This window comes from Mya arenaria, chromosome 6 (assembly GCF_026914265.1).
Source record: "Mya arenaria isolate MELC-2E11 chromosome 6, ASM2691426v1".
Lineage (NCBI taxonomy): Eukaryota > Metazoa > Mollusca > Bivalvia > Myida > Myidae > Mya > Mya arenaria.
In genome coordinates this window covers 24,481,019-24,732,494 of record NC_069127.1, presented here as the reverse complement: position 1 = coordinate 24,732,494, position 251,476 = coordinate 24,481,019, and the positions used below count along the sequence as shown (strand labels likewise).

Genomic DNA, 251,476 nt, shown 5'->3' with positions numbered 1-251,476 from the left:
AAAATATTTCTTTATTTTTTTTTAACCTTTTTTGACATAATTTACTGAAGTCCAGTGTTCTGTTTTGACCAAGGCAAGTACATGTAACAACAAAGGATTTTAAAAGTAGTTCTGAAAATTGATATTTTCACTCCTTATTTTGCAGTGAAAATATCAAATTGATATTTTCACTGTTGTTATTTCACTGTTAAAACCCCATATTTCATCATAAAGCATGAAAGATATATCTTCTGTGTGGATAGTGTTATTCACTTATAATTTATATAAAGATTTTTTTTATTATTAACATTAGAAGGTATGTGATGTTGTCCTAGATGGGTCAATGTGATAATATTTGGTGGGGTGACTTTCAGCTCAAAAGGCCACTATTAAAAGGGTTAACCCGGACCCCCCTTTGCTACAATTCATGTTATATACCAAAATGACCGGGAAGGTCTGAAGTTTATCAGACTGCCGGCATAAATTAGCATAAATGGCGGCAAGCCGAGAAAATCCAAGATGGCCGACAAAGATGGCCGCCAAAATCTGAAAATCAAATTTGCTCTTTTTTGCTTTGTTAATCGACCTTTTCATCTCGTTTCAACATTATTTTTCACCTAAACTGTAAGAATGATCATATTTTATGCTTTTTAGTGATGACATAGGGGGAAAAAGGGGAAAATATAACTTTTATACAAAAAATATATTTAAAAAATGTCCAAATTTTGCAAGGCAGTGTGGAATTTTAACATATATATTTTGAATAAATGCATCCAGTAACCTTTTCTTGTATTATAAGATAACTTTTATTATTTATACATAAATAAATATGTTTTTATATGAGTTTTAACCATTTTTATCCAACCAAAAGCTGTTTCATGTGGGTGGGGTAAATTGAAGTGGTTCTGAAAACCGGACCAAAAATTGAGAATTTTCTTAAAGTTTCATTATGAGGAAAAAACTGCTAGGTTGCATGCAACTGACACCTGCAATTATGTTGTATCAAAGCATGATTATCAGGGTGGTAAGCATAAATTTGAATAAACAGTGGCGAGCTAAAATTATCCAAAATGGCTGACCTTTAGGTTGAATTCCTGGCAACATGGACAATTTTTCATGATTATATTTATAATAGTATTAAAAAGTGTATAAGTAGATGAAAGTTTATTAATGAACAAATAACAAAATAGTGATATTTAAACAATTATATCATCTTTCAAAATGAATTAACTTTTTTTTTCCGTTTCCGGTCAGTGTAATGGTTTAGTCACACCTTTGTTCGAGGGACATTTTTGCAAATTATTCAGTGAAACTTAGTTACGGGACTATTCAGAGCTTATACGAGTGTGCGTGAATGTATCATGGACTAAATTGTGCTAAGAGGTGACTTCCTTTTTGCTTTTTTGACTTAGATACAACGTTTATTTAATATCTACCTGTGTCACGCTTCACGGGTTTGTAAACATTCTGTTTGCACCTGGTATTTCGGTTAAAGCACGAGAACTCATACCTGCCACGCTTCATGTGTCTGTATCTACGCTGCGCGACAAAAGTAGTGTTCCTATCATGAGCCACACCCCTAGCAATTGTGACAAAAAACGTGAAGCTTCATCACCACTAGATTTAGTTGATATTAAAAAGTCACGAATATTGTCTTCTGACTCTACCTCCTCAATTATGGCTGAAAATGTTGAAATTACGTTAAACGACATCCAGATTATGAAAATAGCAGAAGTTTTGCAAGCCACATTTGAGTCGAAGTTAACCGACATGGTGACTGCCGTCGTATCTAAAGTGCTTGGAGATGTCGACAGTAAGATATCGGCGCTTCAGCACGATAATGCTTCACTTAATGATAGAATCGCGCAACTTGAGCGTCGGATTGACATCCTAGAAAAACAGGACGATACCAACAATCAGTACAGTAGACGGAATTGTTTACGGGTCTCTGGCATCAAGGAGGAGCAAGGCGAGTCTATGGATGCAATATTCAAGTGTCTGTCAACCGAGATCAAAGTTGACATTGATATTCACGACATTGACAACATGCACCGTCTTGGCAAACCAAAATCTTCCTCTGAGAAGTCCTCCCCTGGCCAGTCGACTAGTTCCAACAAGCAGCTTAACTCACGTCCAAGAGACATTATCATTAAGTTCACATCGTACCGAGCTAGGCAAGTTGTCTTCACTCATCGTTCTCAACTGAAACACTCGAAAATCCTTGAGCGTGTGTTCATTAACGAGGAACTTACCAAAACACGTGGTGAAGTATATTACCATGCAAGACGTCTTGTGAAGAACAAACGGGTCCAGTCTGCCTGGACATCCAATGGCGTTATTCTGATTAAGGACAACTCCGACAAAGTGCATAGATGCGAGTCGATGGGCGAATTAGCCAAATTTAATTAGTAGACGTAACTTTCTGCTCCGCAGTTTACATAAAATTGTAACGCTTCGATTCCCAAGTGTTTATACGGATAGACTATTCACACCAGCGTCGATAGCATACTTGTGTTTATATTGACTAAATAATTTACCCACTGTTTAACGATATAAGCAACGTTGTATTAAATAAAGTTGAAATACTCTAATCGAACAATTAACATATTACTAGTCTGATGCTGTCATGTTTGTTTATAGCGATAAAGCATTATTGAACATTTATAAGGATGTAAGCAATACCGACAATGTGTCTTTATTGTATAATCGAACATTATACAGCGACTTAAAACAAACAAACGATCCTTAAAAATTACTACAATAAATTAAATATTATTTTTCAACATTATTTAAGAAGTAATCTAATGCACATGACTTTGTAAACAGATAATCTCGTGTGTGTGCGTGCGTGCGTGCATGCGTGCGTGCGTGTGTGTGCGCGCGCGCGCGTGTGGGTGCGTGCGTGCATGCGTGTGCGTGTGTGTCTGTGTGCCTAATCTTTTTTATCTGACTATATCCTGTAATTGTTACTTAAGCTTGATGTTGCTGTGAGTCGCTGCTGTATTTATTTGTTCAGTCTCATAATTGGTACATAGATAAAAGTGTAGCCTTAATTATTATTATTATTATTTCTACTTTATTGATTATTTGTTTGTTTGTTTATTTAGCTAAAGGTACACATATGATGTTCATTACTTTTTATTTCTCTTTTACGTCGATTTGTAAGCATTTTGATACTTGTTTTCTTTCTAGACAAAGGTGTTTTTTTTTTTTGTTTGTTTGTTTGTTTTTTAATATATAATAATAAAACCGTTGTAAAGGTACACGTTCAAACACATTGCTCAAAATCTGTATTTGTTTTGTTTTTGTTTTCTTATTTTTTCTTTGTTGTTTAAATTTTATTGATACTTGTTAAAAACCAGACTGGATTTTTTAGTGTTTAATCAACAGATAATGACAACAATGCACCTCTCGTATTTCTCGTATACTTACTATATCACATATTTCAATCTTAACTTATACTTTTCAACTCCATGGAGTTTACCATCTTTAACATACTGGCAACTTAAAATGTATTATGTATTTATAAATGTCCCCTCCACATATATCAACAGTTTTGCTATGGCAATGTATTTCTTCAATTATCTTCCTTTTCTTCATATTTTTGTTTTGTCACACACACACACTGTCATCGATCATCGATTCACTGTTGGTGCGATATTGTTGGGTAATCGGACGCCCCTTCAATTTCAGTTGGCGACAGATTATGATTTAACGACCAACTTTCTAGATGCTAATCTCAAATAGTTTTTCTTATTTAACTCGCCAACTTGTAGCATCCCTGGCTTCATTAATGTACTTTGTTCTAGTTTTCATGTACATCGCCACACTGCTCATCAGCAGATCGGGCGATATTGAGCTTAATCCTGGTCCTTCTACAAACTCTGATAGCTTGAACTCCTCATTAAATTCATATGCAGCACTAACCAATAGTGGTCTGAGCATCATGAATCTGAACATACAAAGTCTGAAACCAAAACTTGACATTCTAACAGTAGAAGCACAACCGTACGATATTCTTGTCCTTACTGAAACATGGCTGTCAAATAAAATTTCAGACAAAGATGTCGAACTCCCAAACTTTAAAAAACCATTTCGTTATGACAGAAACGATCGTCTTGGTGGGGGTGTCGCAATATATGTCCGAGATACTCTGCATGCAATTCAACGAAATGATCTTGATGTTAATGGTGTCGAAGCGGTTTGGGTTGAAATACATGTATGCCAGCGCAAATTACTTGTGGGCGGAATCTATCGACCTCCTAACTCAAACAACACACAGTGGCTTAACATGGAACATTCACTCGACCAAGCATTCAACCAGCATGTTGACAACATACTTGTAGCAGGTGATTTTAACATCAACATTAGCTTGAATTCGTCAAATAAAATGTGTAGATTGATAGACTCCCTAAATTCTGAACAGCTCATTAACTCACCAACTCACTTCACCGAGCACTCTAGTTCACTTATTGACCTCATGTTCATTAAACACACTAATCAAGTTATTTCAAGTTTCGTCGCAGATCCTTTTGTTCCAAATCTTGTCCGGTTTCACTGTCCGACTGTTGCTGTCTTAAAATTCACAAAACCTAAGCAGACTCACTTTCAGCGCCAAATATGGTTATATGACAAAGGCGATTATGTAAAATATAACGATAAACTCAGATCCACCGACTGGTCGTTCATCGAAAACAATCAAAATCTAGATGCTACGGCAGACACAATCGCTAGCTCAATCTTAAAATCAGCCTCTGAGAGTATTCCAAATAAAAACGTAACTATTCGTCCAGGCGACGTTCCTTGGATAAACAAAGAGGTAAAACAACGAATCAGAAAACGTAACAAATTACACCGAAAAGCTAAACTTTCAAATAATGCACTGGCTTGGGAACAATTCAGAAACTATCGCAACGAAACAACAAATATAATTCGAAAAATTAAAAAGGAATACGAACATAAAATAATAAACAAAATTAACTCTGATAACATAACAACTAAAGTATGGTTCAAACTAGCTAAACAACTAACTCAAAAACAAACATCTTCACCAATTCCAACTCTTATTGATGGAACAATTAAGGCAGAGTCCGATGAAGAAAAGGCAGACCTTCTAAACTCATACTTTAGCAAACAATCAACCATAGAACCCCAGCAACATCCCCCTTTTACAGTTGAGAACGTTCCATCCACTTTCCTCTCACAAATATTGTTGACAAGCCAGGACGTTAGAGATGCAATTTCCTGTATTGATCCTAGTAAAGCCAGTGGTCCTGACTCGATTAGTCCTAAACTTATTAAAGAGGGCAAAGACGAACTTGCTGTGCCTCTCTCGAAATATTTTAACAGATTGTTGGCAAACTCTACCTTCCCTTCTCCATGGAAGTTGGCGAACGTCTGCCCCATTTTCAAAAAATCTGATCCATCTAGTCCCTGCAATTATAGACCAATATCACTTCTAAGTTGTATTGGCAAACTCATGGAGCGCTGTATCCACAAACACCTCTACAACTACGTCATCTCGAATACAATACTTACATCCTTCCAATCTGGTTTCATCAAAGGCGATTCTAGCGTCAACCAGTTAGCTTTCTTTTACAACGACGTCAGCAAAGCCTTAGATGAAGGGAAAGAAGTAAGGGCTGTCTTTTGTGACGTTTCAAAGGCGTTCGACCGAGTCTGGCATCATGGCCTTATTCATAAGCTGTCATCCATTGGTATAAGTGGTTCACTTCTCCATTGGTTTTCCTCTTATCTTTCTGACCGCAAACAACGGGTAGTCCTATCCAACTCTGCTTCAGGAATCCTCACTATCAACGCTGGTGTTCCTCAAGGATCTATCCTTGGACCATTGCTCTTCCTTATTTTCATTAATGACATTGTCAATGACATTAAGGCAAACATACGCTTATTCGCAGATGACACCAGTCTTTACATTATTGTCGAAGATCCCGTATCTTCTGCAGCCGACCTTAACCATGATCTATCTCAAATATCATCTTGGTCGAAGAAATGGCTAGTAACTTTTAATCCATCCAAGACAGAATCTGTTCTCTTTTCTCGTAGACGTCAACAACAAAATCAACCCCCACTTTATCTCGACAATGTACCCATATCTCAAATCAGCACTCATAAACATCTTGGGGTAACCTTCTCTTCAGATGGCAAATGGCAATCCCACATATCTTCAAACGTCAACAAGGCATGGCAGAGAATTGGTATTCTTAGGACGTTAAAGTTTGTAATTTCCCGTGCAGCCTTGGACAAAATGTATGTCACTTTTATTAGACCTTTACTCGAGTATGCCGATGTTGTCTGGGACAATTGTAGTAATGAATTAAAAAATGATATCGAAGCTGTCCAACACGAGGCGGCTAGAATTGTAACCGGTGCTACCAAACTTTGTAGTATTGAGCGGCTTATAGCTGACGTTAACTGGGATACACTTGCGGAAAGGAGACGCAAACATCGCCTCATTCTGTTCTTTAAAATGAAAAATGGTCTTTCTCCAGAGTATCTTACAAATCTAATTCCTCAGCCGAGAGCTCAGCCATATGCCCTACGAAATCGCTCAGAAGTTCCAGTCATCCCTTGTAAAACTCAAGCCTATGCTACTTCATTTCTACCCCTGACTATTCGCCAGTGGAACTCACTTCCTGAAGATATCAGACATGCACCTACTCTCAGCGAGTTTAAATCACAATTTAACACGAAACCAAAGAAATCACAACTCCTGTATAATGTAGGAAACAGACAACACCAAGTTAATCATGCTCGTCTGCGATTAGGATGTAGCTCATTAAATTATGACCTTCACAGAAGAAATATTATTCCTTCTCCCCTTTGTGCTTGTGGCGCCGTTGAAACTGTGTCACATTATCTCACTCAGTGTCCTAGATATCAATTAATGCGTAACCGTTTTATCCATGATTTACCTTGTGCTGCTACTGTAGAAAATCTTCTTTTCGGTAATGATCGCCTTACCCTTGATGCTAATTCAAGCTTGTTTTTAAAAGTCCAGAGATTCATTACAGCATCAAAGCGTTTTGATGCCTAACAGTCGACCCCATTGGTGTATCGATCGCTTTTCATCGGGACAGTGTGTGTGACAGAATATTTTTGCGTTTTTTTTCTTTTTGTTTGTTTGTCTTTTTAATAGTTATCTTATTATTCCAAAACATTCAAATTAAATGTAAATAATAGTTTGAACAGTTATTAAACTAATATATTTCGTCAAACTGTTCACTTCACATCATACACTGACTTTTCTATGCATTTCGTTACTGTACACTGCTACATGGAAAGGAATTAATATAAGCAATTACATTGCTTGTTTTCCGATCCATTTCATCATACTATTGCTGTACTGTTATTTTTGTATATACGAACTGAATAAAATATGTTTAAACTAATTAACTTCATTAAATCAATGATGGATAACATAATGACTTCCAAGATGGTTGCTAATATTTGATATCTTGGACAAAATAACAGTAGGCACATACAAATAATTTTTACCATTTTACATATGAGTATATGCAAGTGCATCTTAATAACACTTCTGGGAACTAATAAAATCATAAAGCTAATTTAGCAATCTTCTAACTCAACATCTGCAAGTTCAGTAAACAAGTTCTGACATGAACTTGTGTTTGTCAAGCACCCCTTACAATCGCATGCTTCGGTACAAGGTTGCTCATTCGAACAACAAACACAATCATCTTTGCATGAATTACAGCAACTACAAACCAAATCACTTAGCAATTCACGGGCAGCTGCAGCCTGTGTCATCATCTGAGGAATAAAAAATCCTGAATGTGGATCAACAGTATAACCATAGTCCACTGGATCAGCCAATGGTGTTGGGGATAATGCACCTCTCCAGATCAACAATTGGTACATACATCGAAGCAAGTGGAGCATGAAACTGTCACTGGTTGGAGGAAGTTTCCTTGGTTTTACTTTTGTTTTTGCAAGAACAAGATTTGTTCTTAAAACATTCAGTAATTTACAATTGTTTTGACCATACAACAAGCCAACAAAAACAACAGCTGCTGCGTTTGTCTGAGGTAAACGTGTCGACTGAGCCCCAAGGTCTGCAAGATCACTGACTTGTTCTGCCGATTTGGTCATGACTTGGAAAGCTCTCTTTTTAACAATACCAAATAATGAAGAACATGTATCACAGCCCGTGATACAAAATACCGGTAACAATATTTGTGTAACTTCTGGCTGAAGAGATTCAACTGCGGAATGAACTAGAATATACCTTGTTCGATCAGAATACGCCACTTTACGACCCGTTTTGAAAAATATCTTTTCAACTCTCAACTGATCAAAATGATGTACAAGGAGAACAAACATGTCGGTGTCCGGACTGGCAACAACAATTGTATTTGCACCTAAATCAGATGCATGTGCAACATGAAATATCAGTGGAACATCTGCTTCCTCCTGGTCGGATGTTAGGCCACCAACAAATGCTACTGACAGACCGGTGACTTTTAAAGCCTTTGTACCCATATCACCAGCAACAAACAATGTCTCACCATTGACAAGAATATCATGGGCATGCAATGCAAGGTGTTCTGTATAAAGTTAACTCACATTTACTCTTTGTGCTGGTCAGTATACTTTTCCAGTCCCTGATCTGCATATTTGGTTGAATTTTAACTGGCGCATGGGAAAGAGTTTCACCCCGTTTTGGCGCGTTTGGGCCTTCAAACTGTTAGTCACATACCTATCGAAAACCACATGGATGTGTTTGATACCATAACTGCTGGCTAATACACATCTCCAAAACTCTGAAGCCATTTCCGAGTAAGAGATTTGTCTATTTGATGAAGGTTGAAGCATTTGGACAATAGCCATCCCATCAAAGACAATACAATTAGAAGCAGCTGGGATACTGTAAATAACCTCATCTTTAACAAGACCTTCAATTTTGTCTAGGAAGTCGGATTTCTTTGTCATTGTTATGGAACCTTCATCAGTGAACAAACTAAGAGGGACTGGGGCAATTTCAAATGATAAAACCCGTTGCAAAGGCACCTTTTTGAATGTATTAATGGCCAAAAGCCGAAGAAACCACTCCTGACCATTGATCTGAACGGATTTTGTGGCCGTTCGAACAACAGACTTAGACAGAGCCATGGTTTTTATTTTAACCCGTGCCATTGGATCAAAGAATGACTTTTTTGTTGACTGGTCTTCTTCAACTATGAACCTCTCACTAACAAAAGTTTGCAGCAATCGTTTGCCTGTATCATGACAATTTAAAAGCCTCTCCTCCACCTCAAGCAGGGCTGCTACTCCTGTAGCAATGTTTACTAGCTTTTCAGGGGGAGACAAAAGAGAAAACGGATCTATAAATGATTCATTCTCAAAAAGGGACAACATCTGACTAACTGCACTATTGTATGCATTTGTATGGAATGGAGTGTCTGTGTGATGTTTTGTTGATGTGGTCGGTCTGCGGTTTGCAAATGCTATGGCATACTTTGCGGTTAACGGTCTCGATAAAAACCACCGTGTTAATGCACTGTCATTGTGTGTTAACCCTATAATACCACCAGAGGATTTGAGTGCCTTATTTTCTGTGACTTCAAGCACATAATCTATCCAGACGGCATTGAACGTGCCTTTTGTGAGTTTAGGAAACTGACCTTGATCGAAATTCTTTGTCAGGTGTTCAGGAATTCGATTCATCTTCAACACCATGTATGTCATGAACCTGGCATAAATAGATCTATTTGAGGCAAACAGAAAAGGCAAAAACATCTGTTTGGCATCCTGGTGAGCACTCCAAATACCATGCCTCGAGGAAGATAGATACACTTTGATAGGCAATGATACCTTAGTGAGATAGTCATCCCAAAATTTGAACAATGGTGACATTGATCTTCCCTCAGATCTGAATAACTCAATAAGAGGAATCATCTCAGAATCGAATCCTGAAATGCTATCAAATTCATTGCTATCAGAGTCGGAACTTTGTTTCATAGAGGCAATCCTCTGAAAAAGATTGTGAGGAAACTCTTTCTTTTTTGTTCAGCCCATGCTCTTAGCTGAAAGAGAAATCTGTTGTTCAACACTTCATCAATCATGAGAATAGTCCGCAAAGCTCGGTCAAAGTCTTTGCCAGACAATATATGACCAGCTGTCAACTTTGCAAAACATCAGACTCTACCATCAACTGTTTTAACCCCGCATCATAAATGTGCCCTATCCCACCAAAAATACTCATCATGAAATGCATGCCACCTTCCATAGGTATAACGCCCTCAAACTCACTCGGGTAGGCCCAGACATTTTCCAGGGTCTTTGTCAATAAGCCCATATCAAACACAATTGGACAAAGATGTTGTCCTAAAGCACCTATCTGTTCTTTTGTACGGACTAATGTGGTATACACAGTGTTAAGATCAGTAGGGGAGCTAATATGATTGGGTTAAAAACAATGTCTGATGTTTGAACTAATGAAAATACAGTGGATATATTTGAAGGGATATAATTTACAGTTGCACTGTTTTTCATATATAGAATAGATTTATTTGCATTTCAAGCATATATTGTAATATTTATACTTATTCAGCTGTCTTATAGTGAACATACATGTAAACACATGTTTTTGAACCATTTTCACTCATAACATTATTGCAAATTATCAAAACAAATAGTCTAGGACACTCTCAATTCAACTTTTCAAGTTTCTGATCACATAAATAAACAATCCATCCATCTCTTAAATATTTTAACATTTTATACATGACAAAACACACTTACTATGTTTAAGAAGGAATAAATGTTTAATATTCATTATAATTATACTCACTTTAGAGTCAAATGTTGAAAAAAATGCCTTTGTTTACATGTTTTTAAATTTTCCCGCCGAAACAACTTCCACGATGCTGATGTAAATTTTATCTTTGAAAATGATCCTACCTGTATAAATGGCTTTTAATTTATAAAATCTTTAAATTAATATGCTTTGATCAAACATAATTATAGATGGCAGTTTTGCAACTTAACAGTCTGTTCTCTCTAGTATAATCTGAACTAAATCCTGACCTGGTCCGAATTTTAAACCACTTCAATTTACCCCACCCACCCAAAAACAGCTTTTGACAATTTATAGCTTGGTGGTAGATGGAAACAAGTTTGTTTATTATGTATAAATGTTTATAATTATCTTTTAATCTAAGAAATAGGTAATGGGTGCAATAAATAAAAAAGATACAAATTAAAATAGTACCCTCATATGAAAAATTCTGGCAAAATTTTCACTATTTATTATGAAAAAAATGTAAATCTTTTATATTTTTACCAAGTTACATCCTGAAAAGACATAAACCATCTATATTCTTGCAAATGAGATGGAAAAATATGTAAAAATAGATAAATAGTTCTATTAACAAGGCAAAAAAGAGCATAGCTGGTTTTCAGATTTTGGCGGCCATCTTTGTTGGCCATTTTGGATTTTCTCGGCTCGCCGCCATTTATGCTAATTTATGCCGGCAGTCTGATAAACTTCAGACCTTCCCGGTTATTTTGGTATATAACATGAAATGTAGCAAAGGGGGGTCCGGGTCCCTGTTTTCAAAAGTGCTGAAAGTCACCCTACCAATTAGTAGAAGGTGTTGAATGTGATCTGATATTTGATTTATTGAGCTTAAGGAAGTTTATTGATGGGTTGTGCACTGTTTGTTATTTGTGTATCTATACTAAAAGTTCTTTCAGTGTGCAAGCAGTTTAACATAGTTTAGTCAGTGTGCAGGCAATTGAACAAAGTCCTGTCAGTGTGCAGGCAACTGAAAAAAGTCCTGTGAGTGTGCAGGTATCTGCACCAAGTGCTGTCAGTGTGCAGTCAATTATCAAGTCCTGTCAGTGTGGTGCGCAGGGAACTGAACAAAGTCCCGTCAGGTTGCAGGTAAGAATCAAATTCTGTCAGTGTGCAGTCAATCATCAAGGCCTGTCAGTGTGCAGGCAACTGAACAAAATCCTGTCAGTGTGCAGTCAATCGACAAGTCCTGTCAGTGTGCAGGAAACTGTGACAAGTCCTGTCAGTGTGCAGGCAACTGTGACAAGTCCTGTCAGTGATTATCCTGGCAAAATGTTTGACCAGTATGATATTAAGCCCCCGAAGGTGGGCATATTAAAATCGCACCTTCCGTCTGTCCATCTGTCCGTCCGTCCGTCCGTCCGTCCGTCTGTCCTGTGTCTGGCTCAATAACTCGTGTCCGTGCTGTAACTTTCTCTTGTATGGACAGATATTAATATATATTGCCACATATGTTCGACATACCAAGACGACGTGTCGTGTGCAAGACCCGTGTCCTTACCTCTAAGGTTAAGGTCACACTTAGTGTTTATTTACAATGGAATGCTGCATATAAGTACATAGAGTATAAGTTATCATGTCCGGGCTGTAACTTTCTCAAGTTACTCTTGTATGGACAGATTTTAAATTGACTTGCCATGTGTGTTTGACATTCTAAGACGACGTGTTGCGTGCAAGACCTGTGTCCCTCCCTCTTAGGTCAAGGTCACACTTAAGTGTTTATTCACAATGGAATGCTGCATATAAGGACATAGAGTATAGGTTGTCGTGTCCGGGCTGTAACTTTCTCTTGTATAGACATAAAAAAGACCTGTGTCCCTACTTTTAAGGTCAAGGTCACAATTAGTGTTTATATACAATGGAATGCTGCATATTAGTACATAGAGTATAGGCTGTCGTGTTCGGGCTGTGACTTTCTCTTGTATGGATAGATTTTAAAATGACTTGCCACATGTTTTCGACATACCAAGACGACGTGTCGTGTGCAAGACCTCTAAGGTGAAAGATACCCTTAGTGTTTATTCACAATGGAATGCTGAATATGAGGACATAAGAGTGTTGGCTGTCAAGTATGGTTGGTATTTTTTCTATGCTCAGAGGCAATTTAAAATAACTTGCCATATGTATTTGACACATACAGGCAAGATCAACTTTTTATGTACTTGTTAATAAGTCAATGTCACATTCGGGGGCATTCGTCACATACTGTGACAGCTCTTGTTCAATATTCTTTGAGAAACAAGCTATATTGATAACAAAGGTTAAACTCTTTTACTCAGGTGAGCGATTAAGGGTCATCATGGCCCTCTTGTTTTGGTGTCCGATTACCTCCGAATGTAACATGTCGAACACATTTTGAAACATTGCAGACTCAGGGAATAAGGAAGCCATTGATAATAACCTACTTTGTTTAACAAAAGAATGAATTTTCTCCAAATCCACGTGCATTTCATTGTCCAGGGCCATTGTTGCCTTCACATCTTGCAAAAATACTATGTTAATGCATGATATTCCAACAGAGAATTAGTCAGAGAGATGAGGCTTACTGTCATATAATGCGTTTATTAATGTTATATTTAAGAGAAAATAGCATTTATTAAGTGGATATTTAAATCTGCAAACTGAACCTTTAGTTATTATTGTAGGACATATTTGATTGTCAATGAATGCGGAAGTGGTTGACAGCCGACCTGGTACAAATGTACAGTTATTCATAAACGGTCATGTTAATTACTAAAACGTGTATGCTTTGGGTTGTAAAGCTGTCATCTTTTTAATATTTAACAGAGATGATTTTGGATGTAAAGACAGATGGGGCTAGAGAAGCCGTGGTCCTTGATGGACGGCAGTAAGGTTGTGGGATTACCTTAAATGTCATGCTGTATTTAGAACTGATTACAATATTGAGAAAGAACGTTCAACAATAAATAACTAACATTATTCGAACAGTTGTCGTTTAATAACCAAAAGACTTCCAACAAGTTAAGTGAACAGTAGCATTACGCTACATTACTTCACATATGCATTGTCACTTCTTAAAATTAGTTTTTATCAAGGTTTTGTGTGCATATCTGAAATATTTTTAAGTGTATGGATTACACAAAAACGCGTTCGTTTATCTTGCCTTCAAATTCGATAAAGGGGTACAACTTCTACAATATTTAGGTCAGAGTTATGTTAGTATGTTCATTGATCGCGTATACCAGGTATTGTCAACAAATCTTAACAAGTGTACAAGTTTCATGTAAATATCTTACCTGATTTTGCATTTGAATTTACCATTTGTTAGGGGAGTAGTAAAAGGTTTTAAAAATACTATTTTTAAATCTTAGCACTTACTATATTTCATTCGAATCCTTAACTTTTCCACACAATCCTTAATCCATGCAAGTTTATTTGACTATCCATTAGAGCATGTGACATGAAAGAAACAAACAAGCAACAATACAAACACACAATCATACAAATATATTATAAACACATGAAGAAAAAACCCAGCGTATACACATATTTCCATGAGACATTTGTTAATGATTTAAAATTGTTTTACAAAAGAGGACGTGTGTTGTTTTATCATTCCAATACATGAGTTGTTCCAACATGTAAGTGCTTGGATGATTTTCAAAGGTATGTGACATATATTTAATTCTAATATTTCTAAAAAAAATACATTCAAACAAATAGTAAAATTCATTACCTTTTCTGTGATGTCTTTAGTTTAAACTTATTTAATTTTACAACGATTGTGAAACAAGCTATTGCAACTTATATTAATCACTCTCGTTGGTACGATGTTGCGCGAGAGTGTGGTCTTGTGTTGTGGGGGAAACCGGAGTACCCGGAGGAAACTTACTTGTCCGACTTGGTGACCACAAACCAAACTCGCATACGCCCTGACCGGGTCGCCTATGTGAGAAGCGAGTGCACTAACCACTGCGCTAATTTAATGTCTTTCAATTTCATAAAAGTGACTTTTTTCAATAGGTAATTGTTGATTTGAAACTCTTTATTAAACAATACAAAAGCTCTGTTTCTAGTTTCTCGGTAATAACTCATTAATTCTTAATATCAAACAAGGCCATAACAGGTATGTTTATTGTCTATGTCTAAACGACCTTCTCGATTTCTTTAACACTAAGATGCTAAATGGTGAAAATCAGTTACTTTCATATATAAAAAATATACTTTTGTATGCTGATGACACAGCCATTGTCTGTGCAAATGCAAATGATTAACAAGATTGTTTAAATAAATGCATATCATGACTACTGTCTTACATGGCATTTAAAATTTAATATTGATAAAACAAAGATTGCAATATTTCTCATCTGGTAGAATGACAAATCACACTTTCCAATTCATAATATGGACAAAGAAACTGTGAAGGATTACACATATCTTGGAATATATTTAAGTCGTTCAGGATCATTTCTATCTGCTAGAAAACATATTGCAAACCAAGCTACAATAACAAAAATGTTTTGCCCATAAAAAAACTGAATCATTATACCTCCCAATTTAAATTCAAATTGACTTGTTTTAAAATTTAGTTAAACGAATACTTCTTTATGGATGTGAAATATGGGGATTTGGAAGCTTGGAATTATTGAAAAAGGTACAACTTAAATTTTTAAACACGGTCCTCAACACCAATGGTGTATTGTGAGACTGATGTATTTCCTATTCGAACTGACATACAAACACGGATGATTAAAATTTGGGCAAATCTAGTCCAACTTTCGACAATAAGCTGTCTGCAAAACGTTACTATGCCATATATTGTCTTTATGATGATCGGTATTTTATGTTCACCAAGTTATGTTAAATTTCTGAAACTGTTACAGTGTTTACGAGTACGAATGGAAATTAATTCAGGGAACTATCTATATTTGTTAAACACACTTTAAAATATCTTAACACATAGTGTTTAAAACTGTTTATTATGTTAACGTTTATCACTCGTTTCTTTGACGTATTAGAATTTGAGAATTCCATATGATATATACTTTAAGGTTATATATACATTCTCTTCCGGAGAATTTTGATAATTGGCATAATGTTAATTTTTCTGTTTTAAAATGTTTCATAATTGTAATTCTATTTGTAATTTGACAGCATTTAAAACTCAATGTATAATTCCTTTCTGACAATTTTAAACTCAATGTTTACTTTGTGTTAATGTCTGTATTTATTATGTGTCTGCATGAAGCCTCGTTATCAATTATAGCAAAGATATCATTAACAGTTTTAGCAAAGACATCATGAACAATTATAGCAAATGCATTTCTGACTTGCTGGCGATGAGGTCAGCCACGCAATGTATGACACGGCACACAGTTGCCTTGTCCCGTCCAAAAGTATCGCCTATGACTTGCATAAATGCACCGGAGGCAAGGTATCGCTGTGTTATACACACTTGTTCCTCAACAGACATACTGCAATTCCTAGAGGTTGTTCTGCAAATGTCTTCGCCCAATAATTCACATAAAAATCTTATCCCATCCATGCCAAACCGGTACCTTTCTCGCAGTTCATCTTCTGTGAAACTTAGATGTAAGTTGTGCGCCCTGAAATCTTTTTCTTTCCGTCCTCTGTTTAATGCAGCAATTAAGGCAGCCATTTTGTTACTCGCTATGTGTGTTTAGCGAAGCCCTTATGCACCGCTATATTTTTTCGTTAAACTTGCCATAATATAACGATATCGTTATCGCTATATGTACCAACAACCCTTAAATATTTTAGCGAGTGCCTTAGCGAATTATTTAGCGATAAGCGTCAAAATAGCGATAATCTTCATCGCTATATGTTTAGCGAATGTACCAACAACTGGCCCATTACCAGTCAATTTATAGCCCAAGACATAATTTTATAATGAAAGTTAATCTATCAAATTTCAACTTTATTCAGTAAACTCATGTTATACATGCATGACAAAATGAGCATTACAGTGAACTTGTTATACATAAAAAGAGTCTTTGAAAAATGAACTTTAACCAAAATATAATAATTAACATCATGACATAAAGAAGTGTACATTATATTCTAAAGTATATTCTAAAGTTAACTTTGCTAATGATATATTTTATGAATTTACACAACTTTAAAAACATAATACCATCTGGATTAAATTTCATAACACGTTTAAATGACAATATATTTGGGGTTCTAAAAATAAAAGCAATCAATGAAACGTCGAAATAACTACACTCTAACAAAAAATGAAATTCATCGGCAATACAATTAGAATCACAAAGATGGCAATTTCTGTCATTTATGTTTATATTCCGCCAACTACCTACTTCAACTGGACAATGGTTGTTTATTGTTCTAAATAGTATACCATAGTTCAATAATTTTGTCGGTGTTTTAACAAGATAGTTTCGTTCTTTGAACAATTTATAATTTACACATTTACGTGAAGAGTTTACAGTTATCTACCATTCGTTTAAAAACAATTCAGACATTTTTTGCTTAACACTGTTTTTTTTAACCATTTTTTATTTGGGATTTTGTGGCTTTGCCAAACATGAATTAGACCATATTTGATGAAGATATTCTTAACATGTTGAATGCATTTAAAGTCATTCGCTCTTACATTTGCAGAACACAGGAATTTACTAAGTGTGACGTTGTATACTGAGATTGCGAGTTTAGGACAAGACATAACTATCAAATCAGACCAGTAATTGACCCTTCGCGTGTCTATATCTATTTGCAAAGACTTCACACCAGTTTCACCATATATCATACATGTGGGCGGACTACTTTTAACATTCAATATATATTTAAGAAATTTCAATTGAACCTTTTCAAGTATATAATTGTTACCAAAACCCCAACATTCAAAACCGTATAGTTAAATAAAGGTTTGATAATTGTGTTGTACAAATCTATTTGTAAATCAATGGATAAACATAGCTATTTTGAATTCTTAGGCAAACAGAAAATTGCCTATGTTCCCTGTTTTGCAATATAGTCCTTTGTTTTATAAAACGAACCACTTTTAGCAAAATAACACATAATATTTATAATCGGTAACAACATCTATAGTATCATTACATAAAATGAAATATATAATGATTTGCTCTACCTCTAGAAAAAATGACAACTTTAGTTTTTTTTAAGTATTAACAGTTAATTTCCACTTCAAACAATAGTTCTCATACAGGTATAGTGCATTCTGTAAATCTGTAAATAATCAATTATTTGTAATTATGTTCAGGTTTATCAATGACAATAGCATTTACAACCAAGGTACATGTATTTAGAAAATATTGATGCAAAACATTTACAAAGAATGAAAATAGTAAAGGAGATAAACGTTCTCATTGCCGGACGCCAACACCGCAAGGAAAACATTCCCACTTTGTTACATGTCCTTTTACACAGCTTTTTGCTACATCATTCATAACAACATTAAAAAAGTTTCCTGGCATCTTATGTCCATGTAGTTTAAACCATAGCATGTTTCTATTAATAAAATTAAAGGCACCTTTCAGGTCAATAAAGGTACAGAAGAATTTCTTGCGATATTTGTACAGGTGTTATATAAGCATATTTAAAACAAACATGTTATCGACTGATGATTGTGACGTTCTAAAACCAGTTCGAAATTCACTTAGCATATCGTACTTTTCTGTGAATTTTAATAATATTTTATTAAAAGATGTTGTAAATAGCTTACTAAAGCAACTAAGCAGTGTTATTGGTCGATAAATAGAGCGATCATACACACACATCACCTTTATTTTTACACTTTCAAATCGTTACTGCTCTTGAAGACTAATGGTTACCCTTGTGATCTACTGTATTTCTAACCATATTTGCGATTTCTTTTTCAGGTAAGTTTGTTGGTACTAATTATGTGAGCACATTATGAAATATTTCACGTTAAAAACTTAATAGCGGTGTTTTGAACCAAATTTCTGACCAAACGATCATCGGACCAAACGAACACACTTACACCAATTTGTATCATTAAAAGTGTTTGTCAACACTATTCCAAGTTATATATCAACTAATAATAACTGTTAAATGGAGCTTTTAAAGCTTTCAGAAATCAGAAACAAAAGTCACTCAAAAATGTAATTAAAGGGAATGTGGCACCAACGGTAAGACTCGATATATCGTTACATATAAAAGGCCTACGGAGTAAAGTAAACGAAGCAAGTTTAAAGTATTTGCAAAAAATGATATAACATTGTTAAAGAAATGCAGTAATACGAGGAATAACACAATACTCGTGGAAATATAACATACCCACTGCCAAATGACAAAATGAAATCCCCACCTTCAACACGAACCCCTCTGCTACTGCCTACAAGCCTACCGTCTACAACAAAGGGATTTTTGTGGATTTTTGCCAACTTTGCAAGGGGTTAAATAGAGTTAATTGGACGGGAAGTGTATTTGTCCCATACAACACCTACAATGTGGTACTCCGCATACATCACTCTAGTGAGTACCAGAACAAACCGGTAAACGGGTTTGTGTCGATTTTTGTGGAATTTAGCCCAACTTTGCAAGTGCTTTACACGAGTTTTCCCAGTATGATGACCTATATGTGACGGTAGGTGTATGTGTCCCCTACAGCAGCTACTAGATGGTACTCCGCCTACTTCACATTAGTGTGTACCAGACCAAACCGGTAAACGGGTTTGTGCCGATTTTTGTGGAATTTAGCCCAACTTTGCAAGTGCTTTACACGAGTTTTCCCAGTATGGTGACCTATATGGGACGGTAGGTGTATGTGTCCCCTACAGCAGCTACTAGGTGGTACTCCGCCTACTTCACACTAGTGTGTACCAGACCCAGCCGTGGCCATGTGACTATAGTATCTATGGCGACCTATATGGGATTGAAGGCGTATGCGACCTAGTGGTATTAGTATTACTATACCTATTAGTATTCCGGTCCTGTCGAAAAAATATCTCCGGCCTAAAAACTTAATTCTCTGACTGGAAAACTCTTCCGGCTATTCGGCTGTCTGTTTCACTACACGCACCACTATAAAAACGCATTTTTTTTTACACCATAGGCTTCTGTAGCATCAATGTTTTGAAATGCTAACTGTTACCTGTTAATATTTCCGTATTACTCTTGCCGTTTTGACTTTATTTTTTTACAAACAGAAACAAGCCCCTCTAATTCTTCCAAATTTAAACTGCGCACAGTTAGTGAATATTTTGTTTTCAAAAAACTCAGCAACCTAAAAGTAGCAAAAGCACAGGGCTTGATAATATTTCAGCTAGATTTCTAAAAGATGCTGCACCTTTTATAAACATCCATAATACATTCTTAATCAACAGTTTAATTTCAAGTAATGAAGTGCCTAGTGATCATAAAGAGGCTAAAGTTGAACCTTTGTTTATGAAAAACGACCGACCAATTGTCTCTTACTGTGAGCATATTATTTATTGTTTCAAACATACTTAAAAGAGCAGTGTATAACCAAAAAGAGTGTTTCTTTTTATAAATGATATTTTGTATACATTTCAAAGTGGTTTCAGAGGAAACTACTCAACTTATACCTGCCTTTATACAGAATATGCTAGACATGCAAAAGGCATTCGATACAGTTAATCATGTCATTTTGTGTGACAAATTGAAAGCTATAGGCGTTGACTCAGTGGAGTGTTTTAACTCTTACCTATATAAAAGGCGGCAATTTATTAATGTCAACAATACCGTGTCTAATTTCATGAATGTTTTTATGTGGTGTACCCCAGGATAGTATTCTTCGGCCTCTTTTGTGTTTATGCTATATCAATGACATGATGATTAGTATTAGTGAAACATGTAAAATGATTTTATATGCAGATGACAGTGCTATACTTTTTACACAAAATGATCCAAATTTAAGGGCAGAAACTCTTGGAAAAGAACTAGGAAGTTGTCTGGAATGGCTTGTCGACAATAAACTTTCATTACACTGGGTAAAACTGAATGTAATCTTAATTGATCAAAACGAACACTTTCTAAATTCGATTTTTTTATATTTAATGCAATTGTCATTCCATAGTCTCACAATATTTTGTGAAATACCTTGGAGTTGTGGGGGCAGTGCTCTTTCTGCTAATTCAATTGTTAACGATATAGTAAACTGTGGGAATAAGTTATTGTACAGACAAGATCTTTTTTAAACTTAAATCTTCGCAAAAGGCTATGTAATTCGCTCTTTCAATGTCATTTTGACTATGCTAGCTCATTCTGGTATAATGACATTACTAAACAATTGAAAAATAAGCTACAATTTGCACAAAACAAGGACATTATATTTATACATGGGTATGAATGTAGATCTCATTTGCAATCATCGGATTTTAATACAATTGGATATATGGTTATATATTGAAAAAAAAGTAAGGCAACTAAGCCCAAACCATGTGTATAAAATTGTGAACAAAAAAGTCCATACTATATGCAAAGGAAATTTCACCAAGATGTCTGACATGCATTTACATAATACTAGGGGCTCAGATTGTAATTTGTATGTGCCTCAGGGAAAAAGTATTACTAATTCTACTTTTTATCATCAAGCTATTCTTGACTGGAACAAACTGCCACTCTGTATAAAAAGAAATCCAGACACATATATGCATTTAAGAATGGAGTAACAAAATTAGCTCAAACTGTACATGAAAAACAAAGAATGCTCAGATTTCATATTTTATGAGAAAATATATGCTACCCATTTTCTGTGATAACTGTTATATTTAAATGTGCCAATATTTTGACCTTTTACAATTGTATTTAAAACGACCCCATTGGAAATAAGGTGTAATACTTTATGGGCTATCGCGTGAAAATAATTATGTCTTAATGTTTGTTCCATTTTAATTGTAAATCATTATAATTCTGTGATATCTTCCTTTTGGGCTATTTCTTATTTAATCAATCTAAAATAGCTAAATGTGTTTAGGATGTTAAGTTTTAATTGTAATGTTGTTGTTTTTTACTCTCTTAAAATGATAACTAGTACGTGACAAAAATATTTCACAAATGAAATAAAATGAAATACATCATCGTATTTGCCCATTCTTTTTATTTGTGAATCTATCATGCGTTCAGTAAACGCGTTTACTACGAACGTTTGTTGTTTGGTTCCCCGCTTGCAGTGTATGCGCAGAGTTGTACAGGGATATAAAAAACACAGTTTGATAACGGTTTGTAAACGCTCGCCCTATTGAAGGCATTCCTGGTGCAAGCCAGATGCGTGAACATGGGACGTAAAGTAACACTAGCAACATGTACTCTGAACCAATGGGCTATGGATTTCGAAGGAAATTTGTCCAGAATCATTCAGAGTAATGTCATTTTATATTTTTACTTATAAGTACCGCTGTTTGAGTTTTTTTTCACATGTTTGAGGAATTTGAAACAATGGGGAGGCGTAATTTTCGTTTCATGCAAAAAATAATAAGTGAGAACATTGTATAATGGCCAATAAAATGAAATAGCGGATTGAGAATGAAAAGTACCCATTCAAGTAGCAACTTTTGCCCGGTAAGTGGATTTTTTTTTAATTTTGAAAACTGTATGCATCCAGTATGTTCTTCGATCGACAACTTTGTTTGGTATTGCAAATCTAAAGATAAAAGGTTATTGAATATATTATGTCTTACGAGGCAATGCTTATAAATACATGTATTGATCTTATCCACATTTTGATGTATTATCTCGGAAAATATTGCGTATCTGTGCTTTTAGCATTGATTTTAAATGCAACACACGCACACGCACGCACACGCACACGCACACGCACGCACACACACACACACACACACACACACACACAAGCACACGAGTTTTGACATTTGGCTATTTCTGCAGCTACATCCCAAAAGAACGTGGGACTATACATCTTCTCATGGATTCGGTTAACCAACTTCAGTTTAACCAACATTTCTGATGATATCTAAACATCTTTTGTACAATTCTTTCAAACTTTGAAATGGATGCGGTCTTTTTCCTATCTTCTTCCTTAAACCTTATTTGCCAATAGGCAGAATTTGCATCCTGTTAACTTAAGAATTTCTGTGCAGCAAGCATGTCAATACAGTCCTCCATTAATAGTAATGGGAAGACATCCTTAACTGTGACCGCATTCTGACCCCAATAATTTTAACTCCATCTTACATTGCCACCCCATTCCGAATAAGAACTGTTGTTGAACACCACTTGGAAATTGAATGATGTGTAAGCCCAATGTCTTCCATTGTCTTCAAATGATCTTATTCATTAGCAATCGATAAAAGAGTGTGTTCATGCTTATGGCTACGTTGAAGATTATGGGTCGTCGTTCGTTTAAATCGTTCTCAACAAAAGATTTCCGCTACTCTTTTCTCTTCGGACACCATCTTCAATTTTTAGGCTTCCGGTACATTAAGTTACTGGTGTGCATTGCCCACTTTTTTGTCCAATGTTTGTGCACTAGTAGCTGACACTTTCACCTAATGTTTCGGCTTGAGCTCCTAAACAGAAACGAAATATTGACTATTTCGTCATGTATTGTTCGGGAAGTTCTAAAAACGCTATACTCTTTCCGCCAAATCATCTAACGGCTGTTGGCCAGGGACCCTTTTAACTTGCTCCAAACCCACCCAAATCATCAAACTTGGGCTCTCTTCCTGGAATATTATTCGGATAACACTTTACTACATCAACCATGAACATACCCGTAGTCGAATTTTGATATCTACTTTCATATATTTCCCAAAGAGGGATCCTATTCCCTGTGCCTTACTCGGATAAGTACTTTCTACTACTTCACTTCCCCTGAACATACCCTTAATCGGGCTCTCAAATCTACTTTCAGCTCATGACCCAAACCGGGACCCCACCCCCCAGACATTACTCGGGGTAGGGGTATTGGGATAATTTTTCATTGCCTCATTACGGAATCCAGTATTGGATATACCTTGTGCCACCGGCTGATAACCCATATATATGTAACCCAGAAACATGCTGTTAATTCTAACAGCCGGTAGTGTTATATTTGGAATCGACCCTATTTTATACGGATTCGGTGGTTGCATTGATTTATGGGAACTAATAATGGCATTTTGTCATCTTTAGTTACTATTTAACATTCCTCACTTACAGCTTACATGTTGAAGTTTTTTTTGTCCTACAGTTGCAACTTACGCAACTCATCCATATTTGTGTTATTACGTCTACTATTGGCTCTTGGCTTTCTGACATTTCTGTGTATTTTTCGCTCCTTTCCCAATTGCTTGGAATCTACGTAATTGATTACTGTTTTAAGTTTAAAATTGAAGTTCTTGGAATAAGTTCTTTTTCCCTGAATTAGATAAAATACCTCAGTTGGGTTTTTTCATCAAGTTTCAAGTATTGGAAATAATTTATGATAGCACATTTTTCTCAAATGATACAATTTAGTTAAGTTTACTACTATTTTTAATTAGTATAACATCACAGTTTCAAAATACCTTCGTGTTTCCTAAGAATTAGAACCATTTTATTTATTTTTGAAAAACATTTCAGTATGGCTAAATTGTTATTTTAATCACTTAATCGTTCACTTCTTCAAAAGAATTGGTATACATTACTAGCACTATGCAATTTTCGTGTTCTCAGACTATTAAGATTAAATTTCTGAATACAAGTACCAATTTATTGATAATTCAATCTATAATATCTAGCAATATTCCTGAATTATCAATAAAATTACCAAAGATATTCCAAACACCTTGGAAAGTATTGTATCTCTATTTTAGTAAGGTTATCCTTTGGGCTTTGAGTAAAATACCTTGACAACTTCTGTATTCAAACATTGAATTCTCATGACAAATAGTAATATTAACTGATAATTACCCAATTATCAAAAACTTTGAACTTATGAAAAAATGTTTGATGGATTGAAATAAAGCAACAACTGAACAGTAATTATTTCAAAATTATTTGTCTTGACTTTATTTTTAACTTGTCGGAATTTTGTAGAGCGGTGCAACGCTGAAATTTTGGCCACGGATTACATCAATAAATATGGTACAAACAAATCTTCAACATTTTACACGTGTAGAAGCAGAAAATAGGATAGTCTTTTATAGGCTAGGAAATATTTTTATATATTTTCTGTTAAAAAAGTTATTTAGTAAATAACGTCACTTGTTTGCTTGTTTACATCGGCTGTGACCCGTGGTGGTGACCCATGTGAGAACCCCTTTAAAGTCACGTGACTCCTCATCCTGAATATACAGTTAAGATATATAACAAGTCGCCTTAACGTAAATGTCTTACCTGCAAAGTGCTGAACATCCGTTTAAAAATGACACAACAATGTTGAGGAAGCAGCCATTACTGGTGTGCTTGATACTATAATCGCAAACTCTCTTCGAGGACGATGAGGTATTCACACGGGAAGCAGAACTTTTCAATCCAAAGACTTTTCAAACAAATAATAACTTTTCCTGGTTGGACTTAAACTGAATACTTTTCAACCCATTCCTTAACTAGTTTAATAACCATATTGAAGACATTTCAGCCCCTTTATTAAAGATATTTCAACCCCTATCATGTTTTGGCAGTGAAGAGATGATGTTCAGTTTATTTTGCTAAGGCATATTTTAACGGGTTACTCTTACCAATATATTCGTTATAAACACAATAGCTTTCCAATGTGGCATTTATCAGGAAAAGAAAAGAATCAGTAATTCATTACGTTTTAGGTTTCCAAGAAGCTAAGTTATTGGGAGCATGGTACCGAATGGGACCTGAGCTTGAGATTTGGTATGTATTAAAGCCTTGAATTACTCAAACATTTAATATTCCAGTTAACAATCTGTTAGTTAAATTGTATGTACAAATTTAGACTTCTTGTACCATACTGTTGTAATAGGTTGTTTTTGTTTACTGTCATTGTCATGCTAATTTTGACTACCAGTCAAGAGACGCGGTACATATGCAGTTTGTTATATGTACCATAATTCTAGCAAATATACTACTGTTTGCAAATAATCGTAGCAAAACATCCTCATCAATCAGTTTAACAAAGCACAATCACTGACTGTAAGTCATCAATACTTTTGAATGAACAAAGATATTTTAACAATGATACCCTGCTATGTCAAATACTGAATTTGAGAAGGCACAGAATGCATTTTATCAGTGCATGACTTGTATGCTTGTTCTCATTTTGACCATTGGAAGGTGATTTCTACCGCCCCAACAGCGACTCCGAACAGTCATTTTCAACACTTCATGAGTTTTATTGGCACTGCCTCATTCGTGTTAGCACAATTTAAAGCCATGAATTCATTGAATTGTTGAAGAGAAACCACTGCAAACTGCACATGAACGGATGCTTTGCGAGCATCTGAGCCTTCTTTAGATTCATGTGATTAGTAAAAGTATGTGCCATGCCACTGATTTATGTATGTATGAAGGTGACCAACATAGATGTTGCATCTGATTTGAAATTCATTTGATGGATTGGAATGGAGTTAAAGCCAAGATCATTCAAATTTAAAAACCTGAAATGCAAACTGTATCATTTCTTAAGCTACTTACATGTTCGTTCACATACGAAGAGAATCAGCTGGACATGTTCATCATCTTAGGGTGTGTGTGTGTGTGTGTGTGTGTGTGTGCGTGCGTGCGTGCGTGCGTGCGTGCGTGTGTGTGTGTGTTTATTTCCCATTACATTTTACATTTTACTTTGTTCTCCTCATTTGCAAATTTTCTCTTGTTCAGTGGGTATGGTTGTAACGACCATTTCCATGAGAGCGACACATTCCTGCACTCCTGGCAGGTGCTTGCAGAGCTTATTCACGCTCCAGAGTGTCAGGACATCATAGGTGATGTTGGCATGTAAGTGGAAATAGTTATTTTAACATTAATTACTTTCTAATTCAAATCATTGAAAACTATATTTAATTTTACCCTTTAGTTATCACCCTGCCCGTCTGTCTGTACGCACAAACACCTAGTTGACAGTTAGGTTAGTTTTTTGTTTGTTTAGTGTTCTGCGTGAAAAGCTCGTTAAAACACTTGATTGTGAGCTATTTTTTGAAAAAAGGCAAAAGTCATGAATTATTAAGTTATTTCATCATAAAAAGTGCATTTTACGAAACGAGCGAGTCCCTTTCAGACATGGACAGTTTACTGAAAATAAGAACTTTGTATATAATTCAATACAAATTGTATGATCTCAAAGAAATGTTTACGATCTAAGATAAATGTTTTACTGAATGTCCCAACTTTTTATTGTTATCCCGATTGACTTACAACATGCCTTAAAATAATTCCCCCCTGTCATATATGCGATAACTTAGGGCCCTGGTCTCATTTTGTGATGGTTCTGGTTTTCCTTAGTAATCAATCCTCACTTCTTTAAAAGTTGACCAATGCAACAAAGCAGACAAGTCAAGTGGGTTTTCCCCACTCACAAAATAGAGTTATAACCTTAAAATCTTATTAACAACATGTCAAACATTTGTAAGTATCTCACTCTTTCATAACATCATATGAATAATACTTATTAATATAATGTGGTAATAACTTTCACAAATTAATTGTTGTAAAATATGAAAGTTTAAATTAATTGAACTTAATTTCCATAGAGGTGATGGCGGTCAGCTACGCTTTTACCCAGTATGAACATGATTTGCTATTTGAGAAATGTGTCTTTTTACATGTCCAATGTACTTAATGTACTTTTATTGCATAATTCAGGCCTGTGATGCACAAGAATGTGGCGTACAACTGTCGAGTCATCTTCCTTAACAAGTGGGTCTATGCTTCAAGCTGTGTTATCTATCTGGGTTTATTTTGTACTGTTTTTCTTCAATCTGTACGTGCAGTACTGATTTGTTTATATTTTTTTGTTTTAAGAAAAGTAACACACTACCTTGGGGCAAGTATGAAAGTATCATATAAGGGCCCCATTTCGCTAGACAACGACCTAAATCAAAATAACAAAATCCTGTTCGAAAGTCCATATTGTTGTTAGGGCTATTCTACAACTAGCCTTAAACTTTTTTCCATCAATACAAATAAAAAAATATGGGATACAGATTTTACTGCATGCAAAAAAATAAAAAAAATATTAATGCATAAAATAAAACATAAAAATGTTTGCATAATTTTGCCACCGAAACTTGCTAAAATTTCATTCACTGTTGACAAATATGAAATTGAAGCGTAATCTAAGAATTGCACGTCCCAAACCCTAGCATGATAACTTTAATAATTTATTAAACAGATATTAAATGTGCATTTTTAAAGGAACAAAAATGATTGTAAAACAACAAGGTTGTTAAAGGAATGTAATAACATTCATTTTAAATATCATTTTAACAAAATAGTAAACAATATACTATTTACACTAGTTAGTATAGTATGAGGAAGTGTATTTCAAAGAACTATTGTATTTCACAGTTTAAATTCATTATGACAGAAATAAGTATGTACAACTATTGAACTTGTATAAATAAACAAAAGTTAACGTTGTTGTATCATCTCAAGCAAAAAATCAAATGTAGAAACTGTCGAAATCGAGTTTGCAATAATTACAAAGAAGTCAACATCAATTAAACATCAATTGTCGACCGCAAATATCAAAAATTACGATCTGATTTTTTGTCAAGCAGTATTATATGATACATCATTGGTTTCTAGACATTTAGGCAAACATTAGCTCATTTCAAAACAAGATATAAATTTGTCAAAACGGGCATTCTCTGAGTGTGCAGCTTAAATACCACAACAGCGATACATTTACGAGTTAACGGGTAAAACTGATCAACCTCTTATCAAATAACCGTTTAAGATCGTATTGAAACATTTATTCATCCGTATGATAAGTAGTACAGCGTTAAGACCTGATATGTGTCTACATGCAAATTACTCAGCTTACATGTATTTTGTCTGTTTTATGATTCTCGCTAAATTTTACCTGTTTGCTCGATTTTTTGTATGCTATAGGCATAATTGCCTGAATGCATTAGAAGTTGTTGTTGTTGTTGTTGTTGTTGTTGTATTTTAGCACCCGTGCGAAAGGTAATAAGTTTTCCCAGAAAACAGAAGGGTTTAGAGGAGAGAATTGTAGTTCTGGAAGGTAAACTGGACGATATTTTGAATGACACACTAAGAGCAGAAGAAGAGGCAGTTATGCGGAAAGAAGTGGATTAAATGCACCATTTTGACACAAAATGACGGGCTCAGATTGTGTAACAAAAAAGAAAAAGATGGTTCTAAACTATACAAAGAAAAGTTGGAGCAAGATCCACTCCGTTATAAGGAATATAAAATGAAAGAGAGAAGTAGATCTATATACGGATTAGAGAGAACATGGGGAAGTGAAACTGGTTGCTGATATCACAGAACGGGAGCAGCTGAACAGAAGGAGGTTAAATAAAAAAAAACACCAGAGAAGAGCAAGAATAGAGAGAGTAATCGTCAAACCTCAGATACAATATCTCCTGTAAGTCTATGAGAACTATTAGATAAAAAACACGTGGCAGAAAACGGGCCAAACGCGAAAGATCTAAGACCTATAGAAAAGTTACTAGAAAAGGAGATCAATCACAAATTTCGCGATCGGCTGTACAGGGCTTATCTTAAAATTCTTGTTTCGAATTCGCCAATAATTAAGGTATAATGTTAAAATGTTATTTAGGTGTAAAACAATGCTAACAGCTGATAACTTAAGGAGTGGCAACAGTGTAAGGTATAAACAATTCCTATAAAAATACAATTGCATTGTAACAACTATAATTATACACTTTTGTTTGTAAAAAATGAACATTAATTCTGAATTATATGAGTACCGAAACCAAACATATATATGTATATATATATATATATATGTTTAGTTTTATATTTATATATCAGGTTGAAGAATCATATGACTTTAACGGGGTACTCGCATGGGTTACCATGGGTCAAAACCGATTTAAACAAAAAAGTAAATGACGTTAATTTCTAAATAACTTTTTTGACAGAAAAGGTATGAAAATATTTCCTGGGCTATAAAAGACTATGCCATTGTTTTGCTTTAACACGCGTGAACTATTGTAGATTTGAATGTATTTTCGGCATGCAATTATTGGCCAAAATTTCAACTTGACGGAATTTTGTGTAACGATGCAACGCTGTGCATGTGCGCAGTGATATAGTAGTTGTATTTAAAGTATCATAAATGAAAACATTTGCGTAAACCGCATTGCATTTTACGTGAGTTCAAGAATATTTAAATCAACCATTGCAAAAAAATCTCTCAAATAGTTGACGTTTATCAAAACCAGACACTGATTTACGTAATTACCGTCGTTAACGTAAAAATAATATTTGCGGCCGATAACGTGACAGTTATATGCATGCATCCATTGAATAGCAATCGTGTATTAACCTATAAAATATCGATGAGTTACCGTATATAACGTGAATCGTGCTAATGCGTATGCGAAACCAGATACTCCCAGTTAAACTTACGGGTGTTAGCTTACACCCGATGTTGCTTAAATCACAACTATTCTCAATCACATTTACGTTTCGTAAAGTAGTACATCGACTTAAAAGCTTACCATTATTTCTATTATTTACAATTGTATATAAAAGTATGTTATTGTCTTTTATGCCAAACATGGAAATAGGAGTAATGGCAGCTTAAACGAAGATGTGTTAAGAAAAATACTAAACACTTCAACCATTTATTTAAACAAACTTTCATTTGCTATGTATATATTTTTACAGCTTAATTGAAGATGTATCCTACAGCACTAGTACTAGCACCGATCATACGCGTTCGAAACCTCAACGCACTCAAAATCAAAGTACCAATGTTTTGTTATTTTATGTTTGCCTATGACAAATGTTTTAGAATGAACATTACACGTATCATGATAATTACAAGCTGGTTTGATAGAGATACCTAGTTTTTTTTTAAATATAGTATGTATGCACTGTGCTGCTTGTGGAGTTTTGTGCTGTTCTTCCATGTTTCTTGTTTGTGATTTTATGTTCTATGTCTTTGGCGTTTACCCAGTGCCATTAAACCGGGTTTATGTTTAAACTTTTTGCTACTGAGCTTGTTTCTGTAGCTTTTCGCATAAATATTGATAACATATCGACAGTCAAAATAGTTCTGCATAGTATAGTGTGCGTGCGTCGTTAACGTCGATCGCGAATCGTTTAGGTTTCTTAGTGGGTTCATATAACATGAAGTATTCAGATATCGGTTATACCTTTTCATTAATTTATATTAAATTTGCAGATGACCATGTCTGTTTGTCTTGTGGCAAAAAGTTCAAGTCCGAAGCTAAATATTTTTCAAAACATAACATTGATACTTTTTTGAATATATCACACATGTATTTGTACTTTCAGCTTCATTTTACTTTTCCACAGGTGACAATTGGGCAGAAGAAATCTTCAGGAAGAGCCGAAAGACTTTCAAACAGTGCTTACATTTCGATCGGCTCAGCTGTTGAAAAATGAAAAGTCTAAATAACCTAGCCGTATTTGCGAAATAAATACAAAATACTGCTTTTTATGAGAATAGCATAACATTCTGTAAAAAAAATAAACCCTTAAATATTTTGTTTATATCGTTTATTCGTATGATCAAGTAAAAAGAAACACATACGAAAAATAATCTAATTTCCTAGTTTCTAGTCAAACTGGATCAAAGCATTTAAACATTGAATTTATTATGTTGGGATTTTGTATTTTTGATGACAGGCATTATGCAGGTAATATAAAAAAAAATGCAGTTTCAATGCAGTTAACTTTATTATGTTTTATATTGTGTTTATAATGCATCTTTAAATTAACATAACCGCAACACTGTCTACTGATGATTTTGAAACAAAAAGCATCATGTGAAAACATTTAATGATTGATGGAGATGATATTGTAGAGCTTTATCACTAATATTATTTATCTGAGTTAAAATTGTTTCTAAAATTTATTTTTTATGTATGTTAAGTGTTTCTAAGGTGGGGTTTTAACTATAGCGGATGCTGCTGGAAGTATGATGCACCCTGTCCTTTTTGTAGCACCCTTCTGCCCTCATGGAAAACAGCATATGCACCTTTCTGCCCTCATGGAAAACATCATATGCACCCTTCTGTCCTCATGGAAAACAGCATATGCACCCTTCTGTCCTCATGGAAAACAGCATGTGCACCCTTCTGCCCTCATGGAAAACATCATATGCAGCCTTCTGCCCTCATGGAAAACATCATATGCACACGTCTGTCCTCATGGAAAACAGCATATGCACCCTTCTGCCCTCATGGAAAACAGCATATGCACCCTTCTGCCCTCATTGAAAACATCATATGCACCCTTCTGCCCTCATGGAAAACATCATATGCACCCTTCTGCCCTCATGGAAAACATCATATGCACCCTTCTGCCCTCATGGAAAACAGCATATGCACCCTTCTGCCCTCATGGAAAACATCATATGCACCCTTCTGCCCTCATGGAAAACAGCATGTGCACCCTTCTGCCCTCATGGAAAACAACATGTGCACCCTTCTGCCCTCATGGATACAAAACATATTTTTGGTACACTTTTTCTTAACGTTTGTAGAAGACGCTGTTTTACCATGGTATACTAAAATAACACCATTTTATCTGTATTTTGCAAGAAAATGCTTTACGTTGTTTAAAGATGGATCTAGAAAAGAGTTGCCATAGTAACATATTTTAATTGATGAATGTTTATGATGTTGTTTAGGCACTTTAAACGTTTTTTTCCTTCATAAGTTTGAGAGTGTTTTTAAAGTATTCGTAATGATATATGAAACATCATTTGACTTTTTGTTTATAAATACAATTTTGCAAGCAATTTCATGCTATTTCTCATGTTATCCAGTTAAGCAAAATTGCCACAAAAAATGCTTCAAAAATAGTACTGCTTCGGATTTAGCTAAAAACTTAAATTGTGATACATACTGACACCTTAGGTGCTCATTTTAAAGGCGTCTTCAAAACCCTGAATCAATTATTTAAAAAGGTTTTAACTTGTACCCTTTAACTGTGAAATGAAAAAAGAAGTGACACCAAACGACAAAATTCAGGAAAAGTACAAGGATATCCTTCTTTGTTATTATGTAACACCCTCACTCCAATCCGCGTCGTACACACTAAGACGTTCGATCGTATATTTATAGTCAAAACAACCACGTCCGATGATACAAGTTTTATTGTTAGCAACTATTTATTTTTTAGTTGTCAATTAATTTCTTCCATTAAACTAGACCACAGCTTACTCTCAGATCTTAGCTAGGCAGACTACCTCAACCCGGTCTGTAGACCTGAAAATTTAAACCCAACTACATTATCTCAGAATTTAACCACTTTGCAAAATATAACCCACAATCCTACACAGAAACAGACTCAAAACTCGACTAACTAATTAACTTACTACTTATCAAGCTCCGGATAAGAGTTTAATACTTCTCAATTAACCCCAATAGCAGTTGACAATTCAGGAAGTATTTCTTTATTTCCACTAACAGTTGAATGACTTCATGGGATACCTATAACCACACGTGAAAATAATGAGGGATTTTTACTGGCTATCGTCACAAAAAGGAGCTTGTCAGTCAATAGTTTCAGAGACGTACACATTAGCAAACCAATTTGAGAGTATTTGAGTAAATATGGTAATTAAACTATTTTCTGGACAGTACTTAAATTTGTCATTAACGGTTGACCTAGGGTTGAATTCGATTGATCTCCGATGGAACCAAGTAAGATATGAGTTGAGCAAAAGGCAGATCATTTGATAATTATTATTCAGATTTTAGGGACATTCTAAACATATGCTTAAGTGATTGATTGTTGCATCTTTTTTCAGAATATCTAATCGACACCTGCCGATAACGGTAATGAAGCTCCAATAAAAATAAACGCTATGGCATTTTGACCACTTAGTAGCCAAAGATAGAAATGATGACCTTACCAGAGATGAGTTAATTTTGGCGAGGGTTCTTGTGGTACAATTATAATAAAAATGTGTCAGTCAAGTGACTGAAAAATGTAATTGAGAACCATGATTGGTAAACAGTTCATTACTGGTACTGCCATGCTTGTATTAACATTAGCCATTTATATGTTTTGGATGATATGATCATAGGAAAATACTCCTTATCCGGCCCAAGATGATCCTGTGCGATGACTTTAACTATCGGGAATCTCGCTGGTTCACTGCCTGGAAGAGGGTGAGAGAAACAGAGGAGTTTTACCTGCCTTTGGTGATCCAGGATATCACACTACAGGTAGATCAGTAGGCAGTTCACTGTAAAAGATACCTAAAGTACAAACGTTTCTGCTAGATCACTGCCTGGAAGAGAAAGGGAGGGAGAGCGAATGCTTTATGGCCAGGCTGATTCAGAATATAACACTCCGGAGAGAGAAGTAGACAGTTCGCTGTTAAAATACTTTTGCATAACACTCTTCTTGTTGGTTGTCTTAATGATAGAGTAAGGAAGGGAGAGGGGGAGGAGTACTACCTTTATTGGATAATTTAGGAAATCACACTTACCCTTGACCAGTAGATGACTCTTATCATTGTTTTGTGTCAGTAAGTCAAGGGCAAGGTCACTGCCAACTCTGTTTCCAACATCATAAGCAAAATAAGTTAAGTGATGCGTTGTAATCGACCTGTCATTTGGGGGTTTAGGTGGTCAAAGTCCCACTGCCAAATAACGTGAGAATGCTATTCAACTTGATTTTGACACTTTGTAAGTAGCTTGCCCTCGACCAGCAGATGTCCTTAATTGGTTGCTGTTTGGTTGGGGTCAATTAGTCTTAGGTCAGAGACATATTTATCATTTTTGTGAAAAAGATACTAAGAGCCGCATGACCAAAGATCATGCCACTTTGTATGAAGGTTGTCCTTGCCCTTAAGGTCAGAAGATAAAGCAGCAAGATCATATCCATCATATTCGTGAAAGTTTCATCTGGACAGTAACTCTAGAAGGATATGATATGACATAGAATCGTAAAATAATATAGAGGTGTTGCGCTTGACCCATTACATGACCCCTTGTGATTTTGGTAGTCAATGTATTTGTCCTCACGTTTGTATGAACATAGATCAGTAATTCAAAACCAACTGCTTACCAATGCTTTAGTATTCATGTACTTACCTTTTAATGTCAAATGCTATGCATATCTTCTTTAATAGAACACTCACATACTCTTGCAATGTCACTGTTTTTTACAATGCAGCTCTCACGGTGCAAAATATCTTACTCACATATCGTATTTCCTACCTTCAGTTGAAAGTGCCATTTGGAGATGCAGTGATATCAACCTCAGATACATGTATAGGCTCTGAGATCTGTGAGGAGCTTTGGAGCATACAGAGGTAGAACTTGTAAAATTGTAGACTTTGTAATTAATTTTTGCTGTCACATGACCTGTCTGTTTAACATCTCAACTCTATAAACCATCCTTTATAAACGTCCACCCTTATGATGCAGAACAAAAAATTGTTTACAACTCCATAAAATGTCATATAGAGGTAAGACTAAGTCTGCATCAATGGTTGATGGAAACTTTACAGACATATGTATGTGTTATTTCAATTTTGTTAAAAGAATTAACATTTACTGAAAGAGGCATATTTTGAAGATTGTGTAGGGCAAAAATAGTATAAAAGTAATAAAAGTATACTCAAGGTTATTTTTTTCCTCCTGCTTTAACGTACAATTGATTAAAATAATTTTAATGTGATAAAACAACATCTTTCAGATGAAAATATGAAATAAACACTTCTACCCACAGTCGTCATATAGATATGGCCCTTGATGGTGTTGAAATCTTCACAAATGGGAGTGGCAGTTACCATGAACTGAGGAAGGCATATGTTAGAGTTGACCTCATCAAATCTGGAACAATGAAGGTATGCCAGTTCAAGGGACTACTGATTATTGTTAAACCTGGTGTATTATTATTAGTAGTAGTGTTGAACATTGAAATGTTACAGATATCGTTTTCCCGCTTAATTTATATGATACCGAAATGTGTCATTTAAAAAAGTTGAAGCTCATGAACTAAATAACTGTAGATCTAGATATTCCACCCTGTAATGATGGGATATGACATGGCGTGTATGATGGACATGTCGATTCCAATGTCTGGGCTTTTGGTATGCTATAAATATGTCTCATGGCATGTTATTCATTATAGTGTGGGGGCTGCTACGTGTTTTCTAATCTGATGGGCTGTGATGGGGAAAGAGTTTGTTACGATGGCTGCTCTGTGATCGCAGTCAACGGGCAGATTGTCGCTCAGGGGCCACAGTTCACTCTCAGGAATGTGGTAACATAATTATTGTTTCTCACTAAGAATAATAGTATAACACCAAACACAACTGAGAGCTGGCTCAATTTCTTGGAAAAGTAGCTTATTTCAACGTTAATTGTGATTTAAAAAAATATTTAGATCCAAAACTGTTAAAAAAAATAATATTACGCAAATAATACCGAGATAAAATAGTGAGCTTAGCTAAATCCTGTTTTAAGGGACTTTAAGGTACTTTGTGAAATTCAAATTACTATGACTCTTTATGATATGAATTGAAATTAGTGGTATATCTGTTCTGTTTGCATTATGTTCTTAATATAGAAATTAAAATGAAATGTACAGTACCTATTTCAATGTTATATATGCAGAAATAATGAAAATCTATGATATATGTATTTTCAGACTGTCAATGTGGCAACTATCGATCTAGAAGACATAAGAGCTTACAGAAACTCAATCAAAGGCTACTGTGAGCAGGTACGAGAATACAACATAAATAACAATACTTTTATTGAAGTATTGAAGTTCTATATGAGATCCATGACAACTGTAAATGAGTCTACAACGTTTAGGCGATGACTCAAGAGTTTTATTAATACTGTTTTGATCAAGTTTTCTCCACTCGTCCCTGAGAGTATTTTCAAGGCCAACCACTGAGTTAACGTTACGTTTCTGTAACCTTCGTTTCAGGATGCCCCATATTACAAACTCCATTGGGGCAGCATCGGGGGGATTCGGCATCCATTCGTTACGTGTAATATTGTTCATTTTTCTTCTTTAGTCAGGTAATTGCTGATGTGTGGCTTGGGGCACTGTCCTGATGGGAAATAATTTATGTTTGGACCTTTTGGAAAGAGTTTTGGAACGTCTTTTTGAAGAAACGGCTTATACCTTATTGATATAGTACTTGCTGTTTACTGTTGTGCCTTTATCGATGATACAAATCTCGGCACAAGCCATGAAAACCCTTGTCTAAAGAATCACGCTAAACAAACTTAGGTTTGTCACTTACTTTTACACCCTTTCTCATGTAGCAAACTTTCGGACGTCCATACGACCCACATAGACTCGTCAGAAGTAACAAAGTTTTTTCCATCTGCCACCGCGCAGCTTCAGGTTGAACCTTCATGATCTAGCACTCATTTTCTTAATTTGGGCCATGTTGAGCTGATGAACTTTGCACTTTTTCCGAAGTAAAGCCTCCACGATGTTGGTAATAACGTTTTGTACAGTTCCTCCAGAGATGCCTTACTTCGAAGACATCTCCCTTTGCGTCGGTTGATTGACTTTTGAAATCAAACGATCGATATTTCTTATGATGTCAGGTGTGGCTTCATGGTGCCGTTTTCTAAACTTTGGTGCAGGGAGATCAGCAAAGCTCCGTTTGCGTTTTTGAACAATATTATCACGAATATTCTTGAAAGAGCACAAGGAAATCGTATATTCCATTGATTTTAACTCATTTTGAATATTCATGCAAGTACGCTTTCCCTTTCAATAGCCCAAGAACTATTCAAAATGAATGTATAAACCTCAACATTGTGTATGAGATTTACGTGCGGTATTTAAAGAGCGTGGTAATTCTTTTATTCAAATTTAACCAGGCCCTCTCTCGTACTAGAACAGATGTTAACATCTTATAAAATTTGATAATAGCATTGAAATGCTATATATAAATCAGACAACATTCTTACATAATTTGTTGTATTTAGACTTTTGTTGTTCAGAAAACCACTTCATAATTCCTTATTTGGCTGTTATACCCATTCGTCGCTTTCAAGTTTGCAGACTTTGTGTTTTGTATATTATTGTCTTTGAATTAAATTTTGGTCACCGCGATTTCATAAGAAAAAATGACAGATAAATATAACAAATTTGAGTTTATTCCAGCAATGAAACAAATGTCTATTATTTCATATAGTTCATCTATTTTCAAACATGTTTAATTGTTTCAGAACTCCAGGGCCCCTGTCTTTCCACGGATGCATGTGGACTACGCATTGTCAGGGGATGATTATTTCCTGCCTGTCTCACATCCCTTCGAGTTTAAGTATATACCTGCCGAAGAGGAAATGTGGTAATGAGAAAGACATTCTTTGTATATTATTGCTCACTGATCTTCATTGACAAACCAGATTTCCGTGAATCGGGTGTGTTACTGGGAGTGACCAACTGATCCAAAAACCAATAGGGGCCATCTACTGACCATGACCAGTGTGCATACCAAATTTTAAGACTCTATAACAATTAATTTAAAAGTTTTCGATCGGACTGAAAGTGTGACGCCAACGATTGCTCCTGGACTAGGTGGTCCACGCCATTGACAAAGCCAGAGAATGCATTCCCAATGTATTTGCCATGCTTCGCATATCCTAACACAGATACCTTTTTTAAACGACAAGAGGTGATTTTAAAGGACAAGAATAAATAAAGGTTACATGCAAATAGATACTTAAGGCAAAGGCATTGCAGTTGTGAATTCAGTGAAGATTCATCTGTAAAGTTGAGTGTTAAAATTGTTTGCTCCACTTCCAAAATCTCTTGGCATCAATCTTTAAAACAATCCTCGGTCCCTTATAACTGGTTCGAGCTCAGCACATTTCATTTGTTTTATGAGTATAAATGGTATAATTCTCTTCTTTTATAATTTTTTTTGAGACATATAATTATATATATATATTTAAGATTATTTCATTAAACTAGTTTTTGTTTTTTTATTCAAGTTTATGTAAGAAAATTGATTAATTGAAATAAGGTACTTGGGCATATTAAATTTAGGATATGTTTGTGAAAATGGGATCTGGCTTAACCACATATAAAATATTTTTTGACATACATACCAGTATAAGCCTGAAAATATAGTTATTGATTGATGTAGGGGGGTAGATGTCTACCGTACCAATCTACTGCGAGTAAGTGTTTACTAAATTGTAATGACTATTTTATCTTGCTAGTCTGGGCCCGGCATTATGGCTATGGGACTACCTGAGGCGAAGTGGCCATGGTGGTTTCTTCTTGCCACTAAGTGGTGGCATCGACAGCTCAAGTGTTGCCTGCATTGTACACTCCATGTGCCATCTGGTGTGTGAGACTGTGAAAAACGGAGGTATTTAGACTGATTGAAAATATTCTTAATCTAAGAAGTTGAAACGCAGACTATATGTTTTAAATTTAAACAATTCATTTTATAATTTTCTTTTTAGATTTCGATTTAGTTAGTGATTTCAATTTGACAAAGGTGATTTTAAAAACGTTAGCAATATTCTACTTGTTTTTTTTTGTTGTTGTTCGTTGACAAGTATGAAATTTGGTGGAACATATCGGCTTTTTTGTAGATGTACATGTGTTGTCGGATATACGGCGTATCGTGAGTGACCCCACATACGACCCAACTGACCCCCAGGAGATGGTCGGACGGCTTCTGACAACCTGCTACATGGGAACGGAGAACTCATCAGCTGATACCAAGGCCAGGGCAGCTGAACTGGCCAGCCAGATTGGCAGGTTGAGCATAATTAGTTGAAATTATTGTGCATGGAGTTACATTTTGAGTACGTCTGTTTTACAAAAAAAATCGAACGAGGTATTGTGATAGCTTTTGTGTAATCGATAGTACTGGGCAAAAACATTATAACATTGGCAATAACTCAAATACCGTTCGGAATATTCTAATTAATTTTGGTACATATGGTGCCAATAGAGCGAAAGACAATACATGCATAGATGTTTAGCAAGATCTTTATCTGATGTAGTAATAATTTTAGAGTTATGCCCCTTGTTTGAATGGAAAAAAAACACAAACAAATAAACGTTGGCCTTCGCTCCACAGCTCTTGATTGCTTAACCTGCATATTTGTTCAACAGAGCTAGCAAGTTTTGTTGAAAAACCAAGTTAAGAATTCAGATTTCTATTTCATGTGCAAATTTCTACGGAAACACTTTATCAATGAACATGAACATGAATAAAGGTCTTTATTACAGTTAAGTCAAATATATATTCAATTAGCTAAATAGGGCTTTCCCTCGGCCTTTTTCTGCCCTATCCATTCCTGCAAAATGTCCTTAGGAATTACTATTCTATTACAATTGAATTTAAATAAATTGGTATTAACTATTACGATGTGATTGCTTTTTCCAGTAACCATTTGTCAATCGGTATAGACGCAGCAGTTGCTGGAGTCCTGGGAGTGTTCATAGCTGCCATGAAGCTGGTGCCAAAATTTAAGGTCCATGGCGGCGGATTGAGAGAAAACCTAGCCCTTCAAAATGTACAGGTAAGGTACACCTTGCCCACCATATTGATGGCTTTTTTGCTCTCTTAAGTTGATAGTTTGTTACCAATAACAACTGGTGATTGTTCACTTATTGTGATCTTTAGCCATGTAAAATTATACAAAATTATTAATGCATATCTATAATTTCAATTATTTTCCGAGAGATATGCGTGGTTTACTTTCTCCTGCTTTAGACGCGGTCATATCCAACTTTCGGGCATGTTCGGACGTAATTAAAGCGCATGCGTTCTATCTCGCGCATTGATACTTAGGGAAACAACAACTTCTAAAACTTATAATATAATAACCTTCGTCATCTTTTCTGTAATACAACATGCCGGGCAGAGGGGCAAAGCGACGACGAACGCAGGCGCCGACGTCGAGAATGGCTGATCAACCAACGGAGACGGATACATTTATAAACTCTATACAAGACATGTCCAATGTTGTTGATTTCGTCAAATGTCCGCTTATCCTCATTACCCATGTCTGCAGTTGATCAGGCCCTTATCCGTTTGGCCGTTGACGATGTAGCCACCAAAATTTCAAATCAACTTTGTAAACTGATCCTGAGGGGTGAGTTTGTCAACTTTGCTCTTGAATTGTTACAATACATGTCGAACATCCGGGAATGGGAATATATGACGAGTAATTTATGCTTCACCAGTCCATCTCCTCCACATTTTGGGGTCATATAAATAATGGCCTTTGATGGCGAGGCATCCAGCTACGGCCAGCTAGCCAGCACATTTCCATGACTTTCGTTAAGGAAATGTTGAGCATCCCAGGAAATAATTAAAGGAGGAACAAACATGCTAGCATCGAAGTTGCGAAGTATAAGAATCGGGGCATTTTGAGCATTTTAAAGCATAATGTGCTTTATTTTTACAAAGAAAATTTAACCTCAGACAACGTTCCTCGAAAAAGTTTGGAATTATTTTAGTCTTATAAAAGTTTTTTCTTTTAATTTTTGGATCGTTATCGTTTTATACAAACATCCACTCTTTGTGTTATAAGCCTAGCTATCAATCATTGGTAACACAAATGTGATCCGATTTGTATCAAACAGAAACAAACTTGTGAGATACTATGCATTTAATACACAACTTTGCTTTGCATTCTGTTAATTTAAAAAAACAACAGTATACCAAAAATGTATGCTTTGCATTTTAGAACTACAGTTTTTAAGTTAAATAAAATGAAGTATACGTGTTTAACAATTCCACTTTAAACATCTATATCAAGTTATACAATGTATTTATGAACTTTCATATTAAAATTAAAAACCTTTTTTGTCATTTTGTTTATATAATTTCTTTGTCAAAATGAGTTCTATGAATCAACTATACAACTGGTGTTTCTAAAAAATGTTTGTTTTTCACCTAATGCTATATTAAATACTGTATAGCAGGTTTTATCCATTGTGCCATGAATATAAAAGAATACATGATTTTTCTGTGTACATTGTAACAAAACTGAATATAAGATGTATAAGAGTAGCATGCACCATCATCTTACCAATCGTCATCTTCACCATCACTACCATACTGGGCCAAATTAAACATTTTTATTGCCAGGTCCACAGCTGTCTTCATCGCCTATTGTGGTTAATCCATAGGTTTTGTTTGATCTCCAGTATCCTCCATTATAACAGCCGATTGTTGTCGGACAATCCAGGTGCACTTACTTTTTAAGAAAGCTTCAAGGAATCTTCCTTCTACCTGTTCTGTCCAGCCATGATTAAACAGCTTATTGATTAGGTTTCTGCTCTGCAGCAGATGTTGGTTCGGGGACATTTATACAGATGGTCAGATTTGACTTTAAAATTGAACTGCTCAGTGTGTTCCCTGGTTTTAATGCACTTGCACCCTCTCTCGCAACGCATTTGACATAGGTAAAAGAGGCAACAACTTCTGCAATGCAAACAATATCTGGATACGGCTGTCCTTAAAGCTGAAACGTAACCAACTCAGTTGAGAAACTATCGCTGCCTATTTTACGGACACTGGTAGGTTTTATGGCATCCCTGATGTGGTATTTCATGGCATGGCACTGTGCTTTCAATTTGTCGGATCTGTCCTGATTCTCACTTAAATAATGGTTAAATAGAATCTCTATCTATTGATTTCCATACATTCTTATCTCAGCAGTAGAACCTGGTATTGTTGAAGGGTTGAAATATTAAATGCTGTCAACACCTCAAAAGTGTATGAAAATTTGTTGTCAATGTTTGAAACTAGTTATCACAACATACAGATTTCAACTGCTGTCCATCATTTTTGTACATTTTAATATCAGCACACATATCTGTAAATGAGTCGATGTCATTTCTGATAAGTTTAGAAGTCTGCTTTTGTCATGTTGTTTGCTGGTAGAATTTCAGCGAAATTTAACCATTCCTTCTGAAACGACGGGAGAGGCACTTCCCTCATGTTGTAGATAACCCCATAAAACTTTACCTTCTTAAATAACCCAGAGGCAGTGGTATCTCTGCTTGAACTAGGCAAAGGTTTGAAGAACTACTTTATAGTCTTCATGTACAGCTTTCATGGAGTCCGCCAGACTTAACCACCTGGTTCTACATGCTTTCTCGAGTCTCTTAATCACCCGCTTCACACCTATGCCATACAGCCGTATTGACCTTAGCTGTGTCTAAACTTTTAAACAGGCTGCCATTCTTTTTGGTGAATTCTAGAAGAATTCCCATAAATGGCGCAATCAAGTTTCCATGCCCTTGATATAAGAGAGTGACACATTGGAATATGTACAAGCAAGGGCTAATCTTTGACAAATGCAGTGTTGGGTTCACTTGCTTTAATATTGCAGCCACACCAAAACATATCCTAACATCACAGTCGCACCATCAGATGTCAGACCAGTTAAAGAACCCAAGTCACCAATTTCCTTCAGCAGAAAAAGTGGCTATAGCCTCAGCATTTTCAGATTTAAAGTTATCCACTACATTTTTGCATAACATGAACTGTGTTTCAACAACTCTCTTTCTGTCTGTCTCACGGCAATATAATTGAATTAAGGTGAAGGTTTCGCCGTTTCTTTGTGAAAAAAAACGACAATCTTTGTAGCAGTTCACCTTCTAGTGCTGACGAGTAAAGGGTACTTGTACTATGGGTAGTTACAGCTTCTACCTTCACTCTTAGAATGGGTGAAGCAGCAAACACTTCCTTAAGGTTCTGTCGATGTTTTATGTTATGCTTCCGGCATATAAGACAGAACATACCTTCCTCTTCCACATAACATAGCCATAGTTCTCCTTATTTGACCAAGTGTACCTGATTTTCTTGGAGTGAGCCTTTGAATTTCATGGCTGCTGATGCTTGCGCAGTCCTTCTGGTTGCAGCTGGAGTAGTTATGGACCAGTTTTGACCAGTCGAACAGTTGTTCTATAGTTGCCTGACATATTTACCAGTCCAAAGGCTACACTTGTGTGGTTCTGGTACAGATGACGTACTTGAGCTTGTGTGAGGCTCTTGGGAAATGACTGTTCCAGTACTACTGTCTGACGTTGCGATAATGGCAACAGTTCCAGCGACAGTAGATTTAGCTTGACCGTCAGACTTTGACGTTGGCTTTTTGTTGTCCAGTTCTCAAAAGACAGTTTAATACTTATAAGGATGGTTGCCTGGAATAAAACTAGACTACAAAATGTTCAAAATTAATTACAAAATGACGGTAACTTTAATCAGATATAAGTTAAAAAAAAACTAAATATAATAGGGTCAAGTAGAATTATATGTATTCAAATTTAACATTAATTCTGTATCGTAAACGGCGATATTTTTAAAATAAAAAGATTTCACGAATTCCTGCCATGCAGGGTACCCTTGCCGAACATGTTTTTATCATTTTGAATGCCCCCAAGATGGTTCGACAGGAAAATTAATAGAACAACAGAGAAAGCTTGTCCCGACTCCATTTATCCTCATGCAATCGTACGTTCTCTATAATATGTGAGGGTTTTGATTGTAATACAAAAAAGTTAAAGCTGGTTTAGTCTAATTCTCATGTTGATTTTTGACGGAGTTTGCGACTCCCTCTGAAAAATAAACATTTTTTAATTACTTATTAACACAATTAAATGTTGCTGTTAGACAAATAAGAATTTTATTGTTCAATTAACAGATCAATCAAAGCCATTTCAACTATTCTGATAAATAGGTGCTCTTAAGGAGAAAATCGGTTAACAAATCATTACTTTAATTTCTTTCTTTCTAATAACTCCCACTGTATCTTTATCAAAAAAAAGTTTACATTAAAATAAACCATCATGGCATTGATTTGAAATACCTTTATCAAACTTTGTGGATATTCCACTTCCTTTTTTCCTTCTTTCTTTCTGTGAGTGAATGATTCAAAACCAAATTATTCCAGCACGTGTCACATGTTTAGTTTTTTTTATTTACAAATGAAAGTGTCACATGACGTTAATTTGCAGAACCGACAGCCTCTATGTTGATAACAAACTAAAAATAAACTGAAGGTGTAAAACAGATGTGATCTATAAATAGATAACCCGGTGTTGACAGATCAATACCTGCAGAGAGGGTTCATGTAATTGACAAATATCCCATATGCTAGATGTTTTACTCGAAGTTTTTTTTATTTTGTTTAAGGATTCGATCCGGCCAAAATTCTCTTTGAAGCTGTCATTTGAGGCGGCTATTATTAAAAACTCTTCACTCATTTCACCCCGAATTCTACCATAACAGTCACATACCTGTAATTTGTTCAACAGGGGTAATTGCACGTTGTGCCAATAGAGTCTTCCCACGCTATACGGTGACAATCATCGAGCCATATACTGTTATGTACATATTCCATATCGACACCATGCCGGTCAGTCATTTTGCGCAACCATGCAACCGTTTTCGTTTTTAAAGACAACGGTCAGACGTTTCGCAACCGGAAATTCAAATAATCACAACGCAATTCGGCCTAACTCATAAACCAGAATATGCCTTATATGGCTCCATCCCCAGTGAATGTTAGCGAACATCAGCAGTATTTACAACTATAACACAAATGCTGCAAGCAAAAAAAAAGCTTTATTTTAAAAGGATTCACCTCAGGCTTTAGTTTGGAATATTCAGGCCCCGCCAAGAACGAAATGAAAGGAACCTACCAGCTGTAAGCGTGCATCCGCAAATATTACATAAAAATATCAGAGAGGTCTTCGCGGTGCGCCTAGCCGGCCCTTTCAGTTTTAAACCTTTAAAAAAATCACGGTTTCGCCCATTGTCCTTGTTCCTTGTTCCAAAAAAACAAACTCGGAATGAATTCAGGATCATTCACAACCTGTCATACCCGGAAGGTGAATCGACTCAGATCCGTCATTTACATATGTACAGTATACCTGTTTTAATAAAGCTGTATTATTTATTCAGGTCTCGGCAAGAATTGCAAGTTGGATATAAATGATGCTTTTTAAGTTGATGCCAATACTTCCAAAGATTATCGAGCTGTTCTAAGGATTCTGGGATTCATACTATTTTGATAAGACATTACCATTCGGAGCCCCAATAAGCTGGTAGACATTCGCAAATTTATCACGTTTCTTGAACACTGTGTAAAATCGCAATTACGCTCAGGCGCATTGATCCATTACCGCGACGACTTTTTTTTGGTGGTGATAAAACCTCGGCGTTATGCATGAAAGCGATTCATACTTTTTACTCTGTAACGCAATAGTTTAATGTACCGGTGGCGACAGAGAAAACGGAAGACAAAAGTCATAGCTTTTCTTGGCCTGGAGCTCGATTCCAAAAACATGATAATTAGGATACCAGACGAAAAGGTTGTGTTAGTGGTGTCGAAAATTGGGTCTACTATGTCTAAACAAAATGTGAAGCCTAAAGAACTACTATCGCTGAAATGACTATTGAATTTCTGTTCTGAGTTGTTTTCTATCTTGATAGCAAGGTCTCTTTAGACAGGATGGCATACTATATCTGCTTTAGGGCTTGAATTTAATCTAGACGCTCTACACGATACGCTGGAAAAGCATGCTCCTAAAAAGAAATAGTTATATAAAATAACGTCTTCTTTAAGGTTGATATTGCATAATTTGGGGGAAGATATTTTCACTGAGTCTTAAATATTAGGAAAAATGTGTGTATAGCTGTATTCGCTTACCATTGTACGTAACAAACATCAATATGGGTTGTGGAGTCAACATTGTGGCTGGTATCTAGTAATTGTTTATAGAATTATAAGTGTACCATTTTGTTATCATATTTGGTAAATAAATCAGATAAGTTTACGTTGGCCTTGTTTGTATGTGTACTACCAGATGCTGTGTCTGTAAAAAGAAAGTTTTCCAGTGTTTCCTAGGCTTGAATGGCCGGTTGGCGATTTTGGTTATAGATAGATAGATAGATTTATTTCGGCATAGGAAGCATATGCATAGTTCACAACATAACATAGGATAAAATAATGAGCATTATTAAATACTATATCACATACGAGAAAACTATGACATACACATCAACACCAAGGATAACACAAAAAAGGGCAAGCCCTTATTTCCATTGTGGTCCTTTGTATTGGCGGCATGACATAGAGAGGCGGACCTAAATATAATCATGTTTAAAAGTACTATTGAGTCATAAAAATGTATATCACAGTCAAATCTTGATTTAGTGGCACTCCTGTTTGCAGCTAGGATTTAAAACACATTACTAAAATTGTAAAAAGATATTAGCAAACAATTTAAAATCCTGAGCCGAAATAGGTAAAAACAATTTTAAATACTGTTCATAAGATGACTTTTGATGGCAACCTTAAAACTTTGTAACCTGTTGATCTCCGTTAACTCTACAGGTAAATCATTCCATAGTTTAATTCCAGAGAAAGCAAAGGACTTAGAACCATGACTTTTGACTTTAGGTAGACAATACCCACCATTTTGACTAAGTCTTGTACTATAATTATGTACGGAATCTTGCGAAATAAAGTGTTCACCCATGTAATCCGGAGACAGGCCATTTTTTATCTTAAAAACATGACACAACATTATCTGTTCAACTCTTCTGTGGACCGGTAAACAGCTAAGGGACTTAAAGTGGGATGGGTCAATATGGGCTCTGGAATCCAAGTCAAGTACAAATCTCATAATTTTATTTTGACAAGTTTGTAACTTATTTTTTAAAGACTGTGTCAAGCTATTATACCAAACAGAGCATGCGTAATCATAGTGACACTATGAATTAGATACATAACCAGAAGTTTCTTGGTATGCTGTGTAAGAAACTCTTTCTTGCGGTAAAGAAATTTTAACCGAGAGTTGGCCTTCTTAAGAACAGACTTGGCCATGGAGCAAAATGACAGATTTTGGTCTATAGTAATCCCAAGATACTTGATAGATGAAGTTGATTCAATGGATGTACCAGAACAGGTTATATGCAGGTTAGATTGTGACCTAAGCTTTTGCCTGGACCCAAATAAAATTGACTCGGTTTTACCCAAGTGCAGTGACAACTTATTGTCCACTAACCATTGGCTGACCAATTCCATATCATCTGTCAACGCCTTTTCAACAACAAATAAACTTTTACCAGATACCAGGATACCAGAATCATCAGCATATAAAAGAAAATTATTTTTGACCACAGCTGACATATCATTTACATAAATTAGAAAGAGAAGGGGTCCAAGGATTGAGCCCTGAGGAACACCACCTGTTATTTTGGAATTGGAAGAATAAGTACCAGAGACATCTACAAGCTGCTGTCTATCTGATAAATATGATTTGAACCAATTTAGGACGTCAATACTAAGACCTGATGCTTGTAGTTTCATTAAAAGAATGGAATGGTCGACTGTGTCAAACGCTTTCTGCAAATCCAGCAGCACCATACCAACAACATTACCTTTATCGTTTTCATACCTAATAAAGTCTGTAAGGTGAACTAGACAAGTACCAGTAGAGAAGCCACTCCTGAAACCTGATTGTAATTTATACAACAGATCTTTATCCTTAAAATAAGCTTCAACCTGGTCATAAACCACCTTTTCAAGGATTTTCGATACAACATTTAAAATGGACACAGGCCGGTAATTACCAACAGACAATTTGTCGATTTGTCAGCCATTTTGTCAATGTTGTTAAGATATGTGTACTGGCGGTTTTTGTTTGGTTTGCCATCACGTATGTGTGTTTTATCTTACGTACACGGCCGTTTCTACCATTCACGTTTGTAAAACATTAATTGTCAAATCTACCGTCAGGGTTTTACGTCACTACATATGCGGTTTTCACTTGCCAAAACATCTAATCATAATTAAGCTGGTATTGTATAAGTCACGTGGATACATAAAAAGTTAAACAGTCTCTGTTATTTCTTTTTATTTCGAATAATAAAATATTGTTTTACTAAACAATTAAAATAATCATTTTAAGCAATGCACAGCGGCGTACCAATAAGAAACTGTTTTGATTTCAGGCTCGTGTTCGTATGGTGCTGGCATACCTGTTTGCACAGCTGTCACTTTGGGCGCGTGGCAGACCTGGGGGACTTCTTGTGCTCGGCACATCAAACGCTGATGAAGGGTAAGTGCTATAGAACATGGGATGTACGGTTACAGTTATTGTTAATGTATTTCATAGTGTTCTTCTTAGTATTGACATATTTATTGGCACATTATACCCACATTCTTTGTGAAACAGATATATTGAAAAAGGTTACTAAAAAAATGACCAAATATGCCCATGGGATATAATTCATTACTAATCTCTTTGTGATATGCAATTTGTTTCAGACTTAGGGGCAATATGACCAAGCATGACTGTTCAAGTGCTGATTTGAATCCTATTGGCGGAATCAGCAAGACAGATTTGAGGTTGTTCATACGTTTCTACATCAAGCGATTTAAAATCACCGCTCTTAAGGGGTAAGTATCTAAGAAGATTCTCAACAACGTGCTTTTTTATTTTTTTTATCTGATTTGGCAAAATTGAACCGACCTTAAACTAAGTCATTTGAACCGTCCATTTTAGCCGGCAGCCTGTTCTTAATAAGAAACCTGATTATTCTAAGTATGTGTACTTTCTCAGTTGATTTACTTCTGTATTAAATATTGTTGTTGACTTCGACCATAAGGCTCAATCTTTGGTGTACGTCTGCAAACTGTTTTTTTTCCTATGGGCTTCCGATATTCAAATACTTTAATGCAATCTGCCTATGACAAAACTGCAACAGGCGTAAACTATTATGAAATAATAATATTGTAAGAAAATAGTTCATATGGATTCTGGCCGTAACCTTTCGAGTGTCATTGGCACGGTTAGGCAGCTTAAGGTTTACAACTAGATATCTTATTGAAACGAGACCCGGATAGATTTAACTGTTGGGATATGATAATTTCACCGATAACCTGTTAGTATATGATAATTTTCACCGATTTCCTCCATATTTTCAGGATCTACAGTGCCCCGCCAACCGCTGAGCTTGAACCCCTCAAGGATGGCAAACTAGCACAAATTGATGAGGTTCGTCAAGTACTTTGTATATGTGTGCATATGATTTATATTTCTTTTCCATTAAAGCTTGTTACGAATTGTCACTCAATTTATATATTGTATCATAGCTCATCACCTTTTGTAAAGACATGTAAACTCTCTACAATAGCTTGCACAATTTGGGCGAAATTTTCAGACTAAAAGGAACCTTTATTATGTGCTAGTTGTTGGGTTACGAATTTAGCATGATTGTTTTTTAAGCGCCCAATAGTAAAGTAGTCCTTGATCAATTATGTCTTGGGGAGACATATTGTTTTTGCCCTGTCCGTCAGTCAGTCGTTCAGTCCGAACGCCACACTTCGTTTCCGCTCAATAACTTGAAAACTCTTAAGACAAAGGAAGTTCAAACTTGGGTTGCAGTTGGACCAATAGATGACCCTAGTGTTTTTGAGATCAAAAGGTCAATGTCAAGGTGGCCTTGTGGTGAAAAAAAATGGTATCCTGTCAAATAACTTAAGAATGCTAACACCAAGGAACCTAATACGTGTACCTGGAATGCCAGCTGGTCATGACTACCACTTGTGTACCCTATTGATTTTGGGATCAGTGGGCCAAATGTTTAGGTCGCAGTGACCTTTAGGGAAAAAAACAGTTACCAATAATAAGAAGACTTGCACCCAGGAAGTTCATATTTGGTATGCTAGTTTATCATGACTAGTAGATAACCTCTATTGCTTTTGGGATCGGTAGGTCAAAGGTCAAGGCCGTGGTATAAGTCGCAGTGATCGTGGTAAAACAATCGGTTTGTGCTCAGTTACTAAAGAACACATGCACCCAGGAACTTTATACTTGGACCCAGTAAATTCATTAGTGGTACGAAGGTTGGTCATGACCAGAAGATGACCCCTATGTTTGTTTGTCTCAAGTCAAAAAGTACAAATTTCATGTCCATCATTGAACATTTCTCATCTACGACCAGACAATTGGGGAGACAAGCTCTTTTTCAATAAAGCAATCTCTAGTTTATGTTAAAATCATCTCACTAGGGTCAGTTAGTCTTAACCATAGAATAATTTTTTCGACATACATGTATACCTACATGTAATACTTAAACAGACAAACATTCACAGACACTAGCGACCTGTTTCAATACATATCTCAAGATTAAAGTGAAATTATCTTAGTCTTATGTTCTCATTAAAATTGATACAGACAAAATTATCTTCCATTGCGCAGGAGGACCTTGGTATGACGTACGATGAGTTGTCTGTGTATGGCAAGCTGAGGAAACAGCCAGGCTGTGGACCATACAGCATGTTCATTAAGCTTCTACACACATGGAACTGGCTTACACCGGAACAGGTATCTTTATCATTACCCTGACATTGTCTGTTTGTCGATCCATCCTTTTTAGTTTGTCCTTTTTTGTCTTTTCCACATCTCCTATGTCACTCGAACGAAATTGATAAAACTAAGTTACGTTTTACTCATCAAGTAAACATGCAGACCCTATGTAATAAATATTACATGAATTGGTTTTTTTTCCCGAAAACCTGGCAAGTCGAATAAGGTGACATGTAGAACTCATGTTATTCCTAGGTCCGAAAACCTGGCAAGTCGAACAAGACGACATGTAGAACTCATGTTATTCCTAGGTCTGCACAATAATTGGAAAGTGTTGGAGTTTTGCATATCATGTTGGATATCATAAGCCATATTTCATGGAAGATTGCTTTGCACTGTATTGTTTCAGGTTTACATGTACATAAAACTATTATAACGTTTTCATCATTTTTATGAAATATGATTTGGAGCATTTCTGTTTTTCCCAAAACAAGTTTTGGTATTGTGATAGCCTTGATATCGTTGTTTTCATGGGCATTGTTGTGCAAAAACAACCATGGCCATTACTCAAGATATTCAACTGAAACTTGGAACACATGTATGTTGATAAGGACAAACCCATTTCTGGCATTATTGATTGATGAGTTATGCCCCTTTTTAAAATCAAAAAAGACCAGCGTTGGTGCTAGCTTCTCATCAGTCTTTTAGAATATGCAAGATGCACGTAGTTTTTCAAATTATTTAACTTCGAACACCATCCAGGTATACGGTAGAGTGCAACAACAACTTAAACAAAAAACAAAACCAACATTTTCAGGTAGCAGATAAGGTAAAACACTTTTTCCGGTGTTACGCGATGAATCGTCACAAGATGACGACACTGACACCGAGCTACCACGCAGGGATGTACAGCCCTGATGACAACAGGTTCGACCACAGACAGTTCCTCTACAACGTCTCCTGGCCCTGGCAGTTCAAATGTATTGACACTCAGGTGAGTATTATGAAGTTGTGTTTTGCATGTGTGGTATTTTTTTAACATATGAGGTGTTTGTATTGTAGTAGCACTGCTGGGGTGACAAAATCATGAAAACGGGTTTACTTTGGTTAAAACTCAGTTACATAGAACTTAGTTCTCATGTTACCATTAATATGCTCAGTTTTAAGCTTTAGCATGGCCCATACCTCTGGCTTAACTTTGATGTATCAAGAATTACTTAATTCACTTTTCACATGAATCATCTTTACATCTGTGTTTGAATATTTGCCACTACTTGTACATGTTTTTGTTAGGTAAAAAGACTTCAAAAGGCTGATATCAGAAAAAATGAACGAGGGACATCACAATCCGAAAACAACAACTAGAGATTGATTTTTGAAAAACCGCTTGTCTCCACTCTTGGGTCGTACCTGAGAAATTATCAATGATAAACATGACATTTGTACTTAACGGACTGGAGACGAACCAACAGTGACGTATTGTTAGGCCTATTCACCCAAATAAAACAGAAACATACGATCAGTGCTCCTATGAAAATAAAGAATTAATGTGATAAATGAATATAAGAAGTAATATTTTGTTTTATTTCAATGAGGATTATGCACTCATCACTGATGGTTATGTGGAAAACGACGACTGTATACACAACAGTCTGATACCAAATGTGAGATCAGTAGTATTACAGATTTTGCGCTCAACTTTAACAAGTACCTGGCTTGAAAGGTAAGGTGCAATATAGTATAAATACATGTATATATACTTACTGCGGAAGAGAAGGAAATGTTTTAGATTAGTTTTGGAAAATGGAAATGAAGTTTACAAGCGTTAACAGTTAAAGTTAAACAAACGTTATTATGTTATTGAGCAGAAACCATTTGTCAGCGTAAGGTCACCGCCAACATATCGCTTTTCACCTAAAGGTCTACGCGACCTTGACCTTTGATCTACTGGTCTCATAATCAATACAGGTCATCTACTAGTCATGACAAACTTGCATACCAAGTATGTAGTTCCTGGAGCCAAATGATCTCTCGTTACTGAGCGGAAACCGATTTTCACCTCAAATCACTGCGACCTTGACCTTTTCAAGTCAGATCTCAAAATCAATAGGGGTCGTCTACTGTTCGTGACCAACCTGCATACTAATATCAGTATAAAGTTCCTGTGTGTCTCAGCGTTCTCAAATATTAAGTGAAAACAAAGTACTCCTTAGGTGACCCTGTATCAAATTCGATCACATATTTTTAATGTTTTTAAGCACATTTAAAACGAGATGTATCATAGCTTCAAATGCGGTGTAAGGTTCGGAGTCGTCCAGTATGTTGTCACTTGAATGCAATCCAGTGAGGGATATTGGGTCATCATGTTGTTATTTGTTGTTCAAGATTGGGAGAGGAATATTGGAAATCCCTCTGTTGTCTTAAAATAATATTAATCTAATTTGGTCACATCTGCTCAATAAGGTAATTGTGGGAATTCAACAGAAAACCTTGCAAGGTCAAGGTCATACTACGTGGTCATGGGCTTAAGCATTGAATCGATGTTTGCTCAATATTTCCTTGACCTATTTTTTATAGTATTACAATGACCCCGGTTACCAGTAACTAGACAAGGTCACAGTTTTAATTTGCTTGAACAGCCTTCAATTGGTGTCCGAGTACATGTGAAGGTAACATGTAGAGCGCATGTTTTAACACTGCCGACTAAAAGAGTTAGACCACCCTTGATAATAACCAACTTTGTAAATATATAAGGAAAGAGGATATTAATAGGAATATGATATTAGTCCGAGAGATGAAGCTTACTGCACACTATTGTATCCAACAACAATAGGACAAGTGTGCGCGTCTGTTTATCATGTCTCAAAGGCTTTTCAAAGTTGATATAGGGGTCACTATATTTATGCCATGGATTGTGTAGCAGGTAGTGTCAACAAATCGTAACAAGTGTGCAAGTTTGATGTTAATATCTGACCTGATTTTGCATTTTTTAAACATCTAGAAGGGGCATTGTAAAAGGTTTAACAAAACTACTACATTGTACTTTTAAAAGCTTAGCACATACTTTATTATGTTTCAATGTACATTGCAAACACAATCCTTAATCCATGAAAGTTTATTTGAATACCAATACTCTATTAGAGCAAGTAATATGAAAAAAAACAAGTAGCAATACACATACACAATCATACAAACATAGTACAAACATTGAGATTCGCTCACAACCCCGTTATCTTCACACCACCGTGACAGTCTCTTATTCAAAATATTGGTAAATATTTTACTTATGCTTGAAATAAGCGAAATCGCCCTTTTTGTGCAACGGTACAATGATACTCTCGCTCCATTCAACAGGGAATACACCGCTATCGTATATATTGTTAAATAATTCCCGTAAATACGGTAAAATAATTCCACTGGTATTCTTAAACATTTCTATGCATAATCTGTCATTTCCGGGGCTACAATCTTTTTTTAACGTAGTTATACCTAATAGTATTTCATCGTTAGTTATCTCCCTTTCTAGTTCATTTGCATTTATATCACGTGCAAGCTCCTCAAACGCGTTTTGTTCATCTTGTGTGTAAACAATATTTGTATATATGAGATGACCAATATTAAACAAGCGTTCAAAATAACTTGTAGAAAAGTATTATGACAAAGTTTCATAAAAAATTTGATATGAACTATTGACTTTGTGACATGAATAAGAAACTTCCAAAGCTTTGACCTAGTGACCTAGTTTTAGATATGAGGTAACCCATATTAACAAATGTTCAAGACAACATGTTGAAAAGTATTCTGACAAAGTTTCATGACAATTGGATGAAAGCTATTGACTTTATGACATAGAATTAAAACATGAACACCCTCCTGCCCATTCTATAACCCGTATTTTTGGAAGACAAAACCCTAAAAAATTATCATGAATTCTTTTCTTACAAGATTATACATGCCATATCCCCCAGCGGGGAACCCCCCCCCCCCCCGGAATTTCGACCCATCCCCTGCCGGGGGATTCTTATCCCCTGGAATTTAAAAACAAATTATTTTTTTTGTTTTCAAAACTTGCTTAAGGTTGACAATGGAAAGCATCAATAATATTATGAGTGTGAAATTCCATGAAGGACCATGATGACTAAGTCCAAAAATTATTGTAATTTGAGTGTATTTCTGTATTTATTCTTATATTATAAATGCACATATTGTGCAAATTTTTGTCGCGAAAAAATCCCCTGGTGTAATATAAAAATCCCCTGGAATTCAGACCAAAATCCCCTGGGAAGCCTCTCAGAAATACGGCATGTATTGTTAAACAAGATGATTTAAACATACAAACATGTATGGCATTTGGTTAATCAAATATTCTGACAAGCCTAGTTCATTTCATAAAAGATTTCTTCATGCATAAAAAATCCAAGAAGAATTTTAGTAGTATCATTGTGTAACATCAATTCTGTTCTATACAATATTCTAAACATTTATTTATATTTGGCATTAACAACCTTATTCAAAACAGATAACAGGTTCCATTAATATAAACAACATATTATCTTATACAGCCCATAGTTCCGAACATTTTTACTATTAACTTTCAAACGTGAACTTTTGAATGATGTGCTCAAATATTTAAATATAAACAAGCACAGGTGAAACAGTTGTTTATAAAATTGTTAGAAATTTAGTAGATCACAAGTGTATCCAGCACAGTAAAGAGATGTTAACTTTAACAGTTCTGAACAATCGGCCCATAGACTTACAAAGGCAAACAATAACAATACAATTTACTAGATTAAATTAAACAATATTATCACAATTACAAAACACATCTTTATGCTGTAAATGTTTAAAAAGGATGCATTATATAAATAAAGCAATAAAACTTGCTTTTAAAGTCATCGCCGGTCTCTGCTGCGTTGTGCTTTGTTACGAATAAAGTGTATTGTAACAGTACCTGTTGTTGTCAACAATGTTTAGATGTATGCAGCATTTGGTTTAAAATCTAAATCATTTGGTCATTTTTTTAATCATTGTAAGTATTCTACATAGAAAATGATTTGGCCTCATATATAAATTAAATAATTTTGATTGAGACATTAATTTTTAACATTAAACATTTCATAACTGATATGCGTATTGTCATAATATGGACAACATTAACAATTATAGCCATGACACCTTTAACAATTATAGCCATGACACCTTTAACAATTATAGCCATGACACCTTTAACAATTATAGCCATGACACCTTTAACAATTATAGCCATGACACCATTAAGAATTATAGCAATGACATAATAAACAATTAAAGCCAAGTAACTTTAAAACATTAAGAACATTAAAAAAGAATTGTCCAGGTCGAAATTCTTTACATAAACATATTCAAAATATATTTTCAATACATAATACTCTTACTTTTGGTGGTCTCTGGCTAACTTATAATGAATTACAATATTAAATTTACTTTCAGACTTTTTATCAAAACTGCAATAAATATTGTGTTGCAAGAATATACAGCCAAGCAACCAAGTTATTCATTTCAATTGTGTAACACACTGAGATATCATTTTGAAAACAAAACAAACAAAATCGTATCATGTATTTGCTGTGAACACTGATGGCGTAACTTAACCCAGTTATAAACATTTCAACTAAATCATGTCATGACATTTACAGAAAAAACAAATAGTGTTTGCATGTAAAAGTTATGTTAGAAAAAGTAAGTAAAGATCATCCACAATTTTGATTGCCTTCTACAAGTTCATGCACAAACATATTTTTCTTTTGTGTTGTTATTTAGAGTTATTTTACATGGTTAAGGAAGCATACCCAGTATTGTTAAAGCTTCTAAATCTGAAAAACAAGAATTGGGTCACATCTCAACTAAAATCGATAAGTCACATCTGATCGCATCCAAATTTTATATGTCCAATCTCATCCAAGTTTTATATGTCCAATCTCATCCAAATTTTATATGTCCAATCTCATCCAAAACATATATGTCACATCCGAAATACATATGTCACATTCAAAATATATATGTCACATCTCATCCAAATCTTATATGTCAGATCACATCCAAAATATATATCAAACAGATTAGATTCAAGTCAGTTTTAAACACTGTTCATGAATTTTTGTGACAACCCTTGTGCATGTAAATCTTTCATACAAAAACTTAATTTAAAGAGAGCGCTATTCTATCAAATGATATGGCAATTTTCCAGTTAAATACGGTACAGCTCATACACACAAACTACCCGAGGCAATATATATTATCTATAACTTAATAAGTTACGAAATGTGTCATGAAATCATTATTGGCACTAAAAGTGGAATCTCAAAATTGATCGTTTGTCAAAAAAATAAATCTATTTATGAAACAACATGGTCTTATTGGTTTGCATTGCAGTGAATAAAAGCAGCTTTAATGAAGACCATAATATCAATTCTTTGAACAATGTAAACAGTCCAATGGCAGGTTAAGGCTATAGTGAATGTCCACGTATGTGAATTGTGTATGTCTGGTGACCTTGTATTATTTTGGAATCATTTGAAAGGGGTTTATGAGTAGGAACGCTTTTTTTGGCTTTGAAGATTGTAAAATAGGTCATTTTCACGTCCAATTTCAGATGAACATAACATAAATACATGTACCAACTGCAGTAATTTTTTTAATAATGTTTTTTCCTGTTAATAGTTTTGTTAATTAGTATTTGTTTTGCAAAACCCAGAGATTCTAACAGCTCGTTACTGTCAATCCTAAAAAAATAGCCAGGGGCCTGCTTGAGTATGACGGATTCATGCCCAAAGCAGTGTTAAGGGACTTAGACTTTACAAGTTAGACCCCTTTTGAAATTGTTCCCAAAGTCCTTGATATTCATTTCAAGGTACTACTTACTGTTTTTGATAAAATAGCGAAAAAAAAAAATTGTCGAAACTGACATAAACTTGGTATCGATGTGTACAATGCATTGAAACTTACTAACTGAGGTACCACATAGTTTACAATTTATTTAAGTTTAGCAGTTATTTCGTATTTTTCCATTAAAAAAGATTACTGGGTATGTCTACCAGGTAGAATTCATTCCTTATGCATGCTTGGCTAGTCGGTGTTATCACGTGATATTACTGAGGTAGGTGTATAGCTTTATTATGTCACCCAGTTAGAATAAGTCTTTGTAGCTCAGTGAGTAAGACGCTGGACTTCAAATTTGGCAACGCGGGTTCGAACCCGGTCTCCGACACAATTTTTTTTTTATATTTTGGTACTTTTTTTACAATTATGATATTAAAGCGTAACACATTCTATTAGATAATTGTCCTGAGATTCGTTACAGAAAAAAACTTTTTTTGGTGCCAATCTGTGACACAGGCCCTTTAAGTTAGAACCCCTTTAAATGATACTTAATTTACATAGGGTCACCAGGGCCGGTATTCATACAATATCTTAGTCTACCTCAAGTCATTTCTTAACTTGAGTCGATTTCTTAAATTTTTCAAAGTCAAATCAAAAGGAAAGATTAAAAGTACGGATATTCAATGAGATTAATGTCGATGAAGTATTTCAGATATTTTTAAACTATTATATCTTTAAGATACATCATACTTAACTTAAGTCAAATCAAAAGGAAAGATTAAAAGTACGGATATTCAATGAGATTAATGTCGATGAAGTATTTCAGATATTTTTAAACTATTATATCTTTAAGATATATCAGTAATATATGATCAGTGACTTTGAGATACTTGACTAAGGAAAATGACTTAAAATAGGAAAAGACTTAAGAAGTTTTATGACTATCACCCAGGCATAGAAGTTTAATGCTATTACCAACTGTCCTATAAAATGATGAGCATATTTGTTCACTGGATACAGTAATATAGGACTTTTGATAATATAAGATAATCTCTTAGACAATCACATTTGATCAATACTGTTTCCTGAAAACAATGACTACAGTATGTGTATACAATACTGAACGCTTCTCCTACTACATTTCAATCTAAAAATGATGAGACATAACACATAATTTAAGGCCTTTTGACATGCAAATTGCTTTTCTTGCTATATTTTATATTTCAACACATCTTGAAATTCTCTTTACTAAAAATTTGAAGCTTATATTTTGAAAAAAGGCAAAAGATTTACAAAATTGCAAGCATTGTAATTATAAATGATATATTTAACAACCACTGACTATTCCAATTGCAAGAATCATGTCCAAAGGCCCAAAATCATGGGTCACGACTCATATACTGGAACACTAAGTATGCACTTTCTAATCAATATCACTATCTTTTCACTGCCTCTGTTTACCCGAAAAAAATCTCAGGAGCTGTTCATAGCACACGAACGTCAGAATGTTCCAGGAACCAAACCGAAGAAATGATGGCAAGAATCTGTAAAGTAACGTCATCATATATGTATAATTCTTTCCAGCTGGAAAATCATATTATCAGTTTCTTGTTGAAAAGACAAGAGGCATACATGCCATGAAAAAAAATCCCCAGGAAATTGGATCCATTCCCCATTCTCCATATGGGGGACTAAAATCCCCCATAAATATATATATATATACTCGTATATATAAAAAAAATCTAGTTTACAAAGTTTTTTCTAACAGAATTGAATTATAGCAGCATTTTTACATAAACATGTAAACGAGAAAGTAAAACCACAGTCTGTGAGTGAAACTGAATTATATCTTACATTTATATGAATATAACTTACATCGCAATCACTGTAATATAAATGTAGTTTAAACTTCAAGATACAGAATCAATTTTTTTTCACTACAGATAAAGATTGGAAAATTAATGACAGCCAAACAGGCTGTATTTGTACATTGCAAACTCCATTGCAGTTGAAGACATTAGACTGTATAACAGCATCAAGCAGCAAGAGAACTGCATGTGGATGCCAACGCTAGTCTGAATCAGGAAAAATTGCTACATCTTTGTATTGTCACATGTGTGTAACATGTGTACAAGGTTTCATGGGAATATTGTGAATTGTTTTTGAGTTTTTTGACGTAACTGCTGATGCTGACAACACCATGGCTATGACAATAACTTGACTTTAATCTTTGAAAAACAGATAAGCTAAGCTCTACCCTTTATATAGAGATCCAAGCCCACACTCCTTGACAAGCAGCCTGGCACACTGCAGCACATTAGTGTATTGGCCCGGGTTGCTGATGTAGCGCGTCTTCACAACGTCAACGGGAGAGGCTACCACCGTCGCCACAAAGCCTGCGCTGAACCCACTGACTACATGACACGGAAAGCTATCAGTCATCAAGTTCATGCTTAGTATCTTTTCTTTAATGAGGTCATAGGTGACTAGTTCACATACTCCGGTGATTGTGTTTCGAATGACATTTGGTACATACCCTGCAAATGGAAACATCACGTTCAGAATTCTCTATTGTGTGCACAATTATACATACCCCCATTCCATAAAGCATAAACATATAACACAGAGTAAATATCTGTCTTAATGGCAATAATAATTAAAATGAGGTTGATATATTTCTATTGCTACAAAGAAATACTATATTTATCAAGCTGTCTGAACAGTTGGTGGGGGCAAAATATTAATAAGTTAATAACACAATCCCTTTAATTAAATTGATTCTAATTTTTCGTTAGTGTATGCAGTATTAATGCCTGGCCAACATTATGCATATTCAAAAAGCTTGCTACTGCTTTATGGAGATTTGCAAAACTGCCGAAAAATGAGAATCAATCCTTAAATTTACTTATCGAGATCTTTTAAATCATGTTTTACATATGCATGACCCAAGTGAGTGAGCATCAAAATAAACATGTAACATGCTGGCATTTAACAGTACATGTGCATTGCTATCTTTAGAAATAAAGTAATAATATGTCTTGTCTCTTCATACATTAACTCACCTCTCCAAAGACCCCTGAAGCCGTCCTTTCGGGCGATGTCCAAGTAAGCCCTCATTGTCCCGCCAGGCATGCTCCCCATCCCCGCCCCGACCACCTGCATACGTATCTTCACCACCTCTGTTGGCTGGGCAACGGTAACAGATATGGACCCCGTAGTCATACCGGACAGGATACGAATCAGGACATTTGGTTTCTCCTCAAGGTCTTTGGTAATGCAAAACAAATATGGATTACTAACAACTGCCGCCTCTTTAACATTTAAAAATAAATAAATATGTTATACAATTACACACAGCTAAAGGAATTACATTCAAAATGATACAAATTTCCACACCTTGACCAAAAAGCTTCTGGTATCTGAGTTTCACATCATCGTAAAACCCAATCCTGATTGAAGAAAAGCAGAGCTGTCTCTGGAGTCCTGCTGTAAGCCCAGCGTATATTCCCTGGATACCTTCCCTTCTACTGATCAGGTTTAACGTTCCCATCATGCCAAGCGATGGTGTAAACAAAGTGGATCGGCGGACATAGTCACCGTTGATCAGCATTTCCATCACCTCCGGAAATAAACGCGGCCCAACTGAATTGCTGACCTTTGAAAATATAAACATTAAAAAATAAACATCGACTGAGACTCCTTGTTGTTTTATTTCAATTACTTCATTTCTTTTGTGTGATAAAACATAAATGCATTTACTGTCCTTTATTGACTTACAATGTGATACATCTTTATAAACATCATGAGCTATTAACAAATACCAAACCATCAGTTATATAACAAAACTATTTTTGTATGTTAAAACAACACATTTCATTTCAAAAATGTTTTTGCCATTCTGACTTCTTACTGGTATTTTGAAAAAAGTACAAAGTCTTGTAAACAAACCTGCAGGCGGACTTTAGCCATGTCCAGTGGATAGGTGATCAGGTCAGCACTGCATGCCCCCAGGCCGGCACTGGTCAATTTAATGGCCAGTTGATGGTCATCTGGATTGACCAGCCGATATGGCTGGCATGATGCAGGCATCTCTGCTTGTCGTTAGTAAATTCCTTCGTCCGAGTAGATTAAGCCAGTGTCACCTTTTCATTGTTGGTTGAAATACCCAGGACTAAAAATAAATAAAAATACACTAGGGTTTTAGCCAGGCTTTTAAGGAAAGGCTGCAGAAAAGACACAGGGTGCTAAAAGTGAAAAGGGCAATTTGCATTTGGCTGTAAAGATCTTATAAGATATTATAAATTTGACCAAAACTGTTAGAAATCTGTTTAATAAAAGCAGTTTCAAGTTCCCAATGTACAATCATATAATGAGCTTTGAAACAAAACAGAACTATTTGATTATCAAAAGCATTCAATTCTAAGATGGCAATATGGTTCACATGCTGGTCTCTAGGAGAGGAGAGGGATGCTAGCAAAAAAGGACAGGGTGCAACACCCACCTATAACTTTAAGCTACAACCCTAAGTGTTATGCACCAGTCAATTGTAACCACAGCCCCCCCCCCCCCCGTCCGGGAATAGCGGGGACTTTGACTTTCGGTCCAGCCAAGCCCGGGCAAAAGGGGATGAACTGCTGGTGAAACCCCCACCAAATGCCCACGCACCCCAGGGACTCTAGGTAAGGCCCATTCCCTGCTATATTTGGCGCGAAGACAAAACAACCGCATTCACCCGGCACTGCAGGGCCACCTGAAAGTTAAAAATACGGCCCATTTCCCCAGCTATCCCCGGTATACCCCCGGACCTGGGGGGGCTGTGGTTACAATTGACTGGTGCATTAACAAGGGCCTTTAACCAAATCTTAAAAAAGACCAGGGTACTGCAGAAAAGGGACGGTTTGCTAAGGAAGAAATGGGCTCATTGTATAACACTGATGAACATTATAATTTGACAGAAAATGTTAGGTTATTGTTTATCATTAAAGCAGTATTAGGAATCAACTGCTAAATATGTTAAGTTTGTATGTATTCACAATTATATTGTATTAAGTTTTGATAAGACAAGAGATACATGTATGTTTGACAGTCTTGAGCATCTAATCATATTAAGGCAGATGGGTGTCCATTCTGGTCTCCCTGAGGGCAGAACACAGTACACTATCAACCATTCATTTTTTTGCAGATTTTGCTATGCCCCGAGATTTTTCCTCACTGTGAACATTATCTTTTTAGCTCACCTGAGCACAAAGTGCCACAAGGTGAGCTATTGTGATCGGTCTATGTCCTGCGTCTGTCGTAGTTGTTCGGCGTCAACAATTGGTTGTAATCATCATCTTCTCCAAAACCATTTGGACAATTTTAATGAAACTCCATAGGAATGATCCTTGGTTGGTGCTTTTTCAAAATTGATCAAAAAAATGAATTCCATGCAGAACTCTTGTTGCCATGGTAACCTTAAGGAAAAGCGTCAACAAATGGTTATAATCATCATCTTCTCCTAAACCGCTTGGACAATTTTTAATGAAACTTCATAGGAATGATCCATGGTTGGTGCCTTTTCAAAATTGCTCAAAGAAATTAATTCCATGCAGAACTCTGGTTGCCATGGCAACCTAAAGGAAAAACTACAAAACTTTTTTTGGCAAATACTATAAGGCCTAATGCTTAAAATTTTGGTGTGTAATATTGTCTATTGGTTATCTATTATGTTTATTCAAATTATGCCCCTGGAAAAAAATTGGCCTCACCCCGTGGGTTACAAGTTCATTATAAATACATTTTGTTAAAATCTGATAGTTATGTAAAGTTTACTCTTGAAGCAAGGGCAGCAAGTCTTGCTATATGGTCTCCCTTTTTGTTGGAGATTGCACTACCGGTACTTTCCTTTTTTAGTAACAAGGGAATAGATTTTAAATTTTATTAAGACTTCAACATAGTCACTTCTAAGGTAATTATTGTTCTTTTTTTTAAGGTTCATAAATTCAAATAATTATTATACACTTTACTCTTTAGAAGAAATTTCATTTTACTTTATGATAAATTTAATAATCAGACTTTTCCATTGAACTTCATGTTTATTGTAAACTTCATGTAGATTATTCTACAATCTAAATGTAAGCTACAATCTTATCTTTTGTTTGGATAGTGAATAAGCCTTTTATAAAGAAGAATTTGATTCTAAATAATTGTAGGATGGAGATGTTGTCCTAGATGGAAGAAGAGATAATATTAGTTAAAGGTGCAGAATGTGTACGGAGATTTAATTTCAAGAACTTAAGGCAGTTTATTAATTTTATTGGATGGTGCACTGTTTGTTGTGTGTGTGTGTGTGTCTATACTTAAAGTTATTTTAGTGTGCAAGCAATTTAACATAGTTTTGTCAGTGTGCAGGCAATTGAACGAAGTCCTGTCAGTGTGCAGGCAACTGAAAAAAGTCCTGTCAGTGTGCAGGTATCTGTATCAAGTGCTGTCAGAGTGCAGTCAATTATCAAGTTCTGTCAGTGTGCAGTCAATTATCAAGTTCTGTCAGTGTGCAGTCAATTATCAAGTTCTGTCAGTGTGCAGGCAACTGAACAAAGTCCAGACAGTGTCCAGATATGAGAATCAAATTCTGTCAGTGTGCAGTCAATCATCAAGTCCTGTCAGTGTGCAGGCAACTAAACAAAGTCCTGTCAGTGTGCAGTCAATCACCAAGTCCTGTCAGTGTGCAGGAAACTGTTACAAGTCCTGTCAGTGTGCAGGCACCTGTGACAAGTCCTTTCAGTGATTATCCAGGCAACATGTCAGGGCTTTTTCTATAGTACCCACGGGTCCGACTATCGGACCCGTTCCCAAAGCAAAATATAAGATATTTTTCCCAATCTTAAGAAAAAAATCCCAATCCAAAAAAAAAAATTTTTTTTTTTTTTTTTTTTTTAGAAATTCTTTTTACCTGTACTGGTTCATTTTCAACATCCTAATAAATTATGTGATGTGAAGTTTTTTTGGTAATTGAACTCGGAAATCATTGATTTTTATCACATTCAGAGATATGAAATATTATCTGTCATGATTTATTGCAATAGATATTTACACCCCAAGGATTGATATTTCAGCCATTGTGGGTCCTTTATAGGGAAAATTAACTAATATTAAATCATTTCCTAATTCACAGGAGACTAGACAGCTTTTTCTTTTCACTGTAAAATTTCCCAATTTCCGCATTTTCACGACGCATAATTTCCCAAAATGTCTAGGGTCTTTTTCCCAAAATGGGCAGAAAAAGCCCTGCATGTTTGACCAGTATGTTTTTCAATATTCTTTGAGAACAAATATCAAGCTATATTGATTACAAAAGGTTAAACTCTTTTACTCAGGTAAGCGATTTAGGGCCATCATGGCCCTCTTGTTTATCTATAAGCATAGCACACACAGTGTTAATTTCTATAATTTAGTCCGCATCAAGTCAATGCTTTACGCTGCGTTGTGAAGTGTTTACCTGTTAAATAATGGTAATTAAGGTAGCTGTTAATCTATTTTAATGGCTACAGTAAATTGCTGTTATTGTTTTTCTAATCCGCTCTGAGAAAATATTTGATAAACATTACATTTTGCATGAGGTGAATGGCATTTTATTTTGATTAATTATAAACATTGAAAGTTACTGGGGTCAAACAAAGGTTCAAAGATCACCGCCAGGTTGAATGCCTTCTTGCATTGTTTTCTGTGGAAAATTCCCCAAAACGTCACTAGCTATTTTAAACTTTTTTTCTTTACAGGACATTGCGACAGGTGAAAACTATAATTATACCTGTCACAACAAATTTTAACCTGTTGCAATGTTTCAAACCGTATTCAGTAACATCAAACTAAATCTTGATAGTAAATTCAAATAAGTTGTGATTCCCCACTATTACATAATTATTTAGATGTTCTTGGTTGGTGTCCTACTGTTATAAATAAATAAATAAATGGGAGCTAAACATAAAGACAAAAAAATAAATATTTTGATTTTTTTCTTCTTTTTCCTTTTAGTCATCATTTTTTCCTCCCTTGCCTTTCCAAAAGTCTCTTTATTTAAGTCCTCCTCAAGATCGTACAACCCTGAAGCAGTTAGATCTTAATCTTTTAATTAATCTTGACATTAAAGATAAGGATATAAAATATAACAAATAGGACACCGTAAATCATTGATTATAGGAAAAAACTCTATATCTACGGCCGCAGGCTTACAACCAATAGCACAAACTGTTGTGGTGACAGCTGTGTTGTTCAACCCATTATACCATGTGTTTGAAATAAATGTACTTAACTTGTTGAGTTGAGATCATTTAAGGGGGTATAATATACGGCTGTTCCTTATACAATTCGTGTTGACAATAATTAATTTGTCTAAATCTTCAGTTTAACATGCAAAAGTGGAAGCAAAGTTCTTGTTATTGACTAGGTTTAACAGAGCGGAAAGAGTGTCAACATGGTATTACATCATCATATTTAAATTAACAAGATTTCCCAGAACCATCTCCCCAAAAATATTTACTGAATTTTGTTATTTCCAAACATTTCCATAATACCCTGTCTATTAATAAGTATAAAGGTACAAATGAAATCGGAGTCTTACGTGTATTTTCGACTTTCATGACAACATTTCCAAAACGTGGTTAATAAATAGTGATTCACGGACTAACACACTGAATAATATTAATGATTTAATAGTTAAAAAATAAACACTGAACATTTAAAATAGAAACTGAAAGTAAATTTTCTGAAAACAAAATGACTTGTCTTTTTTCACCGCACATTGTGACCGACCAAAACATAAGTTTCCAGATATGTCCGATGGTCATTCTCATTGTCTGTGTATATTCATGTTTACATGTATTTTGAAAATAATTGATAACTTTTTGTGAAATTAAAATATAATTTACTTTAACATATTTATAAGACATGTGATGTAAAGTTAGGAGCTGTTTCGCGTTAAAAAGGAACATTAACATGTTCAAATAATAATAAAAGTTCCCTTAATGTCTATTTTTGTGCCTAACTCGTTCACTAACTGGTCATGTTGATCAATTTTTCAACTATTAATGTCCCTTAAAATACTTTAATAATTGCTCAACTTAAGTTAACTTAAAATTTCCAATACATGTGTATACAAAAAATAAATAGTTAGTTAACAGAACAGTTACTTTTCATTATTTAAAACCGGCAATTTTATGCATTTTCCTATAATTACCTCTTTAACGTTTAAAGGCAGTTTTGTAGAAAAGGGAGGTTATTCGTGTTTGATGTTCCTAAAATGCGTAACGGAAAAAAACATTACCTTGTGTCAGGTAAGAACCAAAAAGCTTTTTTGACAAATAATCAAGAACTTTGCCTTTGCATGCAATTTTTATTGGCCAGTTCTATTGTGTCTTCTGTTTGCAGTTGCTTTGAAAAAAGATGGAACAAAAACCTCAAAGATAGGAGTGTTTCCTTCACACTTTGAATTAAAGAATGTTACACATTGAATGGTTATATATATTCAACACGTACACTTATATACATATGTTTATACATTTACATAGCTTTATGTATATTTATACATGCGTTTTCTTTTTTTTATTATCACTCTTCAACCCAAATACACAAATTGTTATTTAAAGATGCACTCTTTCTCCCAGATATAAGATTTACCACAATTAATAATTTTGTTTTAAAATTTCAAAAAGGATGAATAAATGTCGAAAACAATGGTTCTTATGAAGGACACCGAGTTTAATTTGAAAGAAATGAGCATAAAACACGATATTTCTACCTTGTGAGACTATAGTAGACCACAGTAAATCTTTTAGCATTCACCAATCATTTAATATTTTTGCGCTTTCTGCTATTAAATACACGGTTACAATCTTATTATCAGAAATTAATATTTTCGATAAATGCATTTTTTAGTAAGTAGTTAAAGGTTTATCCGTCAAAATTGATGTTTGTTATGCATGTGTATGAATTGATTTTGAATAAGAGTGTCACTTTAACTATTAATGCGTATTAGGGGTTTAACATACAGGTGGTATATAACATTCTAATGATATACACTTATAATAATTATAAGTGAACAATTTCACTATGAAAAACATACCCAATGGATTTTGGTTATTTATACTGTATTTTGATCCACAAGGTTACTTAACATTAACAGTCTGAAAGAGACGACGACAATATAATTTGGTTATACGGGGAAACGTTCACTGCACTTTATCATTTATGTTCTAGCACTGCGACGTACCATACATTGACAAGCGACAAACAATTTAACAACAATTTCAAATAAAAGCAAGTTTTGCATGGTAAATATCTAAATTATAAAGTATGTTCTATTTCATTGCTCCAGTCGTATTAGAAATGACCAAAACTTATTGTGTATTAGCCTCGTTCTTTTTTAAACATATTTACCTGTTCACGTGCATTTGTATGTATGGTTTAGCGACGAGTCACACTTTTGTCTGGTCATGCATGTAATCAGGATATGACGTTCTGGGTCAACGAACCGCTGCATTGCTTCACCGAGAAGTAATAATACAGTGGAAAGGTAACAGTTTGGTGTTCCATGTCATCAAATGAATTATTGTTCCATACGTGTTTAACGATACAGTGAATTCTAAACAGTATTTGTCCCTTCTAAGACCCATTTCCCCTGCACTTCAAAAACAAACGCAAAATAAACAGAACAACTGGCTCATGCAAGATGGTGCTACTGCACACACATCTAATGAGGCATTATATTTTCTACACAAATCATTCGACGACAGGGTGACAGCAATACCCAGGCGTCAAACAGTGAGGAATTTCTTGGCCCGCATACAGTCCTGATCTCAACCCGTGCGACTTCTTTCTCTGGGGCTACCTGGAGTCGCCAGCCGAGCGGTCTTCGGGCTAGGCGGAATGCTATACATGCAACTTAACGTACTTACTTTGGTATCTGAGTTGATGCTTATAAAATAAGTATATATTGCCCTATTTACCATTCGACGTTGAATCAAGAAAAAATCATAACATTTGGGTATTTCATTCCTTTTTTGTAAAAAGAGCTTTTTACCCTACTCAAATTGACATTACCTTACCATTTTGGCTAGTACTGGCTGTAATAAGGGGAAAACAAGAGAGCCGTCTGTTATTTTCCTTAGTCCAACAAGGAGAATGCCATGACACGTATTAAAGCCTGGGTAATGTACGTTGCTTTAAATGGTCGAACCCCGTCGGCTCGAATTCGCTTGGCTCGATTTCCTTGTTGGCTCAAACTTGATGTAAAGGACCGATTTTTTTTACCTTTTGGCTTGATATATGCTTGGCTCGACGTTTTTTTTCCGGTCCCTAGGTTATCGAACTTCGGGTTTCGACTGTATGTGCACATTGGCTAAGAAGGTTCCATTGCATTTTGGAAGGCATTCGGAGCTCCTCGGCCATTTTTTTCAAAAACAACGTCGGGTGTATGCCGGTACAACAGTTGAAGTAGTTCGTAAATTTTTGAATAATATCATTAATTAAATGTAGTGTTTAAGAGTTGTATATATTGATCTCAGTTTAAATTGATTGCCAGTGAAGTGTTTTATTGCAAACATAATTAAGATTCCCAAGAGTTAAGTCATAAATTTTAACTGCTAAATAGGATAACTACGCGATCTATTTGCAGCGGACTTAAACGTACCGCTTTTTGAGTATGTAAACCGTCCAAATACAACCGAGGTTGTTTTCGATAAAAATGCCCGAGGAGTTCCGAATGTTTGGAAGGGTTTCGAGTTATGGCCAAGATTAAAGCTTCTGTTTACAACATCACTGAAAACTCCAACGATGACGACACCAAGACTTTGATAATACCTCATTCTATTTTCAAAAACAGACGAACAAATAGCTCATCACCAATGAAATTATAATGTTATATTTAATGCTAGAGAATGTACAATAATCATAATATATAGAGATTGCATGTATAGAAAGCACGGATGGTAGTTAATGGAAGTATCATGAAAACTGTGCGACGTCCAAGGATTAGTACAACGACCATTGTCCTGAGTCAGACATACATCATGTATGTCTATAACGTTGCCATAAGACATGTTTTACCAAATCGTGGTACAAACACAGTGGTTTTGCAATCGGAACTCTTCGGCCGTTTTCCATTGAAAACAACATTGGATGTAAGCCGGGACATCAGTTGAAGTAGTTTGTAAAAAAATAAATAATTAATTTAATAGTATTGATTAAATCTAAATAGTAGTGTTTTAACGTGTATTTTGTATTACTAAGTTCAAATTGATTTTCAGTGCAGTGTATAATTGCATAAATAGTTAAGATTCCCTAGAGTAAATTAAGTCATGAAGTTTAACTGCTAAATTGAAATTACTACTGATTTACTTGCAGCGAAGTTAAACTGTATAAATTTCTGACATTGTAAACCGTCCATATACATCCAATGGCGTTTTCGATGGAAAATGACCGAGGAGTTCCGATTTACTGGTTTTGGTTCAGTTCAAAGGAATTTATTGATGAACGCTTCATAAAGTGTCCAAACTTCTCAACTTTATCAGTACGGTATCAAATCGGAAAGACTAGGCTGAGTGATGATTGTTCTGTACAAGGAGAATTCCAGAAGTGAATCCTCTCTGCAGTTGCTCATAGAACACGAAGGTCAGAATGTTCCAGGTCCCAAATCTTATAAATGATGGAACGAATCTGAAATATGGGAAAGCAAATATAAAGTGCATATACGTCACTAGGGGATTGAAGTTTACTTTTTACTTCAATATATATAGGTGGAAAAAAATAAATAAAATATGCCCAAAATGCACCATTCCGGCCTAGAATTTTTTTTAAATTTCTTGACGGCATACCCCCAAATCCCCGTTAACGCTTTACACCAAATACGTTTCGGTTCCAAAAGAGGGTGCAAGATAAAAGGTTACGCCCGCAAGTTACGCCCATCTCACGTCAAATTCTGGACCCGCCCAAGCACTTGACTTCATAGCATTTTCGATGCAAGTTACACAGTTCATAGAAAAAAAATGGTTGGAAACCCGCAGTTTTGGGTACGTGGTATTCATTTCTTAAGGTTTACACGGTTCTCATTAGTCACCCACCCCACACCCCACCTTTGATACGCCGAATACTGGTCCGTTTTTTTTCCACCGCGCGAAATGGATTCGGATTCCATAAGAAAACAAGCAAACATAACCTACAGTTGACTTCCATTTACAAAATCGTGAATATGATATAACATTCTGTGATGAATACATGCACAGAAAATCCCCGAGCCGCCCCCTCCCCCCTCTTGCTCAGTGGCCCTATATCTTAATGTAGCCTTGTTCTTTATATAAAGTATAACATCATAATTTATGTATAGTCTTGTTAAAGACCTTATTATGAAATATGTATTAATAATTGCAGAGGGTGGGAGTGAGTGACTTCCATAACTCTAACACTTTACTTATCATTTGCCAGGTTACTTTAAAATTTAAATGAATAAGTGTCACTATAATCAGATCACTAGAAGTGTTGTTGTTGTTGTAATTGCTGTTGTTGTTGTTGTTGGTGGTGGTGTTGTTTTGCTACACGAGAAACATAATGACATAATTTCATGGCAAGTCATAAAAAATAAAGCAAACCAACCCTTTGTAGAGAGCACCATGGCCACATTCCTGCACGAGAGAGGTGGCGCAGTGGATGACGCCACGGAACTCCCCGGGAGAGGCGCTCATGTAGCGCGTCTTCACGACGTCGACTGGAGAGGCTACAACCGTGGCCACAAACCCAGCGCTGAATCCGCTCACTACGTGGCACGGGAAGTTATCCGTCATCCAATGACGCTGGATTATCATTTCTTTGATGACGTCATAGGTGACGAGCTCGGATACGCCCGTCACGCTGTTTCGGGTGACGTTCGGCAAGTATCCTATTTATAATTAAATGCAAATGTATAATGTAGTTTGATCAAATAAAATGTAAAATCAACATATAATAGAATCATAAAATCAGACTGTTCACAAATACGCAGTTGCGTGATGAAATTATGACAGGTCGAAGTTTTTGTCACACCAAAACCCCCGAATTTGTAATATAAACCGAAGGGGGGGGGGGTGGGGGGTAATATGCTGTCAGTCATCGATCTGCGTAATCCCAAATTGGTCGCATCATGTTTTTTTATTATTTTCTCCAATATAACTGTATAGGAGCTTTCGAGGCATAGGATTTCCCAAAAGTTGGCAATTGCAATGGTCAACAAAATGGCAGATAGTCGTAAAGCAATGTTCGAACTCATAGAGAGTGAATGTGTAACCAGTACATGCTGCAGTTGACAAAATACCACGTACTGGTTCATCTAAACAATGATCTTGGAGTAAAACATCCCCCCCCCTCTTATGAACTCCCTCCTCACCTCTCCAGAGCCCTCGAAGCCCCTCCGTCCGGGCGATATTACGGTACGCTTGGAGGACCCCACCGGTGTACGCAGCCCCACCCCGTGCGCCCGCAGCCTGCATCCGGATCTTCACCACTTCCGTCGGCTGGGCCACCGTCACGGAGAGCGCTCCAGTCGACAGGCCCGCCATAATACGGATGTAAACTGGGGGAGTGACGTTCTTGTCTGCATATAGGGGAAGTTTAGTCATTAACTAACACGGGAATTATGGAATCGGTCGGAAAAAAACTATACAATATATAGCTAATATTTTAAATGTTACATGATATCCGACAAAAAACAAATATTGACTTGACTTAAATTCACTTGACTTGATGCTATGTTGTTGTTGCCAGCTATTTTTCGTTTGGAAAGTTATTTATCGTCTATGCGAAAAAAGTCCAAGAAAAAAAATATGACTCTATAAACGACATTGTTTCTAAGTCTGTTATATATCGGTGCTAATGATTTATTAGTTACTGAACAATTTAACAGAGCTAGTATATTTGGTATTATCATTGAGATATGGCAATAGAAGCAATGTCCATGTTGTACTGTACAAGTGGATCTAAATGTGGTGTTCTAAATAAGGAAAGATAATAAACTTAAATAAAATATATTACCACATATAAATCCTTTGAAAAATATATCAAGTAGTTTGAGTGCTAGAGTTTGCATATTAATTTCTAAATAGTCCTGTTGCTTTGAGTTCTCCTATTTCAATAGTGTTTTTTATCATTACGTTTATAATCGACCAAAAGATATACCTTGTCCAAACAATGTTTGGTACTTCCGTTTTACGTCGTCATAAAGGCCAATGCGGATAGTTGAAAAACAAAGCTGTCTCTGCAGCCCGGCCGTCAAACCCGCGTACACGGCCCGGAAACCATCCTTCCGGGCGATAGCCGCCAGTGTTCCGAGCATTCCTTCAGGCGCCGGAAGTAGCACCGACCTCCGCACACAGTCTCCGTTGACAAGCAGTTCCATATTGTCCGGCAGGAGGCGCGGCATGGGGGAGTTCCGGATCTGAAAACGTTTCGATGGTGCTTAATTTGCATATTCGGATATCCTCGCGTTCTTATTTGGCTAAATAACTTTAGCTAACAGTTTCTATTGTTTCTAACCATAACTTTATGCTGACGGAAGTCAACCCAAGCTAAATTGCCATGGAAATAACATACTTTTCATTTATATCAATAAAAAGGAAAACAATTATACCCCCAAAAACAACAACCGAGAAGAAAACATCCTATCTACCAATCAACAATTTTTACATAGAAACCGAGTCAATCGAGTTACCACCATAAGCTAAAATATTTACAATTAAAATAGAAATGTAACGTTATTTCACTATTTCTGCTATTCCAGTTTTAGTTTGATAAAAAAAAATGTTTATACGGTAAACACTATTTATTGAAACATATTTAAAAAAAGTAAAGAGGTAATAATAAATGCTTTCATTACAACTATCTCCTCAGGAGTATCTCAGTGCCGTCGGTTTTCATTATAATAGGGCGGTATGTCATAAACGGACTATAAAATAAAGTGACCAACTTTATTTTCCTATATATCTTCATATTCAATCGAAACTCGGTATGTCGAAGTCTCGAAGACAAGTCATCGGGATCTTGGGAAATAAATAGAGATAACGAACATTCCGTATAACCGAAATAGAAAAAGTTTATAACTTTACTAAAAGAAATCGAAAAAAGTTCGACATTGCCAGAACATCGCGATAACAGGTTTCGACTGTATATCGTTATTTTTAATGAGTATGATATATCTGCCATACAATATTTCTGCCCATAGTAATAGTATTTAAAAAAACAAAGGGTATTCAATATTTACAAACCGGCTGTTCAAACCAGTTTGTACTGGTAACCGAATGGCTATATGTTATATACTTTTTGTAGATTGTATAATATCAGTGCCAAAGATCTCAAAGATACCCATACATAGTAAAAAGCTTCTTATGGTACGATTATTTAACATCTAATGTATCATCTCGACGACGCAAACCAATCGTAACAACTCTTTTTATACAGTGACCGTACTTTTCCCTTCGTTTTTTACAGTGACATTGTTCTGTGACAACCGTTTTTAACTGAGAGACCGAGAACTTTGGCTGCGGTTTTTATATTGTGACCGTATATCTGTTCTACAGTTTTAATAAAGTGGTCTTGTACTGTACCAAAATAATTAATATATTGACCGTGTATATTGTCAACGCTTTTTATTTATATTATATATCGAACGAGTACTGTAACTCCGGTTATTATATATTGACCGTTTGTTGTGTCTATGTTTTTATATATCGACCGAGTACTGTTGCTCCGGTTATTAAATATTGACCGTGTATTATGACTAGTATGATGCTTGTATATATTTCAATTACGTCCCCCGGTCCTTTTAGATAGTAATAATTAAGACTTGGAATAGACAATTCTAATTCTGGATTCAACAAATGGGGGTTATAATGTATGATGCAATATAAATATAGCCTAGAACTTTACCTGCAGCCTGACTTTGGCCATGTCCAGCGGATATGTTACAAGGTCTGCAATACAAGCCCCGATTCCCGCACTCGCAAGCCGCACCCCCAGGGGGTTCTCGGGGTGAGGGTGCACCCGGTACGGCTGGGACGAACTTGACGTCATTTCCGCTCTAGTCGCTGCTTTTCAGACTGTAACCCTTGGCATGCACGCGTGATCGGAGGGTCAGAGTCAGATGTTGACCACATCTGTGTGACAAAATAAAATTGAATCCAAAATGTAAATGTTATAAGATAACATTATTATTCTAGTTCATTTTAATGAAAACGCGGCGTGGGCCGTATTGATTAAGCATTTTAGTGAACATGTTCAACTTAATGAACATATGCATTTTTTTTTCTAATAAAATAAACAAAAATTTTACATACCAAATATATGAAAATAAGCAAGAATATAAAATCGAAGTGAAGAAAAGCATATGAATTAATCTGATGAAAATAAAGTTGAAAATATTCATAAAGGTGTTCCATGAAAACGCCGCAACGGCACCCAAAATTAATCAAAATAATGATATAATAAATGAATGATTTGAAGTGGGAAAATGTTAATGACACTTCAACAATATCCATCCAGTCTCATGTATAGGAAATAACTTGATGCGCGTTTTCTTTTTTATTCTAATTGCTTCGTGTTCTTTCGAATCCCGAGGATTTAAAATAAATGTAATTGTTACTGCGTTGTACGAACTCATAAGTTATAAAAAGCTTTGTATTCTTACCAGAAATAAATTATATTCGTTCACCCGTCCGTATGTAAGTCCAGCCGCCCGTCCGCCCTTTCGTTCGTAGATTCATTCACTCATTAATTCATTATGCGATCGATTATTGCGCACTAAGTATCGTTGTATTTACTGCTTTTAACAGCAACTTGCACCCAAATGATCGCAAATGACCATTAACAGTTAATTGCCTGACTCTACTTTTGGTTGTACCGAAATTACGTATAAACCAACAGCAAATCAAATCCAAATGATCCCATATGAATGTAAACAGCTAATTGCCTGACTCAACTTTTGGTTGAACTGAAATTACGTATAAACTAGTGTGGAGGTTAGCAAGTATAACGTTTGTTATTGACAAACTACACCAATAAATCGTTAGGAGGTAACAAGTTTGACAAAGGCAGAGAGTTTAAACATGAAATATAGACAAGAAATATATTATATTGCATAAACACGTATGTCATTCTGTAAAAAAGAGTTACCTGCAGTTTTTTTTTTATAGTTTATGGTATCATTCATTCTTAAGTGAATTCGTATTTACTAAATACTCTCTAATGCCAGTAATTAATTTATAGTTGGTTCAAAAATACATTAAAAAGAATCTACCAACCACCACATGAAATATAAACATGAATTATAATGGGCCGATTGTTCAGAACTTTGTTTTATCACATGCTACACCTTGTTTCCGGTTTAATATAACCATCACGTATTTTTTTATATTACACATGTGTAATATAACATTGCTCTTCATCTATTGGTCAGAAAATATATCCCTCCCCATTTATATAAAAAGTTAATTGGCAAAAAGGAACTGCTAATTGGTAATATTCCTGTATACCAAACCTTCAATTCTTATTTTATTTCTATAATAAATATTTGTTTGGTTAGAGTAGTTGAATTTCTTTGTAAATATTAAGAGGATAACAAAGTATGTCGTCTTGATATCTTGAAAACGCAAATTTAAAAGCGTCCAAAATTTAGTTTATTTTAACCGAAAATGAACACAAACATTATGACGTCACATCTACTAGATGACGTCATGATGTTTATGTTCACTTACGGTATAACAGAAAGAAAGATTTCGTTAAAATTTAAGTGTTTAAAGTGTGATTTTTACTGGATATCATCTGAGAATGCATTCTTAAATAAACGGAATTAAAACGATCGGGTATATATGCTGTTTTAAATAAATCCTGGTACTACATTCCTGCAATGTATGTAGCGCGGGAAATGACAACACTTGGTGATATTCGGCTCATCAGCCTCGCAGGTGAAACAGGTAGGTTTTTTTGCCATTTTATACCGGAAAAAGCATGTGATAAAAAGAATCTGACACTCGTTGTCATTTAATACCAATTTTTATTAAACTCGTCCAGAAAAACTGTTAGTAAGCTCGCCAAAGGCTCGCTAACTAACAGTTTTCCTGAACTCGTTTAATAAAAATTGGTATTAAATGACAACTCATGTCAGATCCTCTATAGAGTTAATAACGTTATTAACGTCATCGTTGTTAAATTTCAAATCAATATTGCTCTGTAAGCTTAACAGATACACTTATGATTTGCAGTGTTCCTAACAAGAGGTGAGACAACTGTTTCAGGCGTACTTGTTTTATTTAAATATATGAGCACATCTCATCACACAAATAGTTCATCTATAAAAGTTAACAACAATGTCGTTAATCAGGTTGTTAACTTTAACAAAGTTCTGAATAATCGGGCCATTGTATAAACATGTCATACTATAAATAGGAGTTACTTGCAGATTTATTTTTTATTTTATGGTAGTTTATAGTTGGTAAAAACATACATAATTAAAAAAAGAATCCACCACCCACCACCCACCCCTTCGGATGAGCGCAGGGCCGACCTGAATCCGTTACTTCCCACGCGGTAGGCGTAGGATCAACCTGTGCCCGTCACTCCCCACACGGCGGGCGTTGGCCCAACCTGAATCCGTCACTCCCCACGCGGTGGGCGCAGGGCCGACCTGTTTCCGTCACTCCCCTTGCGGTAGGCGTAGGGCCAACCTGGATCCGTCACTCCCCACGCGGTGGGCGCAGTGCTCTCTGTTCAAAATGAGCATAAAAGTGTATTGATCAATTAAAAAATACTAGGTACCGTATTTAAAATTCCTTCATGTTTGCAGTAAATAAAATATTGTGAAATTGATGATACATTTCACTGGTTCTATGACAAAACAAAAATTGAATTTATGGGCTGATTATTCAAAAATTTGTTAAAGTTAACAACGCGATGAACGACATCTCTGTTAACATTTAAACATAAAATAAAACATCGCTTACATATTTAATTATAAATAAGTACAGCTGAAACACATGCCTCAAATCTTGTTAGAAATACAGCAGATCATAAGTGTATCCATTAAACGTCCAGAGAAGTAACAATTTGAATGTTAACAACGATGAAGTTTCAACATTGTTAACTAAAATAACAAAGTTCTGAACAATCGAACCACAGTCTCTTACTGTACTTACTCTGAAAAAGCCTTAGAAACGTATAAGAAAATATTTCAATTCAATAGCAGGCTTAAGAATGAATTAACTCGTGTTATTCTCAGTGCACGGATTTGTGACACGATCGTATGTTCATGTATATATAGGGTCAGCCATTGACTATATCGAAAGAGCCATAATTAATGAGTTCAAATGGACGGACTATGGTTCTTAGATACTATATTTACAAATATGACCGAAGATAATTGTTTTGGCGACCAGCGTAAGCTGGAACCAATAACAAATCAATCAATTTAATCCTACTCCCAGGCATTAGTAAATCTATTGAAAATGTGACAGAAGATCTTCTTTTGCTGAAAAGCGTTAGTAACGCTATTGAAAATGCGGCGGAAGATATGTCCTTTGCTGAAAAGCGTTGGTTACGCTATTGAAAATAGGGCGGAAGGTCCCTATTTGCCGAAAAGCGTTGGTTACGCTATTGAAAATAGGGCGGAAGATCCCTATTTGCCGAAAAGCGTTGGTTACGCTATTAAAAATAGGGCGGAAGATCCCTATTTGCCGAAAAGCGTTGGTTACGCTATTGAAAATAGGGCGGAAGATCCCTATTTGCCGAAAAGCGTTGGTTACGCTTTCGAAAATAGGGCGGAAGATACTTATTTGCCGAAAAGCGTTGGTTACGCTTTCGAAAATAGGGCGGAAGGTCCCTATTTGCCGAAAAGCGTTGGTTACGCTATTGAACATAGGGCGGAAGGTCCCTATTTGCCGAAAAACGTTGGTTACGCTATTGAACATAGGGCGGAAGATCCCTATTTGCCGAAAAGCGTTGGTTACGCTATTGAACATAGGGCGGAAGATCCCTATTTGCCGAAAAGCGTTGATTACGCTATTGAACATAGGGCGGAAGATCCCTATTTGCCGAAAAGCGTTGATTACGCTATTGAAAATAGGGCGGAAGATCCCTATTTGCCGAAAAGCGTTGATTACGCTATTGTAAATAGGGCGGAAGATCCCTATTTGCCGAAAAGCGTTGATTACGCTATTGAAAATAGGGCGGAAGATCCCTATTTGCCGAAAAGCGTTGATTACGCTATGCTTAATACCAGATAAATAACTAAATTTGATTACACACTTTGAAGCAAAAATGTCACCAGCCTCTTGACCAGAGCCTGTACATGTAGTTTCCATATCATATTCAATTTTTCAATTACATCATTATATCTAAATAAACACTTCCCTTTGAATTTCTTTATATCGTTTAATTTGAACCTTCGACAACCACCCTGATTGTGAAGTATGTTTCGCAAAGAACTCCGCACAAATTTAACACAGTTGTTTAAGTGCAATGAAACAAATACACTTGAGTTTGATTACGTGCACGAGTTTGATTGCGTGTGCACGTGTAGTCTAGTGCTCAAGTTTTTTTGTCAATAGTGTATTTGGTTTATATAATTGATGGTAAAAGGATTTATATTAAATATGCATGAAGCTAGCATTGATCATGGTTCACGTACCCGAAGTCCTCTCTTTTGATTTTTTTTGTTTCAGCTACACAGTAATGTGTGATTGATCGGTGTATATTAAACTTGCTATCGCATTTTAAAAGTGAATGTCATTTTGTCTTGGAAACGACGTTATTATAAATGACGTCAAATGAATAAATCAAGATAGAAAAGCAAATGACGTCAACGGCAATACTAATTGTATACTACACAATACATTTATATTATAAAAAGGACTTTTCAATGGCGGTACATTTACGTTTTGTGCTTAGATTTTCCTGGGAATTGGTTTAATGGTCCCAGGATTTTCGCATGCAGAAACATTACCTTTGAACGCTAATAAGTGTAAAATTTCAAAATTGTTATAACTTTGCTTTACGAAAACCGAAATGAAAATGTTACACATGACATGCGGTTTTTTACGGAAATTACATAATTATAGATGCAAGGTTGAGTATTTTTAAACACACATACTGTGCATTAAAGACACACATTTTACACAGTAGTGTCACGAACCTATAAACCTTTATATGTGATTTATAGGTCCGTGGTAATGTACATATTGACATTTATTGTAGCGCGTTCTTATGGAAGTTGCATGTAGACCTTATGATGGGGGGCGAGACAAATCGGCCCCTTACCAAATCGGCCTACTACCAAATCGGCCCCCTAAGACGTTTCGACCCTGCCATTTCGTCCCCTTAATTTAATTGACTCGAGACGTTTCGGCCCCTTACTGAATTTCAACACAGAAATTTCGGCCCCTTACTTTTTTATTTTATTTTTTATTTAATATAAAGAAAAAACATATGAATTTTCAAATTGTATTTCAAAAGACGTTGTACATGAGATCTGTAAAGTCACAAATAGACATTCATGAAATATATTGATAAGATTGCAAAAAAGCATTAAAATCTAAACCCTTATCTTGAATATAAAATTAAAAAAAAAATAATAGAACATACTTTGTTAAAACTGTATTATATAAATCAAATATAATAAAAACTTCAAAGAAAAATTGTCTTTGATCAATGCATTCTTTGCCAGGCAAACTGTTGGTATTGAAGGTGTGAAAAAGACTTTCAAAGACGTGTGAGTGTGATTGAATAAGTGTCTTTTATTTCTTAATGTTTTGGGTTTTGGACTTTTGATAATATTTGTAATGTCTGATTCGGATTTGTGTATTGTGTGCGATAAGGTTGTGAGGCCGCTGCAACAGGCCATCACCTGCGATGAATGTGACAGATGGCAGCACCGATCGAGTCTGCGATACAGGTAAGTGTTAGCAATATTAGTTTAAACATATTTATTTTACAACGATTGTGAAACAAGTTATTACAACATTATATTAATCAGTCTCGTTGGCACGATTTTACGCGAGAGTGTGGTATTGTGTTGTGGGGGGAACCGGAGAACCCGGAGAAAACCCACTTGTCCGGCTTGGTGACCACAAACCAAACTCACATGCGCCCAAGCCGGGAATCGAACCCGGGTCGCCTAGGTGACGCTAACCGGACAACCGAAACCGTTAGCAATATTAATGTTTTGTAGACAACCCTAAAATGTATAATAAATCTTTCAAGATATGGCTATGTATGTAACAGCGAGTTATCCCATAATTCATGTTATTTAGACATGAAAACATATTCTAATTCTGAACAATGTCACATTAATCCATAAGACATTGATGTGCGCATGCATGTTACAGTATGCTCAAAACAACTAAACATAATTTGTAAACTCAGACTGTACCGAGAGACTGGAGACCGGAGATTAGTGTTTACCGGCCATAGTCTAAAACATCGCACCCTATTGGCAAAGCCAAGATGGCTGCCTTTAGGTCAAGTCTGGTTATAAGTACATTAAAAAGACAGTCTTTGCAGGTTCGAAAAATTTCAACTGCAAGACCTTTGCTAGGAGGTAAATGATTTGGTTTATCGAATAGACTATGCAGTACACAGAGTTTCCACTTCGAAATTGAATGACCTTCATGTCGTTGCATTTTCGGACAGCAAAAAAGTCGGATAAACAAGATAAATGCTGTTGTCAAGAAAATCGTTTACTCTGTCATTAATTATCTTGCAGCATGGCATACCGATTGGAAGCCTAGTGCCGTACCACGGAACCAAAAAGAGCATGAAGAAGCCGCCAAAAAGTATGGTCTGCCACCTGAGGACTATCACCCGTTGCCAGAGGACATAAGACACGGCGACTATCCGGATATGCCCAATATTGGAGAGTATCAGAAAGATTCCTACCACAACTGGGATGATCCATACAGGAAACGAAACTGGGGAGAACCTGTTAGTTTACATCATTACATTGTAGCAATTCTTTTTTGCTCCACCTTTATATAGTCCACCTAACTGGCTGTCAACGAGTCTTTTGATGATTTTTTTTACCATGGCAGATTCGTTACATCCACCCAGCAAAAAGTAGTGAACGGTCCTTGCGCAGACAATCCTCAAAAAGTAGTGAACGGTCCTTGCGCAGACAATCCTCGCGGACACAATTTTGAAATTATCTCCATTATAAATTCGAAAATATTATTGCCTACTATTAAAACAGTGTGCGAAATTAACCTTTTTTACCTGGTAGCCAATTGGGCTACAGACTTTGAGATTTCTGTAGCCCAAGCCAGATTTCCATAGCCCACCGGTAAACAGAAAAACGCATCTTTAGTACCTTATATGGTTAAAAACAAGGAATGATATGACAACTGTACAATATCTTATTATATTTTGTATAAAATGCAAGTATGGTGGTTGTGTGAACCTGTGTTGCCAGGGGGCAGGGGGGCTGGTGGTGGTTCGATGGGGGGGGGGGGGGGGGGGGCTGGCTCTGTCAAGGCAGTTGGATTGTTGATGAAGGGGAAGGTTGGAAGTCCTGTCAACATGTGCTGCTGGTGGCATTAGTGACAGGATTTTACAAACATCTATTTCATAATTTTCGGTGACTAAATAATCCAAGTTTATTTAAAAAAAAAAACACACAACAAAAACAACATCCAAACTTTAATATCTCACTAAAACAAAAAAAAAGTATCGACAGTCCGAAATATGATTTCCGTCAAAATAATTATTTTCAAGCAGTACATAGCGTATAATTGCTTGACAAGGGAGATTACTGCAACAGAAAATATCCATAACAATGAGAGATTATCCGGAAGTCGGTCAACGGTGTCGAAGTAAACATTTACCCGACAATTTTTTTTAACCAACAAGCCCTATGATTTCATCGCCAGTCGGGCTTCCTTAAAGGATTTTTTCGTAGCCTGGGTCAATTTTTCGTCGCCACGGGCGATCGGGCTACCGTTAATTTCGCACACTGTTAAAACACATATTTAGTTATGTCATTATGCCAAGAAAATATGTTCAGATATCATGAGACAGTTTATGCACATGTAACGGTATTCATGACCTAGAATGTATTTATGTGAAAAAAACCGACTCTTATGACAAATTAAATCTAGTTTAGATCACTGTGGGGTATGTATTGAACAACTTTGTCATTATTATTCAAAATCGTTGCATAATAATAAGATATATTCCTTCATTCGGTGTTGAATGGTAGAGAGTTGTAGCGTTACAGGGATACACAAGAATGTCAAAATAATAAAAAAAGTATCCCTGATTGCTCATTATTGTAGCTACACCTTTATACTGATATAGACAAGCCCTTTCGGCCTAATATAGGGAGTCTTTTCATTCTTTGGGGGCAGGTTCCTTTGCCCTCTCAACACATAATATTCTCACCCCTTTTGGGTGGAATTTTGAATTACAGCAATATGCGTAACAATACATGTAAAACATATACATTATCATCATTTATTTTCAAATACCTATAATCAGAAAAAAAAATACCAGTGTTTTTCTTCACCAATTCATTGTCCATTTGCCTAGCGCTTTTTATAGATAAAGCCTGAAAAAAATTGCCTCTTACATGCTGATCAGATTGAAAGTCTGAGACAGATTATTATGGAATGACTTCTGGAAGAAATTTAGTGTTTTGAAATAGTCTAGCAATTAGTACATTTGTATGTTCACATGACAGTGTTGTCAGTTTGCAAATCCACTACATGCTTGTATAGCATAATATTTTATGTTAAAGTCTTTAAGTGATACTAATATTTAAAATCAATACAACGAGCATAAATTCTGAGTGATGAACCTTTAATTACTTACTAGATAACGCATTTATGGTAAATATGAACTACTGATTATCAGATAGAAATAATGTAATGGTGTATTAATAGCTGAAAACACACAAATATTGAATGAGGTGGGTCCTGAAGGATTTATAAAGATCAAAGTTTGTCTCATAGGGTAGATATCCCGTGTTTTCTGCACCCTTTTTCAAATTAATCATCAAAAGAACCATTGTTTTTGCTATTTATATATCATCTTTTTAAGGAAAGAAAACAATTGTATTGATTTGGGAGTAAGAGTGCATCTTTAATATTATAAAGGGCATTGGTGCTCTCAATAATCATGTGGGGTTTTTTATTTCTTTTTTAGAGGCCTTGTGAACTTTAATCCAGTCTGCTGTTCATCATTTAAGACGAGAGACATGTTGAGATTGTGTCATAAGTAAATAATTACTATGCAATATTTTACAGGTACCCATTAATATGGACATCATCCACGCTGACAGAGTTGACCCAGCAAGGCGCTATCGCTTTTCCCAGTATGTACCTTTGAGTATATTTGTTTTCAAAGAAGCTTTAGGCCGAAGTAAGGGATGCCCCATTCCACTTCTACAGCAAACAGTATTCAGATTCTATAAGAAAACAGATTTCACAGTTGAATATATGTTCATACTCTTTCTTTTTGCATAAGGAACCGTGTTTCTAGACGAATTATGTACACGATGTTAACATTTCTCCTTTTTTACATGTGAATATTATTCATCAACATCGTAGGTATGAAACACTATTTTCGGGCAGTACACAAATACAGTCCCTAATTTAACATTTTTATTTGAGTCAATAAAATTTAAGACAAGCAGAAAAGAGGGGTGACAGATGGGTATGAAAATCTAGCAATGAATTTATATTCTCCTTAAATACAAAAAAAAGCAGTATGATATTGAATGTGCATCATGTTTATTAAAGATCATTACTTTAATATTTGTTGAGTAATGCTCCTTGTAGCAACAACAGTATTTTTTTAGAAGTGCATTTACATGACACATATCTATTTTAAGGTGGAAAATGTGGTCTGCCTTCTTGTTTGTTTACTTCGGGACCGTCCTGGCCTTTTTCTACGATTCGATGTATCCGGATGTTTGGTTTATTAAAATGGTAAGTGATATTTATGTCTCCCCCTCTCTGGGGGAGACATATTGTTTTTGCCCTGTCCGTCAGTCCGGTAGTCCGGTAGTCCGATAGTCCGGTAGTCCGGTAGTCCGTCAGTCCGTCAGTCCGTCCGTACGTCACACTTCGTTTCCGATCGATAACTGGAAAACCGCATGACCTAGGATCACCAAACTTGGTAGGGAGGTTGGTCATGAGGTGTAGAAGATCCCTATTGTTTTTGGGGTCACTAGGTCAAAGGTCAAGGTCGCGGCGACCCCCAATGTAAAAAACATTTCCGCTCAATATCTTGACAATGGTTTGACCTAGGTTCACCAAACTTGGTAGGGAGGTTGGTCATGAGGTGTAGAAGATCCCTATTGTTTTTGGGGTCACTAGGTCAAAGGTCAAGGTCGCGGCGACCCCCAATGTAAAAAACATTTCCGCTCAATATCTTGAGAATGGTTTGACCTAGGTTCACCAAACTTGGTAGGGAGGTTGGTCGTGAGGTGTAGAGGATCCGTATTGTTTTTGGGGACACTAGGTCAAAGGTCAAGGTCGCGGCGACCCCCAATGTAAAAAACATTTCCGCTCAATATCTTGAGAATGGTTTGACCTAGGTTCACCAAACTTGGTAGGGAGGTTGGTCGTGAGGTGTAGAGGATCCCTATTGTTTTTGGGGTCACTAGGTCAAAGGTCAAGGTCGCGGCGACCCCCAATGTAAAAAACATTTCCGCTCAATATCTTGAGAATGGTTTGACCTAGGTTCACCAAACTTGGTAGGGAGGTTGGTCGTGAGGTGTAGAGGATCCCTATTGTTTTTGGGGTCACTAGGTCAAAGGTCAAGGTCGCGGCGACCCCCAATATAAAAAACATTTCTGCTCAAAATCTTGAGAACGGTTTGACCTAGGTTCACCAAACTTGGTAGGGAGGTTGGTCATGAGGTGTAGAAGATCCCTATTGTTTTTGGGGTCACTAGGTCAAAGGTCAAGGTCGCGGCGACCCCCAATGTAAAAAACATTTCCGCTCAATATCTTGAGAATGGTTTGACCTAGGTTCACCAAACTTGGTAGGGAGGTTGGTCGTGAGGTGTAGAGGATCCCTATTGTTTTTGGGGTCACTAGGTCAAAGGTCAAGGTCGCGGCGACCCCCAATGTAAAAAACATTTCCGCTCAATATCTTGAGAATGGTTTGACCTAGGTTCACCAAACTTGGTAGGGAGGTTGGTCGTGAGGTGTAGAGGATCCCTATTGTTTTTGGGGTCACTAGGTCAAAGGTCAAGGTCGCGGCGACCCCCAATGTAAAAAACATTTCCGCTCAATATCTTGAGAATGGTTTGACCTAGGTTCACCAAACTTGGTAGGGAGGTTGGTCGTGAGGTGTAGAGGATCCCTATTGTTTTTGGGGTCACTAGGTCAAAGGTCAAGGTCGCGGCGACCCCCAATGTAAAAAACATTTCCGCTCAATATCTTGAGAATGGTTTGACCTAGGTTCACCAAACTTGGTAGGGAGGTTGGTCGTGAGGTGTAGAGGATCCCTATTGTTTTTGGGGTCACTAGGTCAAAGGTCAAGGTCGCGGCGACCCCCAATGTAAAAAACATTTCCGCTCAATATCTTGAGAATGGTTTGACCTAGGTTCACCAAATTTGGTAGGGAGGTTGGTCGTGAGGTGTAGAGGATCCCTATTGTTTTTGGGGTCACTAGGTCAAAGGTCAAGGTCGCGGCGACCCCCAATATAAAAAACATTTCTGCTCAAAATCTTGAGAACGGTTTGACCTAGGTTCACCAAACTTGGTAGGGAGGTTGGTCATGAGGTGTAGAAGATCCCTATTGTTTTTGGGGTCACTAGGTCAAAGGTCAAGGTCGCGGCGACCCCCAATGTAAAAAACATTTCCGCTCAATATCTTGAGAATGGTTTGACCTAGGTTCACCAAACTTGGTAGGGAGGTTGATCATGAGGTTTAGAAAACTCCTATGTTTTGGGGGGTCACAAGGTCAAAGGTCAACGTCGCTGTGACCTCTAATGTAAAAAAATATTTCCGTGCAATATCAGGAGAATGCTTTGATCTAGGTTCACCAAACTTTGAAGTGAGGTTGGTCATGATGTCTAGTTGTATTATATCAATAAAACCGTAGTATTTTTAGCTAGACTATTCGAAGGATAAGGAGAGCTATACTACTCACCAGAGCGTTGGTGTTGGTGTCGGCGGCGGCGTCACACCTTAAGGTTTTTAATGTAAGCACCTTTAGGTCATTATCTCAGCAAATGCATCATGTATTGTATTGAAACTTTAGATATGTATTCCCAACTATCCAACATGATTATTTAATCAAGTACACATAGATTAATATCTCAGCAACTACTTGATGTATTGCATTGAGACTTTATACACTGGTACTCAACCATCCAACCTACTTAATTTACCAAGTTAGATAACTCTAGTTTGCATTTAATGCAAAATAATTGCCCTTTATTTTTCAACTTAGAAATTCTGGTTAAGGTTTTGCATGTTACCACATTTAAGTCAATATCTCAGCAAATAAATCATGTATTGCATTGAAATTTTAGATATGTATTCCCAACTATCTAACCTACTAAATTAATGAAGTTAGATAACACTCTTTTGAATATAATGCAATTTATGGGCAATATTATTTGACCAAGAAATTCTGGTTCAGTTTTTGAATGTAAGCACCTTATACAATAGTACTTAACCATCCAACATACTTAAATAACCAAGTCAGATAGCCTTAAATTCAAATAATGGCCCTTTTTTGTTCGAAATAGAAATTCTGGTTAAGGTTTTGCATTTAACCACATTTAAGTCAATATCTCAGCATATACATAATGTATTGCATTGAAACTTTATATATGGGCTCCCAGCCATTCAACCTTCTTAATTTATCAAGTTAGATAACTCTATTTTGCATATAATATAAATTTTGCCCCTTTATTATTCAACTTAGAAATTCTGGTCAAGGTTTTGCATGTAAGCACATATAGGTTAATATCTCACCAACTACTTGATTTATTGAATTGGACTTAATACAGTGATCCATGCATGTTTCGGCAAAACTATTCAATTTTTACAATGAAATTTTTATGAAAAGCGGCGGAATAGTCGAGCGCGCTGTCTCTGTGACAGCTCTTATTAATTTACAAAGGAGTTAATTAAGTGGCATGATCCCATTGATTTCACAGGCTTAGGTCTAAAACCCAATAACAATTAAAAACAAAGTAATGACTATGAAATACATAATATAAGAGTGTCATGGTCAGCATGGTCTTTCTTTGGTGTCTTGACCTTCCTTACCAAGAATTCTTGAGAGCTTTGCCTTTAACTGGGTTTGATCCTGTCCAGAATGTGAATGGTCTTGTGGTATATGTGTCCTCCTTTCACACAAGGGGTTGTGGGATTGATCCCATCCAGGGTGTGAATGGTCTCGTGGTATATGTGTCCTCCTCTCACACAAGGGGTTGTGGGTTTGATCCTGTCCAGGGTGTGAATGGTCTCGTGGTATATGTGTCCTCCTCTCACACAGGGGGTTGTGGGTTTGATCCTGTTGAGAATGTGACTGGTCTCTTGGTATATGTGTTCTCCTCTCACACAGGGGGTTGTGGGTTTGATCCTGTCCAGAATGTGAATAGTCTCGTGGTATATGTGTCCTCCTCTCACACAAGGGGTTGTTGGTTTGATCCTGTCCAGAATGTGAATAGTCTCGTGGTATATGTGTTCTCCTCTCACACAAGGGGTTGTTGGTTTGATCCTGTCCAGAATGTGAATAGTCTCGTGGTATATGTGTCCTCCTCTTACACAAGGGGTTGTGGGTTTGATCCTGTCCAGAATGTGAATGGTCTCGTGGTATATGTGTCCTCCTCCCACACAGGGGGTTGTGGGTTTGATCCTGTCCAGGGTGTGAATGGTCTCGTGGTATATGTGTCCTCCTCTTACACAAGGGGTTGTGGGTTTGATCCTGTCCAGAATGTGAATGGTCTCGTGGTATATGTGTCCTCCTCCCACACAGGGGGTTGTGGGTTTGATCCTGTCCAGGGTGTGAATGGTCTCGTGGTATATGTGTCCTCCTCCCACACAGGGGGTTGTGGGTTTGATCCCGTCCAGGGTGTGAATGGTCTCGTGGTATATGTGTCCTCCTCCCACACAAGGGGTTGTGGGTTTGATCCCGTCCAGGGTGTGAATGGTCTTGTGGTATATGTGTCCTCCTCCCACACAAGGGGTTGTTGGTTTGATCCCGTCCAGGGTGTGAATGGTCTCATGGTATATGTGTCCTCCTCTCACACAGGGGGTTGTGGGTTTGATCCCGTCCAGGGTGTGAATGGTCTCGTGGTATATGTGTCCTCCTCTTACACAAGGGGTTGTGGGTTTGATCCTGTCCAGAATGTGAATAGTCTCGTGGTATATGTGTCCTCCTCTTACACAAGGGGTTGTGGGTTTGATCCCGTTCAGGGTGTGAATGGTCTCGTGGTATATGTGTCCTCCTCTTACACAAGGGGTTGTGGGTTTGATCCCGTCCAGGGTGTGAATGGTCTCGTGGTATATGTGTCCTCCTCTTACACAAGGGGTTGTGGGTTTGATCCTGTCCAGAATGTGAATGGTCTCGTGGTATATGTGTCCTCCTCTTACACAGGGGGTTGTGGGTTTGATCCCGTCCAGGGTGTGAATGGTCTCGTGGTATATGTGTCCTCCTCTTACACAAGGGGTTGTGGGTTTGATCCTGTCCAGGGTGTGAATGGTCTCGTGGTATATGTGTCCTCCTCCCACACAGGGGGTTGTGGGTTTGATCCCGTCCAGGGTGTGAATGGTCTCGTGGTATATGTGTCCTCCTCTTACACAAGGGGTTGTGGGTTTGATCCTGTCCAGAATGTGAATGGTCTCTTGGTATATGTGTCCTCCTCTTACACAAGGGGTTGTGGGTTTGATCCTGTCCAGAATGTGAATGGTCTCATGGTATATGTGTCGTCCTCTTACACAAGGGGTTGTGGGTTTGATCCTGTCCAGAATGTGAATGGTCTTGTGGTATATGTGTCCTCCTCTTACACAAGGGGTTGTGGGTTTGATCCCGTCCAGGATGTGAATGGTCTCGTGGTATATGTGTCCTCCTCTTACACAAGGGGTTGTGGGTTTGATCCTGTCCAGAATGTGAATGGTCTCGTGGTATATGTGTCCTCCTCTTACACAAGGGGTTGTGGGTTTGATCCTGTCCAGAATGTGAATGGTCTCGTGGTATATGTGTCCTCCTCTGACACAAGGGGTTGTGGGTTTGATCCTGTCCAGAATGTGAATGGTCTCGTGGTATATGTGTCCTCCTCCCACACAGGGGGTTGTGGGTTTGATCCTGTCCAGAATGTGAATAGTCTCGTGGTATATGTGTCCTCCTCTGACACAAGGGGTTGTGGGTTTGATCCTGTCCAGAATGTGAATGGTCTCTTGGTATATGTGTCCTCCTCTTACACAAGGGGTTGTGGGTTTGATCCTGTCCAGAATGTGAATGGTCTCGTGGTATATGTGTCCTCCTCCCACACAGGGGGTTGTGGGTTTGATCCTGTCCAGGGTGTGAATGGTCTCGTGGTATATGTGTCCTCCTCCCACACAAGGGGTTGTGGGTTTGATCCTGTCCAGAATGTGAATGGTCTCGTGGTATATGTGTCCTCCTCCCACACAGGGGGTTGTGGGTTTGATCCTGTCCAGGGTGTGAATGGTCTCGTGGTATATGTGTCCTCCTCCCACACAGGGGGTTGTGGGTTTGATCCCGTCCAGGGTGTGAATGGTCTCGTGGTATATGTGTCCTCCTCCCACACAAGGGGTTGTGGGTTTGATCCCGTCCAGGGTGTGAATGGTCTCGTGGTATATGTGTCCTCCTCCCACACAAGGGGTTGTGGGTTTGATCCCGTCCAGGGTGTGAATGGTCTCATGGTATATGTGTCCTCCTCCCACACAGGGGGTTGTGGGTTTGATCCCGTCCAGAATGTGAATGGTCTCGTGGTATATGTGTCCTCCTCCCACACAAGGGGTTGTTGGTCTGATCCTGTCCAGAATGTGAATGGTCTCGTGGTATATGTGTCCTCCTCCCACACAAGGGGTTGTGGGTTTGATCCTGTCCAGAATGTGAATGGTCTTGTGGTATATGTGTCCTCCTCCCACACAAGAGGTTGTGGGTTTGATCCTGTCCAGAATGTGAATGGTCTCGTGGTATATGTGTCCTCCTCTGACACAAGGGGTTGTGGGTTTGATCCTGTCCAGAATGTGAATGGTCTCGTGGTATATTTGTCCTCCTCTCACACAAGGGGTTGTGGGTTTGATCCTGTCCAGGGCGTGAATGGTCTCGTGGTATATGTGTCCTCCTCCCACACAAGGGGTTGTGGGTTTGATCCCGTCCAGAATGTGAATGGTCTTGTGGTATATGTGTCCTCCTCTCACACAAGGGGTTGTTGGTTTGATCCTGTCCAGGGTGTGAATGGTCTCGTGGTATATGTGTCCTCCTTTCACACAAGGGGTTGTGGGTTTGATCCCGTCCAGGGTGTGAATGGTCTTGTGGTATATGTGTCCTCCTCTCACACAAGGGGTTGTGGGTTTGATCCTGTCCAGGGTGTGAATGGTCTCGTGGTATATGTGTCCTCCTCTCACACAGGGGGTTGTGGGTTTGATCCTGTTGAGAATGTGACTGGTCTCTTGGTATATGTGTTCTCCTCTCACACAGGGGGTTGTGGGTTTGATCCTGTCCAGAATGTGAATAGTCTCGTGGTATATGTGTCCTCCTCTCACACAAGGGGTTGTTGGTTTGATCCTGTCCAGAATGTGAATAGTCTCGTGGTATATGTGTTCTCCTCTCACACAAGGGGTTGTTGGTTTGATCCTGTCCAGAATGTGAATAGTCTCGTGGTATATGTGTCCTCCTCTTACACAAGGGGTTGTGGGTTTGATCCTGTCCAGAATGTGAATGGTCTCGTGGTATATGTGTCCTCCTCCCACACAGGGGGTTGTGGGTTTGATCCTGTCCAGGGTGTGAATGGTCTCGTGGTATATGTGTCCTCCTCCCACACAGGGGGTTGTGGGTTTGATCCTGTCCAGAATGTGAATGGTCTCGTGGTATATGTGTCCTCCTCCCACACAGGGGGTTGTGGGTTTGATCCTGTCCAGGGTGTGAATGGTCTCGTGGTATATGTGTCCTCCTCCCACACAGGGGGTTGTGGGTTTGATCCCGTCCAGGGTGTGAATGGTCTCGTGGTATATGTGTCCTCCTCCCACACAAGGGGTTGTGGGTTTGATCCCGTCCAGGGTGTGAATGGTCTCGTGGTATATGTGTCCTCCTCCCACACAAGGGGTTGTGGGTTTGATCCCGTCCAGGGTGTGAATGGTCTCATGGTATATGTGTCCTCCTCTCACACAGGGGGTTGTGGGTTTGATCCCGTCCAGGGTGTGAATGGTCTCGTGGTATATGTGTCCTCCTCTTACACAAGGGGTTGTGGGTTTGATCCTGTCCAGAATGTGAATAGTCTCGTGGTATATGTGTCCTCCTCTTACACAAGGGGTTGTGGGTTTGATCCCGTTCAGGGTGTGAATGGTCTCGTGGTATATGTGTCCTCCTCTTACACAAGGGGTTGTGGGTTTGATCCCGTCCAGGGTGTGAATGGTCTCGTGGTATATGTGTCCTCCTCTTACACAAGGGGTTGTGGGTTTGATCCTGTCCAGAATGTGAATGGTCTCGTGGTATATGTGTCCTCCTCTTACACAGGGGGTTGTGGGTTTGATCCCGTCCAGGGTGTAAATGATCTCGTGGTATATGTGTCCTCCTCTTACACAAGGGGTTGTGGGTTTGATCCTGTCCAGGGTGTGAATGGTCTCGTGGTATATGTGTCCTCCTCCCACACAGGGGGTTGTGGGTTTGATCCCGTCCAGGGTGTGAATGGTCTCGTGGTATATGTGTCCTCCTCTTACACAAGGGGTTGTTGGTTTGATCCTGTCCAGAATGTGAATGGTCTCTTGGTATATGTGTCCTCCTCTTACACAAGGGGTTGTGGGTTTGATCCTGTCCAGAATGTGAATGGTCTCATGGTATATGTGTCGTCCTCTTACACAAGGGGTTGTGGGTTTGATCCTGTCCAGAATGTGAATGGTCTTGTGGTATATGTGTCCTCCTCTTACACAAGGGGTTGTGGGTTTGATCCCGTCCAGGATGTGAATGGTCTCGTGGTATATGTGTCCTCCTCTTACACAAGGGGTTGTGGGTTTGATCCCGTCCAGAATGTGAATGGTCTCGTGGTATATGTGTCCTCCTCTTACACAAGGGGTTGTGGGTTTGATCCTGTCCAGAATGTGAATGGTCTCGTGGTATATGTGTCCTCCTCTGACACAAGGGGTTGTGGGTTTGATCCTGTCCAGAATGTGAATGGTCTCGTGGTATATGTGTCCTCCTCCCACACAGGGGGTTGTGGGTTTGATCCTGTCCAGAATGTGAATAGTCTCGTGGTATATGTGTCCTCCTCTGACACAAGGGGTTGTGGGTTTGATCCTGTCCAGAATGTGAATGGTCTCTTGGTATATGTGTCCTCCTCTTACACAAGGGGTTGTGGGTTTGATCCTGTCCAGAATGTGAATGGTCTCGTGGTATATGTGTCCTCCTCCCACACAGGGGGTTGTGGGTTTGATCCTGTCCAGGGTGTGAATGGTCTCGTGGTATATGTGTCCTCCTCCCACACAAGGGGTTGTGGGTTTGATCCTGTCCAGGGTGTGAATGGTCTCGTGGTATATGTGTCCTCCTCCCACACAAGGGGTTGTGGGTTTGATCCTGTCCAGAGTGTGAATGGTCTCGTGGTATATGTGTCCTCCTCCCACACAGGGGGTTGTGGGTTTGATCCTGTCCAGGGTGTGAATGGTCTCGTGGTATATGTGTCCTCCTCCCACACAGGGGGTTGTGGGTTTGATCCCGTCCAGGGTGTGAATGGTCTCGTGGTATATGTGTCCTCCTCCCACACAAGGGGTTGTGGGTTTGATCCCGTCCAGGGTGTGAATGGTCTCGTGGTATATGTGTCCTCCTCCCACACAGGGGGTTGTGGGTTTGATCCCGTCCAGAATGTGAATGGTCTCGTGGTATATGTGTCCTCCTCCCACACAGGGGGTTGTGGGTTTGATCCCGTCCAGAATGTGAATGGTCTCGTGGTATATGTGTCCTCCTCCCACACAAGGGGTTGTGGGTCTGATCCTGTCCAGAATGTGAATGGTCTCGTGGTATATGTGTCCTCCTCCCACACAAGAGGTTGTGGGTTTGATCCTGTCCAGAATGTGAATGGTCTTGTGGTATATGTGTCCTCCTCCCACACAAGAGGTTGTGGGTTTGATCCTGTCCAGAATGTGAATGGTCTCGTGGTATATGTGTCCTCCTCTGACACAAGGGGTTGTGGGTTTGATCCTGTCCAGAATGTGAATGGTCTCGTGGTATATTTGTCCTCCTCTCACACAAGGGGTTGTGGGTTTGATCCTGTCCAGGGTGTGAATGGTCTCGTGGTATATGTGTCCTCCTCCCACACAAGGGGTTGTGGGTTTGATCCCGTCCAGAATGTGAATGGTCTTGTGGTATATGTGTCCTCCTCTCACACAAGGGGTTGTTGGTTTGATCCTGTCCAGGGTGTGAATGGTCTCGTGGTATATGTGTCCTCCTCCCACACAAGGGGTTGTGGGTTTGATCCCGTCCAGGGTGTGAATGGTCTTGTGGTATATGTGTCCTCCTCCCACACAAGGGGTTGTTGGTTTGATCCCGTCCAGGGTGTGAATGGTCTCATGGTATATGTGTCCCCCTCTCACACAGGGGGTTGTGGGTTTGATCCCGTCCAGGGTGTGAATGGTCTCTTGGTATATGTGTCCTCCTCTTACACAAGGGGTTGTGGGTTTGATCCTGTCCAGAATGTGAATAGTCTCGTGGTATATGTGTCCTCCTCTGACACAAGGGGTTGTGGGTTTGATCCTGTCCAGAATGTGAATAGTCTCGTGGTATATGTGTCCTCCTCTCACACAAGGGGTTGTTGGTTTGATCCTGTCCAGGGTGTGAATGGTCTCGTGGTATATGTGTCCTCCTCCCACACAGGGGGTTGTGGGTTTGATTCTGTCCAGAATGTGAATAGTCTCGTGGTATATGTGTTCTCCTCTCACACAGGGGGTTGTGGGTTTGATCCTGTCCAGGGTGTGAATGGTCTCTTGGTATATGTGTCCTCCTCTCACACAAGGGGTTGTGGGTTTGATCCTGTCCAGAATGTGAATGGTCTCTTGGTATATGTGTCCTCCTCTGACACAAGGGGTTGTGGGTTTGATCCCGTCCAGAATGTGAATGGTCTCTTGGTATATGTGTTCTCCTCTCACACAGGGGGTTGTGGGTTTGATCCTGTCCAGGGTGTGAATGGTCTCTTGGTATATGTGTCCTCCTCTTACACAAGGGGTTGTGGGTTTGATCCTGTCCAGAATGTGAATAGTCTCGTGGTATATGTGTCCTCCTCTGACACAAGGGGTTGTGGGTTTGATCCCGTCCAGAATGTGAATGGTCTCTTGGTATATGTGTCCTCCTCCCACACAAGGGGTTGTGGGTTTGATCCTGTCCAGAATGTGAATGGTCTCTTGGTATATGTGTTCTCCTCTCACACAGGGGGTTGTGGGTTTGATCCTGTCCAGGGTGTGAATGGTCTCTTGGTATATGTGTCCTCCTCTTACACAAGGGGTTGTGGGTTTGATCCCGTCCAGAATGTGAATGGTCTCTTGGTATATGTGTTCTCCTCTCACACAGGGGGTTGTGGGTTTGATCCTGTCCAGGGTGTGAATGGTCTCTTGGTATATGTGTCCTCCTCTTACACAAGGGGTTGTGGGTTTGATCCCGTCCAGAATGTGAATGGTCTCGTGGTATATGTGTCCTCCTCTCACACAAGGGGTTGTGGGTTTGATCCTGTCCAGAATGTGAATAGTCTCGTGGTATATGTGTCCTCCTCTTACATAAGGGGTTGTGGGTTTGATCCCGTCCAGAATGTGAATGGTCTCTTGGTATATGTGTCCTCCTCTTACACAAGGGGTTGTGGGTTTGATCCCGTCCAGAATGTGAATGGTCTCGTGGTATATGTGTCCTCCTCCCACACAAGGGGTTGTGGGTTTGATCCCGTCCAGGGTGTGAATGGTCTCTTGGTATATGTGTCCTCCTCTCACACAAGGGGTTGTGGGTTTGATCCCGTCCAGAATGTGAATGGTCTCTTGGTATATGTGTCCTCCTCTGACACAAGGGGTTGTTGGTTTGATCCTGTCCAGAATGTGAATGGTCTCGTGGTATATGTGTCCTCCTCTCACACAAGGGGTTGTTGGTTTGATCCTGTCCAGAATGTGAATGGTCTCATGGTATATGTGTCCTCCTCTGACACAAGGGGTTGTTGGTTTGATCCTGTCGACAATGTGAATGGTCTCGTGGTATATGTGTCCTCCTCTCACACAGGGGGTTGTGGGTTTGATCCTGTCCAGGGTGTGAATGGTCTCGTGGTATATGTGTTTTCTCCTCAGGGTTGGGTAGTCTACTGATTAAGATGTCCTTGTCTCACCCAAGATGTTATTGGTTTAATCCTTACCAGGAGCACTTTATCATGGGTTTTAAATGGACACCTGCAACCGTATTACAGAAGCATCTTAAGTTTAAATTGTAACTTTTCTTTAAATTCAACAATTTCCTTATCTGTTTTATTACACTGGTGGAAAGTTTGTTTCTTCAATTATACTATGGAAACGCAAAATTTAAAAAAACTAGCCATAAGAGAATTAGTTTTTCAAGAAATACAACAATTTCGATATTTTACTCTTTACAGTTATAAGTTCAAGGGACCTGCTCATGTTTTTGAACCAACATTTAGTTTTCCCAGTTATGGATCTGAAAACACTTATTTTATCATTTATATTTAACTCTATCATATCCAAATTGCAGAAAAAAATGCAATTTAAGTATATAAAAAATATTTTGGTTTTACAGGGATGCAAACCCACACCTTTACCATTAAAAAATAATTGGAAACCAACATTTTAACAACTAGGAAGTACAGTGGTCTGCAAGCCCTGCACTGGTAAAATGTCTTCCGGGCTTGCTCAAATTCTGAATTTTATATAGCAGGGCTTGTTCAAAAATATGATTCCATGCAATAGTATAAGAATTCGGGCTTGTTCATCCGAAAGTCCAATTTCAATGACTGGAAGTATACAACAGAAATTTATACTTTTACCTTTAACAATGCATTGATAACACCCATAACACCCATTTCAATCAACCAATAACACAACAACAAAGAGCTGAAACCCATTAATAAAAAAGTGCATTTTACAGATCATGGGCAAGTCCCTTTAAAATTTGTAAAGTTTTCTTAATTCTGAAGTTATACGGACCCAGTACTGATTTCTACCCTGGAAACAGACGAGCAGCGGCTTTTGTCATATTATTATTGAACTGAAAGAAATAACTATGAAGTAAAACATTATTTCTATCCTAATATTAAATAGTAAAATTATGGGCTTATGTAAAGTATTTGTTCCCTCGTTTCTTATATGACACAACATTTCAATGGTGAAGAAAAATCTGTATTTTTGTTTTCAGATGAAAAAGCAATACCCGTACCAGGAGTTCGACAAAAATAAATATTATTATAAGGGCAGATATCCCCCGCCTAACCCTCAACGGAACGTTCACTACACCTTTGAACCAGCAGAGTAGACGCATCTCACAACATGCGAGACATTGAGCAGTGTTTTTGGTTGGCTAACAACTGAATCTGATTTAATCATTTTAGTAACTCAACATCTAGAATGATGAAACAATTACACTTTGTGACGGTGTGAACATTATTGTGTGTATTTACTGGTAGGTAAATTATTAAATACAATCTGAGTTACCAAAGTGTTTTTTGTATTATGTTACTTTAAATATGAGTTTCTGAAGCATGACTTACAGTCCCATAGTATATGTTTATACAAACATAGCTTTATTAACAAACTACAATATTAAATCAGTGCTTCAGCCAGGATTTAAAAAGGGCAGAAGATAGTTCAAAAAGGGCACTTTTGATGGGCATTGAATGAACCTTAATGTTGCACTTGCAAGGGTCAATGTTCAATTCATATGGTGTATGTGTTGTAACTACTGTCACTACTAAGAGTCTGTAATGAAAACCTTAGCTGTTATCTTAATTGAAGTGTCAAAAATATATATAATTATTAGAATACTTATTTCTGAAAATTGACTTGACAATATGTCCAATTAATTTTAAATGTGTTTCATAATTATCAAATAGGTCTCCGTCAAACAAAAGGGCACAGCGGGCATAGTAAAAGGCAGCAGGGTGCCGGAAAAGGGCAGCACAGTGCTCCTTCTGCTATTTAGGCTTAGCTGGAGCACTGTAAATTAACTATAGAAATACCAGGGGTTCTTCAATTCAGGATAAATCCTGGAATCTGGATTAAGAGCTTTTAACTTCAGACTTGAAAGTTTGGAGGAAAATATGAAAACCTGGCATTGATATTGTATTATGGAGCACTTATTTAAATAGATTGAATACGCTTTCTTGGAGTTGGCATATTTTAGTTGTAAGCTAATTCATAATTGATAACACAATAGTTGTACAAAAATGAGATATTCTTAGTTTAAAGAGAATTCACTTCCATGTTTTGAAGAAAATCTGCAATTGATGGCTAGAAAGTTTGTACTTCCTATTTCAAATTCTTATTGGAGGAATCCCTGTTAATGTATTATCTCATATATACTGACTGTACTGTTCTGTCTATAGATGGCTGCATGTCTGCCAGGCTATCCTGTCATGTATGTGGAAACAAAACTTATCCAGGTGGCGAAAACGCTTAAAACAAGTGCGTAGAAGATAAGGATGAAAACATTTGATAAGGCACAGGCAGACCATAGTCGACAGTCACGCTGTAATTTAATAAACAACAAGCGGCCATAGGTGGCGACCACGCTGTGGTTCAATAAACAACTAAAGCAAAAACGTACAAAAGACACAACTTACAGCGAGCAAGCGCAAGAATATTTTGTATTTATATACTATGGGATTTAAAAAATTTGATGCGAGAAATCACAAAAATCGCTTAAGGTACTAGAAATCCCTGGTATGAAATGGGACGATAAATTTCCACTCTTGGCTGTACATAATTATGCAAGAAATTTGCAGGAAAGTCTAGGCATTCCCTTTGTTTAAGACTTGTTTGCCCATTTCATACATGTACTTAATAGAATGCATTAAAACAAAATCATATAACAGTACAGGGTTCTCAAAAAGTCTAGTCCAAGTGGCCTTTTTAGTAAAGGTGCCAATCCAGTCTGCTTTGTTTAATATAAAACTCATTGGATTCAAAAAAGCAAGAGTTAGTCCAAGTTGTATGTATGAGATATGTTATTCCTTTTAATGAGATACACAAGTTGTTTTAAGTAGAAACAAAACAAAACCCTTAGGTCACTTCTATGCCACCGTAAAGGACAGATACATGTAAGTATACGCTCTTTTTAACGTAAATTAACAGTACCGGGTAAAAGGGAGGTCAACATGTTTGATATATATGAAAAAATGCTTGTATCGATGCACTCCCCTGACAAAACTTTTTAGTTCAAGTTGTATGCCATGTATTTGTGGCTAGTGGTCTTATATTACCAAATAAGCAAATGGCTTTATCGATTTGTCAAATTTGAGTTATTGAGAACCCGCTGTACATGTTAAACCATTAAACCCTTAGTATCATCAAAGCTCTGATAGTTCGTCAATCAACAAGATACAGGGTAACTTTTGTTAGCTTTATTTCATGTTATCACATATTGACTCGATGGAATACAACACAAAACAAATTATCCTTTCCTTTTCTTAAGCAAAAACTTGTACATACAGTGTTTTTTTCTCTACTGATGATGGGGCTGAAATCAGGCCCCATTCATTATCCCAAAATGTCTACCAGTACTTTTTCATGAAAGTAGTAGAAAAATTCACAAAACCAATCCATTTACTCAATCATTTCACTCTTGGTCTGCTGTAAATTTCTTCTTTCAGCTATATTTTACGATAGAAGTTCAGTAAGCAATTAAAGCACACATTTTAAGCAATCATCATTAAAATTATTTGTTCATAAATGGAACTTTTCATTAATTAGTATCACTATTTTCTCAATTCAAAGGGCCAGGCTGTATTCATAAAAAGCAGGAAAAAAACACCGCCACAGAGTTATTTATTTATATTACAAGTGTAGAAAATCACAATGGCTTGACGACAACGGCCGATATTTTACACATACTTGAACATGTTTATCATAAATATAATGCAATGCCATAAGTACCGATGAACCGATTGGGTACATTTGAATTTTATCAAATCTCATTTTACATTTAAGACATGTTCAAGTATATGTAAAATATAATTTTGGCTAGTTCAACTGATTTATTATGACTATTACGAGCTCCTGTCATCAAGCCATCGTATAGAAAATCTGAAGCAATGTGATATGTGGGATCCTTGAGAATAAAATCATCAAGATTTATTATTGGGAAAATTCAGAGAAATCAAATTATTCCATTTCAACTCAAGCTGGTGTATGTCTTTATTCTTGGTCCGTACATTTAAAAAAAATTCTTAAACTGTTGAACATGTTTTTTTGTTGTTTTTTTAAATATGAAATTCATTCTTGATCATATATCCAGTATTCTAAATGCACTAATGCAACAATTTTTACACAAAAGTCCAATTGTAAAATTTACAAAATGCATTATTTTTATGCATTAATTTACTTATACAGTCAAACCCCATATGCTCGAACTCGCAGGGACCGGCAAAAATACCTTGAGCCTCGAAAAAGTTTACCCAATTGGAAGCATTTACCTTCAGTATAAAAAGAAGTCGGTCCTTGACATCAGGATCAAGCCAGCAAGGAATTCGAATTTGAGAGCCAGCAGGTTTCGACTGTATTCATTTTTACTTTTTCAGTAATTGGACATGCTGAACATGTATATTAAGGTACAATGTACATGTATGAAATTGGTTTAACTATCAGACAAAGCGTATAATCTCAGGGGCAAGACTCGAGAAAAATACAAAACAGTTCTACAAACAACATTCAAACAGAATTCACATGATAAATTGCACCAATACACAATTTACATGTACCAGGTATATTCTATCCAGAATTTGACAAGAATTTTGACCACATACATGTACATAATTAAACAAAATAAGAATTGAATATACATGTTGACGTGAATAATAAACCTAGTAATAACATGTATATACCATAAAATCAATGTAACTAACATCGGACCATCTAATCATATAGCAGTTACAGCAATAGCACCCACAAAGAATTACAATTTCTTCAATCATTATAAAAAAAAATAAAAAAAATCCTGTGTAAGTTTTAATACATTTATTTATGCACTCCAGTATAGTGAATCTCAGATATTCTCTACATCACTGTAGGCAAAATGACACATCTCAAAATCAGCTGTGTGCGTGAATCACACCATTTCACCAGTGCCCCGACTAGGGAGGCAGTCAACAATAACTGGTGAGGCAGTCAACAATAAATAGAACACAGTTTTCAAGACATGTTTAGCAGTCATCTAAATTAGACTTTCAGATAAGCTAGCCTGAATTTTTACACCACAACACATGTAGTACTTAACATGTAAATCGTAACAAGTCTGGCTCTGTAAGTTTTTAGCAAGCCTGACATGTTTACCAGTGAATAGCTTAAGGGCTTGTGCTAATTTGGATCATTTCGACATCGTCTAGGCTTCGGGCTTTGTTGGAGTTGAGTCAGTATTGTTCACAATCTCGTCTGGGGTGACACATTTCCAGAGGCCATAAGTTTTGCCAACTGTTGTCTGCCAGAGTCGTAGTGTTCCATCCTCGCTACCACTGGCATACACCTCGCCATCGGGAGAGAATCGTACACAGTGGACAGAACCGAAGTGACCCTTGAATGCCTCTGTAAGATGGTAATATGTAAATGTTATTTTGCATATGTACTAACTAGTTAACAAGGCAGCACATTGATAGCAGTTGAAAATTTTCTTATTTGGAGATTTAAATTGTGATTGATATACATTTACAAAATTATTAGATAAGAATTTCTGCATTTGTGTTTCTTTTCCATACTTAAGCAGTCCTCAAAATTTGACTCCCAAAAAAGCAAGCTGTAATCAGTGTGTCTATACCACGTGATAAATTGCGTTATAAATGGTACGTCGGACGGCAATATTTTGATTTGAAAATCAACTTCAAACAAAGATTTCTTCACTACTTCTTCACCATTTTAAATGAAACACAGCGCAGTCCACGCCACTTAAGGAGCCCTGCCTTCGATCTTTTACCAGAGTTTGATTGAGAGTTTAGTTTCTTAAACCACTTCGACAAACCTTTTCACAATACGGCCGTCTGACGGAGCACTGTCAAAACATTATTTTGGAAACAGGTTTGATGAAACAAATGATCTTATAAAATTTTGGTAGTAAAACAAATGCTGGGCTCTTTAAGCGGCATAGACTGCCTTTTGTTTTATTTAAAATTGTTATTGAAAAGTTATCTTTGATTTAAGTCTTCATTTTATGCAAAATGTTGCCTTCCGACGTAGCATTTTTGACGTAATTTATCACGTGGTATACACACACTGGTAATTCTTACTCGTGTACTAGGCATCAATATTTTTTTCAACAAGCCTGTCTACATGTATATGAAATCCATAATTTTAGCAAGCCAAGAAGGTAATTCACCATAGCTGGGCTTGCCGGCTTGTGCTAATTTTTCAACTTTTTTTGATCTTGAAGAAGATGTTTGAAGAAAAATATTGGCGAGGGACAGACGGATGAGGTCAGATGACAGACAATCACCTATCACATTAGCTAATGCTGAGCTCTTTGGGCTTAGAAGAGCTTAAAACCCGTCCAACCTACCAAGTTCCTCTCCTGTGTTGAAGTCTGACTTGTACATGATGAAGTTCTCGCCTCCAGAGATGAAGATGGTCTTGTCAGGGTGGAGGCTCGCTGTGGTGATCTGGGTCGGAGATTCAAAATCCTTTATCTTGTCAAGTCTGAAACATAAATACAGAGAATCTCATGTAATTGTAGAATGCTTCAAACTATTGCCATATAGGAAATATAATAGTACTGTAAATAAGACCTACAATCATTCATCTAAAGAGTTATGCTATCTTAAATCTCATAATCACAAAGGTACATTTAATCACAAAATGAGACTATATTAGGAAATAAATACCGATATAACAAACAAAATGCTAACTTCAGTGCATTTTAAAGCTTAAAATAGTTTCATATCCTACTCCCAAAATCCAGTTGACTAGATTGCAAAGAGCTGCTCTTATTGCTACAGTACATGTATATGCATCTTGTAGTGATTGAACCCACATCTCCTCATACAACCGGTGGACATACCACAGTAATATAAATGCTATCGGATGCCATATTCAATAAGCAACTTCGTTTCTAATCTTAACCTTTTGCATGCTGGGTAAATTGTCGTCTGCTCAAAAATGTCGTCTGGTTTATTCTAAATTTCTTTCAATTTACTTAACTTTGGGGATATATTGACTGAGTGGCAAACAGCTTAGAACCAGACCAGGCATCGAGTTACTCGGAGTCTGGTCTGGTTCCAAGCTGTTTGTAAAGCCTTTAAAATCGCCATCAGCAGCCTAAGGGTTAAATTAAATTCAAGTTCAATCTGAGTCTTTTGATCGACCTGTATATTCAGCTGACCAATTGGCTGAATGAAATCAATGAGGCACATCTAAGGATAAGAATAAGATCAATAATTGAATACTGGCCCTAAATAGCAAGACGGTACTTTAAGGCAGATCCATGATCTACTGGTAAAACACCTATCTGTCAATATATATAGGGGTCACAGATACGATCCTCCACCTCACCACTAAAATTACTTAACGTCTTCCGGGAGAGATGTCTTTAACGGGGTATTCCTGTGTGTCAGTGCTATACATTGGCACACCAGAGAACCAGGATTTCTATCCGTGCACTTTGACTCAAATCTAACAATACTAATATGTTCACTTCCGCAGACGTAAAATTAACGTTCATCCCAAAAAAACAGTACACTGAATCCAGGTAACACCTTATATGGAATACCATGTTCAGAGATGCCAACGCAAATTTGAAAAAAAAGGGAGCCTGTATGAAATAGGAGTATCCCTATCACATTATACACAAATATTTTTTTTGTATAAATCAGATAAAAGGCAACAATTTTATAGTTTAATGGCAAAAAAAGAAAGAAGAGAAAACCAGTTGAAAAGAAGAAATAGGCATGACTGCATGTTAGAACAAGTACAAAATTCCTTACGTGTCAGCATTCCAGAAGCTTGTGGTGCTGCCATGGGTGACAATGAGGATGGAGCCGTCCTGGGTGAGATCAAGGCTAGTTGGGATGGCCGGGAAATCCAACTTCTGCACTTCCTTCCCCGAGCTCACATCCCATACCCTGGAGAAAGGCAATTTTATATAAAGCAAAGGATGTAAGAAAATAAGACCACCAGGGAGGGAGTATGTTGATGTTTTCAGTAAAAAGAAGGGGCATAACTTGACAATTATTAAAGCAGGAGCTATGGGGCTTGCTTTTCTTGTACTTAATGCATACAAAAATTTCATTTGAATATATTAGAGCAGATTTTGAGACAAGGCCATGGTTCCAGTTTTTACAGCTATTACCCACAGCAACAAGGCTTTAACAAACCCTGAACCTTCTTTTTTCAAGCCAAAAATAATATACTGGAGATGAGTTATGTTTTAATAAGTACATGTATTGCCAGTTTCAAGACCTAACATTGGAGTTTTTCCATTAATGATGCTACTGCAATACAGGACAAAATAAAAGGTGCAATGTTCAATTGAAAAGATAAACTATCATGCCTTTAGTTATTAAGGGATCCATTTAACTTTTGAGTCTTCTGTTACAGGAAAATAAACATTATAAAACCCCATACCTGACTGTTTTATCATCTGCAGCACTTATAATCTGCTTCCCATTCTTTTTAAACAAAGCATTTTTGATGAAGGCTGTGTGTCCACTAAAAGCCTGTGGATCTGAAAGATAAACATGCATTTTTCAGCAAAAAAAGGAAAGTAACAAAACAATAAACATAATTCCTTAAACAAGGCTGTTTTTCTACAAATTTTGAGGCCAATATAAGACCTGATTCCAGAGCCTAAGAATATACTTTTTTACCCAATTTTTTTTTTGAATTTACTGTCCATAATCTCAAAAGTTAAATTGTAGGTCAAAGGTAGATTAAAAATATTAATGTATTATTCACACTACATTGTGAGCAGTGCACAGTATATTACATCAATTTGCATTCAATGTTTTTGTTTTGTTTCTGTCAACTTGCAAAATTCTCATTTTTAGTAAAAATTATGCAAAATTCCACTTTCTCATTGTCCGCGCCCTATTCCCCACATGCAGAATGAGAGCTCTGCTAAGTCAAGTCAAAACAGTACAATACCCAAGTCAAACTTATTTTTTTTTGCATCTCTGAAAGACCCGAAAGAGAAAGAAATAGGTTTAATTAAATACATTTGTATGCCAAATATATGACTGAATGGGTATCTTAGTTTAAGTTACCCTAATATCAGACAAGAAATCTATGAATTACAAAATGCATAAGATTAACAACAGACAAATACCTTCATCTGGCTTTTCCAGGTCAAATATCCGCAGTATTTTCTCCTGGCTGCCTGTAAGTAGGTAGTTCCCATCATTGGAGAAGTCCACACACTTGACTATGTGCTTGTGTTGAAAAGTCTTCAATTCCTCCCCACTTTCTGCATCCCATACTTTCCTAGATAGAGTTGACACATATTTAATAATCTATTCAAACATATACAAGAGCTGTTGTATGACAGCAGGCTTGATTATAAGCCGCTCTGGCTTAGAAATGTACATGTATACAATAATGATGTAATATGTGCCTGTCAAAAGCATTAAAAAAAGACAAATTAGTTAACAAGTAACGCCCCAATCAATGCGACGAAACAAGACCTTGACCCAAGGGGCCCCAAATGAATACCCATGAAAGGTTTCAATAAACTCTTTCTATATGGTATATTAAGTTTGGTCACAATATGTCAACCCTAACTAAAGTAATTCAGCCCTAACCATTTTTATATTTTAGTGCCCTTGACCATGACATTCAGAGCCCAAAACACAATCCCAGGAAAGGTCTCTATAAACTATTCCTATATACCAAGTTTGGTTGCAATATGTCAACCCTAACTTAAGTTATTCAGTACTAACTATTTTTTCCTATTTTTAATAAAAGTGACCTTGACCCTAGGGGCCCCCAAAAGCAATCCCATGATAGGTCTCCAAAACTCTTCCTACATGTATATACCAAGTTTGGTCACCATGTCAAACCTTACTAAAATTATTCAATACCTTAGCCGAGTTTGATGCCACCCTCATGCCGGCTTGACCAAACAACAGCGGACGTCATTCTAATAACCTAGTTAAAAAGTGGCCATTATTTGAATTATGAAAAGTTGCCAGCCCACATGTTTTTTTGACAAATCATCATGGGGTAAAGGAATTTGAAAGAGAGTCATCTAAGGATCAATTCTGTAATAATCGGTCCAGCAGATTCTGAAGAGAAGTTTTCCATATAGACATATATAGTGAAAAGTATCCGGTCCCCTGGTGACCATGTTTTTTTATGAATCAACATGGTGTGAAGTTTTGAAACAGGATGACCTAGAGAGCATTTTTGCGAAATTGTGTTGAAATCAGGCAGCATTTATTGAGAAGTTTATCCTTTTCATTGTCATGGCAACCAGAGTTCTGCATGGAACCACTTTTATTGAAGGAGTCTTGAGAAGGACAATCTAAGGAACATTCCTGCGAAGTGGAGTCGAACTTGTCCCAGTGGTTTAGGAGGAGGAGTTGTTTGAAGGAAAATGTTGACGACGGACGGATGGCTCAGTTGAGCTAACAAACAGTAGTGTGCTGCCTATTTTGTAGTAAGGTCGAGTGACCCAAACCAGAATTATAATTTTAAGGCCCTTGGATACGGATACACATGGAATTGATTCAATGAGGAATCTTACTCATCATAAGATGTATCTTACACTCACCAATTCATCACATATCGCATACCTAAATATCATATGACAGGGATGTGATTGACCTGGCAGCTGAAGGGCTGAAACCATTTCGGCCATGGGTTCTTATGGCACTTTTGGGGTCAAAAGCACACTGCCTTAGAAGAAAAAGTGGCTTTTTAGAAGCTCTTTTGAGGGTTCTTCTGACTTTAAATTTAAACCACACAGGAATATCAACTCAACAAACAAAAGCACTCTAGTAACTTTTTTAATCAGCTACAAAAAAAAATGTATATATATTTTTTTTATTTTTTTTTTTTTTTTTTGGGGGGGGGGGGGGGGTGTCCCTGGGGCATTAGATCCGCGGAATTCCGCGAATCCGCGGACAAATCACATCCCTGCATATGAGGAATATTTAACACCACATAATTAGCTTACGCTGTGAAGTCAGCTGCCCCTGTCGCTGCCTTCGTGGCATCTCTGGTGAGAGCAGCCCCCCAGACAGCCCCTTTATGGCCTTCGAAGGTTCCGATCCAGTCCCCTGTGTCTCCCTGTCGCAGCATTGGCTTCCCATCTGCAGTACAAGAGTAAGAAATTAAACACATGATTTATAAAGAATATACAAACAAAACCTGTCAAAGGAACAGTTTGCAATCAGAGAGTGAATGTTCTCTACCAGTTCCACATTCCCAGAATTGAAGTTGAAAGTAAGTAAATAAATAATGTTACTGGCATATTTTTTTTTAAATAATTAATAGAACACAAAGGTCATTACCAATTTCCTACATTATCTATAAAGCTCTAGATCTAAGGGTTCAAGGATTGATCCCCACTCAGAGTCATGGGTTTATTGTTGATAAAAACTGATTTTCACCTCATTCCAGGGTAAACTAAAATGCCGCAATGCTACTCAACCAGGTTTCTCATACGGGCAATTAGAAATTATAACCATTTAATTTTTTGTATGAGTTAGAAAAAAGCAACTCTAAAGTTATTGGGCGGAAACCTTTTTTTCTATTCATCAAAACTGACCTTGAAGTCACCTCCCTAAAAAGAAATCCCTTGCCAGCTTTTTACTTACGCTATCTACACATCAAGTTTCATCACTATCAACCATTCTTGACTATTTTTCTATTTGTAGTAACAGTCAAACTGACCTTGACCCCATCCACTTTAAAGGCAACCACTATCTAGCTCTTCACATACACTACCTAGATATTGAGTTTGATCACTATTTATCATACCACTTCCTACACATGGAGTTTCACTATCCATCATTCTTAACTGAAGTTATTGGGTGGAAATGAGCAAACCATTTTTCTATTTTAGTAACAGTGGAATTAAACTTGACCCACCCTCTTTAAAGGCAACCTCAAGGTAGCTCTTCACATAAGCTACCTACACACAAATTACATTCACTATCCATTAATCCTAACTAAAGTAATTTAAAGAAAACCATTTTTCTATATTTAGTAACCTGAATCATGATATATAAGTGGTCTTTTGTACTGTACTGCAGAAGTCGAAATTAACACAAGCCCACAAGCCCTGCACTGGTAAAATGTCTTCTGGGCTTGCACAAATTCTGAATGTTATAAAGCAGGGCTCCTTCAACAATTTGATGCCAAGCAATAATATACGAATCGGGGCTTGTTCATCCAAATGTCTAATTTTTATGACTGGTACTGATAACTTAGCATCTTGGCCGAAGTGTTCAGTTATTTAACAAGTTGGTTATGCACCAGTCCATTGTAACCACGCATCCCCCCGCCAGGTCCAGGGGTAAACCGGGGATAGCGGGGGAAATGGACCATGTTTTTACCTTTCAGGTGGCCCCACAGTGCCGGGTGAATGCGGTGCGCCTAAAATAGCAGGGAATGTTCCTTACCTAGGGTCCATGGGGTGCAGGGGCATTTGGCGGGGATTTTACCAGCAGTTCGTCCACGCAAGGAGGGGATTTTACCTGGGCTTGGCTGGACCGAAAGTCTATTCCCCGGACCTGGGAGGGCCGTGGTTACAATTGACTGTGCATTATTGCACCATGTTCTTGACAGTGACAGATTATTGGAGTCCTTTTAGCATAGTTGATAGCATTTTGAGGTTTTTAAAAGAAATTTAAAGGCCATTAGATTTTAATTGTATTTTTTTTAGGCCCTACCACCGGTAGAGTTCACATGTATGTTCATAATTATAGTTGAGCTAAAAAAATTGAACTTCGAATAGATAAGCTAAAAATTACTAATGTCAGTAAACCAATATTATTGCTTATCAGTCTCTGTAATGTACGTAACAAGTGTCCCTTATGACTTGTCCAATCGATTTATCCGAATAATAATATCCAGAAACTACTACTGTTATGGACTAAGCAGTTCTTTACGAAAATACTTACCTTTCGATGCGCTAATAAGAAAGTAACCAAATGGAGTGATATCACTATAATTCAAAAACACAACGGGCCTGGTATGACCACTGCAAGTTAGAGGAGTCTGTTTCAGGCTTGACATATTGACGGTGACGGGGCAAACCTAGTACGTCGAAACACCTCCAGAAGTCGATCACCATAATTGTGTTCGTTTGCATTGTGGGAGCTCTACGTCGCACACGTGGGAACAAGTCATTTCGGAACCTATATTTTTTAAATTATGAAAAATATAATTGTATTTCATATGAAAATAAAATAAAAAGGTGAATTGAATATAGGCTACGAAATAACATTAGGTCGGGCACGAAATGACTATAGATCTAAGGGTTACGAAGTTGACCAAAAATTGGAGTGCACGAAATTACTAGTTCACCCCCACACAAACGCGCGTGCACGCACGCACGCACGCACACACTTATATCGAAAATTCATTGTCTGGCGGGGATGAGCTCGTCAACTTATTATGGTCTACTTCATATACACGCAGGTGGAAGTTTAAACATGTTCATTTTCAAAAGTTTTAATGCCTAATTGTGTGAGCATTGTAGAAATGCCCGTTATGTTTTGTATTCAGACATGTTGCAATCTTTAATAACGTAGTTATGATACAACTTTGACTCCGAAACGGGAGGGTGATATTTTAATAATGGGGACAGCAATGTGCACTGACGTCGAGACCCTTTTCCGTTTCAACCCTTTTTATTTCAATAATATTTTCATCCCAGTATTTCATGTAATTTTCATTTGGTTCGTGGTTGCCGTTGTGCATTGTTTTACATTTTAACGTTAGATATCATTTGCCACTCGTCTTACCATGTATTTGCAGTAAGATGTCTCCTTGGAGATTGACTCTTGTCCTTCAATTTCAAGCATTTGATAAATCTTAGTACCAAATATACATGTAAATATAAATGTTTGATAACAGGCTGTCAGGCAGGTCATTTATGAAGATGAGAAAGAGGACAGGTACTAGATTACTGCCCTGTGACAACTCCATTTGAATTGCTACATCTTGCTATTGTGAGAAGCTCGATACTGTTTTTTACAACTCTTATTTGTTTTCTGTTACTTAGAAAATATGTATTCCATTTAAAATGTTTCCTCTTATTTCTATACTTTATAACTTTTTGAACAGATACGGACGGAATAGTGTTGGTCCCATTTATTTAGAGTTTAAAACTATATACAAGTTTTATTGAGATATATTTTGAGATGGTTGACTGGAGAAAGGATCTGAATTATTCTGGTGTTTCGATCGAGTCGGCGATCTCTTTCAGCTCGTTTCAGTCTCTGATTGATTTTTGGGGAAAAGAGTTTCTGTATGTCTCACAGTTAATGCGATTTTGGTAAAATTCGCGGCTGCCCCTTGTCCAACTGTCGTTTTCCTTGAAAAACTCACTTCTTTTAATGTCCAACAGATCTTTGCAAATCCGTATGAGCATAGTTCTGTAATTTTCATTATGTTTATGTCTTTTTAGGAAATAATGTCCATTAGTACTACAATTTACCGCGGACCATGAGGGGGGGGGGGAATTATAATTGACTGGTGCATTACTGTTTGGAAAATGGAATATTAAAACTGTTTTTTACAGATCTATTTATTCTTATTCTTATTCTTATTCTTATTCTTATTCTTATTATAATTATTATTATTATTATTATTATTATTATTATTATTTTAATCATCATTATTATGTTGCGGTTGCTGTTGTTGTTGTTTTCTTAAGCATTTAAGTTTATTACTTTGGTTGTTGTTTGACTTGAGGTGCATAGTAAAGGAGACTGGTTTAGAATTCCTCATTTAGTTTAAGTATTTTTATAAAGAATAGGAGAAAACCAGACTTGCGCGAATTCGGTGCGCATCTTGCATGGAAGCCGATAGCGCCTATGGAGACACAAATGTCATTTTTGGAGACTTGAAATAATTGGATTAATAACAGTCTGTCTGATTATTTTTGTTATCACTCATAATAACTGCTTTAATTATAGATCCTCGTCAGAATATGATGTGAACCGTGCCTATCCATTCTGTCATCTTCAGAAAAAACAGGATAATCGACATATCAAGATAAACGATTAACTTAAGTTTTTAAAGTTTCTTGTGTGATTGCAAGGACGCTGTCAAGACGGATAAACGTCAAAATATAAATTAAACAACAGGTTAGTTTATTCATTGCATGTCAAATGCTGTCATTGTCAAAACATCTATGTTTCTATGTTTATTGAAGTGAACAAAATTATGGATAATGATACAAAACACAATTAAATGTCCAAATTTTAATATCGCATACCAAAGTATTTAGTTGAAATTACAGAACTGAAAGGAAGATCATAGTCATTTGACAATACACATTTGTTTACAGATTGCACCATTTTCGCAGTTAATGATTAGTCCACCTAAATGGCCGTCAAGGAGTCTTTTGACGATTTTTTGACAATGGCAGACTCGAGACAGGGATACATAAAAAATGTCATAAGAATAAAAAAAGTATCCCTGATCGCTCATTTTTGTAGTTAAGTAAATGATATATTACAATAAAAAATGATAAAAAGGTCAAGATTGATAATGATTTTGTTATAAAAGCTTTTAAAAATCTGTTGAGTTTTTGTATGGACTTATAAGCCATATACTTTTTGTTGGTATTGGCAGACTTTGACGTCAGTGTCTATTCTAGGGCGCATGTTTTTGGCATTGGCGTCCGGCTTTTTTTTTTCAAAGATCACACATATTTTATAACATGTACTAAAATATCCTACACATGAATCAATAAACTAACAGTCAGGATCAGCGTGAGTATCAAATATTTGGGTTCAACTTTGAAGGAGGCAGCTCTTATAAATAAAAATATACCGTTTTTTTTAATAATTTTTTTTTGGTAAATGTGATGTAAACAAAGTGCAGTATTGTATACTGAATGTTAAACACAGTGCATCATTTCTACGCACTGCTATTGGTGATGATTTTTACAAGATCTGAAGCTATTCAAAGTTGAAATTGATATCAGGCACTCTATTGACCTTTTGGCCTAAATATGTTGCTTGCAGAAAAACTTGAACCATTAAAATTAAAACAAAACATTGTATGAAAAGATCGAATGGTGCCAGTCAGTGAATTTGTGTTATGGCGTTTACCTACATGGTGTAAACAATGAAGTTTATTTTATTTATTTAAACAAACTGTACTATTGGCTTGAGTAATATATGTTTTTGTGTACTTGAAAATAATCCATATCCGTTTGTAAATCTTAAAGGAATTGAAGCTTAAATAACACTTAATATATGTTATTGCATGGATGTTACAAGTGAGAGTTGAGGCGTTACAGGTACTAAAATATCCAAGTAATAAAAAAATTGCCCATCCGTCAAAAATGCAATATACGTGGCACTCGAATAATAAACCTCACATACACTGTCGATTAGATTACTTTTTAATATCAGACAATCTATTAAATTACGTAAAAAGTAGTAATATAAAACCAGGATTTAAAACCGATCACTCTTTAATACAATTTACGATAGATAATTTAAAGGCGGAAAGAGGTCCGGGGTATTTTAAATTAAACAACTCTCTCCTTCTGGACAGAGAATATCAGTCCAAGATAAAAGAATGTATCCAAGAAACGATAGATTTTAATAACGATGCAAACCCAAACACATTATGGGAAATAATAAAAGGTTCGATTAGAAATGAAACAATAAAATATGCTTCATATAAAAAACATTTACTAAAAACAGAGGAGGAAAAGTTAATAAATGAAATAGAATGTATTGAATCACAACTAAATAATAACATCCCTGACTCTATTGATAACCTAACGCAAGCACTAGTACAAAAGAAACAATTCCTTGATGAAATCCGAACTAGACATATAAATGGAAGTATTTTAAGATCGAAAGCAATGCATGTTGAAAATAATGAAAAAAATACCAAATATTTTGCAAGTCTTGAAAAAAAACACGCAGAGAAGAAAACTGTATACAAACTAAAAGTAAACAATGAAATGGTGGTAGGGGTTAAAAATACACTACAAGATGAAGTCAAATTTTACAAGAAACTTTATAGTAAAAGCACAGACCTAGAAGAAGACATGAGGAACCTATTTCTTAATTCTGTTAACAATAAGCTTTCTGAAACTGATAGCAACTCATGCGAAGGCCTACTTTCAATACATGAATGCGGAAATGCATTAAAAAACATGAACAATAATAAAAGTCCCGGCTCAGATGGTCTAACTACGGAATTTTATAAAATGTTTTGGAATGACATTAAGAATGCTTTAATTAACTCCTTAAATTTTTCCTTTCATAAAGGTCATTTGACACCGCTCCAAAAACAGGGGATAATTTCCCTTATTCCAAAACCTGACAAAGATTTAGAAAACCTTTCAAATTGGAGACCAATCAGTTTACTAAACATTGACTACAAAATAGCTACGAAAGCAATATCAAATAGAATAAAACAAATTTTGCCAAAAATTATTGACCCTGAGCAAACGGGTTTTATCAAGGGTAGATACATTGGCGAAAATGTTCGACTTATTATTGAGGTCATGCAATATCTTGAAAACAATAATATGCCTGGGCTCTTATTCTTTGCCGACTTTCAAAAAGCTTTTGATAGTATTGATCACTCTTTTATATTTGATAGCCTTAAAAGTTTTAACTTTGGCACCGATATCGTACAATGGACTAAACTATTCTATAGAGATATACAAAGTATTATTATAAATAATGGTCATTTGTCGGAAGCATTTACAATTGAAAGAGGAGTACGACAAGGCTGTCCACTTTCTTCAATTTTATTTATCCTTTGCCTACAAATACTATCAAGTTATATCAAGCAAAACCCTGATATCAAGGGAATAAATGTAGATAACGTGGAAATTAAACAATCACTTTTCGCTGATGATGCAACTTATTTTAATGATGGTTCAGAACATTCTTTTGAATCCTTGATCAAATCATTAGAACATTTTTCAAAATGTTCAGGTCTAAACCTGAACACAAACAAATCCATAATTCTAAGAGTCGGTACGCTAAAAACAACAGCAAAACAATATTGCAGATCTAAACCATTTATATGGACATCAGAATGCGCAACAGCATTAGGTATTACCTTTTACAACAATAAACAACTAACAATTGACAAAAATACCAACAAAAAGCTTGTTGAGTTTCATAAAACACTGAAACAATGGGAACATAGGAAATTAACGTTACTGGGTAAAGTAACAGTTGTGAAAACGTATGCTCTACCAAAATTAATATACCCATTTACAGTTTTATCGAATCCAAGCAAACAATGTGTTGAACAAATTATAAGAGCCATTTTCAAATTCCTGTGGGATGGTAAGCCAGAAAAAATAAAAAGAAATATTTTGTATCAAAACTATGAAAAGGGTGGACTTAAACTCACAAATATTGCAGCTTTCATTGACTCTTTAAAAGCTGTTTGGGTTAAAAGATACCTGGATGACACTAATAAAAGTCAATGGAAATTATTTTTTCACAATAAAATGAAAATGTATGGAAATAATCTTATATTTGAAAGTGAAATGGATAAGTGTTTTATTAATAAAGTGTCAGAAAACGGCACATTTTTGAATGATGTTCTCCAATCATGGAACAAAATAAAAAAAATACACGACTCTAATAAAATCAAAATTGCCAAAACAGTGATCTGGAATAACAAAAATGTTCGTAATATAGGAAACACTATATTCTATAAAAAATGGTATGAAAAAGGCATAAAGTACTTTGAGCACATTTTTGATTATAGAACGAATAAATTTTACAATTTTAATCAAATTGAATATTTATACGGCATACAAAGCTCCGATTTCATAAGATACCAAACTCTCATTAAATCAATCCCGATGGAAATGAGAATACAGCTTACTAAAGATGGAATTAGCCACACTAACAACACATCATTCAAAGAAAAAGTTGTACAATCAAAGCAATCAAACAATTTTCTTTACTTAATATTACTTCAAACAACATTAACACCAACTTCAGAACTAAAATGGACAGAAACTTTAGCAAGCGAAAATGAACATATGGAATGGAAACATATCTATAGTAATATATACAAATCAACAATAGACACCACCTTACGTAGTTTTTATTACAAGTTCCTTTTGAGAATAATACCAACAAATACATTACTTTTTAAGTACAAACTTGTCGATTGTACATTATGCTCATTTTGCCATTCAGGTGTCGAATCCATAGAACATCTATATTGGGAGTGCTATGAAACACAACAGTTGTGGAACAAATTAAATAATTTTATTGCCTCAACAACAATTAACATCGTTATCAATAAACGTGAGGCTTTATTGGGAATAGTATGTAAAAACAAATATAGTAATGTTTGCAACTTCCTTATTGTTTTAATGAAATTTTATATAAACTCAACCAAGTGCAATAATAGACATCTATCTTTTAATGCATATATGATGTATCTTAAATTAAGGATTAAAATAGAAGAGCAAATTGCTTTAAAAAACGATAAGTACGAAGCCCACAATAAAAAGTGGGAAATACTGAAACTAACATAATCAGTAAAAGACACAAATAGCCATAACGATTCTTTTTTTTCTTTTTTTTCTTTTCGTAATGTATGTATTTGTTGAATTATTTAACAAATATTAAATCCCTATTGTAGTTTTTACTTGTATGCATATCTAAGTGTAGGGGACATCACTGTCGTGTGAGTGTGTGTGTGTGTGTGTGTGTGCGTGTGTGTGCGTGTGTGTGCGTGAGTGCGTGCGTGCGTGTGTGTGCGTGTGTGTGTGGTGTGTGTGTGTGTGTGCGTGTGTGTGTGTGAGCTTAACCATACTGATAGAAATTGCATAGAAGGTTATATTATATAAAGATGAAGATAATGTGTTATTACTACTCTATGTGAAAATAAATGAGAAAAAAAAAAAAAAATTGCCCTGACTACCGATTATTAAAGCCTGGTACAGAAGAACCAACATAAACTCAAACCACAATGAAGTTGTGCCAGATTTGGAGAATTTGTCTCAAATGGATTGTATTGTTTATATGTGAACTATAATCATTTATATTGCCTGTTCCCCCACAAGAAAATGTCTACTTTCCCCCAAATATAAATTCATTTGCCTTGAATAACTGAATTTCTTTTTATCTAGATTTGAAACTCCCAAATATTTGTTTCACATATTTATTGGCAGTATTTCCATTCAGGACATTATTAAACAACCCTCAGCTTTGTGACAGGGGACTGGTTTCATCAAGATAACTTATTTTACAGGGTCGATTTCATTGAAGCGTAGAGGCTCTTTTTGTGCAGGATATAAATTTTTTGTTCCTGCTTATATATTTCAAACATTTTAACATGATATTGTAAAAAGACAAAAGACTAACAAAAAGAATATTTCATCACTTCCCAGCTTCAAAACTTTTTTTAAAGCAATTCAAAATTAATCAAAACTCATCAAAATTTAAAAAAAATATTGAAATTGCAAATATCATGTCCCGTGCTTTTTCTTCGTCGCCTGAAGCTTGTTCTATACTATTCAAAATTATTATCTGCTGAAAAATCAGTCAGTAAAATATGTTAGTGTAGTTAAACAATTATGAGTATTAAATGCAATTTGAATATAATATGCAGCATGGAAATATTTGAAAGATCATAAACCGGTTTTCAATCTCTGATATGATGGATAGTAAAATTTGTTCTGATTTCCAACACTGATATGCCTATTGGGCAATGGTGGAAAAAAGCACAAACCTGCAAGCCCTAAACTGGTAACAAGCTTATCAGGTTTTCTCAAATTCTGGATAATTATTGCATGGCTTGTTAAAATTGTTGATGTAAAATACTAATGCATGAATTTGGCTTGTTCAACAGTAATTTCGATGATTGATTGAGGAATATAAAAAAGTTATCCAACAGTACACTTCTGACTATCAGTTATTAATAAAAATGGCCTGTGATGGGCAACTGCATGTTGACATCTTGGCAAGTTCTGCTGTGCAATTATGACTGTTGGGAGTGATTTTTCCAGATCTTTGGGAAAATGTCCTTTACCCTTGGGTATTGGAATTTTCATTTCGTTTTAACAAAATCAGAAAATTTTGATGATTTATGATGTTTGTTGAATGTACCCGAATACAGTATATTCTCAATAAGAACTGGCTGCCAGCCAAAATGGATGGTTCAAATGGCATTTGGGCTATTCGAATTTGCCTAGGTTTAGGGTTCATTTTTTTATCACATACCTTTTGTTGTTTTTGTTGTAAATTTTTCGTTGAATAATGTGACTTTGCATACATCTTTCAGATGTCATATTTATCAGAATTTGTAGACACTGTTTAATGTGATTAATTATCAAGTTCTATGACTCAAACCCTTATATTATTTTTTTTTTTTTTTTATAAAATTGCAGTTTAAAGCTGCACTCTCACAGATTGAAGATTTTGACAACTTTTTTATTTTTGGTCTTGGAAAGAGGAAATTTTTGCATAAAAATATCTGCAAACCAATGATAAAAAATTGCTGACAAAAGATCAGAGCGCAGATTTGCATATTTCCGTTCAAAAATTAATGTTTTATGGCTTAAACCGTTACTAACGGTTTAAGAAAAGTGCATAAAACATGAGTTTTTGAACTTAAATTTATATGAAATTAATTTATTTCAATTAATTTTTTTGTCAGCAGTCTTATATCACTAGTTTCCATGGTTTTTGCAAAAAATGGATCGTTTCAAGACAAAAAATAAAAAAGTTGTCAAAACGTTTAATCTGTGAGAGTGCAGCTTTAAAATATTTTCTAAAATACCACTGAATGCAGGAAATATAAAGACCTGACAATTTCAAGTTGGGAGCACATCCATAGACCCAGTCATCCTCCAAGCTAGCTGGTTAAAATATTTTTCTATTTGTGCCAGTTCAACTACAACTTTGGTATAAACTTTGTGTTCTTCTTTCCGATTTTCATGTTTCTTTCTAGAAAAGAAGGAATTTTAACAAGCTGATCATAGTCTTTTTTTATGATCCAAATGATTAAATCATGCTTTTGTGCTTGCAGGCCTTTTTCTAGGCACTCCATGGGTCAGATATTCCGACACATCTGACCTATTTTCTACAGCAAAACACTTTTAAAATCGAGCCGAATTCCATTTTCTGACAAGGAAATAGTACCCTAGCCTCCTGTGCTCAAATCCTAATGTTCTAAATTCCTAAACATTTCTCTGAGGATAGTCCTGCAAGAATGGTTGCTAAAAACGTCCCCTAATATGTCCTGATAATCCCACTAGCTGAAAGTCTATTGAGGCTACAATTTTAAAAGCATATTGAGTTGTGTAATTTGGGCAAGTAACAGATTGGGCCAGTCACAAAAGATTATGAACGAAGTGTTATTATTGTTGCTCATTGATTTGACACTTAGGTTCAATGTCTCCACTGTCAGGGAATTGGGCTCAGCCGTTTCAAAGGGGAAGTATTGCTGATAAAAGGGACTTTCAAAATAAAACATTCTATCACTCACAGCATAATTGCAAAAGAAAAATGTCTCAAGTACCGGTATTTTTGCTACCTTTTTCTGATTTTCGTTTAAAATGGCCCTGTGAATATAAATAATTTTCTGCCAAAAGGAGTTTTAGAAGTCTTACAATATTTTTGGCATTTTATAAAATGTTGATTTTGTATCTGGTGTGACAAAAATCTGAAACTCTGCGTATATTCATACAGCAAATATAGCTTTAATCATAGGTTTCAAACTCCTCCGTATTTGCAAATATTTGAATAAGCTACCATTTCAGAAGGCAATTGTGAATATTGACAACTTTGAAGTGCACAATAGTTGTCCAATTAGAGTAGATCCATTCATGGATTACAGATTAAAGTATAAATACAAAAGTTTGTTTTACATAGGCCGTTGAGCACACATTTTGAGAAAATCACAACGCTTCCGTTTTAAAAAAATCTTAGCAACAAATAGTATTGATACAACCACATATGAATAATTCATTCAGCTAAGTTAAACGCTTTTTCTTTAATATGCTGTTGTTTTTGCGTTGGTCTAGACTTTGCAGACATGAGGCAAAAATTCATTGCTACCTGCCTTTTCAACACCTACAAAAACAATATTGCCTTAAAGCTTGAAAAAGAAAACATTCAGTAAACATTTGATAACATTGACGGGATTAAACATTGTACTGATTAATGAAGTGTTGTAACGGCTTACAGAAAATCATGCTTAATTAGTAAGGGTGGGCAGAAATCCCTGATAATTCCTTTTAAATCATTATTTGTTTTCTGTCAATTTAATCATTATGTTCTAAACATTTCTTAATGAATGATTTTAACCTCCCTCAGTTTGTACGAGTAACACATATTCAAGAGACATTAAGTCACTACATGTGACGTAATTATTATTTCGGCTACAAATTGTTAGTCGTCTGATGAAATATGATTGTTATTCACTAAGGCCTTTTTAAATCACTGCACAGATAAGTAATTAAATGATTGACTTCGTCGAGCAGAAGATTACACCATGAACAGTTGCCACTATCCACAATAGATGGTATTGTTACGGTGATTGATTGAAGTTTTTTGCTTTAACAGTTTTTTCGTCAGCCGGGTGTATTTGTTAAATGCTTGCCTTTTGTTTCCAAAATGATGGCAAAGCTATGCTATTGCAAAGATTTCTTTTTGAGGCCTTGCGGACCCTTTTTTATTTGCCCCGTAATAGGTTCCATGGGGTCAGGGCCATCTAACAATTTGGCCCATCTTACATTCATAAACAGTAGTATTTCGTACAGTGCATGCAAGTTACGAAATAAATTTAAAGATTTTTTTATTAAGTATATCTGTTACTATTAAGAAGCTAAAAAAAATGTTGCTAGGTTTTTGCTCTCTATATAATGCATATGTTTATTTTATCTGAGATTTAAAATATTTTTACCTTCAAAGCAAAAGTGGTAGAGTGCTTAACGGGTAAGTGCTCTTAAGATTTAGATCAAAGGGGTAGTTTCATGACGGTACATTTATGGCCCCGCAAATTGACAAGAAATTATGGCTGTTTAAAAAGAAAATGTAGAAGGTGAAAATGGTGATTTATTTTTACATTTGTTTATATTTAAAACATAATTATTTTAAAATAAACCTTAAATAAAGCAATGATGTACTAGTGAAATAGAAAAAAGTTTTTTGCCAAATAACTTTTGATAGCATTGATAGATATTGATTAAACTTGGAGTGTGGGTAGCTTGTGTAAAGAGCTAGCTTGGGATTGCTTTTGAGGGGGGTGGGGCTAAGGTCAAGGTCACTGTTACTAAAAATTTAAAAATGGTGTCCGCCCAATGACTTTAGTTAGCATTGATATATATTGATAAAACTTGGTGTGTAGGTAGCTTATGTACAGAGCTAGCTTGGGATTGCTTTTGAGGGGGGGTGCTAAGGTCAAGGTCACTGTTACTAAAAATAGAAAAATGGTTTCTGCCCAATAACTTTAGTTAGGATTGATGGATAGTGATGAATCTTAGTGTGAATATAGCTTATATGAAGCTGCAGATTGAACTTGCTCATACAACAAATTAATTGGCTATAATTTCTGATTGCCCATAACAAAAACCTGGTTTCGTCGCATTGCGGCGCTTCTAGTTTTATTTTTGTCTTGGAACGAGCCAATTTATGAGAAAAAGCATGGAAGCCAGTTATAAATATAAGACTGTTGACAAAATATCAGATCGCAGACACTGGTGTGCAGATATTTACGCAAAAATTGGCTCATTCCATGACAAAAAAATTGTCAAAACGGTTAATCTATGAGAGTGCAGCCTTAAATAATCCAATCCTTCACTATCGTTCATATTTTGCTTACGTTTCGCATATCATGTACAAAGTATGTTGTTTGAAATTCTTTTAATGTTAAAACATGCGGCCAGTCATAATTCATGTTTTCTATTAAATGCACGACAAATGTAAACAAATGTAAAAAATATCCATTTTCACCTTCTAAACCATTTTTTTTATCAAGTATTTGCAGTTTGTTTGGTGAAATATAGCACAAAGTGTGTATAAATCTTTTATACAAGGCTTATATATTATCATTTAATAGATTTCAAGCACCAAAGTTTATTTCTTAGTTTGGGCGAATTTGTTTTGCTGAAAATGAAGCTTCGTGAACATAACACTTTGTTTTTTTTGCATTACTCTTTTACCAGAAATGTAACAGAGTCTTTAACCTTAGACTTATATTTGGTGAAAATGAACATTGAAGAAATGGTTATAAATCTTAGCTGCATGCTCACAGGACCATTTTGATGACATTTTTTAATTTATGTTTTGGAACAAGTCAATTTTTGCGTTAATGTATTGAAACCAGTGATATTAGAAAGCTGACTGAAGTTTTGATTGCAGTTTTTAATATTTATGGTCGAAAAATGATGTTTTATAGCTAAAAGAGTTACTAATGCTTTAAGAAAATTGAAATTTTTGGCTATTTTTAAAAATATTAGTCTTCTCATATGACTGAATTGAAAGCATTATAGTGCTGAGACAAAAAAAATAAAAAATGTCAATCTGTGTGAGTGCAGCTTGAAATGTTCTGTATTTTCAACAAAGATTCCGCTTGTATGTAGTGTTTACACTATTTTTTTTTGCCGATTTGATCACCGGACGGTTTCTTATTAAATAGTTTAAAATTCTTCGGAAAATGAAAATTCGGACCAAAGTTTCATTAAGGCATCAATTTGTTTATTAAGTGGGTTATTCAATGGTTTGCACATTCTGACGAAAATGCCGACCAAAGTTTCATTCAGTCATCAATTTGTTTTATTAATTATAAGTCGATTATTTGCCCATTTGCTGGCTAGTATTGAAACAACGGCGCCAACACTAAGACAATTTGTCTGGCAAAAGCTGATATAATGGTTTCAGTAAAGCAACAATAAGCAATGAATATAACCGGAAAGTGAACAAAAAGTTATTCAGTTTAGTTGAAAATGGCTTTTCAAAAGAGTTTTTGTTGTTTATATATAGCTTCTGTTTCGTTGAAGAAAAAGGTTATAAAGTAAAACTATGAAAATACTCAGCATATTAAAGCTGCACTCTCTCAGATTAACCATTTTGACAATTTTTTTGGTCTTGGAATGTGCCAAATTTGGCGTAAATGTCTGAAAAACAGTGATATTACACTGCTGATAAAAGATCAGATAGCAGTTTTTTATAAGTACGTTCGTAAATTGATGTTTTATGGCATAAAAAGTGTTGTAGAGGCTTAAAGAAAAATGATTTCTTTGGCAGTTATTTTAACAATTAAGATCTGTTCTGTTGTGAGTTATATTATATGACTGAATTAAAAGCTTTGATGCCAAACTCAGGTGATTCTGAGACAAATTTAAAAAAAAATAGAAATGTAAAATCAGTCAATCTGTGAGAGTGGCCAGCTTTTGAATGTAAGTTAGCACAATTGTTGCCTCATACCATTATCATATGTGTAACAAGGCCCATAACTCTGACTTAAAACTTTATTTAGTTACATATGTCCCTTTAGACTGAACATAAACAGACAAGCTTCGACATGCCCCTGCAGTGCTCTTGTTAAAAATATGTGAAGGCAACCACAAGGGCTAATATGCATCCATCCTCGTGAAAGCTTCTCACAAAATTTCAGTTAACCTTTTTGTAATAAAAAAATAGTCTGTTAAAATGTAAATTAGGTACACTCGAACACAGCGCTAAATGTTCACAGCTTGACAAATGACTGAGTAGCATGCATTGATATAGAATGGCTTTATAATCACTCTTCTGTCACGGAACTTGGGACATATTGGTTTCCTTATTGGAAAACTTCAACAGTTGCTCTCTGCTCACTTGAAATATTATAATAAACTTTAAATTAAGTATTTGCTACTGTGTCAGATTATTCAGTTAAATTGGTCAGGTCACTTCAGTTGATCCCTCTGTGATAAGTATCATTTAAGGTTGGATATTTCTTGTATCGGATATTTCTGCATTTATGGTATGTCGGTATTGTTAATAAAGCTTTACTATTTGAATGTTATTTGAACAGCAAAATGAAATATTTTTATTAGTAATAACTTTAGTAAAGCTTCATTTGAGTTGTTAACTTTTAAGCTGTGTAATTAAAGATTGAGTTTCGTTTTGAAGTTATGGGAATTATTTTGGAATTGTCCTTTAACTAGCATAATCTGGTCGGTATGTAATAGCTACAAATTGTTTTAAAAATGTGATATTAAAATGTTATGGCCGATTATTCAGAATTTTGTTGATTTTGTTTAACATCGTTGTTAACATCATCATTGTTAGCTTTAAAATCGTTACTGTGCTGGAAGTTTAATGAATACATTTGTGATCTCAAGAATGTCTAGTTAGATTTGAGATGATTGTTTCAAGTGAACTTGTTAAAAAATATATAAGCACTTCATCAAACAGTTCACGTTAAAAGGTTAACAAAGTTATCATTAATCTTGTTGTTAACTTTAACAAAATTCTGAACAATCGGTCCACTGTTCTGCAATGTTGGGCTGAATTTTCAGAATTTTGTTAATATTGTTTTACAATGTTGTTCATGTGTTACAAGTGTTTCAGCTGTATTAGTTTATATTTGATATCACAACTTTAACTAAAATCTGAACAATCAGGCAAATGTTACATTCTTTAAAACCAAGATTCTGACAGCTTGAACCCTTCAACTAATGTTGATATGTATGCTCAAATATTGTCTTTAAAGACCATAATATTGGAAGACATTAAAAAGTTTGCCAATGTGTTTTGGGGCGATTATGTTTGATCAAGTGATGTTACCAACGTCATCAATTAAAGCTAAAATATCCATCAAATGTTCTTTCAGTCCTTTTGGCCGAGTGGTTATAAGACTGTGGCCTTCTATTTTTTTCTTTACTGTACCAGGGTGGGTTCACTCCCAACTAAAACCAAAATATTTTGTTCTTTTATCGTATGCTTTTCGTCCGTTAAAATAATCGTTTTCAGATGCATTTTCGGGGAAAATATTTTTTTGTAAAAAAACATGAGTGAGTCCTTCTAAAACATCAATGTTGATGGAGATGTACATTTATACTTTGATGATGTTTCGTTGTAGATTCATCTGATGCTTATCAAAGGTAGAAAATTGATTTAATAGAATCTGGATATACAACATGCATTAAATACACATTAAATGATCATAAAAATATACACATTGACTTTTTGAATGCCAGTAATGTTGTGAAAAAGACTTTTGAAACTGTGTAATAGTTTGTGTTTATTCTTGGTACCTGGGTCGACTTATTAGAGTCAAGACCAAAAATAAATGCTAACTCTTTGTGTTCTGCAAAAAAATGCTGCGCGATTGCCTATATGTAATGCAAATTCAAATGTGCAAGCTTCTAAATAACTCACTTATTAAGCAATAAATGTCTAAATGGGAATTCTGCGGGGTTTTTTTCCGTTGAATTGGGCGGTTGTAATCTGCTCTACTGAAATTTGGTTATAAGAGCTCTTTTAGATGATTAAATGTAAATCTGTAAATTTGTTCAATATAAACATGCAATTTACAGCAAACAGTTGGCCTGGTTTCACAAAAATACCTTGCCATAATTGGTCAGCTATAAATGATTATACTTGTCATTTGCAGATGAAATATTCATTGGAGACAGGATGACATCAACGCGGAAGGGGAGTGCGGACAAGACGATTCCGCACACCCGGTTGGAGGATGAGGCGATGATATGGGAAGGGTATGAGAACATTAAGAAGCTTGGCGAGGGCTCGTTCGGTAAAGTGTACCAGGTCCGACATCGCAGCACCGACATCCACTGGGCCATGAAGTTCATTAACAAGGACAAGGTCAGTCTTACAGAAAAAATATGTTTCTAGCTTATAATGTTTTCACAATGACAAAACACATAACTATCATAATGTGTAGCAAATCCTATATCTTCGTCTAAAATATTTGTTGTGTTATGCTCAATTTTGTATCCTCCGGGAAAATGGAAAGGCGTTCGCTTACTGTGTTCATTATATACGTTGTCTTTCAAGTCTTGCAATTAGTAACTAGAACGAAAGATGTAAACAATAAAAAAGGTTGTGATATGTGTCAATACGTAACTATATTAATATATTTTGGTAATACTAAAAATTTATGTTTTAAAATCTACCTTCATAAAATTCATTACGTTAAATAATAAGGTTATGTGTATATGTTTTGATGATATTTAGATTATATATATATATATATATATATATATATATATATATATATATATATATATATATATATATATATATATATATATATATATATATATATATATATATATATATTTGTTTTAAATGTTACATCTAAATACTAATTATTTTCTGTTCCCATGTTAGGCTGGAGGCTCAGGCATCAAGCTTATGGAGCGTGAGGTGACCATACTAAAACGAGTCTCCCATCCCAACATTATACAGCTAAATGAGGTCTTCGAGACATCAAAAGTGAGTGGACTTAGTTACACGTCAATTAATGCAGGTTGTTTGATAACAGATAACATTATTTCTAATTAAATTTTTTACATGTCAGTTTGTTCAGGATTTGTCCTATAACCTTGCTGCCTAATAGTTGATAAAAAATTTTGGTCTTAACTGAAAAATTTCAAAAATATGAACTTGAAACTTTGCAGGTGTGTAACAATGACAATGTGCATTATAAAGACACATGTGCTGGAACTCTGAGTATTTTTTTTTGGCTATGACTTCTATGAATTCATAACATTTATGAGTCAATTAGCTCTGACATTCACTTAAAATTATTTTTTTTCTGTTTTGCTAAAAAAAAGGTTGAATAAAGTGCAGAAACAAATATTGCACTTCATTTTCCACGTTTTGATTTTTACAACCTACAAAATTACTACCAATTTGCAAGGGTTTTATTACAACTTAATAGCAAATATGTATTGTATGAAAGTATTGAAGGTTAAAGTCATTGAAGTGACATTGAATGTCTTCAAACAATTTTAATTTTTATCTCCAACAAATAAATAATTTTAGAAGGGTTTGTCCTTAAACCTCAGCCCATATTTTGCCACAAGAAAAGAGAGGCCAATAATTTTGAAATTATTTGATATTTGGATCGAAGGCTTTCAAAAGTTCAAGAAAAACGTATGTAGCCTTGATTAAATTTGCCTTAGTATGACATAAGGTTTTTTGTCTTGAATTTTCAATTGAATTTTAAATATTTCGCTATTTTCATCATTTTGACCTTTGCTGTAATGTCATATTTGTTTTTGCATTATAATGGAAATAATTTCAAGGGCTTAAAAGCTAATCTTTTACGGATTAGGGCAGTGTTTTGTGTTTATCTACACATGATATTTATTAAATATTAGACCTTGGCTTCGTACAAACAAAAAAGTGTTTTTCCTAAACCTTCTTTAAATTACTCCATTTACAAAAACTGGTGCAAGTTAACTACGTAATATACAAAAAAGCTGAAAACAATGCAAAAACGTTGCACTCGAACTCGACTTTAATCTTGGCAGTTTAAATGTACACAGTACGCCGTAAGTGAAAATGCAATGAATCATTAGCGCTGATTAGGCAATGTTTTTTAGATTTTTGTAAAATCCTGTCGCAGTCGAAAGAAACATGGTCTAGAGATAATGTTACTGGCAAAGATTAATTTCACTTGTAGCCATGATAGACATATTTGCTCATTAAAATATTGATTGCATTGATAATCCATTCCACTCTGTCACCCGGCCGTCAGACACATGTTGATAACATGCATGTTATGCCACATACATTCTCATTTCGTTGCGTATTTACACAATTTCACTTTTCATGGTTTGTGTTAGATAACTTGATAAGAAACCTCCAGTGTTTTTATTTCAAAAGAAAGAATGTTTGAAGTGAAACTCGCTATTTTGATAAAACATTTCTCTTGATGTAAATTTGCCTGAAGTATTTGTATGTGTCTATCAATGTCGTCCATAGCAGACTACGTGCTGTTTGAATATTGTCCGGATGTCATTAGTTTTCATCACTCTTTGTCTTTGATTGCTTTTATTAAACTTGTCATGTAAACCAATACTCTTTTGATTGATTTTAAATACTTTAAAGAAAGTATGAATAATATTTAGGGAAATGACACCATATTCTTCATGAAAATTGCAGACAAAATGTCGAAAGCCCATTCATGATGATGGTAATTAGATGGAAATTAGTGTTTACGCATATGTCTCCGCCTGGAACGGCATTGCTCGATGGATTCTGATTTTATGAATATTTAAGCCTGTGATAAAAACGACTCTTTAGTTTTAATTAGACATTTAAGCCAACACTAAGATTTATCTATCAATATCTATTGGGCCGATTGTTCAGAATTTTGTGAAAGTTAACAATGCTGTTAACAGTTCATTGTTAACTTTTAAAGATGATATATTTTTTATGTGCTCATATATTTAGATAAAACAAGCATATCTGAATCAGTTGTCTCAATATTTGTGACAAGTACTGCGGATCACATGTGTGTCCATGAAACAGTATTACAGATTTGAAAGTTAACAGCGATCCAGTTAACAATGTTGTTAACTTTAACAATGTTCTGAACAATCGGCCAATTGTTTATTTTTGCTTTACTAAGCAACTAAATCAGCAGTGGCAGGCTGCACCTGCTAATGCAAATTTAATGGTAACCATTTGGTAATAAATAAAAAAAATCATAACTATTACATATAATGAGCATAAATTATATCGAACATTTACTTCAAATTGATAAAACCTAAATGAAGTTTGACAATTATTAATTGATCAACAAACTTAATGTACGATCATAGTGACAAGATCAAATATCGAGCTCGACGGCCATTCAGTGTCTTGATAAAGAATTTGGCTTACTTCATGGGATAATTCAAAATACAAGTGCTAGTCTTGATTGAACATCTTTATGAGTTTTCAAGAGCTAAGAGTTTGTCATTTTGCATTGAATTGTCAAAACGTATTTTCTGCCGATTTGCATACATTTTAATGCCTACAATCCCACTTAATGTAGAGAGGTTATTAAACTAAAATAAGTCTCAAGTATTCTTGATAAGAATGCATTAAAATGCAATATGCACTAGCATAGTATCCCATGTAAAAGGAAACTCCCAAATCTTAGAGCCAAGGATAGGAAAATGGGGGCGTTTGTTTAAAAATCAATTTGATTTCTGTCGCCTGGTACGTTGATGTATTTATTTTCTATTGTGTTTGTCCTATCAACGAGATAGGCGTGTGTCATATAAAGAGCCTTTCATTTAAAGAGTTCCAAATGTTGTGAAAAAATGTTGGTGTGTAAATTTTACGTATTAGTCACAGTGGTATTGGTTTAATTACGGTAACCCTTTCCTTCGATGATAAGCCTTTTCATTCTTTATCCATAGCCTAAAACATACTCTAATATTATATAAGAGGGGATTAACTAGGGACAGCTGATATGGCCACTTCCCTATGAAAGAAGTGGCTAACAACATAATTCAGCATTATTCAGTGGACGAAATTAGCACAAGCCTTAATTACACTGTAAAATGAATTTCGGGTTGGCTAAAATCATGGTTTTTATATTGCGGGCTCGTTGACTATTTTTTAAGCCAAGCACTAGTGTAGGAATTTGGGATTGTTATTCAAAAGTCTAATTTCTAAAACTGAATTTTTGTGCTGTAAACACATAATGGCGATGCATGTTGCTTTTTAGAAAAAAAGTAAATTTTATTATTTTAAGGTGGCAGGGTAAGCCTTCATTACATCTTGAAAACAACCCACCCCCATTGGGCATATTTTAGAGTATACTCCTCTATAGGGTCATATGTATATATATAATTCAAAATTGTTCCTTTGTCTTTATTCCTTGAAATAAATTTCATGAGTAAATTCTCACCCACAGAGGATGTACCTGGTGATGGAGCTGTGTTCTGCGGGTGAGCTGGCTGATACACTCAAGGAGCGTAAACACTTCATGGAGAGCGAGGTCAAGGTCATCACCAAGGAGCTTGCTAGTGCAATACATTATCTTCACAAACATGGTAAGTTATCTTCACAAACATGGTGAGTGTAGGGCAGTACATTATCATCACAAACATGGTGAGTGTAGGGCAGTACATTATCTTCACAAACATGGTGAGTGTAGGGCAGTATATTATCATCACAAACATGGTGAGTGTAGGGCAGTACATTATCTTCACAAACATGGCCAGTGTAGGGCAGTACATTATCTTCACAAACATGATGAGTGTAGGGCAGTACATTATCTTCACAAACATGGCCAGTGTAGGGCAGTACGTAATCATCACAAACATGGTGAGTGTAGGGCAGTACATTATCATCACAAACATGGTGAGTGTAGGGCAGTACATTATCTTCACAAACATGGTGAGTTTAGGGCAGTACATTATCTTCACAAACATGGTGAGTGTAGGGCAGTACATTATCTTCACAAACATGGCCAGTGTAGGGCAGTACGTAATCATCACAAACATGGTGAGTGTAGGGCAGTACATTATCTCCACAAACATGGTGAGTGTAGGACAGTACATTATCATCACAAACATGGTGAGTTTAGGGCAGTACATTATCTTCACAAACATGGTGAGTGTAGGACAGTACATTATCATCACAAACATGGTGAGTTTAGGGCAGCACATTATCTTCACAAACATGGGGAGTGTAGGACAGTACATTATCTTCACAAACATGGCCAGTGTAGGGCAGTACATTATCTTCACAAACATGGTGAGTGTAGGACAGTACATTATCATCACAAACATGGCCAGTGTAGGGCAGTACATTATCTTCACAAACATGGGGAATGAAGGGCAGTACATTATCTTCACAAACATGGTGAATGTAGGGCGGTATATTATCTTCACAAACATGGGGAGTGTAGGACAGTACATAATCTTCACAAACATGGGGAATGAAGGGCAGTACATTATCTTCACAAACATGGCCAGTGTAGGGCAGTACATTATCTTCACAAACATGGTGAGTGTAGGACAGTACATTATCATCACAAACATGGCCAGTGTAGGGCAGTACATTATCTTCACAAACATGGTGAATGAAGGGCAGTACATTATCTTCACAAACATGGTGAGTGTAGGGCAGTACATTATCATCACAAACATGGTGAGTGTTACGGGCAGTATATTATCTTCACAAACATGGTGAGTGTAGGGCGGTATATTATCTTCACAAACATGGTGAGTGTAGGGCAGTACATTATCTTCACAAACATGGTGAGTGTAGGGCAGTATATTATCTTCACAAACATGGTGAGTGTAGGGCAGTACATTATCTTCACAAACATGGGGAATGTAGGGCAGTACATTATCTTCACAAACATGGGGAATGTAGGGCAGTACATTATCTTCACAATTACAATGAGTTTAGAGCAATACATTCCTTAACAGTTTTAGTGTAGGGTTCGGCATTTATTCACAAACAAAGGGATATAAGGCAATATTTTTTTCTCCATAATTTGTTCTGGTTTTGGACAGATATATGACCTTCACATATAGGGTGAATGTTGAACAAATCATTATCTTCAAAGCAATGGTTTTGATTAATTGCATGTTTATTGTGGGCATTTTATTGAATATTTTTCTAAAGATTGAAAAAAGTAAGCATTAACTATTAAGTTACCCTGTCATCATGCATAGATGATAAGCAGGCAGGGGGATTGTTTATAATGGAAGCAACCAGGATAGCCTATGGTGTTATATTCAAGCTTATAATAGCAGAATCCTATAAACTTTGCAGATCAATACAAAAATCAAAGACACTTAAATGCCTAGATAATCAAGTCAATAATTCATGTCAAGAAATAAAGTGCTGCACGTCATGGCCTATATCGGAGAAATAAAAAAATAATTGCCATCACTTGGGAATGACTTTGAATGAGTTAAAATCATAAAACTCTTAATAACGTATTGATTGGGGTTTTTTTTGCAATAGAATTTACCTTTTTTCTTCTTGATTTATTTATTACATTCATTTTAACCCATCTTGGTCAATAGTGCTCAAATTGTTCTCTCTTAACCAATTTCTATCAATATTACAAATAATCAAAGCTAATAGTAAATATTAAAAAGTACTAAAAACTCTTTCACAAAACTCAGTCCAATGTTATTATAAGCAAACAGTATTCATGTTTGACAACTAGGGCTATTACATTGAAATCAACTTGACAATAAATTTTTGCCACAAACTGTGTAATCATTTTATAAATATTTTTCATTCATTTGTACTCTGACAGCTTTTCTGTACAAGTAGGATACTCCACAATTTGTCAATAAACATTTGTGCTCTTTGACTTTGTCAATATCAGTGTGTGTATACCACGTGATTAATTGCGTCATAAATGCTACGTTGGAAGACAACATTTTGCTTCAAATGAAGACTTTAAACAAAGATAACTTCACTATTTGTTCACCATTTTAAATGAAACATAGCACAGTTTACGCCGCTGATGGAGCCCCGCCTTTGGTCTATTACTAGTTTGATTGAAAGTTTAGTTTCTTAAAACACTTCGACAAACCATTTCACAAAGCGTCCGGATGACGGAGCACTATCAAAACATTATTTTGGAAACACTGGTTTGTAGAAGTGTTTGATGAAACTAATCACCTTATCAAACTCTGGTAATAAAACGAGGGCAGGACTCTTAGAGGCATAGACTGCCCTTTGTTTCATTTAAAATGGTTTAGTAAAAGAAAAGTTATCTTTGTTTTAATTCTTCATTTTAAGCAAAATGTTGCCTTCTGACGTAGCATATATGACGTTATTTATCACATGGTATATACACACATACTGATCAATTAAGTCTTCACAATTGCCAATATTATTGGCAATATTGTTGTCACTTTTATTGGTCGTGGATTGGGTGCTTAATATAACAAACAGCACATACATGTTTCACATCTAGTGCTTTAATAACATTATCAATGATTAGCAACTTCACCTTAGTTAAAACTGATTTAATTTTCTTAATTGCCTTAGAGTCTTTGATTACTATGCTCACTAATTGATTTTCAGATCTGAGGGTTGTTCAGATAGCCTATATATGTAAATAGATACTGAATTCATGATTGGTATAAGATAGTAATTACAGACATGAAACCTTGTTTCTTATAGCCCAGTTATGTTGAACTTAAAGGCGCACAATATAGGTTGATGCGAAAAAAAAAAAAAAAAAAAAAAATCCATTATCATGTTAAACTTATTTGACTTTAATGATACTGATAAAAAAATATATAAGCCATATATAAGCCTTTATAAATTTTTTTTTTTTTAATTTATAGCTTTTTGGCTACAAATCCAAGGATAAAAAAGTGCAAAAATATAGCTTATATTTTTTATCTGAACCAAAATCATAGCATTTCTTTTTGTTTTGATCATTGAAGTCAAATGAGTTAAACGCAATGATGCATTAAAATTTAAAATAAAAGTTTTTTTTTGGCATCAACCTATATTGTGCGTCTTTAAACAATAATATAAAAAAATTATTGTACTATATATTTATATATTAAAATGATCAATTTATTATAAATTTTGCGTCATAAAGCATGCGATGGGTGCACAAATATTTTGAGCTTTACCGCGAAGATATCACTGACTCAATTAGGCCATCTTTCAACGATCGTTTGACCGAATATCGTAACTTTAGTTGAAGATTGCCATAAGATCACTTAATCAATTGAGAGTGATATTTGCATATTCAAACTAGCTGTGTCTTATGTGACCAATTAAACAATTCGTTCCGAAATAAATAATATTATTTCTTGCATTAAACAGTTTGGAAAAGTGATTGAACAATTTGACCGTAAGAGTTGGGTATCTTCGTGGGTTTTGAAAATTGTAGTCACTTAACAAGGGGGTACAGGGTTGGGGGGGGGGGGGGTGCTGTTGGTTAGCCTAGGGCAGTGCCTTTTTGAGCATCACAGAGGGCAAAGCCTTCTGAAGCTCCAGGGTTAAGAGCTGAGAATTGCATTTCAACAGATGTGTACTAGTTGAGAGATACAAAATTATAGGTCAATTCTCACATAAAAAAAATCCATTAAACTATCACGTTTGTCTTAAAGAGTGGTACCTATGTCATTATAGTATTGTTCTATTTTTACAAGAGGATTTTGCCTCTTCAAATTGTCATTGATTACGGTTCTGCAATGCCGGTTTCAATACCAGTACAAGCACACTTAGTATGATGTACAAAAAAATAAACAGTGTCAGCATTTAAAATGCTTCTCATGAATCATCCCAAAGTTCGGACAAACTACCTGTACTTGATCTCGTGTTCTGCCATGTTGCAGGGCAAACACGGCTGCCTTTTCCTTGTAATAAAAACAAGTTTATATTGTTGCCAAATTAATAATTCACATGAAACATTTGTTTGAAGATTAGACCTTCCTGACTTTGCTCATTGATTTTATCAAATAATGGTAAATGTTTATATTATTGATTACAAACATTAACTCCGTGTCAATATTTGATCTTAAGACTTTCTATATCTTCAAAGGTTTGAAAGACATGGTCATTTGGCTTCTGTTCTTGACAGATATTTAAACATGAACTCATTCACAGACATTATTTTGACCGTATTGACATATCAGTCTCTAAGAAGTATGGTCCCGGTATATTTCAAGTTTTGCTATTGGCTACTGATAAGGCCTAAAAAAAGATAGCTGTGTTTCCGGCAACCTTACCCTACCTTAGCAGCCACCCCAACCCCCATCCCGACCCTAGATTATTTATTTTTTATTTATGTCTGAAGTATCACAAAAGTAGAAATTTGCCAAAATCAACCCATGCATACAAGTTAAGAAATGAGAGTTTTAATTTCTGACTTGATCTAAAAAAAATAGAAGTTAAAATTGGTATTAGTGTGCATACAACCATTCTAAAAATGTGCATATGGAGTTTAACTTTTCAAAATGAGTATCATTTTTATTTCACATTTTTTTACTTAAGCATTGATTGTGTTGTTAGATATACTGGGCAAGTGTTTGACACTTCTATGTATTTTATTAGACTGACAAGAAAGACCATTGATGCAAAGCATCAAAGGGCACCGTTTATAGTTTATGCATTTGTTATATGTTGAAAAACAAGGAATGTCAAGGCCAACAAGCATAGTATAGTGCAACGAACCGCATCCATGAAGTTCTCAAAATATTTGTAGTATTCTGCTTGACAACATAGGCAAAAGCATTGAAATTGAAGAGTTTCAAGTTGAACATTTCATTAGGGGTGTGGTACATTAATGAACACGACAGGATTAGGGGACTTGTGCACTGTACTTTTTGTCATTGCCACCTATCCATATACCAAGTTTTATTTCAATACCATAAGTAGTTTTAAAGTAATGCTCTGGTCAAGAAAAAGCGGCAAAGGGCAATAATTATGTAATTAGCTGAAATACAGCTATAGTCATTGTGCACTGCACTTCCTCTCGTTGTGCTAAATACCATTGAATGATGTTTAATGAAATTCCAAAAAAGTAGTTTTCTAGTTATGCTCCGGACAGGAAAAGGTACAAAGGGAATAACTCTTTCAATACACTGAAATAGAGTTATTGTTCATGTACACTGCAGTTCTAATCATATAGGGCGAGGGGGCAACGTCATCATGCTGGAATGACAACTTGTAGGGCAGAATAAGTTTCCTCATTCATCATACAGAAGTGATTTAAAAAAACAATTTAACAATTTTTGTAGTACTTTAATAAACATTATCATTTCGTCTGAAAGTTGCAAACATAAATAGAACATAATTATTGAACTGTTATATAAAAAGTGAACATTGTTTACTAGATGAAATGCATTTATAACATAACATGCCTTGTTTTAAGCTGTTTAATAATATTAAAATTTAATGTAAAATTGCATAAAAATCTGGTCAATGGAGTTATAATGTTAACTTCTTCATTTACATGGTAAAGAAGAGTTGAAAATGGATGTTTTTAGTTGATAATGATATTAACACAAAAACAGCATGTGTCTTATTGGACAATGGCAAATTTTTCAAATATGATAAAAATAACGCATTCAAACTGAATATGTATCAGACTATGTATGAAAGAAATAATACTGTTTCTATTTTTCACAAAGGTTTTGAAATACAACAATGCACATATAAGCATAAATAGGCCAAATATGCAAAAAAATAATAGTAAACAATGTGTGAAAGTGATACTGAACACTTAAAATAATTTCTTTGTGCATTAAATGAATATATACCAGGAAAGCAATACTAAATCAAGTCCAAAATGTATAATAACATGAAGAACACCCCTTTATGAATATCTTCATAACAAATCAGAGTACATGTAAACAATAATCATTTATATCATTAGTATCAAATGTGTCTAGTTTAAAGTGTGTTTTCATTTGCATTCAATTACATTGTAATATATACCAGAAAAGCAATTATAAAAATCCTTAAATGTATAAGAAACTGAAGACAACAAAGAATAACACCCATTTATGAATATCTCCAAAACAAATCAGAGGTCACCTAAACAATAATCATTCATAGAATTAGTATCAAATGTGTCTAGTTTTTGTGTGTCTGTTCATTATCTTTAAATGAGCATCTTTAAAGTGAAACTCTTATTTGAAATCAATACATATAATTGTATTTATAACACACATCAAATTGACTGATAAAACAATAACTTCTTACTAAATAATGCATTTACTGAAATATTGTTTACTGATAACAAGCTTGTGACCCTGTTTATAATAGCAGAATGCATGACAAATATTAAATGATTGGTGATTGCTTAACGATTTACTGTGGTCTACTATAGTATCACAAGGCAGGAATACCATGTTTTATGTTCATTCTTATTAGCAAATTGAACTCGAGTTCCTTAATTCATTAAAAACATTGTTGTTGACATCTATCAACCCATTTTAAAAAAATCAAAACAATAATATTAATTGTGATAAGTCTTATTTGGGAGTAAGAGTGCATCTAAAAATAGTGTGTGTTTGTTTTTTTTCACTCAAATATGTAACAATTCAATTTGACAAATGAGACAAAAAATTAAGTTAGGAAATAGAAGTAGTAATTGTACATAATACAAAACAACAACACAAATTGACAAAGCTCAATATAAACAGGAAATCTATATGAAACAAAAATCCTTAAAGGCCATAATTATTTAAACTGAATTAAGGTATTTATAAGTAATACACACTTTTATAAAGCTTTTACCGACAACATAGTTATTATCATGGTACACTATGGGACTTACATCCAAATTTTGAAGATTTTTTACTGTGAATTAAAAATATTTTGTCTATATTTGATTTTTTTTCACATTATCAGAGATTATTAAATAAACACAACAGTTTCTGGTAAAATAAACTTCAGTTAACAAAAAACTTAAGTTCAACCAAACATATTATTGATACACATGGAAAAAAATCATTTTAATTGATCTTGTGAGTCTTCGGAACAGAGCAGTATTTCGATGTTTGAAAATATATAGCAGTTTTATCAATTCATAAAAAATAGTTAATAATAAGACAACCTGCTGAAATCATTTTGAATATTTTCTATGATGTCTAATGAACAATTTAAAAGACAATTTATGATAGTTTACCGTTAAAAGAAAGAGTAGAAATGGTATTTCACTGATATTTTACACAAAATATCAACAACATCTCACTACGGGGAGTTGTATTATGGCCAATTTATGGGTCATAACAATAATCAAATGAACGGTGTTTCGCTGGGTTGGGGACTCGACCAGTAGCCTTCTTTTTGGAAAAAAAACCCCTCTAAAACTCCTTTTGTAAAGCGCTTAACATCATGTTGGGAATGAGAGAGGTAACTTCAAATGTGCTGAAAACTGAATGTTATTGTAAATGGAAAAAAACTATAAATGGCACCCAATATGATAAGTAACAAACAGTAAATGGTGACGTTTAATTTTTGTTTGTTTCTTTTTGTAGCAAATTACTGTCAAAAAACACCTAAATTTAGCCCAATACGCAATGGCTGTCATTGATTCCATTACAGATATAGTTCATAGAGACATCAAGTTGGAAAATATTCTTGTCCACTTCTTAATGGCTGTCATTGATTCCATTACAGATATAGTTCATAGAGACATCAAGTTGGAAAATATTCTTGTCCACTTCTCAATGGCTGTCATTGATTCCATTTCAGATATAGTTCATAGAGACATCAAGTTGGAAAATATTCTTGTCAGCAATCTACCGGATGCCACCAACCCTGAAGACAGACTTCAAATAAAGGTAAGGCCAGGCATTGATCATTTCTCATTGTTAAATTCTCGTCCCAAAAGGAGAGCTTATAGTTGCTGCTTATATGTCTGTCCATCCGTCACACTCTTGTCTCGGCCCCATACTTCAAATCAAATGATGGGATTGAAATAATACTTGGTACATAGATAGATGGCAATGACTGAGGAACCATTATCCTATCATGCATATTTATTAAGTTATCTCCCCTAAACCATTTTTTTCCTAATTGGTGCTTGCATGCAGATGGCATTGAAATTAAACTTGGTATATAGATAGAATCTGATGGCAATTAGAGGAAGTGCAGTGCACAAGAATCATAATCCTATCATGCATATTTATTTAAATATCTCCCCTTAACCATTTTTTCCTAATCGGTGCTTGAACACCCTTGTACAGAGAATAACTTCAAAACTACTTAATGGATTGAAAATTAAACTTGGTATATAGATAGATAGCATTTGGAGGAAGTGCAGTGCAGAAAAAACACAATTCTATTATACATATTAATTAGTTGTCTCCTGTTTAACATCGTTTCATGATTTGAGCTTGTCCGTGCCATATCTTGTGCTAAAGGGATTGAAATGTAACTTCAATGATAGATGGCAATGAGAGGAAGTGCAGTGCACAAGAACCTTAATCTTGCACTGCTTATTTTAAAAGTTATCTCCCCTTTGCCCGATATTTTACAAAAATGGGTATTTTGTCCAAGCTTGTGCTGGAACTTATGGATGGGAACATGGATAGGGGGTTTCAGACAGGGGCATGGATATGGTGTTTTGGATGGAAACATGGATAGGGGGTTTCAGACAGGTGCCTGGATATGGTGTTTTTGATGGGAACATGGAAAGTGGTTTCAGACAGGGGTATGGATATGGTGTTTTAGACGGGAACATGGATAAGGGTTTCAGACAGGGGCATAGATAGGGGGTTTCAGACAGGCGCATGATTACTAGGGGGTTTCAGACAAAGGCATGGATAGGGGGTTTCAGACAGGGGCATGGATATGGGGTTTCAGACAGGTGCATGGATAGGGGTATTCTGAAAGGGGCATGGCTAGGGGGTTTCAGACAGGGGCATGGATAGGGGGTTTCAGATAGGGCATGGATAAGTGGGTTTCAGACAGGGGCATGGATAGGGGGTTTCAGACAGGGGCATGGATAGGGTTTTTTAATTAGGTGCATGGATGAGGGGTTTCAGATGGGCATGGATGAGGGGTTTCAGACGGGCATGGATGGGGGTTTCAATTAGGTGCATGGATGAGGAGTTTCAGACAGGGGCATGGATACTAGAGGGTTTCAGACAGGGCATGGATAAGTGGGTTTCAGACAGGGGCATGGATAGGGGGTTTCAGATAGGTACATGGATAGGGGTTTCAGACAAGGGCATGGATTGGGGGTTTCAGACAGGGACATGAATAGGGAGTTTCAGACAGGGGCATGGATAGGCGTTTCAGACAAGTGCATGGATAGGGGGTTTCAACCAGGGGCATGTATTGGGGGTTTTAGACAGGGGCATGGATACTAGGGGGTTTCAGACAGGGGCAAGGTATGGGGTTTTGGACAGGGGATAAATAGAGGGTTTCAGACAGGGGCATGGTTATGGGGATAAGGATGGGAGCATGGATGGGGGGTTTCAGACAGGGGCATATATATGGGGTTTTGGACAGGGGTAGGGCATGAAAGTCTGGATTTTTTTTTCTGAGTGACAATATCCATCTGGAAAAATCACTTCACCAAATATTTCACATATGGATAAACTTCCCCTGTTATTAAAATATGTTTTAACATGTTTGTTAGCAGAAATGTTGTTAATGCAATAAAATCAAATATTATACAACTTTAACAATATAATTATATGGTAAATAAACTTTGAAAATGGTATGAACATTTATGGGGGGATTTTTGTTAGCCTTTGCAAAAATTGGTTATTGATTTTGTCCGTTTCCCCATTTTTTCCCGTCCTAATATAGGATAGTGACAAGCCAGTTCTAAATTACCTTTCATGTTGGATAACGTTTTGTAATAAATTCATTAAAAATCATGGTAGATTAATGGGACCTGCCGTCTTTGTCATCTTTTTGATTAACGGTATTTGCATCATTTATACTCCTTGCATCAGGCGTTGTTTGCTTTGCGTTAAGCCCTAATCCTTGTGTTTAGATAAAACGAAGTGTTATCTAAGGGTTTTCAAGCATTTCGAGTGTGATGATTTTTTATGATATTTAATACTAGCATTGATTACACATAAGGAAAAAATCAAAAATCTATTCTTAGAATAATTTTATTTCAACCTTTGAACAGTGGTTTATAAATTGAATGTCCAATGAATATTGCAAAAGATTGATGGATTAAAAAATTGTAAAAAGTTATGTAGGAAGAGACCCTGGGTTGTTCAACAGTCAGTTTTTTTTATAAATTATAGGCAAGAAAAGATGATGTTAGAAGCCTGAAACAAATAATATAAGGCTGATCCTTAGTTCTTATTGAAGTCTCGTTGACTAGGTTAGGATGGCTGAAACCTTCATGTTTAATTTGTCTTTTAAGATATCACAAAAAGATTATCTTTAAACCTGCTATCTTTTAGCGAATATTAAACTGCTATTTCAGGTGACCGACTTTGGTTTGTCAATAACGAAGTCTGGAGTAAGCCATGATGATATGATGCAGGACTTCTGTGGAACACCAAACTACATGGGTATAATATAGTACAATGTTGATTGGTTGGTCGTGAATATTTTGATGCAAAATCAAATTCATTTTGAAGGAGGACTTTTCCGGAAAAAAATAAATGCAAATGCTTTTTGAGTCAAAATCTGATCAAATCTTCTTAGGTAAAATTTGGTCAAATCCTTATCACACTTACGCATATTGCAAAGGATGTTTGTATTAAGCTTTCTAGAAAATAAACCTCAAAACTTACTTAAACATGCAATCTTCAAACCAACTTTTCCACTGCTGAAGGCCCATAAACTTAAGTATTATGATATCATATGCTTCTTGGATATAAAGTTGTACATGAAAACAAAATTAATTTTTAGTCATGTTAGTATGATTCTTCCTTTAAGTTCTTTAATGTTTAAATGTTGTTCATTCCAGCACCGGAGATTATAGACAACAAGACCTACAGCCAGCAATGCGATGTATGGGCTCTTGGAGTAATTGTTTATACTTTGTAAGTTCATTAGATTCATACTTTTCCCTTCTTTATATTTACACCTCAACTTCCATTCCTTAAATGAACTGCCTTTCGGCAATTGCGTTTATCAATCAATGAACGCAACATTTTCGGATATGTTCGGATCACAATTCATTGCATAACAATATACATGGAAAATATTTTTATTGTTATTGTTTGTATTGTGTCAGCAGGTGCCGTAAAATATAAATCAACATTTTAGAAAGTATTATTTTTCAAATTTTAAATGAATTGTTGCCATAAGTATTGAAATTTTACGTTTAAAAGTGATTTAAAGTGGCTGATCTTTTCCCGCGTTATTGTGACGTCATTTGAAAAATGCTTCCAGTTACAGTCGGGTCGTTCTATTTACAGAATGGGTAGGAAAGAGTTACTCAAAGGTTTTCTTAAATGAAATTAAGTATTTTTTTAACAAATTATTGAATGAAATTGAAGATTTATGTATGCAAGAAAAAATATCAAACCTGTGTTCCCGTCTGGATTGTAAAAACGGACCCTAGGGGACCTTGCATGGCCGATAACTCTGCAAGCATTGTTACCAGCTTACCCCCATGCTGTCAGGTCGGATTGTTCTATCCGGACCTGAAAGTTATGATAGATATTATTAATCTGACAGCCATAAATGTTTTGTGTTTGTCACGTCCCACCACATCCCTGAAAAGTCTCATGTTGTCTGTAGGTCAAAAAAAATTGCACCTACACTCAAAAAACTTATTTTGTGCAATTGTACCCCTGCAATTTGGGTGCCATTTTGCTCCGTCTACCAAGAGTTATGGCCCTTGACTTAGTAAAAACTGACTTATAAAAGCTGAAAAATACCATACCTGTGTCCAAGACATCTGGGGTTATTTATCTCTCCTAGTATAGCTGTGGAATGTTTTGAAATGTATGTGAAAAAGATAAAATTATGTTCTCAGCAATGTTCTTTAACATAAATTCATTGACATTGCATTTCACCTTAGTTTATAATTTACGCACATAAATTATTATTTCTTAAGATCAATACAGATAATGAGATTACTACTTGTATCGTTGATATTAGTGAATGTAGAAAACAAACAGCTCCTGTTAAATTTGGACTACTCATAATGGTTTTGTTTTAAATTTCATGTAGCTTGCATTATTAAGCGTAATGATACATTGTCAATGTTGCCATTTTACAGATTTTGTGGGAATCCTCCATTCCGTTCAAAAGACGAGGAATCATTATATGACCTGATCAAAAAGGGTGAAATAGATTTTGAGTCAAGTGATCTCTGGAAGGAAGTCTCATCTGAAGGTAGCTCCCAACATGTACAAATATTTTTTGCTAATTTTTCCCCCGTCTTTGGAGCTTCCTTGTTCTTGTTGTTGTTTTTTTATTTTTCAAAGATAAAACATTGAGATTATGATATGGCCTTTGTTTCTTCACAGCAACAGTGGCATTATTGCATAAATAAGAAATTACAATGTTGACTGTAAGTTTCCTTCATGGAAAGCAAGTCCAATAATTCTGGTTAACTTGTTCTTTTAAATTTGCTGATTGATTTACTTAGATAATGGACTGAGGTCGGCATCTGTACGCGATGCTCTTGATCATTTCATTGTTTTACATCTTGTAGGGAAAAAAAATGTTTTTAAAAGCAGAGTACGGAAAATTAAGACCTATCTATATACACATATATTGGTAAAAATGGTAGTATAGAAAACCAGTTTGATATTAATGTTGGGTGTCACTGTATTTTCAGCTAAGTCATGTATATCGGGTATGCTGAATGTAGATCCAGCCCACAGATTAACTGCAGGAGAAATTTTATCACATCATTGGATAACTGTGAGTTCAAATATGATGGAATTATAGCAAATTGTATATTACATATTTATTTGAAAATGGCGTTTGTTTAAGCTTGTCTGTTTTTCAAAGACAATAATTCATGTTATGTCATAGCCTTAGTGAAGTCATTGGCTTGAGGGACAGGGCTTTCTTTCTAGGAATTTTGAGGCCCATATAACGCCCAATTCCCCAAGCCAAGAAATATACTTTTTCCCCGAATTTTGGTTCAAATTAAATTTGTTATCCTTTGCAGGTTGAATGTTTAATATCATTTAGTATTGATGTTACATTGTGTGTTGTGTTTTGATATATGTATATTACATCAATTTCCATTCAAATGCTTTATTGTTTTGTTTCTGTCAACTTACAAAAATCCCCTTTTTGGCAAAAATAAGGCCAAATTCCCCTTTCTCATTGCCCTGTTTCCTTTTCCCATATGTAGAAAGACAGTCCTTTATTATTTTACCTCATTAAATGATTTTAGCATGATACCCTTTGATTGACTGAGAAAAAAAACAGATGTTTAATCATCAGTGCTCTCGTAAAACTGATCAGTTGACTTTTTTCATACTTCAAGGATTCTGACTCACAAATATTTAAGTTTTGAATGCCAGGTGACCCCATATTACTTCGATATCATTTGAAAGGTTTGGAAAATAAATGTGTTAAAATTATACCGAAAATATTAATTAAAACCAAATTTGTTGGGCTTCAAAGTTGGCAATATAGTCCATTTCAAATTCAATTTCAGTTGAAATAAAGAGCAAAAATACAAACTACAATTGCTGACTATAATATACGTTAGATCATTTATTTTGCATATTAGTAATTAGCTAGCAATACCCTTTCAAATTATACCAAAATTGTAGAGAGTTCCCAGGCATCACAATTAAACATTATGGCTAATGGAGCTATCAGAGATTTAGCTTGTTTGTGGGTCAGATTTCTTAAAGTGTAGTAGATGTTTATAAATGTCACACTTTCCGCTTTTATAGTATTGCTGTGAAACGACTGCATATCTACATTTTGATGAAATTCATAATTATGTTGTTGATTATGAGAAGAAGGTAGAAGTGTAACAGTCTTCGAAATTTGACTTTTGAATGAACAAGCCCGTAGTTCAATGTACATTAGTGCCCGGCATCAAAAATTGTCAACCAGCCCTGCAGTTCAATAACCAGAATTTGAGCAAGCTCGAAAACATTTTACCAGTGCAAGTTGCAGGCTTGTGCTAATTGCTAATTTTAGCCTCAGGGGCAAGAATAAAGGTTTGCTAATGGAGAAGTCTTATTTCCAGGACTGGTTGATTCAAACTGATATACAATCAAAATTCGCCATGTCAATTTGTTGGGATCTTGGGAAATCCTTCAAACATTTGATATACAGTAACCAAAATACAAAATGTGTTTAACTAAACCCAACACATTCGATAAAGCTTGACATAGCGAGCTCCGGCTGTATATACAATTGCTTGATGTTACAGGGTGAGGAAGGAAACAATAACACAAATGTGTTACAACTGATGAGGGACTGGAAGAATGATTTGAAGATTGACGGGAGTGGAAGTGAGGAAGAAAATGAGGAAAAGCCCGAGGGGGATAAAAGTGCAATAAACGGCCAGGTCAGTGTATATAAAATTGCTTTGAAAACGTGGCAAAATATGTCTGTAATCCAAATATTCCTATTTTCAGCATAAGTACAGTGTTGTTTTTTAATGTGAATTACTACCAGTTACTACAGTAATCATAATTAGAACAAATCCAAAGCAAGTTCTGGAAATATATTTAGTAACCACCTTAGATTTCACTTCATTTTAAATTAGAAACCTAGTGTTTTGATTGGACTGTAAAAAGAATTGGCCCATGGACTGAATGGAAACACTGAGGCGTGTCTAAGGACATAGAAAGATTAATATTGAATACTGCCTCTGGGTTTTGGTGTAATGTATAGACATTCTGGCTAGTTGTTTATAATCTTATTATTACATTAACATAAAGTGTTCAGGCTAGTTCATGAAAATTTTAAAAATTTGATGACAGTTTCTGTCTGTAGTGTTTTTATTTTCTCGTGCTAAAATATTTTTTGGCTGTAAAATATTTTGGGTATTTGAAACACCATACAAAATTGCCGTTATGGTGGTCAAATTAAGATCCCATCAGTATTGTCCGATTGTCTGATGTGTTGTGTGTACATTGCAGGATGGGCCCCCTGAGGTAAAGCAGGGAGAGGAGCAGACCACGGAGGAGACGAACAACAACGAGGCCAACACGTCCACAGAGGTGAACAGGAAGGGCTCAGGGGGGACCAAGAAACCAGGTTCAGGGGGAAAGGTAGGATTGGATTATGTTATTAATATTATTGTTAAAATTGTGTTGTAGCCCTTTATGCTCCAAAGTTTCTTTCCGCCCTGAAAGTGGGCTAGAATCAAACAGTGAAAAATATCATTTTAATTGTTGAGCCCGCTTGCGGTGAGCGAGACATAGTTGTCACAATGGCGTATTCATGTATGCGTGTGCATGGGTCTGTCTGTCCCAACTGAATTCGTCTGTATCTTGACCATGCATTACAGGATTTCAAAAATATTGCCATTAAGGTTCACGCTGATGAGTTGGCCTGTTACGCACAAGACCCAGGTCTGTGCGTCAAAGGCCAATGTCAAGGTTAGAGGTCAAAGGTAGAAATGTTCCTTCTCAGGGCTGTTTCTTGACCATGCATTATAGCATTTTACAAAAACTGGCCATAAAGGTTCACCATGATGAGGTGACTTGTCGCACACAAGACCCAGGTCTGTACCTCAAAGGTCAGGGTTAGAGGTCAAAGGTAAAAATGATCCTTGAAATCAGGCTGTATCATGACCATGCATTATAGCATTTTAAAAAAAAAATGTGATAATTTCACCATGATGAGGGGGCCTGTCATGCACAAGAACTAGGTCTGTACCTCAAAGATTGAGGTCACACTTAGAAGTTAAATGTCAAAATGAGAAATGTTGATAGGACTGTTCTGTACTGAACCTTGTCTGGGCTGTATCTTTACCATGCATTATAGGATTTCCAAAACTTGCCAAGGAAGTTTACCATGCTAAGGTGTAGTGTCACAGGTTCTATGAATTGCTCAACTCCATGTTATTCTGTTTTGCAATTGTATGGAAGAGCATAATGTCTGTGTCAAAGGCTCTTTCAATGAGCTCAACATGTTGCGATTTGCCATCTACTAATAGATCTTTATACACCACAATAAATCATGTAATTATTGTTATAATTTTGTAACCCGATGTCAAAAACTGTTATTAAGTCATTAAACACTTTTGTGAATCATTTTTCAGACGTCAACTAGAAACTCAGGTGGAAGATCATCGTATGGAAACATTCCAAAAACTACAGGGAACTCCCTGAAAGTGGGTAACACAGCCCCACGACAGGCCAACTCCCGGTCCCCAATGCCCAGCAAAGTTTCAGGAAGTGGGACTGGTTCCACTCGGACCACCAGCACAACGCCCAGGCAGGGAACCAGCACTCCTGGCTTGCGGCCTACCGCCACACCCAGCAAACTGAACCCTGGACCAAGACCTACAACTAAGGGTGCTGTGAAAAAGTAACACTGGGGATTTACTGTGAACTGGAAAGCTTTTGTATTGGTTAATTGGCGTGCCACATATAGTGATAATGGAAATGGACATTTTTATTGGCAATTAACCACCATGATTTCATGATTTTGGTTTGCAATTAAGCACGTAGATCCTTCAAAGTTGATCATGGACAAAAAGGCAACTCTGATTAACGCTCCTCTGTTGATTATATTAACAGCATTATGCCATTAGCTAACATATGACGTAGCTTTACTTAATGTTTTCTGACTGCTGTCGGGGGTGTTAGTCCAGACGGCCGCTGTCTGCTAGAGCTACAGGGGTTTACCTTACATGGGCTGCTTGGTGTGTTCAAAGTTTGTAAAACCGTCCAATGTTGCTGTGATCTGTTGACTGTCTCAATATTTTGTTTCGTTGTGTGCAGACCCGGTCCTGCTGACATGCATGCATGCTTGTCGATAGAAATGTTGATTGTATAAAGATTTCCTTGCATCTTTATAAAGTTTTGGATGGCATTATGATTGTTGTCATGTAGTTTACTCTAAGGTGGAATTTGCGTGTCAAGCTTGTTGTATATATCAATGCATTTGAACCTTAATGGTAAAGTTGTGATTCATTTAAACAAATGTATAATCATGAATAAGTTGTTTTTCTGATTGGCTCGAACTCACCGGGACTGGTGAAAATACCTCGAGCTTCGGGGAATTTGAGCCAAGCGGAAATGCTTACCTCCAGTAGTATGAAATTGGTCCTTCAAATTGAGTTTGAGCTTACAAGGAAATTGAGCCAATCAAGTTAGAGCCAATAGGGTAAGACTGTATGTCTGAAAATTTTCGATTCTGACTGTTAGTGTGTAGCTTGCTCAACTTTCCATGAAAACAGCTTGTCATAATCTGTCTGATTTCCATGTATAAATATTAGCGCATCTGTTTTCCAAGGTATTGTGATAACCTTGGTATCGTTGAGGTTAACATTTAACTAAGCCATAACTCAATTTCTTTTTAAGATATGAAAATGAAACTCGGAACCTATGTTGGTCCATCATTCTGGGTTGAATTACAACAGACTGATGTTTGAGTATGCTTCATGGTACTGTACATGTAGTTCAGATTGATATATTGCTTGTAAAGCAGAAAACTTGACACATACATTTTCGGTCATAAGTATCTATAAATTAATTGATGACTCAGCTTTAAAATTCTGTAAAGAAAGCATACTTCTTGAGCATATGACAAATGAAATACTTTTGTATGTTCTCTTTGAGTGATAAATTATCACTCACCAAAATGTTCAGGTGTTGGGTGTAGCATTGTTCGCTCTGTATCATTTGAACAGCTGATTTTTTTTAAATCTTAGACCACTCTTCCATCAGGTTTAAGGTTAGGTCAATAGGTTAAATTAAATATTGAATTCAGTGGGAGGTGAAGGAGTTTTATATTCTATGATGTTTAGCTTTGATAAATTATTCCTCATATCGTCCTGACTTGTGAAACTGTTTCTCAACATAAAGGTTTCTCAGAAAGGCTAAATGTCATATGATTTGAACTTTTTGAAATTACATTTGCATCTCACTTTTAGGAAAGTAGGGTTTCAGCTGGAGGGTTATGGGAGGGTGATGTACCCTCCCCATATTTGGAATAATAATATCTGTCATGTGTTTCCGTTCCGGATAAAAAAATCCGACCCGAGGGCACCTGCGTTGCCAGGTAACGAGGCTTGCCGAGTTACCGGCCGCGCAGCGTGCCCGAGGGTGTTTGACGTGCAGTAATTTTTATTCACTGCATACGTCAAGAAGTTCCTTCAGTATCACGTCTTTTAAGGGTTATTTTGTTTTGTTTTGAAGGTATATTTTTGTAAAGTAAATGTTTATGGAACTCATCTATTGAAATCTCATAATTATGGTTACATAGAGTGTAAAATAAAAGAAATGAAAAGTATTATGTCACAGCGCGTGACTCATCTGGCATGGGGGGATGCCAGATGAAGTTTTCCAGCACGGCTGAATTCACCGGAAATGCCTATCCGGTGTGCTAGAAACACCCTTCTGCCCTCATGGAGACCAGGATGTGCACCCTCCTGATAATCAAATATTTCTTTTGTTTTGATTAAAACTTTAAATATGCTTATGCATTCAAACAAACTTTACATATTTGGAAGTTGAAAGTTAACATTACTTCAAATAAGCACAATTTCTAACATTTCTATGAAATTCATGCTTTAATTATTCACTGCCCGATACAATGTGCCTTTTTGTCCCTCAGCACCCTGTCCCTTTTCTGCAGCACCGTGTCCTTTTTAATATTTGGCTAAAACCCAAAGGACAGACAGACAGATGGAAGTTATTATTAGGTTAGAATTCCCTTAGCCATAATCATATATTTCTGCTGTGTTTTATCTACTATTTCATTATTCCCTACTCAGAAGACACCAATTGTTTTGAAGGGGGTATTACATTGTTTGTGTACATTAAGAGTGTTGTTGGCAGAGTTGTTAAATTGTTAAAAATAGATTTTTTATGGCTTTTTATATTATTTGTTGATAATTGGAAAAAAGAAACTAACATTAGAAAATGTACTACATTAAAGATTTTATTTTACTGTTGATTTAAGTTTACCTCTTAACATGATGGTCTGAACGCATCGTACACATTTGTATTATGACTTTTTTCAGTGTGTTTGTCTATTAAAAAAAATGTCAAGGAATTGTCAAAGCTCTGAAGTCATTGGCGTCATTATGTAAAACCTCTAACCTTGAATAGAGCTCAAAAAATATTGGAAGATATTTGAATGAAACACATGTTCCAATAGACAATATGGATATGTACAGCAAGGCTTATAACTCTGGCTTAAATATTTCTTGAATTATGCCCCTTGTTTGGGATAAATACATTAGATGAGCATTGGTGTTCGCTCTGCAGCACTCTTGTTAAGAGAACATTAATGCCACCTTTGTGATTACATAAATATTTTGATGCACTTTTTCTGCTGATTTTCATAGCATTAAACAAATGTTATTTTAAATTGGCCAGCGCCAACCTAAAAATATAAGGTTGTGCACAAGTGGAATTCAAAGTTGCAAACATCTAACAAGATGTATAAATCTTTAGCTGGTAAGTGTCAAAGACAGCATTATGTCAACAATACGGTAGTTTAAAATATTCACCTTAAAATGGCTTTGTTGTTTAATAATGTATTGTTAATGGTTATTTTAGGGCACCATATAAAGGGTAAGGTGTTATGTAGGAGTAAAAATCATCTACATGCTTAGAAATTTAATGCCACAAGTGTTACTCTACCATCTACATACAGTAGGCTCTAGGCATTATTGAAAACTGTAACGTAAAAGCAGTTAGGGTAGGATATTGTTCACTAGATGGATTGTATTGTATACATTTTTTAAAGATGCACTCTCACAGATGGACCGTTTTGACAACTTTTTATTTTTTTGTCTTAGAATGAGCCAATCCTTGCCTAAAGGTCTGGAAACCAGTGATTTAAGACTGCTGACTAAAAATCAGATTTAATATTTACTTTCGAAAATTGATGTTTTTTGTCGAAAAACTCATTTTTCTTAAAGCGTTAGTAATGCTTTTAGCCATAAAACTTCAATTTTCAAACTTTGATCTGATATTTTGTATTATATCACTGGTTTCCAAATTTACAGATATTAAGGTCAAAATTGGTTCATTCCAAGACAAAAAATAAAAAAGTTGTCAAAACGGTCAATCAGTTGCAGATTTAAAGGGAAATAACCCTATTGTTTCAAGAAATTAGGATGTCCTTGTTGATAAGCTGCATTGTTCCATTCACTGATTTTCCTTAGTTGAGGCCCTGTGTGAAGATATATCCCGATCTATTGTATTAGTCAATGGAAACATGTTATTAATAGTAATGATTTAAAAATAGCTATAGTTAGATTACCAATTATTAACAATAGATTCTTATTTTGTGCGAGTTCATGCAGTATAAGTGCTCAGCCACAATTTTGCAAATCCACGAAACTCCACTTTGGCGGACTTGACAGAGGTCACAAATTGTCAACTGCTTTTTGCAAAATGAATGCAAATTTTATCATTAATTAAATCAAATGTAACTATAAAAGATTTATCGGGGCCTCCTGAATGATGCCACAAGTCAGCACACAAACCTTGTGATTTTAAAAGTAACAAAATTAGTTGTCCAGTTAGCACACTCACTTCTTACCAAGGCAACCCGGTTCTGGGCGCATGCAAGTTTGGTCATTGCAAGCCAGACAAGTGGGTTTTCACCAGGTTCTCCCATTTCCCTCACAACACAAGACCGCACTCTCGCACAACATCCTGCCAACAAGAGTGTCTTAAAATAATTTTCTTCACAATTGTTGTAAAATATATAATGTTTAACTAACAGTAAACACCATGTTAACACTGTTTTCATTAGATGTAGAAGGAAAACCAATCTCAGGGATAGTGTCCCTTTAAATGGCATTTAAAAACCAAGCAAGTATTTTATACTTTAAGCAGTCTCTTGCAATGGGTCTGAATAATCCTTATGAATTTTTATGTCAGGGTACTATTGTAAAGCAAAGATACTTTTGGAGAGAAAACCAAATTGCACCAATTTTTAAATCATTCCCATATTGATATAGTTTCAGCCTATGTTTGCCAAACTTGTTATTTAATTTCTTTTGTTGCTATTCCTATGTACGATTGTATCCTTTTTGATTTTATCTTTTCTGTCCAAAATGTAAGTGCTATATAGTACCCATTTCAAGACCTGTTTTTACACCTAAATCCTGTGAAATATGTTAGCTTTATCTTGTTTTTGTTTTGATTCTGTTGAAATTTGTATATATACATTCATTTCATTATTTGCCTGACAGGTTTTATAAATGATGGGCAAATGTATTTCCTAAATGTTAAAACATAAAATTTAACATATATTTACTATGTCTTAAGATAGAATGCAAAATAATGCAATGTCATTATTTGCTAGAATTATATGTTTTTACAAATCTAATTTCCCAACAGCTTTTAAAACAATCCTTATTGATTTAAAAAATTATCAGAAATATACTTTACATCATTAAATATGCAACTTTTTTCCGTGACAATTGGTAAGCATAAATTGTATCTAAGATTGCTAATTTTCAAATGTTACTTCTTTTTCACAAACTACAGTCAAAATAACAATAGCTAATAACCTTTTTTTTAATAATTGCTCATTTAATGGTGTTAAATATAGTTTAGTTTTGATTGTGTTTATGACTTCAAACTTTATATAAAGAAATAAAGTTGATCGACCGAAAAAATATCCAAAAACATTCCATTTCTTTTAAGCTTGAAGTATGTTACTCTATGTTACTATAAATACTTCTTTCTAGTTACACATTCTGTATATACCAGAAGAAAAGTGATTTTGAATGATTATGCAATTGTACATTCTGCTGATTCATGTTTGTTTTTTATTTATATTATTATTATTAATGATGACTTTTTGACATGCTGCTTGGGGCCAACTTTATTGATATAATAACATTTGTTCCAATAAATGATTGAAAAACACAAGGTGTTCCTGGTTTAAATCGTTGATTCAAGGGCATGTAACTAGTTTTAGCAGGAGTGATCCAAGGGCATGTACCAAGTTTAAGAAAGAGTGATCAAAGGGCATGTACCAAGTTTTAGCAAGAGTGATCCAAGGGCATGTACAAAGTTTTAGCATGAGTGATCCAAGGGCATGTACAAAGTTTTAGCAAGCGTGATCCAAGGGCATGGGCCAAGTTTAAGAAAGAGTGATCAAAGGGCATCTACCAAGTTTTAGCAAGAGTGATCCAAGGGTATGTCCCCAGTTTTAGCATGAGTGATCCAAGGGGCATGTACAAAGTTTTAGCAAGAGTGATCCAAGGCCATGTACAAAGTTTTAGCTAGAGTTATCCAAGGGCATGTACAAAGTTTTAGCTCAAGTGATCCAAGGGCATGTACAAAGTTTTAGCAAGCATGATCCAAGGGCATGTACCAAGTTTAAGAAAGAGTGATCAAAGGGCATGTACAAAGTTTTAGCAAGAATGATCCAAGGGCATGTCCCCAGTTTTAGCTAGAGTGATCCAAGGGGCATGTACAAAGTTTTAGCTAAAGTGATCCAAGGGCATGAACAAAGTTTTAGCTAGGGTTATCCAAGGGCATGTACCAAGTTTTAGCTAGAGTGATCCAATGGCATGTACCAAGTTTTAGCAAGAGTTATCCAAGGGCATGTACCAAGTTTTAGCAAGAGTGATTAAAGGGAATTGCAGCGCCCATCTGTAGTGCCATTCATGCCAATATGGTTAATAAACAAGGGACCCTAAATAAAACGCCTGAGAAATGAGACCCTGCCAGGGACATTTCTGATCAGTTAGGCATGTTTTGATCAATTTCGTGAGTTGACAATGGAGATGAACATTCTGATCAAGTTTCATCAACATTTTGATGATCAAAGGCTAGAGGATAAGTCATTAAGGTTTTCTACAATTAACCGGGCCCCAGTATCACTCAATAACTGTTAAATGTCAATATAAAAGCCATTAGTATGCATTTACCAAAATAAATGGGCCTTAATAGTCATTTAGTTAACAATTAAGTGGTGATTTTATTTTTACTAAGAACTCTTTGAATCATCCCTACATTTTATAAAATGTAATTAATAATTGAGATTCTGATGCGCATGCACATACATGTATACCAGGCCTGGGGCCTGTTTCAAAAAAGATCTTAAGAGTGAAATTATCTTTTAGTGTCATGTTTTCATTATTTTGCAAAATATTTGTATTAATAAGCCTGTCTAAATTTTGGGATGTTTCTGCAGATTTGAGATTTTTGAAGTTTTACATCTAAAATCCTTTAAGTAAGTGAAACAGTCAACTTTGCTTTATACTACAGTGATATATGAAATAAAAACATGTCTTCTTAGAATTTATTATAATTTTTTACAAGGACTACTACAATGGTTTGAAATGAAATAGTCCTTCATTCACACAATCATATTGTATATAAGCTTATGGTATGATGTAAATGGTTCATTTATTACACAATTCATAATTGTCTTGAAACAAAGTGTTTTTAAAACATCCTTCCCACAAAAAAATCAACCATTAACATATACCTATCATATATGAATTGTAAAGAAACCCAGCCGCAATGTTCTCACTTGTGACTTAGTTTAATCGAAAAGATTCTTTTAAAAACGATTTCAGCAAAATGAACACAGTCATATAAGTTGTGTGCATAAGTAATCATAATATGTCAAAGCAATATTGAGTCTATCCACCAATAATAAACATTTACTGCGACTGTACAATCAGTTATGTTTGACGCTGCTGCATAAAATTGCTGACAATTACCAAAGTCAAATACAGTTTTAAAACAAAATACAAACACAGTGACTTGAATTCAATCAGTGGATTTTACAAAATTCATCATCATTTTCGGCTTTTTTGGCGGACTTTCAGAAGTAGGAACAGGCTCCGTATTTTCTCTCTTTTTACTTTCACCAGTAACACCATCACCACTAGCCTGTTTGTTTTCAGTTTTCTCACTTTCTGGGGCTGCTGGTTTGTCAGTGTCAGTTTTTTTGTCATTAGACTCTCCTTCCTTATCGTCATCAAACCCGAGCCCCTTATGGGACCATCTGGTCACTCGGTGTTCGAACGTGTGCTTGTACTGGTCTTCCAGCTGCTGGTTGATTTCCTCAGTCTCCTGCTCTGAAATCAATTCAAAATATATATTTACATTTGACAAGTCCTTTGTGTGTATACAATTGATATTCATATAGTATATTCAACATTGCGCACTTATTAAATAAGCGCAACGTCATTTAACCAATGACATACGATATAACAAAGAATAAATACTCAATTGAAGGAGATACTACTAATCTTTCATATTGAATAATTATGGCAAAATTAAACAAAAGGTATTTGTCACATTTTGTCTAGCATTTATGCTGTATGGATGCAGTAAGGCAAGCAAGCAAATTACATATTATATACCAAGAAGCACTAGCGTACTTAATGGAATTTGCTCGCATGCCAATCTGCATTAATACACCATAAACGCAAGAATAAATGTGATCAATCTTTAAGTATTTCGATGATAATGACTACAGTACTACTATATTTGAATAGTTTTATACTATAATTTCTATTACTAGTTTCAGCGATCGTGGGTATTACATGTAATTGTACTGTATTTGGTTTTGATCAGGGTGGTTATTATAGTACTTTTATAAGTTGTAAAAGTACTACCCGGTATGTAACAAATTTTAGAAAAAAAATCCATCCTTTGAACATGTCCCATAACATGAAAATAATATCAATTTGTGAGCAATACTTGTACTACATCAATGATGGGCTGTTCTGTTTACATTTGATCTTAAGCTGTACTTAATGTTTGTAAATTTCTTAGTTATAAAACTTGTTTTAAATTCTAAGCAGTCTTCTATCTCCTTTCCGCTCTCAAGCAAGAGTGCATCTAGCACTAAAATCTCATGACACATGATGAGAACTCGCAAAACCATTATCAAATGTAAACATAACATCTCATCATATACTAAACATGTTAGACCAACAAGTCCATAACTGTTGATAATTTGAGAAATCAAGCAAATTGACACATTAACAGGCAGCAATTTGCTAAACTATTTGGTCATTCTTGGAGTCAATGGGGGTCTACTCATTCCCTTAGCCTATATGGATGCATTACAGATGCATTACGTATTGACTCAACCGCATCAACTGTGTGACTTGAAAGTAGAGTTCTAATTCCGAAAGAGGGAAATAAATCTCATCTGGTTCTTTTGAAGCTAAAGAGCTGTATAAAAATGTGATAGTTGTGTTTGGACTGTTTCATAACATCAATCAATCTAGGAATATAGGAGAACTTACTATTCCTGGTATGAGCTTTTGATGGTTCCTTGTCACCAATTACAAATCGGCCATGGTGCTCTTGCTGAAATTGAGTCCATATCATATTTATAAATGTCATTAAAATGAGATTATTCCACTCATATATTAGCAGTAACCCATGCATATGTTTAACTACTTAAGTACAACAGCTGAATATGATCATTTCAGCACATAACTTTAGAGAAACCTATATGAAATAAATAAATTGATGGCAAGAGCTTGTTATGACATGAATCGTGTAATTTCGGTTGTTGATTCATTTGTTGTTGTGGTTTAATGACATTTGATATACCTGCATATAATGTTAATCATAACTTATGCACCAGTCAATTGCAACCACGGCCCCCCAGGTCCGGGGGTATACCGGGGATAGCCAGGGAAATGGGCCGTGTTTTTACCTTTCAGGTGGCCCTGCAGTGCCGGGTGAATGTGGTGGTTTTGTCTTAGCTTTAAACAAAGTGGGGAATGGGCCTTACCTAGGGTCCCTGGGGTACGGGGGCATTTGGCGGGGATTTTACCATCTGTTCGTCCCCACAGGACGGCGATTTTAGCCGGGGTTGGCTTGACCAAAAGTCAAAGTCCCCGCTATTCCCCGGACCTGGGGGGAGGGGGGGCGTGGTTACAATTGACTGGTGCATTATCATTTTAAAAAATGGCATGGAATTTAATGAATGCCACACTACAGATAGTGAATACCTTAGCTGCACCCATGAGCTTCAGGAATTTTTTCTTTCGATCATCATCTCCAAGGTCCACGGCTTCCCATTTATTAGCTGAGTGGACCTGAGTAAAACAAGGAACAGTAAAATGCATGCTGATTTCTCGCTTATACAAAGAAAAATAAGTAATTTAATCTGTCATTTCCAACCTACACACATAGAAAAATTAAATAGTGTAATATGTTAACAGTTCCACTGAAAAGGTAAAAAAATCAAAGTACCAAAATTTGTGAACTTGTGTACTGAATACATGTTTCTTTCTAGAGGAACTCACCTGCATCTTTCAACTCCTAAGTCCATATAAACAGCTGCTTTAGAGTCTTTGACGATTTTTGTGTTGGCAACTGTTTAGGGAACAAAATAAATAAAGTCGCCCAAACAAAATATTGTCCAAGACTGAAGCAGCTGGACTTGACAATTGCCAGACAGCATTCATTTTTGTAGCTAAAGAACTTCAGCGAATACGTTATATATTACCTTTTTGGATGTGTTTAACGTGTTGTAAACATCAAAAAAATAAATATCAACATTGAAGTTATGGAAGCCAGAACTATCAATTTTAATGAGCTAAACAGCCTGGGCTACCTTAGCGCCTTGCTATTATCCATGTGTTTCGACACAATATACACCATATTTTATAAGACGGATTTAAAAACATTACATAAATCTTATCCAGATAATATTTCCTTTAATTTTGGTACGAACAATTTGAGTACGAAGCGTCATACCGTATTACAGAAACTCAAGAAAGGTGCAAACTTTGAAAAAAATTGTATCAAGATCAATAAAATTCAATTAATTAATATTGATTTTCATACCTTTTCTGTATCAAGATCATTTTTCTTCTCGTTCTTCTCAGATGGCGGAACGGATTCTTTTGAGGTACTCATGTTTATACAAAACGTAAAATAATTTAACGAATTTCAATCTCTTTATGGAATTCGTGAGACAGTCAACAATTATCCAATATCCTACTCACTGATATATATCCTCTGACACTTGCAGTGTGTGCGCGATGTGGCTGCTGACAATTGGACTGGTACAAATACAAAACTATATTATGACTATTATTTTATTCATTAAAATATGTTTTATTATTATTATTATTATTATTATTATTATTATTATTATTATTATTATTATTATTTATATTGTTGTTGCTGTTGTTGTTGTTGTCGTCATAATCTTGATTATCATAATCATCATCATCATCATCATCATCATCATCATCATCATCATCATCATCATCATTTTTATTCTAAAATGGATGGAGGGGGATTGGAGGGCTAAAGGGGATTCAGTCAGAAGGTGATTTCGAACCGGCAAACTTTTGACAGACTCGGTGTGACCGCCATCTGGGAATTTTTCAAAGGGTTTTCGTGAACTTAACGTCTGCTTACAAAGAGTTTGTGAACAATTTCCCCGCTTAAGGGTTGGGGTTTAGAAAACCTCATTGGTAGTTTGAGTCCCCGTGAGCTGGCATCCTCAAACAACCGGTGAGATAAAATACTGATGTTTGTATTATGTGTATAAATATATTCATGTTGAACACTGATTTCAGTAAATGTTACAATTCTGTGAATAACAGTAGTCGTGATGTATATTCCACACAATAACTTAACATGGAAACAAAGCATGCCCACTGATAAATGTATATTCATAATCCTCCTAAGTGAGGACCATTTTCAAACAGAGGTCATCTTTCATTTTCCAAGGAGTCCTTTATATCGTTAGCCAGAAACATGATACAGAACATAGATCTATCTGTTATCAGAATGTCGTTTCCGAAACTCCTTAATTTCTGCAAGCTCTGTGAACGTCGTGATAAATCCGTCCTAAAATATCAAAACAACAGTTTAATGTTATTACAATATAGCGTATGATCACATATAATACTCACTTGTATATGAAGCTAAGGATTAATGTCAGTACTTGAACACATTTGTCTAGTCCTTTGTATAAGGTGAAACGTGACGTTTATATTGTATAACACGCAAGGAGTTACGTCGCCATTGTTTATTTTAATTTTGCGCTCCGATTGGATAAGCACTACGTTATTTAACCAACCGTTTAGCTGTATGAACGCAGACGGGCAAGCGAGCAAATAACCAAAAAGCGGCAGCGCTTCATGGAATTTTCTCGGGTGCCCTACTGCGTTCATACAGCACACAAAATGCTATCAATCCTTAAATACATAAGTTGTGCATCGAAAGAAAACAACTACTTGCAAACAGCCGACATCTTAATTTAAACTATAATACATGACGTAACATAAACATTATTATAATTGATACTCGCATATTACAAAACATTTTTACAAACATGAATATTCATTGATAAATGATTTAAATAATTCTTCCTATGTATGATGATGATTCCACCTTTACAGTGTCTTTGATGGTATCCATGACACTCAATATTTTCGCCATCTCCATCTGAAAGAATGTGGACAAAACGGTTAACTGGTTTTAAAATAGTGATGTTTTTTCAACATGTGTGATTGATTTAGGTCCTTCATATATTATACTTTTTTGTATCAATAAAACTGTACAAACAAAACACTATGGGACCGTTTTATTATATCGAGTCTGAGGATGAGACTCGGACTCTGGAAAGCGATATTTAAAATGTTACAGAGTATGTTTAATAAAACAAATTTGGACAAAATGCGGGTACATTATTGTAGAATAAGTAATTGCAAATATGTTACCAACCTTTTCTCTTCAATTATTTCTCTTCAAATAGCACTTTTATTATTAAACTGAAATTTGCAGCTTTTACTCTTGAGTCTCAAACTCAGACTCAAAAAGGAAGTGACTATGTGGACTGGGTTGGTATTCGATATGCAACATAAGTACATCTTAGGTACATGCATCATCGACTGCATTCACTCCATTGGTCTTTAAATATATATTTTTTAAATTGGTTCTATGTAATTGAATGCATGTGCTTTTCTGAGTCTGGGTCTAGATTCTGACTTGGGGATGTTCAAAATCATGGCCACCTGTATGATAGGGACACAATTGTGATGGTAGTTATGATAAACATACGAACTTGCAATTTACCTGACATGTATAAGCAGCATTGTCGTTGTTGCCCTTCGTGGTTGATTCAAACATCTTTATAAGTCTGTCAACCTTGAAAAATACAATAAAATTTACATGCCAACGCAAGTTATTCAGATCTCATAATTAACTCTACAATGTACACTAGCGATCCCCCTAAAATCGTCCAAGTTTTCTTTTTATTCCAATATAAAATAACAAAAATAATAAAATACGCCTAAATGCACCATGTCCTGACTTGAAATTGTTAAACTATCTTGGGAGAGTACTCCCTGCCCCCATCCCGCCAAAATTTGGTTCTGAGGGAGGAGCTCAAGTCAAAAGGTTACGCCCCTAAGTGACGCCCCCTCTCAAGGCAAATCATGGATCATCCCCTGATATTTATTAGCAAACGAAGTATAAGCACGTACTTTCTTTTCGAGCTTCCTAATTCGGTCGTGGGGGTAACTGCGACCTACCGAAAATGCATAGTATTAAAATAACATATTATGATCATGCATATATTATAACATATATTACATTGCCTTTTGGTATATACATTTTACATAAAAGAAGAAGAAAACAGTATGAAAAGTCTTTGTCTTTACGTGTAAAATCAACAACTAGCATCGCTGGTTAAGTTGAAGTGTGCGTCCTCAAGAGCTACATGTACATATAATGTAAGAAATTATGAAATATTATACATAATAATATGCAAACATAAAAGTTGAGAGTCGTACCTGTATTTGTACGTGTACCAATAGTGGGTTTTGTTGGCTGTGTCGTTGACTCCACTAAATAAAAGTTACAAGTATGATGTTAAAATATATTCCATTATTCTTTAAAATCTTATAAAGCGTTTAACATCGTTACTTTCAAATGAAAGTGCTGATATATTTTTAAGGGGGGAATACATCTCCTTTTTATAAACATTTCATTATTGTTATATTTTAAAGTGGCTCATGTTTTTGGACCAAAACTTAGTTTTCCCGGCAATGCATATGAAAACACTTATTTTATCATTATTTTACTCTATGACATCGAAATAGCGGACAGAAACACAGTTATAGCATAAAATGTATTTTGGTTTTAGTGGGGTTCGAACACACACCGGTAAAGTCAAGAAAACATAGATTTTGGCCTGCTAGTCCACACGGCCAACGAGACTTCAAAATAGGTGCATGATATGATTACCTCTTCAGGATTTATTGTAACATCACGTGATAATGTCAATCGACCAATCGCGCAACAAAACATCCGTTATATATTTTCAATCGCTTTACTAACGCTAATGAAAAGTGTGGTCGTCAAAGACGATATTTGAGCAAATTTCAACAATTGCTGAAGGGTTCCTACTTTTGGTACTTTTGTTTGAACACTCCTTATGATTTGCCACACTTTATTTCGTAATTGAAAAAAAAAGCATTTTACAAACCATGAGCGAGTTACTTTAAACCGAAGTTGTACAACGACATACATTGCACGTGCACGTTGACAGATGCGCTGTTTTGGAACGGCCGCACGGAGTTAACTGCTTGGCACGTGTATTCAGCCGCGTCAACAGAAGTAAGACTCGTGATTAACAGTCGGCTGTTTGCTACGTCCCGGAACTCGCTTAAATGCACTCTGTCGTCCACAACGAGTTCACGTTCGTTTTTACGCCATATGACGTCAGGTAAGGGGTAACCGGTGACGTCACACTCAACCTCTAAAGGATCCCCACCTTGAACAGTTATCTGACTTTCTCGCAGTACCACTTTTGGGCCAGCTTTTGGAACAATGAGCATAATTATTATGGTCAAATAAAACATGGTAAACCAAAAATACCTACGTTTTTTTCTGTTCTTTGTCAGAGAAAAAGAATGAATGATTAAATATATAAAAGTTATTTATATGTATATACGATTCTAGCACACCGGATAGGCATTTCCGGTGATTTCAGCCGTGCTGGAAAACTCCATCTGGCATCCCCCCATGCCAGATGAGTCACGCGCTGTGACGTAATACTTTCAATTTCTTTTATTAAACACTTAATGTAACCATAGTAATAAGATTTCAATATATGAGTTCCATTAACATTAACTTTACAAAATATTCCTTAAAAACAAAACAAAATAAGCCCTAAAAGACGTGAAAGCGAAGGAACTTATTGACGTTTGCAGTGTAGACAAATTACTGCGCGTCATGACGTCAGTAAACTTCATCGCACGCACTATTTTGGTGAAATGTACAAAAACGCGCTTTCTTATGTATTTTCTTCACAAAAAATGTAATTTAAGGTATGCTAGAAAAATATCTAGCATGTGTGTCCGTTCCGGATAGAAAAATCCGACCCTCGGGCACGCTGCGTAGCCGGTAACTCGGCAAGCCTCGTTAGCTGGCAACGCAGGTGCCCTCGGGTCGGATTTTTCGATCCGGAACGGGAACGCATGACAGATATTATCAGTATATCCTGAACGTCCACGTGAAAAACGTGGCGTGACGTCACTTACCATACAGATAGACAGGCATTAGGTTGAATGTGAATTTCCTTGGAAGGGATGAGTAGTCTAAGTAAAAGGACTCGAACTGCACACTGCATTGATAGGCGCCCGCATCTCGAATGGCTGCAAACATATATAACAGGAATTTCACATTCATCTGAAACAGTAGCAGAATTTGTATTATTTAAAGCAGTATTCTCGTCCCTGCAGGTCTGAAATTATGCGTTATTTATTAGGTATCGTAATGTTAACTCGCCTCCTATTTCCATTTGTTGCTTCAAAGTTAAAATTAAATATGATATTAGTGTCTTACATCCAACTATTTGATTGCGAAAAAAAATGTTACCAAAAATGATAACTTTGCTCTAGGAAATTCTATTCACAAGTTTAGTCATTCTAAAATGTCGTCCAGGCTTCTTTTTTTAATGACGACTTCCATGCTAAACAGCATTAAACAATAAAAAGTATGACTATTTACAAGTTATGCATGTGTATGTTTATTGTTTATGTGCGATTGACATTTCCTAGAACAAAGTTAAACAATGAACATACTGTACACATGCATAGCTTGTAAATATAACAACTCACTCTAACGCAATTCATAGTTTATTCCCTACCGGACGAAAACTCTGCATTCGGAACTCTTGGGCCATTTTCTATCGAAAAAACCTTGGATATAATTCGGAGCTCCTCGGCCGAACTATTCCGAATGTATATGGACGGTTAACAATGTCAGGAATCGGTACACTTTAACTACGCTGCAAGTAGATCGCGTAGTAATTTCAATTTAGCACTTTAATTGTATGCCTTAACTCTTGGGAAACTTAATTATGATTGCAATAATACAATTCACTGGTAATCAATTTAAGCTTAGATAAACAAATACAAGCTAAAACGCTACATTTAATTAATAATATCATTACAAAAAATATTAACTACTTCTACTGATGTACCAGCATACATCCGAGGTTGTTTTGATAGAAAATGGCCGAGGAGTTCCGAATGGAAAACTCTAATAAAAAAACAACATTGCTGTTCTATGGAATGCAACCGATAAAATATAAATAGGTGCTTAACTAACTCGGGCTCGCGATCCTCAGTACAATGTCCGGTAGTGCTTTCCCGACCCTATAACGGTGACCATGACTACCATGCTGCCCAATGGCGTTACCGTCGGCGTCGGTGCATGTTGCTGACACCGAATAGTCCGTCGTCGGGTAGTTATAAAGGCGGTACTTCAGATCTAGGTGGGGAACACTTTCCGTGGCCGGCAGCTCCGCATTCGTGGCTGTTACTGTAGTAAAAAAAATATTTTTTTGTTTATTGCTTTAACTGATAAATATCCGTATATATGACATGTTTCAACCAATTGGGTATTACATGTATGAAAGGTTAAGTAACTATGGTGGCCAGACAATAAGTATGTACTCTCCACCACCGGATTAAGGAGGGGCGAACACGCTCACCGTATGAATCAATTCAAACCACCGGCTTCCACGCCGATTTTGGAATATGGTGCAGCAATACACACCATTTTACAGCAATTTTCATTTTCAAATGATTTTATTTGTTAGAGGAGGTTCTCTTGTGACCAAATAAAAACGTTTGAAGCTCAGATGGGGAGTGGGGTCATTTATTCAGGTTTAATACGTTACCACAATGGAAATAAGAGTTTTCTTTTTTTGTGTCATCCTTGGTTCGGTGTGCCTGTCATGACTATTGATAATATCATGTATGTAATGTTATTCACAATACATGTTGTTTATTTTTAATGTCCATGTATCACATGTGTATGTGCATTCCTTACTGAAATAAATCTATCATCTACCTGGTAATGGTATCAAATCTTTGATATGGTAATTTTATTCAATAAATTACACTCTGTTTAACTAACAACTTCGCCATGTTTTATCTTATTTCATTAGCACTTGGTGCACTTGGTGCGGCTCACCTTCAACAACGTGAACGCTGATTTGCGCGTCCATGTGGAATAGCGGCGTGGTGCACGAGTAATTGCCGGAGTGCTCTGGTCGGGCCTCCTTGCTGAATATGGTCAGTGAGGAGTTGACCCAGGAGGCCACGCCGACCTCATAAACCTTCACCGCGGTGGACGTGTCCAGCTGAGGAGATAAAAATGAGTATAGTATTTGTTATCTATCAGTAATATAGATCGATAATAAAACTAACTAAAATGTGTTTTCTATATATCTACACACATTGTCCTATCGATGGGCGAAATTGTTGGGCATGAATAGATCAAGCAGTCGTCAGGTTGGAGAACGACAGGTCCCGCGCGTGGCCCAGCACAGTCCGAAATAGAGCATTTAAGTTAGATTACAAGAATGGAGAAAATAAACAATATAAATTAACACAAGAACAAACACACTAGATTTACGTTATTAGAAATAAGGCTTTTTTGTTTACACTATATGATGTTAATCCGAATATTGTTTATATTTATCACATACAATCTCCTGTCCATCCCGAAAGAAGGATGGAAGGACAGCGTTGTCCCCAGGGCTCCGGAAGTGCGCATAAATGAGGGTGCACGATATTCGTAGAGGGTCCCCCTGAAGGAAGTACGCCTCGGGGAGGTCCGGCGTCATGTGGAGTCTAGAGGCCGGTGGATCTGGGATAGAGGAAGATATGAGACAATCATAAATTTGTTTCACGTTAAATAGCGCATACCCGGCGTCAAAACCTACCGAGTATCCTTATCTTAAATGCATCACAAGCGGATACCAACGCTCGTCTGTTGGGTGATTTTCCATGTAAAATGGCGGAACTCAACATTATTAAAGCTGAAATTATGTACTGCTACACATGTACGTATTGTTGCTAGCAACCTCGTGTACTAAGTTCCATGTATATGCCTTGAAAGTTTAAGGTTAACGTCTTTTTACGACGTAACAGACGACGACACTGAAGCCATTACAATACCTCCACATTTTCATCAAAAACCAAACGATGTTAAAATCGTGATTTCATTTAGTATATTATTAATATAAGTTCAACTTTTCTTCAGCAAATACGAAATAAAGTTAAATACTTTTAATAGTTTACTATATTTTTAAAAATCCATGTACTAATAGAATTCAGGGGCGTAGCTAGGCCTAAAAACTCTTGTAGGCCGATGGTTCTCTGTGAGTTTGCGGACTTTTATATGTGCATTTTACACTTTTATCTGCAATTATTACAATAAAATCAAGCAATACACCCTGCACGTAGTTTAAATAAACACAAAACTTTGGTTAGAATAAAACAATCTTTTGAGCCGTTCAAAGTGTTTGAGTAGCTATTAGTTTTTATTGCATTTTAGGGTTATTTAAATTTTGTCATTTTTCAAAAAAAGTTGTAGGCCCCGGCCTACAATATGTAGCTACGCCACTGGAATTGGAAGTTATTGTATTGCCGTGTTATTGATGGTATAGCTAAATGCGCAGTAACGACATTATCTAACAAATAGAATACTCTCACAAAAGTAAGAAATAGCTAAACTAAAATATAAAATAGAGACCGGAGGTTAGAACAGTTAAATAAAACATTGAATGTTTACCTGCAAAACTGACAGACCCAAGAGAAACACATCCTATAACAAAAGCTAGTAGCGTTACATCCATTTATTTTATAAAAAGTATGGTAACTTAAGACTGAATACATTAAACGAAAGTAAGTTAACTCAGTAACGGAATACCAATGGCTCTAAAATCATGAATGGCACTTAACAGCAGGAAACATTACAGTGCTTGTGAACTGCTTTTCTGTTTATTAAGATGCAAAACATACAGCATAACAAAATGCCATGTTTTATATGGTTCCGATATCCTGTAAGCTTGTTTGATATATTTTGGATAAGTATATCTAATGCCATCCTATACAGTGCTTACCCGCCCATCGCAACCTGCCCTCTCCCCGTGCCTATTTCTGAACTACATCGCTTAGGGCTATTTCAACTCATATCAGATTTTAATTGTTGGTCTTTTTTAAATTTTAAATACGAAAGCTACTTATTTTCTTTATCATCTATATAAAAAAATCCTGGAAATTGCACGTGAACACATTTTATCATTGTTCGAACGATAAGTGAACTTCAGAACTGTATTTTTTAACAAATTATTATATAAGCAAAACATAAAATAAATAAGAATTGGTTCCGCTGGGGCTTGAACCCAGGACCTTCTGCGTGTAAAACAGACGTGATAACCACTACACTACGGAACCCATTAGGTATAGACATTGAGTACTAGATCTTATTTGGATTTGATTTCAATGTTATGCAAAGAAAAAATAGAAAATTAGTTACAAAAAAAATGCATTGAATTGTTCTTTTACATTACAGTTTTATTGTATTTTAAACTTGTTCCAAACTATATATTTAAAGTGCGTCTTATAATTATACCCAAAAATATATGGTTCCGCTGGGGCTCGAACCCAGGACCTCTCGCGTGTGAAGCGAACGTGATAACCACTACACTACGGAACCGATGTACACTATTTTCAGATTAAGGTGTCATACAAATGGTCAAAGGGCTAGACAAAATCCCCCTATTTACAATTTTGTTATTAAACTTTTCTTGACATCTGCGGAGACTATCGATCATATATATCTAGGGGCCATTTCAGCAACGACAAGACACTGTTTAAAATCCTTCTCAGTACAAATGCTTCTAGGATTCGTGATGAAGCGGTACCCAATAGTTTAAAATTGCACGTTGTACCATAATTGTTTTCGTTCGTTCAATAATTCTCATATGAGAACGGAAACCACATTGTGTGTGAACGGACACCGGATATAGCTAAAAAAATATCAATCGATAAGCGTTTGATTTTGACACATGGACAGTTTTCTATCATTTTTTTGTATTTTATGGTGATATATTTAACAAAATCGAAGAGTTTTGAATTACTTGATACTGTGCAATATACGACTATGATGGAAATGTGTCTCCTTTTTAGAATAATAGCACAATTCTCGCCGAAAGTTGAATGATCGCTCACAAATGTTCATTTATGTGGTACGATTTCAAACATAAATCAAATTGAAAATAAGAATAAAAACTGAATCGAGCGATTTCATTGTAATTACATTATCTAATAATGTGTAAAATATCAATATGATATCTTTTGCTGTTACGGAGATATCCATACCTTTTGATGCCCTGACAGTGTACTGGGGATCGATGAAGCAAATAAATAACTGCACGGGGGATAGCTTTTAAGTGGACTGAGGATAGTAACGATGTATTAAGAAAAAACGAGACTGTGATAATGATTACGGCTATTATCTATACGCGAGCTCGAGGGAAATTGTTCGAGGTTGTCCATATCGAGGGATGAGAGCAAAAACATGTTGTTGTTCTTTGTATCTGTATGCACTTAAACTGTTTCATTCATACATATTAGTCAACCATGATGTGTTTTTCACAAGCATCAATATCTAAATATTTGAAATACGTCGGTAATCTGATTTATTGAGTAACACAAAACATATGGCCTTAGAATGTATGTAGTGTTTGTTATTCATATATATAATATTGCTTTGTAAATCAAGTAGGTACGGTTTTGTAAACAGAAGGTCACCAGTAGGGAATGAGATATTGTGATCAAATTTGGAACACGTAAAGCTTTTTTCTAAGCTTGGGTCGATGTTGGTATTACTTAGAACAGAAAATACCCTCTGCTCGTTCACTTCAGTGAGAAAGAATGTATTGTGACCAACCCTGATATTTACGCAGCTTGCATATATACGTTCATTTAGGAGAGCATGGATCAAACTCATGTTAACTAAAGTTTGCTCAATAATTTTTTATGAAATTGTACTCTCACTTTTTGCTGATTATTTGAAAGTTCGAAATAGACATATACATGTATAATGTATATTAACAGTGTTACTATCAATTTTTGTCCCATTTTTCATGTTATCACCAGGACACACATTTCTCAACTTTAAAACTATCCCCAGTACATAATACGGCTATCCCCAGTACAGTGCTGTGAACATTTCTAAGGGCATATCTTTAACAGTTTAAAAGTTACATTGCCATTTCTTACAATAAAAATAGTTGAGCTTATTCTTGTGAAATCCTTCGATTTTTTATTTATTCGATATAATTATTTCCTAAAATAACAATACTTGTCGAAATTCAGTAAGTTTTGAGGTGATCATCTCAGATTTGAAGAAACATTTAACGAGGTCTGCTAAATCGTAAGCACTTTAAAGTATACTATAGGCCAAATTTAGCATTCAGCTTTTAGTTCAAATACTTGCTTCATTTGTGGATACGGCAGATATGCGTTAACACAGCAAGATCTTACCTCTACTAAATTAAAACAACTGCATAATTGTCTGTTTACTTATCACTTTTTGAGCTATATCCGGTGTACCTTCCCACACAGTGAACCAGTCGGAAGACCTTTTGCCGTGCAATAATAGTAGCGTATACGGATAAATTACGACCGTATTTCAATATATCACTGGCGCCTCCTCCAAAATAAATGATGCAACGCCATTGGTCCTGGACTGGTCATGCGGTGACATCATATTTTTCTATATTGGGTCACCAAATTTAAATCATACCAAAATGGCGTCTATCTTCCGATTCCGATTAATATTCTGATGAATAAATGAAACATTTATTTAAACATGTAAACAGGTTGTCGACGTGATATAAACGTTGTGGGCAGGAAACCATATTCGGGTTGCCCCGTATATCCCAAATTGGGTCACCTACTAACCCCGTAACTTATAATACGCACGTTACTTAGTATATTGAGCGCTGTCCTTGACAACATGTAATAGTGTCGGAACTCCTACCGCGCAATTGTTTTCGATGGAAAATGGCCGAGGAGTTCCGAATGGAGAATATCAACAATATCGAATGCAAACACATTTTCTTGGGTATAACGTATTTGTTAAACTGTCTAAAATGTGTGTTTAATACATGCAGGCGTTACATATTCTCCTGAAACTTAACCCGAAAACAGGATGATTTAGACCCTGTGTTAAAGCAGTTAATATCGTGGTCAATTACTCTCATTCATTTCGGACATATTAAGTTTTCGGACATAATTTTGCAGTTCGACTTATCATGATTAACGGGAGATTATCCATTTTATTTTATGAGGCAAACATAGAGAAAGGAATACTAGGCACTCTGAAAGCAGAACGTGTGATTGTGCTAAGCAGTTTTATAATATTATCTTCTTCTTGGGACATCAACGAGACAAGAAATTATATGGGCAAAATTGATAGTCATGGTAGTAAAAATATTGTATTTGAGAATTTGAAGTGAAGAAAGTACATGAGGATTTAATCATGGTTCAAATTTGGAAACAATAATAAGACTGGCTGTCCAGAAAATCTGCCCAGTGATTGACAGTTGATCTTTGGTACTCTACTAAAAAACGACTTTCTGCCAAGAAAAAAGAGCATTTCGACGAGCCAAGTCAACAGATGGCCAAGAGGAACTTCAGAACTACCACCAGCTACAGAAAGACACTCAGTTCGAGTTCAGGCGGGCTTTGTCACGGACATGGTCACAGTTCTAAGACAACAACCCTAAGAAGTTGAACACCTTCAACACAGGGAAGCGTTGCGAAATCTGGTGTGACACCGCTGAAAAATGACGACATTGTCCTAGATAAGCCCAAAGTGAAAGTAGCGCTCCTAAATACTAGTAACCAATTTAGCAGCGCCTTTACAGCTGAGGACAACACAAGCCTCCGACTGTTGGTGGGAACCCTCATCCAGACATGCAACGATTCAGCATCACAAAAGAGGGTGTCAACAAACTCCTAGTGTCTCTTGACCCTCATGAAACCTGTGGCACTGATGGCATCCCAACTCGATTCCTAAAAGAGGTCGCAAACGAGATAGAGCCTGCACTGACACTTATCTTTCAAGCTTCTCTCAGTCAGGGCAAAATTCCAGAAGATTGGAGTTAAGCCAACGTGACGCCACTTTTTAAGAAATGTGATAGATAGAAGTCAAGCCTCTAATTATAGGCTCATATCTCTTACTTCAGTTTGTTGCAAGCTTATGGAGCACATTCTTCACAGTCAGATCATAACTCACATAGAATCGCAGCATACTCTACGATATGCAGAATGGCTTCAGAAAGCAAAGATCTTGTGAATCCAGCTATCTTGACATTTCAGGACTTGATTAAGAAGACGCCATTCTGCTCGACTTAAGCAAGGCGTTCGACAAAGTTCCCCATAAACGCCTACTCCTGAAACTGAACCACTACGGGGTCAAAGGCACAGTGCTAAGTTGAATACAAAGCTTCCTTTCCGGCAGAACCCAACAAGTACTACTAGATTGTCAGATTTTCCCCCTCATCGCCAGTAACATCAGGAGTCCCTAAGGGTTCAGTCATTGGCCCTTTGCTTTTCCTGGTGTATAAAAACGACCTGCAAGAGTGTGTCAATTTGCAATTGCGCCTCTTTGCGGATGGTTGTCTCCTCTACAGATATATAAGAGGTGAAATATACACTGAGCTGCTTCAAGAGGACTAAGATGCTTTACAACAGTGGGAAAAAGACTGGCACATGAACTTCAATCCGTCCAAGTGCAAGGTCCTTCACATCACAAGGACAAAAATAAAATAAAAAGAATTACATTGTCCATGGTCAACAACTCAACACCACAAAAGCAAAAAGTTATTCTGATGAAACCATTTCAAACGACCTTTCGAGGAAATACCATATGAACAGAACAACAAGAAACGCAAACTCCAGAACAAGAACAAGAACAAGAAGAACAGGAAGAACTGACACTTATATGCTGTGTAATCAACATTAGCTTTCGACGACTTTATTTACAAATAACATGTAAGAAAAGTACATGTAGTTTATTCGCTATCGTAACAATGATCATATTACATGTCCTCGTGGCCTGGGTCTTCCGCATAGTCAGCTGCTATACAAACATCTATAATTTCCTAATGCCAACTTGTCCCTGTGTAAAACAGTTATAGATGGTATTGTGACATATAATTTTGTATACAACAACACAGAACAATTAGTGATGTGTTTCTTCAATTCTAAGCGCACTGTCCATGTAAAACTACTTCTGTGGTGATTTGATCTCGTGATGTTCCTGTATAAATAATTGTAATATGCTAACGAAACCTGCATACATCAGAGTAAAATGTGTTTGCATCAAATATGTGAAGGTTAATTATATAAACAACTTCTCGCTCGTCTCGGAATGCACTTTTATCAAAATCACCTATCGCCTCTTCGTTACTGTATATCTTTGAAATGGAAAAACAGTTTTTGTGTTGTTATTTTTTTCGCTCGCTCGCCCCAATTTTTGTTCTTTAGAATCCGTCGAACAGAATATTTATTTGGTGTGACCTAAATAAATTTCAATATCCGTATATATCAATACCATCGTCACCACAGCAACCACACCCATCGGTAACATCGCCGCAAGACAGATAAGTAATCTATAGAACTTTATTTTTAACCAAATATAAAGCTATAGTAAAACGATGGTTCCGCTGGGGCTCGAACCCAGGACCTTCTGCGTGTAAAGCAGACGTGATAACAACTACTCGACGGAACCCTACATGTTGTGTTATGTAAGAAGTAAATACTTATTAGATATGAAATTAACATTTAGCCTAGTATAACACTGTAATGAGATGCAAAACTGTACATAGATTTTGCTCTTCCCTTTTTATTGTATTTTAAAACGAAAGTTTTTCTGGGGTCATATATTTATTGTTTTGTTATAAAAAGGTAACAATTACACTGTTTCCGCTGGGGCTCGAACCCAGGACCTCTCGCGTGTGAAGCGAGCATGATAACCACTACACTACGGAACCGATGTGACAAGAAAGAAAATATGTACACATTTTCATACAGGCTAAAGACATAATCCCCAACTCCTCCCAATTTTCATATTAAACTGTTCTTGCCATCTCCAAAGACTATTTATCAAATATATCTATCAGGGGGCATTTCAGCAAGACTCATAGGAGATATTACGCACTGTCTTCACTAGCGGCTTCTGGGAATGTTGGAGGGGAGGGGTGCGCATCCGGCGCTCCCACCCCTCCCTTAAATCATCCAAGTTTACTTTTTATTTAAAATAGGAGAAAAACGTTATGAAGTTCGCCCAAAATGAGCCATTTCGGACTAAAAATTATTAAAATTGGAGGAGTACTCCCAAACCCCCCTTGATAAATGTTATAGTGACTGCATTCACTACTCGAGTTAACGAAATTAAACACGAGCGCAGAGTGAGAGTTATGTATAATTTCAATCACAAGCGCAGTTGATGTATTAACTGTCGTGAATCATATCATGGTCAAGTTCACCGTGAAAAAAGGGAACCATAAGTAGCGTGCGTATAAGTAATTGACGTTGATATTGATCCGCACGCTGTTTATTGCACGGTGCTACTGGTTACCGTTCTATTATATACGAACAACAAAGTAAACACCCTCCAATATAAAAAAGTCAACATAATAAAGTAACATTTCATAAAAAATAAACATCTTTATCTATCACTACCATCATCATCAACGCCGCCACACACATCCTTATCATCAACCGGGAGAAAGATAGGTACACGTCAGAATTATATTTTATTACAAAACAACAGAAAAAATCTGGTTCCGCTGGGGCTCGAACCCAGGACCTTCTGCGTGTTAAGCAGACGTGATAACCACTACACTACGGAACCGATGTACACTATTTTCAGATTAAGGTGTCATACAAATGGTCAAAGGGCTAGACAAAATCCCCCTATTTACAATTTTGTTATTAAACTTTTCTTGACATCTGCGGAGACTATCGATCATATATATCTAGGGACCATTCAGCAGCGACAAGGCACTGTTTAAAATCCTTCTCAGTACAAATGCTTCTAGGATTCGTGATGAAGCGGTACCCAATAGTTTAAAATTGCACGTTGTACCATAATTGTTTTCGTTCGTTCAATAATTCTTATATGAGAACGGAAACCACAGTGTGTGGGAACGGACACCGGATATAGCTAAAAAATGATCAATCGATAAGCGTTTGATTTTGACACATGAACAGTTTTCTATCATTTTTTTGTATTTTATGGTGATATATTTAACAAAATCGAAGAGTTTTGAATTACTTGATACTGTGCAATATACGACTATGATGGAAATGTGTCTCCTCTTTTGTATAATAGCACAATTCTCGCCGAAAGTTGAATGATCGCTCACAAATGTTCATTTATGTGGTACGATTTCAAACATAAATCAACAAATTGAAAATAAGAATAAAAACTGAATCGAGCGATTTCATTGTAATTACATAATCTAGTAATGTGTAAAATATAAATATGATATCTTTTGCTGTTACTGAGATATCCATACCTTTTGATACCCTGGCAGTGTACTGGGGATAGATGAAGCAAATAAATAACTGCACAGAGGATAGCTTTTAAGTGGACTGAGGATAGTAACGATGTATTAAGAAATACGAGACTGTGATAATGATTACGGCTATTATCTATACGCGAGCTCGAGGGAAATTGTTCGAGGTTGTCCATATCGAGGGATGAGAGCAAAAACATGTTGTTGTTCTTTGTATCTGTATGCACTTAAAACTGTTTCATTCATACATATTAGTCAACCATGATGTGTTTTTCACAAGCATCAATATCTAAATATTTGAAATACGTCGGTAATCTGATTTATTGAGTAACACAAAACATATGGCCTTAGAATGTATGTGGTGTTTGCTATTCATATATATAATATTGCTTTGTAAATCAAGTAGGTACGGTTTTGCAAACAGAAGGTCACCAGTAGGGAATGAGATATTGTGATCAAATTTGGAACACGTAAAGCTTTTTTCTAAGCTTGGGTCGATGTTGGTATTACTTAGAACAGAAAATGGTCTCTGCTCGTTCACTTCAGTGAGAAAGAATGTATTGTGACCAACCCTGATATTTACGCAGCTTGCATATATACGTTCATTTAGGAGAGCATGGATCAAACTCATGTTAACTAAAGTTGCTCAATAATTTCTTATCAAATTGTACTCTCACTTTTTGCTGATTATTTGAAAGTTCGAAATAGACATATACATGTATAATGTATATTAACAGTGTTACTATCAATTTTTGTCTCATTTTACATGTTATCACCAGGACACACATTTCTCAACTTTAAAACTATCCCCAGTATATAATAAGGCTATCCCCAGTACAGTGCTGTGAACATTTCTAAGGGCATATCTTTAACAGTTTAAAAGTTACATTGCCATTTCTTACAATAAAAATAGTTGAGCTTATTCTTGTGAAATCCTTCGATTCAGATTTTTTATTTATTCGATATAAATATTTCCTTAAATAACAATACTCGAAATTCAGTAAGTTTTGAGGTGATCATCTCAGATTTGAAGAAACATTTTACGAGGTCTGCTAAATCGTAACCATTTTAATGTATACCATAGACCAAATTTAGCATTCAGCTTTTAGTTCAAATACTTGCTTCATTTGTGGATACGGTAGATATGCATTAACACAGCAAGATCTTACCTCTACTAAATTAAAACAACTGCATAATTGTCTGTTTACTTATCACTTTTTGAGCTATGTCCGGTGTACCTTCCCACACAGTGAACCAGTCGGAAGACCTTTTACCGTGCAATAATAGTAGCGTATACGGATAAATTACGACCGTATTTCAATATATCACTGGCGCCTCCAAAATAAATGACGCAACGCCATTGGTCCTGGACTGGTCATGCGGTGACACCATATTTTTCTATATTGGGTCACCAAATTTAAATCATACCAAAATGGCGTCTATCTTCCGATTCCGATTAATATTCCGATGAATAAATGAAACATTTAAACATGTAAACAGGTTGTCAACGTGATATAAACGCTGTGCGCAGGAAACCATATTCGGGTTCAATTGCCCCGTATATCCCAAATTGGGTCACCTACTAACCCCGTAACTTATAATACGCACGTTACTTAGTATATTGAGCGCTGTCCTTGACAACATGTAATAGTGTCGGAACTCCTACCGCGCAATTGTTTTCGATGGAAAATGGCCGAGGAGTTCCGAATGGAGAATATCAACAATATCGAATACAAACACATTTTCTTGGGTATAACGTATTTGTTAAACTGTCTAAAATGTGTGTTTAAGACATGCAGGCGTTACATACTCTCCTGAAACTTAACCTGAAACCAGGATGATTTAGACCCTGTGTTAAAGCAGTTAATATCGTGGTAAATTACTCTCATTCATTTCGGACATATTAAGTTTTCGGACATAATTTTGCAGTTCGACTTATCATGATTAACAGGAGATTATCCATTTTATTTTATGAGGCAAACATAGAGAAAGGAATACTAGGCACTCTGAAAGCAGAACGTGTGATTGTGCTAAGCAGTTTTATAATATTATCTTCTTCTTGGGACATTAACGAGACAAGAAATTAGATGGGCAAAATTGACCAGTCATGGCAGTAAAAATATTGTATTTGAAAATTTGAAGTGAAGAAAGTACATGAGGATTTGACCATGGTTCAAATTTGGAAACAATAATAAGACTGGCTGTCCAGAAAATCTGCCCAGTGATTGACAGTTGATCTTTGGTACTCTACTATTAAACGACTTTCTGCCAAGAAAAAAGAGCATTTCGACGAGCCAAGTCAACAGATGGCCAAGAGGAACTTCAGAACTACCACCAGCTACAGAAAGGCACTCAGTTCGAGTTCAGGCGGGCTTATAACAGCTTTGTCACGGACATGGTCACAGTTCTAAGACAACAACCCTAAGAAGTTGAACACCTTCAACACAGGGAAGCGTTGCGAAATCTGGTGTGACACCGCTGAAAAATGACGACATTGTCCTAAATAAGCCCAAAGTGAAAGTAGCGCTCCTAAATAACCAAATTAGTAGCGCCTTTACAGCTGAGGACAACACAAGCCTCCGACTGTTGGTGGGAACCCTCATCCAGACATGCACCGATTCAGCATCACAAAAGAGGGTGTCAACAAACTCCTAGTGTCTCTTGACCCTCATGAAGCCTGTGGCACTGATGGCATCCCAACTCGATTCCTGAAAGAGGTCGCAAACGAGATAGAGCCTGCACTGACACTTATCTTTCAAGCTTCTCTCAGTCAGGGCAAAATTCCAGAAGATTGGAGAAAAGCCAGCGTGACGCCACTTTTTAAGAAATGTGATAGATAGAAGTCAAGCCTCTAATTATAGGCTCATATCTCTTACTTCAGTTTGTTGCAAGCTTATGGAGCACATTCTTCACAGTCAGATCATAACTCACATAGAATCGCAGCATACTCTCCGTTATGCAGAATGGCTTCAGAAAGCAAAGATCTTGTGAATCCAGCTATCTTGACATTTCAGGACTTGACTAAGAAGACGCCATTCTGCTCGACTTTAGCAAGGCGTCCACAAAGTTCCCCATAAACGCCTACTCCTGAAACTGAACCACTACGGGGTCAAAAGCACAGTGCTAAGTTGAATACAAAGCTTCCTTTCCGGCAGAACCCAACAAGTACACCTAGATTGTCAGATTTCCCCCTCATCGCCAGTAACATCAGGAGTCCCTTAGGGTTCAGTCATTGGCCCTTTGCTTTTTCTGGTGTATAAAAACGACCTGCAAGAGTGTGTCAATTCGCAATTGCGCCTCTTTGCGGATGGTTGTCTCCTCTACAGATATATAAGAGGTGAAATATACACTGAGCTGCTTCAAGAGGACTAAGATGATTTATAACAGTGGGGAAAAGACTGGCACATGAACTTCAATCCGTCCAAGTGCAAGGTCCTTCACATCACAAGGACAAAAATAAAATAAAAAGAATTACATTGTCCATGGTCAACAACTCAACACCACAAAAGCAAAAAGTTATTCTGATGAAACCATTTCAAACGACCTTTCGAGGAAATACCAAATGAACAGAACAACAAGAAACGCAAACTTCAGAACAAGAACAAGAACAAGAAGAACAGGAAGAACTGACACTTATATGCTGTGTAATCAACATTAGCTTTCGAAGACTTTATTTACAAATAACATGTAAGAAAAGTACATGTAGTTTATTCGCTATCGTAACAATGATCATATTACATGTCCTCGTGGCCTGGGTCTTCCGCATAGTCAGCTGCTATACAAACATCTATAATTTCCTAATGCCAACTTGTCCCTGTGAAAAACAGTTATAGATGGCATTGTGACATATAATTTTGTATACGACAACACAGAACAATTAGTGATGTGTTTCTTCAATTCTAAGCGCACTGTTCATGTAAAACTACTTCTATGGTGATTTGATCTCGTGATGTTCCTGTATAAATAATTGTAATATGCTAACGAAACCTGCATACATCAGAGTAAAATGTGTTTGCATCAAATATGTGAAGGTTAATTATATAAACAACTTCTCGCTCGTCTCGGAATGCACTTTTATCAAAATCACCTATCGCCTCTTCGTTACTGTATATCTTTGAAATGGAAAAACAGTTTTTGTGTTGTTATTTTTTTCGCTCGCTCGCCCCAATTTTTGTTCTTTAGAATCCGTCGAACAGAATATTTATTTGGTGTGACCTAAATAAATTTCAATATCCGTATATATCAATACCATCGTCACCACAGCAACCACACCCATCGGTAACATCGCCGCAAGACAGATAAGTAATCTATAGAACTTTATTTTTAACCAAATAGATAAGCTATAGTAAAACGATGGTTCTGCTGGGGCTCGAACCCAGGACCTTCTGCGTGTAAAGCAGACGTGATAACCACTACTCGACGGAACCCACATGTTGTGTTATGTAAGAAATAAATACTTATTAGATATGAAATTAACATTTAGCCAAGTATAACACTGTAATGAGATGCAAAACTGTAAATAGATTTTGCTCTACCCTTTTTATTGTATTTTAAACCGAAAGTTTTTCTGGGGTCATATATTTATTTTTTTGTTATAAAAAGGTAAAAATTACACTGGTTCCGCTGGGGCTCGAACCCAGGACCTCTCGCGTGTGAAGCGAGCGTGATAACCACTACACTACGGAACCGATGTGACAAGAAAGAAAATATGTACACATTTTCATACAGGCTAAAGACAAAATCCCCAACTCCTCCCAATTTTCATATTAAACTGTTCTTGCCATCTCCAAAGACTATTTATCAAATATATCTATCAGGGGGCATTTCAGCAAGACTCATAGGAGATATTACGCACTGTCTTCACTAGCGGCTTCTGGGAATGTTGGAGGGGAGGGGTGCGCATCCGGCGCTCCCACCCCTCCCTTAAATCATCCAAGTTTACTTTTTTATTTTAAAATAGGAGAAAAAAGTTATGAAGTTCGCCCAAAATGAGCCATTTCGGACTAAAAATTATTAAAATTGGAGGAGTACTCCCAAACCCCCCTTGATAAATGTTATAGTGACTGCATTCACTACTCGAGTTAACGAAATTAAACACGAGCGCAGAGTGAGAGTTATGTATAATTTCAATCACAAGCGCAGTTGATATCATGGTCAAGTTCACCGTGAAAAAAGGGAACCATAAGTAGCGTGCGTATAAGTGATTGACGTTGATATTGATCCGCACGCTGTTTATTGCACGGTGCTACTGGTTACCGTTCTATTATATACGAACAACAAAGTAAACACCCTCCAATATAAAAAAGTCAACATAATAAAGTAACATTTCATCAAAAATAAACATCTTTATCTATCACTACCATCATCATCAACGCCGCCACACACATCCTTATCATCAACCCGGAGATAGGTACACGTCAGAATTATATTTTATTACAAAACAACAGAAAAAATCTGGTTCCGCTGGGGCTCGAACCCAGGACCTTCTGCGTGTTAAGCAGACGTGATAACCACTACACTACGGAACCCCATGAGTCATTTCATTTAGTACTAGCTTTTAAATGAATTGGATTTCAATATAATGCATGGAAGATTACAATCATGTGCAAAACAGTGCATAGAATTCTTGTATGCATTACATTTTTATGATGTTTTAAATTCAATGTTATTTCAGACCATACATTTCAAGTTTGTGTTATATATTAAAGCAAAATAAATATTGGTTCCGCTGGGGCTCAAACCCAGGACCTCTCGCGTGTGAAGCGAGCGTGATAACCACTACACTACGGAACCGATGTACACTATTTTCAGATTAAGGTGTCATACAAATGGTCAAAGGGCTAGACAAAATCCCCCTATTTACAATTTTGTTATTAAACTTTTCTTGACATCTGCGGAGACTATCGATCATATATACCTAGGGGCCATTTCAGCAGCGACAAGGCACTGTTTAAAATCCTTCTCAGTACAAATGCTTCTAGGATTCGTGATGAAGCGGTACCCAATAGTTTAAAATTGCACGTTGTACCATAATTGTTTTCGTTCGTTCAATAATTCTCATATGAGAACGGAAACCACGCTGTGTGGGAACGGACACCGGATATAGCTAAAAAATGATCAATCGATAAGCGTTTGATTTTGACACATGGACAGTTTTCTATCATTTTTTTTTGTATTTTATGGTGATATATTTAACAAAATCGAAGAGTTTTGAATTATTTGATACTGTGCAATATACGGCTATGATGGAAATGTGTCTCCTCTTTTGTATAATAGCACAATTCTCGCCGAAAGTTGAATGATCGCTCACAAATGTTCATTTATGTGGTACGATTTCAAACATAAATCAACAAATTGAAAATAAGAATAAAAACTGAATCGAGCGATTTCATTGTAATTACATTATCTAGTAATGTGTAAAATATCAATATGATATATTTTGCTGTTACGGAGATATCCATACCTTTTGACTGCACAGGGGATAGCTTTTAAGTGGACTGAGTATAGTAACGATGTATTAAGAAAAACGAGACTGTGATAATGATTACGGCTATTATCTATACGCGAGCTCGAGGGAAATTGTTCGAGGTTGTCCATATCGAGGGATGAGAGCAAAAACATGTTGTTGTTCTTTGTATCTGTATGCACTTAAAACTGTTTCATTCATACATATTAGTCAACCATGATGTGTTTTTCACAAGCATCAATATCTAAATATTTGAAATACGTCGGTAATCTGATTTATTGAGTAACACAAAACATATGGCCTTAGAATGTATGTGGTATTTGCTAATCATATATATAATATTGCTTTGTAAATCAAGTAGGTACGGTTTTGCAAACAGAAGGTCACCAGTAGGGAATGAGATATTGTGATCAAATTTGGAACACGTAAAGCTTTTTTCTAAGCTTGGGTCGATGTTGGTATTACTTAGAACAGAAAATGGTCTCTGCTCGTTCACTTCAGTGAGAAAGAATGTATTGTGACCAACCCTGATATTTACGCAGCTTGCATATATACGTTCATTTAGGAGAGCATGGATCAAACTCATGTTAACTTAAGTTTGCTCAATAATTTCTTATCAAATTGTACTCTCACTTTTTGCTGATTATTTGAAAGTTCGAAATAGACATATACATGTATAATGTATATTAACAGTGTTACTATCAATTTTTGTCCCATTTTACATGTTATCACCAGGACACACATTTCTCAACTTTAAAACTATCCCCAGTACATAATAAGGCTATCCCCAGTACAGTGCTGTGAACATTTCTAAGGGCATATCTTTAACAGTTTAATAGTTACATTGCCATTTCTTACAATAAAAACAGTTGAGCTTATTCTTGTGAAATCCTTCGATTCAGATTTTTTATTTATTCGATATAATTATTTCCTAAAATAACAATACTTGTCGAAATTCAGTATGTTTTGAGGTGATCATCTCAGATTTGAAGAAACATTTAACGAGGTCTGCTAAATCGTAAGCACTTTAAAGTATACCATAGGCCAAATTTAGCATTCAGCTTTTAGTTCAAACACTTGCTTCATTTGTGGATACGGTAGATATGCGTTAACACAGCAAGATCTAACCTCTACTAAATTAAAACAACTGCATAATTGTCTCTTTACTTATCACTTTTTGAGCTATATCCGGTGTACCTTCCCACACAGTGAACTAGTCGGAAGACCTTTTATCGTGCAATAATAGTAGCGTATACGGATAAATTACGACCGTATTTCAATATATAATTGGCGCCTTCAAAATAAATGACGCAACGCCATTGGTCCTGGACTGGTCATGCAGTGACATCATATTTTTCTATATTGGGTCACCAAATTTAAATCATACCAAAATGGCGTTTATCTTCCGATTCCGATTAATATTCCGATTAATAAATGAAACATTTAACCATATTCGGGTTCCATTGCCCCGTATATCCCAAATTGGGTCACCTACTAACCCCGTAACTTATAATACGCACGTTACTTAGTATATTGAGCGCTGTCCTTGACAACATGTAATAGTGTCGGAACTCCTACCGCGCAATTGTTTTCGATGGAAAATGGCCGAGGAGTTCCGAATGGAGAATATCAACAATATCGAATACAAACACATTTTCTTGGGTATAACGTATTTGTTAAACTGTCTAAAATGTGTGTTTAAGACATGCAGACGTTACATACTCTCCTGAAACTTAACCTGAAACCAGGATGATTTAGACCCTGTGTTAAAGCAGTTAATATCGTGGTAAATTGCTCTCATTCATTTCGGACATATTAAGTTTTCGGACATAATTTTGCAGTTCGACTTATCATGATTAACAGGAGATTATCCATTTTATTTTATGAGGCAAACATAGAGAAAGGAATACTAGGCACTCTGAAAGCAGATCGTGTGATTGTGCTAAGCAGTTTTATAATATTATCTTCTTCTTGGGACATCAACGAGACAAGAAATTAGATGGGCAAAATTGACCAGTCATGGCAGTAAAAATATTGTATTTGAGAATTTGAAGTGAAGAAAGTACATGAGAATTTGACCATGGTTCAAATTTGGAAACAATAATAAGACTGGCTGTCCAGAAAATCTGCCCAGTGATTGACAGTTGATCTTTGGTACTCTACTAAAAAACGACTTTCTGCCAAGAAAAAAGAGCATTTCGACGAGCCAAGTCAACAGATGGCCAAGAGGACTTCAGAACTACCACCAGCTACAGAAAGACACTCAGTTCGAGTTCAGGCGGGCTTATAACAGCTTTGTCACGGACATGGTCACAGTTCTAAGACAACAACCCTAAGAAGTTGAACACCTTCAACACAGGGAAGCGTTGCGAAATCTGCTGTGACACCGCTGAAAAATGACGACATTGTCCTAAATAAGCCCAAGTGAAAGTAGCGCTCCTAAATAACCAATTTAGTAGCGCCTTTACAGCTGAGGACAACACAAGCCTCCGACTGTTGGTGGGAACCCTCATCCAGACATGCACCCATTCAGCATCACAAAAGAGGGTGTCAACAAACTCCTAGTGTCTCTTGACCCTCATGAAGCCTGTGACACTGATGGCATCCCAACTCGATTCCTGAAAGAGGTCGCAAACGAGATAGAATCTGCACTGACACTTATCTTTCAAGCTTCTCTCAGTCAGGGCAAAATTCCAGAAGATTGGAGTAAAGCCAACGTGACGCCACTTTTTAAGAAATGTGATAGATAGAAGTCAAGCCTCTAATTATAGGCTCATATCTCTTACTTCAGTTTGTTGCAAGCTTATGGAGCACATTCTTCACAGTCAGATCATAACTCACATAGAATCGCAGCATACTCTCCGATATGCAGAATGGCTTCAGAAAGCAAAGATCTTGTGAATCCAGCTATCTTGACATTTCAGGACTTGACTAAGAAGACGCCATTCTGCTCGACTTTAGCAAGGCGTTCGACAAAGTTCCCCATAAACGCCTACTCCTGAAACTGAACCACTACGGGGTCAAAGGCACAGTGCTAAGTTGAATACAAAGCTTCCTTTCCGCCAGAACCCAACAAGTACTACTAGATTGTCAGATTTCCCTCTCATCGCCAGTAACATCAGGAGTCCCTCAGGGTTCAGTCATTGGCCCTTTGCTTTTCCTGGTGTATAAAAACGACCTGCAAGAGTGTGTCAATTCGCAATTGCGCCCCTTTGCGGATGGTTGTCTCCTCTACAGATATATAAGATGTGAAATATACACTGAGCTGCTTCAAGAGGACTAAGATGCTTTACAACAGTGGGAAAAAGACTGGCACATGAACTTCAATCCGTCCAAGTGCAAGGTCCTTCACATCACAAGGACAAAAATAAAATAAAAAGAATTACATTGTCCATGGTCAACAACTTAACACCACAAAAGCAAAAAGTTATTCTGATGAAACCATTTCAAACGACCTTTCGAGGAAATACCATATGAACAGAACAACAAGAAACGCAAACTCCAGAACAAGAACAAGAAGAACAGGAAGAACTGACACTTATATGCTGTGTAATCAACATTAGCTTTCGACGACTTTATTTACAAATAACATGTAAGAAAAGTACATGTAGTTTATTCGCTATCGTAACAATGATCATATTACATGTCCTCGTGGCCTGGGTCTTCCGCATAGTCAGCTGCTATACAAACATCTATAATTTCCTAATGCCAACTTGTCCCTGTGTAAAACAGTTATAGATGGTATTGTGACATATAATTTTGTATACAACAACACAGAACAATTAGTGATGTGTTTCTTCAATTCTAAGCGCACTGTTCATGTAAAACTACTTCTATGGTGATTTGGTCTCGTGATGTTCCTGTATAAATAATTGTAATATGCTAACGAAACCTGCATACATCAGAGTAAAATGTGTTTGCATCAAATATGTGAAGGTTAATTATATAAACAACTTCTCGCTCGTCTCGGAATGCACTTTTATCAAAATTACCTATCGCCTCTTCGTTACTGTATATCTTTGAAATGGAAAAACAGTTTTTGTGTTGTTATTTTTTCGCTCGCTCGCCCCAATTTTTGTTCTTTAGAATCCGTCGAACAGAATATTTATTTGGTGTGACCTAAATAAATTTCAATATCCGTATATATCAATACCATCGTCACCACAGCAACCACACCCATCGGTAACATCGCCGCAAGACAGATAAGTAATCTATAGAACTTTATTTTTAACCAAATAGATAAGCTAGAGTAAAACGATGGTTCCGCTGGGGCTCGAACCCAGGACCTTCTGCGTGTAAAGCAGACGTGATAACCACTACTCGACGGAACCCTACATGTTGTGTTATGTAAGAAATAAATACTTATTAGATATGAAATTAACATTTAGCCAAGTATAACACTGTAATGAGATGCAAAACTGTACATAGATTTTGCTCTTCCCTTTTTATTGTATTTTAAACCGAAAGTTTTTCTGGGGTCATATATTTATTTTTTTGTTATAAAAAGGTAACAATTACACTGGTTCCGCTGGGGCTCGAACCCAGGACCTCTCGCGTGTGAAGCGAGCGTGATAACCACTACACTACGGAACCGATGTGACAAGAAAGAAAATATGTACACATTTTCATACAGGCTAAAGACATAATCCCCAACTCCTCCCAATTTTCATATTAAACTGTTCTTGCCATCTCCAAAGACTATTTATCAAATATATCTATCAGGGGGCATTTCAGCAAGTCTCATAGGAGTTATTACGCACTGTCTTCACTAGCGGCTTCCGGGAATGTTGGAGGGGAGGGGTGCGCATCCGGCGCTCCCACCCCTCCCTTAAATCATCCAAGTTTACTTTTTATTTTAAAATAGGAGAAAAGAGTTATGAAGTTCGCCATAAATGAGCCATTTCGGACTAAAAATTGTTAAAATTGGAGGGGTACTCCCAAACCCCCCTTGCTAAATGTGATAGTGACTGCATTCACTACTCGAGTTAACGAAATTAAACACGAGCGCAGAGTGAGAGTTATGTATAATTTCAATCACAAGCGCAGTTGATGTATTAACTGTCTTGACTCATATCATGGTCAAGTTCACCGTGAAAAAAGGGAACCATAAGTAGCGTGCGTATAAGTAATTGACGTTGATATTGATCCGCACGCTGTTTATTGCACGGTGCTACTGGTTACCGTTCTATTATATACGAACAACAAACTAAACACCCTCCAATATAAAAAGTCAACATAATAAAGTAACATTTCATCAAAAATAGACATCTTTATCGATCACTACCATCATCATCAACGCCGCCACACACATCCTTATCATCAACCGGGAGAAAGATAGGTACACGTCAGAATTATATTTTATTACAAAACAACAGAAAAAATCTGGTTCCGCTGGGGCTCGAACCCAGGACCTTCTGCGTGTTAAGCAGACGTGATAACCACTACACTACGGAACCCCAAGAGTCATTTCATTTAGTACTAGCTTTTAAATGAATTGGATTTCAATATAATGCATGGAAGATTACAATCATGTTCAAAACAGTGCATAGAATTCTTGTATGCATTACATTTTTATGAAGTTTTAAATTCAATGTTATTTCAGACCATACATTTGAAGTTTGTGTTATATATTAAAGCAAAATAAATATTGGTTCCGCTGGGGCTCAAACCCAGGACCTCTCGCGTGTGAAGCGAGCGTGATAACCACTACACTACGGAACCGATGTACACTATTTTCAGATTAAGGTGTCATACAAATGGTCAAAGGGCTAGACAAAATCCCCCTATTTACAATTTTGTTATTAAACTTTTCTTGACATCTGCGGAGACTATCGATCATATATATCTAGGGGCCATTTCAGCAGCGACAAGGTACTGTTTAAAATCCTTCTCAGTACAAATGCTTCTAGGATTCGTGATGAAGCGGTACCCAATAGTTTAAAATTGCACGTTGTACCATAATTGTTTTCGTTCGTTCAATAATTCTCATATGAGAACGGAAACCACGCTGTGTGGGAACGGACACCGGATATAGCTAAAAATGATCAATCGATAAGCGTTTGATTTTGACACAAGGACAGTTTTCTATCATTTTTTTTGTATTTTATGCTGATATATTTAACAAAATCGAAGAGTTTTGAATTACTTGATACTGTGCAATATACGAATATGATGGAAATGTGTCTCCTCTTTTGTATAATAGCACAATTCTCGCCGAAAGTTGAATGATCGCTCACAAATGTTCATTTATTTGGTACGATTTCAAACATAAATCAACAAATTGAAAATAAGAATAAAAACTGAATCGAGCGATTTCATTGTAATTACATTATCTAGTAATGTGTAAAATATCAATATGATATCTTTTGCTGTTACGGAGATATCCATACCTTTTGATGCCCTGGCAGTGTACTGGGGATAGATGAAGCAAATAAATAACTGCACAGGGGATAGCTTTTAAGTGGACTGAGGATAGTAACGATGTATTAAGTAAAACGAGACTGTGATAATGATTACGGCTATTATCTATACGCGAGCTCGAGGGAAATTGTTCGAGGTTGTCCATATCGAGGGATGAGAGCAAAAACATGTTGTTGTTCTTTGTATCTGTATGCACTTAAAACTGTTTCATTCATACATATTAGTCAACCATGATGTGTTTTTCACAAGCATCAATATCTAAATATTTGAAATACGTCGGTAATCTGATTTATTGAGTAACACAAAACATATGGCCTTAGAATGTATGTTGTATTTGCTATTCATATATATAATATTGCTTTGTAAATCAAGTAGGTACGGTTTTGCAAACAGAAGGTCACCAGTAGGGAATGAGATATTGTGATCAAATTTGGAACACGTAAAGCTTTTTTCTAAGCTTGGGTCGATGTTGGTATTACTTAGAACAGAAAATGGTCTCTGCTCGTTCACTTCAGTGAGAAAGAATGTATTGTGACCAACCCTGATATTTACGCAGCTTGCATATATACGTTCATTTAGGAGAGCATGGATCAAACTCATGTTAACTTAAGTTTGCTCAATAATTTCTTATCAAATTGTACTCTCACTTTGTGCTGATTATTTGAAAGTTCGAAATAGACATATACATGTATAATGTATATTAACAGTGTTACTATCAATTTTTGTCCCATTTTACATGTTATCACCAGGACACACATTTCTCAACTTTAAAACTATCCCCAGTACATAATAAGGCTATCCCCAGTACAGTGCTGTGAACATTTCTAAGGGCATATCTTTAACAGTTTAAAAGTTACATTGCCATTTCTTACAATAAAAATAGTTGAGCTTATTCTTGTGAAATCCTTCGATTCAGATTTTTTATTTATTCGATATAATTATTTCCTAAAATATCAATACTTGTCGAAATTCAGTAAGTTTTGAGGTGATCATCTCAGATTTGAAGAAACATTTAACGAGGTCTGCAAAATCGTAAGCACTTTAAAGTATACCATAGGCCAAATTTAGCATTCAGCTTTTAGTTCAAATACTTGCTTCATTTGTGGATACGGTAGATATGCGTTAACACAGCAAGATCTTACCTCTACTAAATTAAAACAACTGCATACTTGTCTGTTTACTTATCACTTTTTGAGCTATATCCGGTGTACCTTCACACACAGTGAACTAGTCGGAAGACCTTTTGCCGTGCAATAATAGTAGCGTATACGGATAAATTACGACCGTATTTCAATATATCACTGGCGCCTCCTCCAAAATAAATGACGCAACGCCATTGGTCCTGGACTGGTCATGCGGTGACATCATATTTTTCTATATCGGGTCACCAAATTTAAATCATACCAAAATGGCGTCTATCTTCCGATTCCGATTAATATTCTGATGAATAAATGAAACATTTATTTAAACATGTAAACAGGTTGTCGACGTGATATAAACGTTGTGCGCAGAAAACCATATTCGGGTTGCCCCGTATATCCCAAATTGGGTCACCTACTAACCCCGTAACTTATAATACGCACGTTACTTAGTATATTGAGCGCTGTCCTTGACAACATGTAATAGTGTCGGAACTCCTACCGCGCAATTGTTTTCGATGGAAAATGGCCGAGGAGTTCCGAATGGAGAATATCAACAATATCGAATACAAACACATTCTCTTGGGTATAACGTATTTGTTAAACTGTCTAAAATGTGTGTTTAATACATGCAGGCGTTACATACTCTCCTGAAACTTAACCCGAAACCAGGATGATTTAGACCCTGTGTTAAAGCAGTTAATATCGTGGTAAATTACTCTCATTCATTTCGGACATATTAAGTTTTCGGACATAATTTTGCAGTTCGACTTATCATGATTAACAGGAGATTATCCATTTTATTTTATGAGGCAAACATAGAGAAAGGAATACTAGGCACTCTGAAAGCAGAACGTGTGATTGTGCTAAGCAGTTTTATAATATTATCTTCTTCTTGGGACATCAACGAGACAAGAAATTAGATGGGCAAAATTGATAGTCATGGTAGTAAAAATATTGTATTTGAGAATTTGAAGTGAAGAAAGTACATGAGGATTTAACCATGGTTCAAATTTGGAAACAATAATAAGACTTGCTGTCCAGAAAATATGCCCAGTGATTGACAGTTGATCTTTGGTACTCTACTAAAAACGACTTTCTGCCAAGTAAAAAGAGCATTTCGACGAGCCAAGTCAACAGATGGCCAAGAGGAACTTCAGAACTACCACCAGCTACAGAAAGACACTCAGTTCGAGTTCAGGCGGGCTTATAATAGCTATGTCACGGACATGGTCACAGTTCTAAGACAACAACCCTAAGAAGTTGAACACCTTCAACACAGGGAAGCGTTGCGAAATCTGGTGTGACACCGCTGAAAAATGACGACATTGTTCTAAATAAGCCCAAAGTGAAAGGAGCGCTCCTAAATAACCAATTTAGTAGCGCCTTTCAGCTGAGGACAACACAAGCCTCCGACTGTTGGTGGGAACCCTCATCCAGACATGCAACGATTCAGCATCACAAAAGAGGGTGTCAACAAACTCCTAGTGTCTCTTGACCCTCATGAAACCTGTGGCACTGATGGCATCCCAACTCGATTCCTGAAAGAGGTCGCAAACGAGATAGAGCCTGCACTGACACTTATCTATCAAGCTTCTCTCAGTCAGGGCAAAATTCCAGAAGATTGGAGTAAAACCAACGTGACGCCACTTTTTAAGAAATGTGATAGATAGAAGTGAAGCCTCTAATTATGGGCTCATATCTCTTACTTCAGTTTGTTGTAAGCTTATGGAGCACATTCTTCACAGTCAGATCATAACTCACATAGAATCGTAGCATACTCTCCGATATGCAGAATGGCTTCAGAATGCAAAAATCTTGTGAATCCAGCTATCTTGTCATTTCAGGACTTGACAAAGAAGACGCCATTCTGCTCGACTTTAGCAAGGCGTTCGACAAAGTTCCCCATAAACGCCTACTCCTGAAACTGAACCACTACGGGGTCAAAGGCACAGTGCTAAGTTGAATCCAAAGCTTCCTTTCCGCCAGAACCCAACAAGTACTACTAGATTGTCAGATTTCCCCCTCATCGCCAGTAACATCAGGAGTCCCTCAGAGTTCAGTCATTGACCCTTTGCTTTTCCTGGTGTATAAAAACGACCTGCAAGAGTGTGTCAATTCGCAATTGCGCCTCTTTGCGGATGGTTGTCTCCTCTACAGATATATAAGAGGTGAAATATACACTGAGCTGCTTCAAGAGGACTAAGATGCTTTACAACAGTGGGAAAAAGACTGGCACATGAACTTCAATCCGTCCAAGTGCAAGGTCCTTCACATCACAAGGACAAAAATAAAATAAAAAGAATTACATTGTCCATGGTCAACAACTCAACACCACAAAAGCAAAAAGGTATCTTGATGTAACCATTTCAAACGACCTCTCAAGGAAATACCATATGAACAGAACAACAAGAAACGCAAACAACAGTCTAGCGTTCCTGAGACGTTACCTGTCCAGCTGCCCATCTATAATCAAGAAGGTGGCATACAAGAGCCTTGTGCGACCCATACTTGAGCATGCATCAACCGTTTGGGATCCATACCAGTCCACACACGTCCAGGAAATGGAAGCCGTTCAAAGGAGAGCTGTCAGATTTGTATGTGGTGACAACCGAACCACAAGCAGCACATCCAACACCGTCTCGTCCCTAGGTTGGCAGACTCTATAGCAGAGACGTAGCCAAGTTAAGCTGACTACGATGTACTGCATCATCTTCAACCTTGTACACATTCCTTCGGCACCATCCTTGCATACAGCTACAGCTCAAACTAGAGGACATGGCGTCCGTTAAATAGTCCCCTTTGTCCTTCTTCCTGTCCTCCATACGCCTATAGAGTATAGACCCAGCTACCAGAACACATTCTAGTAGAAACGGAAGCCTCCCTGGAAGCATTAAAGCCGGGGTTGTGCAGACGTTTCCATAAATACCTGTCAATTTGTAAATAATTCTATTTTTTGCACTGATCGCGCCTCACTTAAACCTTGTACAGTCGCCTTATGCGACAGTGCTTCAGAGGGGGCCCTGTACAATAGTGGAGGAAGAAGAAGAAGAAGACGAAGAAGAAGAAGAAGAAGAAGAAGAAGAAGAAGAAGAAGAAGAAGAAGAAGAAGAAGAAGAAGAAGAAGAAGAACAAGAAGAACAAGAACAAGAACAAGAAGAACAAGAACAAGAAGAACAGGAAGAACTGACACTTATATGCTGTGTAATCAACATTAGCTTTCGACGACTTTATTTACAAATAACATGTAAGAAAAGTACATGTAGTTTATTCGCTATCGTAACAATGATGATATTACATGTCCTCGTGGCCTGGGTCTTCCGCATAGTCAGCTGCTATACAAACATCTATAATTTCCTAATGCCAACTTGTCCCTGTGTAAGACAGTTATAGATGGTATTGTGACATATAATTTTGTATACAACAACACAGAACAATTAGTGATGTGTTTCTTCAATTCTAAGCGCACTGTTCATGTAAAACTACTTCTATGGTGATTTGATCTCGTGATGTTCCTGTATAAATAATTGAAATATGCTAACGAAACCTGCATACATCAGAGTAAAATGTGTTTGCATCAAATATGTGAAGGTTAATTATATAAACAACTTCTCGCTCGTCTCGGAATGCACTTTTATCAAAATCACCTATCGCCTCTTCGTTACTGTATATCTTTGAAATGGAAAAACCGTTTTTGTGTTGTTATTTTTCTCGCTCGCTCGCCCCAATTTTTGTTCTTTAGAATCCGTCGAACAGAATATTTATTTGGTGTGACCTAAATAAATTTCAATATCCGTATATATCAATACCATCGTCACCACAGCAACCACACCCATCGGTAACATCGCCGCAAGACAGATAAGTAATCTATAGAACTTTATTTTTAACCAAATAGATAAGCTATAGTAAAACGATGGTTCCGCTGGGGCTCGAACCCAGGACCTTCTGCGTGTAAAGCAGACGTGATAACCACTACTCGACGGAACCCACATGTTGTGTTATGTAAGAAATAAATACTTATTAGATATGAAATTAACATTTAGCCAAGTGTAACACTGTAATGAGATGCAAAACTGTACATAGATTTTGCTCTTCCCTTTTTATTGTATTTTAAACCGAAAGTTTTTCTGGGGTCATATATTTATTTTTTTGTTATAAAAAGGTAACAATTACACTGGTTCCGCTGGGGCTCGAACCCAGGACCTCTCGCGTGTGAAGCGAGCGTAATAACCACTACACTACGGAACCGATGTGACAAGAACGAAATATGTACACATTTTCATACAGGCTAAAGTCATAATCCCCAACTCCTCCCAATTTTCATATTAAACTGTTCTTGCCATCTCCAAAGATTATTTATCAAATATATCTATCAGGGGGCATTTCAGCAAGTCTCATAGGAGATATTACGCACTGTCTTCACTAGCGGCTTCTGGGAATGTTGGAGGGGAGGGGTGCGCATCCGGCGCTCCCACCCCTCCCTTAAATCATCCAAGTTTACTTTTTATTTTAAAATAGGAGAAAAAAAGTTATAAAGTTCGCCCAAAATGAGCCATTTCGGACTAATAATTGTTAAAATTGGAGGAGTACTCCCAAACCCCCCTTGATAAATGTTATAGTGACTGCATTCACTACTCGAGTTAACGAAATTAAACACGAGCGCAGAGTGAGAGTTATGTATAATTTCAATCACAAGCGCAGTTGATGTATTGACTATCTTGAATCATATCATGGTCAAGTTCACCGTGAAAAAAGGGAACCATAAGTAGCGTGCGTATAAGTGATTGACGTTGATATTGATCCGCACGCTGTTTATTGCACGGTACTACTGGTTACCGTTCTATTATATACGAACAACAAAGTAAACACCCTCCAATATAAAAAAGTCAACATAATAAAGTAACATTTCATCAAAAATAAACATCTTTATCTATCACTACCATCATCATCAACGCCGCCACACACATCCTTATCATCAACCGGGAGAAAGATAGGTACACGTCTGAATTATATTTTATTACAAAACAACAGAAAAAATCTGGTTCCGCTGGGGCTCGAACCCAGGACCTTCTGCGTGTTAAGCAGACGTGATAACCACTACACTACGGAACCCCATGAGTCATTTCATTTAGTACTAGCTTTTAAATGAATTGGATTTCAATATAATGCATGGAAGATTACAATCATGTTCAAAACAGTGCATAGAATTCTTGTATGCATTACATTGTTATGATGTTTTAAATTCAATGTTATTTCAGACCATACATTTCAAGTTTGTGTTATATATTAAAGCAAAATAAATATTGGTTCCGCTGGGGCTCAAACCCAGGACCTCTCGCGTGTGAAGCGAGCGTGATAACCACTACACTACGGAACCGATGTACACTATTTTCAGATTATGGTGTCATACAAATGGTCAAAGGGCTAGACAAAATCCCCCTATTTACAATTTTGTTATTAAACTTTTCTTGACATCTGCGGAGACTATCGATCATATATACCTAGGGGCCATTTCAGCAGCGACAAGGCACTGTTTAAAATCCATCTCAGTACAAATGCTTCTAGGATTCGTGATGAAGCGGTACACAATAGTTTAAAATTGCACGTTGTACCATAATTGTTTTCGTTCGTTCAATAATTCTCATATGAGAACGGAAACCACGCTGTGTGGGAACGGACACCGGATATAGCTAAAAAAAATGATCAATCGATAAGCGTTTGATTTTGACACATGGACGGTTTTCTATCATTTTTTTGTATTTTATGGTGATTTATTTAACAAAATCGAAGAGTTTTGAATTATTTGATACTGTGCAATATACGACTATGATGGAAATGTGTCTCCTCTTTTGTATAATAGCACAATTCTCGCCGAAAGTTGAATGATCGCTCACAAATGTTCATTTATTTGGTACGATTTCAAACATAAACCAACAAATTGAAAATAAGAATAAAAACTGAATCGAGCGATTTCATTGTAATTACATTATCTAGTAATGTGTAAAATATCAATATGATATCTTTTGCTGTTACGGAGATATCCATACCTTTTGACTGCACAGGGGATAGCTTTTAAGTGGACTGAGGATAGTAACGATGTATTAAGAAAAACGAGACTGTGATAATGATTACGGCTATTATCTATACGCGAGCTCGAGGGAAATTGTTCGAGGTTGTCCATATCGAGGGATGAGAGCAAAAACATGTTGTTGTTCTTTGTATCTGTATGCACTTAAAACTGTTTCATTCATACATATTAGTCAATCTGATTTATTAAGTAACACAAAACATATGGCCTTAGAATGTATGTGGTATTTGCTATTCATATATATAATATTGCTTTGTAAATCAAGTAGGTACGGTTTTGCAAAAAGAAGGTCACCAGTAGGGAATGAGATATTGTGATCAAATTTGGAACACGTAAAGCTTTTTTCTATGCTTGGGTCGATGTTGGTATTACTTAGAACAGAAAATGGTCTCTGCTCGTTCACTTCAGTGAGAAAGAATGTATTGTGACCAACCCTGATATTTACGCAGCTTGCATATATACGTTCATTTAGGAGAGCATGGATCAAACTCATGTTAACTTAAGTTTGCTCAATAATTTCTTATCAAATTGTACTCTCACTTTGTGCTGATTATTTGAAAGTTCGAAATAGACATATACATGTATAATGTATATTAACAGTGTTACTATCAATTTTTGTCCCATTTTACATGTTATCACCAGGACACACATTTCTCAACTTTAAAACTATCCAAGTACATAATAAGGCTATCCTCAGTACAGTGCTGTGAACATTTCTAAGGGCATATCTTTAACAGTTTAAAAGTTACATTGCCATTTCTTACAATAAAAATAGTTGAGCTTATTCTTGTGAAATCCTTAGATTCAGATTTTTTATTTATTCGATATCATTATTTCCTAAAATAACAATACTTGTCTAAATTCAGTAAGTTTTGAGGTGATCATCTCAGATTTGAAGAAACATTTAACGAGGTCTGCTAAATCGTAAGCACTTTAAAGTATACCATAGGCCAAATTTAGCATTCAGCTTTTAGTTCAAATACTTGCTTCATTTGTGGATACGGTAGATATGCGTTAACACAGCAAGATCTTACCTCTACTAAATTAAAACAACTGCATAATTGTCTGTTTACTTATCACTTTTTGAGCTATATCCGGTGTACCTTCCCACACAGTGAACTTGTCGGAAGACCTTTTACCGTGCAATTAGAGTAGCGTATACGGATAAATTACGACCGTATTTCAATATATCACTGGCGCCTCCAAAATAAATGACGCAACGCCATTGGTCCTGGACTGGTCATGCGGTGACATCATATTTTTCTATATTGGGTCACCAAATTTAAATCATACCAAAATGGCGTCTATCTTCCGATTCCGATTAATATTCCGATGAATAAATGAAACATTTAAACATGTAAACAGGTTGTCGACGTAATATAAACGTTGTGCGCAGGAAACCATATTTGGGTTCCATTGCCCCGTATATCCCAAATTGGGTCACCTACTAACCCCGTAACTTATAATACGCACGTTACTTAGTATATTGAGCGCTGTCCTTGACAACATGTAATAGTGTCGGAACTCCTACCGCGCAATTGTTTTCGATGGAAAATGGCCGTGGAGTTCCGAATGGAGAATATCAACAATATCGAATACAAACACATTTTCTTGGGTATAACGTATTTGTTAAACTGTCTAAAATGTGTGTTTAATACATGCAGGCGTTACATACTCTCCTGAAACTTAACCCGAAACCAGGATGATTTAGACCCTGTGTTAAAGCAGTTAATATCGTGGTAAATTACTCTCATTCATTTCGGACATATTAAGTTTTCGGACATAATTTTGCAGTTCGACTTATCATGATTAACAGGAGATTATCCATTTTATTTTATGAGGCAAACATAGAGAAAGGAATACTAGGCACTCTGAAAGCAGAACGTGTGATTGTGCTGATATAAACGTTGTGCGCAGGAAACCATATTCGGGTTCCATTGCCCCGTATATCCCAAATTGGATCACCTACTAACCCCGTAACTTATAATACGCACGTTACTTAGTATATTGAGCGCTGTCCTTGACAACATGTAATAGTGTCGGAACTCCTACCGCGCAATTGTTTTCGATGGAAAATGGCCGAGGAGTTCCGAATGGAGAATATCAACAATATCGAATACAAACACATTTTCTTGGGTATAACGTATTTGTTAAACTGTCTAAAATGTGTGTTTAAGACATGCAGACGTTACATACTCTCCTGAAACTTAACCTGAAACCAGGATGATTTAGACCCTGTGTTAAAGCAGTTAATATCGTGGTGGTAAATTACTCTCATTCATTTCGGACATATTAAGTTTTCAGACACAATTTTGCAGTTCGACTTATCATGATTAACAGGAGATTATCCATTTTATTTTATGAGGCAAACAGAGAAAGGAATACTAGGCACTCTGAAAGCAGAACGTGTGATTGTGCCAAGCAGTTTTATAATATTATCTTCTTCTTGGGACATCAACGAGACAAGAAATTAGATGGGCAAAATTGACCAGTCATGGCAGTAAAAATATTGTATTTGAAAATTTGAAGTGAAGAAAGTACATGAAGATTTGGCCATGGTTCAAATTTGGAAACAATAATAAGACTGGCTGTCCAGAAAATATGCCCAGTAATTGACAGTTGATCTTTGGTACTTTACTAAAAACGACTTTCTGCCAAGAAAAAAGAGCATTTCGACGAGCCAAGTCAACAGATGGCCAAGAGGAACTTCAGAACTACCACCAGCTACAGAAAGACACTCAGTTCGAGTTCAGGCGGGCTTATAACAGCTTTGTCACGGACATGGTCACAGTTCTAAGACAACAACCCTAAGAAGTTGAACACCTTCAACACAGGGAAGCGTTGCGAAATCTGGTGTGACACCGCTGAAAAATGACGACATTGTCCTAAATAAGCCCAAAGTGAAAGTAGCGCTCCTAAATAACCAATTTAGTAGCGCCTTTACAGCTGAGGACAACACAAGCCTCCGACTGTTGGTGAGAACCCTCATCCAGACATGCACCGATTCAGCATCACAAAAGAGGGTGTCAACAAACTCCTAGTGTCTCTTGACCCTCATGAAGCCTGTGGCACTGATGGCATCCCAACTCGATTCCTGAAAGAGGTCGCAAACGAGATAGAGCCTGCACTGACACTTATCTTTCAAGCTTCTCTCAGTCAGGGCAAAATTCCAGAATATTGGAGTAAAGCCAACGTGACGCCACTTTTTAAGAAATGTAATAGATAGAAGTCAAGCCTCTAATTATAGGCTCATATCTCTTACTTCAGTTTGTTGCAAGCTTATGGAGCACATTCTTCACAGTCAGATCATAACTCACATAGAATCGCAGCATACTCTCCGATATGCAGAATGGCTTCAGAAAGCAAAGATCTTGTGAATCCAGCTATCTTGTCATTTCAGGACTTGACAAAGAAGACGCCATTCTGCTCGACTTTAGCAAGGCGTTCGACAAAGTTCCCCATTAACGCCTACTCATGAAACTGAACCACTACGGGGTCAAAGGCACAGTGCTAAGTTGAATACAAAGCTTCCTTTCCGCCAGAACCCAACAAGTACTACTAGATTGTCAGATTTCCCCCCTCATCGCCAGTAACATCAGGAGTCCCTAAGGGTTTAATCATTGGCCCTTTGCTTTTCCTGGTGTATAAAAACGACCTGCAAGAGTGTGTCAATTCGCAATTGCGCCTCTTTGCGGATGGTTGTCTCCTCTACAGATATATAAGAGGTGAAATATACACTGAGCTGCTTCAAGAGGACTAAGATGCTTTACAACAGTGGGAAAAAGACTGGCACATGAACTTCAATCCGTCCAAGTGCAAGGTCCTTCACATCACAAGGACAAAAATAAAATAAAAAGAATTACATTGTCCATGGTCAACAACTCAACACCACAAAAACAAAAAGTTATTCTGATGAATCCATTTCAAACGACCTTTCGAGGAAATACCATATGAACAGAACAACAAGAAACGCAAACTCCAGAACAAGAACAAGAACAAGAAGAACAGGAAGAACTGACACTTATATGCTATGTAATCAACATTAGCTTTCGACGACTTTATTTACAAATAACATGTAAGAAAAGTACATGTAGTTTATTCGCTATCGTAACAATGATGATATTACATGTCCTCGTGGCCTGGGTCTTCCGCATAGTCAGCTGCTATACAAACATCTATAATTTCCTAATGCCAGCTTGGCCCTGTGTAAAACAGTTATAGATGGTATTGTGACATATAATTTTGTATACAACAACACAGAACAATGATGTGTTTCTTCAATTCTAAGCGCACTGTTCATGTAAAACTACTTCTATGGTGATTTGATCTCGTGATGTTCCTGTATAAATAATTGAAATATGCTAACGAAACCTGCATACATCAGAGTAAAATGTGTTTGCATCAAATATGTGAAGGTTAATTAATTAAACAACTTCTCGCTCGTCTCGGAATGCACTTTTATCAAAATCACCTATCGCCTCTTCGTTACTGTATATCTTTGAAATGGAAAAACAGTTTTTGTGTTGTTATTTTTTCGCTCGCTCGCCCCAATTTTTGTTCTTTAGAATCCGTCGAACAGAATATTTATTTGGTGTGACCTAAATAAATTTCAATATCCGTATATATCAATACCATCGTCACCACAGCAACCACACCCATCGGTAACATCGCCGCAAGACAGATAAGTAATATATAGAACTTTATTTTTAACCAAATAGATAAGCTATAGTAAAAAGGATGGTTCCGCTGGGGCTCGAACCCAGGACCTTCTGCGTGTAAAGCAGAAGTGATAACCACTACTCGACGGAACCCACATGTTGTGTTATGTAAGAAATAAATACTTATTAGATATGAAATTAACATTTAGCCAAGTATAACACTGTAATGAGATGTAAAACTGTACATAGATTTTGCTCTTCCCTTTTTATTGTATTTTAAACCGAAAGTTTTTCTGGGGTCATATATTTAATTTTTTATTATAAAAAGGTAACAATTACACTGGTTCCGCTGGGGCTCGAACCCAGGACCTCTCGCGTGTGAAGCGAGCGTGATAACCACTACACTACGGAACCGATGTGACAAGAAAGAAAATATGTACACATTTTCATACAGGCTAAAGACATAATCCCCAACTCCTCCCAATTTTCATATTAAACTGTTCTTGCCATCTTCAAAGACTATTTATCAAATATATCTATCAGGGGGCATTTCAGCCAGACTCATAGGAGATATTACGCACTGTCTTCACTAGCGGCTTCTGGGAATGTTGGAGGGGAGGGGTGCGCATCCGGCGCCCCCACCCCTCCCTTAAATCATCCAAGTTTACTTTTTATTTTAAAATAGGGGAAAAAAGTTATGAAGTTCGCCCAAAATGAGCCATTTCGGACTAAAAAAGAATAAAATTTGGGGAGTACTCCCAACCCCCCTTGCTAAATGTTATAGTGACTGCATTCACTACTCGAGTTAACGAAATTAAACACGAGCGCAGAGTGAGAGTTATGTATAATTTCAATCACAAGCGCAGTTGATGTATTGACTGTCTTGAATCATATCATGGTCAAGTTCACCGTGAAAAAAGGGAACCTTAAGTAGCGTGCGTATAAGTGATTGACGTTGATATTGATCCGCAAGCTGTTTATTGCACGGTGCTACTGGTTACCGTTCTATTATATACGAACAACAAAGTAAACACCCTCCAATATAAAAAAGTCAACATAATAAAGTAACATTTCATCAAAAATAAACATCTTTATCACCCAGGACCTTCTGCGTGTTAAGCAGACGTGATAACCACTACACTACGGAACCCCATGAGTCATTTTATTTAGTACTAGCTTTTAAATGAATTGGATTTCAATATAATGCATGGAAGATTACAATCATGTTCAAAACAGTGCATAGAATTCTTGTATGCATTACATTTTCATGATGTTTTAAATTCAATGTTATTTCAGACCATACATTTCAAGTTTGTGTTATATATTAAAGCAAAACAAATATTGGTTCCGCTGGGGCTCGAACCCAGGACCTCTCGCGTGTGAAGCGAGCGTGATAACCACTACACTACGGAACCGGTGAGACACGAATGGAATTATGTACTATTTACTAAATCCACGTTTTCATAAAAATGGCCAACAAGCTAAAGTCAAGATTCCCCTCGTCCCAAATTTGATATATAACTTTTCTTGCCATCTTCGGATACTATTTATCACATACATCTATAGGGAGCCATTTAAACAAGACTCCTAGGAGCGATTACGCACTGTTTTCACAAGCGAAACCGGGGTGTGTGTGTGGGGGGGGGGGGGGTGTGCGCACCGATCCAAGTTTAGTTTGTATTTCAATACAGGAGTATCAAGTAAAACAATACGCCAAAACTGCACCTCTTGGGACTAAAAATTGTTAAAATTTTCGTGTTCGTTTGGGAGTACGCCTCACCCCCTCCCTCACTAAAAACCAAATGGTTTTCGGTTCTGAGGGAGCAAGCCGAAAGGTTACTCCCGCCTACGTTCCGCCGCCTCTTATGTCAAATCCTTCATCCGATCCAGGTTTAAAACCTCATCAGTCATAATAAATTGCTCCAATGGTACTTGATGAAACGATTCCCAATTGTTTAATATTGCACAGTTAACAATATATGTTTTCGTGCATTCAATACTTCTTGTATGAGAACGGTAACCAGTAGAAGGCCCTCCTACCGTGCAATAAAAATAACGCATGCGGATAAAGTACAATAGTGTTTTTTATATACGCAAGCCAATAAGTACATTGAACGCTGTCTTTGACAATATGTTATTGTGACTGAACTCCTACCATGCAATTATACGCGTGTGTTGATCAAATACGGTTTTAAATATACGCACGCCAATCGTTATTTTGAACGCTGTGCGTGACAATGTCATAGTGACTGCACCCACTACTAGAGTTATTGAAATAAAACAAGAGCGTCGAGCGCAAGTTGTGTATAATTCATATTATGAGGACAGAGGGTGTAGTTATTGTTTTGTATCATATCATGGTCAAGTTCACTACGAAATAAGCGAACGGTAAGTAGCGTGCCTATAAGTTCATTGCGTTGGACTTTATATGTTCGCTGTTAATTGCACGATACTATCGGCTACAGTTCTTATATATAACATGATATAAACGAAAACAAAGAAATCACTATCCAATGTCAAAACCGTCACCGTCCTTAAGTATATTTTCATGAAAGTTTCTATTTAAGGATAATCAAGATCTTTATCTATCACTAGCATCATCATCACCTTATCATCGCCACCACCAACGCCATCAAACCCATCGTTTAAATCGCCGGGAGACAAATGAGTAAACTTTAGAACTGTATATTTATACAAGTCAATCAGTAAAAGTACAAAAACTGGTTCCGCTGGGGCTCGAACCCAGGACCTTCTGCGTGTAAAGCAGACGTGATAACCACTACACTACAGAACCCGATTAGTATGATCTGTAAATAATACATATTGATTACATTTGAATTTAACATTCTGCAAAGTATAGCACTGTGATTAGATGCAAAACAGTTTATAAATACTTTTAGCACTGCCTTTTTTTTATTGTATTTCAAATCGAATGTTTTTTCTGAGTCATATATTTAAGTTTCTGTTATGAAAATGTAACATTACACTGGTTCCGCTGGGGCTCGAACCCAGGACCTCTCGCGTGTGAAGCGAGCGTGATAACCACTACACTACGGAACCGATGTGGCAAAAAGGAAAACATGTACAATCTCTCATACAAAGTCAATATATTGAATATGTTATAGTGACTGCGCCCACTTCTCAATTTATTGAAATTCAACACGAGCGCAGAGCGCAAGTCATGTATAATCTATATAATGAGGGCAGGGGTGTAGTAACTGTTTTATACCACATTATGGTCAAGTTCACCATGAAATAAGCACACAATAATTAAGTAGTATGCGAAAGAGGTAATAGCTCTGAACTTTATCTGGTCGCTGCTTATTGCACGGTACTACTGGTTACAGTTCTCATATATATGATATAAACGAAAACGAACACTTACCAATATCAAAAACAGTCATCATCCTCAAGTACAATTTTATGAAAGCTTCTACTAAAAGAAAATCAAGATCTTCATCTATTATTACCATCATCACCACCACCAACGCCACCACACCAATCATCACCATCACCAACGCCACCACACCAATCATCACCACCACCAACGCCAACACAACAATCATCACCACCACCAACGCCACCACACCAATCATCACCACCACCAACGCCAACACACCAATCATCACCACCACCAACGCCAACACACCAATCATCACCACCACCAAAGCCACCACACCAATCATCACCACAAACAACGCAACCAAAACAATCATCACCACCACCAACGCAACCACACCAATCATCACCACCACCAACGCCACCACAACAATCATCACCACCACCAACGCCACCACACCAATCATCACCACCACCAACGCCAACACAACAATCATCACCACCACCAACGCCACCACAACAATCATCATCACCACCAACGCCACCACAACAATCATAAACATCGCCAGGAGACAGATCAGCAAACTTTAGAACTGTTTTTTTTAGAAAATTAAAACTACTGGTTCCGCTGGGGCTCATATATATATGTGTGTGTGTGTGTGTGTGTGCGTGTGTGTGTGTGTGCGTGCGTGCGTGCGTGCGTGCGTGTGTGTGTGTGTGCATTTAATTTGAATTTAAAATTCTGCGTAGTATAACACAAATTCAATAATTAGATGCAAAATGTACGGAAATAAACGGACCATAAGTAGTGTGCGTTTAAGTAATTGACGTTGATATTGATCCGCACGCTGTTTAGTGCACGGTGCTACTGGTTACCATTCTGATATATACGGAAAAAAACAACAAAGTTAACATTCTCCAATATCAAAACAGTTAACATAATTAAACTCAAAAGCTTCAACTTAAAGATAATCAACATCTCTGTACATCACTACCATTATTACCAACGACGCCACCACGTCCTTATCATCATGGTGACAAATGTAGGTAAAATTTCGAACTCTATTTTTATACAAATAACTTAAGCAACATAAACAAAAAACTGGTTCCGCTGGGGCTCGAACCCAGGACCTTCTGCGTGTTAAGCAGACGTGATAACCACTACACTACGGAACCCCATGTGTATACCTACTTGACTTAGTAGATATTAATTGAATTTGATTTCAAAATTATGCATGGTATGAGTAGAACATCATGTGCAAAACTGCATGCAATTCTTTTGTGTATTACATATTTATTTATATTGAATTAAAAGTTGTTTCAGACCATATATTTAAAGTTTGTGTTATAAATTATAGCAAAATATATTGGTTCCGCTGGGGCTCGAACCCAGGACCTCTCGCGTGTGAAGCGAGCGTGATAACCACTACACTACGGAACCGATGTCACAACATAAGCAATATGTACAATCTAATAAATTTAAGTTGTAATACAAATGGCCAACAGGCTACCTCTTGTCCCAAATTTGATATTTATCTTTTCTTGCAATCTTTGGAGACTATCTCACGCCGGGTAATCATTGGAGCCATAACATTTTGTTATGTGTTGAAACTGCTCCAACGCGTCTTCCGTTATAGTGCCAATGAGTGGAATCTGGATGTAAACAGTGAGTATGGTTTCTTATTTTTTATTTTTAAAGGTTTATACGAGTAAATAAAAAAAATGGAGAATGTAGTTTCATATAGGAATAGCCATGAGTTGTTCTAAAGGTAAAAGTTCTGAATAAAATTTAATATCTGATCGTCTAGAACTTGCATAACTTGCTAGACGTAAGTGTTGACAACGTAAAAATCTGGATTTTCGTGAGAATTGTTCACATACCTTAGGTTTAAGTATTTTCTTTACATGTGTGTGGCTTTTTTATTGACAAAAGGTTGCCGCGTTACAAATTTTGGAACTTTATTTGTTATACTTGCTGCACTACGCCCGATTTTCTGAACGTTGTGGTGCTCATGAATAGTAATTTAGTAGGAAACGAATTGTGAAAAAACTGTAGCAATTTGATAACATGCAAATTAATAATGAACTGAATTAATATCATTTTCGATCTTTTAAAAGTATGACCAACTACTACACTGCTTCGGGGACTTTAAGGTTCATTTTGTGTCTAATAAATTAATACTTAAAAGCAAATGATCGTCGTAATTCCAATTCTGTATTTCCAGGTATTATAAGGCAAAAATCTAACGATTGTGTTTATATATTTTCAGATGGGTGCCTTTAAAGGGAAAAAGAGGCGGGTATATTCATTAAAGACACCAATCTGAAAATATGTAAACACAATCGTTAGATTTTTGTCTTTAAATACCTGAAAATACATACTTAGAATTACGACGACCATTTGCTATTAAATAGTAATTTATTAGACACAAAATGAACCTTAAAGTCCCCGAAGCAGTGTGGTAGTAGGTCATACTTTAAAAAGATCGAAAATGATATTAATTCAGTTAATTGTTAATTTTCATGTTATGAAATTGCTTCAGTTTTTTCACAATTCGTTTCCTACTAAATTACTATTCATGAGCACCACAACGTTCAGAAAATCGGGCGTAGTGCAGCAAGTATAACAAATAAAGTTCCAAAATTTGTAACGCGGCAACCTTTTGTCAATAAAAAAGCCACACACATGTAAAGAAAATGCTTAAACCTAAGGTATGTGAACAATTCTCACGAAAATCCAGATTTTCACGTTGTCAACACTAACGTCTAGCAAGTTATGCAAGTTCTAGACGATCAGATATTAAATTTTTTTCAGAACTTTTACCTTTAGAACAGCTCATGGCCATTCCTATATGGAACTATACATTCTCCATTTTTTTTTAATTTACTCGTATAAACCTCTAAAAATGAAAAATAAGAAACCATACTCACTGTTTACATCCAGATTCCACTCATTGGCACTATAATGGAAGACGCGTTGGAGCATTTTCAACACATAACAAAATGTTATGGCTGCAATGATTACCCGCCATGTATCTATCACATATATCTATAGGGGGACATTTTAACAAGATTTCTAGGAATTATCATACACTGTTTCACTAGCGAGTCCAGGGCACCGCCTCCTAAAATCATCCAAGTTTACTTTTTATTTCAATACAGGAGACATAAAGTAATAAAACACGCCCCAAATGAACCACGTCGGACTAAAAAGTGTTAAAATTTTCATTGCAATTATACGCGTGTGTTGATCATATACGATTTTAAATATACGCACACTACTTAGTATAATGAAAGCTGTCCATGACATTATGTTATAGTGACTGCACGTACTGCCATAGTTATTGAAATTAAACACGAGCGCAGAGCGCGAGTTGTGTATAATTTATATTATGTGGGCAGTGGGTTTAGTAACTCTTTCATACCATATCATGGTCAAGTTCACTATGAAATAAGGGAACCATAAGAAGCGTGCGTGTAATGAACCAGTCATTTGTAACCACGCCCCTCCCCCAGGTCCGGGGAATAGCGGGGACTTTGACTTTCGGTCCAGCCAAGCCCGGGCAAAATCTCCACCCTGCGGGGACGATCTGCTGGTACCTAGACCCTAGATAATGCCAATTTTCCGCTATATTTGGCGTGAAGACAAAACCACCGTAGTCACCCTGCACTGCGGGGCTACCTGGAAGGTAAAAACACGGCCCATTTCCCCGGCTATCCCCGGTATACCCCCGGACCTGGGGGGCCGTGGTTACAATTGACTGGTGCATAAGTGAATGACGTTGAACTATATCTGTTTGCTGCTTATTGTACTGTTCTACTGATAACCGTTCTTATTTATGATATAAATGAAAACAAAGAAAACACTCCTATTAAAAACAGTTACCAACCTCAAGTATATTTTATGAAAGATACTTCTTACAGGTAATCAAGATCTTTGCTTATCACTAGCATCATCATCACCAACGCAATCAAACACATCTTAAATAAGCAAAAGTACAAATACTTGCTCCGCTGAGGGTCGAACCGAGGACCTTCTGCATGTAAAGCAGCCGTGATAACAACTACACTACGGAACCCGATTAATATGATATAAAAGTAATACCTATTTGTTACATTTGAATTTACTTTCTGCGAAGTATTACACTGTGATTAGATGCAAAACAGTTTATAGATCCTTGACCATATGTAATAGTGACTGGGCTCCTACAGTGTAATTATGAGCGTATTTCGATCAAATACCAATATACGCATGTTCTTATGTATGATAAAAAAAGAAAATAATACTGCTAAATATCAAAAACAGTCACCATCCAGTAGCGGATTCAGGGGGAGGGGCGCATCCGGATGAGCGCCCCCCCCCCCTTTCTCATACTTTATACAAAGTAAATTTCGGTTCTGTTAGCGGGGCGCAAGACAAAAGGTTACACCCTTACTTATGCCCCCTTTAACGTAAAATCCTAAATCCGCCCTGACATCCTCAAGTACAACGCCATGAACGCATCTACTAAAAGAGAATCAAGATCTTTGTCTCTATCAGTACCATCGTTACCACCTTTTCACCATCACCACCATCCCCACTGCCAGCACACCCTTCCCCACTGCCAACGATGGGCGTCGTCGTTAACATCGCCGGAAGACAAATTAGTTACTTCAGAATTATATTGTTTGACAAATAAAAAGTAAAAATAAAGAAACATTGGTTCCGCTGGGGCTCGAACCCAGGACCTTCTGCGTGTAAAGCAGACGTGATAACCACTACACTACGGAACCCGATATGATGTGGTATGTAAGTAATATATATATATATATATATATATATATATATATATATATATATATATATATATATATATATATATATATATATATATATATATGTGTGTACATTTGATTTGAATTTTAAATTCTGTGTAGTATAACACAAAGTCAATAATTAGATGCAAAATATACGGAAATAAACGGACCATAAGTAGTGTGCGTTTAAGTAATTGACGTTGATATTGATCCGCACGCTGTTTAGTGCACGGTGCTACTGGTTACCATTCTGATATATACGGAATAAAACAACAAAGTTTACATTCTCCAATATCAAAACAGTTAACATAATTAAACTCAAGTTCCCTCAAAGCTTCAACTTAAAGATAATCAACATCTCTGTACATCACTACCATTATTACCAACGACGCCACCACGTCCTTATCATCATGCTGACAAAGGTAGGTAAACTTTCGAACTCTATTTTTATACAAATATCTTAAGCAACATAAACAAAAAACTGGTTCCGCTGGGGCTCGAACCCAGGACCTTCTGCGTGTTAAGCAGACGTGATAACCACTACACTACGGAACCCTATGTGTATACCTACTTGACTTACTAGATATTAATTGAATTTGATTTCAAAATTATGCATGGTATGAGTAGAACATCATGTGCAAAACTGCATGCAATTCTTTTGTGTATTACATATTATTTATTTATATTGAATTAAAAGTTGTTTCAAACCATATATTTAAAGTTTGTGTTATAAATTATAGCAAAATATATTGGTTCCGCTGGGGCTCGAACCCAGGACCTCTCGCGTGTGAAGCGAGCGTGATAACCACTACACTACGGAACCGATGTCGCATCGTAAGCAATATGTACAATCTGATAAATTTAAGTTGTAATACAAATGGCCAACAGGCTACCTCTTGTCCCAAATTTGATATTTATCTTTTCTTGCAATCTTTGGAGACTATCTAACGCCGGGTAATCATTGGAGCCATAACATTTTGTTATGTGTTGAAACTGCTCCAACGCGTCTTCCGTTATAGTGCCAATGAGTGGAATCTGGATGTAAACAGTGAGTATGATTTCTTATTTTTTATTTTTAGAGGTTTATACGAGTAAATTAAAAAAAAATGGAGAATGTAGTTTCATATAGGAATAGCCATGAGTTGTTCTAAAGGTAAAAGTTCTGAATAAAATTTAATATCTGATCGTCTAGAACTTGCATAACTTGCTAGACGTTAGTGTTGCCAACGTAAAAATCTGGATTTTCGTGAGAATTGTTCACATACCTTAGGTTTAAGTATTTTCTTTACATGTGTGTGGCTTTTTTATTGACAAAAGGTTGCCGCGTTACAAATTTTAGATCTTTGGTTGTTATACTTGCTGCACTATGCTCGATTTTCTGAACGTTGTGGTGCAAATGAATAGGTTGTGGTGCTCATGAATAGTAATTTAGTAGGAAACGAATTGTGAAAAAAAACTGTAGCAATTTGATAACATGCAAATTAACAATTACCTGAATTAATATCATTTTCGATCTTTTAAAAGTATGACCAACTACCACACTGCTTCGGGGACTTTAAGCTTCATTTTGTGTCTAATAAATTAATACCTAAAAGCAAATGATCGTCGTAATTCCAATTCTGTATTTCCAGATATTATAAGGCAAAAATCTAACGATTGTGTTTATATATTTTCAGATGGGTGCCTTTAAAGGGAAAAAGAGGCGGGTATATTTATGTCGAGAAAAAAATCACTCCGTAGCTCAAAATTTGTAAGAAAAGTATTTTACAGTCAATCACCTAAATTAACAAGCACTCCCTTGTCATCTCAGAAAAAAAGATTCCTTCGTTTGCATTGGATGATTTCTCTTTTGTGGGTAGATAATTCAGCATGTAATATCGGCGAAAGAAACCGTGCTCGTTTAGTAACTACTAGTATCTTTTTTCAATGCTGCAAGGGAGGAATCTTTTTTTCTAAGATAGCAAGGGAGTGCTTGTTTATTTAAGTGAAGACAAAACCACCGTAGTCACCCTGCACTGGGGGCCTCCAGGAAGGTAAAACACGACCCATTTCTCCGGCTATCACCGGTATACCCCCGGACCTGGGGGGCCGTGGTTACAATTGACTGGTGCATAAGTGAATAACGTTGAACTATATCTGTTTGCTGCTTATTGTACTGTTCTGCTAATAACCGTTCTTATATATGATATAAACGAAAACAAAGAAAACACTCCTTCTATTAAAAACATTTACCAACCTCAAGTATATTTTATGAAAGCTTCTTCTTACAGGTAATCAAGATCTTTGCCTATGACTTGCATCCTCATCACCTTATCATCACATTCACCAACGCCATCAAACCCATCGTTAATACGCAAAAGTGCAACTACTGGTTCCGCTGGGGCTCGAACCCAGGACCTTCTGCGTGTAAAGCAGACGTGATAACCACTACACTACGGAACCCACATAGTATGCTATAAAAGTAGTCCAAATTATTGTACGTTTACGGATTTTTTTTACGTTTTTTTGATATGGCAAATCCTTCACGTACAAATTGTTTAGTATCAAAATTGGGTAGTTATTCCGATTGGGATTTCGGGTTAAAGCATTTAACATGTAAAAAATATCATAAAAACAAGAAATATTACCAGATTATGTTATTTTATATCAGTTCCTTGCATAAAAATGTCATATTCTACGAATAAATATGAGTTTGACGTGTTTTTTTTTCCATTTCTTGCTGTCTAAACATAGCGATATATACATGAAGGGCACCTGCAAGGCTTCCTGGCACAATTTTTAAACAATCGGAACATTTCGGCCATGGCCAAGTTGTTACGATTGTATTTACGAGGTCTATCTCGAAGCTTGTCGGAGGTGGCCGAGTTATTACGATTGGGTCGAGTTGATCCGCTTGGCATTATTGTTGTCTGTGTTAGTCAACTTTCGTTTTATTGGAAAGGTAAATAATGTGTTTAAATGCATTAAATGTTTGTTTTATGCAAAATAACTTCTCACTTACATGGTCAAATATGAATATAAACCTTTATGATCAATTTAAACCATAAAATACTACACTTAATACAATTTCAATATTTTTCAAAACACCCCCGGTTTCTGCACATTCCCGTTTAGACGTCAGGGATGGGAAGAATCCCGTATAACACGGCTATAATTTTAGACTAGATATGAAAGTAATTCATATTTGTTACATTTGAATATACATTTTGCGAAGTATAACAATGTGATTAGATGCAAAACAGTTCATAGATCCTTGACCATATGTAATAGTGACTGAGCTCCTACAGTCTAATTATTAGCGTATTTCGATCAAATACCAATATACGCATGTTCTTATGTATGATATAAAAAGAAAATAACACTTCTAAATATCAAAAACAGTCACCATCCAGTAGCGGATTCAGGGGGAGGAGCGCATCCGGATGAGCGCCCCCCTTTCTCATACTTTATACCAAATAAATTTCGGTTCTGTTAGCGGGGCGCAAGACAAAAGGTTACACCCTAACTTATGCCCCCTCTAACGCAATCTCATTAAAATCAGATCCTCAATACACTCTCACGACATTACGCTACGTACATAACGTAATGAAATGAAGTGAACGTCACAATATGATTTTAATGAGATTGCCTCTTAACGTAAAATCCTAAATCCGCCCTGACATCCTCAAGTACAACGCCATGAACGCGTCTACTAAAAGAGAATAAAGATCTTTGTCTATCAGTACCATCGTTACCACCTTATCACCATCACCACTATCCCCACTGCCAACACAACCATCCTTAACATCGCCGGGAGACAAATTAGTAACTTTAGGACTAAATTGTTTGACAAATAAATAAGTAAAAATAAAGATACACTGGTTCCGCTGGGGCTGGAACCCAGGACCTTCTGCGTGTAAAGCAGAAGTGATAACCACTACACTACGGAACCCGATATGTTGTGGTATGTAAGAAATTTAATGTACACACACACACGCACGCACGCACGCACGCACGCGCGCGCGCGATAGTTCTGCGTAGTATAACACAAATTCAATAATTAGATGCAAAACTTAGCAATGCTTACTGAACGAAAAATGCTCGTCGGATTATTGATGAAAAGGCCCAACGTGTATAAAATACTTTGTTTTAAATCACAAGCGCAGCTGGTGTATTAACTGTGTTGTACCATATCGCGGTCGTTCTGATATATACGAAAAATCAAAGAAAATTTTTCTCCAATATCAAAAACAGTTAAGATATTAATTAAGTACAAATCGATCAAAGCCACTACGTTAAGAGAATCAATATCTTTGTCTATCACTACCATCATCACCAACGGGGGTCGCCGTCACACAAATCCTTATCATCACCAGCACCAACGCCGCTATCGTAGCCTTTTTGTCATGCGCCCCTCACTCAGAACCGAAATTTATTTGGTTAAATGTTTGGGGGCACTCAGGGGGAGGTTGGGGGCACTCACCCTCGAAATTTTTAATTATTGCTAATCCAAAATGGCGCATTTTATTACTAGGATATCCTATATGGGATTAGAAAGTAAACTAGGATGATTTAAGGGGAAGGGAGTTGCGCACCAGCGCCAGGTCCCTTCACCTGAATCCGCTAGTGGATGGTGACTGTTGTTTGTTTATATTTAAGAGTGCGCAAGAAAAATGGATTGGAAAGGCCAACAAATAAAACAAAAGTTTAAACAGTTCATGTTTTATATTGTTTTGAGAATCAAACCCATTCATGAGAAAAATAGACATAATTTGCAAAATGTTATGTGGAAATAGAGAGTTGATCAAGTTCCTAGAAAGAAGATTTTATTAGATTTTGATGAAATAATATTAATTTGGGGTGGAGGGAGGACTTTGTCTTGTCTTTGTCCCGTTGGCCATTGGATTAACAAATTGAATATATTTTCTCACCCGTAATGTAGTGGTTAGCTCGCTCGCTCCCCAGCATAACCAGTATATTTCTGACTATATATAACAAAGTCTTAATATATACTCGTAGTTCAGAACAAGTTTTGGTTTAAAATACAATCACAAAGTAGCGCGAAAAATGCTATAGACATTGTTTGCATCTAACTTTAGTGTTATACTTCGCATTATGTTTAATTCAAAAGTAATGGCTATAAGCATAACAAACATATTTCATTCTTGTATACCGGACGTGTGTTTCCGGTCATGTGACCAGTGCTGGAAGAAAATATCTTACACCCCCCATGTATGTAAGTCACGCGCAACAACGCGTCGCTTCTTATTTCTTTTATTGTATTGTTTATGAAGTTTATTATGCCGTTTTAATAAAGCGCAATGGAAGATATATGTTTGGAAGATTAAAATTGAAAATAAATAATCGTAAAAAACGCGATTTTATTTATTTAAAGTTACTACGCTCTATGACGTCAGTTAACCACGTCGCACGCGCTATTTGGTGTAATTGTACAAAAGTTCGTGTTCTACGTCATTTTTTCCACAAATTGATCAATTTAAATATGCAAGAAAAATATCAATCATGTTTTTTCCGGTCCGGATAAAAAAATCCGACCCTCGGGCACGTTGCGTGGCCGGTAACTCGGCCAGCGTCGTTACCGGCTTACGCACGTGCCCTCGGGTCGGATTTTTCGAACCGTACCGGAAACACATGATATATACTTATAATATATTGGGTAGTGGTCCTCTGTTCGAGCACAAGCGCAAGCAGAATATTTGTTACTATTTATAGATTACACAAAACATATGGTTATAACGCAATAAAAAGGTATCTGTATACAGTTTTGCATTATATTATATTCGTACACATCGCAGAAGGTCAAATTCGAATTTAATTAATGTATATTACTAACGCATCATACGGGTTCCGTAGTTTAGTGGTTATCACGTCTGCTTTACGCGCAGAGGGTCCTTGGTTCGAGCCCAGATATTTGTGATAAATAGTCTCTGAAGATGGCAAGACAAGTTAAATATCAATTTTGGGACGAAGCGGGATTTTGACTTGAGCCTGTTGGCCATTTTTATGACAACGTAAATTTATATGATTTCTCATATTTCATTTTGTCATATGGGTTCCGTAGTGTAGTGGTTATCACGCTCGCTTCACACGCGAGAGGTCCTGGGTTCGAGCCCCAGCGGAACCAATATATTTTGCTATAATTTATAACACTATGCAAATAAAATTTAATTAATATCCACATGTAATACAAAAAATACACATCGGGTTCCGTAGTGTAGTGGTTATCACGTCTGCTTAACACGCAGAAGGTCCTGGGTTCGAGCCCCAGCGGAACCAGATTGTTTTCTGTTGCTAGATATTTTTAATAAAATATAGTTCTAAAGTGTATCTATCTGTCTCCCGGTGATGATAAGGATGTTTGTGGCGGCGTTGCTGATGATGGTATTTGTATGTAAAGATGTTGATTCTCTTTTAGTAGTGGTAGCTTTGATTGAATTGAACTTCATCATTATGTTTACTGTTTTAAAAACTTATACTCACATTACTTATGGTTCGCTTATTCCACGGTGAACTTGACCGTGATTTGGTTCAAGACAGTTAATACATAAACTCCGCTTGCGATTGAAATAAAACATAACTCGCGTATTGCGCTAGTGTAGAATTTCAATAACTCGGGTAGTGGGTGAAGTCGCTATAACATATTGTAGATGTTAGCGTTCATTATACTAAGTAGCGTGCGTATATTGAAGTAACGTACTTTATCAGCACAAGCTACTCATTGCACGGTAGGAGGTCTGTATACACGTTAATGGTCTGATATGAGAATAAATGAAAGGACGCATACCATAAAATGATATATAACCCTGAAACATCAATAATCCAATGAGCAATTTCTGTCCCGTTGGCATGGCTAAGTTTTGTTATTATAATGTAATGCTTCGCAGAATGTTTAATTTAAATGTTATAAGTATGTATTAATTACATATCGGGTTTCGTAGTGTAGTGTTTATCACGTCTGCTTTACACGCAGAAGGTCCTGGGTTCGAGCCCCAGCGGAACCTTGATTTTCACTTTTGCTTATTTTCTCCGTAAAACAAGTTCAGTTCTAAAATTTGCTGGTCTGGCGATGTTAACAACGGGTGTGGTGGCGGTGGAGAAGTTGATGATACGGCGGTGACGTTGATGGTAATGATATTATATAAAGATCTTGATTCTCTTATATTTGTAGCGTTCATGGAATTGTACTTGAGGCTGGTAAGTGTTTTTGATAGTAGGAGCTTTTTTCTTTCTTTTCGTTTATATCATATATAAGAACGGTAACCAGTAGTACCGTGGAATAAGCAGCGAACAGATAAAGTGTAATGCTATAAACTTTTACGCACGCTAATGTATGGATAGCTTATTTCATGGTGAACTTGACCATACTATGGTTCAAAAAGTTAATAAACATGAACGATAAGTCAGTTCCTTATTTCTCATTCTGTTTTCGAAAAAGGAATAAGAAACTTACTTTTCGTCCATAACCTAGAGTTATGTTGTGATATATTAGTTGTACATACACATTACATTTGAATTCAACATAATGCGGAGTATAACACTATATAAAGTTAGATACAAAAATGGCTATTGCTCCGTAGCCATTTGTATTAGAGAGCAATCATTATGTATATACAAAATAAAGTTGTAACATATTTGCTTATGATACTGAACAATTGAGTTAGTGGAGAAAAGTGTCTACTATCTTTACTGACGCATTTCAAAGCCCCCATAGACAAAAACAACACAGTTTTTTTTTTATAATAGTTTCATTATATCAGAACGGTAACCAGTAGTACCGTGCAATAAACAGCGTGCATACAATTATTAACGTCATTCAATTACTTATACGCACACGACTTATGGTTTGTTTATTTCATGATGAACTTGCATTGTAAAACAATATGGTACAAATCAGTTAAATGGGAGGAGCGGGATTTTGTCTCCAGCCATTGTATGATGGATTGTACATATCTTGTTTGCCACATCGGTTCCGTAGTGTAGTGGTTATCACGCTCGCTTCACACGCGAGAGGTCCTGGGTTCGAGCCCCAGCGAAACCAAATGTTTTGCTATAATCTATAACACAAACTTCAAATGTATGATTTGGAACAATTCTTAATCTTAAATACAATAAAAGAGTATTGCAAAAACAGAATTATATGCACATTTTTGCACATGATTTTCCAATCATACTTTGCATAATATTGAAATCAAATTCATTTGATACTGATATCCAGTACTAAATGTAATACATGGGGTTCCGTAGTGTAGTGGTTATCACGTCTGCTTAACACGCAGAAGGTCCTGGGTTCGAGCCCCAGCGGAACCAGATTTTTTTTCCGTTGTAATAAAATACAGTTTAAGGGAGGCGTTTCAATAAAGATCTTAGCAACGATTTCAGTCGTAAATTGAAATTATCTTAGTATCATAGTTCCATTACTCTGCTTCAAATTTGAGTGAAATTAGCTTTAACCATCATTACAATGAACACAGAGATAAGGAAATAAGACCAATATTATATATAACCATTGGTGCTCTTTATACAGATTTAAGATAATTGAAGTTAGGACTAAACGGCCCCCAGCTGTCTCCTGGTGATGATAAGTATGTGTGTGGCGGCGTTGTTGATGATGATAGACAACGATTTTCATTATCTTTTGTTAGTAGCTTTGAAAAATTTGGACACTATTATGTTTACTGTTTTTGATATTGGAAAATGTTTACTTTGCTTTTCGTATATATTAGAACGGTTACGAGTAGTACCGTGCAATAAACAGCGTGGGGATCAATTTTAACGGCTATTACTGATACGCACATTACTTATGGTTCGCTTAATTTCACGGTGAAATTGACCCTGATATGGTTCAAGACAGTAAATACATCAACTGCGCTTGTCATTGAAAGTACACATAACTCGCGCATTGCGCTAATGTTGAATTTCAATAACTCGGGTAGTTGGTGAAGTCACTATAACATATTGGCGAGGACAGCGTTCAATATATGAAGTAGCGTGCGTATATTAAAATAACGTAATTTATCGACATAAACACGATAGGAGGTTTGCCTTCACTGTACTGTTTTGGTGTGAATTTAACGAATGGACGCAAAACCTGAAATATTTTACAACTTGACCGGTTCATAATAATCCGAGGAACAATATTTCCCCGATTAATATGGCTAAGTTTTGTAATAAGAGTGTCATACTTCGCAGAATGTTAAATTCAAACTTAATGTATATGTATTACTTACATACCACATCATATCGGGTTCCGTAGTGTAGTGGTTATCACGTCTGCTTTACACGCAGAAGGTCCTGGGTTCGAGCCCCAGCGGAACCAGTTATTTTTTGTTGTTGCTCAAGTTTTTTTGTAAAAATACAGTTCTAAAATTTACCTTTCTGTCTCCCGGGGATGATAAGGATGTGCGTGGCGGCGTTGGTGATGATGATAGTGAAAGACAAAGATGTTGATTCTCTTTTGTTAGTGGTTTTTACCGAATTGTACTTAATGGTAACTGATTTTGACATTGGAGAATGTTTACTTTGCTTTTTGTGTACATTTTGTATATCAAAACGGTAATCAGTAGTACTGTACATTAAACAGCATGCGGATTATCATTAACCTTAAGCACTTTTACTAGTCATGGTTGGTAACTAGCAGGTAGTTGACTATTCGAATCCCCAACTGGCAACTACCTTCCAACTTGACCGTCATTCATGGTTCGCTTATTCCAAGGTGAAATTGATCAGCAGGCCAAAGGCAAAATTCCCCATTCTCACAAACACGGTGGAAAACCCACGTGACTTCACAGATAACTTTTTCAATACTGGGATAACTTTTGTCATATAAAGACAATAAACCCCGCAGCAATTGGCACTTTCGTTGGATATATTAAACTTCCACTTAAATCCTAAATTTTTTCTGAAAATCATGACCAACTGATTTCTCGGAATTTCAGCATGGAACACGGCTCATGAAACCTTCCTTTACCCAACTTAAGTTTATGAAATAAATCACACACTAGCAGAATAGGATATTATGATCCTCCAAAATAAGAAAGAAATGTCATAAACATTAACCATGTATAACTGTGGTTTATAGGAGCGGACCCAGAAATTGACGTTGGACGGGGGCATAGCTTAGGGGCGCAGCCTTTTGACATACGTCCCTCACTCAGAACCGAAATTTATAAGGTTAAAGATGTTGTCAGGGGAGTTTAGGGTTACTCCCCAAGACATTTTTTTTTAAATTATAGGCCGAAAAGTTACTCAGTTATTGGATTTATATGTTCACATTTAACACACGTAGTTATTATTAGTATTTCAAATTCAAAAGTCTTGAAGTTATTCCAATTGTTTAAACTTTTAGAATTTTAAGTTCAAATCACGTGAATAATACTTGATGTGTTTCATATATATAATTAAGGAGAATAATTGCAAATTCATTTGCATATCTATAATGACCAAATTTATGAAGAAAGTCACCGTAATGTTATGTAAAGTATTACACTAAAATCGACTGCAAAAATGATTAAAATTCTTTCTTACATTTTGTATTAATTACATTTGCTCTAAACAATATTTTTTTTAAGTTTCTGTTAAAAAATTTAACAAAAACTTTGGTTCCGCTGGGGCTCGAACCCAGGACCTCTCGCGTGTGAAGCGAGCGTGATAACCACTACACTACGGAACCGATGACTAATTGGCTGGTTATAGTGTATATAAGTTAAACATAACGGACTTGTCCCCCCCCCCCCGGGGGCAAAACCTTGTACCGTGAAGTGAGAATCGTGTGTGGATAAATTGCAACGAAATTCCAATAAAAAGGCTTTACTTTAAAACATTGAGTGTAGTTACTATACGGCCAAGTACAATCAAGTACCTTAGATAAGTAGCGTGCGTAAACGTGCGCATAAGTTGTAATTTATCTGCACGCTACTTGTTGCATAAGCTACTGGCTATCGATCCTCGTATGAAAATTAATGCATAAATAAAAAGAATGGAAACAGTCAAAGTGTCAAAAGAGTAACTTTACTAAAAAAGTATGATGGATTATTGCTGGTCTCAGCTTAGTCCAAAGTCTCAGCTATACTCAACACAGATTGAAGCCATACACGTAAACAAGTTTATGATATTTATAAAAAAAAATGTTCTGTAACCTAAAAATTAAGCCGGGCGTTATCACACTTAGCTATATATAGATTTAAACGTTTTTATAATTGTTAATATGTCTTACTTAATGAAGTTATCAAATTATTTTTTATCGGTATATATTACTCTGTTAGTATTTTATATTTTATATTACTAGTCCATGTATTGTTTTGTCGATAAAGTGCTATATTGACTGGTATTATTTAAGAAACCGAACATGTACTCAACGCTGTCTTTTTAACCATATAAGGGCATACTCCATTTATCGATATTCTGTTCTATTTATACCTGTGACAAAATGCTCCGCTCTTCGCTGTACATTTACATTTGCTTTCAGTCCAGCTGTGTCTCCGGATAAGATAATTTGTCAGGTAAAAGTTAAACCATTTTATTTAACTTTTAATACTATATAAATATGCAAAATTTGTTCCTATTTTCTTACCTGTTTATTATTTCTTATTTGTGGTGAATAAGTATCGATATATGAAGACTGGAATATTTATCAATAGCTGCAGAGCGGAAATATTGGGGTTGAGGATATTTTGGGTGATGTTCGCGGGTTATATACCAGCCGCTGCTCTTAATTATGATTTGTGTTATTTTTTGCAAGTTGTCAACATTTTTAATTAATTGCATGCATGTATATGATACTTACAAAAAGGAATGACTCGACAACAAAGTGAATTTACAACCAATGCGCAGCTACATGTATACATGTATATAAAATACATGTAATAGTTAAATGACATTAAGTAAAATTTTAATGATTGAGAATGTGCGAAGTGAGCGAAGCAAACGAGCCTTTCTTAATCATTATAATGTTACTTCAGCTCATCTAATTGTCTTCGGATCCTATATCATTGGCTAAAACATTGTCAATGCAAACTCTGACACACGTTTCGGATGAGTGGCAGTAGGCGGACCTTTAAACACCCGCGAAAGTTAAAATTCTAAATGATTAAGCCTAGTACTTAATGACTACCTTTCTGCAATTTCATTGGCTAAAATGTAGGTTGTATTCTAAATGTATTTTAAAACCATTCGATGATGTATTAATTAGCGACCCCTAAATGATGTCGGACTTGAACATGTGGGTGAAAACTCCTCGGGGATGGAAAATGCGCGGTGTGGAGTCCTACGCGGAACAAGGTGATGTGGTCCCGAAACCCGCGGTGGCACTCAGGTTAGACCTTACTGTGGAATGTTTTGTTACTTTTGATCTACAATGTAGTTTTATTATCTACATCATGTTGGTAAAAAGTGCCTATGTGTATAAGATGCGGCGAGTGAAGGCCCTGGCTTGTGGCCAGGGATTTCAGCTATCACCTAAATGTGAAAAACGATTCGGAACACCTCGGCCATATTCCATCGAAAACAACCTCGGATGTATTCCGGTAGTTCGTAAAATCTTAAACAAAAGTAAAATTCAGTTGTAGTGTTTTACGTGTATTTTGTATATATATATTTATCTAAGTTTTATTTGATTTGCGGTGGAGAGTATTATCGCAATTAATGAAATAATTAAGATTTTCAAAAGGTATAAGTGTAACAAGTGTTATGTATACAGTATAACCTGTATGTTGTGAGTTTTGTTCAGACCAGGTAGTTTGGACACCAGCCGTGAGGTGGGCCTGGGCGGCATCGTACAAGTGACGGGCTCCAAAGGTCAGCGGAAAATGTCTGTGTGTATGTCTGAGTTTATCGTGCGCATGAAGATTCGGGAAGCTGGATTCGATATTCGCAGACAGAAATACATTTTTGATGTGAGTAAATTTAAAAGTTTTCAACTGCAATCTGTTAACAGATGCATGACTACATTGAATATATTTTCAAATAATTATGGCCATCGTCCAAATTAATCGATCATTAGGGTATTTCTAAGGCTTCATATCTTTTCATTACGACCTTATTTTCAATCGGAACACCTCGGCTATTTCCCAACAGTATATCCCGAAGCTTGACGGAGATGGCCGAGTTGTTACGAGTGCCTTACTATGTGTAGCGATTCTTTATTTAAGTCTTTATTTGGCGTTTCGTTTCAACATACTCACAAAGATATAATCTTTTTTTTACATTTTTGACATTACATGCACTAGCGGGTTAACGGGTCGTGCGCCCCCTCTAAATTCGTACAAGTTTATTTTTTATAACAATTCGGGAAAAAAGTAATCAAATACGCCAATAATGCACCAGAATTCTGACTACATAATGTATAAAATTTTCTTCAGCAACCCCAAATCCCAATGCAAACAGTTTAGCCATATAATTACTTTCGGTTCAGAAGGAGGGGCACATTTCAGAAATCTCGACCCTAAGTTACCCTGACATGGCAAATGTAATATATAGAATGAACTACGGTATTTTGAAAAATAGTTTGATGCCGAAACACCAGTAAAGCTATACACAGTTACATCCCCTGTGGGATAATTACAGTAATATATTTTTACACATTTAAATGAATATCTACATAATTTACTATGTTTTGTTGCTACATTTCAGTTGTTGGCCATACTGTTTTCAAAATACATACAAAAGCTCAGTGGGTCGGCGCACAGACAGATGTTCAGAATCCTGGAGGAGATTGTTTCATACGGTAAGAAAGATGAGATCGAGCGTAAAAATTCAGCCCCCCCCCCCCCCCCATTTTAAACAATATAAAATTCGGTTCTAAGGAAGTCAAAAGGTTACGCTCCTTAATAGTAACGGTCCCCTTTAACGTTAAATGCTAGATCCGCTCCCATGCAAGCATATAGCTCTTGCGTGCTTTGTTTTGTTACTCGGCGCACGACCAAACTTACAATGTCCCGCGTGTTTTGCAGTGCTGGCGAGTGAGGGGAACCTCCGCTGTGCACGGACGCTGTTAGACTCAGCCTCCCGCAGCCTGACGGATCACTCGGCCAGCGTGAATCGAATCGGCTGTGCCAGCGTCTGGAACCGGCACAAACAGACAGTGACTAACCTACAGACCAAACTCGACAACTTCCAGTATACACCGGTACGTGGAGTAGCTAAATGCTACTCTAACTACAATACCCGCTCGTTCTTGCTTGCGCGCGGAGCGTATTGAAGATTATAAGTATCTTCCGAGTTTCCGCAAAACACCCTGCGCGAGGGTCGGGATGAACCTATCTTACACGAGCGGCTATGGTAGATGCTTTTTCTCCCACCCCAGTAAAACAAAATTAAGAAAAAAGTGTATTTTTTTGCTGGAACTCTTTTCTGCTTTGTGAAAATAAATGCGTATGGATATGTGATAATTCGTGATTGTCATGGATATGCGCGCAGTTTTTCGGGTTATGTTAACAGTCAAATCGATCTTTAAATAGTTCTTAACAGAGTGAAGCATTATTTCTTGAAATGTGCGTGAAAACTGTTTTATAGTGACATTTGAAGCGAGAAATAATTAATTAGCGATCTAAATATTGCCACAAAACAAGGTTTCCATGATGCTACAGTAGAGTCTTCAACAAGGGAGGGCATTACAATGTGGCGACCATTAAAAAGGAGTTCCATACGGGCATTTTATCTTCGCCCGTGGGCAATATAAGAATTTCTAGTATGGTTAAATTATTGGATTTACTTAACTGAGGTGGGAGAAAATACATATCATTCATGGCCGAGAGTGTAAGATCGGTTCATCCCAACCCGAGCGTAGGGTGTTTTGCGGAAACGAGGTTTACCGCGAGCGTCTTACACTCTCGACCACGGAAGATGCTTTATCTCCCACCTCAATTAAACAAAACATAGTAAAACATGTATTTTAATTTAGTTTTTACATTTGGGTACTTTTTTTATTTTTGCGACAACGCGGCAAAATATTTGGATCTACTTATCTGGGGTGGGAGAATACAATAAAATCATATTGTGGCTTATATCAATCTGCCTATAATAATCGATCGTTCTTGCTGATGCGCTAAACTTATATTTGAGGATAATTATCATTTTAAACATATTATAGTAAATATAAAACTTGTATGCGTATATAAAATTAACAAGCGAGTCGTGAACTTGCGTTGCATTGGTGTAATATTTTATTTTCAGCGTGAAGAGGATTGCAAGCTCATTTTGACAGATTTACCTAAAGAATGTATTTTTGAAATCATGCTGAAATTTACAGACCACAGGGATGTTGTTAACCTAGGTAACGTACAATTTTTGTATTTGACGGCGGGAAAGAGCTTTGATGGAGAGGGAAACTATTAAAAACGCTGCGATCCTTTTTTAAGGTAAATGCAGAAACGCCCATGAGGTGAAATTCTAGCATTGCTTGTTGAATTATAGGTTTTCGTAAAAATCATGTCTGCCCGCGGGAGACTTACTCTCTCACTTACTCAAACCAGGAGAGCGAATCAGTGTTTAGGTAAGATACCGAATGGCATTTACTTAAGACTGTTATTATGTGAAATTTATCAACGAATCTATAAAATATATGTAAACTCTTAAAGTGATACTCGTATTTAAAATCAATGCATACACATGTAAAACAGACATAAATTTGAGTGATTAACCTTTAACTACTTACCGAATAATGCATTTATGGAAAATATTAGTTACTGATAACAAGCTTGTAACCGTGTATTTAATAGCTGAAAAAACGCACAAATATTAAATGCCTGGTGGGTCCTAAAAGATTAACTGTGATCTACTATCGTTTCATAAGGTAGAATTACCGTGTTTTCTGCACCTGTCTTTCAAATTAAACAAGGTTTCTTTCATAAGAACCATGATTGTTTTCGATATTCATTCATCCTTTTCGATAAATTAAAAGAATTGTAGTTTTGCTTATTTGGGTGTCAGCGTGCATCTTTAATGTAATCATCGGTCTTTTCACAGGCTTGGCGTGCTGGGACCTTTACTACATGAGCAGGTCTACGATCGTCTGGGAGAAACTGGTTCCCTACCACTTCACGGAGAAACAAATGTACACTTTCGCTGAACTCGAGGACCACACAGAGGGGGAGGGGCTTATAAACTTATACAGGAACTGCTACAAGTAAGAGTATAGGGGCATCACTACGACCACCAGCCCACTCGCATTCCCGGTTATCGGCCTTTAAATCAAAACAAAAATAAAATAAATATAATAAATAATTTACCATTTGGAAACTGTTCCGTTTTTAAGCTGTATGCAGCAGGCTTAACACACCGCAAATCAGGTATCGTCAGATCTACTTTTTGACCTGACGTGTTAAAATAATAAATGCGCCGGGGTTACGGTTTAAAATAGTGAGAATTAAAAGATCACTTTATCTATATACTTTCATAAGGTGGCAACGTATATATAGACATGGATAAAATTCCGAAAAACAAGATAAAACAATATGGAAGAAAACTAAAATTTAGCCAAATATATATGTTCTTTAAGTATGTCCATGTATGGTTTCTTATGTTATTCCATTATATTGTAGAAAATTCGGACTACGCCAAATGTACACAGCTGACCAACTCGTCGTCTGTTCCGCCTGCAAAACCCTGCATTGGCTGGTGAGTACTTGCGTATTAGTATCTGTGTACTAAATTATCCTTATCAAAAGGTGAACTGTCAAAATCCGTATGATAATTACAGAATATTACATAGCGCGCTATTTGTTAACATACACATGTATCGTGTATTGTCTGTTTTATTAGATACTTTTTGTTTATCAACACACAATACAGATCGCAAAATATGTAGAAGTCCGTATTCGTATGTATTTTGGGCCGGAGGCCTTTATGTACTGAATAAAGTTGAGTTGAGTTCAGTTGAGACTCCAAGGACAGTGATTACGAACAGTCTTAAGACTGAGTTCAGACTCAAGACTCAATATGGAAAAACTTTATTTCATTGTAATTTTCCTTCTATCCGAGAGCATTGATGATAACCTTGGCTGAAATACATATTTATTTTAATGTTTAATTATTATTTACATAAATATTTGTAAAAGAAATGGAATAAATGTGATTTTTTCTTCCTTGTTTTTCTGAGTCTGAGTCCGAGCCTAATCTTGGACTTGAGACTGTTTGTAGATATAGCCTCAGTGCACTACGGGCGTAATCAACTCTATCGACGTCCTGTCATGTTACAATTATCATTGCACGTTGTTAAAATGGCGTCATAAAACAAAATAGTTCTTCATTAAAACGAGATTTAAGGACTGATATTTCTTTTTAGTATTTACACCAGTTATGTTTATAATAAAAAAAGCCGTAATGGACCTTTAACGCTCACATGAGAAAGTGAATATGGTTCTAATTTAATTGATTTACAAAACCAAGAAAGATTATTTGAACAATTCTGGTACATGTGGTAGAGGAGCAGTAAACAGTTATCCCCATGTACTATCATCATTGCCGCCATCTTGGATTTCTCGGTTATGACCATGATGTGACACGATCACCCTCGTTATTCTTGCACTTGAGCCATTCATCTTTGTAATTCAGAAAACAATAATGAGGAGATCTTTCAGGCACACAGAAACACCATCAGTGACTAAACTGTATGTCAAACAGGTGTCCCCCGGGACGTAGTCAAATTTGATCCTACGGGCAAATTTTGAACAATCTTGATAGGGGATCACAAAACAATGTTACTCACCAAGGGGATCACAAAACAATGTTACTCACCAAGGGGATCACAAAACAATGTTACTCACCAAGGGGATCACAAAACAATGTTACTCACCAAATATATCACCTCCATGCCTCGTGTTGTACGAAGATTTTAAAAGTTTTACCTTTCGGTTGCCATGACCGAACAAGGGTTCTGCATTAAATTCATTTGAACACCTTTGAAATACGCAACGAAGGGAACAACCTAGTGAAGTTTCATCTACATTGGCCAGGCGGTTAAGGAGATATCGTTTATTAAAAAAAAACAAAAAAAACAATACTATCTTCGTGTACATTATTGTGTCATTTTTCCAGATGCTGGGCCATCATTGCTGGTCGAACGAGGAAGACCGATATATGACTTACATGGAACCGATATCGCCCGGGGAAATTATGGACATTGCCTCGTGCACTTGAATCATTGCCACGTGCACACCGCCCGAATTTCGCACATCAAACCTAGATGCATTATCTGTCTCACCCATCGTGCTTCCGGTCGCGCACTCCAGTCTTATCGACAGACAGTTGACATTTACTTTTGTTTGCAAATAGACTGCCTTTCTCTTATTTATTGACCTATGACTATTAAGTGGTGCATCAATACTACACACAAGGCCAAGCACTCTGTTTACCTAATGTTTAAGTTTCAGTGCGTTCCATAAATGTTTAAGGAAATGAGAGCCCTTGTCCGCGAATCTTCGATCTCTACTCGTATAAAGAATCATTTATAATTTATTCTTTATACTTACTGGCAAATCAAAACCAGGAATAGTTATGTTTTTTATTAATTCTACATCTCACTATTTATCTTATGTCTTTCTGTCACCTGATCTTTGTACATTTTGTCGACAAAAGATTGTTAGCTTTGATTTTTGATATTTCGTTACTGTTTCATCATCATCATCATCATCATCATCATCATCATCATCATCATCATCATCATTATTATTATTATTATTATTATTATTATTATTATTATTATTATTATTATTATTATGTTCACTTTGTGAAACCATTGGTTTGAGAAATACAGATCACTTTTTGCATTGTTTCTCTTTTGTCATTTTCTAGATGAAATCAAATTACCGGCACATTACATTACCACAAAATACGCAACTAAAACTAACAATGCGCATGACAAGAGTTTGAACAACACCGAACTGTTCTTCTCATCACAGGGCCTGGTTTTTAGGGGCGCATACGTCCGCTCCCATTGTGTAAGGATGCACTTCCGGGAGTCCTTCCATGTCCCGGGGCCCTGAATGCGGTACTGGTAGGGGGTCCCTGGGCCAAACAGCACATTCCAGCCCAGTAAAGGGTCGCTCAATAGTAATTTTGCTAGACAAGTTAAAACAACCAGTGTTACCATGATGCGTGTGCAAACAAGGGACTGCAAACAGAGCAGCAATCTATGACACATTTGATTTCTTTTTTTATTCCGCTCTCGAAAGTGATTAACAAATGGGCTCATTGCTTTTATACAGAGCAATGGTTTATTGTATGGAAATCTGTTAAACTACAACGAACACCAACGGGTTCACTATTACTGCCTGCTTTAAATATATGTAATAAGACGCAGATATACCTATATCCGGTTTACATCCGATAAGCTCGGCTAGTTCGTCCATGAATGTGATGTACTCGACCTGTATGGTATGTCTCGGAGACGCCTTATAACGCCGGGCCATCGCCTCCTGCTTCCCGCGGATGTCCTCCCACATCGAAGATCGGTCAGGTAGCTGGGACTTACCCTGTACAAGAGAATTAGACAATTACTTTTTTGTTTATACTTTGAAAACATATCTAGCTACCATCAGCGCAGAATGGTTTTCACTGTGGGCTATTTTCATTCTGATCGTTTGCGTTCGTTACAAGATAAACGTATCCAAATGTCAAGAAAAGTTGCTATTAAAGACTAATCTCAGATAATTTTGTATCGGACGTTCATCCCTTGAAGGTCGAGAACTAATTATTGACATGTTTACATCTTCCCACTTTCTGTCGAGCCCTGTAAGGCTCAAACATTCACCATGTACTATGTGTACAATGCCACTTTCCATCGATCCATCGATGTCTAGAAAGCAGAAAACTTACCGTTGAGTATTTGTACGTTGATCTGGAAGACTGAGAACTAACCGCTGACTATGTTTACATTGATATGGAATGCGCAGAACTAACCGCCGACCATGTTTACATTGATATGGAATGCTGAGAACTAAACGCTGACCATGTTTACATTGATACTGAATGCGGAGAAATAACCGCTGACCATGTTTTCATTAATATGGAATGAGGAGAACTAACCGCTGACCATGTTAACATTGATATGGAAGGCCGAAAGCCATCTATTGATTATTTATACGTTCATCTGGAAGGCCGATAACTAACCGCTAACTATGTAAAATTTTATTTGGAAGGCTGAGAATTAACTGTTGGCTATGTTGACATTGATCTGGAAGGCCGAGAACTAGCCGCTGACTATAAAACATGTATCTAGTGGTAGGCCGAGAACTAACCGCAGACTATAAAACATTTATCTAGCGGTAGGCCGAGAACTTATCGCTGACTATGTAAAACTCTCTGGACAGCTAAGCACTAACCATTGCAATGTTAACGTTGATCTGAAAGGCCGTGAACTAATTACTGACTTTATTAACATTGATGTGGAAGGCCACGAACTAACCGCCGGCTATATTGAAATTAATGTGGAAGGCCTAGAACTAATCATTGACTTTGTGAACATTGATGTGGAAGGCCAAGAACTAACCGTTGGCTATGTTAACATGTGCCTGGAAGTTCTAAAACTAACCACTGACTTTGTCAACATTGATCTGGAATGCCGATAATACACCGCTGACAATGTTTTCGTTCTCACTTTCTGTCCTAGAACTAACCGTTGTGAACAGTTATAAACAAAAGATACCTAAAACATGATTGCTTTCAAATGATTAAAACACGCTGTTAACTACAAAATGTGCAACATCTTACATTAAACACTCTGGCCGCCAATCGACACTGCATTTCACTGATCGGCATTATTGAACCGAGTGGTTGAATGCATCCGATCACCGCAAGCGTTGGTTTCTTGAGGTCAGGAGGAAACATATACTTGAACAACTCTACTTTGTTGTTTTTCACGTCTATAACACTTTTATTCAGAAAGGGAAAGCCAAAAATATAGCCAGTTGCCAAAACAACACAGTCAATGTTTTCTTCTGTTGTACCATCGTCGAACACAGCACCAGTCTCCGTGAAATGGCTGACATTAGCTTTGACAATCACTCCACCAGATGCAATCCTGTTTGGTAGTTCGTCGTTCACGGTTGGGTGAGCATTTAGCGGAAGGTAATTGGGTTGTATGGAGTACTTGGCATGGTCAAATCGGCTGTTGAGCTTGTACTTGACAAACAGACCAGCGAAGTACGGGAACAGGGTTCGTAGCCACGTGAGGAACCTTGTGAACAAAAGCATGTCAATAGGGTCCCCATTGTCAGCAACACGATGATAAAACCAGGACCCGGAACGTGTGCTCAAATATATCTGAAAATAAATTCAAAATTTCCTGTCGTAGTAGCTCAAAGAAAATTAATGTCATGTAATTCAAACTTATGCTTGTGATTTCGAAACGTTCCTGAAGTAAATTTTAAAAATATGAAGTACATGTAACTGCTGTATTGACAGTTCCACATTATTTTTATACATTATATATTATTCAAGAAGTTGTCTGTATTTTTTTCACCGGGTTGGTTTAATCGATTCCGTTAGCCTAGTTACGTGAAATAAGGTTGTATTTCTTAAATAACAGAAAGTACCTGGGAAGAAATTCTGCTCAGCTCCGTGGCTACATCTCCACCAGAATTTCCGATCCCAATGATAAGAACGCGTTTGTCCTCGTAGCCATGGTAATCCCTGTAGTCATGGGTATGTACGACCTTGCCCTTGAACTTGTCAAGGTCAGGAAAGTCCGGGATGTTCTTGTCGGCGTGATGACCCGTGCAGACCAACACAGTGTCAAAGGTTTGGGCATTCGTGTCACTCGATCCTTTTACCTTTGTGACTATGTCCCATTTACCATCAACCGATTCTGATGGCTTTACGCTGAGAACCTTGAATATATCGTATGTTTTATGCTATGTTTGTCTATAAAGGTACTCACTCACTAATGTTTTTGTAAAATGCATGTTTTGTATGAAAGCTTGCCTTCAGCAAAGTTGATAATTGCTAAAACATCTTCTTTAAAGACCACAATTGTCATAAGCATTGACATCACAATTGTTCACTAAATTACGGTTTCGTTGTTGTGTGATTGACATTATTAAGTGATCTTATCAATGTATTGTTAAGAGGTCAAAATATCCACTACTGATATTCCTGGTTGCCTCATGGTATAGGCGTCGGTTTTCTAATTTTCTTGACGTTACCGGCGTGAGTTTGCACCCCACTAAAACAAAACACATTTTTATACTATAACTGTATTTTTTTTCTGCAATTTCGATTTTCTAGAGTAAAATAATGATGAAAATAAGTGTTTTTTCAGATGCATTACCGGTAAAATTAATATGTGGTCAAAAACATGAGCGAGTATCTTTAAAAGCATAATTCAAATTATTTCTTGATGTATCAGGATGTAAACCGAGAACTACACTAATGATATTGTTAAAGAACAAAATATGTTCGGTAACTATAAATTAACCACTTCTTTTTCAGTTCGACCGTTATACCGATAACAAGTAATACTAACATTCTAACAAGCCCGGGACCGCTTCAATCAAGGGCTTTTAGTCGTATTAAACTGCTGTATAGAAATACAGCGATTTTTTTTTATTTTCTCAACTTCGTGTTCAATTTTAATTCAGGAATAAGTTCAATTATCACAAAAAAATAACAAGACATAATTTCCAATAACGGCTAAAATCGACTAAAATCTTTTTTTTAACGGTCACCATGATAGGGCTGTAAATAACGAAAGACAGAAATATATAGGAATATAATTGTATGATACTTTGATACGTTCTTACATCTGTATTCAACTGTATGTACTTCTTCAAGTTGAATTTGTCCGCATACATGTTAAGATAACTGTCCACTTTGGTGTTGTGCATGTAGAAGGCATACTCGGCCGGAATCGGAAAGTCGCTGTAACACATCATCTCTTTCGAAGTGTTGATCACGGTCGACTTCATCACACATGCCTTTAAAGGTTAAGATAATGATGGCAATATTTGAACAGTAAGGATAACGCTAAAAAAAATTATCATCACGGTCATGAATCCTTGATCATAAAAAAACATCATACACAGCTTAATCGTTAAAGCTATTATGATCAGAAGCAGCAGCTTGAGTTACCGCTAACAGTAACAATAGAAGCAATACAAATTAGAAGAATCTTGACATCGCTGGTCTTGCCAAATGTTTCTGGAAGAGAATCGCTAAAACAGAAGCAGCAACAGCAATTTTAACTACAAAACAATACATAGAATAGCAGCTACAACAACTCCGCCAATACAGCAGTATCCCTTACCCTCCTTCGACATTGAAAATGAAATGCCTCAGACCTCCAATGTGGAAAGGACCCCTCAAAGCAGGGTGGTTGCAGGCCCTAATCAAGGCAACAACTACACCACCACCACCACCAACAACACCACCACCATCATCATCATCAACAACAACAGAAAAGCTAACCTGACCCTCCTCGGCATCGGTAGTGTAGTGCCACAGACCTCCAATGTAGGGGGACCGCTCAAAGCAGACTGGTTCCAGGCCCTCATCAAGGCAACATTTTATGGCCGTAAGTCCGCTGGCACCGGCGCCTATTACCGCCACCGACATTTTGCCGTACACCTTGTTCAGTGCGTATACGTCGTTTAATTCATCTTTTGAATTATAAATACCCCTTCACCATTAATCTGTTCTTTTTCTGTTCTGTTCTGTTCATTAATCAAATATGAACAACTGTAAATTGACTGTTGTCCTCATATTTAGACCTACTTTGCATTGTTTGATACTGATAATTGCTATTGTTTAGTGTAACCGTATGGTCACGTGATTAATAATTACACAGATAATTTGATAACATTTACTATTCGTTGATGTTATTATTGTATTTAAATTAGAAATATTCGTATAGAAACATATTTATATTTTTAAATCATTAGGAAACAGTTTCGAATAATATCGTTCTAAATCTGTTGATACAGACAGCCATTCATCGGTATCGTCGGTTAATTGAGCCTCTGAGTCACATTCAGGATTTTTACAGCCGTCCTTGATAGGACCATTCCCGATCAAAATTGTCAAAAGTCTGAGCAAGATCCTGTGATTCGTGACAGGAAATTCAAACTTCATTTAAATTTGTAAAAGGGTATACTTGATCACGACAACAATCAGGTATTGTTTTGAGAGCGTCCCGCGTCGGACGTTTCCAGCCGACTGCGTCCCGATTATTCCGTTCTCAATCCGGGCCTTATCGGATTAGTATCATACACATGGTCGCGAATGCTTTCCGACAGAGATCAGTCAGTGACCAGACAGTTAACCGACGCTGACAGTACGTTCCACGTGATATTCCCGTCCTATAAACGAATCGTGTGACGGCGGATAATCAACTCACCGCCCCGATAGCTCAAAGGTAGAACGTTCGCTTCGGGTGCTGAAGGTCGGGGTTCAAACCACAGCCACGTCAAACCTAAAGACGTTTAAATATGGCACATGTAGCTGGCGCTAGCCTAGCGCTCAATATTTAAAGGACAGTGCTATGAAAATGGTTCACCCAAGGAAAGTTGTATCCCGTGTATCGCTGCTTTACACCCGGATATTTTGTATCTCACTCTGTTTCACTCTTTAAGTCTTCCAATGTGTTGATTTGAAAGTGGGTTACTGTCATTTCTATCTCATATCACTTATGACATTTTAACACAATTTAAGTCGTGGTGGCGTCAAGGCGGATCAAGCCATAATGCAGCCAATGGGTGCGGGTAGATCTTGATAAATTCACATAAACGACAATAGGATTATCACTTCTTCAGTAGTTCTACAAGAAGCATCGCCGTAAGTTATAGGTAAATCATCTTCATTTAAATTACACAAGTTAATTTTCATCTTTTTTAATGATTAAGGTACTTCATTATGTCTGCTAAGAAGATGCCTGTGTCTGCCATGAATAAAGCTGTAACTTTGAGTAACGTATTCTCATTAAATTGTGGAGACAGACGCAAGACTGTACGTACGTGATTCCCACATTGTCAGGATTGTGTTGCATTGTAGACAACAGTATTTAAAATCTCTGAGTCAATGTGCCAACCACATTTCCACAACTCTGCGTGCTCTTGATTTCTTGTAGTTGAACATCGTTTCTTCTTTCTTATTTCATTATTTATTATAATTATGTCAAAATTTATTTCTGACTAATGTGGTTTCAACAGCGAAAAAATCAACATAAACATTAAATTGAATAACAAAACAAAATGAATTTATATTCAAATAAATAAAAAAGCATCTTTGATGCAAATCAAAAATCTGTATCACAAACATTATCGAACAATTTCATAATTGCTAGAAATGAACAGTGTAAGTATGTGTGATCTGCACAATTATAGTTTGTTTGCATGAATGCAACAGCATCATAGAACTATACAGTTTCAGTCACCCAGACTTATTTCGGTATTGAAACATGCATGCCTTGGTCATTTTTATATAGCTTTGACAAAAAGCATTTATTAACTCGGCATTAAGTTCATTCCAGAAGAGAAAATTTTCGGAAGCACTAAGTCACGGCCACTAAACGCCAGCTCCACCACTTTACGTTGGTGCAAAGAAAAAGAGCTGTCGACAATTCCGTGGTGGAGCTGTGCCCTATGTTTACATGAACAAACGTGAGTATGATTTATATTTTATTTGATAATTTCATTTAACGGACATATTTTAAAAATCGGAGAATGTGGTACCGTGTAAGAACACTTCTACTGTAGGCTGGTTACTATTTCGTTTCAATATTGTGCAAACTGTGGTGCCAGGAGCTTTTCTCCCGAATGCATATTTTGAGATCTGATTGCATAGCAAGTACATTTCGGTGCTTACACACCCCGTAAGAACATTATCACGCATATTACCTATGCCGGAACACAACAAAACTAATAAGCACCTCTTAAAAAGGAAAATGCACATATTTATAAAAGTGGTGGCGCTGTTGCCCTAGTGGTGGCGCTATCGAGTATGTTTTGCGATTGAAGTAGTTTAAAAAGTTAACGCTTTTGGAATGAATACAAAAGTTGCTATGTTTATCATTCATTGAACATTATGCTGGTTATGCATACTACTTACGGAAACAAAACTCTTCGCGAACTACCTTGACCTTACTGAAAACTATTTCGAAAACAAACGGCTAGGTGCTGTTAATTTTTACCATGGAACTACAAATGTGTAAGTATCAATCATGTGGGTGGGGCTGGCGTTTAGAGGCCGTGTAAGTGCAAACTATGTATTACAAGAGCAGTCTCGATTACAATGAGACTGTCCATTGACAACAATATAAAACACTGTAAACTAGCACCAGCTTTTAAAGCGGTGCTCTATTTTTTAAAAATCATTCATCAATAGATCAAGACTTAAAGTGACAAGCAGGATCATTAACGAGACAGATCCTTCCGTAGCACAATAAACAAACACTATAATATCAATCGAATAAATGAATCTATTTGCGGAGTGTTGATCGTTGGATGGAATAAAAAGCACGCTGCCTACGACGGATGAGTACGTTTCATATCGGCTTTTTCAATCTGTTTAATAATATTTTTTTTTCAACTGCTTGCTTTTAATTTCATTTGCAGTTGCTATGATAGTAAACGCTCAATTAACATCGTTTTTGCAAATAATTAACACGACGCCAGTCTAAATAACTGTATAAGCGTTTACACTAGTGTCCCATATAGAAGATGGACATAAAATGAAACTACTGTTCTACAAGTTTTCTGGTTTGGGCTTTGACATTGTGCCCATACATGCTATGTACATTTTGCTGATATTCAGAAAACCAGAAAGTAAGCTATGAGGGCGACAATCACAACAATTATTAATTTCATGGCACCCGAGCCTTCTGCCTGTTTAACGTTGCAAGGTCGCGTTTTAAGGGGCTTGTACGTTCGTTCCCATTGTGTGAAGATGCACTCCCGGGCTCGCTTCCAGGTCCCGGGCCCGTGCAAGCGGTACTGGTAGGGCGTCGCCGCACCGAAAAATACCCTAAACGCCAATTTTGGATCACTCAGAAACAACTTCTCTGAAATGAAAAACATCTATATGACTGCATGCATATCCCGAATTTTCAGGTACAGTCGAACCCCGTTGGCTCGAACTCCCAGGGACCCGCGAAAATACCTCGAGTCTTGGAAAATTCCAGCCAAGCGGAATTGTTTATAATCATTATAAAAATCGGTCCTTTACATCTAGTTCGAGCCAACTAGGAATTCGAGCCAAGCGAGTTCGAGTCAAATGGGTTCGACTGAATTTACACTAAAATAGTATACATTACTTAGAACATACGGTTGATCAAACGCATAAAACAAGTTCAATGAAAACTCGTTCGAATGAATATGATGGTGAAAGTATGCATTAAGCGCGTGTTCGTGTTTTTGCAGAAGTTTTCTGGGGGCGGGATTTCTAGATGAGATGAAATAAAGACATCGACTTTTTTCACGTTTCCACATTTTCTACTTGCGTTTTTCGTTGTTGTCGTGTTCACGAGGTTGTTCGCCTTTTTCGATATTTAATGTTGCGAACGAAAGGGTGAGTGCATTGAATTAGCATTTCATGTAGTAACGAAACAATTTGATAACGAGCGATTAAGGATGGAAGTGCGTTGAGAAACAAATATGAATGGGCAGGACATGGTACTCTTTAAGGGACATTACCGCTTTGGTGAGGTATAGTATTCATGGTTTTACCGTAGGTAAAGGTTAGCAAACAACGTGGTTCAAAACAAACCATGCAGATTCGGGTGAGTTTTAGAGTATTGATGTTAATTCTAACAATTTGTCCGTTGAAGCAAAACAGCTACATGTTTGTGTTTTCGAGCTAAGTAGCGGTGATGTTAAATGGCAAAAGACGTACATTTGCAGGGCGAATAAAACGAAAGGACGCCAAAATATAGCCCTCAATGTAATGTATTTGCCTACAAATGCAATTTTTTCTTCCTGTTTTGCCGTGAAAACCCATCAACACAAAAGGTAGTTCACTATAAGAATCCGACATGTTACCGTTACAAAATTATCGAAAACAAAATCGATGCTTACGCAGGTCAGGTTTGCATCCGATAAGCTCGGCCAGTTCGTCCATGAATGTGATGTACTCGACCTGTATGGTATGTCTCGGGGACGCCTTGTAACGCAAGGCCATCGCCTCTTCCTTCCCGCGGATGTCCTCCCACATTAAGGACCGGCTGGGAAGGTTCGTCTCCCCCTATGATACAGAACATGCGAATAGTTGTTTATCACTGCAGCAATTAATTTGATGTAACTCGCTCATGGTTTGTAAAATGCACTTTTTTTAAAAAGTGCGGCAAATCATTAGAAATGTTAAAACAAAAATACTAAAAGCTGGCACCCATCAGAGAATGTTGATATTTGCTCAAATATCGTCTTTGAAGATCAGTAAAGAGAAGAGTAAAATAATGATAAGATAAAAAAAAATTCAGATGCATTACCGGGAAAGTTATTTTTTGGTCCAACAACAAAAGCGAGTCACTTTAAAACAAACCATTTAAACAGATCAGATCATTTTTTAACATAATGTTTTTGCATAACGCTGCAACCGGAACAAGTTTTGAATCTTAATAATATGTTACGCTTTACGCATATATATACATCAACGATTCAATTCAATATTTATGTTAAATTAGTTCAGGAGAGCTACCTTAAAGACCTTTGCGGCCACACGACACTGCATTTCGCTTATAGGCATAATGGCGCCGATAGGCTGGAAGCATCCAATGATTGCAAGTGAATGGTGCTCTAAATCCGGCGGAAACATGTACTTGAAAAGATTCACTTTGTTCTCTTTCACTTCAGTGATTTTCTTGTCCAGAAATGGAAACCCAAAAATGTATCCAGTGGCCAAAACAACGTTGTCAATGTAGTCAACTTCGGTCCCATCTTCGAACACCACTCCGTGTTCCGTAAACCGGCTAACGTTAGCTTTTACAATAATGCCTCCAGAAACAATTCTGTTTGCCAGTTCGTCATTTACCGTGGGGTGGGCGGCAAAAGGCGGGTAATTCGGTTGAATGGAATATTTTGCGTGATCGAAGCGCTTGTTTAGCTTTTTGATAAAAAGGTTTTTCATTGTGTTCGCAGGTAATAATTTTCGGAGGCTCGCGTTGAATCTTGTAAATGCAAGCATGTCTCCTGGATCCCCGTTATCCGCCACTCTGTTAAATATCCACGAACCAGAACGTGTGCTCAAGTATACCTGTAGATATTCAGAATACAAGAGGTTGTTGAATCAATTTAAAAATAAAACACGTTTTTATTACAGTATTATTGAATGTGCGTGAAGTTAGCGGCCTAGCGGCGTGAAGTTAGCGGCCTAGCGGCGTGAAGTTAGCGGCCTAGCGGCGTGAAGTTTGCGGCCTAGCGGCCTGGCGGCGTGAAGTTGGCGGCCTAGCGGCGTGAAGTTAGCGGCCTAGCGACTTGATATGGTATCTTATTTCAAAGTATGAATATATGCTTTTTCTTCTTAAACAATGATAAATTAACTGTTTTTGAGCACAAAATATCAATTACAAGCGATTTTTAACAATTTTTTCAAAACAGTTTTCAAACATTTTTCTATTTTATAGCATGCAAACATGTCTGCTCTGCTAACAAAATGATATATATGCACCAATCATCAGTCTGAAGCGATTTTCAACATTTTTTTCAAAGTTGATAAAACAGTTTTCCATTTAAAGCATGCAAACATGTCTGCTCTTCTAAAGCAATGATATATTTGCTATTTATATGCACCAGTCATCAGCCGCTAACTTCACGCCGCTAGGCCGCTAGATCGCTTGATCGACTTCTTGGAAAAACTGTTGAAAATCGCTTCAGACTGATGATTGGTGCATATAAACAGCAAATATATCATTTTGTTAGTAGAGCAGACATGTTTGCATGCGATATAATAGAAAAATGTTTGATAAAATTTTTTTGAAAAATTTGTTGAAAATCGCTTGAAATTGATATTTTGGGCTCAAAAACAGTTAATTTATCATTGTTTAAGAAGATAAAGCATATATTCATACTTTGAAATAAGATACCATATTAGGCCGCTAGGCCGCTAACTTCACGCCGCTAGGGCGCTAACTTCACGCCGCTAGGCCGCTAGGCCGCTAACTTCACACCGCTAGGCCGCTAACTTTACGCCGCTAGGCCGCTAACTTCACGCCGCTAGGCCGCTAGGCCGCTAACTTCACGCCGCTAGGCCGCTAATTCCACGTACATTTGATCTTAGGTATGCAAAAATATTAATTGAATGGTGAATGTATTTTTTTATCATACTACATATTGAACTATAAATACACAATGTATGTTTGGCAAGGACTACACAAAGCAAATTTAGCAAGGAATACACAAAGCATATTTAGCAAGGAATACACAATGCATATTTAGCAATGAATACACAATGCATATTTAGCAAGGAATACACAAAGCATATTTAGCAATGAATACACAATGCACATTGAGCAATGAATACACAAAGCATATTTAGCAATGAATACACAATGCATATTTAGCAATGAATACACAATACACAATGCATATTTAGCAATGAATATACAATGCATATTTAGCAAGGAATACACAATGCATATTTAGCAATGAATATACAATGCATATTTAGCAAGGAATACACAATGCATATTTAGCAATGAATACACAATGCATATTTAGCAAGGAATACACAATGCATATTTAGCAATGAATACACAATGCATATTTAGCAATGAATACACAATGCATATTTAGCAAGGAATACACCATGCATATTTAGCAAGGAATACACCATGCATATTTAGCAAGGAATACACAATGCATATTTAGCAATGAATACACCATGCATATTTAGCAATGAATACACAATGCATATTTAGCAATGAATACACAATGCATATTTAGCAATGAATACACAATGCATATTTAGCAATGAATACACAATGCATATTTAGCAATGAATACACAATGCATATTTAGCAATGAATACACCATGCATATTTAGCAAGGAATACACAATGCATATTTAGCAATGAATACACCATGTATTTAGCAAGGAATACACAATGCATATTTAGTAGGGATGCAAACGAATGGCAAAATCGATATTCGAATATTCGGTAATTCTTTCGATCGAATATTCGAATATTCGATAAAAATTGAATCTTTAAAAAGTTATAGTTATCTATTAATTTTAGTTATAAACCACGATACCCTTTTCTTTATCTGTCGAATGTTTCTAGTGTTATCGTAATACAATACAATACATAGCAGCGTGTCGAATATTATTACATCGACATATGAAATACATATCTAGCACATAACAAGCACATAACAAGCACATACAATTCAATGAAATCACTCATCAATAAAATCATCACATATGATGGCCTTGTTCTTATTCAGAAATATTATCTTATCAACAAGATCACATGACAGTCTGTTTCTAAGTTTGTTAACAATGAGTCCGGCGCAGGAGAAAATTCTTTCTGATGGCACAGACGTCGCAGGTATCCCAAGCAGTTGGCGAGCAACATGTGCAACGCGAGGAAAGCGTCCCTCGTTCTTTTTCCATCATGCAAGTGGAGTGGCCTCCTCGTCGGAAGGTTTGTGCCGGTACCGACGCAGCTCGTCGTTAGCCGTCTCGGTCGTCTTTGGAACCATGAAGCTTTAGAGTAGCTTGGCGCTTGCGCATTTCGGCCGTCAATGTAGTCGAGTGTTTGATGTGCCCGACCAGCTTACGACATCTGGAGACGACCCTGTTGACATCCGGGAGAGCAAATGCCGGCTTGATGGCCAGCTGCAGTGTTTGCCCAAAGCACCCAGAACACAAATCATGTTTAAGACCAGAAACGCTAAACTTTTTCATTGATTGCTGTTTACTGCTTTCACTTTGAGAACTCGGATGCTTAGCCTTCACGTGATTCCAGAGATTAGTCGTCGTGCCCATGTACGACAACCTCACACTGCATAGTTTGCACGTGACAGATTTCTTGTCAACAGAGCGCGTGAAATAAGTCCATACTTCAGATGTGGCTGGCATCTTTTACGTTGTTAAGAAATACAAATCTAATATATAATAATAATAATAAGTTTAACTTATAATGTTTTGCGAACATATATTCTGAAGGAATGAAGTGGTATCTACTTTCAGCGTATAATATCAATCACCGATTTGAGCAATATTGCTCAGCTTAATTGGCAGGCAAACTGACAAGAGGGTGTGAAGGCCGCTTCCTTAAATTCTTAATTGGCATGGTGATTTAAAAGAACTGAAAATCAATTAAACTTGTTTGATGTCACTTCCTAATAGCCAGTTATTTTACAATTATGGACACTGTTTATAGTACCCTACGATCGATCCCTAATTGACACATGACGCACACTCGATTGTCATCTCGTTAACGCCTCAGGCACAAGATGCGTATTGTTGTAAAAACAAGACAATATAATTTTAAACACAACAACTGCCCTAAAGACTCAAGGTTTATATCATTAATTTTTGAAAAAAATAATCGAATATTCGAATACCGATTTTAACATTCGAATACTAAACGTTCGATCGAATATTCGAATATTCGAATATTCGTTTGCATCCCTAATATTTAGCAATGAATACACCATGCATATTTAGCAAGGAATACACAATGCATATTTAGCAATGAATACACCATGCATATTTAGCAAGGAATACACAATGCATATTTAGCAATGAATACACAATGCATATTTAGCAAGGAATACACCATGCATATTTAGCAAGGAATACACAATGCATATTTAGCAAGGAATACACAATGCATATTTAGCAAGGAATACACAATGCATATTTAGCAAGGAATACACAATGCATATTTAGCAATGAATACACAATGCATATTTAGCAATGAATACACAATGCATATTTAGCAATGAATACACAATGCATATTTAGCAATGAATACACAATGCATATTTAGCAATGAATACACAATGCATATTAAGCAATGAATACACCATGCATATTAAGCAAGGAATACACAATGCATATTTAGCAATGAATACACCATGCATATTTAGCAAGGAATACACAATGCATATTTAGCAATGAATACACCATGCATATTTAGCAAGGAATACACAATGCATATTTAGCAATGAATACACCATGCATATTTAGCAAGGAATACACAATGCATATTTAGCAATGAATACACCATGCATATTTAGCAAGGAATACACAATGCATATTTAGCAATGAATACACAATGCATATATTTTGGAAGCTGTACACAATGCGCGAACAATTATACAATGCATATGCAGCAATTTATACATATTTATCAATGTTGACCAGACCTGCGATGTGATTCTGCTGAGCTCCGTGGCTACATCACCGCCTGAATTCCCAATCCCAATAATAAGAACATTCTTGTCCTCGAAGCCATGGTAATCCTTGTAGTCGTGGGTATGTACGACCTTGCCCTTGAACTTGTCGAGCCCAGGAAAGTCGGGGATGTTCTTCTCTGCATGGTGACCCGTGCACACAAGCACTGCCTCGTACGTTTCGGTGTCGGAGTCTTCCGAGCCCTTCGCCTTACTCACAACCTCCCATTTGCCTTGACCGGAAGTTGACGGCTTCACGGTCACAACCTTTGTATACATACATCATATCAACTGTCTGACTAAAAAGGTTTTATACATTTATTGATTATATTCACCTATCAATAGTTTGTATCAGTATAGGGCTTACATATACCACAATATCAGCAATGGAAGCTCTAGGGTTTTCATAGTGAGCAGGTCTCACATGGTCAGGAGAGACCCCGCCTCTCGCTTTCTGAAGTCCATATTATATGTCTCTGCCCATAACCCCGGGCCATCGTAGAAACACACCTTCTTACGCGTTCCGTCATTATTGAGTGTAACGAACATGAGTGTCTACTAAATTTACATGGACCTTTCCGACGATGGCCCCTGAGCAGAACGTAATACGTTCGATACATATTAAATACAAGTATCATATACGACTATAAAATTATATGGGATAGACACGCACAGATTGTTCTTGTCGACATTACGTGAATTGTTTCCGAAAATGGATAGTTAAAATTTAGAGGAGAATATTATGGAGGTACTTCTCTGTTCAGCTGGATGTATTTTTTCAGCGCAAAGTTGTCGGCATACATGTTCAAGTACCGGTCAACCTTCGTGTTGTGCATGTAGATGGCAAACTCAGCCGGGATCGGGAAATCGCTGTAACACATCATCTCCTTCGACGTATTAATCACAGTGGACTTCATCACACATCCCTAGTGATAAAAAAATACATTTCACAAACATTTACGAACAACATTATTAAATCAACAATTCTCCGTTGGAGGCTGTTGTCCTTCCATCATAGTCACACCATTGGTAGCGGGATCTACACAATTAAGTACGCTGACCTATTCCTCCGCTAGCTGTACTTGGAAACCATAGGCGGCCGCTGTAGCAATAAGTTCTAAAAATTAAGGTTATAGGTAGGAAACAATTTCATCACCACCTCCCTTTCCTCATAGGTCTAGTTTGACGAATAATACCGCGTGATGATTGACCGAACCGGTTATTCACGATCTAGAAAACTAAAAAGCAGAAGCAATAAGAAAATAAAACGAAACCAAGAATATCGCTTCAGGGGCGGCTGCAGGATTACTCGTTAGAGGAGGCGAACTTTGGGAGCGCAACTAAGAAAGTACGGCTCCGCACCAAAGAATTCATACAATATATGGTTTAATTGGTTAATTGGGGATTGAGATCGTTCCCAAGACCCCGTTTTAGACTGAAATAGTGCATTCAAGTAAAGCTTTTCATATTGTTCCTCGGGTTCTAACATAAAAGTGTAAACTTGAACAATTTAAGAGAAAGCGCGCACCGGGTGCACCCCCTTCTTAATCTGCATGTGACTTTGACACTTACAACAGCCATCCGCCAGTCATCATACATTAAAAATAACAATGTTAGGTGAGTACATTTTCCTTAATAAATTTAGTTATGACCTTGAATTTGGACATCTATCCAAAAATTAATAGGAGCTCATCAGGTGGACATAATAGCACATTACGTGTTAGTATTGACAACAGTTTGACAATAGTTATGTTGTAGAAGAAGAAGAAGAAGAAGAAGAAGAAGAAGAAGAAGAAGAAGAAGAAGAAGAAGAAGAAGAAGAAGATGATGATGATGATGATGATGATGATGATGATGGAAATGTAGTGCCACAACCCTCGAGCGGATCGGACTGTTTTCATGTTCTTGTTAATAACAACAACTATAGCTATACTAACCTGACCCTCTTCGACATCGGCAGTGTAGTGCCACAACCCTCCAATGTAAGAGGACCGCTCATAGCAGACTGGTTCCAGACCCTCGTCAAGACAACATTTGATGGCTGTTAGTCCGCTGGCTCCAGCGCCTATCACCAACACGCGTTTCTTGCCCATGTTATCCTCATAACAAATAAAATTGTACATATTGAAAGAAGCATATAACAATCCACTCATGAAAACTAGTATTTATTTATTTCTGAAATAAGTCATATACAATGTAGTGTGTGCTTTCCACTGTATGTGTTTTGCACTTTTTTATCGCTACGCTCACTAGGCCTATTCTTATTCATTAAGATTTTAATTCATGTCATCTAACTGTTAGACAGAGACTATGAAATATTAATTTAATGTAATATAGCACTACTTAATTCTGATTAAGTCTTCTACTTACTAAGTTGAATTCGCAAACCATAACTGGAGAACCTGTTATTTATAGCTAAGTGATAACACGAATCTTATCTAGTCCCCAGTCCCCAAATAATTGAACTCACGGACAAATTCAATCCAATTAGTTTTTATAAAAAAAATCATTTCTTAACAGACCACCACTTTTACGCATTTATAATTAAGTGGTAATGCATCATTCAATTGTAACCACGCCCCCCCCCCCCCCAGGACCGGGGGTATACCGGGGATAGCCGGGGAAATGGGCCGTGTTTTTACCTTCCAGGTGGCCCCGCAGTGCCGGGTGAATGCGGTGTTTTTATCTTGGCGCAAAAATAGCGGGGAATGGGCCTTACCTAGGGTCCCTGGGGTGCGGTGGCATTTGGCGGGGATTTTACCAGCAGTTTGTCCCCACAGGGCGGTGATTTCCCGGGCTTGGCTGAACCGAAAGTCAAAGTCCCCGCTATTCCCCGGACCTGGGGGCCGTGGTTACAATTGACTAGTGCATAACAAGAATCTTATCTAGTTAACCAATTTCATTTTGCTACGTATTAACAAGAATTCGCAAGCCATAACTAGTTATACTGTTAATGTCACAGTGTACAGCTAAAAAGGTAACAGGTGGCAGTTCTGTTTCTTTTAAGCCTGTTTTTATTCTTATGATAGAAATCCTTACCGAAAAAGTTTCGCGAATATTAACTACATAGCTAGAAAACTATCGCGGAAATTAAGTGGTTAACACGAAACAATTTCGCGAACGTCAACATGTTATGCACCAGTCATTTGTATCCACGCCCCCCCAGGTCCGGGGAATTTATTCGGTCCAGCCAAGCCCGGGCAAAGTCTCCGCCCTACGGGAACAATCTACTGGTAAACCCCCTGCCAAATGCCCCCGCACCCAAGGGACCCTAGATAAGGCCGATTCCTGCTAAATTTGGCGTGAAGACAAAACCACCGCAGTCACCCGGCACTGCAGGGCCACCTGGAAAGTAAAAACACGGCCCATTTCCCCGGCTATCCCCGGTATACCCCCGGACCGGGGGGGGGGGGGCGTGGTTACAATTGACTGGTGCATCACTGCATCGTCGGCAACCACGGTACTTTATTCCGGCATTACACTTCATACACAACGAAGCATTGGGAAGTGTGTATCGGGGGTATGCGACGATGAGGTTACGGCAGCAACCATAACTTTTAACATCCAGTAATTATTTTCTAATTTGCACATTTTAAGTACATACTCCTTTCTCATACAATACTCATGACCTTGTTTATAAATTGATAAAACGATATGTCTTGTTTTAAATGTAAAGGAAGAAACAACATACCTGTTCGACAGTTAGTCCTTGCGAAAAAAATAACGTATCCAACTTTTATAGATTTAGAAGTGGTTCTATATTATAACAGAAACCTTTAGCCGGTTATAATTGAGGACGATATTGAGTCGAGTGTGCACTTTTACATTAATGCAAACAAACGCTTTATGCATTCAGATAAACAGACAAGGGTCGACACGTCACAGTCTGATAGGCTGGCGGCTTTGCCTTTTGGCGGTTTACCCACCCAGAGACTATTACGTGAAACATAACGTAACACTTGTCAACTTATTCTTGTTGACTTTTATTTTATTTTATTTTGAGTAAATGCCCATCATCAATCAACGCAGAGTGTTTCTTGTATTTTTTCCTACATACATCACAGAGGCAGGTTGCGTTGCTTTGACACACCACGCTCCTGTCCCTTTTTTATCTTTTTTTTCTTCCATTTCACCTGTATCGTGATAGATATATTGTTTCTCTTGGGTACACGTGTTGAATTGATAATGCAATAGCGGGATAATGCATTTTAGTCTGGAAAATTTCGGTCAAATTAGCGGGTAGTTGGTTTGTCGAGTAACATGTTTTAGGAAATTCGGGTTTGAAATTGCATTTGTTTTCGTTAAAACTGTACATTTTCTTAAAGATTGATACTAACTCTACAAGGAAAGTCCAAAAATGTAGAGTTTGGTTAAGATTTGATAAAGTAATGGCTTCTGAAACAGGGTCATGTCGGCAAATATATGGAAATTCAGGGTCAAGGCGTCACCCTTTACAAAGATAATAAAATTAAAATATAAAAAAAACGGACAGGGGCGTGGTGTGTCAAAACAACGCAACCTGCCCCTGTGACATACATTACTAGTTCAACCGGCTTGCCGTTTCCTTTATAACCTTATAAGTGCACCATGGATATATAAACAAGTGTCGACACACCACAGTCTGATCACCCTGCTTCTATGATAAACATAATCTGATCGATCGACCTTAAATACAATATTAAATGTTTTCCCTCCCACGACCTCATTTCTACTTTGAACTATTCTTATAAAGACTGCAAAAATAAGGTCATATCAGAGGATGTACCGGGTATGTATACAATTAGTGGAAAGTAACCTCATATTTTACTTCCTCAAATAGTGCGGACTTCGCCTTTACAGACAGGATATAAACATTTAAGTTTAAATTTTACTTTTCTTAGTAAACCACGAGCCGAAATAACTGGACTGTTGAAATTTGAACACATGGTGAGTAAAATCCTTTGCTAGTTGGAACCACGGACCTATACACCTGTTTATAGGTCCGTGTTGGAACTATACAATCACTTAAAGGGCTTTCCAAAACAATATTTCAAAGTTTCATTATTATTTAGTTTACAGGCCCAGTATTTAGAAAGCATAAAACATACATCCTCCGTAACAAGATTTTGACTCAAAAGCATTTGTATATTATTCGAAGTCTGTCTAATACAATATTAATATGTTTTGTGCCAACAGGATCAATATTTAATACCTAATCAGCAATGTTATTTGGCCTAATTGTGGTGATAGCTTGTATTTTTAAGGTATTTGCCTGCCTGTAACCAGGAAGTAAATTAAATTCACTATTTTATTGAATATCTTAATTGTTTGAAAAAATATCATCAAGAAACCACAATACATTGTTGATATGGTAGTCAAGTTGGAGCATTTTGACAGAAAACATACTGATATGTCGAAATACTTTACCGTAAAAATGCAAGTAAATCAGCCGAGGCCAAAATCGAAAACAAAATTAGTTCGTAAAATGTGCTTCATTCTACACCAAAACATGTTGCAAAGGATAAACTAGTAAGAGCTCATTTTCCCCTTTAAATGAAGGTTTTTCTTGAATACATCAATAAATAATAAATATTTTCAAATAAAATTTCACATGGAAGCGGATAGGCTTCTGATCTAAAAATCGGTATGATAAAATAATCATGTATGTGCTTTTCTATGAACGAATTCACATGCAAAGGGTACTCTGAAATGACAGTGTCAGGCGCGTAGCTGACTGTACGCAAATACACATGCAGTTGCGTAAGGAAATTTTGACAGGTCGAAGTTTTTGTCATACCAAAAACCCCGAATTTGAAATGAAAGCCGAAAGGGTCTGGAGGTGAAGGGGTTAATATGATATACGCCATCGATCTGCGTAATTTCAAATTGGGCCTAGCTACGCGCCTGGGTGTAGTATATCAATTCGCCCATTTTTAGAAAATTGTAATTATAGAAAAAAATGGTCTCGACTGACAACTAAATATTTTTATTTTTCTGTTTTTTATAATATTGATCATGTTTATTTTTTCAACCAGTATTTTGACGTAAAATATTATTCATTTTGTTGAGCGGTAAAAACTCGATACTCCCTTGCTGTAAGAAATATGGCGCAACCAGGTTCAGTTTCAGTATCGCTTTATCAGCTCATTTTGAAGAGAAAAAATATTCGTTTTTCCAATTCTTAAGCTTTATTTAAACACAAACTACATGTATATCATTTGTATGAAAATAATCATAATGGAATTACTAAACGACGAAAAGTACACGGTTGGTGAATAATTTGTCTAGCTAAAATATGGTCCCTTTTCATATACTCTTAGAATACTCTTAGAATTAACAATACTTCAAAACAAAACATAATGATTTTTCGGCTTTCTCAACCGACTTCTGCACTTAGTAAGGTCCCTTACCATACAAACTAATACAATTTGGAAAGAGGTTGTGTTTCCGTTCATGAGAAGAGCGGCACTCACGAAATTGTTTTTAATGGTTTGTTGTCATTTTTTTTAATATGCAACAATTACGTTTTTATAAGTTCATAGTGTCATGAATGATGCTTTTTGATATAACGTATTTTCAATATATATTGCAGAAACTACAATGGCGGCAAACATGGAAATAGCTGATTTTAACCAGGAAGATTTTGAAAGCGATGTGTACAGAGACAGAAAACGACTGCTTGTCACAATAATTTCGCAGCCAGACGCCTCATGTAAGCCTGCTCAAGCAATTTCGGGGAAGAAAAAGATTATGTCTGAGAAACGACTAAAGCTAGAGGACGAAATTGACGTAGATGTATATCAGCTTTATCACAACTTATTTGGCAACTACTTCTGTTACGTGAGGGACAAGGATATCACATATGACATCAAGAAGTCGTTTGCAGACGTTGAAAAGAAACTTGCAAGTCTGAAAAAGAGCGAGAAAAAGAAAAACACGTACGATTTCTTCTTGTACGCATTTCTCACCTTCCATTCAATTACAGACGATAAATCGCACATCCATTTCGCCGCCAACGAGTCCAAACCGCTTGAAGACGTGCTTGGATTGTTGTCCAAATACACTCCAGAGGAAAAGCCTATGATAGTGCTTATTCAAGCGGACTATCTGACCGTGAACGATGAAAAAGTAGTGTTACCTGGTAATCTTGATCCCAACACATTGCTCATCATGTCTACAGTACCACAGCAGCAAACATCTAACGTGGGAAATCCTGTCACCCAACCGGAACAGGATCCCGAGTATGGGCAGCACACGGATCCCAACCCCAAGTGCTCCCTCCTCATGCAAGTCTTCGACGATGTGATGACCGGGAAGGCCTACAGGGGGTTTGATATGGAGAAAAGGGCGGAAATGATTTGTGCAATGGTTCGGGAAAAGAATGGAGGATCAGATAAAGCCGTGATGTATAAATCAAGTCTTAGCTTGAAGTTGATTTTGTAACTGGAGAAAACCTTTGGAGATATCACTAGCATTGCCCTTGTTTGTTTTTGTTTATATATTGTGAATAATTATACAGTAAACCCCACTGTGACGATGTCGTTGGGACTTCGGGAAATACTACGAGATAACGAAAATTCGATTTAACCGAAGTACGAATCATGCCTTACTTCACCCAACATATTCGAAAAAGAAATTCGAGATAACAGAGTTCGATATAACGATATTTGTACATGTATGCATGTCTTGACTGTCAATATGTAGTCGGTTTAACCTTAACGTTAGGAATGAAAAGAAAATGCCTATGAAAGTGCTTTAACATTTAAATAATTGTCGGAGCGTTAATGCTGTATTGTTACGACTACCAAACTCACCAGAGAAAGAAAAACATAACAATGTTGTTTTTTATTAAATATCATGTTTTGTTTGTTTACTAACAGTTTTTTGAAAGTGATATCCAAAGTTTCACAATTATTTTTTTAATGCTCGTTCATTCTTCAAAAATCCTCAGCAACTTACTCTCAAATAAAATGTCTTGTTTATTATAAAACGTTCATCATGATATAATCAGAAAATCTAGAGCATTTTAAACTAATCTTAACAAATACATGCTAAAATGTCATAGGGGAAACGAAATGCATGTTCTTATTAATTTAGGTATCCATGCGGATAAAACAAGACTATGTATACCAAACAACAGTACATAGGGATTGAACACTTATAGTAATAAATACCTATATATGTAACAATATGTATATTTTATCTTAGTGTATACACCAGATATCGATGTATTTTATACTTAATATAAGAAAGCCAAGTACTTGTCTTTGCTGTTTTTTTTGTTTTTTATCAGATTAATCCAATGTATCGATCACTATTTAAAATCATTTGCATGTGCAAATTAAATTTGAATGAGTAATGTTTGCCTGTCCTCAATTTTAACATGCAATCTAATCAAGCATACAATTTGTTATCACCTCAACTTAACGTATGCTAAACAAGATGATCAGCATGGCAGATATATATGTATTTATTATCGGAATTGATAATGTAAAATTCGGTTGTGAGGTAGATTTTGTAGGGTACTGTAGTTTATATAAGTTTTACATTTTCCTCGAGGAAGTATCGGGTTATGTACTGATTTGGGAAATCATTCGATAAGCAAGTGGGGTACGGAGAGGATCGTGTCATTGTACACTAGTAGCGTGTTTTATTGATTACAAAAAATGATATACAAATAGATGATTGTTTCTGTGTTATTAACGCATATTTATTTTTCAGTTTGGTATTGTTTGTGTTACCAACGTACGAATGGGAGTTTATTCGTGTAGAGGGCTGTGAGTGGCATTGATTCCGGACATTACTACAATGCAGAAGCATTCATCACTGTGTATAGGAACATTGAGCCATTCACCATGTTATGGCTATTCAGGGAATCAGTGCCTGTGTGAATGTTATTGAATTGTCAGAATATACAAAATAAAATACCCCGCTTGTTGGCACACCTATATTGTGTTCCTTTGTTTGTCTTTACTTAAGGTTAAGATAATAAATATTTTATGTTTGGCATAAAATGAAATGAAATAGAAAACATAAAGCATATCTATGATGATTTTGACTTCCTTTATGCACAAAGCATATTCCCAAAACCATGACAAGAAAGCCAGACCACATAATGAGTTGTGACCCTTGCTCCAACTTTTTATACAACTTTTTTCGTGACTCATAACCAGCCAGATCACACTTTACTCGATAACTCTAAAATTGAGGTCCTTGCTGCATCTTTATATTAGCCAGATCACACTTTACTCGTATAACTCTAAAATTGAGGTCCTTGCTGCATCTTTATATTAGCCAGATCACACTTTACTCGTATAACTCTAAAATTGAGGTCCTTGCTGCATCTTTATATTAGCCAGATCACACTTTACTCGTATAACTCTAAAATTGAGGTCCTTGCTGCATCTTTATATTAGCCAGATCACACTTTACTCGTATAACTCTAAAATTGAGGTCCTTGCTGCATCTTTATATTAGCCAGATCACACTTTACTCGTATAACTCTAAAATTGAGGTCCTTGCTGCATCTTTATATTAGCCAGATCACACTTTACTCGTATAACTCTAAAATTGAGGTCCTTGCTGCATCTTTATATTAGCCAGATCACACTTTACTCGTATAACTCTAAAATTGAGGTCCTTGCTGCATCTTTATATTAGCCAGATCACACTTTACTCGTATAACTCTAAAATTGAGGTCCTTGCTGCATCTTTATATTAGCCAGATCACACTAACCAGCCAGATCACACTTTACTCGTATAACTCTAAAATATAGGTCCTTGCTGCATCTTTATATTAGCCAGATCACACTAACCAGCCAGATCACACTTTACTCGTATAACTCTAAAATTGAGGTCCTTGCTGTATCTTTATATTAGCCAGATCACACTTTTCACTCTTGAGTTGCGACCCTTGCTCCACCTTTTATTATTTATATAACTATTAGCATGGCCCATAACCAGCCAGATCACACTTTTCACTCTTGAGTTGCGACCCTTGCTCCACCTTTTATTATCTATATAACTATTAGCATGACCCATAACCAGCCAGATCACACTTTTCACTCCAAGTTATTAAGATATTGCCTTTGCTCAACCGTTTAATGTAACTGTTTGCATGGCCCAAAACAAGCAGATCCTTGCTAAACTGTTTCATTATTATACAGTATATTTACATGTCCCATAACCAGAAAGATTAAACTATTCGCTCTGGGGTTGATGAACTACCTTTAGCCTTTTATGTTTTATATAATCGTTTGAATGGCACAAAAGCAGCCAGATCATAGTATGATAATATTAGAGTTGTGGCCTTCGCTTCTTTTTTCAAATAACTATTGGCATTGCACAAAAGCAGCCTGATCACACTATTCACTAAAAGTGGATGCCCTTGCTCCCACTCTTTATATAATTATTTGCATGGCCCATAACCAGCCAGATCAGTCGATTCACTCTGGAGTTAATTCCCTTGCTCAATCTTATTACAGTACTATAGAAAAGGCCCACAACAAGCCAGATCACACTATTCGCTCAAGAGTTGATGCCCTTGCTCTACTGTATTATAGTACTGTAGACATGGCCCGTAACCAGCCGGATCACACTATTCACTCAGGTGTTGTTGCTCTTGCTCTTCAGAATTACAGAACTATAGACATGGCCCGTAAACAGCCAACTCACAATATTCAATCAGGAGTTGTTGCCCTTGCTCTACCATATTATAGTACTGTAGACATGCCTCGTAACCAGCCAGATCAGACTATTCACTCAAGCGTTGATGCTCTTGCACTACCTTATTATAGTACTACAGACATGGCCCGTAACCAGCCGGATCACACTATTCACTCAAGCGTTGATGCTCTTGCACTACCTTATTAAAGTACTATAGACATGGCCCATAACCAGCCAGATCACACTATTCCCTCAAGAGTTGATGCCCTTGCTCTACCATATTATAGTACTGTAGACATGCCTCGTAACCAGCCAGATCAGACTATTCCCTCAAGAGTTGATGCCCTTGCTCTACTGTATTATAGTACTATAGACATGACCCGTAACAAGCCAGATCACACTATTCACTCAAGCGTTGATGCCCTTGCTCTACCATATAATAGTACTGTAGACATGGCCCGTAACCAGCCGGATCACACTATTCACTCAAGCGTTGATGCTCTTGCACTACCTTATTATAGTACTATAGACATGGCCCGCAACCAGCCGGATCACACTATTCCCTCAAGAGTTGATGCCCTTGCTCTACTGTATTATAGTACTATAGACATGGCCCGTAACCAGCCAGATCACACTATTCCCTCAAGAGTTGATGCCCTTGCTCTACTGTATTATAGTACTATAGACATGGCCCGTAACCAGCCGGATCACACTATTCACTCCAGCGTTGATGCCCTTGCTCTACTGTATTATAGTAATATAGACATGGCCCGCAACCAGCCGGATCAGACTATTCCCTCAAGAGTTGATGCCCTTGCTCTACTGTATTATAGTACTATAGACATGGCCCGTAACCAGCCAGATCACACTATTCACTCAAGCGTTGATGCCCTTGCTCTACTGTATTATAGTACTATAGACATGGCCCGTAACCAGCCAGATCACACTATTCACTCAAGCGTTGATGCCCTTGCTCTACCATATTATAGTACTGTAGACATGCCTCGTAACCAGCCAGATCAGACTATTCACTCAAGCGTTGATGCTCTTGCACTACCTTATTAAAGTACTATAGACATGGCCCGCAACCAGCCAGATCACACTATTCCCTCAAGAGTTGATGCCCTTGCTCTACTGTATTATAGTACTATAGACATGGCCCGTAACCAGCCAGATCACACTATTCCCTCAAGAGTTGATGCCCTTGCTCTACTGTATTATAGTACTATAGACATGGCCCGTAACCAGCCATATCACACTATTCCCTCAAGAGTTGATGCCCTTGCTCTACTGTATTATAGTACTATAGACATGGCCCGTAACCTGCCATGTCACACTATTCCCTCAAGAGTTGATGCCCATGCTCTACTGTATTATAGTACTATAGACATGGCCCGTAACCAGCCGGATCACACTATTCCCTCAAGATTTGATGCCCTTGCTCTACTGTATTATAGTACTATAGACATGGCCCGTAACCAGCCAGATCACACTATTCCCTCAAGAGTTGATGCCCTTGCTCTACTGTATTATAGTACTATAGACATGGCCCGTAACCAGCCAGATCACACTATTCCCTCAAGAGTTGATGCCCTTGCTCTACTGTATTATAGTACTATAGACA

General features: G+C 36.6%; 13 protein-coding genes and 36 non-coding genes across 53 annotated transcripts; 12 read left to right on the top strand and 37 right to left on the bottom strand.

Moving 5' to 3' along the window:
* Nucleotides 1-21,953: 21,953 nt before the first annotated feature.
* Nucleotides 21,954-52,719, top strand: LOC128238727 (glutamine-dependent NAD(+) synthetase-like). Of its 3 annotated transcripts, XM_052954916.1 has the most exons (19): nt 21,955-22,125; nt 25,510-25,570; nt 26,534-26,650; nt 27,515-27,568; nt 33,933-34,074; nt 35,080-35,168; nt 35,588-35,705; nt 35,993-36,124; nt 36,512-36,586; nt 38,065-38,186; nt 39,064-39,215; nt 39,445-39,613; nt 40,248-40,383; nt 48,843-48,949; nt 49,159-49,290; nt 49,819-49,888; nt 51,095-51,220; nt 52,020-52,196; nt 52,496-52,719. In XM_052954916.1, exons 1-19 carry the CDS (start codon nt 22,041-22,043, stop codon nt 52,565-52,567), a joined length of 2,136 nt encoding a protein of 711 aa, XP_052810876.1. In that variant the 5' UTR covers nt 21,955-22,040; the 3' UTR covers nt 52,568-52,719. The 3 variants fall into 3 exon arrangements, with proteins under 3 accessions (XP_052810877.1, XP_052810876.1, XP_052810878.1); XM_052954917.1 differs by lacking the exon at nt 27,515-27,568 and having other exon boundaries at nt 21,954-22,125; XM_052954918.1 differs by lacking the exons at nt 21,955-22,125; nt 25,510-25,570 and having other exon boundaries at nt 26,567-26,650; nt 31,190-34,074.
* Nucleotides 52,720-55,192: 2,473 nt separating this feature from the next.
* On the bottom strand, nt 55,193-67,311 carry LOC128238621 (mitochondrial uncoupling protein 2-like). 2 transcript variants are annotated; one of them, XR_008261743.1, is made up of 7 exons: nt 67,278-67,311; nt 62,012-62,234; nt 61,460-61,718; nt 61,126-61,329; nt 60,321-60,600; nt 56,477-59,607; nt 55,193-56,428 (listed from the first exon to the last, which is right to left on the bottom strand). XR_008261743.1 is itself a non-coding variant. In XM_052954732.1 (6 exons), the coding sequence occupies exons 2-6, from the start codon at nt 62,150-62,152 to the stop codon at nt 59,508-59,510; spliced, it is 984 nt and encodes a 327-aa protein (XP_052810692.1). In that variant the 5' UTR covers nt 62,153-62,234; nt 67,278-67,311; the 3' UTR covers nt 55,193-59,507. The 2 variants fall into 2 exon arrangements, 1 of the variants encoding a protein (XP_052810692.1); XM_052954732.1 differs by having other exon boundaries at nt 55,193-59,607.
* A 2,650-nt stretch (nt 67,312-69,961) lies between these two features.
* LOC128238932 (mitochondrial uncoupling protein 3-like) lies at nt 69,962-76,000 on the bottom strand. Its single transcript, XM_052955267.1, has 6 exons — nt 75,744-76,000; nt 74,987-75,213; nt 73,241-73,499; nt 72,453-72,659; nt 71,687-71,969; nt 69,962-70,753 (listed from the first exon to the last, which is right to left on the bottom strand). Exons 2-6 carry the CDS (start codon nt 75,128-75,130, stop codon nt 70,630-70,632), a joined length of 1,017 nt encoding a protein of 338 aa, XP_052811227.1. The 5' UTR covers nt 75,131-75,213; nt 75,744-76,000; the 3' UTR covers nt 69,962-70,629.
* A 5,506-nt stretch (nt 76,001-81,506) lies between these two features.
* On the top strand, nt 81,507-97,935 carry LOC128236896 (NADH dehydrogenase [ubiquinone] 1 beta subcomplex subunit 8, mitochondrial-like). Its single transcript, XM_052952026.1, has 5 exons — nt 81,507-81,644; nt 81,810-82,027; nt 84,343-84,410; nt 84,930-85,026; nt 97,636-97,935. The coding sequence occupies exons 1-5, from the start codon at nt 81,551-81,553 to the stop codon at nt 97,750-97,752; spliced, it is 594 nt and encodes a 197-aa protein (XP_052807986.1). The 5' UTR covers nt 81,507-81,550; the 3' UTR covers nt 97,753-97,935.
* Nucleotides 97,936-99,823: 1,888 nt separating this feature from the next.
* LOC128239312 (serine-threonine kinase receptor-associated protein-like) lies at nt 99,824-109,690 on the bottom strand. Its single transcript, XM_052955909.1, has 7 exons — nt 109,538-109,690; nt 107,587-107,722; nt 105,739-105,893; nt 105,039-105,138; nt 104,399-104,536; nt 102,979-103,115; nt 99,824-102,014 (listed from the first exon to the last, which is right to left on the bottom strand). Exons 1-7 carry the CDS (start codon nt 109,650-109,652, stop codon nt 101,815-101,817), a joined length of 981 nt encoding a protein of 326 aa, XP_052811869.1. The 5' UTR covers nt 109,653-109,690; the 3' UTR covers nt 99,824-101,814.
* Nucleotides 109,691-111,416: 1,726 nt separating this feature from the next.
* On the top strand, nt 111,417-151,991 carry LOC128238864 (serine/threonine-protein kinase 33-like). 2 transcript variants are annotated; one of them, XM_052955157.1, is made up of 12 exons: nt 111,417-111,730; nt 125,205-125,416; nt 125,945-126,049; nt 129,474-129,612; nt 137,765-137,853; nt 140,469-140,556; nt 140,958-141,033; nt 142,221-142,336; nt 142,785-142,870; nt 144,354-144,491; nt 145,069-145,200; nt 146,196-151,991. In XM_052955157.1, exons 2-12 carry the CDS (start codon nt 125,228-125,230, stop codon nt 146,466-146,468), a joined length of 1,431 nt encoding a protein of 476 aa, XP_052811117.1. In that variant the 5' UTR covers nt 111,417-111,730; nt 125,205-125,227; the 3' UTR covers nt 146,469-151,991. The 2 variants fall into 2 exon arrangements, with proteins under 2 accessions (XP_052811117.1, XP_052811119.1); XM_052955159.1 differs by lacking the exon at nt 111,417-111,730 and adding an exon at nt 123,440-123,569.
* A 1,379-nt stretch (nt 151,992-153,370) lies between these two features.
* LOC128238923 (small acidic protein-like) lies at nt 153,371-157,004 on the bottom strand. The gene is made up of 4 exons (XM_052955256.1): nt 156,910-157,004; nt 156,069-156,155; nt 155,352-155,415; nt 153,371-154,169 (listed from the first exon to the last, which is right to left on the bottom strand). The coding sequence occupies exons 1-4, from the start codon at nt 156,979-156,981 to the stop codon at nt 153,859-153,861; spliced, it is 534 nt and encodes a 177-aa protein (XP_052811216.1). The 5' UTR covers nt 156,982-157,004; the 3' UTR covers nt 153,371-153,858.
* A 282-nt stretch (nt 157,005-157,286) lies between these two features.
* Nucleotides 157,287-165,306, bottom strand: LOC128239051 (uncharacterized). The gene is made up of 11 exons (XM_052955488.1): nt 165,175-165,306; nt 164,087-164,247; nt 163,570-163,738; nt 162,700-162,912; nt 161,628-161,741; nt 160,613-160,903; nt 159,876-159,929; nt 159,567-159,610; nt 159,157-159,228; nt 158,473-158,526; nt 157,287-157,926 (listed from the first exon to the last, which is right to left on the bottom strand). Exons 1-11 carry the CDS (start codon nt 165,236-165,238, stop codon nt 157,852-157,854), a joined length of 1,311 nt encoding a protein of 436 aa, XP_052811448.1. The 5' UTR covers nt 165,239-165,306; the 3' UTR covers nt 157,287-157,851.
* Nucleotides 165,307-165,766: 460 nt separating this feature from the next.
* On the bottom strand, nt 165,767-165,839 carry Trnav-uac (transfer RNA valine (anticodon UAC)). Its single transcript has one exon. It is a non-coding gene; the product is annotated as a tRNA-Val (tRNA).
* Nucleotides 165,840-166,028: 189 nt separating this feature from the next.
* On the bottom strand, nt 166,029-166,101 carry Trnav-cac (transfer RNA valine (anticodon CAC)). The gene has a single exon. It is a non-coding gene; the product is annotated as a tRNA-Val (tRNA).
* Nucleotides 166,102-171,116: 5,015 nt separating this feature from the next.
* On the bottom strand, nt 171,117-171,189 carry Trnav-uac (transfer RNA valine (anticodon UAC)). Its single transcript has one exon. It is a non-coding gene; the product is annotated as a tRNA-Val (tRNA).
* Nucleotides 171,190-171,378: 189 nt separating this feature from the next.
* Trnav-cac (transfer RNA valine (anticodon CAC)) lies at nt 171,379-171,451 on the bottom strand. The gene has a single exon. It is a non-coding gene; the product is annotated as a tRNA-Val (tRNA).
* Nucleotides 171,452-172,241: 790 nt separating this feature from the next.
* Trnav-aac (transfer RNA valine (anticodon AAC)) lies at nt 172,242-172,314 on the bottom strand. Its single transcript has one exon. It is a non-coding gene; the product is annotated as a tRNA-Val (tRNA).
* Nucleotides 172,315-177,335: 5,021 nt separating this feature from the next.
* Trnav-uac (transfer RNA valine (anticodon UAC)) lies at nt 177,336-177,408 on the bottom strand. Its single transcript has one exon. It is a non-coding gene; the product is annotated as a tRNA-Val (tRNA).
* A 188-nt stretch (nt 177,409-177,596) lies between these two features.
* On the bottom strand, nt 177,597-177,669 carry Trnav-cac (transfer RNA valine (anticodon CAC)). The gene has a single exon. It is a non-coding gene; the product is annotated as a tRNA-Val (tRNA).
* Nucleotides 177,670-178,436: 767 nt separating this feature from the next.
* Trnav-aac (transfer RNA valine (anticodon AAC)) lies at nt 178,437-178,509 on the bottom strand. The gene has a single exon. It is a non-coding gene; the product is annotated as a tRNA-Val (tRNA).
* Nucleotides 178,510-178,701: 192 nt separating this feature from the next.
* On the bottom strand, nt 178,702-178,774 carry Trnav-cac (transfer RNA valine (anticodon CAC)). Its single transcript has one exon. It is a non-coding gene; the product is annotated as a tRNA-Val (tRNA).
* A 4,931-nt stretch (nt 178,775-183,705) lies between these two features.
* On the bottom strand, nt 183,706-183,778 carry Trnav-uac (transfer RNA valine (anticodon UAC)). The gene has a single exon. It is a non-coding gene; the product is annotated as a tRNA-Val (tRNA).
* Nucleotides 183,779-183,967: 189 nt separating this feature from the next.
* Nucleotides 183,968-184,040, bottom strand: Trnav-cac (transfer RNA valine (anticodon CAC)). The gene has a single exon. It is a non-coding gene; the product is annotated as a tRNA-Val (tRNA).
* Nucleotides 184,041-184,830: 790 nt separating this feature from the next.
* On the bottom strand, nt 184,831-184,903 carry Trnav-aac (transfer RNA valine (anticodon AAC)). Its single transcript has one exon. It is a non-coding gene; the product is annotated as a tRNA-Val (tRNA).
* A 192-nt stretch (nt 184,904-185,095) lies between these two features.
* Nucleotides 185,096-185,168, bottom strand: Trnav-cac (transfer RNA valine (anticodon CAC)). Its single transcript has one exon. It is a non-coding gene; the product is annotated as a tRNA-Val (tRNA).
* Nucleotides 185,169-190,920: 5,752 nt separating this feature from the next.
* Trnav-uac (transfer RNA valine (anticodon UAC)) lies at nt 190,921-190,993 on the bottom strand. The gene has a single exon. It is a non-coding gene; the product is annotated as a tRNA-Val (tRNA).
* Nucleotides 190,994-191,181: 188 nt separating this feature from the next.
* Nucleotides 191,182-191,254, bottom strand: Trnav-cac (transfer RNA valine (anticodon CAC)). Its single transcript has one exon. It is a non-coding gene; the product is annotated as a tRNA-Val (tRNA).
* A 791-nt stretch (nt 191,255-192,045) lies between these two features.
* On the bottom strand, nt 192,046-192,118 carry Trnav-aac (transfer RNA valine (anticodon AAC)). Its single transcript has one exon. It is a non-coding gene; the product is annotated as a tRNA-Val (tRNA).
* A 192-nt stretch (nt 192,119-192,310) lies between these two features.
* On the bottom strand, nt 192,311-192,383 carry Trnav-cac (transfer RNA valine (anticodon CAC)). Its single transcript has one exon. It is a non-coding gene; the product is annotated as a tRNA-Val (tRNA).
* A 5,449-nt stretch (nt 192,384-197,832) lies between these two features.
* On the bottom strand, nt 197,833-197,905 carry Trnav-uac (transfer RNA valine (anticodon UAC)). The gene has a single exon. It is a non-coding gene; the product is annotated as a tRNA-Val (tRNA).
* A 188-nt stretch (nt 197,906-198,093) lies between these two features.
* On the bottom strand, nt 198,094-198,166 carry Trnav-cac (transfer RNA valine (anticodon CAC)). The gene has a single exon. It is a non-coding gene; the product is annotated as a tRNA-Val (tRNA).
* A 928-nt stretch (nt 198,167-199,094) lies between these two features.
* Trnav-cac (transfer RNA valine (anticodon CAC)) lies at nt 199,095-199,167 on the bottom strand. The gene has a single exon. It is a non-coding gene; the product is annotated as a tRNA-Val (tRNA).
* A 1,306-nt stretch (nt 199,168-200,473) lies between these two features.
* Nucleotides 200,474-200,546, bottom strand: Trnav-uac (transfer RNA valine (anticodon UAC)). The gene has a single exon. It is a non-coding gene; the product is annotated as a tRNA-Val (tRNA).
* Nucleotides 200,547-200,739: 193 nt separating this feature from the next.
* Nucleotides 200,740-200,812, bottom strand: Trnav-cac (transfer RNA valine (anticodon CAC)). The gene has a single exon. It is a non-coding gene; the product is annotated as a tRNA-Val (tRNA).
* Nucleotides 200,813-201,175: 363 nt separating this feature from the next.
* LOC128237648 (probable maltase-glucoamylase 2) lies at nt 201,176-201,682 on the top strand. The gene has a single exon (XM_052953240.1). The coding sequence runs from the start codon at nt 201,176-201,178 to the stop codon at nt 201,680-201,682; it is 507 nt and encodes a 168-aa protein (XP_052809200.1).
* A 512-nt stretch (nt 201,683-202,194) lies between these two features.
* Trnav-aac (transfer RNA valine (anticodon AAC)) lies at nt 202,195-202,267 on the bottom strand. The gene has a single exon. It is a non-coding gene; the product is annotated as a tRNA-Val (tRNA).
* A 192-nt stretch (nt 202,268-202,459) lies between these two features.
* On the bottom strand, nt 202,460-202,532 carry Trnav-cac (transfer RNA valine (anticodon CAC)). The gene has a single exon. It is a non-coding gene; the product is annotated as a tRNA-Val (tRNA).
* A 3,259-nt stretch (nt 202,533-205,791) lies between these two features.
* Nucleotides 205,792-205,864, bottom strand: Trnav-uac (transfer RNA valine (anticodon UAC)). Its single transcript has one exon. It is a non-coding gene; the product is annotated as a tRNA-Val (tRNA).
* Nucleotides 205,865-206,370: 506 nt separating this feature from the next.
* On the bottom strand, nt 206,371-206,443 carry Trnav-aac (transfer RNA valine (anticodon AAC)). The gene has a single exon. It is a non-coding gene; the product is annotated as a tRNA-Val (tRNA).
* A 195-nt stretch (nt 206,444-206,638) lies between these two features.
* Trnav-cac (transfer RNA valine (anticodon CAC)) lies at nt 206,639-206,711 on the bottom strand. Its single transcript has one exon. It is a non-coding gene; the product is annotated as a tRNA-Val (tRNA).
* A 1,546-nt stretch (nt 206,712-208,257) lies between these two features.
* Trnav-uac (transfer RNA valine (anticodon UAC)) lies at nt 208,258-208,330 on the bottom strand. The gene has a single exon. It is a non-coding gene; the product is annotated as a tRNA-Val (tRNA).
* A 1,416-nt stretch (nt 208,331-209,746) lies between these two features.
* On the bottom strand, nt 209,747-209,819 carry Trnav-uac (transfer RNA valine (anticodon UAC)). The gene has a single exon. It is a non-coding gene; the product is annotated as a tRNA-Val (tRNA).
* A 2,120-nt stretch (nt 209,820-211,939) lies between these two features.
* On the top strand, nt 211,940-212,012 carry Trnav-cac (transfer RNA valine (anticodon CAC)). The gene has a single exon. It is a non-coding gene; the product is annotated as a tRNA-Val (tRNA).
* Nucleotides 212,013-212,091: 79 nt separating this feature from the next.
* Nucleotides 212,092-212,164, top strand: Trnav-aac (transfer RNA valine (anticodon AAC)). The gene has a single exon. It is a non-coding gene; the product is annotated as a tRNA-Val (tRNA).
* A 652-nt stretch (nt 212,165-212,816) lies between these two features.
* On the top strand, nt 212,817-212,889 carry Trnav-uac (transfer RNA valine (anticodon UAC)). The gene has a single exon. It is a non-coding gene; the product is annotated as a tRNA-Val (tRNA).
* A 964-nt stretch (nt 212,890-213,853) lies between these two features.
* Trnav-cac (transfer RNA valine (anticodon CAC)) lies at nt 213,854-213,926 on the top strand. The gene has a single exon. It is a non-coding gene; the product is annotated as a tRNA-Val (tRNA).
* A 196-nt stretch (nt 213,927-214,122) lies between these two features.
* On the top strand, nt 214,123-214,195 carry Trnav-aac (transfer RNA valine (anticodon AAC)). Its single transcript has one exon. It is a non-coding gene; the product is annotated as a tRNA-Val (tRNA).
* A 936-nt stretch (nt 214,196-215,131) lies between these two features.
* Trnav-uac (transfer RNA valine (anticodon UAC)) lies at nt 215,132-215,204 on the top strand. The gene has a single exon. It is a non-coding gene; the product is annotated as a tRNA-Val (tRNA).
* Nucleotides 215,205-216,484: 1,280 nt separating this feature from the next.
* Trnav-cac (transfer RNA valine (anticodon CAC)) lies at nt 216,485-216,557 on the bottom strand. The gene has a single exon. It is a non-coding gene; the product is annotated as a tRNA-Val (tRNA).
* A 752-nt stretch (nt 216,558-217,309) lies between these two features.
* On the top strand, nt 217,310-224,654 carry LOC128239360 (F-box only protein 25-like). Its single transcript, XM_052955980.1, has 9 exons — nt 217,310-217,386; nt 218,076-218,198; nt 218,613-218,778; nt 219,515-219,608; nt 219,835-220,010; nt 221,057-221,156; nt 221,849-222,008; nt 222,424-222,499; nt 223,919-224,654. The coding sequence occupies exons 2-9, from the start codon at nt 218,086-218,088 to the stop codon at nt 224,018-224,020; spliced, it is 987 nt and encodes a 328-aa protein (XP_052811940.1). The 5' UTR covers nt 217,310-217,386; nt 218,076-218,085; the 3' UTR covers nt 224,021-224,654.
* On the bottom strand, nt 217,393-229,491 carry LOC128239359 (flavin-containing monooxygenase 5-like). Its single transcript, XM_052955979.1, has 8 exons — nt 229,286-229,491; nt 228,622-228,795; nt 227,416-227,709; nt 226,592-227,143; nt 225,189-225,354; nt 224,780-224,941; nt 219,924-219,955; nt 217,393-217,545 (listed from the first exon to the last, which is right to left on the bottom strand). Exons 1-8 carry the CDS (start codon nt 229,430-229,432, stop codon nt 217,465-217,467), a joined length of 1,608 nt encoding a protein of 535 aa, XP_052811939.1. The 5' UTR covers nt 229,433-229,491; the 3' UTR covers nt 217,393-217,464.
* Nucleotides 229,492-230,984: 1,493 nt separating this feature from the next.
* LOC128236552 (flavin-containing monooxygenase 5-like) lies at nt 230,985-243,033 on the bottom strand. Its single transcript, XM_052951481.1, has 7 exons — nt 242,900-243,033; nt 241,146-241,307; nt 239,961-240,134; nt 239,182-239,475; nt 234,506-235,060; nt 233,887-234,052; nt 230,985-232,874 (listed from the first exon to the last, which is right to left on the bottom strand). The coding sequence occupies exons 2-7, from the start codon at nt 241,299-241,301 to the stop codon at nt 232,624-232,626; spliced, it is 1,596 nt and encodes a 531-aa protein (XP_052807441.1). The 5' UTR covers nt 241,302-241,307; nt 242,900-243,033; the 3' UTR covers nt 230,985-232,623.
* Nucleotides 243,034-243,979: 946 nt separating this feature from the next.
* LOC128239077 (uncharacterized) lies at nt 243,980-248,135 on the top strand. The gene is made up of 2 exons (XM_052955529.1): nt 243,980-244,134; nt 245,780-248,135. Exon 2 carries the CDS (start codon nt 245,788-245,790, stop codon nt 246,628-246,630), a length of 843 nt encoding a protein of 280 aa, XP_052811489.1. The 5' UTR covers nt 243,980-244,134; nt 245,780-245,787; the 3' UTR covers nt 246,631-248,135.
* The last annotated feature ends 3,341 nt before the right edge of the window (nt 248,136-251,476 follow it).

Excerpts from the sequence above, each read along its gene's own strand:
- LOC128238727 (XM_052954916.1), top strand. The coding sequence starts at position 22,041 with ATGGGACGTAAAGTAACACTAGCAACATGTACTCTGAACCAATGGGCT. Across the intron at positions 26,651-27,514 it reads ATCATAGGTGATGTTGGCAT|GCCTGTGATGCACAAGAATG; the intron begins GTAAGTGGAAAT and ends TGCATAATTCAG. Across the intron at positions 49,291-49,818 it reads AAAATCACCGCTCTTAAGGG|GATCTACAGTGCCCCGCCAA; the intron begins GTAAGTATCTAA and ends CCATATTTTCAG.
- LOC128238621 (XM_052954732.1), bottom strand. The coding sequence starts at position 62,152 with ATGCCTGCATCATGCCAGCCATATCGGCTGGTCAATCCAGATGACCAT. Across the intron at positions 61,330-61,459 it reads CCAGAAGCTTTTTGGTCAAG|ACCTTGAGGAGAAACCAAAT; the intron begins GTGTGGAAATTT and ends GCATTACCAAAG. Across the intron at positions 60,601-61,125 it reads CTTCAGGGGTCTTTGGAGAG|GGTATGTACCAAATGTCATT; the intron begins GTGAGTTAATGT and ends TTCCATTTGCAG.
- LOC128238932 (XM_052955267.1), bottom strand. The coding sequence starts at position 75,130 with ATGACGTCAAGTTCGTCCCAGCCGTACCGGGTGCACCCTCACCCCGAG. Across the intron at positions 73,500-74,986 it reads TGGCCAAAGTCAGGCTGCAG|ATCCGGAACTCCCCCATGCC; the intron begins GTAAAGTTCTAG and ends AAACGTTTTCAG. Across the intron at positions 70,754-71,686 it reads CATGGTGCTCTCTACAAAGG|ATTCGTTCCATCATTTATAA; the intron begins GTTGGTTTGCTT and ends CCCATATTTCAG.
- LOC128236896 (XM_052952026.1), top strand. The coding sequence starts at position 81,551 with ATGGCTGCCTTTAGGTCAAGTCTGGTTATAAGTACATTAAAAAGACAG. Across the intron at positions 84,411-84,929 it reads AGGCGCTATCGCTTTTCCCA|GTGGAAAATGTGGTCTGCCT; the intron begins GTATGTACCTTT and ends ATCTATTTTAAG. Across the intron at positions 85,027-97,635 it reads ATGTTTGGTTTATTAAAATG|ATGAAAAAGCAATACCCGTA; the intron begins GTAAGTGATATT and ends TTTTGTTTTCAG.
- LOC128239312 (XM_052955909.1), bottom strand. The coding sequence starts at position 109,652 with ATGTCAAGCCTGAAACAGACTCCTCTAACTTGCAGTGGTCATACCAGG. Across the intron at positions 105,894-107,586 it reads GGGGCAGCTGACTTCACAGC|GAAAGTATGGGATGCAGAAA; the intron begins GTAAGCTAATTA and ends AACTCTATCTAG. Across the intron at positions 105,139-105,738 it reads CCTGGAAAAGCCAGATGAAG|ATCCACAGGCTTTTAGTGGA; the intron begins GTATTTGTCTGT and ends TTTATCTTTCAG.
- LOC128238864 (XM_052955157.1), top strand. The coding sequence starts at position 125,228 with ATGACATCAACGCGGAAGGGGAGTGCGGACAAGACGATTCCGCACACC. Across the intron at positions 126,050-129,473 it reads AGGTCTTCGAGACATCAAAA|AGGATGTACCTGGTGATGGA; the intron begins GTGAGTGGACTT and ends TCTCACCCACAG. Across the intron at positions 145,201-146,195 it reads AACCAGGTTCAGGGGGAAAG|ACGTCAACTAGAAACTCAGG; the intron begins GTAGGATTGGAT and ends ATCATTTTTCAG.
- LOC128238923 (XM_052955256.1), bottom strand. The coding sequence starts at position 156,981 with ATGAGTACCTCAAAAGAATCCGTTCCGCCATCTGAGAAGAACGAGAAG. Across the intron at positions 156,156-156,909 it reads ATGATCTTGATACAGAAAAG|GTCCACTCAGCTAATAAATG; the intron begins GTATGAAAATCA and ends TGTTTTACTCAG. Across the intron at positions 154,170-155,351 it reads AAAAGCTCATACCAGGAATA|AGCAGGAGACTGAGGAAATC; the intron begins GTAAGTTCTCCT and ends AATTGATTTCAG.
- LOC128239051 (XM_052955488.1), bottom strand. The coding sequence starts at position 165,238 with ATGGATGTAACGCTACTAGCTTTTGTTATAGGATGTGTTTCTCTTGGG. Across the intron at positions 164,248-165,174 it reads TGGGTCTGTCAGTTTTGCAG|ATCCACCGGCCTCTAGACTC; the intron begins GTAAACATTCAA and ends CCTCTATCCCAG. Across the intron at positions 160,904-161,627 it reads AATGCCTGTCTATCTGTATG|CTGGCCCAAAAGTGGTACTG; the intron begins GTAAGTGACGTC and ends TTGTTCCAAAAG.
- LOC128237648 (XM_052953240.1), top strand. The coding sequence starts at position 201,176 with ATGAAAGCTTCTACTAAAAGAAAATCAAGATCTTCATCTATTATTACC.
- LOC128239360 (XM_052955980.1), top strand. The coding sequence starts at position 218,086 with ATGATGTCGGACTTGAACATGTGGGTGAAAACTCCTCGGGGATGGAAA. Across the intron at positions 218,199-218,612 it reads AAACCCGCGGTGGCACTCAG|ACCAGGTAGTTTGGACACCA; the intron begins GTTAGACCTTAC and ends AGTTTTGTTCAG. Across the intron at positions 218,779-219,514 it reads GACAGAAATACATTTTTGAT|TTGTTGGCCATACTGTTTTC; the intron begins GTGAGTAAATTT and ends GCTACATTTCAG.
- LOC128239359 (XM_052955979.1), bottom strand. The coding sequence starts at position 229,432 with ATGTCGGTGGCGGTAATAGGCGCCGGTGCCAGCGGACTTACGGCCATA. Across the intron at positions 228,796-229,285 it reads CCGATGCCGAGGAGGGTCAG|GCATGTGTGATGAAGTCGAC; the intron begins GTTAGCTTTTCT and ends TAACCTTTAAAG. Across the intron at positions 219,956-224,779 it reads GCCCCTAAAAACCAGGCCCT|TGCCGGTTCCAGACGCTGGC; the intron begins GTGATGAGAAGA and ends ACTGTCTGTTTG.
- LOC128236552 (XM_052951481.1), bottom strand. The coding sequence starts at position 241,301 with ATGGGCAAGAAACGCGTGTTGGTGATAGGCGCTGGAGCCAGCGGACTA. Across the intron at positions 240,135-241,145 it reads CCGATGTCGAAGAGGGTCAG|GGATGTGTGATGAAGTCCAC; the intron begins GTTAGTATAGCT and ends TTTTATCACTAG. Across the intron at positions 235,061-239,181 it reads TCAGCAGAATCACATCGCAG|GTATACTTGAGCACACGTTC; the intron begins GTCTGGTCAACA and ends GAATATCTACAG.
- LOC128239077 (XM_052955529.1), top strand. The coding sequence starts at position 245,788 with ATGGCGGCAAACATGGAAATAGCTGATTTTAACCAGGAAGATTTTGAA.